Source organism: Schistosoma haematobium, chromosome 1, assembly GCF_000699445.3.
Source record: "Schistosoma haematobium chromosome 1, whole genome shotgun sequence".
NCBI lineage: Eukaryota > Metazoa > Platyhelminthes > Trematoda > Strigeidida > Schistosomatidae > Schistosoma > Schistosoma haematobium.
The window spans coordinates 9,429,554-9,698,126 of record NC_067196.1 but is presented as its reverse complement, the minus strand read 5'-3'; the positions used below and the strand labels follow the sequence as shown (position 1 = coordinate 9,698,126).

Genomic DNA, 268,573 nt, shown 5'->3' with positions numbered 1-268,573 from the left:
TCGTCTTTGGTGGAAATTCGACTGTATATAAACGTTCTCGAGTCACTGTCCGGTTGAAAATTGTATGCTACCACGGAACACGAATACTGAAGCAGATTTTCTGAAACCACGTGCACCATTCAAACTGGTTGCCTTCAACGTTCTCACACTTATGCAGGTTGAACAACAGATAGGGCTGAATATGTCTTTGGAAAGTCTTCATATCGACGTTTGTTGTCTATCCGAGACCCGTATTCAAGACTCTGGTGAAGTACTACAAATTCGCTCTCCATCTGTCACTTCAAAAAGATTGTTTTACGTGCGCTTATCCAGGGACCCTGTGGCATCTTCGTCTGGTCTTGCTGGCGTTGGTGCCGCACTAAGCGCTAGAGCTGAGGCAGCACTAATCGATTGGATCCCCAATAACAGTCGGTTATGTGCTGTTGCATTAGAGAGTTCCATCAAAGTGAGAAGAAATCGGCGTGAGAAACGATGTCTTTTCATCATCTCCGCCTATGCTCCGACAGATTGCAACCCGGATGCAATCAAGGTTGGGTTTTACCACCAGTTATCTGTTCTTCTCAAGAAAGTGCGTTCGACAGATATTGTAGTACTAGCCGGAGACTTGAATGCTCAGGTCGGGCGTCTAGGCACAGAAGAGAGTCGTTTAGGCGGCCGATGGGGTCTCGTTGGTCGCAGGTCAGATAACGGGGACCGTCTAATGCAACTGTGCACAGACCACAACCTGTTTCCGGCTAGCACTAACTTTCGGCACAGTCATCGCCGATGTGCCGTCTGGCTTCCTCCCTCTGCATCCCAAGCCTGGACTCAGATTGATCACATCGCGATCAGCTACCGCTGGCGTGGTTGTGTACAAGACTGGCGCTCTTTTGGAGTACCTATCTGGACTCTGACCATGTCTTGGTCTGCGCCAATCTTACCTTACTTTTCAGTGGACAACGAAGTGACCGCCATCAACGGATTGATATTAGCAAGCTGGTTGCAACTTCTGTTGCTAGTAAGTATCGAACCGAGCTAGTTTCTAGACTAGCTACCATTCCACCGAAAAGTATAGATGAGCATTGGTTGCAATTGCATGACGCCATGAAAATGGCAGGTACAGTCAGTTGTGGGTTCGCGATACGTCCCGCTTATAAGCACTGGGTTTCTTCAGGCTCCTTACAACTCATTGAAGCCCGTCGGTCTACTCCGGGTGACCGTGAGTTTGACCATAAACGAAGGATGTTACGTAAGGAAATTGGGTTAAGCTTGCGTAAGGACCGAGAAGCCTGGTGGTCGGAGCGTGCTAATGAGCTGGAAGTAGCAGCTGCATCTGGTAACTACCGGAAGCTCTTCCAGCTCATCCGAGCCACTGGCAGCAAGAAGTCTGGTGTGAGCGAAACAATCTGCTAGGATGATGGGATGCCAATGACTAACATCCATCGACGTCTTGGACGATGGGCAGAATTTTTCGAAGGGCAGTTCAACTGGCCTGCTGCTCCGGCGGCATCGGTCAGACTGTCCTGCCCTCCATGGCCGGTGACGATTGATCCACCAAATGAGGCGGAGGTCCGCAAGGAACTCCAACTCTTGAGGCATTACAAATCACCTGGCCCAGATGACTTACCTCCGGCTCTTTTTAAAGATGGTGGTGACTTTTTGACTAAGGAATTGACGACGTTGTTTACAAAAGTCTGGGAACCAGAGAGTGTACCAACGTCATGGAATGAGTCGATAGTTGTCCCTATCTTTAAAAAGGGTTCACGTCGTTCCTGCAACAACTATCGGGGGATAAGTCTACTTCCGATTGCGTCCAAGCTATTGGCTTCCGTCACACTTCGTAGGTTGTTCAAAACCCGAGAAAGATTGACTCGTGAGGAGCAGGCTGGGTTTCGTTCTGGTCGAGGATGTATTGATCATATCTTCACCCTCCGCCAAATGTTAGAACACCGCCATACTTATCAAAGGCCAACAATCGTAGTGTTTCTTGACATCAGGGCTGCCTTCGATTCGTTGGACAGGACTGTTCTCTGGGATTGTCTATTGAAGAAGGGTGTGCCTGAGAAGTTTATTAACATCCTAAAAGCCCTATACAAAAACACCTCAGGCAGAGTGAGGGCATACAACCACCTCTCTCCATTGTTCCATTCGAGCAGTGGGATTAGACAGGGTTGCCCAATCTCACCATTCCTCTTCAACTTTGTCATCAATGACATTCTGGAAACAGCTCTGATGAATGAAAGTAATGGGGGTGTGGATATGTTGCCTGGAGAAAGACTTCTCGACCTTGAGTATGCGGACGATATTGTCTTACTGTGCGATAATACCCAAGCCATGCAATCCTCACTTAATCAGTTGGCAATCAGTGTCCGTAGGTATGGTATGTGCTTTGCATCTTCGAAGTGCAAAGTACTTCTACAAGACTGGCAGGATTCCAATCCTGTACTCACCCTGGATGGTGAGCAGATAGACGTAGTCGAGAAGTTCGTGTATCTGGGTAGCTGCATAAGTGCTGGTGGGGGTGTGAGTGATGAGATCAATGCACGAATAGTGAAAGCCAGAGCGGCTTATGCCAATCTGGGCCACCTTTGGCGCCTTCGTGATGTTAGTCTGGCTGTCAAAGGTCGGATCTACAACGCGTCGGTGAGAGCAGTTTTACTCTATGCTTGTGAAACCTGGCCTCTCCGAGTTGAGGACGTTAGACGACTCTCTGTGTTCGATCATCGTTGTCTCCGAAGGATTGCTGACATTCAGTGGCAACACCATGTCAGTAATGCAGAGGTTCGGCATCGTGTGTTCGGGCACAGAGATGATAATTCAATTGGTGTCGCCATCTTGAAACACCGACTTCGGTGGCTTGGACATGTTCTCCGAATGTCGTCCCAGAGAATTCCACGTCGTGCATTATTTGCCGACTCTGGGACTGGTTGGAAGAAGCGGAGAGGTGGTCAGTGCATGACATGGTGTCGTGGTATGAAAGAAAGCTGCAAAGGGCTGGCTTGTGTCGGTCCTTCACGACTCCCTGGTTGGGGTCCGAGAGATGGTGCTACACAGTGGCTAGAGACGTTATCAGATATGGCTCAGAATAGAAGCCAGTGGCGATCCTGCTGTAACCTACTTTTACTTTCTTCATAAAAAAGTGGTTGTATTTTCCTTACCTGAAAGATTTCTTCCGATTGTACCTTTCCGTTCCCTCATTACTACCACACTACCTTACACCAATCTCTTCGTTATTCTCTTCTTTTTACGCTCCTTACCTTTTTTTCTTTTCTTTTCGAATTCTCATTGTTTTGTGTGGCGCATATATATTGGCGCTCTCTTGTACCAATATTTATGTGTTCAAATAAATAAATAAATCCTTATATGCAATCTTTTTTTCTATATTACCACCTCTGAATTAACTACTTCTATGAATCCGGTGTTCATCCTGCTGTGCTAATGAGGTATGGCAACCTGGACTGATGCATATATGTGCATGGTTCTACGTTGTAGCTAACTGACTGACTGCTATCAGGAAACTCCGGATTTTGTCAAGTTCTTCATTAAACAGGATGAATTGATCTATGTATTCTAAGTTCTATAGTTGGAATTTCTGTGAATAGTTAGATAAAGTGCGATTTGTATGAGTACATACATCGCAAAACTAAGTAAAGTAGAGAAACCAGCCGGTCTTGAACAGCACCACTTAGGATCGATCTCAGCTACTATTTGACCAACAGTGATCTAAGATAGTCTCCACAAATGACAAACATTACTGCAGAACCCTTCGATTAACAAAGTAAAACCCTATCATTCTGTCAAGAAATACCATTGTTGTCGGGGATATTAGGTAACATATCAGATAAGTCAGAAGTTTTCCATTAGTTTTTACTGGTGATAATAAGTAAGGACCATCCTGCGTTAGGAAGTAATTAAGATTTAGAATGTAAACCGATTCAACATGTATCATCCTTACTGGGGTTTAATACAGTATATGATTTACAGGTGCATACAACTGGTTTCAAGACGTTTCTCAACTGATTTTCTTACATGAAGAGAATTATTTTCATAATGGATGAAAAACGAACCGAAACAAATCGTTTGTATAATTTGGAATGTGACATGAATTTGGTTATAACCGAAAAATAAGGTTTGGGTTCCACGACTCTAAACTTCAGTAGACCATTCTATGATTAGATTGTAGAATCAAATACTAGGCTGAGTATTAGGTCACATAGTACACCACACTCAGTTATCCGACTGGCAACCAAGAACCCGAGGTAGGTCACAATAACAGTATATTATCATACATTTCAAATCAGTAAACAAGTGGAGTCAGAGTGGAACGAAAGAGAAATCAGTTCTACATATAAGATAGCGTATTGTCCTAAATATGACCGGATACGTCTGTCTTCGCTTACTGGCTAATCACTACTTAATACGATGTTAGTGTATATTCATCATACGATACAAAATGAAACATAACACGAAAATACTTTGATCTTATTCACCCTAGCATACTTCGAATAGAAAGAGTACGGTACAGGAATGAGCTTAAAACAACCGCGAAGTTTTCATGCACTTCGCAGCCAATCAGGAAAAATCCTTCGTAAGTAAATATGGCTTATAGAAAGCAAAACAGTAATATTAACAGTATAAGTAGATTTTATAAAATCAATGGGTTTTTTAGGTTTTCTACAGGTTACCCATCTTATGGACACAAATTATCCGTTTTCTCGAATTCTTATAAGGACCTAAATAGATTTGTAAAAGTCCCACATTCTTCTTAGTTGGAATTTTCAATAACAACTGACATCAGCCGCAATGCAAAACTGCTCTTTAATCATGCGGATAAATGTGTATCTCGTAAAAAACATGGTTTAATTAGTTTACCATAAGGTATAGTGCCACCAGGTTAATATTTGTCTCAGTGTCTGGAGTTAAGATCCACGCATAGTGTCAAGCTGCCTGTTAAACAAAATCTGCTTAATACGTCTAACATTAACAGTTTTGGCCTATGGTGGCAAAATGAGTTTCTCATAATCATTTTAAATGTTTTGAGAAGCATACAAAGATATACATAACATTTGAATTTCGACCAAAGGCCTAAAAGTCACGTTTTCGATTCTGATTGACTTATCCTCTACACAATACTTTTGGCTTTCATATCCAATATTCGAATGGCTTAGCGTATTTTTTGTAAATATCCTGCTTCGAGGAGTCCCAAAATAGGACGAAACGGCCATCCAGTGCTTCCAGGTTTTCCATAGTGGTCTAGCTTCAATTAACTCACGATCTCAACTATTGAAATTACTACAATCTCCACAAAACCCCTTCTGATATAAATTAATAAATGATTATTTATCAGTTTAGTTTGCCTAAGATTGAATAAAAGAAAAGCAGTTTGGTAAGTAAATTTTATTGCAAAAGATACATAGTTTGATAGGAATAATAGTAATAATAACAGTACAATAAGAATAAAATACATTGTTCTTCGTTTTTAGCCTTTAAATAACCCAAAATAGAAAATAATGATAACCAGAATTATAATATTGTAGTAGTAAATGCAAGAAGAAAGATAAATTGAATCTTGTATACAACTAGACATAGAATTGAGATAAAAATTGAATATTGAATCTCTTCTGGGTTCTACATAATAAATATACATAAAGTTAGTTATAATTACTCAATAAAATCAAAACAAAAAGTTGTATGAGAGAGAGAATGATTATCATCTTCATTTTATAAAACGTTTATTTACATTGTTTAACTTTACGCTGCATTTTCATATACCAAGGTGTATTTAGATGTTTACGTCTCTTCTTCACGTTGTGATGTAACTGACGTGTTTGTTGCTCGGTACTTTGACCAGAGATATTTTGTTGTCGTTGTATATGATGTTGATGATATATGGAACTTTTCAATGGTGGGAATTTGATTTTTATACCTTTATACGTTATTTTATATTTAAAACAAAGTTAAAAGAAAAGTGATAAAACTGACTAACTAATCAAATTAATGATGTGTTTACTAAAAGTACAAGACTTTAATTATCACCACTTTTAAACTATTACTGGGTAATAATTCGTGTATTTGGCTTCGATTCACACAGCAAGTATGAGTGTTAGAGAAAGCACTAACTAGCTGTTCAAATTAAAGTAGATGAGACGAGGTTCGAACCTAAGATCTAGAGTCTGAATATCGAACAAATTAACCACTAAGTCACTACTCAGTCAGTCAGCTACAACGTAGAACCAGGCACATATGTGCATCGGTACAAGTTGTCATACCTAATTAGCACAATAAGATGAACACCGAATTCACAGAAGTAGTTAATTCAGTGGTGGTAATATATTAAATAAAGATTGCATATAAGGACATAGTACAGGAAGAAAGAATTAGTTCGTAGAAAGAAAGATATGAAGAGATTTTAATTTCGTAGTTTAAAGGAAGACAAAGAGTGATAGATTCTGGGCCATATCACCAAGAGTTTCCAACCATTGGTTACGATAGTCACGCGGACCCCAACCAAGTAATCTCAGACCAGAGGTTAGTGACTTCAAGCACTGATGCTAAGTTTTTGTTTGGCCACCCCTAACTTTCTTCCAACCATCTCCAACACTAGTTAGCATTGCGCATCGTGGTAATCGGTGTTCAGGCATACTACACTTGTATAAAAAATAATATAGTTTATAATATTGCATAAAAAAGCAGAGAGATGAATTAGCATTAATTAATTACCTAATAAATATAATAACACAAAAAAATGTATAACTTGTGATTAAAACTATGAATTTTATTTTATGAATTAATACAATGTAGGTAACTATTTGTACATTGACTTTATTTAATAATTAATTAATTAATTACTATTTGTATAAATAAACAAAAATAATTGGTCACGTTTATTCAGCTTTTATTGATTTCATTTCATCTATAGAGTAACCATTATAGAAAACTATAGTAAAATTATCAATGATGAATCGTTTCAACCATATTTGATTCTGTGTTAAATTCAATATAAATATCATTCGATTCATAGTATTATTCCATAAATGAATTATCTTTAAAGTGTATTCCATGTATTCTCAATATCAAGGAAGTCATGTTTAATTTGAAAGCTTCTAAGATACTATACGTGAAACGTGTTCGAAACATCAAAAATGGATATATAATTATTAGGTTACGATCTCGATTATGTCGGAATGCATTGGACTTTATTATAATGGGTATTACAGACATAAGTGGTCAGTGAGAAAATTGTCTATCATCTACGGTATCAATAAACAAAATTTTAGATAGATAGAATAAAATTGATCATATTGAGGAATTGTGAATTCAACTAACTAACTTACATAATCAACCAGATAGATGAACTATCCAATTATTTCCGACGGCTCATTATTAAAGATAATTACAAAGCATAATTTTTTCCTAGTGTTATGAAGTTAAGCCGCATCTCAATATTAAAAAGTACATGTCATATTTACAGTCACTTTTAACCAGCCAAGTGAGTATATTTCAAATAAGGTAATAAGTTCAAATACTCCAAAATTTTTAATACAGATTAGGATTTATAAAGATCTATCACAGAATAGTAAGTCTTTTGAAAACTAAATAAGAAGAGTATTAAATGAGTTCATGTTAGTATTAGAAGTTCTTCAAAAAACGAAAATATAGCTAACATTATACAACCACCGATGTGGATAAACTATAAATGAACCACATGCAAAGGTAAGCAAAGTTAATAAAAAGTTAAGAGCATCATATTTATAGTAACAGAAGCAGTATTGCTCCAGATAAAACATATCATATTCAATTTTATATATGCTCAGAACTGCAAAAACGAATACAAAGAAATGACGGGATGGCGGCTATCTACAGGCTTCACTGAACCAACATCCCATAGGAGCAAAAAATATAATCATTTAGACTGCATGTGACTTTCTTTCGAAAAAATATCAATGCATTCAATACTATCGATAAGCAGCATACTCCATATCTGTAAAAAATTTCAGATAATATAACAATTAAAAGACTAAAACTTGACATGTATGTTGAAAAATGTCAGTAGTCAGTTTGCGTCGTATATTATTTATGTGGACAGACATAAGTAGTATGTGACACCAATCAGAAGTTGAAAGCTTATCAAAAGAAGGTTGAGAAGATTTGACTGAGGAAAACAGAAAGGAACACATAAAGCAACTGAGAAATGGAAGAATTACGAAGGACGTAGAGGACAATTGATGGGAGATTTGCAAATGAAGTATTTAATGTATGGTTTTTACATTTTACGAAAGAACTCCGTAACTTTTCACTAAATAATAAATTTGTTATTATCAGAACAAGGGTTTGTGGAAAATGTAGTCATTTAATAGTTGAATTCATAAGTCCATTTAAACTAGACCAACTTAGTGAGTATATGTGACCAGTGGAGTCAAATCGTGTCAGTTGTGATGCAGTTACTCACTTAAGACAATAATGGACGGTCGCACAATATCATGGATTGGTTGAAGTTAAACATTAACACGATTAGATGCTGACTCAGTAACCAAGAGGTTAAGAATTCACGCGCGACACCCAAGGTCCTGTGTTCGAGCCCCGTATGCGGGATCGTGAATATGCACTGCTGAGGAGTCCCATACTAGGATGAAACAACCGTCCAGTGCTTCCAGGTTTTCTAGGGTGGTCTAGCTTAAAACGACTCATGAATTCAACTATTAAATAAATTGGTTGTCTCCACCTGAGTTCTCGTTCAATACAAGTCTTCCACTGCTGATATATATATATATATATATATATATATATATAATTGTTACTAGACTGTCAGCCAAAGGTATCAACTTTGAAGGCTTACAATAACTTGTGGAATTCAAGAAGAGATCAAACGGACAAAGAATTGGAACTCAAAAAAATTACTTTAAAACTAATCAATAAGTACATTACCATGAAATTTATTTACTTCAGTAAAATCCATTCTATTTCCTGGAAAAAATTCATGTATACATGATAAATTATCATATTGATAATAATAATAATAATAGTAATAATAATAATAATAATAATAATAATAAAACATACAACTAACCCATTAATTGTGTTTTTCCTTTAGCTCGTAAATCAAGTAAATATTTAATTTCATGTTTAATTAATTCTTCTTCTAGAAAAGAAAATGAAGTAAATGACAACAACAACAACTTACTATACAAATTCTCCATAAAATGTTTCCCTTGTATACCAGTGAAATATCTTAGAAATGGTTTTAATTTTTCATTTAAATAACTGAAATGAAAAGAAAATTAATTCATGAAAGATATTACGTAAGATAAAATTTTAAGGAAAGGTAGAAAAAACTTCAAATAGACTTCTTGCCCCCAAATGCCCTGGTACGGCCGAGAGTGGGGAGAGTCCGCTCTCCCTCTCGAAATGCTCTCACACGGCCACGCGTATATAGCCTCTGCCAGGGAAGTCCTACTCACTGCCTTGTCGTGGCGGGGGTGTTGTTTACGAAAATGAGAGGACGAAAAGCGAATGTCCGGCGCTTTAACCGGATCACAAACCAATGGTGCACATGGGCTCCAGTATCCTGCGGGAACAAATGGCGTATGAACCAATCTTTGGTCACCGGCTTCCATGGGACTGCATCTCCTCACGATGCTCCACTGCCTTGTGGATCAGACCTTCAAGTCGAACGCTCGGGGTGTGGCCCCCTAAGAAAACCACCTGCTTCGGTTTGGGCACCCGGGGCAGTATCACAGCCCTCACACATATCGAATGAGATTTGTGTGGCGCATATGTATTTGGTGCCTCTTTGTACCATTATGTATGTGTTGAAATAAATAAATAGACTTCTATATTACTGAAAGTGTTAGTTTACTACACATGATCTTAGCTCAGAGAGCCGAGAAGCATCACAACTGACGGAGAAGATTTGGAAGATGTAAAAACCTTTACATATTTGGGCAGCAACATTGATGAACATGGTGGATCAAATGCACATGTGAAAGCGCGGATCGGTAAAGCAAGAGCAGCATATTTACAACTGAGGAACATCTGGAACTCAAAACAACTGTCAACCAACACCAAGGTCAGGATTTTCAATAGAAATGTCAAAACAGTTCAACTGTATGGGGTGGAAACTTGGAGAACTACGAAAGCCATCATCCACAAGATACAAGTGCTTATTAACAGTTGTCTACGCAAAATACTTCGGACCCGTTGGCCAGACACTATCAGCAACAACCCACTGTGAGAGAGAAAAAACCAGATCTCAGCGGAGGAAGAAATCAGGGAGAAGCGCTGCAAGTGGATAGGACACACATTGAGGAAGGTACCTAACTGTGTCACAAGGCAAGCCCTCGATTGGAATCCTTAAGGCCAAAGGAAGAGAGGAAGACCAAAGAACAAATTACGCCGAGAAATGGAGACAGAGATGAGAAGAATGAACAACAATTGGATCGAACTAGAAAGGAAGGCCTAGGACAGAGTGGGATGGAGAATGCTGGTCGGTAGCCTTTGCTCCACTGGGAGTAACATGAGTAAGTAAATAACCAGCGAAATCATAGGTCGATTTTATGCTTTTTCAATGTTTAGATAGAATATACCTTTTTCCCATGTCATGTAAGTGATTAGTAACTGGCATCAGTTAGATTAGTTTAAAAATGATTCCTAACTTTGAATTAAGAATATGATAAAAACTTTAAAATAATAAGCATATGTCTACCGAGAGACACTATTTTCTCGGGACGAAATTCTCATTTTTAATGAATGTTTGGGGACTGAGTTTTATTGTTAAACACTCTCTATCATTTGGATCAGCTGGTTTGGAATTATACTAACAACCTGACCTCGTTGATTGTCTCATTATTCATGGGTATAATTCAGCCACCTCATACGATATGTTGAAATATTTGTGAACTATGAAAAGCGCTCAATGCAATCAATCAATAGGCAAGGTTATGTGACCTTAAATAATGTAAATATTAAATTTTCTAAAATGTACATACGATAGTATGAAAACTATTACCAATCTATAACGTGAAATAGAATGCTTATTTAAGTTGCCATAAACTGAAGTAATGATAATTGAATTCAGTAACGTTTGTGGGTGAACACTAACAGTGTTCGCCCTAGAGAGAACATCAATATGTTGTCATGATACAATATTACTAATTACAAACTTACAATCCATTGAAATCTTCCAATGAGTTTGTTGGTTCAACTTTGTAGATATTAGTTGGATTTATACTTTTGGAATCGGTTAGCACTTGATTATTTACAACATTCGATGAGATATTGACTACAATTGGTGCACCTTTTATCAATTCAGATGACTGAACAATAAATGGAGCAGCAAGCCAACTACTTGGAGAAGGCTTTTTAGATGAACTTTTACTCAAAGATTCATTAATGTTGGATAGTTTTTTCATGGGTGTTATTTTACTATTTAATTTGTTGTGTGATATATTTGTCAATGATGGCGGACGTCCACGATGTTTACCTCTGGCAGGTTTATATTCTTTTCTAATGTGTTTTTCTACTACAGGGATACGTTTTTTTACACGTTTGTTCAGAATAAATGCTAGAATATGAGGAATCAAAGCATGCTCACAAGCAATTTCTTTGCGCCTTTGACGCTCACGCAACCTTTGCATGTAAATATTGACTTGTGCTACTTTTAAAGCTAAAAAAATATTGGACAATTACAAATATTTTAGTGAATACCAAAGTAAGTATCTGATATTTCGAGAAATGGCTAATACAGTAATAACTAAGAATCGAAACATATACCAACAAACCAATACCAAAAGTAATGAATAAAAATAAACAATATTAATTCCAATGATACAGTGACTTATCCTTCTTTGAAAAAAAAGATATTTTCTTAAAAAGATTATTACTGCTGAACAACTGACCATCGTCTATGAGTAATCAGTTGTTTAATTCCTTTTAGACGACCAACCGCCAGATATATATGACTCGGTTTCATATAAATTTAGGACGATTATGTAAGCTTTAAAATAAGACAGATTCGATTAAAGTGAAATATCCCGATATCTTAGTTATTTTTTATAATTTGGTGTCAAAGTAAATCAATGCTAACTAGGGAAAGTGAGGAAATGATTCAGTAATCGAAGCATCCAACTTTCAATCATTATGTTAGAACCTCAAGACCCTTTTTAGTTTGGGGTAGTCGATTTGTATAATTGGTCTTTACAGAAAACAGTTTGGTTCTAAATCAAGTGTGAAGACCCATACTTAATCCGCTATGCATAACAATCAATCAACCAAATATGCAAAACTTACAAAATAAAGGTAAAATAATATAAATATTATGATAGAGTTATGAGATCATTGATTAAGGGTGTAGTTTTCACTAATGAATCACAGGTAAGAACTCCGTTTCATCTATTTCGGTCCAGATAGTTAGGTGGTACAGATTCAGACATACACTACGCGGGGACCTATTCATAGTAGATGAGATGAGATTTACCCCACGATCCAACGGTTAGAAATCGAATCTCCAAACCACGAATTTCCACTATGCAATTCAATGAATTTATACTTTAAAGTATTTCTGGATAGGATTCTTTTTATCCCAGAAGTGTAAATCAGTTATAACTAGGCAACTAAAATAGCAGTTTTTATCAGGAGAGTATAAGATAATGTAACATTATGCCATTATCTACTAATTATTAAAATTTGGTCAGCTTTTATACAAAGGATTTTAACTCCCTAAGACCTGATGATATCCACCACAAAATGAATTTCATTTACACAACATCATAACACGACTCAGTGATTGACATTTTATGTTGTCTCATGCAATGTCTAGTGGAGAGCAGTTAGTCATACATTCATATGGTGAAGTGGTTGCAGCGAAATAAGTTATTTATTCATCATAAATAAAAAATTTATTAGGAAAGACTTCAATATTGTTATCAGCATATTTATCTTTTCTGAATTAAACGATGCATTTTAGTTTCCAAAATACAGATTTATTTAAGACTTGATTGAAAACTAAGTTTCTGAGTATATCAGTCTTTTGTACACACTAAAAAGTTATTAAAGTTTTATATTTTCAATATAACCTTTTCTCACTTATGTCCTTTTTCATGAAATATTATTATATAAATAAACGACAGTACTACTTTAATTGTTATACGCCCTGTGATAATTTAAGTCAATGGTGTATTTCTACACAAGAAGCTATACCTGTATTGTTTTATTCTCTTCCTAGTAAGATCATGACTTAGCCACTATTAATTAATGTTGTGAAATAAAAAAACAACGTAAAACTTGTATATTTTTAAGAAGAAATTAAATAGCCAATTTTTATAAGGATGATGTTATTTTCATATGACATCAGTCCAATAGAGAAGTGTTCAAGTACGAATTCAATCCTTTATTTTTTATAGAGACGAATGTCAGTTAGGTTATCTGTTAATATGAGTAACCGATCACTTTCTAGATGCAATCTAAAATACATCTATAAGAGTGGAAGTGATTAAGAGCTTGATCCCCAGGTAATGAACTGGCAATGATCAACTGATGAACCAATATTTTGATTTTAAGGTTGCTTTCTGCAAACAACTTCGTTTGTAAATCCCTCGAACAAAACGTCAGGGTATTTTATTAGAGGTAGCCTGTAATTTGTAAACAAAATATCTTCTACTTTATCTAGGACCTAATCCATTATGTGTGTTTCCCATAGGTTTGTACTTCGAGAAAATACTACCTTCCCTTTTCTAGTTTTCGGATCCTTTATTTTTTCACTCTTATTTGTTTTCGGTAACATTTCACTTGAATACCCTGGTACGTTTTTAGATGAGATAAAAAAAGCCAAACACTAGGTTATATATATATATATCACAGGAAGTTTAGATTTTGTCAACTAGGTTAAAATAAGACGCAAACAACTGGAATCGAAATGTCTATCAGTCAGTCATGATCAGTGTTGAACCTAGGACAAATGTGAATAGGTATTGAGAATATGGTTTAAAAAATTGGGGGTACGTATGAAGACATACGAGAGCTCAAGATTAGAGAAAGGTAAGTGTATGCATCTAAGTCATCACGACATTTTGAGTCATGTCCCCAAAGTTTTCAGTCACTGATTGCGGTTGTTGCGCAAACCTTAAAATGGTAGTCTGTATCTACCAAAACGGGTCAGACTATGGACCGACGTTACGTTTCGGTTTGGGAGCCCCTTGTCTTTTATCAATATGATATTATTCCAATAAACATCACTCGTCGATGCGAACTGATTAGGTCTAGGAAATAGTTTACGTCTATTCATGCTTAATTTTTAAAGTTTGATACAACCAACTAGTCATTAGTAAGATGAGAGTAAAACGGTTTCTAGTCAGGTACGAAATAGAGCAGTTGCAAAGATCCATAGCTACTACAAATAAACTATTTTAAACCACATACCGTCCTCTAGGTCATCATGAGAAAAACTGGGATGTAATCTACATAGTATGCTCTCAGCATCGTTGTCATAATCCTATAAAAAAAATAGATAAACGAAAGTGGCTGAACAAAACTAACTCGTTCAAAGTCACCACGGTTTGGCATGTAACCCAATAGCTGTTGATCTTCAATATCAACATATGATGAGTGTGGTGGGTGCATAGGAGATAACACTACGTGGTTTGTGTGATCTGTAATTCGAGAAGGATATTTATTATCATTCAACAACTCCAGGCCAAATACTCCACCCAAATAGCGATTACAGTAATGATACATGCATTCTTCAGAGCTTTTAGTTCCCACTTTTAAAGCTATATCCTCCCTTAAAAAAGTAAACTGAGTGGGAATAAAAACACGTACCAATTTCCAATTCCATACTGCTCCAATGCTTCAAGAAGATTCAATTCCTCCTCAGAACTCCAACCCTCGAGAATAGAGTGTGGCAGCAAATTTAGTCTCTACAGTAATTAACGGAGGGATTACAGAATATTTACCGAAACTCGATAACCATGATTTTTCTTGTGTATTCCAGACTCAGCACCGTAACAGTAGCACTGCAAGTAACAATGAGTTTACAAAACTTACAGCAACACATAGCTGTACGCAATCACATTCAACACATATAAGATGCACATCAGCTTGTTTCAAACAGTTCGAGCATATGTTTTCTCTCGGGATTGTGGACATCTATTTTATTAGTATCAAAAAAAATATATCAAATAAAAAACGATTGGTTTTATCCACTATAAAAGATAATGTAAATGTTTTTTAACTGAAAAGTGGATGCTTCCGAAAGATATAGAGGAATTTATTTTTAAGACCTAATATCATAAATAACTTCAATTTGTCTCATAAAACAGTGAAAATTAATTTTGTTGAGTACCACAGGGGTTCATTCTAGGTCGTTTACTGATTATACTTAATATAAATGAAGTCTTACACATCATTATGTCTCACATGTTACGTAATGCTGATATCAAAGTCTGACAGGCAGAAGAGGCCGATGTACATGCACTTAAGACCAATGTAGACAATTTGGCAAGTTGATCTAATTTCTGGCTAACACCTATCACTGCAGCCAAGTATATCTACATACAAATTACGCACATAAATGTCAGTAAATGCAGTACGAGGGAAGCGTCAGTGCATTTAGTCCTGCATTATATTGATTTAGGAGTCATAGTAAGTCACGACGAACATGGCTCACAGATGTTGGGTTGTAGATAACGATTTTAGAACTAAGTGTGGGGTCAGAGGCATGCGTTCACCGACAAATACGAATATTTGTAATGAAGTTGACACAACCCTAGTGGTCGAAAGCAAAAAGCTGTGAACAGGCCGTACCACCTTGTTTAAAAGGTAGTTCATATCACTGAGAAAAGTAGAAAGGACAGTTATAAATGCAATCAAACAGCTGCGTAGCTTACCGACCTCAACACCGCTTGAAAAGTTAAGCTTCCTTTCTTAAGCGTAGATTAAAAGATAGATTGGTCGCAGCGTAATATACGAAGAACTTGATTTAACAATCATATATTCTATTTTTTCACAACTGAAGACAAATTGGAGGACATAGTAGACTGTTCCAAAGGCCAAGAGAACACACGAAGTACCTATGACATGTGAACTTTTACATTTAGTAGTCACATTTGGAAGACTATGACCCAGAGGAATGATGTCCTAACCCTTAATTGACATATTTGAAGACACATGGAAGCTCATCAATAAGATCAACCGACGTTCTTGGCTCTTGATATATAACCACGTGCAGTTTCTTGAATAGGGCTTTAGAAGAGCTGGGAGAGAGAGACTGGCCTGAAACTCGAGCACACTAGTCTTGACGGTTTCTGCATGATTTGTCCACTACTCTAAAACTAGTTTCCTTCTCCACTCTACTACTTACACAATTATGATAACCATGCTCTCCGCGATCTCTTTTTGCACGATTTATTATGTATAACCAACTCATTATTGCAAAATCAATCTTTGAAGAATATAAAACGAATCGAATTGCATGCCCAGTAATCATATACAAGGAAAGCTGCAGAAGGACAACTGGATTTACCGCGACGGAGTTTTTTAGCTACTGGAAAACGAATATTCAGGAAAACCTATTTCCTCAGGAATTGGTCTAAGTGAGTCAACTTATCAATAGAGATATAACAACCGAGGACGTCATGACAAGGTATGGAAAGGTGGTAGACGAAAGAATTGCCTTTTAAGCCTAATTTTACCATAGGAAGAATTAACGCAAATGTGTACCTCTTGCAATGAAGTCAGGAAGGAATCATCCAACTGCGGAAGGTGTAACGTAGCACATATATAGCGCGCCTCCAGAACAGAATCCAATACGGTTGTCTCAAACATGAATAGACTGATTAATTTCTCTGCGCTCACTTCTAATTATTTCGGTACGCCTACAGTCATACGGTACTGTACAAAAAATTGTAGTTCAGCAAATCGAATCCTTTCATTCAAGTTGGTCCGGTAGTTGTGTGTGGACGTACATTTCTTTTAATACATATGAATCCGTTTGTCTCAATTCAGAAGGGTTTCTGAACATCAGCAGCTATCACATCACTAGGTAGGAGATTGGTTATAATATGGAAAATAATGGAGTGAAAACTTGGGTTCTGCAAAAAGACGACTGTTTCACGAATGACAGATAAATTATGAAGTTGTTAGTGTGCAAAAAGAAGGAGTTGGGGAACTGTGAGAGGAAACGGGGTTGGTAAAAGAGGGATAGGAAGTAGTTACTAATATACGTTGGCGTTAACCGTGGTAATTCATGGAACATGCATCAAGTACGGCTGATTCGAGAGGAGAATTGTTATTCACGGTTGAGTAAACATTTCTCAAGTCTCCCCTTAAACTTATGCATAGAGGTTACTGTAGTTACAGAGCATATCAAATGAGGGAAACTCGTTGTGAGAAAATCCGAGGGCGTACCTGGGTATTTGCTCCCCTATGTACAGCCTTTCGAAGGTTGTCACGTGAAATATGGTGCTGATGTCTTTGTAGTATACTCGTGTTGGAGTGGTTCGAAACACTTAACGTTGTGTGCCATTGTTGAATCATCAATTATTCTTCTATAGCTCTACGAGGATAATCACACGTTCTGTAGTTTGTCCTCAAAGGATTTATGTTTCAGCACAATCACTCAATTCATTCCTCGTTTCCGTATTTCGTCCGAGATGTTCATGACACTTTTGAGGAGAAAAGTCAAAGACATTGATATACCCTGCATATGTTTCAAACAGTGTCAGGAACAACTCTGTGATGATTCTGCTAGTGTCTACACGTAAAGTAGGGAGTTGCGTTTGCATTAACTGCATCTCACAGTGCAGTTTGAATTGATGTCCAAGCTTACCGCGCTCACAAGCCCGAAATAACAAACTGAGGAGACAATCGGGGGCGCATTTTCATGGAGTGTGTAGGTTCTTTATGTAAAATAACGGATCATGTTTATGCCATGGCATTTCGACAAGTTTCATCCCATTATTTACTGCTCATTCTCCTATTATCGTATGGTTCTTTGGATGTTCGAATGAATCCGTTTCACTTTTGATGGACTATCATATTTTTGTATCCCCTGCAAAAATAAGTGCTTTCGCGCTAGTTCTATCTAACAGGTCGTTAATAAAGGTCAAGGACAAGGGTGAACCTAAGGTTTTTCCTTGTGAACCTCCTGATATATAGGCCGGTCGACTTGCGTGCACTGTACTTGCCTCATTACGAAACATCCTGTTCTCCAGGTACCTTCGGAGCCAAGATTGGAAAGGAACAGTGAAACCTTCGCCATAGGGGATATGTAAAGAAACAGGCCGACATTCCCGAAATTAACTGCAACAATAAACCTACCCCACAATCATATAATTGCCATGACTTTTGTTTTAACGAATATGAATTTCTAGCTGATATGAAGAAACGACATGCAAACCTTAAAGAAACTTAGAATTACACGAAGAACAAAGAAAGTCTTGCCACTTCCTTAAATTTTAGTACGGACTCCGCTTTATCCTAACCAAATCAAGCCCCCAACCTTCCAGAAGTTAAATAAAGGCCATACAATCAAAATTGAAGATTCACTTGTGTTTGCTAGGTGCTGTAAAAACACATAACCATGAATTCGTGTACGTTTTACATGTTCTTGTAACGATTGGTACAACCAGCTAACAAGCTACTTCATACCTATAAGTTTTGTGACTATGATAAACATTTAGAAATTCTGATGTTGATATCTACAGACAAGCATTTTGAACCTATTCAGAGATGTAAGAATGATCTATGAACATAGATTTAACGTTACATCTATTAATAATATACTGTTTTCCGATATCTAATCAATGTCAAGATTGTGAGGCATTTTTCTATTTCACTGATTATCAGCTGTAAGAATATTATAATCTAGTGGTTTCTAAATATGGTGGAATTCAAACGTGTTTGTCGTAGGGTATCTAAAACTTCAAACTGATTTGATTTTGTTGATGCAACCGAACCACTTTCCAGTTCTAGATCCAACTAGAGAGTGTATAATCTAGTGACAGTTGAGTTTTGGATATGCAATCATTCAGTGTAAAAGGTTAAATCATATTAATAGACGAGATCGAAGTGCTCAACACATAGTGGTCGAATTTTAAACAACATCTGAATAGCTACTTTACTCAATCGTCTCTAGCGTTTTATTCAAGTAAAAAGCTTTTTTCACTCAATTGATTTGTAAAACTAAAAATCACAAGCACCTCAGATGATGGTACTTGGTTCAGCCTCTCAATATAATTTGTTTAGTGTGCATGGTTACGTAAAGGTCAGTCGTAGAGTAGAAATCTTAGTAGCCGTTGAACCATGGAACGTATGTCAATTAAACGGCGAAAACATAACACAGCTTGATAGATTCCGATGCATCGGCTAACATTCTACGTACATATGTTTGCTAGTATGCTGATGTCCACAAATACTTAGTGTTCTTCTTAACAGTATCTATATTTGCCCAGTAACTGGTAAGAAAACATTAGAAGTGTTATATCTTTTGAATACATAGAGGGCTTCGTGATTGCCACTCGAAAACCAAACTGACAACGCAAGTGAGAAAACGCAGACTATAGACAAAGGCTTATTTGACCCCCAAAATGCATTGATACACCCATTACTACACCTTCATTTGATAATTACTTGATAATTATCATACATAGAGAAATATATAATTACGACCAATACTCACGCTACACATCATACTGAACAAATTTCACACTGAATTCATGAAAATGATATTGCCTTGAATGAAAATCACAGTGAAATAAAATCAGTGTAATGTTGAACAGAGCATTATACCGAAAATGGAGAAAAATTAAAGATGGCAGCAATCTTAAAGAAAATCACAATGATTTAGACCAGTAAGCCGGGATCCAACGGTTTTAGGATGTTTCTGGAATTTGAAATAAGCCAAATTTACTATACATATTTGCAGGAACGTTTCAAATAAAATTTCAATTTATTACTTGTCTGTCAGTTTTTGAAGTGATATCTCATAAACAGTCAACTGTCGTTTACTATGTTGAAAAATTAAAATCATCAAGGGATATGTGAACTTTTTTTGAAATTTATTTACGCCCACCGTACAATATATACGTTTTGAAATGACGCTGTAAGTGTCGTTATTTCTCCCTTCAAACATTATCCATACGAGAGAAATTTGATCCACGAACAACTTTCTTACTGCTTGCTATAACATACCTTGTATAGCATATTAATTATGTCAGTAAATTTATGGTATATGATTTCAACTTATCATTGCCAACATATTGACTTTGTTTTTCAAGATGAGTAAATGTATTCTACTGTATTGTTAAGATCTACCTGTTTGTAATCTATCAACATCTTACGAATAATGAAAGTGACAAATATCTTGTATTCTTTTAAATTTCAGTTTAACTCCAGCTTATCCTTTAGTCTTGATACTGTATATTGGACTATTGATTCATGCTTATATCGGTCCAATGTATCCTCAAACTCCCAATTTGATGGATATAAAATTTTGTCGTTATCTTTGGTGGATAACATATTTGAATGATTTAACTTATTCGGATGAATCAATAAATGATAAGCTTATAATGTTTGATGTTTGTTTTATTTTTCATTGTGATGTAACACATGATTTATGTGAAACCAACGATAGGATGTTAACTTTTTAATGGACTAACAGTGTATCGCATTCTGTTTCCAGATGTTTATTGCATTTTCATTATTAAACCAAGAATATATTGTGATGTTCGCAGAACGAGAATATTCAAATTGGTATCAACTGAAAGGTTTTGGCAAAATATTACTTAAATAATAATCTATAAACAACATTAGAAAATAAGTTAATTGGCCTTCCTAGATGACTTAGTCAAGTCAAGTAGAAATAACGAACTGAACACTAACATTGTTAAACCTATAAAAATTGTATGGACAAGTGAATTTAAAACCAGCACATTAAAGTAGTGATAAAGAACACTCTAAGCAATTTTCATTTACTTTTTCTACAAACAATCGAAAATTACAACAAAACCCTGAGGATAATTAAATGATATCTCTATTGTCTTTATTGATATAAAATAAAAATCCACATAGAACCATAATGAAATCATGTTTATAAAATAAACTACTTTATACATCAAAACACATGTGTGTTAAATCAGTGTTAAATTAAGTGGGTTCTAAAATCCTCCTTTTCTAATACCGAAATTTTTGTACAGTCAAAATGTTTCCTTCGCCCTTTTGTGAATAAAAAGTGTGGATTTCTCCCTGTTTAAGTAATTGGTCATATTAGAAATTATCAGCTTCAATGTTACCAGCTCCTGCGAAAATGATGGACAGTCATAAAATGCTGAAAAATATATCCCCCAACTGAGGAATGTCAACTGAATTGGAAATAACTGGTAACCCAAAACAACTAGAAAATAAAACAAATCAAAGCTGATAGTGTTACTGAATGGCTAATATTATCTAGGTGATTCATCTTGTAACATGCAGAATAGTTGTGGATGGATAACTACCACCTAATGTTTGTTGTAAAGACTCACTATTTTTACATATATTAACTCAAATAAAGCTTGTAAATCTAAAAGTTTGATCTTAAGCACTGAATTCAGCAGTTAAGATTGACAACCTTTTTGGAGATTTATTTAAAACGTTTTTTTATCTGCACACGAGTATCTCCCTCAGTAATGTTCTTCAGAAAACTGTTCATTTTTTAGTGCATAATCACGGCATTTTGTGTATGAATTTTGGTTTTCAATTGTTTTAGCGCTAATATTTTTGTTATTGATATGGTAATAGTGCTGTCCTAGTTTGGCGAAACTATGCTCATATTTTCGTGTAAGAGGTAAGATGTGAATTTTCAACCAGAAAGTTGGTACTCAACATATACTGATATTGATTTCAATACAAATTACTCGAATATGAAACACTACTGTTGTTTTGGAATGAATAATTTTGATCCAGCTTAAAGTGTTATCAAAACTACTTGCCCATCTATATTATACCAGACTCGAGATTTTTCAACTGTAATGGCATTTGGTGAACTAGATCACAAATCGAATGTCGGCAACCCCTTATATATAGTTGAGTGAATGTGATGTACATCAAACATAATATATATTTAATTTTGTAGGTAAGTTTGCAGTTTGCTCCACCCCATTCTTCATCGTAAACACGTATGGTATTCAATATATATTAAACCCATGCGCCTGTATAGTCGTTTTAGAATACGATATCTGACCGGGCATGCGCCTAGCAAATACAGTGATTCAGTTCTTTTGGTTAACTTGTATTCAGCTGTGTGACCGATACATAGGTCGTATATGTGAATCCTAATAACATATCTTTGTTTGACTGCATGATTCTCAGTCTAGCTGCTGATCATATTCTATAATTATGTTAATCAACAAATACTGGTGACACGTTGACTAAATTACACTGGACAATTTGAAATCATCTCAATATAATGGAGATTAGATCAGTGTAGTATTTGTTTCACTTTCCTTTATTAACTCCTTTCTCGGCAGGTAGCTGCTTTGTTCTGTGACACAGTGGTTATCTGGCCGATACATGGATCATCTTGATAACATAGTAATAAACTACTACTCAGCTCAAAAAACCGCTATAACGTTTGTTCTAAATATTCCGACTTCGATTTCTGGTTACATGTGTTTTCAGTTCGAGATACAGTTGCATGAATGTTGTTCTTGTCATATTAATCACACCTTCACATTTATCGTCGGCGCTGATTAGAAAAGGCTTCCACCTCGTTTATGATGGTAAAGCGGAGTCATTGCGGCTTATTCAGTCATTTCAAGTTAACTGAATCTAGCGCTTAACTTTCAGCTTAGGTTTGCTCTAAGATGCTGACTCTTCATCAACAAATGTATATACACTGTGGCGGGATAAGAAAGCATTGTGGGAGCTAAATATTACGTTGGTTAATTGATTTTTTGTAATTTTTACGACTGTTTTGTTTGGTTTGTTATGGTTAACTGACCTCCAGGCTACCGTGTTCATTAGAACAATCTTTGTTAGGCTTATCTTTGAGTGTTCTCAAAAATCTATCGAAAGAATGAATTATGTTAAGCCGTAAGTGATATGTTACTGAAAAATCATATTATTGAAAATCCACTGCAACACAATAGAACAACTTTAAATGCCAACAGAGAAAGAAATCCGAGTGACATCAATGAGGAGTTTAATAATTAAAGAATGACCATTAGAGTTCAAAATAACATGAGCACTTGTAGCGGAATATATCCTAACAAAATAATACTGGGAAAACAAGAGAAGAAGCAATGATGGTTTGATGGATGTTCACATATTCTGCGTACAAAGTTAACATAGCGTCAAAGATCTGAAATTGTTGGCTGGATTAAGAGGAGGGACTAACGGATGGTCCAGGTGAGATCTGTTGGTGGTAAATGACTGTGTATCTTCAATTAGTTAGTGTCACATAAATCTAACTGTGTCAGCATCGCTGTCGATATCTTGGAACACTTTATCTTAGTAGCATAAATACATCTTGCCTATAGCGGGGTTAATTTTGAGTTTGATGAACTCACCTTTAATATGTTGCTACACCAACACAACTACCAGGGGGTTAGTAATAAACACATTAAGGAAATTCTGTTTTTTTTTGGCGTTTTGATCAATTTCTTTGAGTGCCTCAGAAACGCTTGAGAATCAGAAAGTAAACTTATGTCCCTATCGAAAAAGTTATGTTTATTTAGGCTTCCTAAACATATATCTCATATTGTTCTATAACGAAACAGATAAGTAGAGTCAAGATCAGTGTTAAGAGGTGACAGAAAATTATTATTAGAAGTTGCTTACCACAACGGACTGTCGTGCAATTTCACTGTAGTCTTAAGAATCGTTCGAACTATACATTAAAAGTAATGATCCCTAACCTTTTAAGACAGCACAAAATGAAGGTGTTAATCACTGGGCGCCTCTCAAATCTGGAGTATCTAACAAATATCCAAAAAAACACTAGTTTCCGACTGTTGATTTTGAAAATGTGACTTAAACTGTGTTTTCCCTGATAATGGAAAAATCATGAAATAAAAACTTGCCGCCATGATTCCTAAACCACAACCGAACCGTTGTGATGTAGACTTGTTTGTCTCGGATGGCTGCTCTCATCCTAGTTGTTGAGACAACAGTGCTTGCTTTCCTAGCCAACTGCACACAAGAGGAGTGGAGTGGTTAATGAGACCATTCAAAGTCACTTGCTAGAGAATTTAACGCTGCAGTCACCTCTCTACATGATTTTTGAGCTTTCATTTGAATGAATTAAATTTACTTGTTCGTTTTGCGTTTAGATTATTCATCCGCCAACGAATGCTCAACCTGAGTGCATTTTGGTGGTTGGATTTTTCAGTTTCCCCATCATGGTGAGCTGAAAAAATGCTATCTAGATTGCTATCTGTCTATTCGTGGTTTTCAGAATTTGTTCTAAATTTTGATATTTCATTGAGCAATTGATTATGCTACCAGTGTATGGCTGTTCCTGAAAACTTTACTTTATGAATCAGTCTGGTGGTTTCAAGACTTATTGCCAGGGTACATTGATGTTAGCAGTTATGGTTTGCTCTTTCTACAGTTACTTTTCAAAAAAGTTCGGTTGATGTGAAGCGTTCTTCATGTCAATCGTTCTTTTACAGGGGATTTTACCGTGTTTATTCTGCAGCAGATATTTTGGCGAGCAACGTTTTTCCACTGATACTCGGTGCCGTTATTGCTTTAAATAATCGGTGTTTTGCAGCGCTGCTGTCACCTATGAGTTTCCGCACCATTTTTTCCAACCAAACTTCAATCTTCAAAGATATTGGTTACTGCGGTTGCACGACATAATGAGAACGACTGCTTCCTACGCACCTTAGAAATGTGGTCAAATGACTTTGAATTCAAATAGTTTCCTTAGTAGGTAGACATATTGAGGTGTGACACTGGTACCAAAACTGCTTTACGAGTACTAACACAGCAATCGATTGATGGCTATTTGGGAGGTCGTAGTTTTAACATCGACATGAACTTCCGTCGATGTCACGGGATATGAATTAGGCATGTATAACATGCAGATGTATCAGGAGACAAAAAGCAACTAGTGAAAGGTTCATATATATCGAAATCTATTTTAACGTCACAATAGTGTCAGTGGTACGAGAGTCCTGATGACGCTGTCTGTAAGCGAATGGTATCAGTTAGCCGACTGAACTGATATTTCTTCTTCCCAGGCAGAGACTTGATGCACCAGACACATGGAAAACAAACCTTGGAAGACCGACCGTAAGTTGAACATCCCATCAAAAAATATATCTAACCCTAAGGTTCAGACGATAAATGGTATATTCATATCAAGTTGGTTAGTGAAATATGTTAACCTGGAGTAATTCTAAAGGTTCAGGTCACAACCGAATCCAAAAAGCCATGAGGCTCATGCCATTAAGGTGATCAAGAAAAGGGGCATTATAAGCTAAGAACTGTGAGAAATTTTTAAAGCACATGTCAAGTATTTGGTCAGACAGAAGACAGTGCGAATCCAATATAAAGCCTGAGAAATATCAATTACAATCGCAGTCCTTACGTCAAGGGAAGCAACGAGATCGTGAAAATATCCATCCCGTAGACCTCAAGCAATACGAATAGACCACTTGTGCATCAGTCGACAGCTATCAGAAACTCCCGAAAGAGTGAAGGCAGAATATTTTCTCCTCTGTATTCAGTGAAACGGATGGCAATAAACCGACATTTACGGAGCGGCAGCATAATTTTCAGTATTGTTTGAGGCCGTGGAAGGTCCATTCAGCGAGTAGACAAGTTAGTTTATGGACCAAAACAGACTTTTCATGAAGCCTAGCTCGTATTTAGATAAGGAAGGTCCCATATGTTTAACCTGCCTTTAGCATGGTACAGCCCAAAAATGTACTGAGACTAAAATGTATCAGTACATGCTACATTGTTCTACTCAGAAGGACTTGCATCATTAATGACGAAGGTCATGGTTGTAAGTTTCACCGATTTCATAGATCTGAAATTACGTTTTGAACCGAACTTTGGGTATCAAATTGAACAGGCTACCAGATGAAGTCAATGTTCGTGAGGAATTTTAAGGGATCTTTTAAATAATATTTACTTGCCAACTCTTATCTACGTGGAGGATAACAAAATCCGGAGACCAATACAAAAGTAAAGGAACTCATTCGAGCATCAAGCAGATCACACTTTGTTGAACAGATGGACGGAAGATAGTGGCTTGTAACCTCGAATATTCAAAGTATCATTTGAATATTCGAAAACATGAATAACGGAAGAATCCTGCGCTTTGTGGTCATCCCCATCAGATTGTTTCCAAACAGCAAAGTATTTTCCTACTATCTGCAAATATTAATGCGAAAAGCTGTCGCACTCTGACAGATATACGAAACAAAGTGGATCATGGTATGCTAGAATAATTGCTTATAGTGCGCAGAACATTAGGTATTTCAGGTAAACCTGTTGAAACGTCTCCTAAAAGCCTACTTTACGTCACATTAGACAGTTTTTAACGGTTTTCAGATTAAGGTGCAAACACTATGGATGTGTCATATTTTTTCTAACTACTAAATGGTCCTACCTGAAAAGATGTTGCCTTTGATGCTGTTGCATACCTAATAAAATGCTCCAGAAGGCCATATGACAACCAAGGACGTTAAGAACGTTTGTCATCCTTTGGTTGGAAAAAAGTTGAGCTGTGTAATGATATAATACAATATATTTCTGCAAGGACAAGTGCACTCCACTTTTACAGGCATGATCTATAAATTACAACATTTATTGTTTCACAGTATGCATGTCAAATAAATATAGTCTATAAAAGCGAATATCAGTTCATTCTTTCACATATACTGAGTAATCTTCAAAATATTCTCCAAAGTCGCATCACGTACACATTACACACCAGATTCAAGCTCGGCATAATTGCGTTAGGATTATGGTCGTTGGAATAAGGAAGGCTGTTTATTAGAACACAAATGTATACAGAGAGTAAAGTGTTAAAAAAACTAATAAATATGTTTTTTATTGTCTGATTTTTTTCATCCGATGCCTGTCTTACAGTCTTAATGTAAAAGTCCAAGTTAGCATGTGGTAGGTTGTCTTGGTAGAATAGCTTATCCAGCATAAAATTGGAAACATGAGTCTGAATGGTGAGCGTAGGAGAACAACTTCAATATCACAGATTGATTGACTTGTTATCAAACATAAAGGGCCTGATACGAACAAAATGTTCTGTCCCACAAAAGTGAGTGGATTGAAGTCATCACCCTCACCATCAATGCTTGTTGGTCAGTAACCCCACCCTCCCTCTTTTTGTGATGTTAGGCTCATTTAAGCCCATTTTTTGAATGTATATCATACACCACACGATGCCCTGTGTTTCACATCCTGTTAGAAAACACTATTCCTATAAGTACCATTTTACCAGGAAGTTACAAATTATGGACTGTGGGTAAGGTATCGATGCAATGCTTTAATTGACTATAGTATAAAGCAAAGGTTGCCAATCACAGTATGGCTATAAGAAGGGTATATTGTAGGATAGTTGTTTACCAAAGTAGGCGGAAAAGTATAGAAATATATGAGTTGCAGATAAGGTAACGAGTGGTGAAATAATATTAATGGCAAGTCAACATAATGTACAGCAGAGTAAAAGGTTGATAATGAATGGGCAAGAAAGGACTCAAATTATCCTGGTGTTGATGTTATTTATTTCTATCTTAACCGGTTGATGGGTAACAGGTTCCAAAGGCGCAAGACTACTGGTGGTAGGCAGTCGATTGTGCGGTTCTTTTGTCTTTTTAGAATAGTAGTGAGCGTCTCTTAGTGACCGAATCCATTTTTGTTCCTGCAGTCTAACCTGAGTCTTGTCTCATACAGTAACGCAATATAACTTGTTATCATCCCTGCTATTAATATCAACCTATATTATCCATTTTGCCTCATATAATCTCCGTTTATCTGTTATTCCTACTAAATCAGGGTATAACGATACGCAAAGCAAATAATTACAAACCGAAACAAATTTTTACACTATAAATTGGAGTACCTACATATATATTAAAATCCGACAGAAAAATGGTGCTTGGAATCAAATTGTACGCTGAGTTACAATCTTAGTGTGATGTGTACAACATGAAACACGCAACGACGGCAACAAAACTAGGTCACCAACTAAATAATCAGGATCATACACCTACCCAGGTTCCTACTCCTGGTGAGACTGTCAAGCAGAACAGAAATGTGAGAAAAAGAACTATAAACGGCCTGCTTTGCCAAATGGCAAAGATCTCTTCAGATTAGGGGTGGAAGAGATCACAGACTAATTAAGCCTGGGGTCAGCAAGCGCGGAACACTTCTCAAACGGTGCGCCAGGTTAGGATCTTAAAAAAATATTCAACTAACCCCCGGGCTAGTGTTAAAGCGACCAAAGAAATCCATCCCAGGAACGTCCTCAGGATGTGTTGGTAACCAACTAGTAATCCTGAAAAAATGAGCGAAACCCATCAACATTCTGTTGAACCAGCTGTTGCATATCGCATAAATTGCCATATCAGCAACTATTCCCTGTCCCTCTTTTTATCTACACCGTTTCCCCTCTCAGTTCCCCGACTTCGTCTTCTTACCCATAAGAAACTTGTTAACATATCTGTCAGTCGTGAAACAATCGTCTTTTGTCAATACTCATGTTTTCATTTCATTATTTTCCAAATTGTAACCAATCTCCAGCTTAGTAATGTGATAGCTGCTGATGCTCACAAATCTTTCTGTATTGAGACAAACGGATTCATTCGGATTACAAAACATTCAAACCCACAAATAGTTAACACACTGACTTGGACGAGTGCATTCGAGTTGCTAGACTACCACACTTTAGACATTAACAAAACACGGAGTCGTATCGAAACCTAAAGTAACAAAACCAAAAAAGCAATCGCTTCACACAGACCTGTGACAAAGACATGGGATTTCATACCCAAGAAACGGATACAAAAGATTCATCTTCCGTACAACAGCCATTCAATATTGAAATTTGTTATAGTGCCTTACAAACTACACCTTGTTTACATTCTACTAATTCGATCAAAATTATCTGTTACTCATTTCAGACATTTTCCGGTCAGTTCTCGGTTTCGGACACAAGACTACGTGAGACAATATAGACTAGAAAATGGAACTTGACATTTCTCACGTTATGAGGTGGTTCTTCTTGTATTTCACTACCTTAGGATCATTTTTACCCAATCATGTATCCACCAAAAGTCTACCCCTCTATTCTTATGATAATTCTATGCTTGTTCTCCTTCATCCGTTTGATCCGAAACTCCTAAAACCATTTGATGCTCTAGCTGAATATTCTCGGGTTTCAGTGTACGAGATGCTTAGGTACTTAGATCAGAAGAGGTTAAGTGGTAATCCATTGTATAACAACTCTGCATGCGTCGTCGATGTGACCTCGATTGTTTATGGAATCATTCGATCAGACAAGGAGGCAGTGAAATGTAGGCATATGTGTTTGATTTTATTTCCTCCGAAGGGTTGGATGCTGCAGGCAAGATTGTTCCTGGTGTATCTGGTGGTGGTATCAACTGGGTGGGAAGCATGGAATTGTGTCGAAATATCACAGATTTCAGCTACGGTTTATCACAGCATGTTCAAGGAAAGTATTGCTCTGCATATGTGAAACTTCCTTCAGCGGAAGATCTTCCTGAAAAAGTGGTATGTTTTTCTCGTTATATTTTCTTATATCAGTCATTCGAACTGAATTATGGAGTGTGCATTCCTCATTCTTGTACGAAGGATGACTTGATTTGGCTACTAGATATGGGTTTGTCAATTTTTAATCATGATTGTATAGTGCTTTCCAAGGTAAATTTATCCATAGATAAGTCCACAAGCTTCTGTCATGCAGATTTTGGAGAACTACCTAAAGACGGTTGGTTTTGGGTAGCAATGTGAGTTATTAAACTGTATTTCTTATTTCAACCAGCAATATGCAACAAACACCAACACTGACTCCTCTTGGTTGATTGTTTTGACCACTTTTCACTTATCACTGATTTATCTGACCAAATAAGTTTCTCATTATTTCCGTGCATTTTTTGAAGAACTATCACCGTTAATATTTTACTGATGGTGCTTTTTACTAGTTATTGTCCATAAATACTTGTTGTTCAAAATATCCCACTTCGACATTTTGAATTCTGTTATTAGACTTTTATAGAGTTCTCGAGTTATATTCAAATGAAAACTTACATTGATATTCGGAAATATTTGAATCAATACGCTAACTAAGAATTATCAGAATTTTTCAATTTATGTCAGATAGAATTCGGTTAGCACAACTTAAAGTATTGTTTTGCGATCTCACATTAAATGCTGAACACTGTGCAAAAGAATCATCGCTGCATACAAATATCACACCTATATAAGGAGAAACTCATCACTTTTATTTTTCATGAGAAAATGTCCGTGTTTATTGATGATTTCACAGTCAGTCACTTCAGTTCTGCATAGTTGCGTAAGACAAAAAAAAATCTATGACATTGTCGATTTATTGAAGTCGAAGTTTATTGTTTGCCACCCTGTCGGCTGACAGTATTTGATGATGTCAAATCTAACATTTGTGTTTACTGTTTGTTTTGTTTAGTGTATATCTAACCCATTTATTTAGGGCTTAAGTTAGATTTTAACATTTTGTGGCAAACAAATTAATTGTCTTTCTATTCTCTTTAGGTCTTTGCTAGTTGTTATGATCTTTCTTCTGATAAGTGGAACAGTTGTGGATTTAGTCCTGTGGTGTAGATTAAATTATCGTATTTGTGAATTTTCGTACGACAGACTGATAAATGTCAGTATGCCAACAGAAGCATCTACTACCAGTGAAGCTATCGTTAATTGTGGAGGGACCACTGAGGAAGAAAACACAATTGGACAGACTACATCTGCCCATCTTAGCACAGATAAGCTATCATATTTTGAACATCGAGCAAGTAAGAGAATTCGCCACTTTTTAAGATATTATTTGTAGTACTGAGTTTTCCAGTCATTTTCCACCGATAAATAAATATACTTCTTATCAAACGTCTTTCTAATTGACCAATTTGGAGTAGGCGAGCGAAATTTCTGCCGCACAATTATATGGCTATAGTGTAATATATCTTTCATTATTCTACTTAGTGTGCAAAGTTTGTCAGTATGCGAAGAGTAGACTAATTCAAGTGGCGGACACTTTTTTTAAAAGCTAAAATAGACATTTCGTAATCCGGAAAGTTAGGTTTGGAGTTTGTAACCGAGTGATACAAGTCTATCTCTCGAGACCGTAAATTATCGTTTACCCATGATTGTGTCATTTTAACGTGTTTTGACAAGAACAAGGGCCTATCTTAGTTGGTTTATAGTTCGCTTCTAATGTGGTCGACCATAGTGTTTAGTCACTCAGCAAATACAGTAAAAGTCTCCAGGTTATGTTCGTACCTTGGAGAATAAGTTAATATATTTATATTAAAAAAATTGTTACTTCGGTATTGAGGTTTATTTACTTCTAAACCATGAGTTCTCATAAGACCCTATTTTCCAAGTCATTTTTGTACTAGACAAACAAAGTATATGTGTTTAGTTTATGAAATAATTATCGTTTGTGATTACTGTTTATGACACTTCAGTGATCTTACAAAAACGTTTTTCAACTATTAAATCCGTTTTATCCCTGTCGTTGTAACAGATATTACATGATATCTTGTTTGATTGCACCCTAACTACTTTATTACGAGTTTTATTTATTTAAGCAGCGACATTTTACCAACCTTTTTGTCTTTATTCATTACTCAAAAGATATTTTGTCAAATACAAATCCATGTATTAAATACATTGCGAATTATTCCGTTCCTTATAACACGTGGCATCTTTGGCACTCCAAGCCAAATCAAGTTCCAAATAAGTCAGGTCAGCACTGCAGTCATCCCTTATTGTGCTTGGATGGGATCCGATTTTTAACCATGAATTGGATAATTTATGGACATTGTATAGCATTCAGCATGTTTGTTGCGAGTAAGTTAGCAGTTTTACTGCGAGGATGAAATTCTACCACTATTTATAGATCTTTCTTAACTGTCTGTTAATCAACTAATCATATATGACTTCTAACTGCCAACTAATGTCATTTAGACATTTAAAACAAATTTACGCATAAAACATTTTCTTTTGAGTCCATTTGGTTTAAGGAATGTTTTCACTTGAAGTCTACGTCTACATTTATTTGATTTACGTAAGTAACATAACATGGACTGATTCAGTTTCTCTTAGAATAAACCCTTGTAAGCACAGGGGTATATGTCTGCTGCGACGTGACACGATGAATAATTTCGTGAAGATTATGTTTAGTGGTACTGTCAACCAATATCAAAGTCAGAATCTTCAATATGAACGTCAAGACAGTTCTGCTGTACAGAGCTGAAACGTGGGGAGTTACTACAGCCATCGTCAAAAATGTACAAGTATTTATAAAAATTTAGTAACACAAGATACTCAACGTTTGTTGACCGGATACCATCAGCAACAGCTTACTAAGAAAGAGAATAAACCAAGTTTCAGATGAGGAGGGAATTAAGAAAAGACGTTGAAATTGGACAGGACATGTATTGAGGAAATCATCAAACTGCATCACTAAACAAGTGCTAACTTGCAATCTTGAAGGGAAACGGAAAGGATGAAGAACACATTGATTCGAAAGTTGGAAGCATAAATGGAAAGGATGAATAGAATCTGAAAATGATTGTCCAGGACAAGATTGGATGAAGAATGGTGGTGAGCAGTTTATGCTGCTGTACGAGGGGTAGCAGGCGTAAGTAGGTAAGTATATATGTTTAGTGGTACAGAAACACCTATAGACAGTTTTAGCTCATTTACTATATGGAGTTTGTACTTCAAAATACAATAAGATAATATGCCAGTTCATATTTTCATATTAATATCTTTAAAAGGTATTTATAGGTCTATTCGACTTTAGAGTAATGTAATATCTTTGTGCATTGATTTCACTACACCTTGATTTTTTCCTACACATTTTGAGTTTCCTGAACGATCTCTTTCAGATAACCTGCTACTTTTCTCACAAATTCATCAGCCAAAATGGACCTATCAAGTAATAATTAGTGCAACTCTAGCTGTGGATACATTCTTCTTCATGTCGTACGTCTACATAATCCGTTTTCTATTCATGTTTGACAGAAATGTTGTCTTTGTTTTAATAACGATAATTACAATAATAAAATTTTCTTCACCTAATTACTCACACTGTCATTGTAAGCATTAATAACTGATATTTACCGGCTTATCTTAATTTTTTATTTTGTCCAGCAGTATTGAGACTAAGTAAAAGCTGACTTTAAAGATTTTATGCATACTGTCTTCCTTTAAAAGGACAGTGAATCTCTGACATGCCTACTTATAGCTACATATACTGAGCAGTAGATTGTTTCGATTATGATACTCCGCCACGCACTAGGTTCGCCATGACGGAAAGGAGTCGAATCTTGAGGAAAATAAGTTATTTCCCCTGACATTTTGGATCCAAGTGTAGTTACGTGTATTTGAAATTGAAGAGCATATTATTTAATCACGATGCCAAAGCGATTCTAGATCATTCACAATTGAGAGAAATTTTCCTTCCTTAATGGTGTTTTGTACTGTAACTAGTTATAGTAAATATCGCCTAACTCCAATTGTGCAATCCAAATGTTTTCATTGAGGTGAGCCATATCATACGTTTTAACAACAGCCGAAATTGTCATTTATCTTCCCAAGTATATTGCATCTTTATGGACCATCAAGGATAAAGTTAATCTTATATGTTCTCCACCGTCCAAGTACAATTTGAAAAACACTTTCATACTGATGAGAAAAGAATGGTTACAAAGTGAATAGAGCAAACTACCTGGCGATGAGTCATTCTAAAAGAATTCCATGAATACAAAAAATGCTCACTGACTTGGAGAAGAGATTACAAATACGCAACATTTTAGTATGCTATCTCCATCACTAGTCGAAATTAGTCTAACGCCTAAATAAGTAGTATTTACAAAAATGTAATTGCGATTTGCCATTTTTAGGATGTAATCAAACACGGGTGTTGATCATAGTGAGTATGAACACTTTTGACCTTTAAATTGACTTCATTATCATAACCAAACTACTCTCCAGTTCTCCGTCTAACTAGAAAGCATATGATTTGGTGAATCTATGTGTTATTATGATATTCAATATAAGTTTAAATCAAATCACCAGATGAAATTAAAATAAATACCCAGTAACAGTCGGATTTTAATCTACATTCCGCTCTTTCAATCGTTTCTGCTGTCTCACTCAGTTACAAGATCTTTTCCCATTCAATTACCACATACATCTGATACCAGTTTCACATTAAATGGTTTTCTGCCAGTAGAATATGAGATAATGAGTTATTTTAAATCTTAATTGTTTCTAAGAAAACGTTTTTAGGCTTACGGTTTTGTATTCACCTTTGAATTAAACCCTCATAAGTTTATTCATTAAATTATGAATACTTACAATCGTTTGGCCTGTTTGGATCAAATGAAAGTTTTCATCCTGATGTGTACTGGAACGCTAAAATCTAAAGATGTATGGTGATTATCTGATGATATTTAACTGCATCTGGCAACTGGATTACACATATTTTTTGAGCATATGAGCGTATAATCCGTAATTGGTATCTACAGAATGTATAAAAGTTATTGACACAAGAAAAATTTTACTTCATATTTCTTTCTAGAAAATTACAACTACAGTTAATGATCCCATTGATTGCATTACTGAAGAATAATCCTTCATTTTTCAAACTGCATTTTGTAGTAAAGACTTTACTTGATACTGCTTAAATGAGATTAAGAGTACACTTTAGTGAGATATTAAACTAGCAATATCTTTGTGTTTGCAAAGCGCATATATTCAGCGGTAAATAAATTGAAAGTAAAATTGTTGCTTACACCATTATTATAGTAAAAACTGGCTATAAAACTCTTGAAATAAGGGTGTGAAATTTTTGTCCATCTCTTCCATGGTTGCCTACTCGATAGTAGCTTTGAGATTTTTCACGCGCTTTTATCTTATCACAGTTTAAAACAAACAATTTTAGTCTTGTTTACGATTTGTTCCTGTGCATAACATAGTCCTATGTCGATATATTTTACCTTATATTTAGAAGTTTATTATCTACCTATCTCACCATTCCAAAACTTCGACGAATTCCCAGTTGGAAACATTGGATAAAATTTTGGTGGAGTTTCGTATTTCATCGTATTTTACGGTAAGTGTAATCCAAATTGATGGTCATTCACCAATCGACTATTTCTACAGACATTCAGTGTAGTTCACTGGAATGATAAGCATCAGTGATTTTGTTTTTCATTAATTCTGTATAAACAATGGAAGTTGTTGACTTGATTTTACGCGAACTGGATTGAGTACATTTCTGACTGACGAACTGTTGGTAAAATATGTTCACGCAAACCACTATTGTTCGAAACCAATATGTCATGTGATTTGTACGGAACTTATGCGTAGATCCATTTGTTTTAATCCGGTTAAGCCTGTTAATTAGCCCATAAGTGATCAACATTTGAATGAATAGATTGGTTGCAAATATAAAGAGAACGACCATAGATTGTCATGTTTTAACTAAATTTTTGTTAGGAATAATGAGTTTGATGAATTTTAAAGAATCTTTCCCAGAACAATAAAACTAAATGGGTAAAATGTTATTGAGAAATGAATGTGTTGTATTGAGCAAACTAACGTTTTGTTTAGTTATAGATTGCCCAAGACTCACTATAGTTTTGCAATGAAGTTTTGGCAAGTTTCATTTATGATTGTCTACACTCTACAGATGTTCCGTGTCATTTCATGCACATGTATTCTTTAGAGTGCTTATCATCTTTTCACATATAACCTAAGGTATTGTAGAAAGTGTTGCATGAAAACCTAAAGATCGAAGTGTATTTCACTCATATTCTTCATAATTATAAAAAAAATAAGTTTGCAAGTTGGTGTGGATGAACCCTGTGGGAGGTGAGAATACTAATGAACAAATCTTTGCGTTCAGTAGACAAGATGTGTAGTTCATGATTTCCTATGATGCTACTCTGTTTTATGTGGACGTTTTTCAACGAAAGTTTCCAAACTTGTTTCAAAAGTGTTCTGTTGGCTTGACTGGATAGTCTATTTGTTACTGTTTGATATTATAGGTTTATGAAATGGTATTGATAATTAAAATGGATGATAGTTAACTGCGACAGAATTGAAACAAGCATTAATGATTTGTTCACGTAGATGTTTTGAGGTGAAATAAATCATTCCATCACTTGTGTATTGAAAAACGTTTTGCACAATTAACCTTAAAGCTAATTAATCCTATCAACAACGTGTTCTAATCCGCTGAGTGTGGTTATTGATCATGGGTGTATTGAAAAGTTATCCTGCTTAGAGAAGATTAGTTTAAGCACCAAATGTAACATGTATGGTTGGATTGGAGTTGGATAATAATAATTTGTACATGTAGCTGATTGTATTTTGTGTGACATTGAATAATGTAGGTATTGTGGTTAACTTCAATAATTTGTATTTCATGGAAGTCTAAAAACATCGATCACACTTGGAATCACAGAAACGTAATGCAATCTTGGTCATTGATATCTGTGCCTAGAATGAAATCTCAATTGTAATTTGAGAGGAGAAGCTCTTGATTTGAAATGAATGTCTACGAGATAATCTTTTATCTGCATTAGTATGTATATTTGTATATGGCTTTAGTCATTCATATCCGTGACAGGAACATGTAACCATAGATTGAAATAAGCTCACGTCTCTGTTCTCAATATCTAGTTTTCTGAAGCAAATGGCAAGCAGACAGGATTCAGAGTAGAACTGCGAATTCTTCCAATTTCTTAACTGATCAGTCAGAATCCAAAGAGTGATGGATATATTTTGAGACAAATCGGTTCGGACCAGGGACACAGGAAAGAATGGTGAATGACTGACAGTTTTCAGACTGCTAGTTTTAGCGAACCAAACTTGATATAAATGTTTGATAAGCAACAACTGTCAGGGTTCAATCCATCATTTGAAATTGTGGCATTCATTAGCAATAACGAATTATGAACAGTGAAAATTCAGGTGAATAGTTAGGGTGTTTGTGTCATGCGTTTGCGATTTATCTGGGATTATTGGTAGGTTTTGCAGTTACTTGAAGTCAACGGGTTTCAGTTTGATGCGTTATTGAGGTTGAAAGTTAACTTTTTATTCAACTGAGGACTGGAGATGTTGCTCCTCAAGAACTTCATTTCAGCGACTCAATTCGTGCAGTGAAGGTTTACTCTTTTGCTCGGTTTTTGTTGCGTTATCTTTATTTCTATCAATAACATTACTGCATTATAAACATCCTGAGAATCTTAGCTTTATCATAACTTTGTGAATAGTGATCGACATCTAGGACATTTGAATAACTACTGATCTTTTAATAATCCCCGAATAATAGGTGTCTATCTGTACTATAATCGTCTTGGATTCTATTACACTGTTCATAGGATTGGTTGGTCAACATACATAGATAATGTATGTAACTTCATAATATTGTAAAACAGAGATCTGTTTTTTTCAATATTTGAAGTTGCAAGAAAAAGTCCTGTTTGAAGTGTAAGTGTAAGTAGTTTACGACTAGTGATCATCTGAATATCTATCTATAGAGTGATTCGACAATTTTAAATACAACTAAATTTAGTTCGTAATGAAAGGTACCAAAGAATAAACTGTGAATCGACTACTTTTTAATGCTTTAGGTATTTTATAAAAACTTCTGGATAAAAGTATGAGAATAAATCATTTTGATAATATATAGCCTTTGCATATTTCATCAATCAAATAGTTTAAACAGTACATGTATTTTAATGGGATCATGTATCAAATCACATGAGATTTCAACGTTGAATAATTTTCATGTGATATGATAATTAGAATTAGAATAGAAATCTGAATGTTTATCATAATTATTGTTATTATCTTTATTGATAATATTCTGTACTTGTAAAATTTCCAAATGACGTTACAGTCATCTATCAATTAATTCTGGTTTTTTAATTGAATTATGGCGAACGTCGTTTGCTTTAGCAGATAGACATCTAGAAGTTAATTCAGATGATAATTTCTTACATTGTTGCATACTGTTCTTAGCTTCCATTCGCAGTTGATATAACTTCTCCCGGAATGTTGTGTGTTGTATATTAGTCTTGACGATGTCACAGATATTCGCTGATGCTTATATATATATATATATATATATATATATATTATTATTATTATTATTATTATTATTATTATTATTATTATTATTATTATTATTGTTATTATTATTATTATTATTATTATTATTATTATTATTATTATTTTTATTATTAATTATAAAATTGTGCTGATGAAAACACATAATATGTTAAGCCAATATTTGTTTCTCATAAATAGGCTGAAATTAAGGATTATCAGAAACGAAATATAGTGAGCTGTTTCACGGAACACCGATTTAAACCAGCTACATCCGTTTTACTCTTTTTATTATTTTCTCACTTGCCTCTTTTTGTGTGCTACATCATATTACTTACTAATACCTAGTAGTGTGACCTCAACCATTTTCAGAATGTAGATTTGTGATTGTAATAATTTTAATAGTTGAACTCATGAGTCGATCTAAGCTAGATCAACATTGAAAATCTAGCAGCACGGGTCAACCGTTCCGTCCAATCATGGGATTACTTAGCAACGGGCACCCGCGATCCCGAACGCAGGACTTGAACTGAGAACCTCCGGTCTAACGCACGGACGCTTAACCTCAAGACCACTGAGCAGGCAACCAACGGTGTTAATTTTTAAGGAGTCCCATACTAGGAAAAAACTGCCATCCAGTGCTTACAGCTTTAAAATGGTGGTCTAGCTTAAATGGACTCATGAATCCAAATATTTCAACCATTTTATTGATATACAGTAGAACTACGCACGCCTGTTACTCCCAATGGAGCATAGGCCGCCGATCAGCATCCTCCAACCCACTCTGTCCTAGGCCTTCCTTTCTAGTTCGATTCAGTTGCTGTTCATTTTTCTCATGTCTGTCTCCATTTCTCGAAGTAATGTGTTCTTTGGTCTTCCTCTCCTCCTCTACCATTGAGGATTCCATGTGGGGGCTTGTTTTGTGACACAGTTGGGTGATTTCCTCAATGTGTGTCCTATCCACCTCCAGAGCTTCTTCCTGATTTCTTCCTCCGCTGAGATTTTGTTTGTTCTCTCTCACAGTAAGTTGTTGCTGATAGTGTCTGGCCAACGGATCGGAAGTATTTTGCGTAGACAACTGTTAATAAACACTTGTATCTTGTGGATGATGGCTTTCGTAGTTCTCCAAGTTTCCACCCCATACAGTTGAACTGTTTTGACATTTCTATTGAAAATCCTGACCTTGGTGTTGGTTGACAGTTGTTTTGAGTTCCAGATGTTCCTCAGTTGTAAATATGCTGCTCTTGCTTTACCGATCCGCGCTTTCGCATCCGCTCAGATCCACATGTTCATCAATGTTGCTGCCCAAATATGTAAAGGTTTTTACATCTTCCAAATCTTCTCCGTCAATTGTGATTGGATTGGTGCATTCTGTGTTGTGTCGGAGAATCTTGCTTTTCCCTTTGTGTATATTGAGACCTACTGTTGATGAGGCTGTTGCTTCACTGTTCGTCCTCTCCTGAATTTGTTGTTGCATGTGCTATAGAAGAGTCAGATCATCTACGAAGTCTAGATCTTCCACTATATCCCGTACTTCCCCCAGATTTTGACATCTTCATTATCCAGTCGATCACCAGGAGAGAGAGAAAGGGTGAAAGTAAGCAACCTTGCCTGACACCGGTCTTTACTTCGAACGAGTCTGTCAGTTGTCCTCCATGCACGATTTCGCAGTTGGATCCATCATAAGAATTCTGTATGATATTGACTATCTTCTGAGGCACACCGTAGTGTCGAAGAAGCCTTCATAGTGTTTTTCCGTCCACGCTACCAAATGCTTCCTCGTAGTCAATGAAGTTGGTATAGAGTGATAAATTCTATTCATTTAATTGTCCCACAATAATCCATAGAGTTGCGATTTGGTTCGTACACGATCTATCCTTACGGAATCCAGCCTGTTGATTTCGAAGTTGGGCGTTTACGAAGTCCTTCATTCTGTTTAACAATACCCTGTTGAAGGCTTTTCCTGGTATTGAGAAAAGAGTGATGCCCCTGTAGTTTTCACACTTGCTGAGATCGCTTTTCTTTTGTATTTTGACCAGAAGTCCTTCTTTCCAGTCTGTTGGTTCTTATTCTTCATCCCAAATCTTGCTGACGAGAATGTGGAGTATATTTGCAGTTGCCGCTACATCTGCTTTCAGTGCTTCTGCTGGAATGTTGTCTTGTCGTGCTGCTTTGCCTCTCTTGATTTGTCCGATGGCCATGCTGATCTCGTCAATTGTTGGTGGGCCAACATTGATTAGGAGGTTCGTGGGTGCTGCTTCGATGTTGAGTGGGTTTAGTGCAGCTTGTCGATTCAAGAGTTCTTTGAAGTGTTCTACCCACCTGTTTCGTTGTTCTTTAATATTGGTGATTATCTTGCCCTCCTTGCTTTTCACCGGTCATTCTGGTTTACAATAATTTCCAGCGAGTTTTTTTGCTGTGTTATACATTTGCCTTATGTTTCCTTCTCTTGCAACCTTTTCCACCGTCATTGCTAAATCCTCTACATATTTACGTTTGTCAGTTCTGATACTCCTCTTCATTTGTTTGTTTAATTCTGTGTATTTAGCTTTTGCCTTGGCTTTTTCTGCTCTTGTTCGGCCGGTATTGATTGCTACCTTATTGTCCATCCTTTCTTGAATCTTATCCAGTGTATCAACAGTGAACCATTCCTTGTGATGTTGCTTTTTGTGGCCCAGAACCTCATGGCATGTTGAAGTGGTTCCCTCTATGATCCCTTTCCAGTTGCTCTCCATAGTAGTTCCCTCTTCATTGAGTAGATCATGAAAGGCCTGGAACTTATTGCTGAGGACTATCTTGAATCCGTTGAGTTTGTCAGTATCCCGAAGAAAGGCCGTATTGAACTTTTATGATATTGTCCGCCCCATTATCCAGTGCTTCTTGAGTTTCAATTTCATTTTGACGACCAGCAAGTGATGATCTGATGCTATATCAGCTCCTCTCTTGGTTCTCACGTCTTCCATCGTCCTCCTGAACGTTTTGTTAATCCAGATATGGTCGATTTGGTTTTGCGTAGTGTGATCCGGTGAAGTCCATGTGGTATTGTGAATGCGTTTATGTGGGAATATAGTGCCGTCTATGACCAGTTTGTTGAAGGCACATAGGTTTGCAAATCTCTCACCATTTTCGTTCATTTCTCTCAGTCCGTGTCGTCCCATGATGTCTTCATATCCGGTGTTATCCATTCCAACCTTGGCATCTAGGCCTCCCATCAGAATGTTCAAGTTCTTTGTTGGGCACTTCCCGACGATTGACTGCAGCCTATTGTACAATTGATCTTTGACGTCTTCATTGTAGTCGTTAGTAGGCGAATAGCATTGATTGACATTCATTGTAATACCCTCTTTCTTTGTTTTGAAGGAGGCTTTGATGAGATTCCCATCCTATCAGTGTATTTTGTGCTTGTTTGTATGACATCAATGCAACTATCTGTGTATGTGGGGTATTTTCTTCTTCATGTCCGGAGTATAACAGAAGCTCCCCTGAAGCTAGTCGTTGTTGTTCTACTTGCGTCCAACCTGTTTCACTGATCCCAAGCACCTCCACTTTGTATCTCCTCATTTCTGCAGCAATTTGGAAGGCTCTCCCGGTGTCCCACATTGTACGAACATTCCATGTACCTAAATAAATGGTCGCTTTGGTTGTCAGAAGGTGCATCGGCCTCGTAACTTCCGAAGGAATTCGGCTTTCAACATGAGGCGTCATGGCTCTTCTAAATGAAGATCTTCTGACTCCCAGGGCAGATTTTAAATGGTTTGAATGTTTTTTTCTGATTAGCGTTTTTTAGCGAGTTAGATTTCTACGGGATGGGGTAGCTAACCTCATGCCCAACCCTCCTCCTTTATCCGGGTTTTGGACCGGCAGTAGCCCCTGGAGGGTCTCCAGGCGAGGTTATGCAGTAGAATGCGTGTCAATTATTTGCTATGAGAAATTAGTTGTCTCAATTATTTATACTTTTATTTAGATATCGTAGTCAATTGACTACTTATAACAATATTTATATCATCCTTTTACTCTAGATAATTTCCACATTCAGTATTTTCTTAGATTTTGTTTATTTCCGGTTGGTTGTCTAACTTTTAGAAATAGAATCAAGTTTGTCTGTTAATTATTACTAAAAAAACTGTCTGATGAAACTTTATTAAATAATTTAGTCTAATCACTGTTCATTTATTTGAAGAAGAAAACCTCTTCAGACGGACCGATTAAAACTTAAAGAATGATGTGTTTACCCTGAATCACATCCGTTTGAAGTAGCTTGATAGCTAGATTATATTTTTTAGACTATCAATGTATTGTGTCAGTTTATTTTAATAATTTTCAACCTATTATTCACTTGTAGGTATCATTACCAAAGTTTAACCTGATAATTTCGAATAAATTGAGCATTAGGTAGATTGTTATAAATAAATAATATATTTGTAATATCCCAGTGAGTTGGATAAACTTGGATTAATTTCGATTTGGTTATTTATTCTCTGAAGAAGTGACTTACACTGAGTCACGAAACGTCAGAAAATCTAATCGTTAGGATATTACAAATATATTATTTATCTGTTATTCATATGTTTGATTCATTAACATGTAACTTACTTATTCTGGCTATTGATCTCTTCTTTTGGTTTAGCTGCATTATATTTTTGTACTGTCGTTATTAACTGGTTACTAGTGTTACGAATGAAACAAATACATGATTCGATGATGAATAATATTTCATGGTCAATTTAACTAATTTGTTAATTTTGCGAATTCTATAGACAATTCAAACTACTGATTAACTACTAGTTCAATTCATTCAAAATTATTAATTGACCATTCATTTAAGACGACATGTAATTTACCATCATTACTGTTTTTATAATGATCATTATAATTATGACTATTATTATAACTTTGTTCCTGGACTTCGTTTAACTAGTTAATGTAGAATAAATCAGTGTACCTGTAGAGTTTCGTTTTCTTAATTACATTGACAAAGGCAGACTCTTCACCTCTACAATCAACAACATTTATCAGTATTTTGCAGCAACAAACAGGACAAATTAGTCTTGTTTCGAGACATAAACATAGCGTTTATATTCTGGTGAATTTTCAACTGAAGGGTTGGATGAGATAATCGATTTTATTAAAGTTAAGCTTGTTTCATTTTTATCGAAAACTATTTTGCAATTCCTTTAATTTAAAGCCTCTGAGAAAGTAGTATGTTTCGTTTGAAGTAAAATCTCTACAATAATTATTATTAGTATAACAAATATCTTGTATTCTTTTAAATTTCAGTTTAACTCCAGCTTATCTTTTAGTCTTGATACTGTATACTGGATTATTTAATCATGCTTATGTCGGTCCAATGTATCCTCAAACTCCCAATTTGATGGATATAAAATTTTGTCGTGATCATTGGTGGATAACATATTTAAATAATTTTTTCTATGCGGATGAAATAGTAAGTGACTGACAAGCTGTTCTATGAAACCTCTGTTTCATTTATCATTGTAACATGATTCTTTCAAAGTTCATTATAGATGAACATTAAACAGAACTAAATCAAGGAGGATATTAAGTGCAGAATACGACAAATTTATCGTACTTCATTACTTTCAGTTCTGCTACACCAATCATCATCATAAACCTGTTTTGGTAATCTCGCTTGATATTCTGCAAATCAAAGCTGGGTAGAAATAATTCGCTTACATTTAGTTTATTCTTCATACATAGAATGGAAAATTATAACAAACAAGGAGACGGCAAAAACGAAAATAGTTGAATGATGTTTCTACAGTGTTTGTCCATAATATTCACTCTGAATTATATGTGGACTTTGTCGTGTAGAGACAAAACACTCTTACAACTAAAACTAAATGATGTTTCTTAAATAAACGAACCTGTATTAGGAAGCGACCTTGTAGGTGGTGAATGTTCAATGGAATCAACGTTGAAATTATTTCTCCGAGTGTCTGAAATCTCCGTAGATTGAAAGTGCATTATTCACTCTTCTTGGATAAAAGATGTATGAATCTGTTTGATTTTAGTGCTTTATCATTGCTACAGACATCATCTTCTTCGACACTATAAACTTAACTGGGAATCAGTGAAAACGTCTCATAATAAACGCTATGTATTTCCATGACTGGATGAAGTGAAAACGATTATCAGTGACTGGTTCGAAGCACAACTACAAAATTTAGTGAATCCAAGCTTATGATATTATTGAATAACTCTGATTATAATATGAAAATTGGTTATGGTATATCATAAAAGGGTCACGGAACTGCTAAATTTTAGAAAATGAATCTTCACAGGAACTGAAAGAAATGGTACTTCAAATGGATACCGACTATATAATATTTGTAATAAAATATAATAATCGCAATGAGTGCGAACACCAAATATTCTGATGTTTTGTGACTCAGTGTAAGTCACTTCTCACAATAAATAACTAAACAAAGTGCTCCAATCTTCACTATTCTTCTATACTACGTTAAATTAACCCGAGGAGTTTAAATAGTAAAAGAGAATTAGGCAAAACTATACATTACAATCAATCAACCAAAAACATGTCTGACCAAGTCAACGTAATGTCGACCCGGTTAAGATGATTTCTATAACTCCACATGTTAGTACATTTTTTGTGATGTTTGTTTAGTTAGAATGTGACATTCGTAATATGAAAGGATAAAGTTGAATTAGTGTAATAATTATGTAAGATGTACATGAAGTTAGACATTGTAACTCGGATAGATAGTCCAAGTCAGATGGATAGTAAGGCCTTTTTTCTTCCTATTCATTTTTCTTTATATCTACTTAGTGTACAATTGTCACCTATATTTCTGACTGTTTAATTATTTCCACTCTACCACCCTTCTCTAACCCGTTGATCAAAACGCGACCTTCTCTTGATATTTGACATCTCGAATGAGTTTATGACGCCATCTATTCTATTATTCTATAGATCTATGTTTGGCCGAAATTACTAGCAATGTATTGTGTTTTACTTTTTAAACTAATCGGGTTAATTTAACATAGTATGGAGGAATAGTGGAGATTGAAGCACTTTGTTTAGTTATTTATTGTGAGAAGAAGTGACTTACACCGAGTCACAAAACATCAGAATATTTGGTGTTTGCACTCATCGTGATGTTATAAACAGTACATTTTATTGGGAATCCACAGAATGTTCAGTGTATTTGAAACGGTCAAGTCAACTTTTGGTAATGATGCCAATTGATTGTTTGTTGTTTATTGTTAAAATGCACTACTTCTGTACATAGTTATTCATATAATAGTTGGAAATGTGAAAAAGTCATTTCTTCCTAGACATTAAATACACAAGTTAAAGTATTTTAATAGTTGAATTGATGAGTTGGTTTGAGCCAGACCACCATTGAAAGTCTGAATGCTCTATTCGATATCTTTCACGCTTACATGCTTACCTCGTGATTTATTTTCGTGAAAATTCTTCATTTTTCAGTGCATGGGATGGTCATGGTATTTGTCAAATGAAATTCAATTTTCAATTGTGTTATCTCCAATTTTCTTATGTTTAGTAGCATGGTAAGAAAGCTGTGACAGTTTAATTGAATAACTCTGATATTGTTGTATAAATTATAATGAGTGAACTTGTATGAAGGAAGGTGTTACTTAATATTTATTAACATTGATTTGAATTGAAAATATTTTGATAAAAGGCGAGTTATTTTCGGTTGAAACACCAAATTCCTTGAGAGTAAATATTCATTAATACTATGTTCCTGTCGACAAATATGTCCAAAACTGCGTAGTGAGTTAAATCAGATACCACTGTGGAGAAATGAATTGTTGTTGTTGTTGTGAAGCCTGTTATCTCTTTTGTAGTAGCATAGGTCGCCCAAATTGATTCTACACCGAATTCTGTTCTGAGCAAAGTCTCACAGTTGTTTACAGTTGCTATTTATTCTCTTGATTGTCGACACAGTGTGTGCTTTGGTCTTACTCTTTTCCTTTTGCCTTCAGAATTCTAAGTTAGCGCTAGTCTCGTGATGAAGTTTGATGATTTCCGAAAATTGTGTCTTATCCACTTCCTCATCTTTTGGTAATTTCGTCTTCATCTGAAAGCTGATTTATTCCCTTTTAGAGTAGGTTGTTGCTGATGATATCCGGCCAACGGACCTTGAGTATCTTACGTAGACAATTGTTTATGAATAATTGTACTGTTTTGATGATAATTGTAGTAGTTGTTGAAGTTTCTGCTCCGAAAAATTGAGCTATCGTGATATTCGTATTGAAGATTCAGACTTCGATGTCGTTTGACAGTTTTTTGAGATTCATAAATTTTCTTACTTGTAGTGATGCGATCCTTGCTTTGCTAATCCTTGCCTTTACATCTGTATCAGATCCTACTTGTTTATCAGTGATATCGTCCAGGTGCTTTAAAGCTTCTACCTCTTCCAAAGCTTCGCCATCAATTATGATTGGATTGATGTGCTTCGTGTTGTATATGAGGATTCCGCGTTTTCCTTTGTGTATGTTCAGGCCTACTGCTGCAGAGGCTGCTGCTACACTGGCTATCTCCGCCCACATTTGTTGATGTATGCAATAGCAGAGCTATCATCTGAGATGTTCAATGCTTTTAGTTGCATCCAGCCTTTTCTGACACCGGTCCTCACTTGAAATGCATCTGTCAGCTGTCCTCCATGCACGACTTTGCACTGTAGCCCGTCATATGAATTCCAGATGATGTCGATAATTTTTTCAGGTACAGCATAGTATTGAGGAAGTTTCCATAAGGTTCTCCTGTTCACTCTGTCAAGTGCTTTCTCATAGTCAAGGAAGTTGATGTATGGGGACGAGTTCCATGCGATTGATTGTTTGACAATGATCATAATTCACTGTTTAAAATAATTGAGGGTTCTAATCAGCAGACTTATACAGGGAATTGGAAAATCTCTGTCTCTCTAACAAATAATTGTTGGTTACAATATAATTTACTTGTTTGTTGTTGATGTGGTTACGCTGTCTAAGACTTGAATTTCAGTTTTCTGAAATTTATACTTAAACTTTTATATTCCAGTTGATTCCTGAACATTCAGTTGTGCTACAAAAATATTTTCTGCACAGATGAGTTGAATTCAGTCAATGTTTTTGTAGACTAGGTGCTTATTCAAGATGTTTTCTAGTTATAAGTTTATTATTCTAGCTTATTCTTAGCTGTCTAAATGTCTAGAGAAAATCAAGCTAGTTGTCAAATTAATTTATATTCTAAACGCTTTAAAATCTTCAAAACTTCGTGGAAAGTCATACTGGACAAATAAAATCTAATGTTTATATTCTTGAATAGATTGAAGTCAGATTATTTATGCGTTTGAGATTCTGGAAACAAACGTGGTAAAGTGAATCAAATTATTAAGAAGCCCCATTACGTGTAGAAATTAAACGTAATTTTTGGAATTAAGTTTCAAGTTTCTGTCTAATCTGCAGTTCTTATTGGATGCAGTTTTTACCAAATTTCACGCATTAATTATGACTAGCCTTTTTGTTTCATATACTATATTGTCGTATTTTTACATATATGGCTTGCCCTGAATAATGTTTAGGAATGAAACCATCGGTGTACTGTTTGGTTTTGGACTTGTAATTTCTAGTATCGCGTCCACATTTGGTATATCTTATTCGAATGATTATTTACCTGGTGCGCTATCACTGTAAGTTGTTGAATGTTATAAATCACATACTCAACTACTCGGGATACCACTAAGTTTGTATAAACGTGTACAAATTGAAAATCACTATTCTACAAAAATATCTGTACGATTTTATTGAGTAAGCTTCATTATACTGACTAATAGATGACAATATCAAATAATCACTTTCAAATACTGATAGCATCACAACTATCGATCGTAGATGGAAAGTAAATTGATTTCAGCTGGATAGAGCACTGATCACGATCTTGGCAGTAACTCTAATCAAATGTTTGAGTCTACGACTTATTTCAGTCACTTGCAAAAATAATTCGAAAACTATTGAACTGGAAACGATTTGAAAAATATCTGCTACAATTCTTTAATTCTCTGAAATTTGGGGCGAACCTGAACATATTGATAAAATAAAAACAGATAGGTTAACTTGTTCATCAAATAATTAGTTATAAGATACGTTTCAGACGTGTGAGCTAGTACCATTGCATGGGCGTGCAAACCGAAATACGAGTGGCAGGACACGAACGTAGGATTTTGTGTCGGAATTGCGGTCGCCTAAACTACCCAGCCATCGCTTGATGAAATCAAGTGAATCCAATGCTTCGTTGTAAAAACGAAACGTGCAGTAGAGAAGACATTGTACGACGTTAGGTAGTTCGATCAATCAGTTGGACTCTCGTGTATCTGAAACTTTCATGGAAGTTATCACTCTTGATCAAAGCGTATCTCCAACGATGAGTCGGTACTTGGCAACCTACTCAATAGAATTCGATAAGCAGCAGAGACTAGACAATCATGAAGTTGGTTGGTTTTCAGTGATGAGTCAGTTCACAACTTAGATCATTAAGGAGACATTACTGGGAGTAGGAAGTAGTTTTGATTTTGTTAAAAGTTATCAGTATCAGATGTCTGTCGTACTGTCACAACACAAAAGCATTTCTGCGATTGGTAATACTCAAAACGATTGGAGAATACGTGAATTTGATGAACAACCGATTTTGTAGTTACATCGTATTCAATCCAACTAGTATGTGATTTATAAAAGTAATGTAGATGTGTGGAGTTTTTTAGTAGTAGACCAGTGGGAGATGTCAGGTTGTATTTGATAGTTCGTAAAGTTGTAAAACAAGGTAGCTCTAAAGAATATAGATTAAAATCAATTGACATAAGCTACCGGTTGTGATGTAGTTACATTGAATACTGAAGGGGCTACTGTTGAGAAAATTAAGTAACATCATTGTTTATTTCGAAGTTGGTGAACGAATCCTGTATGCTCATTCGGTTGCAGATGTAGATGTTGTCATCTCTCAAATAATCATGAATACTTTTCTTCGAGTGAAGTAGCTAGAATATATCAAAACTAGAAAATTCTGGCTTATTAAACTGCACTCAAATAAGGTCATTTTGAATATTGAAGTAATATTGATAAAAAAAGTCTTGAGATAACATAAGTCAACTTTTTTGTTTAGTCTATGATATCTGCTTCTGATTGTTTTATCTAGCTCATCATTCACAACTATTTACGTAAAACCGTATACACGTTGGAGTACATATGCTATTGGCCTTTTATGCGGCTGGTTCCTAGAAAAACACATCAATATTTTGAATGTAAGTTCTTAAACTAAATGAGATTGATGGATTCAACCATTTGTGTTTACAACTTCTGTCAATCATTTAATGTGTGTTAGTTTATTTAAATTAACCTTTATCGGAAGGAGTGTTGTGTTTTACAGGGATATATCACTATCACTCTTTTAACTGAAACTATCTCAAACAGTCTATTAATTATAAGTTTGTTAATTGCTCAATCTGCTTGATTTATCTTCATTTTGACTGAGTTATAAATACATTACTTAACGGGAAAGATCAATAGATGTTATGGATTACACAACTTCAAGTCTTGAGCAAAATGTTTAGTAGTTGTGGTGTGTGGTTAACACCGTATTTAAGGATATTTATTTCATTCTACTTGGATTTCGTTAGTTAGATTTATATGCATTTCACTATTGATATTTATTGCTAAACACTGTCCCGAAATATTACAATGCTTACAACTATAGTCATTAGGTAGATTTCGATTTGAGATGAACGGATATCATTATAGAGACTGATGAAATGTAGTTCTGCGAATCAACGATGAGTGATTAAAATACCTTACACATGAAATATGTAGCAATTCAGGAAGTTTTAGACTTGACCAGTCATTGGAATTTATCATTGAGTTTAATTGCTGTACGATTTAGGTTCTCTTTCATTTTAGGTTATTTGCTCTGTGTAAATTTTTCATAGGTATTTACAGATTAAGTATACACTTAAATGTATATCACAGACTGACTTCAACTACTATTAAACTTTTCATCTGTGTTCATCAAATATTCGTTCATAGTTCGAATTTCGGGTCTTTTGGTTGTTTGCCAATCATTAATCTTCAGAACACTAAGTTGATATCCAGTATATTAGGTCTTTCTTATTACAATCAATTTGTCTATTGAATCCTGTGGAAAATTTACTGGCTCAACAAATCAACACTAAAATTGAAAATTGATATGTGGACGAGAATGATAATGATTGGTTGTTTGCATAGTCAGACATGTAGATTGTCTGACTGGTGTCAGATGAGTTATTTATTCCCCTATCCTTATTATTATTATTACTCACTTATTATTGATTGTTCATTGTTGTTGGATTGTGTCAGGTTTTGGTGTGGAAATATATTTACGTTGTGGTCAGGCTAATCACTTGTTGTTGATTTGAGTTGTGTTGACGTCCTGTAGAATAGACACTGGGAGGGGATCTAGTGTCGATATTCGTCTAAAGTAAATTAACGTCCCATATGTGCATACATGTGTAAACGTGGAAACCCAGCCATTATAACATTAGATGAAGTAAAACACAAGTGTTATAACAAAAATAATCAATATACATTTTTTATAATCTAACATATAAATGAATGTATCGGTTTTGAAAGGATATTGGTTGATTATCTGTAATGTTGAAGATGATAATATTCTATTACCTGATCTCATTCAATAACTTGTAGTTAATAACATATATGACATTAGACTATTGTGTTGAAGCAGAAATTGAAAGGAAGTTTATTATGTTTACTATGTTTTCATTATTTACTACAATCTATATAAATTAACAAAAGACTATGGGTTTTCAGCTATTAATTAATTTATATGCTCACTAATAAAAAAGTTTCAGTTTGAAAATGAATACCATTGCATTATTTATGCATCACTACATTGATAATCAATCATATAAGAACTCATACTTTTGTTTGTATATACATAGTAAACTGTGGATATTACTGACAAAAGAGATTTGAAGCCGAGACCTTCGGCCTCAGGCATGAATACACAACCTGTAGACCACTAAGCTGTCATAACGAATGGCCACTCAGAGTTGAAATATTAGGTTTCAATAGGTTAAGAGTCTTTAACTTATAAAGACTAACGTCATTTTTATTAGATTCTTTGTACGTTTACAAAAACATATCGCTGTACGAATACTTCCCATCTCGTTTCAGTAGACATTTTAACGTTTATCAATATAGACTTATTGGTATTCTTACATAGATCAAACAAACAAAAATTGCCTAGTATATACCGACTTGATTGTCTATCTTAACGATATTTCATTCTATTTTTAGAATGTGAATACAAAAACGAAGGTTTTGATTGGTGTGATTAGTGTATGCCTGTCATCCATATTCTGTGTATCTACTGTCTACGGATTGTATGGACTACTAAGTGGAAAGGTCGGACCATTCACAACGTTTGGAGCTGCAACTTATACAGCATTCCATCGACCTATTTTTATTCTCGGTATTGCAATCGTTGTATCGATGTGTGCTCTTGGTTGTGGTGGTAAGTCAGAGTGTGAATTATACCATATGATTCTATATTACTCATCGTTTCTCAACTCAGTGTTCTAAAACATAGAATGTTTAGATAAAGCTTCACTAAGATGTCCACATCTGGTTGAGAATACCTGGTGTTCTGGTCCGACAGTTTACATTGTTAGCACACTGATGACCTAATTTGTAAGAAATCGTGATAAATAACATTGATGTGATTGAATTTATATTTCAAATTAGGTGTGCTCTAATCATTGAGTATCATGAAATCAGTAAGAGACGAATCGGTAGGTCTGATTGTAAGCCTTCACTGGATGTTTCAATGTCAAGACTTGTTGCAAACGTCTAGAAGAGCTGTGCTGAAGAGCATAGATGTTTGTTATTGAAGAACGTAAAGGACAGTAAGATGAACTTTTCTGAATTATTCTATGTTAATTGGACATGCTTTAGTAAAGTATTTGGTGTGGTTAGTATTTTACATCTACTGTTTTTGTGATGTACTTTTACATGTACTCTTTCAGTGAGCAGAAAACGTGAGACTATATGAACCAGATGAAATAATCCGATATTACTCTCATATTTCATAAAGTTTGACTTCATGACAAATATACTGTGTCACATTAGTTTGGACGAATCTAAATTCCTTTTTCTACCATTCCATGCTTACACAGGTCCAATTCGCTGGATTCTCACATTGTCTGTATTCCGTGTTCCTTCACGGTTGACATATACAGCTTATCTTGTACATCCGATAGTGGTTCTATTCATCGCTTTAGGAAGTCAGAACCCAATACTGCTGGATGACCTGCATTTGGTGAGTCCTGTTCTGAGTTATAAAACGTAATTGAATGTTGTGAACAGGATTTATCAAGTATTCTATAATTCAGTCTGGTTACTGATACATCTTTATAACAACTGACTAGCTTGAGTTTTGAACTGTAACAATTTAATGTTATCTTGAATAGTTTAGTTTTGAAGCAGAGATTTATTTGAGATACTGCAGGAAATTGATCAGAACCTTTTATCGTGATACTCAGCATCACCTTCTAATGACCAGCATCTTGCATTGATAGTCATTACACACATTTAAGTTAACAACCCACATATTTGATATTTTTATGGCAATTCTCATGGTTAGTCTGACGGAATTGATTCTGCAGTTAATTTGTCAAACAGACATTACTGATCTCTTATGTTCTATAAAATAAATCACAACTCGTAACATTTCCACCCTCTGAAGTTTGCGGTCCAATTAATTATGGGGAATTGAATATATTGGAAGAGATGTTTGTCATAACAATTTACTAAGAATCGAACTGTGAACTGTTAAAGTCAACAAACGAAGTTCTTATTGTTTTGTTTGACTTAAGGTGAATTGGTGTAAACGGTGGATGTTGGTCACTGTCGATCTTTGTAAATCACCGATCGATCACATATTTGCATTTATTTCTTAAATGAATCACTTCACAAAGTACTTTCGAGTGGAACAAATTGCACCAGAAAAGCCTGTGTTTTTATAGTTCACACTCAATTTACATGTGGTGTTGGTCGAATAAAGTGTAATATTTTCTCCTGTATTTCCTGTCGAATTATTATGACAACATTGTTATATGACATGATACTTGACATCTATCTACCTTCGTAAATGCATATTCAAAGTGGTAGTTTAGGAACTAATTAATGTTGAGACTGTGTGTTCTCAATAATCTTCCATCATTATGTGGAACACGTTTTATAGTATTTGAATGCCAAGTAGGCATTTGAACATGTTAGTGAATTTCTCTTAAATCATAATCAGTCGATTTCACTGTTGTGGTTCTACAAACACTGAGTTTCGTTGAATATTCGGAGTAGATTTTGATGATCAAACCGAAATTATCCAACTGAATCATGATCTGTTCTCATTTAATATATTTCGGTAGTGAATAACGATAGAGTATAGAGTGATTACTCTATGTTCAAGCATGTCGACTTACGTTTTTATTCACTGAATTTTCAATCAAATCTCACGATTATATCATTAAATGTATTAACTAATTTCTTGTTTTTCATCCACAAATGTTCAAACAGTTTTCAAACTTCGGAGACTGTTGTAATAAGGTAGATAAACAGAAAATAGGTGTGGAACAATATTTTGTTGTTTCGATTGCAATGTGACAATGCAAACAACCTGGAAATATATGGATGCATACATATACATTCATGTTATATCCTAGCGAAGATTACATTACGAGTAACTTCTGAGACCTGTTAATGAACTCATATTATCTGTATATTCTTATGGTAGAACTATTCAGTAGTTAGATAGTCCATATCTATATTCTCCTTATTCTAAGCTTCGTTTTGACCCATAGATTAGTATTGTATGATTTATTGTTCTTAAGCTATGTTCAGATTGTTGATTATCGTCTCCCACGTTCAAAGCCACTATTTGGCTTTATTGTGTATGAATGTTATTTCTTATTTTATGTTGCGTTGCGGTCTGTTTGTTTGGTATATAAACCCAGTATGTCTGAAATAAATGATTCGCATAGTGCAGGCTGTTGTTGGCATTCTGGAATCAGCTGGACGGGGTAGGCGTGCAACGGACCAATAGGACGCTAGGATGATCAGACCGGTCGGACGTGATTGGTTTAGTACAGTATAAGAGCAAATGAGTCGTATTTTGATTGGCGACTAGATTACGTGATAACTAGCGTGCCATACCAAAAAGACACAACAATTCAAACCATCAATGCAAACATGAATATTTATATGTTTATACGGTTTAGTACAAATACAACTGACTGTTTTAATCTCTCTCCTTCCAGATAGTTATGTTCTTTGCCGTTCTACCAATTACTTATTGCTTGGCATACTTGGTCACACTGGTAACTGAGTCACCAGTGTTAGCTATGACACATAGTTCTGGAGGGAAAAAGCCTTTGTCATCAGAAAGTCCCATGTAAACGAAAGCAATTGATCATGAGTAAAATCTAGTCAAATCAGTTTTCACTCCTTGTCTTTCTTGAAGTTATCAATTTGTTGTATACTATTGTAAAGCTATGGAATTTCGCTTAGTAGTTTTTTCATTATTTTTGTATCCATGCTAAATGAAATTTAAAAAATTGCTTTTTTGTTTGAATAAGATAGTAAATTATTTTTTAATATTATCTAGTAATTTTGAAATTGATCCTTATAATTTCACGGAAACAGTTTTCTTCTAATTGTATTTTAGTTTTGCTTTATATAGATTTTATTTAGTTTTATATTTGAAGAATTGTGATGTAATAGTTTTGTTAGATTATGCTTAAATGATGTATGGTTAGATTTCTTTGGAATCATAATATAAATATGATTTACTGACTATACTTTAGATTTTCTATTCTCATTGTCCCAAGCACTAAGGAAAATGTTTTTACACACTTTTCCTTTTGTTCTCCTCAAATCAGTCGTCCAACAATATTGATAGTTTAGAGAAGAATTTTACTGGTTATTATTATTTTTTATTAGTACGGGGACTTGTGGAGATTGTAGTATTTTCACAGTTAAAATCATGAGGTGATGTAAGCGAAACCACCATTAGAAACCTGAAAATGAAAGTCAATAATTTGTATGATGCTAAACATAGTGATTACAGTAAGATTGAGTAATCCCACTATTGCTATCTACTTCCAATTCATGTTGTTTTCAATATAGTTTCCATCATGAGGAGCCCTCAGTAATACAGTAAGAAATTTCGAGTAGGTGGAATTTTCAACAGTTGAGATCATGAGTCAATTGAAGCTAGACCACAATGGAAAAACCTGGGGCACTGGACGGCCGTTTTGTCCTATTGCGGGACTACTCAGCAGCGCGCATCCACGTCATTTGTGATTCTTAGTTCCACCGGAATCGGAAACCGTGCTTTAAGCGTGTGTGCTGTAGAATTGATCGTAAAGCTTCCAAAAAAACCCAGTGATTCCCAAAGAAGAAGGTAAGAGTAATAATTTTTTAAGGCTGTTTCCCTCAGCAGCTTCATCAAAATGCAGATAAGTAGCATTTATGTTTTCCAAGGAGATAGATGAATATTGGACTTCAATCTGTGGAAACGTGGAAACCATAAGCATGAATGCAATGCGTTGTCATAATAGTTATTCGGTGAGGAAGCCAACGTAATAGGAGTTCGAGTCCTTCAGGCCTCTACTAATTCCAGCACTGCTGCATTTAACATGTTGCATTAAGTATACACCTCATTTTGTAAGCGTCTGTGTCCACAGCATGTATTTAATTCATGAAGCATTTTCTCAAGCAAGCGTCTCAGATAAACAATGTCATTATGTAAATAAATAAAACGAAGGAAATTATGAAAAGCCTTGAACTCATATATTTTCGCTCAGAGGATGTCATGGGTATAAACCAGATAAAGGTAATGAGTTGTAATATTATTTATTCACAATCAAGAGTCAATGGAACCTGATGAATCGTTGATATTTTCTGTTTACAACAAAAAATGAATGCTTATTTCTTCAAATTGTTGCACTCTCCATGAATTTCGTGACAATACCGATTTGTTTAGCCTTTGCCATTCAAAAAGCCTTTGTAATGGTTAGTTAGTTCCCGTATTCCTGCAAACGAACAACAGGTAGCAGAAGCCTTGTGAGGGTCGGAACAGAAGTATTTTATTTCAATAAATTCGGAATAAATAAGTGACATGGACAACAACTTAGACGAAGATACTCACTACTATGGAATATATGACGAATGCCAACAAAACAGTAACGAGACATGCTATGCATCCAAAACCGGAAATTTCTGTATCACTGCAAACTAATATTTTTTTATGCTGTTTTTCTGAAGTCAGTATACCGAATTTTCTATCAGAGACGCATCTCGGTCAGTCAAGATCTTTAAAAAGAGCTTTAACAAAACTTAAAACTGAAGACAGTGTTTTAATTACGAAACCAGACGAAGGTTAAGGTGTATTACTCATAGACTCATTGGAACAGACCAGAAACAAGGTTTTATTTTGGAAAAAGTGCTCGAAATGTTGAAACCTACGGGAACGATAACATCAATGCTACATGATCTACCAAAAATACATAATAGTAGCTTGCTCTCTCCACCAGTTTTAGATATAAATAATTCAGCTTATGATAATATGTCAAAATATTTAGTGCAGATTATGAAACATTTGGACGAAAAAATTGTGAAGGATAATGTCAAGGACTCCCATAGATTTGTAGATAATACAAAAAATCTGTCGGTCAAAAATAACATCATGATATCACTAAATGTATTGTCCTAGTACAAGAACATTCCCCTACTGGAAATTGGGTTTTATTTCCAGTGATTTAAAAGAGTATGGTACAGAAACCCTAATTATTGTATCCGCAATAAAACAGTTAATTCTTAGATACATCATAAACGTCTACTTGAGATTCAACAATGAATACCATAAACAATTGTATGGCACAGTCATTGTGCCCTCTCCAGACGTTTTTCTTTCAAAATTGCGAAACGGATCACTTAAAGACAAGAAGTCATCTAACATCTTATTGTCGCTATATATATATACTTGAATCAGCAATATAATTACAATAACAATGCTGCTTTCAAATGTACTTGACATTTTGCTTACAGATGAGTAATGACCAGATAACTACTGGAACTAATCTATCTCAATAGTGATACTTGTGATAATGATTGTTTGTCACACTATATGATGAATTTGCTGAAATCTAAAGTAAAAACATGTGGCATTAATTCAATGGTCTTAAGTGTAATGAGCCTGATATAAAACGTCTTTTGATCAAAATTCGTCCTAGAGCTTTGTACTATACATCATTATTCCGAATGTTACTTAGCTTTTAATCATTTACTACCTGAAGTCAATCTATTGTGTAAATTGACTCAAAATATTAGACTTTTGTTTTAGGGAAATGGATTGATAACTTGAATATTATCTGTAACGTTTCAACTTCGGATTACAGAGGTATATTGTTTTTAGTATGTAACGAGATGATGGTAAAACCTGAGTACATTACCGCAATCTTTGATATATATATCTAAACCGATACTGTAAGCCGGATATACACTCTATAAATCATGTATTCATAATAAAGAGTAGCTTACTCATTTCTGATAACTAGTGATTTATTCAAGTTGAAACTTAAAAGTTTCGCCTAAATAAGCACATTTAGTCAAATCAATGCAGTAATTCCTGACGTTACAGAACTTAATTATTTAAGGCTTGAACTGTTCACCTCTATTTATCTGCTAACTTATATCAACAACCTCTATTACATTATTTCTTATGTGATTTACATCAAGTGACCGTACATATTCCATGGATTCAGATATATCCACTGAAATTAAACTTCTTCGAACAATATCATAATTAGCACATTGAAAACCAAAGTACTTACTAATATCAACTCAAACATACCTTTAAAATGTCATGAAAAATCTAGGATATTTCTGTTATATCCCGATAAAAATAATAAATGTTAACTGTTGGAATCTATTTCTGAACTAATACTATACAAATATTTTTATTGTATAATTGCTAAGTAGCTATGTCATTCATATTCGTGTTCCTCTTATTACAATTTTTATTTTGACCTATAAATTATTATAATACGATTTGCCATTCTTCAGTTATACCCAGTCTAATATCTCCCACATTCACAGCCACATTTGGCTAAATCTTGTACAAATGTTATTTTCTATTTTATGGTACGATGTGGTCTGTTTCGTTTGTATATAAACCCAGTATGTTTGAAATAAATGATTCATATCACAGAGGCTGGGATTTGTTTTCTGGACTCAACAGGCAGTGCTAGGCTGGAAGCAGGATCGATAAAGACTCTAGACTATTCGTACGTGTTTTATGCGTTATTGGTCTGGTCGATAAATCTTTGTTCTCTAACTGACGTAATCGTTACTTTATATATTATTAGGGCAGAAATTATGACAATTTCATTATGTAAATTGTTATTATTATAATATCAATCAACTGAAAAAAACAGCTCAGTGTGCTTTATGAAACCAAGTTTACCTTAGATATATTCTCTTCTAGAAGCATATTCGATGTTTCTGAAATCCTTTGCTTTTATATTTATTCATTGTCTAGTAAATTGTAGTTTGATATAAATTTTTGGATCGTATCCATTTATTATTTAATTTTAGTAAACTAATTTTTGTAATTAAAATAACTCAGAAAAGTACTCTTATACTTATTGAACCGACCGTTGAAGCATAGAACAAAATCTCTTCTTTCAAGTCAGTATTGATAATACGTAATTAATTTTTAGTTGATGATAAATTTAATTTAATTTTACGTAATGCTTCAAGAGACATCTCCAATAAGTCTGTGTTATAGGTTCAAGACAATCATTTTGACTAGAATTCTGTTCATACTGTTAATTCTGTAAATATCGATTTCATTTCCTACATACACATTAGCTGTACATTGAGGTACATGCGTGATGAAGGCTACTTATATTAATAAATATAAGTAGTATGTGACCGATCAGATTGAACTGAAGAAAATAAAAAAAGAATTGTAAAGTGGAAGAATCATATAGGATGTAAAGGACAATTGATGGAAGATTTTCCAATGAAGTACTTAATGTAAGGTTTTCACATATTACCGAAGAACTCTGTAATTTTGTGTTAATTAATAATGTGATTGACTTCATTAGGTCTTCGTTCAATACACATGTCTAATAAAAAACGAATTTCATATTTTGACATATAACGAATGTTAAAAAAACGAAGATCAGAAAAGGGATCTCTTTTCAACGAATTCATTGTATATTATATATGGAAATTTTTTATTAAAGTACAAGTGACGTGAGGATATATGAACAAGGAATTAACGCGATGATGTAACAGAAGGATGATAATCCTAAATTACGTAATATGAGTTATCGCAATAAAAGATTGTGTGTGAAACTAGAAATCCTTGAAAGATTGATCAATTAGCAACGGATTGTTATGTGAATAAAGCAAGAGAATTAGAATGTTTTTGTTACAACTTTTAAGGTTAATGGAGGGGTAAAAATGAAATAAAGTGATCTCAGGTACAATTAATGAATAAAATCAAGAGGATATGAAATGGAAACAAAGAGGGAGGGTTATATATTCCAGTATGAAACATAACAATAGTGGTAATAATAATAATTAAAGTTTGAGGCTAATGTAGAGACGCGAATTACACGTACTTCTTTTGTACGCACATTCCTGCCTACATCTCATGAATGGCAACAGCATCGGTTGCTTTAATGAATTTGATTCGAAGAAATCTAGGTAGATCTGGATAAATTGTATCAACAACCATAAAATTAACCTGTTAATCGTTTGAGTGATTTGAATCAACTAAATGTCCAAGAATGCAACTTCTAACTGAATTCCTTACACTCTTGTAGAATCACACTGGTACATGTTCTCGTGTCCGAGTTAAAAGCAAGCGGTGGCTACGGTCTTTATATCTTAATCCATAAAAGCAAGTGAACTGGTAGATGCACATGGAGGTGACCAGACAAGGAAGCTTACATTTGACGGATAAAAAAAAAGTTCCTACTAGTGAACGTTATTCGCAGCTTTGCTATTTAGAACGTACTTTTTATCGATTTTTAATTACATCAATTGATTGCATGTAATGAATAGGTAATGATGATTTAAAGTCACTATCGTAGGGTTATTCAAGCAAACTATATTAATCAGGTTTTACTAGTAATATGAAATAAATTACTAATATTCGAATGCTTGAATTTCAAATTCTACAAATGAACAATCACAGATTTTCGTCACAGTGAATAACGTGTTGTTTATTCTCAAGTGTTTTAAGTAAAATCTGAAAATTAAGGATGTGTTTAGCTTGGATACATAAAAGGATTTAGATGAACATTATATATACGTTTATTTGCGATACCAATTAGGGTAATAATAGAACCAAGTAAGGATAGTTTACACTCTCGACAGGTACATTTCCTGTGTTTACTGGTTTAAACTTTACATTAATGAACACAGTAATCAGTCATTACTTGATTGTTTTGAATGATTTTTACTTAAAGGAAAATCTATTATTTCATTTGGATATTACCTAAAAGCGTGCTTTCAAATACTGTTAAATTAGATATAACACATATATATGTTTAATGCTTCATGACCGTGTAACGGTTCAGTTCTTCCATTCACTCTGACTTCTGTTACATTAATTTGATGCAAATATGAAGTTAGTTCACTGAAATTTAAATTGTCGTTTCTTAATTATTTGAATAATGGAAAAATATTTAAACTTTTCGACAATCTGTTGAACCTAATTCCATTGATAACCTGAATAAATTCACTGATAATCATGCGGTAACTTAAACTTTATTCTCTACTCTGTAGAAATGATTACATATAAACTATTACTCTACCAAAACATAAATTAATTACGCAACCATTCATCAGATATTACTAATGTTCAACGGTAAAATTACACCAACACATTTAGCGGGATAGTACTAAAGCCGACACTTCCACTATCCACTTCACTCTGAATCAAACAAAATTATCATAGAGACTATGTATTTCCGATTCAGATCGAATGAAACCCAGAAGTAGAACAATCGATCATCACTAGAAACACAGATATAAAAGTTAATCAATTCATGACACTCTCCAGTTTTATCGTATATAAGCATATTTCAAATCATTTTTTGCTTCACGTAAAGACCTCTTTCGTAGTTCAAGAAAATATTAATTATAAAATCAATTCTCATAAAGAAAACTCGTTCTTTTATCTACAGTTTACTAATCATATTAATGTTATATAAAATGACTAGAATCTTAAATAATAAGAGACCAGTTTATAGAAATCAATACCGAATTATAATTATAGTTGACTGACTTTAGAATGTACAATTATGAAATTGTTTCCATGACATTTGTTCATTGCATTTCCTTTAAGTATCAGTAGTGTTTACATTCACCCAGAATCACAATTAGCTCTATGAATATTGAAATCATCTAATTGCTTATAATGTCATTGATATATACACTCATCAAATACAGAATAGAATCATGATCAGCAAATTAAGTTCTACATTTCATTCAAAGAAAACCCAATCATAAACAATTTGAATAATCTGACATGTTAAAATATTTATTCGAACTAAATCACTAAATCGCAAGAATTCAAATATTGAATTGAAGAAGAAATGAAATAAACAACAATAGGGACTGAATGAAATTTCAGGTTGTCAAATTACAAGGGTAACTTAAAAAATGACTAGATAATATCACAGAACGACTTATCATCTTATTCAAAATTCTTCACCAATATGGTACTATTTTGACTATGAAAATGGAAAAATGGTAAAACTACTAAGCGAAATTCCATAGCTTTACAATAGTATACAACAAATTGATAACTTCAAGAAAGACAAGGAGTGAAAACTGATTTGACTAGATTTTACTCATGATCAATTGCTTTCGTTTACATGGGACTTTCTGATGACAAAGGCTTTTTCCCTCCAGAACTATGTGTCATAGCTAACACTGGTGACTCAGTTACCAGTGTGACCAAGTATGCCAAGCAATAAGTAATTGGTAGAACGGCAAAGAACATAACTATCTGGAAGGAGAGAGATTAAAACAGTCAGTTGTATTTGTACTAAACCGTATAAACATATAAATATTCATGTTTGCATTGATGGTTTGAATTGTTGTGTCTTTTTGGTATGGCACGCTAGTTATCACGTAATCTAGTCGCCAATCAAAACACAACTTATTCGCTCTTATACTGTACTAAACCAATCACGTCCGACAGGTCTGATCAGCCTAGCATCCTATTTCTTCGTTGCCCGTCCAGCTGAGTCCAGAATGCCAACAACAGCCTGCACTATGCAAATCATTTAATTCAGACATACTGGGTTTATATAAAAAACAAACAGACCGCAACGCAACATAAAATAAGGAGTAACATTCATACACAATAATGCCAAAAGGTGGCTGTGAACGTGGGAGACGATAATTAATAAACTGAATATAATATGGTATGGCCCGATAGTTATCACGTAATCTAGTCGCCAATCAAAATACGACTCATTTGCTCTTATACTGTACTACACCAATGACGTCCGACCGGTCTGATCAGCCTAGCATCCTATTGATCCTTCTAGGCAATGCACTATGTCGAGTGTTGAATTGCCATTCCATTTGTTTATTCTTCCAGAGGCTGGTTCTAGGTTTTGGTCTCATTTGTTCTATAGGTATTCTAATCTTTTTTCAAAAATTGCTTCTGCTGGACTTTCTTGATTATTTTTTGCTTTGCTGGGTTGGGTGTTGCACAGTAAGTTAGTAAAAATCTTTGAATCATATCTTCTATTTCTCTTTCTCCTTCGACTTTAGGCAGTGCTCTTTTAAACGTGTCTACGAACCTCTCGACTAAACTGTAAGACTGCAGATGGTATGGAGGTGTCTTCATCTGCCTAACGGCATTGGCAATGCAGAACTTCGAAAATTCGACAGAGGTAGGTAAACTGTGGTTCATTATCTGACACCAATATATCTGGACACTCAAAGCAGCTGAATACTTGTCTCAGTTTTCGATAGTAGCTCTTGTCGAAAAAGACTTCATGTAGTGGACCTGTGGCCATTTTGAGAAGGCATCAACGATTAACAAGTACTGTTTCCCGTTTATGGGACCGGCGAAATCCACATGCACTCTCGACCATGGATTTGTCAGTGCTCCCCAACTCTACATTTCTGTCTTGTCAGGGGCTTTGATGGCTTTCGCACACGCGGAACATCTCGCAACATATTCTTCGATCTGAGCATCAATATTCGGTCAATATACATAGCCACTTGCAAGTGCCTTCATCCGTGCTACCCCTGGGTGTGCAGCATGCAGTTCTAACATCACCTTTCAACGTAATTTTGTTGGTACAACTACTCGGTTCCCAAACATCAGACATCCGTCCATTAGTGATAGGGAATTTCGTCGTTGAGCATATTGTCCAATGTCTTTGTTGCCGAATAGTTAACAAGTTGTATAGTTATCACGCAATCTATTCGCTAATCAAAATACGACGTATTCGCTCTTATATCAATGACCTCCGACTGGCCTGATCAGCCTAGCATCCTATTTCTTCGTTGCTCGTCCAGCTGAGTCCAGAATGCCAACAACAGCCTCCGCTATGCAAATCATTTATTTCAGACATACTGAGTTCATGTACCAAACCAACGGACAGCAACGCACCATAAAATAAGGAATAACAATCATACACAATAATGCCAAAAGGTGGCTGTGAACGTGAGAGACGGTAATTAATAAACCGAATATAATTTAATAACATTAAATCGTACAATAATAATCTATAGGTCAAAACGAAGCTTCTAATAATAAGGAGAATATAGATATGCACAATCTAACTACTGAATAGTTATACCATATGTACATATAGATAATATTAGTTCATTAATAGGTCTCAGAAGTTACTCGTAATGTAATCTTCGCTAGGATATAACATGAATGTATATGTATGCATCCATATATTTCCAGATTGTTTGCATTGTCATATTACAAACATCTATTTTTTGTTTATCTACCTTATTACAACAGTCTCCGAAGTTTGAAAACTGTTTGAACATTTGTGGATGAAAAACAAGAAATTAGTTAATACATTTAATGATATAATCGTGAGATTTGATTGAAAATTCAGTGAATAAAAACGTAAGTCGACATGCTTGAACATAGAGTAATCACTCTATACTCTATCGTTATTCACTACCGAAATATATTAAATGAGAACAGATCATGATTCAGTTGGATAATTTCGGTTTGATCATCAAAATCTACTCCGAATATTCAACGAAACTCAGTGTTTGTAGAACCACAACAGTGAAATCGACTGATTATGATTTAAGAGAAATTCACTAACATGTTCAAATGCCTACTTGGCATTCAAATACTATAAAACGTGTTCCACATAATGATGGAAGATTATTGAGAACACACAGTCTCAACATTAATTAGTTCCTAAACTACCACTTTGAATATGCATTTACGAAGGTAGATAGATGTCAAGTATCATGTCATATAACAATGTTGTCATAATAATTCGACAGGAAATACAGGAGAAAATATTACACTTTATTCGACCAACACCACATGTAAATTGAGTGTGAACTATAAAAACACAGGCTTTTCTGGTGCAATTTGTTCCACTCGAAAGTACTTTGTGAAGTGATTCATTTAAGAAATAAATGCAAATATGTGATCGATCGGTGATTTACAAAGATCGACAGTGACCAACATCCACCGTTTACACCAATTCACCTTAAGTCAAACAAAACAATAAGAACTTCGTTTGTTGACTTTAACAGTTCACAGTTCGATTCTTAGTAAATTGTTATGACAAACATCTCTTCCAATATATTCAATTCCCCATAATTAATTGGACCGCAAACTTCAGAGGGTGGAAATGTTACGAGTTGTGATTTATTTTATAGAACATAAGAGATCAGTAATGTCTGTTTGACAAATTAACTGCAGAATCAATTCCGTCAGACTAACCATGAGAATTGCCATAAAAATATCAAATATGTGGGTTGTTAACTTAAATGTGTGTAATGACTATCAATGCAAGATGCTGGTCATTAGAAGGTGATGCTGAGTATCACGATAAAAGGTTCTGATCAATTTCCTGCAGTATCTCAAATAAATCTCTGCTTCAAAACTAAACTATTCAAGATAACATTAAATTGTTACAGTTCAAAACTCAAGCTAGTCAGTTGTTATAAAGATGTATCAGTAACCAGACTGAATTATAGAATACTTGATAAATCCTGTTCACAACATTCAATTACGTTTTATAACTCAGAACAGGACTCACCAAATGCAGGTCATCCAGCAGTATTGGGTTCTGACTTCCTAAAGCGATGAATAGAACCACTATCGGATGTACAAGATAAGCTGTATATGTCAACCGTGAAGGAACACGGAATACAGACAATGTGAGAATCCAGCGAATTGGACCTGTGTAAGCATGGAATGGTAGAAAAAGGAATTTAGATTCGTCCAAACTAATGTGACACAGTATATTTGTCATGAAGTCAAACTTTATGAAATATGAGAGTAATATCGGATTATTTCATCTGGTTCATATAGTCTCACGTTTTCTGCTCACTGAAAGAGTACATGTAAAAGTACATCACAAAAACAGTAGATGTAAAATACTAACCACACCAAATACTTTACTAAAGCATGTCCAATTAACATAGAATAATTCAGAAAAGTTCATCTTACTGTCCTTTACGTTCTTCAATAACAAACATCTATGCTCTTCAGCACAGCTCTTCTAGACGTTTGCAACAAGTCTTGACATTGAAACATCCAGTGAAGGCTTACAATCAGACCTACCGACTCGTCTCTTACTGATTTCATGATACTCAATGATTAGAGCACACCTAATTTGAAATATAAATTCAATCACATCAATGTTATTTATCACAATTTCTTACAAATTAGGTCATCAGTGTGCTAACAATGTAAACTGTCGGACCAGAACACCAGGTATTCTCAACCAGATGTGGACATCTTAGTGAAGCTTTATCTAAACATTCTATGTTTTAGAACACTGAGTTGAGAAACGATGAGTAATATAGAATCATATGGTATAATTCACACTCTGACTTACCACCACAACCAAGAGCACACATCGATACAACGATTGCAATACCGAGAATAAAAATAGGTCGATGGAATGCTGTATAAGTTGCAGCTCCAAACGTTGTGAATGGTCCGACCTTTCCACTTAGTAGTCCATACAATCCGTAGACAGTAGATACACAGAATATGGATGACAGGCATACACCAATCACACCAATCAAAACCTTCGTTTTTGTATTCACATTCTGAAAATAGGATGAAAGTTAGTTCATAAAGATAATATAATGGATATTTATTTCAGTCAATGAATATTTAAGTGAACTGAGGAACAATTTGACAGATAAGTATTTAGATATTACTATTTGCAATTACGTCTATGTTTATGTAGAGGGATATCAGTTCTTCAGCCATTCGTTCATTCTTTCGAAATAGAACGTGGCACATGTTTACATTGGATGGGGTTACCACTTCTTATTTGCACTGAAGATTGAAGTTTTCAGTGTAAATCTCAGAACATTCGAGGTGGTAACAGCATTAGCTCCGATGATACAATTCGAAATGAATATAACCATGGGTAGAATGCAATTTCGATAATATTTATAAAATAATTTTGAAACTTGTTCTCAGAGAAGACAAAGAGTGAATGCACCTGTGTTCATACTGTACTGTTGGTAATCTAACTGGCAAGTAGTAAATAGGATGAAGCTAACGACCACAAACTACAAATCTTAAATATTTTGCTCAGTATTTCGAGTTACAAAATTCAGAGCAATTATTAATCAATTCTGTCCATTCACATATTTTCATGTAAATCAAAATAAAATTATTGTTACCAGTATTATTCTTATTATTATGACTATTTTATAGTCAGTGTCATAATCTAATTATTACGTAACGCCACTATTAGATGAGTATTCTTTCATTGTTGTAAATCATTTTCTGTTTACCACTTTTTAGCGAGTTAGTTTTCAATGGGATGGGGTCGCTAACTCTATGTCCAACCCTCCTCCTTTATCCGCGCTTGGGGCTGGCAGCAGCCTCAGAGGGAATCCAGGCGGAGTTGTTGTAAATCAAACATATATAAATTTTAGTGTAGAGCCAATTATCGAACCGGTTAATAACTAGACTTTATGAGTAAGTCTAGTTTAAGAGAGTGATGATCGTGTGTTTCAAACCGAATTAAAATAGCAGTGTAATGAAAACAGTCTTCCATCCATGAATAATTTACATAAACGAATAAAAACGAAAAATCTAGAAATTAAAACATTGACAGAAGTTGAAAATCCAGGGTGGTGTTCATTAATTTTATTCAGTTAAAAAACTTACTTCCAAAATAGTGGGATATTTTTCCAGAAACCAGCCCAATAAAAGACCAATAGCATAAGTACTCCAACGTGTATACGGTTTTATGTAAATAGTTGTGAATGATGAACTAGATAAGTTAATTTACAGGAAATATTTATCAGGTCGTTCAAAAACGTTTTCAATAAAACTCAACTGAAGACTTACATGAATATTTAGCTTAACTATATTTAGAGAGGGAAACGTGGATTTTTTGTTGCGTTCATATACCCTAACCAATTCACTCAAAGAAAAGCATTAATGATTATTTTACAGATGACAACATCTACATCTGCAACCGAATGAGCATACAGGATTCGTTCACCAACTTCGAAATAAACAATGATGTTACTTAATTTTCTCAACAGTAGCCCCTTCAGTATTCAATGTAACTACATCACAACCGGTAGCTTATGTCAATTGATTTTAATCTATATTCTTTAGAGCTACCTTGTTTTACAACTTTACGAACTATCAAATACAACCTGACATCTCCCACTGGTCTACTACTAAAAAACTCCACACATCTACATTACTTTTATAAATCACATACTAGTTGGATTGATTACGATGTAACTACAAAATCGGTTGTTCACCGAATTCGCGTATTCTCCAATTATTTTGAGTATCACTAATCGCAGAAATGCTTTTGTGTTGTGACAGTACGACAGACATCTGATACTGATAACTTTTAACAAAATCAAAACTACTTCCTACTCCCAGTAATGTCTCCTTAATGATCTAAGTTGTGAACTGACTCATCACTGAAAACCAACCAACTTCATGATTGTCTAGTCTCTGCTGCTTATCGAATTCTATTGAGTAGGTTGCCAAGTACCGACTCATCGTTGGAGATACGCTTTGATCAAGAGTGATAACTTCCATGAAAGTTTCAGATACACGAGAGTCCAACTGATTGATCGAACTACCTAACGTCGTACAATGTCTTCTCTACTGCACGTTTCGTTTTTACAACGAAGCATTGGATTCACTTGATTTCATCAAGCGATGGCTGGGTAGTTTAGGCGACCGCAATTCCGACACAAAATCCTACGTTCGTGTCCTGCCACTCGTATTTCGGTTTGCACGCCCATGCAATGGTACTAGCTCACACGTCTGAAACGTATCTTATAACTAATTATTTGATGAACAAGTTAACCTATCTGTTTTTATTTTATCAATATGTTCAGGTTCGCCCCAAATTTCAGAGAATTAAAGAATTGTAGCAGATATTTTTCAAATCGTTTCCAGTTCAATAGTTTTCGAATTATTTTTGCAAGTGACTGAAATAAGTCGTAGACTCAAACATTTGATTAGAGTTACTGCCAAGATCGTGATCAGTGCTCTATTCAGCTGAAATCAATTTATTTTCCATTTACGATCGATAGTCGTAATGCTATCAGTATTTGAAAGTGATTATTTGATATTGTCATCTATTAGTCAGTATAATGAAGCTTACTCAATAAAATCGTACAGATATTTTTGTAGAATTGTGATTTTCAATTTTTACACGTCTACACAACCTCAGTGATGTATGGAAGAATTGAGTAAATAAGTTATAACATTCATTAGCTTACGTTGATAGAGGACCAGGTAAATAATCATTCGCATAAGATATACCAAATGTGGACGCGATACTAGAAATTACAAGTCCAAAACCAAACAGTACACCGATAGATTCATTCCTAAAAATCATCAAAAGTGATTTAGGGAGGTAGAAAATTTATTGATTACTTGACTGGAAAGTCAAATGGAGAACTCAGTGATAAATACTGTGCAGTGTTTTGATAAAAACCATGGTCTGCTTATCAAGTTTCAAGCCTTACAGGATCTACTGAAAGTAGTAGGACCTACTATCCAGAACAACCGAAATGGATCAAAGAAGCACTAACTTCAACTTCCCGGAAGGTTCTGAGCCGCAAGAAGTACCAACATAACCAATGGATCTCTCACAAAACCCTGGACAGGACTCAAGAAAGGAAGAACGAGAAAGCAGCAATCAACATCAGGCAATAACAGAGAAAATCAAGACATAGACCGGATACGCAGGTGGAAACAAACGGATAATGAACAGCATCAAGACCCAAAAGCAGAAATATGTAGATCTAGCAATGACAAAGCAAAAGACTGCAACAGAAGGAAATATGAGACAACTGTATGACATAACGAAGAAACTGGAAGGGCATATAGTAAAGCAGAGCGATCAGCCAAACACAAAATGAGGGGAGATAATCAATCAGATTTAAGAACACAGGAACAGATGGATAGAACACTTTGAATAGGAGTATATTCGAAGATGCTCCACCTTCCATGCAGAAAGATTTAAGAGGAAGGACCAGTGCCAACAGATTGAAAAGAAGGATACCTCATCAAGTTACCAAACACAGGCGATCTGAGCAAGTGTGGGAACTACTGAGGCAACACACTACTATCGGTAACAGGAAACGTTTTCAACAGAGGGTTCTGAACTGAATGAACGATTCAGTAAACACATAACTTCGAGATCAACAGGACGATGCCATTACGATCAGTCGTGCACAAACCAAACTGTATCAATACGGATCAATGTTGAACATTCAGTTGAATGGAACTTGTCACTAAACTTCAACTTCCTTAACTATGAGAAAGTACTTGACAGAGTGAACAGCAGAACCTTATGGAAACTTCTCCAACACTATGGTGAACATGAGAAAACTGTTAACATCATTCGGAATTCATATGACGGACTACAGTGCGAAGTCGTGCATGGAAGACAGCTGACAGATGCATTTCATGTGACGACCGGTGTCAGAAAAGGCTTCCTACTCTCCTCCCCTTCTTTTTCTTCTGATGGTTGTCTGGATTATGAAGACCTTCACATCTACAACACGAAGAACACTAATCTAATCATACTTGATGGGGTAGCTCGAGAAGAGGTGGAAGCTTTAAAGTACCTGAACGATATCACTGATAAACAAGTAGGATCTGATACAGATGTAAAGGCAAGGATTAGCAAAGCAAGGATCGCATCACTACAAGTAAGAAAATTTATGAATCTCAAAAAACTGTCAAACGACATCGAAGTCTGAATCTTCAATACGAATATCACGATAGCTCAATTTTTCGGAGCAGAAACTTCAACAACTACTACAATTATCATCAAAACAGTACAATTATTCATAAACAATTGTCTACGTAAGATACTCAAGGTCCGTTGGCCGGATATCATCAGCAACAACCTACTCTAAAAGGGAATAAATCAGCTTTCAGATGAAGACGAAATTACCAAAAGATGAGGAAGTGGATAAGACACAATTTTCGGAAATCATCAAACTTCATCACGAGACTAGCGCTAACTTAGAATTCTGAAGGCAAAAGGAAAAGAGTAAGACCAAAGCACACACTGTGTCGACAATCAAGAGAATAAATAGCAACTGTAAACAACTGTGAGACTTTGCTCAGAACAGAATTCGGTGTAGAATCAATTTGGGCGACCTATGCTACTACAAAAGAGATAACAGGCTTCACAACAACAACAACAATTCATTTCTCCACAGTGGTATCTGATTTAACTCACTACGCAGTTTTGGACATATTTGTCGACAGGAACATAGTATTAATGAATATTTACTCTCAAGGAATTTGGTGTTTCAACCGAAAATAACTCGCCTTTTATCAAAATATTTTCAATTCAAATCAATGTTAATAAATATTAAGTAACACCTTCCTTCATACAAGTTCACTCATTATAATTTATACAACAATATCAGAGTTATTCAATTAAACTGTCACAGCTTTCTTACCATGCTACTAAACATAAGAAAATTGGAGATAACACAATTGAAAATTGAATTTCATTTGACAAATACCATGACCATCCCATGCACTGAAAAATGAAGAATTTTCACGAAAATAAATCACGAGGTAAGCATGTAAGCGTGAAAGATATCGAATAGAGCATTCAGACTTTCAATGGTGGTCTGGCTCAAACCAACTCATCAATTCAACTATTAAAATACTTTAACTTGTGTATTTAATGTCTAGGAAGAAATGACTTTTTCACATTTCCAACTATTATATGAATAACTATGTACAGAAGTAGTGCATTTTAACAATAAACAACAAACAATCAATTGGCATCATTACCAAAAGTTGACTTGACCGTTTCAAATACACTGAACATTCTGTGGATTCCCAATAAAATGTACTGTTTATAACATCACGATGAGTGCAAACACCAAATATTCTGATGTTTTGTGACTCGGTGTAAGTCACTTCTTCTCACAATAAATAACTAAACAAAGTGCTTCAATCTCCACTATTCCTCCATACTATGTTAAATTAACCCGATTAGTTTAAAAGTAAAACACAATACATTGCTAGTAATTTCGGCCAAACATAGATCTATAGAATAATAGAATAGATGGCGTCATAAACTCATTCGAGATGTCAAATATCAAGAGAAGGTCGCGTTTTGATCAACGGGTTAGAGAAGGGTGGTAGAGTGGAAATAATTAAACAGTCAGAAATATAGGTGACAATTGTACACTAAGTAGATATAAAGAAAAAATGAATAGGAAGAAAAAGGCCTTACTATCCATCTGACTTGGACTATCTATCCGAGTTACAATGTCTAACTTCATGTACATCTTACATAATTATTACACTAATTCAACTTTATCCTTTCATATTACGAATGTCACATTCTAACTAAACAAACATCACAAAAAATGTACTAACATGTGGAGTTATAGAAATCATCTTAACCGGGTCGACATTACGTTGACTTGGTCAGACATGTTTTTGGTTGATTGATTGTAATGTATAGTTTTGCCTAATTCTCTTTTACTATTTAAACTCCTCGGGTTAATTTAACGTAGTATAGAAGAATAGTGAAGATTGGAGCACTTTGTTTAGTTATTTATTGTGAGAAGTGACTTACACTGAGTCACAAAACATCAGAATATTTGGTGTTCGCACTCATTGCGATTATTATATTTTATTACAAATATTATATAGTCGGTATCCATTTGAAGTACCATTTCTTTCAGTTCCTGTGAAGATTCATTTTCTAAAATTTAGCAGTTCCGTGACCCTTTTATGATATACCATAACCAATTTTCATATTATAATCAGAGTTATTCAATAATATCATAAGCTTGGATTCACTAAATTTTGTAGTTGTGCTTCGAACCAGTCACTGATAATCGTTTTCACTTCATCCAGTCATGGAAATACATAGCGTTTATTATGAGACGTTTTCACTGATTCCCAGTTAAGTTTATAGTGTCGAAGAAGATGATGTCTGTAGCAATGATAAAGCACTAAAATCAAGCAGATTCATACATCTTATTTCATAGAACAGCTTGTCATTCACTTACCGTTTCATCTGGATAAATAAAATTATTCAAATATGTTATCCACCAATGATCACGACAAAATTTTATATCCATCAAATTGGGAGTTTGGGGATACATTGGACCGACATAAGCATGATTAAATAATCCAGTATACAGTATCAAGACTAAAAGATAAGCTGGAGTTAAACTGAAATTTAAAAGAAAACGCGACATTTGATACAACAATCTCTAACTTTTTTCTGTAGGTCCTAATTTAAGTGAATAAACATGTTTTTGGATTGAAAGATGGACAATTTTGTGAATACATAAGTTCGGTCATGAGATTAAAATTTCCTATGAGATGATGTGCACAGTCAAACAACAGTATAATACGAAGATCTTGAAATGTTTCCTAGTTGATCAAAGAGATGAGATCAGTCCCTTCAATAATTGATATGCCAACTTATACGACATCTGAAATAACAACCTCAAAACTACCTATGTAAACTGACATGAAACACACGAAATCAGATATTCTTTCTCAGTGTTTGCAAGCTACTAACTAATATTTATTTTTATACTTGTAGTCTCTATTCCGCGGTTTACTTAATATCTTAAAACTAATTAACACTTAATCTATAGTACGCTGATTTTCATCACGAATTAACATCGGCTACATTCCATATAAAGTTGTGTTCGAGAGACATCAAATACTAGAGAAGTATGGTGGAGAAGATTTGTAGCTCAGGTGGATGAATGTGATGGAGTTTCGTTCACTGAGCTGGATTGTTTAGTCGTGGAGCTTTCAACATAAATTTACAATATTTATGTGTATAACTGTAAAGAATAAATTCCAAATTAAGTCCTTCTTACCTATCAATATTGCTTAACTTTATATTACTTTAATGTAACTTTATTCACTTGGGATATTTAAAGTTACTCTTGGTTGGTGGAACTTATACAACTGGATGTAAATAAAACATACATCATATATTCGTTAGTGCCTAAATTTGACTACCAACGTTCTGAAGCAATACTTTCATCCTAAGCATAAATATTAGCTTATGAAGAAATAATCGTCAGGTTTATCAGTATATTTTAAAAACAAATTATTGGGTAAACTTCATCAAGGAAACTTCATTTGTCAGATCTAAGTATGGAATTATTTTTCAAGTTCAATCATAACATATTCATTTACCCAAAATCTAAATAAGTCACAGCAACTATACACACTACATCATTCAATCAAATGTACGTCGAACATTACAATTGTTACTATTAATCTTATTATTACCATTAGTATTGTCGCTAATAATAGTTTGTCATACTAAACATTGTTCAAGTTATTAATATATCTGAAGATAAACTACTTAGTGGTAATAAGTAACTTAGCGCTGTAAGTAAAGAAAGTGATTTTCAATACTAGATATTTAATCGAAAACAACTAATGACCAGGCAGATTAAGTAATTTGATCAACAGTATATTATTTTCAGTATATATTCAAATCTGAGATTTACTGTAGCTTTCAGACACATTACACTATGCAACACCACTACTTGCACATATATCAATGAAAACTTGAGACAACATCAGGACTAAAACATGATGTACAATATTTCAAGAGACACGATATAATATGAGTCATCCAGTTGATAATGAGATACAACATGACATCAGTTGGAGTCAAAAGTAAATTCCAGAGGTGATCGTCTAAAACATTCAGTGACGTCTACTGTGACTTTATGAACAAAACAGAAGTCATTGATCAAAGATAAAACAAAGTTAATTTTATATATAAATCCGCCTGGAGCCTCTCTGGATCTACTGCCGGTCCCAAGCACGGATAAAGGAGGAGAGTTAGGAATGGAGTCAGCGACCACATCCAGTAGAAAACTAACTCGCTAAAAAATGCTTATCAGAAAAAAATATTCAAAACACTTACACTCTGCCCTAGGAGTCAGAAGGTCTTCATTTAGAAGAGTTATGACGCCTCATGGTGAAAGCCGAGCTCCTTTGGAAGCCACGAAGCTGATGCTCCTTCTGACAACCATTTATTTAGGTACATAGAATGATCGTACAATGTGGTAGACCGAGAGAGTCTTCCAAATTGCTGCAGAATTTTTGTATATACGTATGAGAACGCAACACAAACCGAGCAAAAGAGTAAACCTTCACTGCACGAATTGAGTCGTTCAAATGAAGTTCTTGAGGAGCAGCAACTCCAGTCCTCAGTTGAATAAAAAGTTAACTTTCAACCTCAATAACGCATCAAACTGAAACCCGTTGACTTCAAGTAACTGCAAAACCTACCAATAATCCCAGATAAATCGCAAACGCATGACACAAACACCCTAACTGTTCACCTGAATTTTCACTGTTCATAATTCGTTATTCCTAATGAATGCCACAATTCCAAATGATGGATTGAACCCTGACAGTTGTTGCTTATCAAACATTTATATCAAGTTTGGTTCGCTAAAACTAACAGTCTGAAAACTGTCAGTCATTCACCATTCTTTCCTGTGTCCCTGGTCCGAACCGATTTGTCTCAAAATATATCCATCACTCTTTGGATTCTGACTGATCAGTTAAGAAATTGGAAGAATTCGCAGTTCTACTCTGAATCCTGTCTGCTTGCCATTTGCTTCAGAAAACTAGATATTGAGAACAGAGACGTGAGCTTATTTCAATCTATGGTTACATGTTCCTGTCACGGATATGAATGACTAAAGCCATATACAAATATACATACTAATGCAGATAAAAGATTATCTCGTAGACATTCATTTCAAATCAAGTGCTTCTCCTCTCAAATTACAATTGAGATTTCATTCTAGGCACAGATATCAATGACCAAGATTGCATTACGTTTCTGTGATTCCAAGTGTGATCGATGTTTTTAGACTTCCATGAAATACAAATTATTCGAGTTAACCACAATACATACATTATTCAATGTCACACAAAATACAATCAGCTACATGTACAAATTATTATTATCCAACTCCAATCCAACCATACATGTTACATTTGGTGCTTAAACTAATCTTCTCTAAGCAGGATAACTTTTCAATACACCCATGATCAATAACCACACTCAGCGGATCAGAACACGTTGTTGATAGGATTAATTAGCTTTAAGGTTAATTGTGCAAAACGTTTTTTAATACACAAGTGATGGAATGATTTATTTCACCTCAAAACATCTACGTGAACAATTCATTAATGCTTGTTTCAATTCTGTCGCAGTTAACTATCATCCATTTTAATTATCAATACCATTTCATAAACCTATAATATCAAACAGTAACAAATAGACTATCCAGTCAAGCCAGAATAGAACACTTTGGAAACAATTTTGGAAACTTTCGTTGAGAAGCGTCCACATAAAACACAGTAGCATCATAGGAAATCATGAACTACACATCTTGTCTACTGAACGCAAAGATTTGTTCATTAGTATTTTCACCTCCCACAGGGTTCATCCACACCAAATTGCAAACTTATTTTTTTATAATTATGAAGAATATGAGTGAAATACACTTCGATCTTTAGGTTTTCACGCAACGCTTTCTACAATACTTTAGGTTATATGTGAAAAGATGATAAGCATTCTAAAGAATACATGTGCATGAAATGACACGGAACATCTGTAGAGTGTAGACAATCATAAATGAAACTTGCCAAAACTTCATTGCAAAACTACAGTGAGTCTTGGGCAATTTATAACTAAACAAAACGTTAGTTTGCTCAATACAACACATTCATTTCTCAATAACATTTTACCCATTTAGTTTTATTGTTCTGGGAAAGATTCTTTAAAATTCATCAAACTCATTATTCCTAACAAAAATTTAGTTACAACATGATAATCTATGGTCGTTCTCTTTATATTTGCAACCAATCTATTCATTCAAATGTTGATCACTTATGGGCTGATTAACAGGCTTAACCGGATTAAAACAAATGGATCTACGCATAAGTTCCGTACAAATCACATGACATATTGGTTTCGAACAATAGTGGTTTGCGTGAACATATTTTACCAACAGTTCGTCAGTCAGAAATGTACTCAATCCAGTTCGCGTAAAATCAAGTCAACAACTTCCATTGTTTATACAGAATTAATGAAAAACAAAATCACTGATGCTTATCATTCCAGTGAACTACACTGAATGTCTGTAGAAATAGTCGATTGGTGAGTGACCATCAATTCGCATTATACTTACCGTAAAATGCGATGAAATACGAAACTCCACCAAAATTTTATCCAATGTTTCCAACTGGGAATTCGTCGAAGTTTTGGAATGGTGAGATAGGTAGATAATAAACCTCTAAATATAAGGTAAAATATATCGACATAGGACTATGTTATGCACAGGAACAAATCGTAAACAAGACTAAAATTGTTTGTTTTAAACTACGATAAGATAAAAGCAATTTTAAAATATCGAAATTATTCTCAAGTAGATAATGTTAGATGTGAGATGTAACAATGTCCACACTTTTAATTCAAGAAGTTTATAAATGGACACTGTGACATTGGTGTTAATAACAGTTTCACTTCTAATTTACATATTTCTGTAAATATGTATCCAGAAAACACGAAAATGAACAGTTCACTGTATACATTACGAGATATAGCGCCAGCGTATTGTAGTGATATAATTTATATGAATTCTTCTAGTGGGCGTATAAAACAAATTTAGATTGTGTGAATAATTTTTAAAAACAACCTAACTACTACTGCCGCGACTAAATTCATTTAAATAACATAAGTAGAACATTAAATAAGTATAAACAACAACTTCTATGAACATATATTTTGTATAAAATATTGATCAATCCATTAAAAATAACTAAATCATTACAAGTACCTCAAATTAAGTCAACAGAAAATTTATACTAAAATTAGCATTCAGGTTTTCATTACATTTCTAAACTAGTAAATTGTAATCACATTCATGTAGTTACTAATTATTTAAGTATTAAACTACTTTACATTTATGATACAAGAGGCATATTAAAAAACACCACGTTTATAATTGCTGTAGTGTCATTTCTAGGTCATCTTCGGTATTTATGCAATTCATTTGAAACGACTAATTGTCATGCAGTTTAATTGGTTTACTCTATAAGATTTGTTGTTATATTATTAGGAAAATTAGTTTTTTTTCAAATTTCACTTAGATCATTGAAGAAGTATAAATCAAATTTTATCCTTACTTCGACAGATATATAGCAATTTTCATCGTTAGTAAAATGCATACAACACTTCAACTCAATCATCAATTACATGAAGATAAGTACTTGGAATTGTAATAAAAAACATCTTTCATCAGTTGTGTACAGGTTGTAACTTTTCAATAATGAGATTAAACTTTATCATCTTTAACTCAAATTTTATATCCCGATGAGAATGATTCATGGTAAGTGTTGGAATCTATTGCTGGACTAATACTATATATATATATATTTGTTACATAAGTGGTAAATAACTAAACTATTCATATTTGCGTTCCTCTTATTACAATTTTTATTTTGACCTATGAACTATTATTATAAAATTTACCACTCTTGAGTTATACCCAGTCTATCAATTAATATCTCCCACATTCACAGCCACATTTGGCTAAATTTTGTACAAATGTTATTTTCTAATTTATGGTACGATGTGATCTGTTTCGTTTGTATATAAACCCAGTATGTTTGAAATACATGATTCACATCGCAGAGGCTGGGATTTGTTTTCTGGACTCAACAGGCAGTGCTAGATGGGAATAAGGAGCGGTAAAGCCACTAGACGGCTCGTACGGGTTTATGAGTCATTGATCCGGTCAATAATCACTGTTCTCTAATTGGTAGTATCATCACGTCATACATTGGTAGGGGCACAAACCCACAGGTTATAACACCAAATACACAAAGTTACACTAACAACTGACATTTAAAAAGATAATTCATACCCTAAACAATGTTGCCTGTAGTGCCATCTAGTCCACTCCTATATCCTCAAGATTTAACTACTTCCAACCTTATGGTGAATCTATTACCTATTGTTCTGTGTTAAAAATCAAGAATGAATATCTCTTATTATATGTAGTTATAAGTGTGCAGATTGGTGACTCACTTTGCTAACATAACTATTAATTACCCACATTGATTTCGGTTTAATCGAACAATACTCAGCAGTAACGTTCACGATAACAATGTGAATATTTGCGTGAAAAAATTAAATATGATTACTATTAAAACGAAATGACGTTTCTGTCAAAGATGAGCAAAAAAACTAATTAAGTGGACGTACGACATAAAAAAGAATGTATCCACAGACAAAGTTGAACCAATTATTGCTTGATAGGTCCATTTTGGTTGATGAATTTGTGAGTACAGTAACATGTTATCTGCAAAAGATTATTCAAGAAACTTAAAGTGAATAAAATAAAATCAAGTTATGACAAGATGAATGCATACAAATATCACGTTTCTATAAAACCAAATAGTCCAAAAAAGACTATCTTTCGACACCAATATACAAACTTTCAAGTTCCAATCCTAAGTATATATACTGATTTCAAAATATGAACTAACAAATTCCAAACATGTACATTAGAAAATAAACATTCGTTTTATGAAATACATGTAACAGATGAATTGAAGCTGTATTTTCGGATGTTTCTGTATTTAAATACGACTGTACAATATGTAAAGTGACATACTTGGAGAGAAACATCTTTATTCGGAAAATTCGTAATTCGTTTTCAAATTATTATCATTTTTATTTATCTGAAAAATAAAATTTACCCATGCAAATAATTTTAATCCACTTGTGAAGAGTCATATTTGACAAACTACACATTCGTCGAATAAAAAAGTCGAAAGATATTTGTAGAATTTTCATTCATACTAATAAAAAGATTTTAGCTCACTTGCAACAAACATGCTAAACAATATACAATGTCCATAAATTATCCAGTTCATGGTCAGAAATCGAATGCCATCTAAGCACAGTAAAGGATGATCACAAGGGTGACCTGATTTATTTAGAACCTGACTTGGTTTGAAGTGCCATAGACGGGATGTGTCAAACGGTATAGAGTAAGTTGCAACGAATTTGACAAACGGAGTTGTATTGGACAACACATCTGATGATTACGAAACAAAGAATAAACATAACACATAATCAGGCAGTTGGAGGTAGCAATTACATGGAAAATTGAGGATCAACTAGCAAACTTTCAAAATTAAAAATAGGTTCACTATCTTAAAAACCAATGTCCCGATTCTTTTTACATTCTTTAAGAAGCAATCATCGCTAAAATACTGTTTGCTAGTCATTATTTCAGAGATTTTCTCCATGTTTTCTGTCATAAGGAACTAGGCTAATAATACACGCAAACTGTCAAAACCTAAGTCCAATCGGTGTGAGCCTCTACATAGTAGAAGTAGTAACAATATTAGTATCAACAGTAGCAAAACAGACCCCAAATGCCCTGGTATGGCCGAGAGTGGGGGGACCGCCCTCCCTCTCAAAATGCTCTCACACGGCCATACGTATACAGCCTCTGTCAGGGAAGTCCTACTCATTGCCTTCTCGTGGTGGGGGCGCTGTTTACGAAAATGAGAGGACGAAAAGCGAATGTCCGGCGCTTTAACCGGATCCCAAACCAATGGTGTACATGGGCTCCAGCATCCTGCGGGAACAAATGGAGTATGAACCAATCGTTGGTCACCGACTACCATGGGACTGCATCTCCTTACGATGCTCCACTGCCTTGTGGGTTAGACCTTTAGGTCAAAGGCTCGCGGAGTGGCCCCCTAAGATAACCACCTGCTTCGGTCTGGGCACCTGGGCAGTATCGCAGCCCACACACAAATGATGAACTCTCTATATCTATGGAAACTACTTTTCTCGCTTCGAATAACAATCAAATTATTATTATTATTATTATTATTATTATTATTATTATTATTTACCACATTATTCACCCTCTTTTATACTTATACAGCGGCTCGTCTTTGGTGGAAATTCGACTGTATATAAACGTTCTCGAGTCACTGACTGGTTGAGAATTGTATGCTACCACGGAACACGAATACTGAAGCAGATTTTCTGAAACCACGTGCACAATTCAAACTGGCTGCCTTCAACGTTCTCACACTTATGCAGGTTGAACAACAGATAGGGCTGAATATGTCTTTGGAAAGTCTTCATATCGACGTTTGTTGTCTATCCGAGACCCGTATTCAAGACTCTGGTGAAGTACTACAAATTCGCTCTCCATCTGTCGCTTCCAAAACCTTGTTTTACGTGCGCTTATCCAGGGACCCTGTGGCATCTTCGTCTGGTCTTGCTGGCGTTGGTGTCGCACTAAGCGCTAGAGCTGAGGCAGCACTAATCGATTGGATCCCCATTAACAGTCGGTTATGTGCTGTTGCATTAGAGAGTTCCATCAAAGTGAGAAGAAATTGGCGTAAGAAACGATGTCTTTTCATCATCTCTGCCTATGCTCCGACAGATTGCAGCCCGGACGCAATCAAGGATGAGTTTTACCACCAGTTATCTGTTCTTCTCCAGAAAGTGCGTTCGACAGATATTGTAGTACTAGCCGGAGACTTGAATGCTCAGGTCGGGCGTCTAGGCACAGAAAAGAGTCGTTTAGGTGGCCGATGGGGACTTGTTGGTCACAGGACAGATAACGGGGACCGTCTACTGCAACTGTGCACAGACCACAACCTGTTTCTGGCTAGCACTAACTTTCGGCACAGATGAACATTATATATACGTTTATTTGCGATACCAATTAGGGTAATAATAGAACCAAGTAAGGATAGTTTACACTCTCGACAGGTACATTTCCTGTGTTTACTGGTTTAAACTTTACATTAATGAACACAGTAATCAGTCATTACTTGATTGTTTTGAATGATTTTTACTTAAAGGAAAATCTATTATTTCATTTGGATATTTCCTAAAAGCGTGCTTTCAAATACTGTTAAATTAGATATAACACATATATATGTTTAATGCTTCATGACCGTGTAACGGTTTAGTTCTTCGCCGATGTGCCGCCTGGTGTCCTCCCTCTGCATCCCAAGCCTGGACTCAGATTGATCACATCGCGATCAGCTACCGCTGGCGTGGTTGTGTACAAGACTGGCGCTCTTTTTGGAGTACCTATCTGGACTCTGACCATGTCTTGGTCTGCGCCAATCTTACCTTACTTTTCAGTGGACAACGAAGTGACCGCCATCAACGGATTGATATTAGCAAGCTGGTTGCAACTTCTGTTGCAAGTAAGTATCGAACCGAGCTAGTTTCTAGACTAGCTACCATTCCACCGAAAAGTATAGATGAGCATTGGTTGCAATTGCATGACGCCATGAAAATGGCAGGTACAGTCAGTTGTGGGTTCGCGAAACGTCCCGCTTATAAGCACTGGGTTTCTCCAGGTTCCTTACAACTCATTGAAGCCCGTCGGTCTACTCCGGGTGACCGTGAGTTTGACCACAAACGAAGGATGTTACGTAAGGAAATTGGGCAAAGCTTGCGTAAGGACCGAGAAGCCTGGTGGTCGGATCGTGCTAATGAGCTGGAAGCAGCAGCTGCATCTGGTAATTACCGGGAGCTCTTCCAACTCATCCGAGCCACTGGCAGCAAGAAGTCTGGTGTGAGCGAAACAATCTGCTAGGATGATGGGATGCCAATCACTAACATCCATCGACGTCTTGGAAGATGGGCAGAATTTTTCGAAGGGCAGTTCAACTGGCCTGCTGCTCCGGCGGCATCGGTCAGACTGTCCTGCCCTCCATGGCCGGTGACGATTGATCCACCAAATGAGGCGGCAGTCCGCAAGGAACTCCAACTCTTGAAGCGCTACAAATCACCTGGCCCAGATGACTTACCTCTGGCTCTTTTTAAAGATGGTGATGACTTTCTGACTAAGGAATTGACGACGTTGTTTACAAAAGTCTGGGAACCAGAGAGTGTACCAACGTCATGGAATGAGTCGATAGTTGTCCCTATCTTTAAAAAGGGTTCACGTCGTTCCTGTAACAACTATCGGGTGATAAGTCTACTTCCGATTGCGTCCAAGCTATTGGCTTCCGTCACACTTCGTAGGTTGTTCAAAACCCGAGAAAGATTGACTCGTGAGGGGCAGGCTGGTTTTCGTTCCAGTCGAAGATGCATTGATCATATCTTCACCCTCCGCCAAATGTTCGAACATTGCCATACTTATCAAACGCCAACAGTCGTAGTGTTTCTTTACATCAGGGCTGCCTTCGATTTGTTGGACAGGACTGTTCTCTGGGATTGTCTATTGAAGAAGGGTGTGCCTGTGAAGTTTATTAACATCCTAAAAGCCCTATATACAAACACCTCAGACAGAGTGAGGGCATACAACCACCTTTCTCCATTGTTCTATTCGAGCAGTGGGGTTAGGCAGGGTTGCCCGATCTCACCATTCCTCTTCAACCTTGCCATCGATGACATTCTGGAAACAGCTCTGATGGATGTAAGTAATGGCGGTGTGGATCTGTTGCCTGGAGAAAGACTTCTCGACCTTCAGTATGCGGACGATATTGTCTTACTGTGCGATAATACCCAAGCCATGCAATCCTCACTTAATCAGTTGGAAATCAGTGTCCGTAGGTATGATATGTGCTTTGCACCTTCGAAGTACAAAGTATTTCTACAAAACTGGCAGGATTCCAATCCTGTACTCACCCTGGATGGTGAGCAGATAGAAATAGTCGAGAAGTTCGTGTATCTGGGTAGCTGCATAAGTGCTAGTGGGGGTGTGAGTGATGAGATCAATACACGTAAAGTGAAAGCCAGAGCGGCTTATGTCAATCTGGGCCATCTTTGGCGCCTTCGTGATGTTAGCGTGGCTGTAAAAGGTCGGATCTACAACGCGTCGGTGAGAGCAGTTTTGCTCTGTGCTTGTGAAAAGTGGCCTCTCCGAGTTGAGGATGTTAGACAACTCTCTGTGTTCGATCATCGTTGTCTCCGAAGGATTGCTGACATCCAGTGGCAACACCATGTTAGTAATATAGAAGTTCGGCATCGTGTGTTCGGGCACAGAGACGATAATGCAATTGGTGTCACCATCTTGAAACACCGACTTCAGTGGCTTGGACATGTTCTACGAACGTCGTCCCAGAGAATTCCACGTCGTGCATTATTTGCCGACTCTGGGACTGGTTGGAAGAAGCGGAGAGGTGGTCAGTGCATGACATGGTGTCGTGGTATGAAAGAAAGCTGCAAAGGACTGGCTTCTGTTGGTCCTTCACGACTCCCTGGTTGGGGTCTGAGAGATGGTGCTACACAGTGGCTCGAGACGTTATCAGATATGGCTCAGAATAGAAGCCAGTGGCGATCCTGCTGTAACCTACTTTTACTTTCTTCATAAAAAAGTGGTTGTATCTTCCTTAACTGGAAGGTTTCTTCTGGTTGTGCCTTTCAGTTTCCCCCATTATTATTATTACTACTATTATTATTACACCACCTTACACTAATCTGGTCTTTATTGTTCTTCTTTGTTTTACGCTCCATCCATTCCTTTTTTCTCTTCCCACTCTCATTGTTTTACGTGGAGCATATATATTCGGTGCCCCCTTGTACCAATATTTATGTAATTTCATAGGTTGAAATCATGAGTCGATTGAAGCTAGACCACCATGGAAAACCTGGAAGCACTGGACAGTCGTTTCGTCCTAGTATGGGACTCCTTAGCAGTGCGCATCCACAATCCCGCACCACGCGGGTTTCGAACCCAGGACCTACTGGCTTCGCGCGCGAGCGCTTAACCACTATACCACTGAGCCGGCATCCAACGGTACTTCCAGGTTTTCCATGATGGTCTAGCTTCAATCGACTCATGATTTCAACATATGAAATTTCTAAAAACTCTCCACAAAACCCATTCTGATAATAATCAACTGCTCACTAGTGATTGACTTCAAGAAAAACTCCTAGAGTTCTAGTGAGAAGCCGTTAACAATGGAGTTCAACCAGGTCTGTTGTGAGATAACAACTCACTGAAGACAATAGTGTACGGTGGCGCAACTTCGTGGATTGGTTGAAGTTGGACATTAACACCGTTGGATGCCGGCTCACTGGTCTAGTGATTAAGCGCTCGCGCGCGAAGCCAGTAGGTCCTGGGTTCGAACCCCGCGTGGTGCGGGATTGTGGATGCGCACTGCTGAGGAGTCCCACACTAGGACGAAACGACTGTCCAGTGCTTCCAGGTTTTCCATGGTGGTCTAGCTTCAATCGACTCATGATTTCAACATATGAAATTTCTAAAAACTCTCCACAAAACCCATTCTGACAATATTTGTGTTCAAATAAATAAATAGATATATATAAGATGAGTGAATCTCATCTAATTGATAAAACAGAATTGGAAGACAAACGGTTCACTCACAAACTGGAAACATTGCAGTTAACCCTGAGAGTACACAAAAACCAACGAAATAGGAAACATGTTCGGCTATACACGGTGATATAAAACAACTCAGTCGTTAAATCATTGTATTTTGTTAGAACGTTTAATATTATCGTTTGCTGAAAACTACTGAATGAAAAACTTACAGCACGCAGCGTTAGTCTTTCAATCGAAGTAGCATTACAAGTGAACAAAAATGCCTTACAACCCAACACATAGCTGAAATTTTACAAGAATCACGCTACTAAACTCCAACCTCAACAAATTTTCATCGGAGATATTTTCCTGGGGGTCGCCAATAGATTCAACATCTTGTTTCATTGTGTTTGACGAAAACTACTAAGCCATTGGCGGAGTCTGTTGCTTGTGCAAGACCTTTCTTAAGGGACGCGACTTCAGGTACGTAAAGATTCAAATATCTCCAGAAAAATACCTGCATCACTCAGCCACAAACGTTAAAATCAGTTGTTCATATTATGAGAAGTCTATCATCCCATTTACTAGTAACTCAGATATTGATAAATCATGTCATCTATTACATTTACTTCGATGGTTGAATGCCAATTAGCTTTACACACATAAAACACACTAGAAGAAACATCCTATCATCTACCATCATCATATAAATGAACGACTGGAAATCTGATTGTTTACTAAAACTCTTTACCATGATAAATTCGTGATACATAAGACCTTTAACAATCTCAAATAGCTGATCAAAAAACGCAATTATAAATTCATAAGCGACAATGTGTAAGTTTACTTACCGAATCTGTATTCAAAATATGATAACTTAACTGATTCCGACTGGTCACACGGAGTTTGTTCAACTAAATTTTCCTCCTCACTGGTAGTAAATGTATCATCAGGCAAACTGACTCTTATCCTGTTGTACAGAAATTCATAAAAGCGATAATTCCAATTGCACCATAGAACTACATCCACCATTGTTCCACTTATCAGAAGAATGATCATAAGAACTAACAAAGACCTAAGGGTGATACAAAAACATTGTATTCCTTAGAAGCAGTAAGTACAAGTCGTACAACATGCTGCCTAATCAAAACTCCAATTAAGCTTAAGTAGACATGGATTAATTACAGAAGCTCTGTAAAATAACTGTGAACTCTGAGTACTTTCTAATACTCTTAGCCAACGGAATATCAACACAGATTTCGGCTTTCATAAGTCAGTTAAACAGTTCCAACATTATATATATATACATATATAGCAACTGCTTACTTGCACAGCTAAATAAAATCCCCAATAAGGGTGGCAAACCTGCTGAAGAACTCAAGTGTTTTCTCCTCATAAGTAAAATAACACTTTCATTTTGCATGATATATTTGTATATATATCTTGAAACCACTGTTGTTTTATCACATTTATTTTGTAAACGGAAGAGATGTCAGATGAAAACCCACTAATATGATTACCAAAAGTCATTAAGGTCACAAATTAAACACTTCTCACGCCTGATGAAAATCTCCCAAAATAATTAAAAAATATTTGCATCCAGTCCAGTGAATGAAATAATAAGCACTCAAGCAGCCTAAGAGAATATTCTCGTACATAAACTACAAAACAAAGATGCATCATTGGATTCCCAACCTAATTAAAGAAGGGAGTGAATCTGAAATGAGAGGAAAATCAGGAAAAAGCAGAGGCTATGGCTGACTATTTTGGAGCAGTTTTCACTCATGAACCTCCTCTAGACAAAGAACCAGACCAAAATAAAGAGTCAACAAACCATCTACTCACCGTGGACTTTCGGTCAAGACGATGTGTTCAAGGCTCTAGCACCTTAAATATGGAAACGTCAACAGGACCAGATGAACTACACCCCAAAATCTTGAGACATATTGCACAATATATCGCGGCCCCACTGTCTGTGATATTCAATATGTCACTTGACCAAGGTGTGTTACATGTGGACTGGAAGGACGCAATCGTCACTCTCATACATAAAACAAGACCAAGACAACTTCAATCGAACTACAGACCTGTAAGCCCCACCAGTGTTGTAGTTAAAATATTGGAAAGAATTGTCAAACGGACCATAATGGCATTTATGGAAACCAATAACTTGCTAAACATAGAACAACATGGTTTTAAGAAGGGTCTATCTTGTACGACAAACCTCCTTATAGCAAGGAAGTTTTTGGATAAAAGCGCTAGACAACGGAAACTCAGTGGACGTTGTCTACATAGACTTTAGTAGGGATTTTGACAAGGTGCCAACTAATAGACTGCTATTGAAGTTGGAAAACCTTTGTATTGCCGGACCTCTTTTAAAATGGATTAAAAATTTCCTAGTAGGTCGTAGACAGAAAGTAAGGATTAATTCCAAGTTCTCCATTTGAAGACCAGCACTTATTAGGGTACGTTAAGGTCCCGTTCTAGGTCCTTTGCCTTTTATAATGTATGTTAATGATCTTCCAAGTATAGTACAGTCTCCAATGTTATTATGCGTTGACGATGTAAAGATCTGGCGAGTAATAACTGGAGACAGACGCATGTGCTCTTCAGGCAGACTTAAATAATATGATTAACTGGTCTAAAGAGTGGCTGATGCACTTTGGGGATTCAAAGGTTAATAGGTACAACATAGGGGAAGTGCTATTATCCGTGGTCCGGTCTCATAAGGATCTATGAGTGACGGTGAGTCATGATCTTAAAAAAACGGTCGCAGCTAGGGGGTTTCGAACCCTCCGGGCTTTAAAACGGACATTCACTAAGTTAGATACCACCATGTTCACCACAGCATACACATCGTTAGTGAGAACTAAGCTTGAGAACTGCGTTCAGTCTGCAAGCCCCTGTTTAAAAGGTGACTCGGATATCCTAGAAAAAGTACAGAGGGCGGCTACCCGTGCAATTCCAGAACTTCGGGGTTTATCATACAAAGAGCGGCTTGAAAAACTGAACCTCTTTACTCTGTCCTATCGCAGATTAAAGGGAGATCTTATTTTGATGTACAGAATACTGAGAAATGATTTTGGACCTAACTTATTCTCTCTTCTTCTTCCCACTAGATCGAGACATCTCAGAGGACATAGCAGGAGAGTAGAAAAGTCAAGAACGAACAAAATACCCGTGGCATACAGGTTTTCACACCAAGTCATCAATATTTGAAACCTGCTGCCCGAAGCAGTGGTGTCCGCACCTTCAATTAACTCTTTCAAGAGAAGACCGGACACTCACAGAAGCATAATAGAAAAGGAATAACATAGGCCGTAGGCCTTCTGTTCTTACTACACAAATCTGAATCTGAAATGATCGAAATTGTCACACTAAACCAAGACCGACCGACCGACCGAGGAAATTCAGTAAAAATAGTTGTTGCGCACAGCCGGTTGAAATATTAAAAATAAACGGTTTTAAAACTCACATTGCTACCCAAAACCAACCGTCTTTAGGTAGTTCTCCAAAATCTGCATGACAGAAGCTTGTGGACTTATCTATGGATAAATTTACCTTGGAAAGCACTATACAATCATGATTAAAAATTGACAAACCCATATCTAGTAGCCAAATCAAGTCATCCTTCGTACAAGAATGAGGAATGCACACTCCATAATTCAGTTCGAATGACTGATATAAGAAAATATAACGAGAAAAACATACCACTTTTTCAGGAAGATCTTCCGCTGAAGGAAGTTTCACATATGCAGAGCAATACTTTCCTTGAACATGCTGTGATAAACCGTAGCTGAAATCTGTGATATTTCGACACAATTCCATGCTTCCCACCCAGTTGATACCACCACCAGATACACCAGGAACAATCTTGCCTGCAGCATCCAACCCTTCGGAGGAAATAAAATCAAACACATATGCCTACATTTCACTGCCTCCTTGTCTGATCGAATGATTCCATAAACAATCGAGGTCACATCGACGACGCATGCAGAGTTGTTATACAATGGATTACCACTTAACCTCTTCTGATCTAAGTACCTAAGCATCTCGTACACTGAAACCCGAGAATATTCAGCTAGAGCATCAAATGGTTTTAGGAGTTTCGGATCAAACGGATGAAGGAGAACAAGCATAGAATTATCATAAGAATAGAGGGGTAGACTTTTGGTGGATACATGATTGGGTAAAAATGATCCTAAGGTAGTGAAATACAAGAAGAACCACCTCATAACGTGAGAAATGTCAAGTTCCATTTTCTAGTCTATATTGTCTCACGTAGTCTTGTGTCCGAAACCGAGAACTGACCGGAAAATGTCTGAAATGAGTAACAGATAATTTTGATCGAATTAGTAGAATGTAAACAAGGTGTAGTTTGTAAGGCACTATAACAAATTTCAATATTGAATGGCTGTTGTACAGAAGATGAATCTTTTGTATCCGTTTCTTGGATCCGAAATCCAATTTCTTTGTCACGAAACTGTGTGAAGCGATTGCTTTTTTGGTTTTGTTACTTTGGGTTTCGATACGACTCCGTGTTTTGGTAATGTCTCAATAGTGATAGTCTAGCAACTCGAATGCACTCGTCCAGGTTAGTGTGTTATTTATTTGTGGGTTTGAATGTTTTGTAATTTGAACGAATCCGTTTGTCTCAATACAGAAAGGTTTGTGAGCATCAGCAGTCATCACATTACTAAGCTGGAGATTGGTTACAATATTGATAAAAATGAAATGAGAACTTGGGTGTTACAGAAAGGCGGTTGTTTCAAGTGAACAAGATATAAGTAAGTTAATACGTTTTGTGTGGAGGCCGGGGTATAAGAACAAAAAAAGAAAAGGAGATGATAATAAGCGATAAACAAACCAGTTAATGATGTCTTAATGATATCTTACGATATCAGTGTCATGTACATCTGCTTCAAGAAAGGGGTGGTTATTAAGGTTTTGGTGAAGTACTTGTGTTACAGTGACTTGGCATTCCTGTTATTTTGTATTCCGCTATCGAATCACCTCTTAGTTTCTTCTGACCGACTACGATATCCTGATGTGTCGGAGTCTATCCTCATGAGATTTGTTGCTTCGTCCTATCATCAACTAAGTTCCTCATCTCTGTGGTAGATCAAGGAACTTTAAATCTTCTTTGAAGAGGTATGGCGTGACAGCGTTGCGAACCTCGGCATTGGTCTCGAGACCCTATAGCTCGCTTACACTATCATTACTTTGATGAGAAACATCCTTTAGCACGGCTGTTTCATAGCCATCGTGAAAGAATGACAGTGAAATCTGTCTTCGCTGTAGAATCCGTCACTCCGTCCCTACATCTCATCAAGTGGGACACAACCCTACTGGATGGCTCTATAAGCGACATGTTACAGCATTTATGAGTGTGAGACTGGTGGAACATGCAGGTAGCGTCACAAAATTAGGTATGGACAGACAACTCATAAATAAAGGTTGTTTGCTAACAACTGATTAGCTCACATCCATTTCCAGCAGATGAGTGACCATCAAATAACAAATCAAAATTAACTGGAACGTATATAACAGCTGATAATAAATCCAAAAACTTCTGTCGCATTTCTTTAAAGTCGTGTGAATACACATATTTGCAGAAAAGCTATTGCAATGATTTTGATTTCCATGCAAAATTCCATCAACTTTAACTCGGACATTTGAAAAGCACAGGAGTAAATGCTCTTCAGACCAAGGATGTAGATTAACATCTGAAAGAACAACACATCCAATGTAACGGACGGTTTTCGATACAAATATTCCACAAGCAGGTATTTCAAAATCATTCTTTGTGTTTTTTCAAACGCAAATTCAAACAAAGTTCCGGGAAAGAAAACTGGGCTGGAATAATAATACTTTAAACTGAATCGATACGGAATAACTCATAATCCTGAAAACGAAAAGGAAATGACAGTCCTCAAATTTGTTACAGGAGGGCAAACTACGTGGCCACGAAAGTGCTGGGGTCTAACACTGGATGACCATCGAAATATAGTAAACGACATAATCCAAAATTATATCTGAAACAATCTACCTCGGGCAAAGCACACTTATGAAATAATATCTTTAATTAAGAGACACGCAGAACGCTAAGTGCGGGCCAAAAGGAGGACCTGGAAAAAGTGGAAAGTCGTCCTGAATGATTCTGATCGTAGCTCTTAGTTGGAGTTGGTGCAATGCCAAAGTTCAAAACGTAAGGGGATATTCTCATACGATGCTAGCAGTTATGATACAAGCTTATCAAAAACGGTTCTATAAATTCATGACTAAACAAGAACAGACCTAATAGTAAGGATCATGCCGAGCCAGAATGACAGGAATGTTTAGCGTCAATTTTGTAGATTGGATGGACCGAAAACCTACAGTACGAAGACGTTCCTTGACTCTAGTACCAGCTGATGACTTAGAGATTATCCGTCTCGCTCCCTAGTTAGTGCTCCAGGAGGTGAAGCCCCTGAACCCAGGAATGTCATCAAGACGCAACAAAATTTTATCTAATTTTGAAACATTGAGCAAAAGACATTATTACACTAGCATGTGACCCGTTTAGGCACTCACTCACTCCCCGACTGCCAAGAAACAAGGTAAAAAGTCACAGTCTCCCCAGTCTTAAGAGGGAAAGATAAGAATGACTCAGCATGGAACATTGCTCCCCATCATTACTCCCAATACAATCGATCGCGATGAAATGAGAGCTCGACGAACAATTTGATAATGAATCGATAAAACAGCGTCCGCTGTGAGTCTCAACACAGGTTCAGGGAGGGGAGGTCTTGCACATCTAAACGTCCTGATAAGTTAGACGGCTGTACTTTTTGTGTACATGGATTCCTTCTGTATTTGTTCATGCCTTTGGATTTAAGAGTTCAGTTTCTGCATTCTTTCTATTCATCAGTCTTTTATCTCGGAGAATTGCTTGCGTCCAGTTTCATCATTTAAAAATCTCTCATTGATGACTGGACAGTTGGAAAAAGCAACTGTCGACACCCAGGCTGTCGACGCCTTTTGGAAAGTGGCACGCTGTTTGATGAGTGAGAAGAATGATGCCACGACGTTTTCACAAGTCTAATGCCTGAAAATGTCGAACGGTTTAGCAAAAATGGTAGCGTGTGATTTTGTCAGCAATGCTGCTCGCATGAATCATTGTAGACAATGTTGTGACTTCCACGAAATGTTTTATAGATTAACCAGTCACATCATGACATCTAAAATTTTAGGACTGGATCTATGATAATAATATTAATGACGTAGTAAACCATAATTCAACAGATCGACATGGCCAAGTAATGTCTCATGATATCTCAGGGGTCACTCTGATGAAGGTTTATTGACCAGGAAATAACACGGACTTGAAAAGCAGTCAAATCTCCCAATAAAAAGGACCTCATACCAAAGAATGAACATAAACTGAAGAGGTTGCGAGATTTTGTCTGTAAAGACTTGCCGCTCACGGACCATACAAAAAGATCAAAACCGAAAAAGGAACCAGAATTAAGGTTAGATGCTGATGAGAACGACATAACAACTGTGGATTTTCAGATGGGGAGGCTTTGTCAGAGAATGATTTCAAAGCCACTTGGGGTGCGGCACGAATTCATTCGAATCTGTTACACAAATGCTTGTAGATTGTTTAACAAGCAGTCGGAGCTAGATGCGTAGATTAACTCCACCAGTCTGGAATTAATCATCGTCACGAGAACTTGATTTATGCAGTCTGCAGACAGTAGAAAACTTGGTTTCGAAAATTTCGTATTACTGAGAGGGCAGATGGAATCCGTAATCGTAAGGAAGTAGTTCTACTCAGTATAAATATTATCCACTTTGCCATTATCTATAATACACCACATGAAAGTGAAACTTGCCATTACGTTAGTAGCCACACGAAATGAGAAGAACGAGAGTTGCGAAATGGTCTGGTCTATCAGTTCAAACTGTGAGGTGAATGAAGTCTTGCTAAATAGTCTCAATACTTGGTGATCAAGCTGTGGATGTTTAATAATAGGAGACTTTAATGCACCTACGGTAGACTGGAGAAGTTCGAGGGAACCAGTTGACGCGATTTTTACACGTGCCCTATCGCAACATGTAAAAGAAGCAACTAGGTACAACCCAGATTCCGGATCATCATTACTAAACTTCATATCGTCCCATTGTGAGGATACCGTCAAAACCATCATCATACGCCACCCCTAGATAAAAATGCCATGCAGTTCTGGTCGATGACTCCCAAATATTTGTCAATAACCAGGATATGTCAGCCCAATCCAGACCAATTTCTAAAAAGCAAATATGGAAGATATTGAACACAACATCCCCGGTAAAGTCGTGTTTTAAACCAGAGTACCTTTTTAAAACAACTTGGGGGGTATTCAGGAATTTGTGCGTAAAAGTCACTCCACTATACGTCCCTCGGACTGCATCAATATGTACAAGAAACTCTCCGACGTTGTTCATTAGGCAGTTTCACAACTTTCTCCATAATAGTAGAATGTGGGAGCGATTTGGATCTCTGGGTACTGATGAAACTAAATCTCAATACCGGTAGGCGTGATATACCTGTACCTCAACACTCCTCAAGTCTAGGAGGTTGTAAGTAGAAAAACGTATTGGGGAAGCTATGGAATTTCCCAAACGTTTATACTCTTACACAAACAAAATTATCAATAAAAGAGGAATATCACAGCATTGTGGGGACTGAATCATTATTGGAGGACGATTACGGTAAAGCACAGATATTCTAAAATCAGTTGTGCAATGTATATACCGTAGGGGTGCCCTCCCCCCAGTTCACAACCCCCCCAGATACTCTGGACACGAAAACAGTTAAGGAAGCCAATGTATTTGGTCTGCTAAATAAGCTTGATATGAGCGAATCCATGGGACTCGGTGAAATGCATCCTGGGATACTAAAAACATTAGCAAATTTTTCTACCTAAAAGAACATCATACTAAGCGTTATCTTCAAAACAGATACGAGACATGGACCTGAGGACTATCGACTTGACCAAAGTGGTTTTTAAAACTTTAGAAAAGATAGTTCGAAGGTGTTCGCATGAACAAAAGTACATTGAAGGGAACAACTCTACGGAGGCTCGGTTCTCCAACATCATCGAAGATCTGAGATTATTCGAAAATGTGGAGTTGACGACTCGGTGAAGAAATAGTTAGACGCCATCACGCCTAGACTTCATATTTACAAACGAAGAGTTACTCAATGACAGCCTCTCAAACGTGACTCCCCTTGGATAAGACTGATCATGCCACGATAGCCTCCGGTTTAAGCAGCAAAAGTAAACTATATCATCCTACTAACAGCAGGCTTGGAAATAAAAAACGGTTGAATGAGTCAGATTTACTATCCAATCTACAGCAGGTGAACTAAGAAGTCTCCTTCAACTGGGTGTGGACGCTCATTGCGATTATATACTCCACATGATTTCATGTATTACAGTCTGTCCGATGAACGGTTCCGCAAAGTTACAAGCTGCGTACTGTCATTGGCGATCTCATTCTTCGACAGTCAGGATGCAAAAGGCAGTACTAGGCGGAATACAAACGAACCAGTGAAAACAGCACATGCGAGCAGTTCAGAAAAAGGAGCCAATGCACAAAAGCAATAAGGAAGAACAAGCTTCATTATCAGATATGTCGAATCGATAAAGTTGTCTCCAATCCGAAAAGCGTAATACGTCATGCCTCCCCTCTTTGACAAGCCAAAATCGGGGTGTCCCAATTCCTAGGTCCTAATGTCCTAACCTACAACAGCGGTGACGCCGCTAATCATCTGTTAGAACGGTACATTCAGACATGACAGCCGTCCCATACTAACTACATCTACGAGAGCTTCATTTGCAAATCGAAAAGATTCTTAAAACTGAACCTAAGAGCTGAGTTGGTTTTTTGGGAACTGCAGCACCTAAACAATGACGCTTCTCCAGGCCCGGATATGTTTCATTCTGCTACACTGAAGGACTCGACTTCAATCTTGGCAAAATGACCAAGCGAGATCGCACATTCGCTAAGCCTATACAAGGTATCAGAAAATCGGAGGCTGGAACAAATTAAACCAACTATGAAAAGAGGTCGAGTCAGCAAACCTTCAAGCCAGTGGCCAGTAACATTTCTCGAAGTGCCATCAAAAATTATTATGTCCCTGATATGCGACAGTCTACGTGACTACTTAATCCCCATAAACTTCATTTCACTTCAGTGGCACGGTTTCAGGAAGAGTTACTGCCATACAACCAACCCGCCGACTGTGTTGGACAGATGAACTAACATCCTTGGTTGGAAGGAAAAGAGTGATATCACATACCTAGGCTTCGCAAAGGCTTTTGGTAATGCCAGTCACATATGTCTCATAAATAAGCTCAAACTGTAAGATATCAAATCACCATTGATTGATTGGCTCAATTCACGTCCAAATAATCGAATTTTTAAGGTTGGAGTAAGCTTCACGTTTTTAGGCCACAGAGTGTCCTAGTGGGATCCTTCATTGTTCAGTCCTAGAATCCCTTCCTCTTTTAATTTATACAAATGACTTTGGAAAAACACCAACAAAATTACCTTTAACGCTTCAAAGTGTAAAGTAGTCCACCTTAAACATGCTTCAGATTTCATATACAACTTAGGTAACTCCTCATTAAATGCATTCCGAATCGAAAAAGATCTGGGAGTGTTGACACCCTATTATCTGAAGTCTTACTCCGACTGTACGAGGAATCCCTTCCGAACAAACCTTGCACTATTAACGTTTAAGCACGCTTATGGTTAGTTCAACGGTAGGACTTTCCGCTTAATCTTCAACATTTATATTCGACCCCATTCACAGCACAGAAATATAGTGTTTCCCTCCTCATTCCAAAAGGAAAAAAGCACATTAGAACGTATCAAACAGCGAACCACAAAATCAGTTCAGGGACTAAAATTCAGGCCTTGTGAAGAGTGCTTCAAATCACTTAACCTTTGTACATAATGTGCAGGCGGCTCAGGGGTGTTCTAATGACTTACAGCAAACTGGGCATTCCCTTAAGTACCTGTTTAAGCTCGGTCTCAATACAAACCTTGAGAATAACACCCATAAACTGGAGACACAACACAGAAGAATGAAATGTACCCACACCTCCTACTCCCTAAGAGTAGTCAGATGGTGGAATTCACTGCCACCATCGACTTTCCCGTCTAATCTCTAACTAATAGAATTTATTACTTCAACACGTCACTGAAGCCTCGTCTGTTAACGCCTTTAAAACTGAGTAGGATCAAATGGGAGGTACCCGTTGCTAGGACTAACGTAGGCCACCTAGCCTGCTGTTCCTTCCAACTGAAACTCACAATACTGAGTAATCGCAAAATATATACTTAAGACACAGAATTAAAGGAACTCAAAGCTGTACTTGGGCCAGTCGCCCGATTATTGACTGGATTTTTTATCATACTTTAGGACAGAATATTTCGTTTGTTCTAATCAGTTCACATACGCTATCAAAATTCGTTGCGATTCGCGCAACATTTGATTAATTGATTTCCATTCCTGCCCCTTAAGCTTACTGTATGTTCCAGTCGTTAACCCCGACGATGAATTGATGTTTAGTTGTACAGTAACTTTTAACAATACGTTCCTTTCCATTTCCAGCCAGCAATTAGATGAGTTCAGAAGCGACTGACTCATTCTCCCTAATATGGGGAAGCCACAATAGAAAATTTTGGGGAAATGGTACAAAACCCCTAAAATTCCTTACTGATATTTTGACAAGAGTTCTATGAACATCAACTTTATTTTGGTTTATGTGCACTGTAGTCTTGTCAGCAGTAGTTTTACTACTATTTTCTCTGTTCTCGAACCATATTTTAATGAAAAATTCTTCGAATTTAAGATACCTATCGTTGTGTTTTTTTTCCAGTTTATATCCACACTTTGATGGTTTTATCAGGATTTTCTCGGACCTTCTCAGATATCAGTTCTGGAGATGGAAGCCTCAGTAGATCCCTTCAGGATAATAATCAAAACCCTACAATGAACAGAGCTTTTGGAATTTCGAGAGGCAAACCTAAGTAGGTATCATGCTATTCAATTACTTTGCAGTTCTAAAACTCCAACGAGAACGCCATCTCACAGTGGCCTAGTCTCAGATGATTCAAGTAACTCCTTCAAAAGGACACCTAACTCTTCCATTAAAAAAATACCAACGGTACACGAATGTGATGGTGACAGGTGACAAAAATATTTTGATCTTACTTTGTAATAGATTTATCCCTAACAGGTCATCAACAAACATGTGCAGGGCGCGACATGTAATTCGAAAATGCAACGAAGATCCATCAAATGAAGAGGCTGTTGATTATCAACAAGCCGTAGCAGATAGTTTAAATACTAATGACTGTCCTGGAAGTCGGATTCTCCGCTATAATGCTGCTGTTCGAGATAGTGGTAATGTACACTGCACCACAAATAGCTCTGTATCCGCTGTAAAGGGACTCTATAGGCGCACTATACCTCAGGTAAGAACCAAAACATTCAGACTTTTACTGAAGTCCATTACTACAGATACGAGCGTTTGATTAGTTTGTTGAGTAACTGGGGATCGGCACTATATGGTGGTCACTTTTATTTACACGACTAGCAAAATTTTTCATACGGCTGGTTTGCAATTAGGTTTGTAATGCTCTATTTGATTTGGGAAATAGGATTATGATAGGTAGGTTTTGATGCATCTCTATCTTTAGTATTATGGGCTCAACGGTGAAGATGTTTTAGCTTTGTCTTCGAAATTCATTTGTTGTTCCATCGTTTTCTACTGTAAAAACCTCTAGAACTATAACTACAGGCTTCCGTAGGCATGGTCTTTAGCTTCAACGAGGTACTACTTTTAATGGTATGAAAATAACTTCTACCCATGCGAAGACCTACAGGTGTTTGTCCCCTCCTTAATATCAAGTCAAAGCGTCTCTGTCACATTGCGTCTCTTTACGCTGGATAACCTTCCAATCTATTCGAATGGCGGAACAATAACGAATGTTCACTTTCATTTTAAAGTCAGTGCCTAAAACGGGATTTCATGAACGGCGTTAATGTAAAAATTTATATTTATATACTTGGTGAGAATATAGGTCTAATGGATACAGAGGACCACCCAGGGGAGTTAGGAAACCCTGGTTACAAACAAATGGTGCAGTAGGTTCAGGATCATAAAGGAACGGATGGTGTACGAGTCTTTTTTAGTTACTGGCTACCATAGGACTGCGTCTCCTAACACTGCTCCATCTATTTGTGGACTAGACCTCTAGATCATTGCACTGAAAAGTCTCCCAAGAAGACCAAATACCCGGGTAGTAGCCTAGCCCACACAAAAATATGTCAAGATAGTGTTTTGAGGGAACTGCTCTGTTCTCCGCTACATCACTCACTCAAACAATACTTGCAGCAGCTTCATAAAGAACGAAAATGTTTTACTGTCTTCAGTCCCCATTATTCTCATTGCGTACCTTTACCTTCCAAACCAATTAGCGTCTCATCTCTGGTAATTGTTCTGTCCTGTCCAAACTGTCTCAAGTCACTGAATAGTCTAATTTATGGGTGCTTTCGCGGAATCCGGTTTTGCTAACACGTGTTGCACCAAGTTCCAGGACAAATGCAGCACTAATCAATTGAATTCTTATTAATAGGTCAAGTGCCCTTTGACTCAAAAGTCACATCAGTGTCGGAAGAAACTACGGTGGAGAACAAAACCTTGTAATCTCCACCTGTGCGCAGGCATTACAACAGGAACACAACAAGAAATGAGGTTCACTATCGAGTAAATGGTTTTCACCTCGTACCAATATCTGTGTGTTAAAACAAATAAAGTAAATGGTCTTCTCAAGCAAGTATATTCAAAAAATATTTAGTGCTGGTCGAAGATTTAAATGTACAGGTCGTAAATTTAGGTACAAATGTGAGCATACAACCATCGACAACACTTTAGAAGTAGCTCTAATAGTTATTTGAATAAACATTGGTACAAGAAGGCACCAAATTGATACGCGACACATAAATCATTCCTTTTGTGTGAGGGCTGGAATACTGTCCGGGTGCCCAGACCCAAACAAGTGGCCACGCCCGAGGACTCCGACCTAAAAGTCTGATCTACAAGGCAGGAGATGCAGTCCCATGGTAGCCAGTGACAAGCAATAGGTTCATAGACCATTTGTTTCCTTAGGATCCTGAAGCCCATGTGCACCATTGGCTTGGAACCAAGGTTTACCAACTCCCCTACGTGGACCCTCCATATCCACCAATCCGGTTAGATCGCCGGACATTCGCTTTTCATCCTCTCGATTTAGTAAACAACACCCCCACCGCGAGAAGGCAGTGAGTATGACTTCCCTGACAGTGGCTATATGCATGTGAAAGCATTTCGAGAGAGTGCTGACTCTTCCCACTCTGCCATACTAGGGCATTCGGGGGTAGGACTTTTCGACCTTAAGTCTGCGAAAGATATCTTACACTGTGACAGTACACAAGCTATCCAAATTCCACTTAACTACTTGGCAATGTCCGTAAGTCTTGCACGTACATTTTACTTCCTAAATTAAAAGTGCTTCTAAAGATTAAGAGAAGCCTGTGTCAGTACTTACTCTTTGTAATGAGTCATTAAAAGTAGCTGAAATGTTCGTGTTTCTCTGTAGTTGTGTGAGTGCTGGTGGTGACACGAGTGATGAAATGAACCCACGTGTAGTTAAATCATACCAATCTCAGTCATTTTTGACAATGTTGATCTGGTTTTTAATGCGTCAATAATAGCAGTTTTGTTCTGTGTTTACAAACCCTGGCGTCTTTTAGTTGAGGATTCCAAATGACTGTTTGATCATTGTTATCGCCGAAGGGTAGCTGATATCCAGTCTCAACATGTTAGTAATGTGAGCGTTCGGTTCAGATAGCAACAATGGTCTATATAGTATCACGATCTTGAAACACTGCCTTCCCTGGTTGGGATATGTGTTACGAATTTCATCCCAACGGTTCCAATATAGTGCGTTAATCGCAGATGCTAGTTATGACATCGCGTCTTTGAACGAAAGAAATCTGTATGAGATCGGCATCTTTCTGTTCACCACGGCTCCCTAGTTCGAGTACATAGAGATCGCACAATCTAGTGGCTTGAGACTTTGTCACCTATAGCTCAGGATAGAAACCAGTGACGGTACTGCTTTGAATTCCCTTGACATTCGTCATGAAAATATAAGTGGAACTCCCGCAACTGTAAGTTTGTTTCTATTTGTAATTTCAAGTGAACTGTTCCTCGTACTATATACTACTCTCGTTTGCCTATTTCGATTCATTCCATCCATCACTTTATGCTTTCACTTTCATATTTGCGTGGCACATATTTATTTTGGCGCTCGGTTGTAACAGTTTTCATTTTTATTAAATAACAAATCTGAAGCATGCAGTATTAACTATGATGTTACATTTACTGGCATTACTAGTAATTTCCCTTCACCTTTACGTTTTGATTTATTTCCTTACGGATTATCAAGTAGCTCTACAACTATGTTTGGTAGTTATTGCACAAATTTTGAAATTATTTCATCCTTTAGATGCCAGAGAAAGTTCTTGATGCTCCAGACATTATTGATGATTTTTATCTTAATATTTTGGACTGGTCAATGGACAATATTTTGGCTGTTGCGTTAAATCAAGAAGTTTATCTTTGGAACTCATCTTCAGGAGATATCACTTGTCTTATGTCCTGTGGTTTTGACGATGAATATGTTTCGAGTTTGGAGTGGTCTCCTGATTCTCACAATATTATTGCCATTGGTCTTAGCGCTGGTCGTGTTCAACTTTGGGATGCTTCTAGCCAGTCACTAGTACGTACGATGCGACTTGGAGGTGTCAGTTCTGCCGGTCGCGTACCAGCCGTCACCTGGCGTGAATATTTAGTTTCTAGTGCGTCTAAATCAGGACATATTAGACATCATGATACGCGGGTCGCTCATCATGAAGTCGGAGTTGGTGATTTTCATACCCAGGTAGGTTTCAACTAACAATCTTACCGTGTGTTCTGTTCTGCGCACGTGTAGCCATTTACGAGGACCTGGTTATTGATTTCCACGTACTTGAATATTTGTATTTCACTGTCGTAATGATCCTTTGCTCTTGGGTCTTAGACGTTTTATATCATTCATTTTGTGAAATATTTGTTATTATATATGTTCGGGAGTGCCCTTAAATTATTCCGGATGCTTAGTCTTAATAATTTTTCATGACACCAAAAACCTTAGCATTTTATGATGTACCGGTCTTATTCTACAACTTTATAATCTTCGTTTCATTGCTCAGGAGTGTTACATCCATGTCAACTAACTATTTTGCAAAGTTCCATTTAGATAAAGTCAGTCTATTTCGTAACGTTTATTTCTATGGTTGTCTCAGAATAGTCGTCTACTTCTCGTAAGGCAGAGATGTTTTCGCTATCTAAATTCGATGATTTGGTTTATTTCCTTGAAGACCGAACCAGATTACTGATTACAAAGCTAGGACTACTTTAGCTTCATTTACAGAGATCATTATACATATTTTCTACTTGTCTTTTATTTATTAAACATTCATTTTTGTGGTATTGTGTGCTCAGATTCTGACCAAAATTCATGTTAACATGACAAATCGTTTGCCCTAGTATAGACGATGGTGAGGAGAGTTAGCTCTCCCTCTCCAAAATGCTCTCACATGGCCATGCGTATACAGTCACTGCCAGGGAAGTCATACTCACTGCCTTCTCGCGGTGGGGGTGTTGTTTACTAAATCGAGAGAACGGAAAGCGAATGTCTGGCGCTCTAACCGGATTGGTGGATATGGAGGATCCACGTAGGGGAGTTGGCAAACCCTGATTCCAAGCCAATGGTTCACATGGGCTCCAGGATCCTGAAGGAACAAGTGGCGTATGAACCTATTGTTTGTCACTGGCTACCATGGAACTGCATCTCCTGAGGTTGCTCCACTGCCTTATGGATCATACCTTTAAGTTGAAGGCTCCGGGCGTGGCTCCCTAGGGAAATCACCTGTTTCGGTCTGGGCACCCGGACAGCATCTCAGCCCACACACAAGTCAAGTGACTTGTGTTGCGCATATGTATTAGGTGCCCCTTTGTACCAATATTTATCCTTTCAGATAAATAATTAAAAGGACTTCGTAAAAATAGTAATTGGTATCCATTGGATATCAGTTATGTGATATTTCGGTTACCAATATTATTGTCTTATAAACAAGTGTATACTACTGGAAAACTGCATCAGAATGTTATACATTTGGTACACAGGTTCGAGAATGCCATTGGACACCATGATGTTTTTCAAGTAGAGGATTTTGTGTAAGTGTTAGATGGTTGGAGATAATCCATAGGAAATCCTCGACCTGTTTCGTACTAATTAAGACTTCAGCAAACCATAACCGTAGTCTTGCGAAGACTGATATCCCCTTGTGGATTCGGACCCACACCACGCAACACAGCTGTTTTGGCCGCGACTGAACTCCTGTGGGACTGGGATATTCACCATTGTTTAGTCACAATTTAGATACCACTGCCATATTTGTCTAGTCCTTTAGTGTTAATCAAATTCTACCGATCAAGTTACACTGTGACCACCAGTCTAAGTGAGTTGACATCGCGTCCACTAAATGGAGATGTTAGCTGGAGGTAATTGACAGGAGACCTTAAACATATGTCTCGTATTATTTGGCACTCGTCAATGTCCTGTCGACTACTTCTGTGGTACGTGCTACTTATATTGATATAAGTAGTATATAACGTGAGTTAAAAGAACGTAATGTCTGGCAGCAGAAGATGGAGAAGATCAAGAAAGGAAGAGCGAGAACACAATGGAATTTGTAAGAAATCGCATGAACAATGAAATGTGAGACAGTGGATTGAGGTTTGCAACAGCAACAGTCAGGTTTGATATGATGGAATGATATTTTGCAAATTAACGATTTACTATATGGTTTTTCCATTTTACCAAGTAATTCTGTAATTTGTGCTAAATACAATTTGGTTGTCCTCACCCGTGTTCTCCTTCACTACACTTCTACTTCACATCTCGATTTAGTGCACGCGATTTCAAGTCATTTAGACTGGTGGTTACATTGTAACTTTGTCGATAGAATTCGATCAACACTAAAGGACTAGACAAACATGACATTTGTCTCTAAATGGTGATTAATCAACTGTAATATTTCGGTGTTTTAGAACTGTGTGCTTGTGTTTTCATCTTATTTACGTTGTTATTACTTAAGTCAAACTCTGTGTGGTTCTGTAATATCGAATTTGTTTCCTTCGCTGTTTTGAAGTTACCTGTCTAAATTTCCATATATATATATATATATATATATATATATATATATATATATATATATATATAAAACTACAGTTAATTAACAGAAGGATAGCTAATCGAAGGAAGAAATAATGGAAAAAATGGTTCAATAAGTGATTTGTAACTCAATTGTTGACTACTATGTTGACCAGGGTAAACAGGACGGTTTTACCAATTTCTTACGGACAAATATGGTTAGGTTTATTGATATGGATATGACAAAAACCATTGGATTTATTTAATACGTTCATAAACTATGCAAATAATTGACTACTATGACTTTACTACTTTGAACAAAATTACGTCTATCCTGTTCTTTTTTGCTGTCTCATTAACTAGAGTAAAAACACTAGTTTTATAGATGTTTTTTGATTTTGATCAAAATATTTTGAGTCTGTCGATTGCGTATCAAATAAAAATGATTAGAATGTTCAAACTAAGTATTTGTTATTCATACAAATCATCGTGAAAATGTATTGAAATTTCATGGATAGTGCTCACACTGAATAATTAACTGTAACAGGATTTCTACGTTATCGAAGATTGCACATCCTCAACATTGTTAAACTTTTCTTTTCATTTTTTCCTATTGTTTCTTTGCTTAATATTTGCTCTCCTTTTACTGTCTAATTGTAGTATTCTTTTTATGATTGAGCACCTGTTATGAATATTAAACTACTTGTCAAACATTTTAACGATTTTATTATTATTATTATCAATCCTTAAACCACATAGTCTAATTCGTTCATTCTAATATGTATTATCTTATACACCTTACCTTCTAATTGTTTTATTACTCGTCACGAATGCTCCTCTTTTTTATGATTGTTACGTTGACACTAACTAGTCTATACTATTTTATTTAGCAAGTGCAATTCTCCATGTTAGCATATGAAATAGACCATTTTCGATTATGATGATGAACTATTCGATTTAATTAAATATGACTAAATTGGTTTAAACTGACGATTTCACCCCTGAAATCTCTGTTTAATAAATGTCAAAAGACAGGCTTACCAACTGACTGAGTAATTGTATAGATATGTATTAGTAAATCAAAGCTATGACTTATGTATAAAATTTTTGAACCAAACTAGTGTAACCATAAATGATTTGTCAGGTAGTAAATAATTGGCAATCAGTGGTTAATATAAAATTCGAAAAGCAACTAATGGCTTATTTTTGCCTGTTTTAACAGACGTGATCGGCTATCACCTAATGATCTGTTCTTCTGATTTTGCTTCACTACATTTCCATTTGATATATGTTCATTTTGTTTCCATCCTTTTATGCTTATTTTCTAGGAAGTTTGTGGATTGAGTTGGTCACCAGATAAACGTTTCCTTGCATCAGGAGCAAATGACAACTTCGTTTGTATTTGGCCTTTTAATGATATCTCAAAGCCTGAACATGTTCTAAGAGATCACCAGGCCGCAGTTAAGGCATTATCATGGTGCCCTTGGAAACCAAATCTTTTATGCACAGGTGGGGGAACATCGGATCATACTCTACGCTTTTGGAATGCAACAACTGGAGCTTGTGTTAAATCAGTTGATGTAGTGGCCCAGGTAAGCTTAGGTTCATCCAGTAACTGAAAAACTTTCCTAAAATAGTTTTGTTTCTGAAAGCGAGGAAGCCAGTATCCACGAGCCTTAAGGCTACTTTGTTACTACGTTTGTCGAAGACGTTAATGAATGATAGCTTTTCATGATCCTGCATCCAAACTCGATGAGAGTCAAAATACACATAAAAAGTTAGAAATGATGTAAGGTAGCATTTCGCTCAAGTTGAAACAAATATCCAATAGTTCTCACTAAATTTAATGTAGTTCCTAATAATAGTACTAAATATTTAAAAAAGTACTTAGAAAAAGTGGAACTAGTTAGTAAAATCTAGTGGATAAAACACTCAATCAGTAGGTCGTAGGTTTAGCTCGCACTTCATTTGGCTTGAAGATGAGTTCATAAACTCATTATTCGGCAAATTAAGCATGTTACGTAGCCACGTACAGGAAAGTATTCTTCATAATATTTTAGTTATTTTCAATGTAGATCAAAAGCGAATAACCCTTTTATGTAAACTGTAAAAAGAAGATCTATGTACAATACAGAAATGCTGGTATATTCGGCACAGTGCTTAACGCCCTGCATCAGTTTGGATATCCAATTAATATTATTAGATCTTACACTTAAAAACGTCTCGCTTAAAGTTATGTACATCAATATGTACTTGGTAAATAAGTTACATTCACTGTCTAACACAAGTTTTGTCGAATTCGGCAAATTCCGAACATCTTTTCAGTCAATCAACAGCCGTTACTACTCTGTGAAGTACGAACGCAATAGCCGCATTTAAAATATTGTAACCTAAAATTTTCACACTTCATGTAGGTCTTTAATACTTTTCTTCAGAATACTGTATTATTTGTATTGTAGTGTTTTTGCAAAACATTCCAAATCTCGAATTTTTATGACAAGTGTTTACATGATTGCTGAAGTATTTCACCGGAAATACATATTTAAAGATAAATTTTCCAACATTATTAACTAAACCAGTGGCTTAGTGGGGATATATCTTCTCACTCAGCTAGTTTTGGGGTAGAATCTTACACCGCCTACTTCAATTCGGTCTAGCCATTATTGTCACTGACTCAAAGCCATGTTATACAAACCTGTACTTGATGAGTTACGTTTTCAGTGGCAAACTAATTGGGTTTTCCGGTTCAAATAGACGTACATTTATTGTCAAAGTATCATATTTTGTAGAAACAGCTTAAACCAGCAAATGATACTATATTCGTCCGTTATTTATCATAATTGTTTTTGCATTTTTATTCTAAATAACAGTAACGTCCAAACTAAAGTGGGGCATACTAGTTACAGAGCAATTAGAGAGTTAAATCTTTTGTACTAAGAAGAAAGTGTACTATTGCAAAAACAATATATTTTCAATACTGTGTTTTACAGTCTTCATATTTCACGCCACATCAGTACGTCGACCATATAAATGATCGACAATCTTCATCGATTTTGATCTCACTAATTGTTTTAATCGTTTTTAATATCCACACTAACATATATCATATTACCATGTTTTTAAGACAATTGTGGATAATTAGTTACTTTTTAAACTAATTTATTTCATTTGACTATTTTTATTCGGTAATAAGAAACCCAGTATTTCGTTGTAAGGTTCATTTCTGACTGACAAATTTATCTAACAAGTAAAAATGTATTATAAGTCATTTTTCATTCATTCATTTGATTTCTAGGTTTCTGGTATTATATGGAATACAGAATATCGTGAAATTTTAACTAGTCATGGGGATCCTCTTAAACAACTGGCTATATGGAAATATCCAGAAATCACCAAAATTACTCACTTAGGTAAGAAATTCTGGTAAAGGTTAAAAAAAGATGATGATTGTGTACAAATGCAAAATTCACTATTGAATATGAACTTAAACACTACAATATGCAGATCCTATTTTGTTTTGAGGTATTGCCAGCGATGATGTTCGTTCATATTTGCTCCGGTTGATTTTCACTAAATGATTGTTTAATACATTTCATCATATCTATTTCTTACATAGTATATCACTTGTGTATGTACGTTGTTGATTTATGTTATGTTGGATTGGTATGATACTAAGGAACTCATTAGTTCCTACTTTATTTCATACGTGAACTGAAATTTCTCACAGCTGATCCAAAATGAAATTGTATTATTAAATCTAAAATTACTTATTTCTTTATTAGTGTGGATGTGTATGTGATTTAACGTGATTTCATTTCATTAAACATAGTTGTCTTGGGTTTTTAAGTGTACTACCATGAAGACGAATAATATCCACTAAACCAATATTCATTAGTGTGTATCACTCCCCGCAACACATCTGCTTTCACAAAAGAAGAGAAATCCAAGCACTAATATTTTGAAAGCTACATCAGTTTTTTTATGTACATGAAAGGTAAATGAACAGTTCAAGTAGTTTTGTTAGTCCTTACATTATTTAAATTACAATCCGAATTGTTGAGCGTTTTTTCAATTGATTTTCTTCCTGTTTAGTAATGGAAATAATAAAGCTCACATACCTGATATCAATAAACTGCATAATTCAACTGTCTATTAAGCTAATAAATCACTAACAACAGGTATTGTTGTAAATTAGTTATATATTGTGTGTATTTCCTGACATGTTTATAACGTTAAAATGAACTAAAAGCATGCGGTTCTACACTTGCAAATAAAACTTATTAGTAAAATGTTCTGCGACGTTTTGACTAACTAAAATTTCCTGTCGTTAAATCTTAATATACGTATGTTTTGGTGGTAATGAAAGCATTCACAATACAGTTTTCATGAATATTTAAAGCATTTAAATGTAAGTTATTTCTGTTTTCCCAAATGTGCAGTCATTTGTGTTATGTTTGTGATCATAAAAAAATAATATACCTTCCTGTTCCAGAGCATCAAGGTCGTGTATTGTGTATTGCATCGTCTCCAAATGAAGAAATGGTTGTTAGCTGTGCATCCGATGAAACTTTACGTATTTGGCATTGTTTTCAAGTTGATCAAAATAAGAAACGTATCCATGAAAAAAGTCAACGACCTTCGGTTTATGCACGTGGTATACGGTAAAGTCATACTGTGGAGTTCATTTGTGATTGGTGATTATGTCCTGCTCATCTTTTCCACATGTTTATGTCAGTTCTTCAGTGTATAATCAATATTCACCTAACTCCTATGATGTAACTATCTGTATGTCGTTGTTTCAATGCATTGATTTAACATATGAAAAGAATATTTTATTTCATTATGTTGTCCTTTCTCTTTAGAAAAGAATGAAAACTGTATGTCCTCAATAAATTCTCCCACTGGTTTAAGTTACGTTATCCCTTAAAGGTGACAAGTTAACATAGTTTTGTGCATTTTCATAGAATTCTTTAGATATTGTCATGAGTCTGATCCCCTCATTATTTATTAAAGGTAAATGCGTTGTGACTAGTATTAGGCGCAGCCCTCCGAATGGTATGGAAAAATGGTTAAATGTTTCAAGTAAAATAGATCACAATGGTACGTTCGGCCTAAACGTTTTGTATTTTGTTCGTTGCCCACTTAGATCGAATATGAAACAGTTAAATTTACTAGCTCAATCTTACTGGTTGATTCGTGTAATAAATTTTAACAAACCTTGGGCTGTTTGTCTGCCTATCTTATTCAACTGTCCTGTTGACTTATAAATATCCGGGACACGTTGACTATTTGACAGTAGATGATTTACTCACTTCAGTGCAATGTAAGTTAGACCTGTCTAGTGCAATCCTCTATCTATTTTATTATTATGCAGTTGCTGGGTATTGTACTCTTAGTGCTATCTTTAATCCGATGCAACTGCTGGTAATTGTAGTGCTGATGTCAATTTAATTCCAATACAAGAAATACCAGGTCTGATTCTTGTGTTCATCCACTAACGCTACTCAGTCAAGTTATTTCCATTCAGTCTTATTAAAATTCGGTATTCTTTATCGCTACTGTGTCTCAGTCAATTCGATTCAGACTTACCTTCTGGAACATTCCCACCAAATTGCTGATTCAACCCATTCATCAATGTTCAATTTAAAGATAACGGACATGTAATCCTGTTATTCCGAGCCGATAAGACTTCCTGATGCCTTTGTTACTGTAGCGAAAACGTCCTGGATATTCATAAATAAATATTATTATCAGTTATAAAACCATAATTATAATATTTTACAAAGACCAAAAGTAAGGCATGTATTAATGAATTTGACAATGTTATGTGTTAAAAATGGTGGACGTTTGCATCTGTTACCATATATATACTTCAAAATTGTATTATTTGCAAATGAGAAAGGTCAGGATGATTTGGAGTAGTGTTCAGTCATAATAAGTACTATGGCAAAAATGAAAATGCAAAAAATATTGTGTGAATAAAATGCATAGTAGGAGAATTTAATCTTGTCAATTGAGATCATAATAATAATAAGCTTGTTGTGTGAATATAATATGTAATACGGAGGGTGTTATCAAGGTAATTACGATAAACGAATTGGGAATGATGGATGTGAAAATTAACATAGAGATAATAAAAAATAATGATAATAAGGAAGAAGAAATTTAAATAAATAAAAATAAAGGAAGGGGGTAAGAGGTTTATAATATTCTGTCTAGGTATTCCGTGATCCAGTCGTAGGCCAAGGTAAACAAAGAGGCTGGATATATTTTTTCTGGATAAATAAATTTGGTGCAATGGTTCTAATAATTTAACCAACCATTTTGCCGTTGAATGGTATGGTAATTCTAAACAAGAGATTACATAGATAAGATGAATTCCCTACTGAGTGATCAAACCAAATTCCAAAAGCTCGGGTCATGGAAAGACCGAACGTCAACTAACTGCAGCATTGAAATTTCTAAAACAACATCAATACATCACTGAGAATACCTATAATGCGCTCAAGCCTTCGGGAACACATAACCCTTGACTACATGGTCTACCGAAGATTCATAAACCTGATGTTCCTTTACGCCCGATACTGGATACGGCAAACTCACCATATCATATCAAAGTAGAGGGAGCTTTCTCTGTTTTAGAACGAGTTCCAAAATATCTACCTCAAGGAGCTAGGTTACGACTGCTTTACATAGCCGAAGCCATCTGGATCAACTCCAGAAGACCAAATTTATGTATCCAGAAAAATATATCCAGCCTCTTTGTTTACCTTGGCCTACGACTGGATCACGGAATACCTAGACAGAATATTATAAACCTCTTACCCCTTCCTTTATTTTTATTTATTTAAATTTCTTCTTCCTTATTATCATTATTTTTTATTGTCTCTATGTTAATTTTCACATCCATCATTCCCAATTCGTTTATCGTAATTACCTTGATAACACCCTCCGTATTACATATTATATTCACACAACAAGCTTATTATTATTATGATCTCAATTGACAAGATTAAATTCTCCTACTATGCATTTTATTCACACAATATTTTTTGCATTTTCATTTTTGCCATAGTACTTATTATGACTGAACACTACTCCAAATCATCCTGACCTTTCTCATTTGCAAATAATACAATTTTGAAGTATATATATGGTAACAGATGCAAACGTCCACCATTTTTAACACATAACATTGTCAAATTCATTAATACATGCCTTACTTTTGGTCTTTGTAAAATATTATAATTATGGACTTATAACTGTAAAGCCTGATGATGATGTTATTGAAAATAATGGTCTGCCCAAATATTCTTCATTTTTGAATATTCTATTGGATTTTTAAACTGCTAAATACTATTACTTTGGGAGGGCCCCTGTTCTCCATGTTTCAATGTCCTGTTTATTATTTTCCTTGGAAATATAATGACGTGACTAGCTTGCGTTTTCATTATGGCGACAAAGATTTGTTACGGGGTCTAATTTACTACCTTTACTTCAGTAAGCTAGTAGCTTCAAATACTTGAGAACCATTTAATATCCTCGAAATACTGATCAAATATTACTCATACTGTATCAAATAGTTGTACGATTTGTTTTTTATTTGACAAGACGTGGATGTTTAACTGTGCAATACCAGCAAGCAATAACTGATACAAAGATAACACACATTAATCGAAAGTTGTCATAAAGTACTGTTAGTCCTAGCACAAGGCTGAGAAAAGTGAATGAAAAGTTTGTCCTGATTTAACAAAGTATGATCACACATCAGTCAGTTATTTAGCATTAAAGCTCATGTTGCTCATGGTGTTCTGTTGTGATAGACGGTGTCCAAATGTGTGATACTGCTGCATGATTTGCTGCGTGTTAACACCGGAAGTTGAGCAAAAAGTCAAGAAAGGTAGTGAAATTATATTGGGCTCCTGAACAAAAGGCAGAAATGCTCGCTTGTATATATACAACTCTACGCCTTAGAAAACCAATCCATCCCTAAGTCAATTAAATGCACTTGTTCTTTAGATCACTTCTGATCGGTCTCATTCGGCCACTTCCAAACAGTCTCAGGGTCTGGCAATCCCTTGTGGCCTGATCTTTTTTGCTCAAAATGACAATCAGTGAAACAATTTAGTGACAAGTTCGAGCTGAAGTGTCCTTTGTTCAACTTTAATTGCCTATCGCGGATGTGGTTTGCACTCGGCGTCGGGCGTTTACTTCGAACATCAAGTTTGTACATCACGTCAGTGACTCTTCTTATGACGAAGCCCACTACCCAGTCTGGTCCCAACTGTCGAACTTTTCTTTGATATACTGGTAACCCATTAGGAATCTGACGTTTTTGGGTTTATAATTTGGCTTTCTTCTCTGTGAATATATGCCATCGATGGGATACCAGATCTTCCGAACATTGATTGAACTGTGGAGGCTTCTCTGGGTGAAAAATAACTCGGGATTATTCCGGACGAGTTCATCCGTTGTGTACTCTCATTATGACTTGATGAAAGCTCGCTTGTAAGTGCTGACAAAACTCTGCTTGACCGTTTGACTGGGATGGTGTGTTCACTATGTATGTGTAATTGTGTTCATTATGCAGAAGTTCAAGAAGACTTTAGAAATGAACTGAGGTCCATTCCCGTTCCCATCATGCCATCAACGACTACCCAAACGATGCAACTTTTGACGGAGATATTCTGCCACAACGGATTACCGGATGTAATCGTATCCGACAGCGGTTCGCAGTTCACCTCAAGTCAGTTTCAAGAATTTCGCAAACGCTTAACGATCAAACATTTCCGCTCTCCACTTCATCACACACAGTCAAATGGCCAAGCAGAAAGATTTGTGGATACATTCAAAATATCTCTAATGAAGTTGAAAGGGCAGAGGACACCAGTAGAAACACTGCAGAATTTTCCTATTGTTTTCCGAACAACACCTAGTGATATGCTACCATAGCAGAATTCCCCGGCAGAGATCCTGATGGAAAGGAAATCGAGAACGATCCAGTCTGATGCGCTCCGGGACCACACCACCACCATCTCAGACCAACTCTCAGAAGCTGCCCACGTACGAAGTTAGGTGGCCGGCGTTCACTCCAAACTGCAGAGCAAATCATCATCCTTGAACCGAAGTACGTATGGTTGGAAGACTAGTCCAAGTACGAGGTAAAGGTAGGAAAAGACACGCGGACTCGACACCGAAACCAACTAAATGACAGTGGTCCGTTGTGTCTTTTAGTATGCTATTGTGTAACTCTCCCCAAGGACGGTTTTGTGCCGTATATATGCGTTTTGATTTGTGTTTACTGTTATCGGTCGTGCTTCTGGATTTTGCGGAGTATACTTTCCCATTCAAAGCTTGGACTTCTTCCTTTAGTTAGCGGAGCTGGGACGCATCGAATAGCATATTGGTCTTTGGTCACCGAGTCTTTATTCCGTCCGCAGTCTAAGCCAACTCGTAACCGCTTCAAACCTAGCACTTTACAATACTTTCAACGTTACTGTCCGCAGTTGTCCATATACATGTCTGTATGAGCGCTGTCTGTATACGCTGCATGCCAGGGTGACCGGAGTTGAGTTCTTTGCATACTCAAGATCTTAGTGTTTTTAAAATAACTGGTACTCCAAAAACAATAGACATAGGCTTTTAATATACGTTACGCCACACTGTCGCAAATTCTCTATTAAAAAAATCGTCGATCTTGTTTGACCAATCGTTATGTACATACTTCACGACCTGTTGAAGTTCATAATTCAATAGCTAAGCATCTTGGATTATATTTACCGTTGCTGGCAAGGCTTCAATCGCACCGAAATAAGTCGTTTTACTTCTGTTTCCGTTAATACTGCCGCAAGGAAAGCATCCTCATCGATTGGTCCATTTAAGCAGATCGACCAGCCTGTCCAACACTGGTCACCAATATTTATTTATTGATAGAATCATAACAAAAGAGAAATGTAGCTCACCGCTATAAGCGAATTGCTGTGCATTAGGATGTCTTTCTTTGAACCGAAAATTGATACGCGGGCTTATGTTATGTTACGAGTATGAGCTGTCCTTTGTAGACCATCCCATGAATTTTTTAACTGCAACGATAGTTGCAAGAGCTTTTTTGTTTGACTGCATTTTTTTTTCGGAATATAACAGTGTTCTAAATACATGTGCAGTAACCTTCTGAGAACCATCCGGTTTCCGAAAAATAAACCCAAGTGTCCATTGTTCGATGCATCAGTGTCAATGAGCATTTCAACATTAGTTGTTGGAATGAGTTAGCAGCATATTTGGTGACAAAGTTTTGGACTCACATGTAGCACGTTTGATGTAGATATGTGCGTTGGCAATGTCTTTACGATAACCTATTTTGCATACTTTCAATGATCCGTAGGTAATATATCGTTTTGATTTAAAACATATTTTATCTTATCATCCATAAAACTAAGGTCTATTATACGTCAAGTGATTAAGTGTTTCGTTACCAAAAGATGGCATAAATACAAGTACTTGTGAAGTTTATCTAGGTTGAAGTGGCTACAGTATTTACCTCAGTGTATAAATTCTTCAGCTTCCTTAAAAGCCAATAAGTGATTAGTTCTATAGACTCAATTTAACTCAGAGCTTTATTAGTCTTAACTTATGTTATATGCCTTATCCGAGTATTAGTGACTCTAAAAACCACCACAACAGATGTGCTTATTGAACTGCTGAACAGACGCTTCAATGAGACATTGCACTACTCTAACAAAACAGTGATTTGACGTTCAATGTCTACAAGTATCTGCCATTACGACTTCAAGCTACGGAAGAGTATGATGGGAACTAAATCATGTCCTGTTACCACTTCACTGGAAAGTCGACGAGGCGGAAATGAGATCACTAAAGACGAAAGGCTTAAACACCAGAGAGAACGCCGAGGTAGAGGAGTTGAAACCTACACCTCCCTGTAACGTCAGTACCTGATGTGTTTCTGCCATCATTCTATTACTAGCTAGCCACCTCTTGTCACCTCTTGTCTATTTACCTTCGCTCATGTTTACTTGAATTTTCTTGGATTAAGATGAAACCATATTCTAAACAAACTGGAACACTATATACACAATTTATAGTTAAAAGTTCGGACTTTGGACATGAGTGTAAACACTATCCTAGTAGAATTATATTACTTGTTAGTTTCAAGTTCGAAGATATCAGATATTATAATGATCACCGTCAGATCCATCTTGAATGCTTTGTGTGTGAAAATCCTTTCATGTATACACTTGCAGTCTATTCCTGTTGATTATTTCAGTTACGCATTCTGTCAGCCCTTTTAATTCCGATATTTGTATTCTGTTGTAGTTTTCGTTTTCTTTTCTGAGTTCACATGTTTCTTCCTGAACTACATTTTTGTTGTTTTACTGGATACTCTGATTTGGCGGCAGAAATTGATATGCTCCCTTTTGATTGTGTTGCTAGCGGAATAGTTCATTTTTGATTGTTAATCGAAGCACTTCTCGAGAATTAGAAATACTTTGCGTTCTAACTAATATAACGGGAAGGAAAATCAAAATTCAACTGATCTATTCATTATGAGTTTTGTTCATTATTACTTCCGTTTTGCTTTAATGTAATGATTACTCAATCTAATATTTACTTAGTTTTCTCGTATGATGTCTTATTTTGTATAAAATACGTTGTTCGTGTTTCAATTGACATGCACTATGCTCAGCACATGATTTGTCATAGCTGAGTGTTTTTTTATATATTTGATTTCATCCTAATTATTAATGAAATTCTGTGTACTATCAATATATGAGTGTATTTTCGACTAGGGTCGTCGTTGTCGTGTTCTGGGGGCCAATCTTGTGTTCTAACTTTCGCGTCATGAGAATTGCAGGGCTCTCTTATTTCGAGTATAAGTGATAAGCATTTTCGACACAAAAATCATCGAAGACCAGATATAAAAAGTAGCGTTAAACGACAAGATATATCAATAACACGACTAAAAATTATCTTCCGACTGCATCTGTACGGGATTTACCGAGAAAGGATAGAATAATATTTAATTGTTGCCGTCAATATGATTACTGATTGAACAATTACTGGTTGAATAACCGGGTGGTAATATTTGTTTGGGTAATAATTTACGTTTATATTTGTGATAAAATGTAGAGCTGTCTTTCACCCAATCACTCTGCTTTGTTTTCAACTGGGCAATAGCGGGTATTTGTACTACCTAGACAGTTATTCTTAATCCACACCTTGGTTGGTATCCTACAATCACACCTAGATTATTGTGATTCAAGAATCATATGGAGAGGTCAGTGGCTAACGGGATATACAGGTTCACCAGTGAAGCTAAATCAGGGCAATACTGTGATTATTGTCAATGCAGGAACAGCATTATTTACTACCAATTTCACTTACACGTAAAAGAGGAAGTAAGAAGTTCTTATTTCTTACTCCATCCAGAATCCTATGCAAAGGCTCAGGGAAATTTTGTATAACATAGTTTATATAAGAATACACATATGTATGTCGCATCCAATATCTTTAAGGAAACCAAATGTAAATCATCCGACTTCATAGCTCTCTCTTTCTGATGTTAATGTGCTGTTTCTAATATTCGTTACCGTCATACCCGTGCAAACGTTCAACTTGGAGGCAGTATTATTAGTGGACTTGACAGTTTCTTGAGGTTAGTTATATCTAGAGATAGAATGAATACATCTATCTTGAGGCAATAGTCTCAAAATACACAGCAATTACGACTGTTTCAGTCAATGAGTTGTAGTAAAATTATAAAACTATGATTATTCAGCCAAAAAAGCTGTAATTAGTCAGAAAAATAAAGACAAAGGGCGCATGTGCTTTTTAAAATGATACGAGTGGGATGTGTGCAAAGTAGTTATGTAATAAACATTCACGAAAACAGTTTAATGTAGAAATTTAAAATCATTTTCAGTTATTTATCTTACATTTTCTACACTGATCGAAAGCCATAGCTTTTTTTTACAAAGTAGTACTGGTTGACAAACGGGAGGAATTTTTGAAATATTAAACGCCGAAAACCCCTAATAGTATCGATGAGAGATGAACTTTCACTGGTTAGTCATAACAGGAAACATCTAAAAGTAGAATGCGGATGGTTACAAGGGTGGAAAATGCGCTCAAAGCTAACAGGATGATCAAATAATTCATTTACCGATTAAGTAAATAAATAACCAGATCAATGGCTAAAATCGACCACAAAACGGAGATGATATGAAAGAAGGTTAGGCAGGTAAACAATTACTATTAATATTGGTAATAGCGATAATGACACTATATAAACCATGATACAAGTTTTAGAATCACTAATAACCGAAGAACAGTCCAACTCATTCAATAAAGCCTCAGATATTCCAGAGTGATATAAGGTTGAGGTATGGAGACGCCTCCCTGTCTATTCCCGAACATCAGTTTCACGTCGCGACGCAACCTTCTTAAGGCACGCGAACTGTGATACTGACTAAAACGATCTTCATTCATATCTTACAAAATATCAACACAGCTGATTATAATACTACATAGAAAACTGTATCTTTTTTAACACTGATCTTGCCTGGCATACGTCTAATAAGGGATATCAAATTACGTGAGCGTGTTTAGCGTGTGGAGACGAAATTAGTGAAAAGTCTTTCTAAACTCCCTTAATATGAGCGTTTAAAACGCTTAAACCTCTTCCCCTTGTCCGATCGTAGGAGGCGAAGTGACCTTATACTGATATTTATTACGTTTAATTATGATCCGAATCTTAATATATCTTATCTTTTTGATTCCTCCAGTACTATTAGTATCTGAGGTCATGTCAAGAGGGTTCACAAACGGCGATCTAATAAACTCAATGTGTGGTCCCGTTTTCTTATCGAGTTGTCTACGACTGAAACGCCTTATAAGAAAAGTTTGAATTTTTAGTGAAAGGCTATCTGTCAAGATAAACACAGGTTCAACAACTCACTATCTTTATTGCTGAAAACTTGTTAGTTTATACTAATTTTGTTTTACCTTTTTAATTGAAATCAGAGTACATTTAACCAACTTTGCGACTTTTCGAAACGTCAACGGTACGTTCTATGTTACAACATATAAATTATACCTTTGTGCAGCTTGAAATCGTCTTGGTTAGTGTGAAATATTCATAAGCAAGCAAACGTGACCCGTCAGCATTGATTACCATTGCATTGATAATGTCAAAACATGATATGAACATGCTCATCATTTATCACTTACCAATTAGTTCATCATGATGTCTCACCATGTAAATTCATCGATCTCCCTCAATTTTAAAATTAAATACTCTCATCACGTTTTCGCGGTTTTTAAGATTGAGAACATGCTCTTTTTTAGAAGGGATGAGGAATACGAATATGTTTTCACCATTCCTTAGAAATTTGTTGTTTATCTTTCATATTTGTCGATATTTCACAATACTCGGCCAATTCATTCATATTCGTAACTTTTATTATTCATATAGTTCAGTTTTTGGCTGTTATTAGCCTGTGAGATATTTATTTTTAGGGCTTACGTGTTATGTACGTAATCTATCTACGTAGATAGATTGTCACAAATATTTCTGTAGTTATCTTACTACTATCTATTATCAATAACCAATAAATGTGCCGAAACGTTCAAGCAACGCATTCAAATGGTCCATTGAACATTAATAAATTTGCTTATTATTATAGCCTATAGGTTATTTTGTATAGAAAGAATAACAATATGCTGTTATATGAAGTCACTGGCAAAGAAACTGCCACGTAACATTTCTGAACTCGAAGGTTAGTCCTCATATTAGCGAAGTCACTATATTTGTTTCTTACCAAGTTTTAGGAAGCACAGTTCTATGCTGTACCGAAAATTCTATTCAGAGGTCGTGTTACTGCATTAGAATTTTGTACAGAAGCTTGTCAAGAAATCGTGATAATAAGATCTCTGCTACGTCCTAAGTAGTTGATCATATGATCCTAGGGTGCTCATCCCAACTGAGAACAATAAGCAGATTATCGTTTACGTTTGCTAGTCTTATATTTCAGGAAACAAATACCATACGAAAAAATGAATTGTCAATGTTTGATGCATGATTACATCAAGAAAACATCCTTATTTGTGAGGTAAACTAGGTTTCAAAAGTTTTAGATTCGTTGTTTCGAGGATAAATTTATGTAACTATTAGGAATGGATAGGTCTTGGTACGTCTACCTTAATCTCTCAGTACTTAATTCTATAGAAATGTTAACACCAAGTGACAAAAATTTGTACATTTTCTCCCTAGAAAGAGTTCTCGGTAAAGTTGTGTGATTAATTTGTTATTTAAAGGACTTCATCTATAAGCTAGTTTTCAGTTACAATTAGCGAATATCTTTTTAATGAGTTTAAGTAATATGTGGATCTTTAATTTATAAAGATTCTATCAAATATGCTTTCAACATTTATTTTCGTGTCGGATTTCAAACCCTTATGACTTATTTGATGTTTCTAATCAAATATCTGAAATCAGCATCATAGGTGGATGGAGATATTTAATAAGTACAAGTACTAATATTCGTACGTTCTACCTTCGTAAAGTAGAAAATCAAATGAAGCGATGATATTTTCTCAAAAAGATTGATTTGGGTAGTAGTTTGGAGGCAGAATATAATCAGTCTATCATCCTCACAGTGGTTGTTCTAGTAACCGCAAACAAATCAAAGGTTAATAATGACGTTGAAATATAGGATTACATACAGTATGTCAGATGATATTTCGTGTTTCTGTGAATTAAATTGTTTTTGTAACTTTTTTATTCAAATCAACCTCAAATGTTCTGAAGATATTTATCAGATATTATCTGCATTTCATGGCTCCAAAAATTAATGTAGGTTACGGGACTTTTTAAAAGTATGTTGTTCGTCTAGTAAACCATTTATTCTGCTAGTGATTTCGTCTTTAAATATCCGATAGTTAAACCAATTATTCTCAAATACATTAGCACTAATGTTCAAGTGTTTATTTGCTTGCCTGTACAAAGCCTATTGGTTAGTCTAAATAAACTGCTTTATGGACAAATCTCAAAATATGTCAATCATAAAACGATTTATTGAAGAACTATACAATTTACTAAGAAATTTAAAATTAACACATAACATAGCTATTGATGTAAGATTAGGCTTATTGATATCTACTTAACTACTAAATGTAAACTATTGTTTAAGTTGTTTCCAACTTACCTTTGATTGTTCAAAAATAAAGTGGTATGGTTATGTTGGCTGAAAGTTCACATTATTGGGAACATGAACGAAGTTTTTCTAGTGAAATCTAAGCACCAAAGGTTAGGAATTGAAATTTTTTTAATTCATTCATATATTTGTGAGGGGCAAAATGTCTGTATGATGAACTAAAGGTGATGTGTAAAGCTCTCTACACGAAATACAAATGAAGTCTAAGTTCGTTAGACTCTTTATCACTTTATATCAGACAAGTTTGAAAAACACTATTTGTTAGATAGTTTAAAATCATGTTTATAACTAATTCTGGCTTTACTTGGTATATTTCATTGTTGGTCTGCATTTCTACAGGATTTTTAACAATTCTTTATTACGGACGTATTAATCACTAAATATGGATGATTCTCATCTATCAGCATCCGCTTTCAATAGTATGAAACCAACAAACATTTGCTGCAACATCGAGCGACACTTTTGAAAAATACCTTATTTCAAAGCTTAGAGGGAGACATACAAAATAAATAGAAATTTGAGTTTCAGTAGAAATGCAACGACTTGTGTACAGTATTGTTTGAGCCTTTAACTAAATTTTTTACTGATATAGTGAAGATTTGTAACTCAGATAGATGCTATTTTCTTTGAATTGGATAGTCTCTTTATGAAGTTTTCATTGCTGTTCTGAATACTATCATCGACGCTTACTTGTACCTAGCCTAGAAAAGACAATACAACAAAATTTCTTTTTATTATTAAATTCCATAATATATGTTGAAAATACTGTCGATTTTTCAACTTTTTTTAACGGAATATAAACTGATAAACTGATTTAAAACTATCTTTCAGTGCTGTATTGGAAGTTATTTCAGTGATTCTTTATCAATCCGTTAATCAATATTTACGTCTATAGTTAATGTTTAACTGTCGTTTGGTAAAAGGTTTACTGTTTTGCTTTTGGTTCCACATCAAATGCAAACTTCAATTTCGTAAATCCTCAAGAGTGATCATTACATTTGGCTAAAACAAAATATAACAAAACTTCTCATTAGTACAAACAGCTTTTAGTCCGTATATCATAAGAAATTTGGGGACAATAAATATCTTTCATGCCTACCGTCATAATTTTACATTGAATGACACTAACGCTTTATTATTAAATTTAATAAGCCGTATATTTTAATTTCTGGTAAAATAATCGTATATTAATTGTAACTTCATTCAACTCAATATTCTGTACATTTACTAATATTATCTAACTGTTTACTGTAAAAATTGTAAAATAAAATCGTTCGTCTCAGGGGAAAACGAGTAGCCATTGAAAACATAAATATTAAACGATTTTATGAGAACCGTATATTTTGGCTGATTCCTATTAAATAGTGTTCATAAGTTTCTTTGAGTCTAAATAGTTGCATTTATGTTGCCAACTTGTGTTTAAACTAGTTTAACCATTCTTTGATTATTACTTAGTCCTTTCCTAATAAAAAATTCAGATGTAGGTGTTCGATTGAAAGTAATCTCTACCTTTTGATCTTTTATTGTGAATAGCTAACCCTTTTTAATTGTAGAGTACAAATGTATAACCTTACTTGTTAGTCTAAATAAATTAGTCGAGCGTTAAACTGTTTGAAATAAATATTCTCATATTTGTGGGAACCATGTTTTGTGTATGGTTAAACGGTTTTCAGCCAAAAAAATGATGCAATCTACCTTCTAGCCACTAAAGAACATTTTGACACATTAAAAACACAGAACGACATCGGGAATTATGGTAGTTCCTGCCTTATTTAAGATCAAAAAGAATCAAAGTTCAGTAAGATTATCTGCGGTCTATACCTTCAAAACTGGAATCAGTGCTTAGTTGAACAGAATAGATTTTACGCATTTCAGTGTCAACTAAATCTTATTGTCGCTAACAGCTTATTTCAATGCATCCCAACAGAAGTCTTCTTTAACTTTACAAATAAATACTACATAACGATTATTCATATGTTTGACTTAGTTGGTTATCCATAGATTTTCCTTACCCGACTATTATATGTTTATTCACATTATAATCATCAAAAAAATAAAAGTCTAGATTGGACATATCTACTCTTCTATAGATTGTATATATTGAACAAATAAATCTCCTGGTAATTTTGTGACGTCACTTACAATAATATCATCATAAAGAGCCATTATTATCTATGTTTATCTAAACAGCATGAAAATAGTAAACGAAGTGTTCTATGATAAAATCGACCTCAGTAAAAAGAATAATTATCTTGATGCGCTTATATTAATTTGAGGAACCGTAAGATGAACTACACTTAAATTAGACCAATATCCAAACTTCATCCAGTTTAATCATATCACCGTACCAATTGGTGACTAATCTTGACAATGATCCACAAAATCCTATCAGTAAATGGTTAGCAACAGAGTCCGCTCAAGACAGGTGAGTGACAAGTATCGACAATGGACATTAGACGATAACCGAATTAAAGTTGAATGTATTCCACATTGAATTCGTGCTCAGAGAATTAATTACTCGTAATTAACTAAGTAGAAGCTTACATCTTTTATTTTATTAATAAAATCACTAAAAATCCGAAATATACTACACAATGTTTGCTTCTTTCAATTCCATTTATGCATATCTTGAGCTCCTTCTAAGATCTGAACTGAATCACTTGAGATGAGATGATGGTTTATTATCCTGTGTTTAAATTTTCTCAACTACTTTCACTCTGATATGAGTTTTTTCAGTTTTATTAGAAACAAGAATATATATGTATATGCATATATTCACTTTCATATGTTTAATTTACATTCAACTAATTAAACGGTTGAATTCCATTTAACAAGAATTTGATAACTTTTTGAACCTGTTTTGCTTTTTCTGTAGATAAAAATCAGTTTTTCGATTTCATCACTGAATGAATCAAATTTTATTAAGAATTTTGAAATCTCATGTTAACAAGCAGTCTTTTTTAGATCAGCTTAAAGCATTCAACGAAAAGCCAAATGTAAGCTAATTTACCAATTATATTTTTTAAATCTTCTGGCAAATTAATCTTAGTTTTCTCAAATAATTAATAATAATCTAATATGCTTGGTATAGGGCTTACATAGTGAAATTCAAAAAGTAAATTTTGCCCTATCTGAGATTCATCAGCCGAATGAATTTACATCCGAGATTTGATGTTTATACTGGGACCTGAATAGAATATCTATTGTTTTAAACATCAAAGAGTTATTGCCAAAGATTACTTACTCACTTATGCCTGTCTCCCTTCGCGTAGGACCACAGGCCACCTACCAGGAATCTCCATTGAACTCCGTCCTGGGCAATCCTTTCCAGTTGTTCCAAGTTGCTACTCATCTTATTGATGTCTCTTTCCAATTCAAGATTAAATGTGTTCTTTATTCTTCCTATTTTCCCCTTTACTTCAGGATTCCAAGTTAGCGCTTGCCTCGTGATGCAATTTGGTGATTTCCTCAATTTATGTCCTATCCACCTCCAACGTCTTTTCCTAGTCTCCTCTTCAGCTGAGAGCTGGTTTATCCTCTCTCACAATAGGTTGTTGGTGGTTATATCTGGCAACGGACATTGAGTATCTTATGTAGACAACTGTTTATAAATACTTGTACCTTTTTGATGATGACGATTGTAGTAGTTCTCAAAGTTTTAGTTCCGTACAGTAAAACTGTATTGAAATTCGTGTTGAAGATTCTGACTTTGATTTTATCTGACAGTTGTTTTGAGTTCCATATGTTCTTCAGTTTTAGGAATGATTCCCTTGCTTTGCCAATCCTTACCTTTACATTTTCATCAGATCCTCCATGTTCATCGATGCTGCTGCCCAGGTATGTGAAAGTTTCCACCTTTTCCAGGGCTTATCCATCAAGTGTGATTGGGTTGGTGTTCTCTGCGTTTTATTTTAGGATCTTGCTTTTTCCCTTGTGAATGTTGAGACCTACAGATGCAGAAGCTGTCTCGAACTGCATTTGTTCGTGTGTATAGCATAGAAGTGCCAGGTCACCTGCAAAGTCCAAATCATCTAGTTGCATCCAAGTTGTCAACTTTATTCCGTGCTACTCGTCAGATGTGAAGGTCTTCATAATCCAGTTGACCATCAGAAGAGAGAGAAAGAGGAGAGAATAGGAAACCTTGTTTGACTCCAGTACTCCTTTGAAATCCATCTGTCAGCTGTCCTCCATGCACGACTTTGCATTGAAGTCTGTCATATGAATTCCGGATGATGTTAACAGTTTTCTCAGGTTCACCACAGTGTTGGGAAAGTTTCCATAAGGTTCTCCTGTTCACTGTGTCATGTGCTTTCTCATAGTTAAGTTAGCTGAAGTTTAGTGATAAGTTCCATTCAATTGAATGTTCAACATTGATCCGTATTGGTGCAGTTTAGTTTGTACACGACTGATCGTAACAGAATCGTCCTGTTGATCGCGAAGTTGGGTGTTTACTGAATCATTCATTCGGTTCAAGAACCCTCTGTTGACAACGTTTCTTGTTACCGATAGTAGTGTGTTGCCTCTGTTGTTCTCACACTTGCTCAGATCGCATTTGTCTGGTAACTTGAGAATGTGTCATTCTCTTCAGTCTGTTGGCACTGGTTCTTCCTCTCAAATCTTTCTGCATGGAACGTGGATCGTCTTTGCAGCTACTTTTATTCCTGACTTCAGTGTTTCATCTGGTATTATGTCAGGTTCTTCTGCTTTACCACTCTTGATTTGTCTGATAGCCATGATGATTTCTTCTGTCGTTGATGGAGTGACATCTATAGGAAGGTCTGTGTGTGCTGCTTCGGTGTCTGTTGTGTCCAGTGGGGCTAGTCTATTCAAGAGTTCTTCAAAGTGTTCTACCCACCTGTTCCTCTGTTCTCGACTGGCTTGCGTTATATTTATTTGATTGATCGCTTTGTTTTACCATATTTCCCTACTAGTTTCTTCGTTATATCGTTCAGTTGTTTGGTGTTTCCTTCGCTTGAAACTTTTTCCGCTGTCGCTTCTAGGTCTTCCATGTATTGCTGTCTTCTTGTTCTTCCTTTCTTGAGGCTTGTCTAGAAATTCGATAGAGACCCATTCCTTATGATAGTAATTCTTGCGGCCTAGAACCTCTTGATACGTTGAACTTAATGCTTCTTTGATCCCTTTGCAGTTGTCCTCCATAGTAGTTCCTTCTTTTCTTAATAGATCCTGTATGGCTTGGAACCTGTTGTTGAGAGTTATCTAAAATTGGTTACGTTTCTCAGTTTGCCGAGGGGAGGCTGTGTTAAACCTTTGTAATACTGTATTTTTTCAGTTGCCTAGTGCTCTTCTACCTTCAGTTTCATCTTGACAACCACCAGTGGTGATCTGAAGCTAGCTATGCCAGCTCCTCTCCTGGTCTTCAAGTCTTTCATTGACCCTGTGATTTTTTTAGTGATGCAATTATTATCGATCTGGTTCCCTGTAGTGCGATACAGTGAGATACATGTAGCTTTGTGTATGTGTTTGCGTGGAAATATTGTGCCGCATATAACCGTTTTGTTGAGTGCACAGAAATTCGCAAATTTCTCACTATTCTCGTCCCTTTCTTCCAGTCAGCTCCCATCACGATGGCCTGGTTATTTCCTGTGCACTTCTTTACGATCGGTTGCAGCCTCTCGTAAAACTAGTCTTTGTCATCTTCATTGCTAACATTGGTAGGTGCACAACACTAGATAACCTTCATTGTAATTCCCTCCTACTTTGTTTTGAAGGATGCTTTGATGATCCCGAATCCATGGGATTCCATCCTATAAGTGGTTTATATGCTTCTTTCAACAGCACCGGAGCAACTGCCTGAGTGTATGGAGCATTTTCTTATTCGTAAACAGAGTACAGCAGCATCTTTCCCGAATCTAACCTTTTATGTCCAACTTGGACCCGATGGATTTCACTTATTCCAAGAACTGCTATGTTCTATCTCTTCATTTTCATAGCTATTTGATAAGTCCTACCGGCCTCCTCCACTGTCCGGACATTTTTTGCACCTATATTGATTGTTGCTCTGGTTGTTAGAAAGGGCATTGGCCTTGTGACGTCCGGAGAATCTCGGCTTTCACTATGAGGAGTCATAATTCTTCTGAAAGGAAATCCTCCGACTTCCAGGGCAGTGTTTAAATGATTTAAATTGTTTATTCTAGTCAACGTTCTTTAGCAAGGTTGTTTTATACGGGATGGGGTTGCTGACCCTATAATCAACCCTCTTCCTTTACCCGGGCTTGCGACTGGCAATAAACCTAAAAGAGCTACAGGCGGATATACTGAGTCAGAATAGACACTTAATTGTTTAACAAGCAAGGAAGTAATAGAAAAAGTTTATAATTTCCAGTTCGTATTATTCAAGGCTATAATTGACCAGTCTCTATTACAATGTGTATTTCCTGAACGCATTGTCTCGATATAGCATTTTTTCCACAAGTTCTGGTATGCATGATAATAACTTAGTTTATTGTATAAATAGGGTCAGTAGTCAGCATTACTATAGGCTTATCATGTGACAAAACGTTTGTCCGACGCTTTTTATTTTTCCACTGCTTTTTCAATCACCCTATTGTTATGACTGAAAGGCATCGGCTTTACTTCGTGGCTGTACGTTAGCGTGACGAACAGGTTTACTTATCATAACTATCCAATCAAAACTAAATAACCGAAGGAGGATATTCTTTCGAATTCTAATATATCAGAATTGTCAGTTGAAGTGCTTTGATACCAGTAGTATGTTTTTAACAGTACAAGCACGATAAAACAAAAACCAATAGTAGTTTTGACCGGTTTCATACGGTTCTGTGTTCACTATCCAAATAGCAACAATACCACTACTAATCTAGTTACATTGTCAGTGTGGGTAACCAAAAGATTATAACCGTTTACGCATTTCTAAAAACATATAAAAATGTTTTATTCATGTAATTCATTTATGTGTCCTAATTTTCAGATATTAGCTGCTGTCATCTCATGTGTCGATTCACGTGTTTTAACATCAAAACTTTTATGCTCAAATGTTGGTGAATTATTTATCGAAAGAAATCCAGGAAATTTCATTTGTTGTGAAAATTCTTCACTGGAACATTTTAATAAAAATTGTGTTACACCAGGATTTTTAGAGTTGACTTTAATACGATGTAGAATTAACGACATCATTATTTGTGGCCATTCAGATTGTCGGGTTAGTTAAATATTTAGTTAATTAGTAACTATTATGTTTAGTAACTTTTTATACTTAACATCCTTTATTCATTGTCTATCAAAAATTACGTCTCAATCGGAAAAAAATTTTAAGCAGTAAAATCTTATCTCAACACATTCTGTTGTGAGAGGGCAATCTACAGGAGGAAGGTGTACTTCACATAAAAAGTTACAAATTATTTAAATAATGAATATATATAGCCTTCAATCACCCATTTGCATCTTTCGATGTAAATCGTCTTCTCGTCTAGGTTCCCAGTGTCCTGCCACCGCCATACTTTCTATGTACTGAAAATTTTACTCTGTCTGACAATTGTTGCAACTTTGATGCCACGTCCCGCTGTATACTACTAACAAACAATCTTGTGAATAGATTCCACCACACTATTAATCAATATACTCATTTATTTAAAAGTAGGTTCCAACTGGTTAATATGAAAGGTTATAAACGTTTTGAAAGATAACATAATATTACGATTGCAAACTTCAGTAGTATCTTGTAAATCAAAAGGTAAGAATGTAACAGTCGGGAAATTACCATTTCATATTTCTGCACATTAACCACCTTGTCTTACTTCTACCAAACAGTAGAGGATTTAGTTTAGTGAAAATAATATAATGCATTTATCTATAAACTCTTCAACTACTGTTCTGGTTTACTTAAAAAGGCTTAGAACAACTTGTAATAAGTTTCAGATTAACTGATGTATATGACCTACAATATACTGATGATAGATTTAACCTTTAGTCATTTTTCTAAACTTTATTATTCCAGTTGTATTTACATACGTAATTATTCTTTAAAGAACATCATCTATTATTTCTTCATTTGTCGACGTTTTAAAACAAAACTAAAAACATTTATTCACTAGTATTTTAAGCTATTTATAGTTAAACGTTATTAAAAAATCTGAAATAGTTATCTAGGTGAATGACAATGATACACTAATTGATTACGGAATAGTAACTAATGTCATATTTGTCGAAATCCTCAGAGTTGATTGAATTCTTTCGGTAAAGTTGTAATAAAAACCACTAGTCAAACTAGCTGGACACCATGTCTACAGTATGTTTTTGTGTTATATGATTGAAGGAAATCGGCATTAAACGTGCTATTTAAATTTCATGCTAGTTAACAATTTCCAGCAAGTTATACCTACAACATACAGACATGTAAATAGTATGATTTGATAGGTGGAGTTTAATCAACACTAAGGTCAAAAAAAATTATGACTGTAGTTACTTCTCAGTAATTAGTCAGTGTATATATTTGAATTCTGATGAATTTCAGTCACAGCTCAAACCGTTTAGTGTTAATGTCTCTAACTTTGACACTGTGTGACGAGTATTCAAATCCCATGGAGAATTTCAACTTCATAAAGACTGTAGATGGATCCCACTAATTAACGAGTGCACTCAATGTGTGCCTATAGCGCCTTATCAATAATTTTCAACCATATGACATGTAAATATAACTGTCTTGTGAAAATACCCGGTCTTAAAACAACCTTTGAACAGCTTAGTAAATACACAGTACTGGTTGTGTATTAATTTTATGTAAGCCTAGGAACTATCCACTTTATATCTCACTTTAATATCACACTTGTAAATACTTTACCTCCTTTCAGATTATGAATGTAACTGATAAACCTTTGTAAAAGTTATAATTATATAATTAATGAAAGGATTTGTACTTGATTAAATGGAAATTACAAAAATTACCGTTTATTTGTCACATCCATCACATTAAAAGTGACTCATTTCTAATTACGCTTTTTCTACTTGACTCATCACTAAAGGTTATCTAGAATATATTTAACTGAATATAAGAATGATCTCTGATTCAGTTAGTTTCAGTTCTCATCAAGTTAATAACCTCATCGTTACTTTCGAATACAATTTCTGTAGTCAGTTATGGACTTCGCTATAGTCAGACAATTTTGATGATTTACAGTATAAAATTATACGACGGTCTAATATGATTTGACTATTAATGATTACTGGAGAGTATGCAATATTAACTAAGAATATACATTGAAATATGTACCCAGGATATTTATCAAGGGTAGCATTCTCCATTGCTTCATATTTCAAAATTAATTATATAAGGTCTTGTGACCACAATTTGTAGTTGATAAATGTGAAAGTACGTGAATAAAAGTTCAAGTACAGTAGTAATAATAATAATAATAATAATAATAATAATAATAATAATAATAATAATAATAATAATAATAATTAATAATAATAATAATAATAATATAATAATAATATAATAATAATAATAATAATAATCAATAATGGTTTAAATTGACGAATTATTAGCGAAATGAAAATTGCATCCGATTGGTATATTTCTGAACATTACGAAAATTTATACTGTCAATGCCCAGTGATATATTTATACATTACACAATGGTAAATGTTTCAGCTTAATCTACAGTCCAGGTGATGTACAGATTGACCATATGTTTAATAATAGTAGACCATTTATTTGGTATCAATGGTTGTATGCTAAGCTGTAAAAATAATATTGTCAAAACAGTAGTTTCAAATGGAAGGTTTACTTTCTAGCGAAAATCATAAATCATCAATGTGACTTGAGTTTTTAACCAACTGATAAAATAAAAGTGTTCTAACTTTAAAGAAAACGTTTCGATGAGGGTTGTAAAGATTTATGTTCAGGATAGCATTCAAGCTCTTGTGTTAACAAAATTACCAAAATATTTACAATCTTTCATACTTTCTAATTCCTGATTTACTGTCACGATTATTGATAATTAAATAGATTTCAGACAATTGTCTGTACATATAATTTTAGCACAACATTTACTTACGCCTGATACTCCCAATGGAGCATAGGCCGCCGACCAGCATTCTCCAACCCACTCTGTCCTGGGCCTTCTTTTCTAGTTACATCCAATTCTTGTTCATTTTTCTCATGTCTATTTCCATTTCCCGGCGTAACGTGTTTTTTGGTCTTCCTCTCCTCCTTTGGCCCTGAGTTTTCCATGTGAGGTCTTGCCTTGTGACACAGTTGGGTACTTTCCTCAATGTGTGTCCTATCCACTTCCAGCGCTTCTTCCTGATTTCTTCCTCCGATGAGATCTGGTTTGTTCTCTCCCACAGTAGGTTGTTGCTAATAGCGTCCGGCCAACGGATCGGAAGTATTTTGTGTAGACAACTGTTAATAAACACTTGTATTTTCTGGATGATGGCTTTCGTAGTTCTCCAAGTTTCCGTCTCATACAGTAGAACTGTCTTGACATTTGTGTTGAAAATTCTGACCTTGGTGTTGGTTGACAGTTGTTTTGAGTTCCAGATTTTCTTCAGTTGTAAAAGCACAACACCTAGGTTTAATAAAATTCTGTTCACTTTATACATTCAACAGTAGCTTTCTATAAATTTTGTAGTTAGTTATTCATTCATCGAGATAGATTAACCTCCCTACTCACACTGGGTTTAACCTCCTGACATTTGTTTCTATCGTAGAAGTTCGAAATTTTCACACACTGTTGATTATGCAGAGAGGGTGTAGATGACAAAACATGCAACTACATAAAAGCAGACATCCTAGTGTTTCTAGGATTATTTTAGACGATAGAAACTGGTATGAAACATATGTACTACCAAAAATGAAGAATATTTTTGAAGGGATAAGATTGATATGTTATGACTTTGTGAAGTAATGTTTTATAACTTTAGTTTTTAGATTTACTAAACGAATATTGTTGTGAAAATTTAAGGCACCAACATTGAGCTACGTAGTAAACATTGTTATAATCAAATTTTCAATTATAACTAAGGGAATGAACTTGAATTAAATTATTTTCCCCTACCTATGTAGATGTTTAGATATGTAGCAAATAATAAAAACACTAGTCGTAATAACGTGCTTGAACTTAAAAAGAAACGAATTCATGATATCAAGCCATCTGTTTGTTGAGTATAAGATTTCTATGCATAATTTTCGGGCTACCAGATCACTTCAGTTACTTGCTGGTCATCTATCGATCATGGTGAACTTAACACCCTTTAGCCTCTTGGTCTAGCTTGTCTCATGAATATATCCATTATCTTTTTAAGTTGTTCAGTGACAAGTATAATTAAATATAAAGAAATAATTTACTATTTTCGATATCACCACATAAACTAATAAGTTTATATAGCGATAATTAGACAAGGGTATTATTGAATTTCTGAGAATCAATAATTATACCATAGGGAAAGGGAAAATAAAGACAATCATTTACTCCATAACTACTGTACTGGAAACTGAAGTAACCCAGTTTAAGCATTCTGGATTGTTTTACACGTAATTCAGTCTACTGTCTAGTGTATGTATATACATCTGTTGTATACAGCTCTATTAATTCTATAATGGTCAGCTCCAACATATCTTTTGTTAAATCCAACCTTTGCGTACCATAGTTACCCTTATTCATCTCCATTTTCGAATTATTTAGTTAATAATTAATTTTTAAATATCATTAACTATGTCATAACCAGCCTCTTGTTTGTTAAGTTCAAATCTTGACATAAAGTTATGCTGAGAAACTAGTTATCATCAATTTAGATAAAGACTTCCGATCAACTACTGCTTTTCTAATCAATAGCTCAAGGTGAATAATTCATCAGTCAACTTTTGGTTGGTTCCGAAATTCCTTTTTTCTTTTAATAATGAAATGGAAGCGTTTTATAAATTCATAAGCGTCAAATAAAATGGACAAACTGACCAATTTCATTCTGTCTCTCTATTTACGACTACATTATTTTAATCAAATACATATATATTTTTAACGTAAACTGATGTCTAAAATTTTAGTGCTCTCAAAAATTCTGGCATCTAGTTTTAATAACGAACTGAAATTATCGGCTGAAGAACTACTAAAAACCAGGAAGCACCTGAAGAGATGTTTCGCCCTGGTTTAGAACTCTTCGGTAACAATCAAACACCAATCGACTCTGATTTGAAAATAGAACAGTCACAACCTTAGGACCACTGAGTTTAAATCCAATGTTTCGCATTTTGTACTTTCAGTCGATTTAAGATATTGTGCTAACCCTGTACGGCAGTCTGTTCAAACAAAAAAAACGTACTTCCTAACAGTTTAAATAGTTCAACTGACCTACTTGTTTTAGATCTGTGTGAACCGAGTAATTATGGATGTTAACGGTAAATGTACAACTTCGTTACTAAAGGGCTGGAAATGATTGCGACGCTAAACACTAACAAATGTACATCAAAATGCTACAGTTCTTATGATATTTTCCTTTTAATTTGTTCTTTGAAGGAGTGAGTGGACATAAAAAGTTGCAGAAAATGAACTGGTAGAAAACTTGAGTACGAGTACCAGATAATAACTTTTAAAAGCATATATGAAGTATATTTTAAATGATTAGTGCTAAGAATTCTATTTTTTAACAGAATTTATTGTATTGAAATAAGTTATTATTACAATTATTATTGCATAAGCTGACCGGTGATATTGAAAATTGGCTAAAGTTCGAAAAGTACATCACTTGATTCACAATCAGTAGCATAAAGATGTTCTGTTGGCTGTACTGTAGTCAGTGAGAACACCAGTGGGGGATAACCAAATGTATTTCTATACAACATTACAGAATATCTTGGTAAAATCTAAGAACCATACAGTAAATGCTTCATTTGCAAAATACTCATCAATCGTCTCAGACTCCGTTGTTCCTTCGTTTCTACACCAATCATTCTCTGTTCTCGTTTTCTCCTCTCCAATTTTCTCAACCTTCTGCCGCTAGGCATTTTACTTTCGATTGGTGATGCATACTACTTATAGCTGTCAACATCAGTAGCCAGTAGCACACACCACAGTACAAGTTGAGAGTCATGGATTCATGAAAAATGTTTAAGTATATCACCTGACTCTCAGAGGTTCCTTCAGTTGACCTTATCATGTTACGAAAATTAGCTTCATTTGGAACACTTTTAATGATGAATATTCCTCATTATCTTTGAAATAACTCACACCTTAGAAAATATACTTTTCGGTTTCAGCTAACAAATTACGTAGAATTCTTCCATTTAAAATCACCATTTAGTTACGATTCTCGAAGTTTAATAGATTAGTGAGTATGAACAACTTAGGTCTTTTTCTCAAGTGGATTCATTTCGTTAGTAATGTATTTGTTTATTATAAATCAAATAAAAATAAGATTATAATTGTCAAGACACTAATGTATATAAATCACTGAGATTAGGAAAAACTGAAACACCAAATACTTTTCAGGATTAAAATCATTTTAAAATTTACCAAATAATAAATTGTTTTTTCTTTCTACTCACTTGTTACTTAAAGTGTCCTACTTTCCTATGCTTATAAGACCGACATTCATTATGATAATATCGTATTTTCTTATGTTAATCGGATAAATTATTATTATTATTCTCACAATTTAAGAAGTGTCTGTGATGTATATTACAGCAATAGTTAAATTATTTATATAGGTTAAGCGTTCGCGCGCGAGACCGATAGGTCCTGGGTTCGAATCTCGCGAGGCGGGATCGTGGATGCGCACTGCTGAGGAGTCCCACAATAGGACTAGACAGCCGCGCAGTGCTTCCAGCTTTTCCATGTTGGTCTAGCTTCAATTGACTCATGATCTTAAATATTGAAATTATTTATGTATTATTTAGATATTTTCCCCCTCCTAATTTCCTTGATCAGACTGACATAAAAGTAGAAAATATGTAATGAACTACATTTTATTGTATCGAAGTTCACCTTCTATCTCTGTGATATGGTCATGTGTCCTCATATTTATTCATTCAAGCCCTTATCACTATCACGTGAGAACTATTATGTATCAATTTTTTGTTATCCAATCACAAATCAAATTTGAAGGTGAAGGTAAAGCATATAGGTGACCTTGACCTGGTTTCTGACTACTGAGGACTGTTTTGTTATGAAACGATTCCTGATTTAAAAAATGGTACAGTGTTACTTGATAAACAGTTTTACCATAAAAATATCAAAAACTAATATCAACTATGAAGTGTGGCACGTTATATTATATATTTACAACAGAACAGTCAGGACCGGTAAATGCCTCGGAAGTAAGAACGCGGCGAACTGGCATAACAGATATATTTTTGAAAATTGAAAGACGCGGTTCAAGTACACAAAGGGGAACTTATTACAAAATAGTTTTATCCATTGTTCAGCTTACGTAGGGCTTGTTCCTCTTCTTCCAGTACGTTTACTCTTTACTGTCCTGCAATAAGAAAAACAAACTTACGTTAGTAACGTCACATGTAATGATTTTTAATACCGTTACAGAAACAAGAAATGAATTTCGCGCCGAAATCTTATAGATGCATTCATATACTTTACTTCTGGTAATTTAAATTTTAAAATAATGTGACAAAACTTAACAAAAAAATCTTAATGTGTAATATTACATTTACATTTCATGGTCGATTTTCAGAATAACCGAACACAAATGACCTTAATATTTATGAATAAACATAGAACTTACTGTGCAAATATGTACTTTGTACTTGTATAAGCCAACTTAGTATTTCAGCTGATTTCACGTGTATTTAATTCAAAACCCTGATATTGAATATTAAATAAAATATTCTCAGTTAATGATGAACTGACCTTAAACAAATCTACCTTTTATTATGTACTAAGTCCTTAATATATTGGTTAATAACTTGATGTAAACCATTTCATGTATTGCAAACATAAAGTTACCTCACACATATTTAATTTCCTTAATTATCTTGAAGTGAGCAGCAATAAAAATTGAGCAGAATAACATAAATACATTTTACTTCATTACATTCTGATCAGCTGATTATAACCTATAATATTTTAAAATCAGAACTATCGTAAAGTTAACATAACTTATAAAGTGTAAATTAGTTAAATGTGATGAACATGTAGCATCATGGTATGGTTGCAATTCGTATAAATGTAAAAAGACCTAAGATTTTGTGGAATATGATCTTGTAAACAAATACAAACCCTACTTTCTGTTCTACCAATTTTAGTGTTTTGGGAGATACATGTAAATTTATATACGCAGTTGGAGGTAACATGAAAGGGTCACCGATGGATCTTTAATTCCTGTAAACGACATTTTGTTTTGTCCAAGATCAGCTTGGATGGAGGATATGTTATGGACAGTGTGGTTTTTAATCTTCTGTTTATTATCACTGCAACTTCGTCACCTTTGAATTTAAGTTAAATAAAAATAGGATTTTTTGTCTTTTGTGGTTTCTTTAGTCATTTTGTTTTCAATTTTCCATAGTTATTAATAAACTTCTGTGGATACCTATTTTTCCTCATACATTTTTTTAAGGTCGACTAGTTCTGCTTCCAATTTATTGACAGTACATATCATTTCAGTTCTGTCAAATAACGTTTTATCAAGTGGCCTCTTGTAGTTATTTAGACAAAGCCGTTAAAATTTGAACAAACACCATTCCATATATCTTTTTGATAAACTAAGCGTTGGATTGTACCATCCTCAATCCATTATATGGCTATATCGAGAAAGTTGAAATTCTTATTATTTTGATTTCTTATTGTCAACTGGATATTTTTATGATCGTCTATGAAAAGGTTTATTGTTGATCATTAGATATAATCCCCATGGGGTGCTTATATGACAAATTTCAGTCAAAATATCAACAACCGGATGATCCAATCCATTTCGAATTGAATTATAACATCGATTTTTTGAAATCTATTCCAAAAATGACAAAGCTTAATCCAAAAACTAAAAAAACGAAGTGTCGTGACTTAATTGCCTAAATAATTTAAAGTCTCAGTAATGAGGTAAACAATAAAACAACATACATAACAAGTTTATGAAAATTCTCATATCGACATTTGGTAAATAAAGAAGGAACGAATCGAGCAAGTTTATGAAATCATAATTATCCTTTTCTGATCGACAAACATAAACTGAGTTAAAAGTAATAAAATTTTCCCTGAAAGCTATTTAAAAACAACAGTTTTCTAGTTTTACTTATATAACCAAAAGATGTTGGATGCCGAAATAAGTTGCGGTAAATATTAATCTTTTATAGTTAAGTTCTAGTAGATACGAAGTCATAACAACACGATTTAGTCATCATTGAAATATTTGTTGTTTGAAGTAAGTAGAATTGTAACTAAGTTGCTTTCATTTCCTTAAATATAGGACCCCTGTTTCATCCTTTTTCAGACTAGCCAGTTGTATTTGTTTTTCAGTGAACCCTATTGTTTCATCTTATGCCTGAACCCAGCATTTATTGCATCAAATTAAAATTACATGATAAAAAAACATTTTACATTATAGTTGAGTCTTATAAGTAAGTATTTGTAACCACACAATATAGTACATATTAATACGCGATTAAAAGTGGATATTCCATTGAACATAATACTTTAACTACCTTACTGATAAACTGACACTTATTCATTTGGTTAATTTTATACTGACTATGTAATAAGCAAACCCAGTTTAAGGATATTTTTTACTGCCGTAACGAAAGTTTATACCTTAAACACACGAAAAACTATTATTTCCACAGGACTTCAATCCCATTAACAAATTTTAACAAGCCCACTTTTAAATTTTATAGTTAACATAATGGAATTTTCATAGTAAAACAAATATTGAAAACCAGTGAGCGGTGGAAAATTTTTTCATCCAAGTTTGAGGCTCATCAGCATTGCTCATCCGTGGTCCTAACGAATATCAAACTCCAGAACCTTTAGGTCGCTTGGCAAGCACTCAAATGTTAGACCATAAAACTAACATTCAGTGGTTTAATTGCTTAACTTCAATTAACTTGCGATATCGTACAAATTTATTTCAATGTCATTAGTGTATAATTACATCACACTCAACATGGTCGGACTCCACTGGTTGTGGATTCTCATCAAAAGACTTTTAAGCATTGACTATTTTGGTTAATCCCCGATTAATGATAAGTTTCACCCAAGTAAATCATCTACGATGAAAATAGGCTATTAGATCAATTCTCTCTTAATCAGCATCACAAAACGATTACCTAACTGAGATTAGTAGTATTTTATTGACTTAAATATGAATGCTAAGCTTTTTAAGTATTATTTACATAAGAATTAATTCTTAAAAAGCGAGAGGTTGAAATTATTCTTAAACATCATTTGTACAATTATTTACGTGTAGTCATACCAGTCACCATTTAGTATGAAACAATTGAGAGAAGTACATTTTTAATTCATTTACATAATGTTATTGATAATAAAAGCATGAATAAGAATGAGAAAACCTATGAATGATCCGGTTGATTTGACAAAACTTAGCTAACTAACACAGAGATAGAAGGTGGCAAACTGTACACTAAAATACAATGCGCATATATAACTCCTGAAATTGTTCCAGTTCTAAAGCCTAGTCACGGACATTAAGGGGATGCAAATATTTGAATAATCCAAAAGGATCAGTGAAAGTCTATTCGTTTACTGTACATCACTGAAGGAAATCTATCACAAAACAAACTAATGTGATATATCAGTATGGAGCCTTCGAGATTGTTTAATTCTATTGAGATCACGAAACGATCTAAGCTAAACAACCACTGAAACCTAAAACGCACTAGGTGGCCGTTTCTTATTGGTATGGGACTCTTCAATGGGGTGGCATCCACATCCCAGTCACTAGAGACCGAACTCAAAATCGGTCTCGCGAGTGGGCACTTAAATTCTAGAACACTGAACTAGGATTCATTTATGCACATTATGAATTATGCTTGATATAACCTTCATCACTGACTGATGATCAGTTGGAGAATGATCGAAATTAGGGAAGCATTCGATAACCGTGCCATCGTAGTTTAAGTTCTTATCAATGTGAGAACTTATGAACATACGCAGAATCGAACTGAAGACCTTTAGATTTCATAATTAACACATCTTTAAACAAATGAGTTGGAACTTTATGTTTCACAATTTAATTTTTAATCAATCAGTAGTTCAGTATCACGCAAATTCGGTGTTACAAACGAGCTACCCTCCCGACTCCGACTTGACAGACATTAAAGTTTAGGCCGTAAGTAAATCTATTTTGAAGTCATTTATTAGTAAATATATGATTCATATCAATATCGACGGTTTCATGTGAAACTTCGATATAATTTGAAGGTGCTTAAAATATTATTTTTAGTTACTGCATACTAGGATTTTTAAACACTAGACAAAATGACCACTAATTTTTTGTAACAAGAATCATGTTACTGATAATCTCAACCAAATCCATCAGTAGTACATGACTGAATCGTAAATGGCTAGTATTCAAAATTTATCAGCCTAATTTAACTCTATTGTTATCTTAAAAACGATACGTTTCTTCCTTTTGTTTGTTAATCTCTTGATCGGTCTATTAATTACAGCCGATGCATCGAGCTCGTTCATTAACTAATTCGCTTATTGTCTATAGATGAAAGTAAAATATGATTGGACGTTGAACACGAACAAACAGGCAGTTAGCCTACTGACTATTAAAGATCTAATTTCCTTTCTTATTATTGATTTCTATTCCGGACACACTGAGAGTGACTGCTTGTAACTGTGTTGAACAAAGTATTATCTAGTGTTAATCCGGTTTTCTATTCTGGATCGTGAATCCTGGATCTAATATAACATGACGGTGAGACTATAATATATGGACGACCTTGGAGCGACGCTAAGGTGACCTAGAGAGTGTCTACCTAATAACTAGGACCAAATGAGCGTTATAAACCAGTGTGAAGAATTAGAATTATGATTTACATTTGATGGTTAAAATTAGGAATTAGATTTAGGGTTTTCATCACTAACTGAGGTTGACACTAATTACACGGCGGTTGTGATTCAACATGAATGACTAACTCATAAGTGGCACACAATCGGATCAATAAGGGAATAATTAATTGGTGCTAATCCCGTATAAAGTATATAACAACAGTTTGTGCGTCAGACATGAGTTTAAAATTAGGTTAAAATAAAAATACAATCCCATTACTTAATAATTATGAAATAAAAATACAAATAATGATTTCCCATAGGATTTCAATATCAATGTTTGGCTAGATAGCTCCAAATAAATTGAGCATTGGATAGAAGGATAATAATAAATAGTTTTTATTGGTGTTATCCCAGTTAGTAGACATTTGTACTTCTGACGTTTTGTGAATGCTATTTAGAGTTGTGTTAGTTTTGTTTCAGCTATTTACTTATTTACCCAGATGAATTGACTTACATTAAGTCACGAAACGTCAGAAATACAAATTTCTACTCATTAGGATATCACAAAAGGTACATTTAATTGTTATATCTCTAGGATAGATTTGAATATTCAATTTAAAATTCTCTTCGAAATAAAAAAAAACAACCATTATCTTAAATAATTAACAGCATCTACTTTTTGATAGAAGCAAAATTGCATCTAAACGATAGGGATTCGAACTTTGACCAATAAATTATGAGTTTGAACCCGCTTCAAACTGAAAAACTTTGACTTATAACCTTGTACATATATTTGTATGCCTGTTTTATATATTTAAATATGAGGAAAGTCCCTATTTTTGATTAACTTCTCATCTAATATACAAATGAACAAATACATTGAAAAAGAAACATCTTTTATAAATACTAACTTATTTATTTTACAATCCTTTCCGTATAACTAATTGGTCAACTAATAAACTATTATTGATTTATAGGCTATGAATTTATTAAATAACTTAGGAAAATGTAAATATGAAAGAAGTCATCCTTATCTTGCTCATCATGAGCATCAACCTATTGATGTTCAAACTGAAAATAATAAAATAACATCAAGTCCTTTAGAAAAGTGGATTTGGGAAAATGGATGTAAAACCTTACAAAATTTTAATACTAAATCTGGTATTCTCAGTTTTAAATCATCATCAATTCACTCAAAATGTCCAACACTTGAACTTGATTTAAATTCGGCTAAACATTTAACAGAAGTTGATTTGCTTTCTCAAGTAAGTACATTTATAATATTTTGATTAAGATATTCATTTGTATATATTTTATAAGTTATGATATCAAGACTATAATTTATGGACGAACTAATCAGGTATAAGATAACAGATCTTAGATTTTGGCGCAAAATTCACTCAACCATTTGGCTAAATAGAGTCTTGGCATTATAATTGATGTCAGTTCGTGATGAAAACCCTAAATCTAATTCCTAACCTTAACCATCAACTGTAAATCATAATTCGAATTCCTCACACTAATTTCTAACACTCATTTGGTCCTAGTTATCAGGTGGACACTCTCAAGGTCAGTGTAACGTTGCTTAATAGTCATCCATAAATTATAGTTTCACCGTTATGATTTCCTTAAAATTTATGTTCATATTTGCTAACTTTTTTTTGTATTCTTTAATTATTGAATAAGTATTTTTACAAATTAAGTTACATGTTCCTTTCGATGTAGTGGATACTAATTCATTATTCTAAAGATAATGAGTTTGACATGAGATTTGGAGGTCCTTTGTTCGAACCCTGATAAAAACATTTACGTAATCTATGATGATACGACTGTTCAGTGCTCCATAGTCTTCAAAATTTTCCACTGGTTGTAACTGATGTATGCTGAAAATCAACTCGAAAAGGTTTTTTTTAATTTGGGAGTGATGTTGAAACTGATCCCAATATCAAAACAAATTCTTTGTCGTATCTGTAAACAACTTACTTCTACATTTCATTAAGCGTTGACTTGGTAGTTTAAATTTTAGGGTATGATATCCGTTCGGTTTGGGAACCGGATGAATGCTAGTCCGCATGCACTAAATGCGTAACTCAGAAATGAGGACTGAAACTTCTGTGTAAATGAGTTTCTATACATTTGGTATTCTGTAGGTTGCCAAATTTTATCTCCAGTTTGTTATGCCGAATGATCGCTCGAAATTGATGCTGATTTGCACGCTTCCTATAGGCAAAACCAGCCTAATAATTAAGTGTGGAGACTAAGGTTGAATGGATATCTGTATTGCCAGATCAAGTATAAATACACGTACAAACTCATTGGCTTATCTATATCACTCATATAGTTGAGGCAAATTTCGACCAATACAGTTCATCCATCAACATACCTCACCTATTATTGGCTTTAATCCAACGTATGCACGTAGGCATATGATGTTTCTGGATTCCCCCATTCTATGACATATCTTTGAATTACATGGCTTCGTTCAATAGGATTTTTTCTACTAATTTATATGAGTAGTTCTCAACATGACAGTAATACATTCTAATTTTGATAGTGTTAAGATTTCTGCGCTAAATGATTAAATTGAGGAGCTTCATCTTCGTTCCAGAACTCATTATGCGCTCCTGAATTACTTAAGCGCTTAAGAAAATGAGCTACAGACGTCCTTCATTTAATTCCACTTGTTACTAAATGAATTAAATGAGCCCATTACTGACCTCCAGCCATTGATTTTAGCTATGGTACAACGTGATACTGATTTCCATCAAGCATATTAGTGAATAGTTCTTTGAGAAGAGTTCTACAATCATTCTAGATACTTATATTTTACATTGAAATTGTTTCAAATTGTAACGTTGCCTTTCATCATAGATAATGACAAATTTAAAGTAGTCCATGAAACCAATGGCCCTTCTCTCAACCATCTACCTTTTTCAAATCTAATGTAAGATGATGGAACAATGTATCATTTCTATTAACATCGTTTTTTTTTCTCCACCCCTTTCTCTCTCTCTCTCTTCTTTTATATAAACACCAAACAATCCTATTCTAGGCAAATGTATTACAACAAATGATACATGTATATTCATATGAAATGTTAACAAATCAATTAGCACAAAATTTATTACGTATACATGGAATATGGTTTGAATTATACTCAGGTAGAGTACTAATATATAGTCGTTTAAATAAAGCATTTCTACCTATTACTGAAGAGACAATTACTTCATTACTTCATGAATTATAATGTAATTTCTTTATACATTCAGTTTATTGTTTACTTATTTCATTATAGTTGCTTCTTTATTCTTTCTTATCTATCTCTTAAAAGATTTTTATACGATTGTATTTATCAAGATACCTCTTTGTTGTTGTTGTTGTTGAAAGATTAAGTCATTTTTTCATTCATTTGCTTATTATTTAATCAAATATTTTGTTTTTCTAATTATTATTCATTTGGATGTATGTATATTTTCAACTTGGCATAGAATATCATTTTCAAAGATACTTATGGTAAATCTAGTCTATTATTTCTAAATGTATATCGAAATTTTGAAATATAACCAATGGTGATGAATCAGCTGACTCAGGGTATAGAATATTTTATTGATATATTTTTATTTTATTTTTTTGGAACAATCTTCATGATTGAATGAAATTGAATCTCTATGTAAAATGATGATATTTAGATCATATAAATGGATATGACAACAAACGATTAGAAATAATGCATTTCAGGTCATCACTCCGTTTTAAGAAAATTTATTTTCCCTATTTGAATTGATTAAATGGAACTTTAAATGTTTATCTTCAATTCAATTATTCCAATTAGTGTTTTTTTTAATTGATGAATAATGTTTTATTGAAGGATTATTTAAAACATAATTATATGAATGAAGAATATGCTTTTTAATCATTCCTTATCAAGTTCTACAATGATCTCATATCCAAATTAATAATCCATAAAGGCAGCTAGATTTAAAGCTGAGTACATCATGTGGATTGTTTATCAAACTAAATCGTCAATATTAGAGTTGACTTATATAAAGTGTTAACTTGAATCAGTTTATAAGTGAAATGAAATTGGGAGATAAATAATGAACTGATTGATGTTAGATCATCATTGAAAACCTGGTGATCTAACATCAATCAATTCATGATCTCAATCAAAAATTTAATCATCTCCACAACTATATACTGATATACAGATAAATAATGATCAGAATAAATATGGTCACCATGGGGTGGTCGAGAGAGAGAGAATGATGTAATTACAAATCAGGAATTACATAATATGTAGAATAATATGAATTAGGTCAGATACAGTGGGTAGGGGTGGATGCTGAATAAAGTTCTTAAAAAGGTTATCAAGTGTAATAATAATAATAATAATAATAAGGAGTATTTAGGTGATTTTTCAAATTCTTATGTAATAGAGTCTTTTTTTTCTTAGTTTCCTTCAAAATAAAAAAATGATAACAGTGTAATAGATTCGATAAGGGAAAAGATTCTTTCTTTCACTATCAAGGTAGTAATAATAATAATGATCCTTCAATACGCTGTGCAAAACATTTATATTTATCTATGATTAATTGTTGTTCATTTGTATTTGAAATGTATATTGTAAATTAATTTGTTACAATGAATTGGAATTGTTTAATTTATTTCCATTGTATTTTTGAATGGAATAAATTTATTTGTAACAGGAAAAAAGATTTAGATTTTTGATATGACTTCTTCATTGATTTCTGAAATCCCCTTCACCATTGATATGTCTTGTCGACATCATCGTTAATTGTTATGTCTGGTCGTCGATGATTGTTGTGTTGGAAACGTTTATCACTTATACTTGAAACGAGGGAATTTCGCAATTCTCCATGACGCGAAAGTAAAGGATACAAAGACCGGTATAAGTAATGATTTATTAACCTAAAAACACGATGACAATGACGACAACCCTAGTCGAAAATACATTCATTTACATATTGATTGTACATACATACTTTGATTAATAATTAGGATGAAGTCACATATATGAAACATACTTAGAGTTATAACAAATCACATACTGAGCATAGTTCATCGCCGTTGAATACAAGAATATTGTATGTTATAAAGAATAAAATATCATACGGGAAAGTAAAACCGATTACTACACTGAATAATCATCACATTGAATCAAACCGGGAGTAATGTTGAATAAAATTCATAATGGGTAAATCAATCTAATTTTGATTTTTCTTTCCATCATGTCCATTTTACTTATATAAAGGTTGAATTTTCCCGTTGTTATAACACACAAGGCTACAATTAAGCAGATTCTGTTACCATTTATTCATTCTAAGCGTATTATCTCAAATAGCATTTAGTCTCAAAGTTTGATTGATGTTAATTAGTGATTAAGAATGGAATTTAGAATGTATATTATTTTTTTCAATTTACTAACATACATAACCGTTACAAATAAAATTCATATCATTTCAACAAGCTAGTGGCTAGTTGAACTCAATAGTTCAATGAATAATGCGTTAGCATTTGGATATGAACATTGGGATGTAGGTACATCTGATCGATAATTTACAAATAGGATTAAATCCACGTTTTGGACTTCATTGCCAGTCACTATTTAATGGAGTCGTTCAACTAAATAACAAAATCAAAGTAATCCACAGTTAGGGAATTCGAGATTGTTCATCGCTTGAAGAACTTACAGATAACTATAAAAGGATAGAGATTCATATTCTTAAGCTGTTAATGGTGTTATAATAGTCATTAAATTGTATGTTTCATTAAAATTTTTAATTTGACCAAGTGATTTAATAAGAACAATGACAGGAATATAGTTTTTTTAAAAATTTACATGTTTAGTTATTCCGTACACTTAATGTTTATGTGTCTGTTTACTCAAAGTTAGTAGAATTACGGTTAGTTGATACAAACAAAATGGTAGATACAACTTTTCTTGTCTTTATATTATGATTATGCAGTGAGTAGGATCTTATAAAGTATCAATGGAAAAGAACAGAGTAAATGAAAAGCATACATCACTCAACAACTTAAAGAACCCAATTACTGTCTTAAGTAAATAGTTTAAAAGAAATACGCTCACCAAACCACTCTATATTAACTAATTTACATGTGGGTGTTTTTGAGTCTTATTTTCAAATATAAACTTTAACTGTATTCTATCGTCGTAATTAATTTAGTCTGATAACATAGAGAAAAGAATGCTTGAAAATATCGAATAATTTTTTGAAAGTTATTTAATAGCTTCTCTGACAATTGAATTTGCTCATTCTTGGTAAAAATCAAAATATTTTACTTGCATACTTACTTACGCGTGTTACTCCCAATGTAGCATAGGCCGCCGACCAGCATTCTTCAACCCACTCTGTCCTGGGCGTTTTTTTCTAATTCCATCCAACTCTTGTTCATTTTTCTCATGTCTATCTCCATTTCCCGGCGTAATGTGTTCTTTGGTCTTTCTCTTATCCTTTGGCCTTGAGGATTCCAAGTGAGGGCTTGCCTTGTGATACAGTTGGGTGCTTTCCTCAATGTATGTCCTATCCAATTCCAGCGCCTCTTCCTGATTTCTTCCTCCGCTGGGATCTGGTTTGTTCTTTCCCTTAGTAGGTTGTTGCTGGTAGTGTCCGGCCAACGGATCGGAAGTATTTTGTGTAGACAACTGTTAATAAACACTTGTATCTTGTGGATGATGGCTTTCGTAGTTCTCCACGTTTATTATACTTGCATAGTGATCCTAATTGAAAAACTATTGAAAATTAAGTTACATTAGACACATGTTTTGTCCTAGTGTTGAACTCCTCGGAAATGCACACCTATGACTGTTTTAGGGATAGAATAGAGGTTTAATCTTTAAACTATTGACCCAACATTCACTAGTTTACATATTTATGTCCAACCGGTTTGCGATATTGAGCAATTATGCTTTAATGCCACTACATGCAAACTACTGGAAGGGATCTCAGTGGTCTAACCAACTCAGTGTTTGTCTTGAGACAGGTTCGAACTCTAGTGGGGTGGTTAGGACACACTGTTGAGGGGCCCAGTATGTAAACGGGAAGGCTGTCTAGTGCTTCCTGGATTCCAGTGATTATATAGGATCAGTATATGGTGTAAACTATGAAATTTAACAATCTCCACAAACCCCCATATATTAACGAATACTGGTGTTTCACTGCGTAGCATATTATTACTAGTATTTTATAAAAGCGTTAGTGCATCTCAAATGAAAAGTGATTTATTTTTTACGAAGTTGCTTGAAACCGTTAGTTGAATCTGTTCTGAATACAATAAACGAGCGGGGGTCTAGATTCACTGATAATAAATTCAAGGATTCATATATGGGATTTTGAGTCATGTATGTCTAAAGACTGAAATAGAAATCAAATACTTACTGGTTTCCAATGTTTATTTAGTTAATTTCAGTCTATAGTGAAAATTATCTCCAAAATAAAACATGTTTTTATATATCTAAATGCACCATACTACTCATTATTAGTCAGTAGTATGAATCATTATAGTTATATACTTATGCAGGTTGAATCATTAACAGTAACCATCAGTCGAGTTTTGGTGTAATTCAGGACACAGTTATCCAGAGTAATGAGGTTTCAAATTGCTTTCACACTATTTTATTTATTATCCTTGTCTCCTCTTACCCTCTATTTCTAGACTATTTGACCATTTATTTTTATATATAAATGTTCTTAACAAGTATATTTTATGTGATCAGATTGTTCGAAATTTATTGAGCTCACATATTTCTAATAATCTTCGCCTTATTATACTATAGATACAATTAAGTGTGTTTATAGAGTTTCTCGAAGTTTCCAGTGTATTGTATACTAGCCGTTACAGTTAAATTATCCACATATTTATGATATATCCAATCGGGGGCACTCTTTTGTACGGATGTTTGAGGGAGTTTGTAAATTATAATCACTGAGTCGTTGTTAACAGGCGTTGTTTCGTGGACCCCATAACTGATTTTCACGTTAATAATGTTGACAGTTTGGCGACAATTAAGTAGGAATCTTTGGCTTTGTCTAGTCTCTAAAGGTAAAGGGAACTATAGACATTGGGAAGTTCTTTATCGCACCTTCGTTGATTTTAATAACAATAAATCAAACATAAACCTTTATAAATTTAGAAGTCATTTAAAAAGTGCATGTGCATTCTAGACTCGTTTGACTGGCATTTTAACTGGCTAATGAAGGTCTGTGGAATCACTATTTACATTTAAACTCAGTAATATGAATAATCTTGAGACTATTTATATTTTCAGATGCTTTATCGTGACACCTATTCATCATCAAACAATATTATTAAGTCTAGCCAGTTACACTTTTTAAACGGACAGTGAGCTATGTTGCTCAACATAGCAGTACATTGTATTTATTAAGTCAAATTTGGGTGCAGATCATCATGAAATGGATTTTTTCAATATTACCTAGACCCCAACATAGTGAGTTAGATAACCATTAGAATACGTATTATGATTCTTCCTTTCTTACATATACTCAATCAGTCAGTAGAGATGATGCATCAATCAAAATCCGGATTTATCCTTCTCTAAACCGAGTATACTAATCCGTCTCCAAACCAACTACATCACAAAACCAATAACGCGCCTAGCCTGACACCATCAACCTTGAAAAATGGCAAAATATAATTTTAGCCCCAATTGGTTGGGAACGCACACTCTTCTGATAGTCAGTCCCTAGTCCAATGGGAGAACACAGAAGACATGTTTCTATGTGAGCCTACAATTCAAGTACTCTTGGGTTTATAAACAAAAATTATCAGATCACAATTAAGAATCATGCTGCATATATCCGGTGGCAGAGAACAGATCGAAAGGTGTGTAATTCACCAGCAACGATCAAGGAATAATAAACCGATTACAGTAGTTGAAATGCCTAACGAAAGTTCACAGAGAATATTGTAATGCAGTAGTCCAATCATCAGTATCGTTAGGAATCTGTATTTTCCAATGATTGAAGGAAAATTGTTTTTACTCATGCTTCGCTACATAATGCTAACAGCTTCGTCAGAGTAATGCCCTGGTACGGTCGAGAGTGGGGAGAGTCCGCTCTCCCTCTTCAAATGTTCTCACATGGCCACACGAATATAGCCTCTGTCAGGGAAGTCCTACTCATTGCCTTCTCGTGTCGGGGGTGTTGTTTACGAAATTGAGAGGACGAAAAGTGAGTGTCCAGCGTTATAACCCGGTTGGTGGACATGGAGAGTCCACATAGGGGAGTTGGAAAACCCTGATTCCAAACCAATGGTGCACATGGGCTCCAGTATCCTGAAAGAACAAATGGCGTATGAACCAATCGTTGGTCACCGGCTACCATGGGACTGCATCTCCTCACGATGCTCCACTGCCTTGTGGATCAGACCTTCAGGTCGAAGGCTCCGGGTGTGGCCCCCTAAGAAAACCACCTGCTTCGGTCTGGGCACACGGACAGTATCACAGCCCTCACACAAATCGAATGATTTATGTGCCGCATATGTATTTGGTGTCTCCTTGTACCAATGTTTATGTGTTTAAATAAATAAATAAATAATAATCTGCAATTACGTAATGATAAATGTTGTACTCTCTTATTCTAGTGATTAATGAAATTTTTATTGTCTTTCTAAGTAAAATTATCAGCATCAACTCTGAAAAATGAATTAGAACTTAAGAAGAATCTTCAAAGAAAGATGAATACTATTCAAGACAATGTGATATTGCAACCAACTGATGAAGAGATGACTAGATCCAGTTAAGTATTATTCGTATAAAACTTATTATCAAACCTATATTCAATTAATTTATCTGTGACAATACAATTGAACTAAGTAAACCGAATCATAACCTCATGGGATAAAGATCTCAATTGTGTAACGCACATCTTCATTATCACTGTCAACAAAAACATGAATAGGGAATGTTGTTGGTGTTTTTTAAAAAAATTTCAATTATCAATAGAGAGGTAATGAAATCACGATCCGATCTAAGCTAAAAAATCATTATTATTTATTTTATTTTAACACATAGATATTAGTACAAGGAGGCACCAAATACATATGCGCCACACAAAACTCATTCGGTATGTGTGAGGGCGGTGATACTGTCCGGGTGCCCAGACCGAAGCAGGTGGTTTTCTTAGGAGGCCACACCCGGAGCCTTCGACCTGAAGGTCTGATCCACAAGGCAGTGGAGCATCGTGAGGAGATGCAGTCCCATGGTAGCCGGTGACCAACGATTGGTTCATACGCCATTTGTTCCCTCAGGATACTGGAGCCCATGTGCACCATTTGTTTGGGATCCGGTTAGAGCGCCGGACATTCGCTTTTTGTCCTCTCATTTTCGTAAACAACAGTAATGCCACGAGAAGGCAGTGAGTAGGACTTCTCTGGCAGAGGCTGTATACGCATGGTCGTGTGAGAGTATTTCGAGAGGGAGGGCGGGCCCACCACACTCGGCCATACCAGGGCATTTGGGGGCTGGTTCATTCTAGTATGGGACTCCTGAATGGTGTACACCTACGATTCTGAAACTGGAGACCAAACTCAGGACTTTCGGTCCCGAGAAAGAACGCTTAATAATAATTTCACATTTAGAATCAGAACAACCATATTTCATCATATGATAGTAGCCTACACTGGAATACGAAATTATTTCATCATATTCGCGACTTGTCAGCTCCATCGCTAAGTCAATGTGTTTACATAGATAGACTCAGTCTAAAGCCAAAAATCTTGAGCATCACAGCATATCTATTGTCCACAAGAATTAGAATTTATAACAGCAACCAACGTTCCAAACTAGTATGATCTTTGGTAATAAAAACCCTTAGATCTATGAACTACCTTTCTGTAACAATCAGATTCAATACTAATCTACTAAAAATCAATCAACCAATCAGATTCTCAAACCAATGATAACCATTAAAAAAACAAGTATAAGTCGGGGAGACCTCAAATGCACTGGTACGACCAAGTATAGGGGGAGTTCGCTCTCCCTTTTGAAACGCGTATATAGTCACTATCAGGGAAATCCTACTGACTACAATCTCACAGTGGGGGGTGTTGCTTACACGATTTAGAGGTAAAAACGAATGTCCGTTGCTTGAACCGGTTTAGTGGGTACGGAGTATCCATCTAGGAGAATTGGAAAACTCTGATTCGTGAAGAAAAGTGCATGTGAGATCTATAATCCTGAAATAACAAACGATGTATGAACCTATTCTTGATTTTTGGCTGCCATGGAAGTGCATCTCCTAACGTTACTCCATTACCATGTGGATTAGATTTTGAGGTCAAAGAATCAGAGAGTGGCCTACTAAAAGAACCTGCTTCGATTTGTGTACCCAGACAGTATCCCAGCCCATACAGAAATGTAATGATCAATTGTGTGGCCCATATATATTGTAATGCCCCTTTGTACAAATGTTTATGTGCTTAATTGGATAAATATATATTAGTAGAATGGGGATTTGTGGGAATTGAGGATACACATTGCTAAGGAGTCCCATACTAGGACAAAATGGCCGTTTAGTGCTTCTAGGTTTTCAATGATGGTCAAGCCTACATCGACTCATGAATTTAACTATTATAATAAATAATCGTTAACAAAAAGATGTTTTTTTTTACAATTCCACAGTTAATTTTATTATATGCACTTATACAAACATAGAATAAGAACTAAATATTGAATGTGGAAATTAAAACGAAACAAATTTCCAAACAAAAACTTTCGACAGATAAGTTGAACAACTATAACATGTGAATATCATCTAAGATAATTATTGCAACTACATTTTGAAGTGATAACGAATGAAGAAATTGTATAGTTACACATAAATAATAGAAAAAACAATAAGAGCCTAGTAGAAAATTTTTTTAAAACAAAAACTTAAAAGTAACTATGCAATACACACACGCATATATATATATATATATATATATATATATATATATATATATATATATATATATATATATATATATATATATATATATTCCCTATGTATAGACAGTAACATTGGCGCATATAAATTATACACAAATAAGGAATGTTATCGCTTCAATTGACACTGGAGAACATAATAAAAGATTTACTTGACTTGTTGATAACAGAAAAGAAAATATAATAAGAGTAGTGAAGAACTGACTAGTTTTAAAGTCCACCGGAACGTTGACCACTTGTATCACCTATTATATGTTTAATATATAAACGATTTAATTGTTCTAAAAAGATAAATGTTAATACTGTGTGAGGTCCAATACGTAGAAAATATGGTGTAAAACCTTTCCATAGTGATAGAATACCTTCATTTCTTACTACTCGTAAAATAACATCCTAGAATAGAAGAAAATAATGTTATATAAATAAAAAAAATGAAGAACTATGTTAAAGATACAAAACTTGTTTTAATCATTTTTCATAAAGGTCATATTGTCAGTTAGTCATAAGCAAAGTAGAACCTGATAAATATGTGCATAGAATTAGTAGCATTATCAGTAGTAGTGGTAGAAAATATATGGTATAGACAATATGATTACAATAATCGCATGAACTCTAACTAGATAGTAGTCTGCAGGTACCAATATAGTTTGGATCAATAGTTAATGACTTTATAGACTAACACTATAACTTAGTTTGTTTCATACTTTCCGTTAATAACTCAACAATCCCCCAGTAGAAATGGGAAGTAGTGTACTATGGTGGATTAATTTCAAGATAAGTAAGAAACAAATATCTGTTAATGACATTTGCTTAAAGATGTTTGTATAACATATATAGAACACAAAAATGAATAGTAAAGAATAATACACATTCATAAAATATCAGGGAACATTTACAGTTTTGCATACTAAGTTATTGGTTAAATCAACTTTTCAAACATTGATACGTCATTTTAGCTTCTTATATTAATCGAAAGTGAAGTGCGGTTTGAACTATTCACGAAATAGTAAAGAGATACTTTATCTGAATACATTCAGGGGAATTATACTTAATCATTTATCTTCTCATTCATTGCGAGGTTAAGAAAGTAATACTTAACATAAGGCTGGAGGAACACCACAAGCGAGCCGATAATGGGTAATTTCTTCGAGAGTATCTGCAAGATCCTCGTTTGAAATCAACTGATAAAAGTAGGCTTTAGGAAATCAAAAAGAATGACAGAAACCAATTATTGGGGCATAAACACCGATATTTCATATATGTTGCTTAAATCACTCAATAATATTATTAATATATAGAAAATCAAAGATCAACTAGACAAACTAGAAGGCAAGAGAAAAGGAAAGATGATAAAGAAAACACGGTGAAATACACGAAGCTGGTCAATAAATCAATATTGCCATGGTCTACTTTGACAACGTTTAGGGTGATAAAAATTAGTATTAAACATGAAAAGAGGGTTTGAAGTTTCGTATCTCCAAGGCCTCAGTAAACTTTAGTTTATGAAACTCTTCAATAATTTACTTGAAAACTCAATTTAAAAGATGTCTTTACAGGTGGCACGTGGATAGTGTTATAATCTTAGGAGACGGATATGAAAATGAAAACCAACTGTTGAGGGGATTCAACACACTTCTCCATAAGAGGATGTGAATAACCAGCCTTCGTTTTTAAATATACTAATTAGTAGGAAACTGGATGGTTGCATCAAAAATTCGATATATAGAAAGTATATATGGACAGAGCAATATCTTAGTTTACATGGTCATCGTTTAGTCCAGTACGAACGTGAGCTAATAAAGAGTATATTTATTAAGACCAATCATGTTTGTACTAACAACACTATTAAAGAATGTGTATTCACTAAAGCTCATAAGCCCATAGAAAGGAAAGAATATGATGAGAACCGCTACGCTTTCGGTACATAAAAAACTTGTCTATATCACCCTATCATTAAAAGGTGACCAGAATAGCCTCACGTTGAAACGAAGACTTAAATTAGCGATCAGTAGTTCTCTTTACGTAGCCCAACTCATCATTTCGAAGAAAAAAGTTTATATTTCACCAAACCCCATCCATGAAAGAACATAAACGAGTGCCACATTCTATTGCGTCTATAAATTTATATGTTTGTGCAGACATACAAATATAGGGAGGGACAACTGGGACCTGAAAGTGGCTGAACACAAACCTAATTGGCTACAAAAACAAATGAATTCCAATGATCGAATAAAATCACAGCATAGATGAACATTTTCCTTCATTGAGAAACATTTAGTTGAGATGGTTTATCTGGTTGATATTAAATCACCTCTTGTAGTGTTGTATGGGTATTCAAATGCGTTTCCTAAACTTGTTGAAGTCTTATTTTATCTTAACAAGTACTTGTATGATCAGATTGTGTATAGTGCTAATATAGTTCTTATAATCTGTGTCTTGCCATTGCATTATTCAAAATTATCAAAGCGACTAACTGTTTTAGATGTTTTAAAGATAAAGGGAACTATGTGTATGAAGTTTTAGATGTTATTGAACCAAAAGTAATTCCAAACAGTGTGTTCGTCTTTTTTTAGATTTCTTGCAACATTCTTTATATCAGACTGTAATGACTCATACAAACTGTAATTAATATGACAGGCTGATACAAAAAACTATTTTGTGACCTTATATGACCTTTATATCTTTAACTGTAACATTCATAGTCATATAGTATACTTTTCTATATAAGTAATCCTAACCTTTCACTTACGTACGTTCATGTGTATGCATGTATTTTTTAAATGGCCGTTTGCCTAAATTAAGATTTTCGTACATCAGCTTGGTTATGGAGTTGATGTAAAGCCAACCCCTAAGCTTTATGCTTATTTTTTTTTTACCAAAATCATCCATCTGAGCTATAAATCTTTTTCATCTCAAAATTCATTTTTACTACATCTGTCTACTTGTGTATGAATGTCTCAAATTTTCCAAGCACATTTTGTATTTGACTTTTGTTACCCCACTATTGCACAACAGCGTTAGGCCAAGTGTAATATGCCAAACTAACTGGGTAATCATATATTACCATCGTTGCAATTCATGGAGCTAATAACATTCATCAATTTAAATGTAATTAACAATCATCGTCAATAAGTGATTTCTGTTTCAGGTCAAGTGGAAATCGAAATGCTGCTAGCTGAGTATTTTCACTTATTTGATTCAAATGTTTTAATAACGCATTGTTAATCGTAATCTCACAAAACGTATACTTTATCAGACATTAATTACATTAAATACTTAGTGATTGATCATGAACCAACATCTTGACTTCGTCATTCATATCTACTGTTTACATTCATTATCGACTTTGTAGTTAGCAGGATGAGTCGTTGTGCATCAGCTTGAGTAAACTTAACTTCCTGTGGTTTATCATTAATGACGTATTAGTGATACCTCGTGTGTTTTTTTACTTCTTCATACAAATTCAAAGTGAGGTTTGGGTCAGCACTAGGATAACTTTGAGTAGATTGGTTCCTTTACATTAATTTTATTTGAATACAATGAGGATTTCCAGTTATTTCTGAAGAGATGAGCTTGAAGTTAAGAATAATACGAATTGAAGCAAACAATTTAAGGTGAACAAACAACACCAATCCAAAATTTATCAATGGTCAACAACATCTGTGACATGTCCATTGACTAATTTTCAGTGCTTGTTATAAACTCGGAGAGTACCTTGTATGATTGTTGCAAAATAACTGTATATGCTTATCACTGTTATTAGCTTTTTGAAATTTTTTCTGATTGGCGTTTTTTTATCAAAGTTTTCCTCCCTGCTCAACCCTCTGCCTCTATCCGAGCTTGGGACCGGCAGTACCTTTAGAAGACCTACAGGAACTGGGAATTAGAGGTAGACATCAAAAGGAATGAATAGCACTTCAAAACAAGTTGAAAGGAGAGATTAAGACAGTTGATTGGAGAATCCTGGTCGGCCTATCCCCCACTAGGGGTAACAGGGCGTAAGTAAGTAAGCTTTTTGAGATAACAATAAAAGTTCGACTGCATAAGCACTTACCTACTTTACTTACATTCCCTGTTTTTATCCTGAACTTATTTCGGGTTTATTACATCAACCTAATTCTGGAACAGGTCTAATAACCAACCAAAGTATTCACCATTCACTCAACAGAAATTCGACTGTCATAAATTTTTAAGCAGAAACTACAAATAACAGATAATCACTTCCCAGATGTTACAAACATTCACAAAGCTAATTCACTGAACATTATATGACAACTATCGACAAGAATTTACTCTAAAAATGAACTGTAAACGTCCACTTCAAACAATATTTATTGAAACGCAATCAAGAAATTATTCTTTAATAGGTATGCGAAAAATAAAAGATTTTTACCCCCATATTTTTATACTCTGGTTTTCCATCAATAGTTTTCATATTTTGAATTCTAGTTTTAGCAATATCAATCGGTAAAGAGAAAACAGATGTAGTAAAACCACTTAATAAGCTAGCCATTATGTGTACATTCAAGCCATCAGTGAAATGACCTAGAGAAAAGTAAAAGAATTCCAAAACATGGATAAATTTACTTGATGGGCATAACCTATTATATAACAAATGACATGATATGGACTTATTACATGAGACTGTAATCATGATGACGATGATGTAGAAGACTTAAGTCAAGATTATGTGTTTGTTGACACTCATTCTACCAAGAATATTTAAATTGTTTAAAGATCGTCATCATATTAGAAATTCGATTGTACTATTATTTCTCTCACCCTATCTGACCCATATTTATTCGGATCATGGATCTTAGAATGTAACTTAACATACAAGCCGATTCAAGTTAATATTCCATATGAGTTCTAACAACATTAACAATTTTATTCTATTTTGTTAGTCTTTTAATATTTGAATTCACTAACTGTTGTCGTCCTCACCACACTGAAACATATAGCTATTGTTTACATATACAGAAGTGGAATTTATCACACTATACTATTATATGAGTTAAAATAAATGTGAAATCGAAATCAGACATGACGCTTCCTGGTGAAGTTTTCTCAGGAAATAAATCCTGAAAGTAAGGTACCGAGAATCATATTGAGATATAGCTTATTGATAAGTTCAAATGATTTAATTCCATCAATTACTTTACTAGTAAACTTTCGTTAATTTAAGACAGAGGACACAGTGATTACCGATAGGAAATACTTTCCTAAAATATAATAATTTCCGAAGCACAACCGATCAATAACAACGTTTCTGATATCGAAGTGGAGTTTCTTACTTCAACTTTAAAAAAAGAATTTAGTGAATCATGTACTAACCCTGAAATATTCTTCGAACATAGATCGAGCCAAAAACGTAACTACTAAAAGTGTTAAGTCGAATGAGTTCACTGAATGGCTTGATCAAGACTGTTTCATACAGTAGTAGTTTATACATTGATTAGTGGATTATAAATTAATCATTTGTATTTGTATTAGATTTCAACATCAAACATCATAATGGAATGAAAACTAAATATTTTTTAAAATATTTATTGAAAAATTAGCTCTAACTTACCGACTTCAAGAAGTTTTTGTTTGGCTTGAGAATAAGTAGCTAATTGTGCACCATTAACTACAGCTGCTCGACCCATAGTTGGGACTGCACCCTACAAAGTAAAATTATACAGGGAAATACACATATGCTTCTTCTGAATAAAAAAACATTCAAGTGACGATTCATTGGATTATAGGATATGACTTGTTCAGTAGTTGGATTTAGGATAACTGACAGTATGTGTACTACCGATTAACTAGTGAAACAATGAAGTGGTTATGAAAATATTGAGCGAAAGCATTACTTTAACATTTGGCTTAAAATAATTCCTATTGCGATATAACACATACTTTTTTATTTAATTTTGTTTCTTGACTGTTGAGTATTAACATATACTTGAAGAAACTTGATATCTATCATGCATCAGTTTAGAGTTGTAGAGATCGTTGAGTTTCACTGAAATCATGAACCGATCTAATTTGAAACACCATTGAAAACTTGGAAGCACTGGAAGGCCGCTTCGTCTTAATATTGGAGTCCTCAGAAGTGCGCATTCACAACTCCGTGGCTGGGAAACGAACCCAGGACCTTCAATCTTGCGAGCAAACGCTTATCCTATAGACCAATGAGCCAACATCCAACAGTGTTAATGTCTAGCTCGTAGATGTTCACTGCTTAGGAGTCCCATACTAGGACGGGACGGCCATTCAGTGCTTCCAGGTTTTCAATGGTGGTCTAGCACAGATGGGCTCATGATTTCAGTGACAAATCATTTACTTCCACAGAATAGGTTTGACCGATGTATACGAACTTGAAGATTGTAAAATAAAACGTATACTCTGATAATAGTGAAGCTGAACAGGTTATAAATATTAGTGTTTTAGCTTGGTAATTTCCGAAATGTGAATTGGACAAACACTGATATCATTTTTATGTGTGATTTTTATTGATTATTAAGTAAAGCTAAACGAAAGACATTAGAAATAATCGAAATGAACATTTCATTTAGAGGGTGAATTCCCTCTAATAAACAAATATACAATACAAACGAAAATTCAGAAGCGCTAGGTACCTAAGAGAATTACCGTACATTTTAGTTAATTTCAACGTTTATATGGATAAATTATCCACCACAAACTTGATGGAAATGTAATTACGAACAAAAAGTAACAATTTTTATAGGATAGATGGGATGTATCTAACAGTGGGATCTAGGAAGAGCGTTTCGTCCTATTTGGGACTAGTTAACTGGCTGTACCTGAATTACAGAATTAATGTTCACTTCAGGACGCCGAACCGGTACCTTTCGCTCCAAGTGCCTAATCCGTTATCCAGATAGTTGATAGCTTGTGACAAACTAAAGCTTATCAAAGTTCAGTCAAAAATATCAACGATAATCTAATCTAAACTATTATGAACTAAATTAAGTGGGAATTCCTTCGCTATTACTACTTCATGTTGAAATGGGGCTAAAACAAGATATTGATACTAATTTGTTAATCTACACATTAAAAAAACATAAGTTCAGTGGATAAGAATGAAAAGTGGGAAAGATTAAAGTAAGAGTAACATAAAATATGATTTGAAGAATGAAATTAAGAGAGACGACTGGCACTCGTTGGCAAGATCCACCTGCAACCTCGAGAAAACTGATTCGTGCTTCGCGATTCTAAACCACGTCAAGCACCCACACAGGTTGAGATATTACCACTAAGTTGAATGATAAAGGTTTGAATCCCACAGGGGAACATGAACTATCTCAAGATTACAGGTACACCTAAGGTATGCTTAATTGCTAATATACTACCTCATATATACTGAATATTTGGAAGTTGTAAGAACGCGAATTGATGTAAACTTGAAAACTTGTATATCAGTAGTTAGCTCGGGAGATTATCATCACATTAAACAAACCCCCCATAAAAAGATCACACTTTGCAAGACTTTAAATGATAATATTTTGATTATTTACAATAATAGAAAAACGTGCACGTTTCCTACACTTCACATGATAGTGTCAGATGAGTGAAAATGAGATAACTAAACATGACCTATTAAATTCCGGTTCATTGTTCAATTTATCTTTTTTTTCATTTGTCTACATTGATTATCTACATTCAATAAAAGAAGAACAACCGGTCACATTCAATTCGACTGTTAACTTTGTTGATTTGTTTTATCGACATACATAGTTATTGACAAACCCAATCGGAATTCATGAGGTCATTGTGTGGTGTGATAAGTTTAAAGCGTAAATCTAATTCAACATTATCATTCTCTTTGAATATAATATCAAGTATTTACACTAGACATTCTTTTTAAAAAGATGTTATGAAAGTCAGATATTATTTAATGGCTTGTAGCAATTATTAACCGTAGTCTTTTTATTTAAATGTGTCATTTGTTATCTATAGCATTTTACTTTTCTTGTGGCATCGGCAAATTTTCTGCATAAACCTTTTCATCAGAAGTTATTAAAATTTTACAATACACAAATTGACTATCGTCTTATTACAAGTTCAAAAATTTATGATCTATAACAGAAATATATTTGGCGAATCGTTTGAATATACCTAAGCTTCTGAATTCGCAGAAATGGTGAACAATAAGATCAACTAAACTATCGTTGTCGTCCATAATTATGTGTAATTGGTTTATGAAGTACAGGCTTGTGTGCTAGGTTTTGAGAGATTTATATGAGTTACTAATATTAACTGGTTGTTCATACCAAAGTAGGTGAGGTGGGATTCGAACCTGTGGTCTAATAGTTGGAAACTGAGTACTTTATCCATCAAACCATCGTTCATTTATGATTGAAAATCGGACGAAATAAATTATATATAAGGACTATTTATTGTCAGAGATTGGAAATGTGGTGACTCAAAATTTCCATAAAATATCTATTTATCTTCGCTGTCAATCTTACCGTATCACTATTAAATTTACTATATTTTTTTTACCCAGCCATACGTAACGTAGAATTTGACATGTAAGTGAATCGGTTTAAGTTGTCATACCACTTTAGTACAGCCAGATAACATTATTTCAAAACGAACCGCAGAGTAGTAGGTGGCAACAGTATCATCAGGTAGTAGAATATTTTGGGACTCGGGTTCCGAAGGAAGACAAGGAGCAAAATTCACACCCACTACTGTGAGCGGTTCTGAGCCATGTCACCCCAAGCCTCTAGCCACTGGTCACAATAACCGCTCAGACCTCAACCAGGTAGTCTACATTTACTAGCATGGCATAGTTCAATTGTCGGTTACTTCATGAACTGGTTCTACATCTTGATTTGGCGGCCCTTAAATTTCTTCCAACATCCTACGACGCCAAACAGTGGCTGGGGATACGTAATACATGTCCCAACAACCTCAGTTAGTGAAGATTCAACAAACCATCAGTGAATTTCACATATTTACCTAGTAACTTGCCTCTGACCTGAACATTGCTAACTCGGTCGTCCAAACAAATATGAGCGATGCTTTGAAGATACCTATGATCAAATACTATTAACTTAAAAATATCCGTAGTTAAGGCCTTCGGCTTTTAACCATTAAGTTCCTGGTTGGAACCCCACTTCATTTACTTCGGTTTGGGAAACCGGGTAGAACCATTAGCCCTAACATAGAGTGTGGCTCATATGCAAGTATCTGGCAACGGAATTCGTTCTTATTTGCTTAATGACCATGTTTCATATCCATAAAGCAGAACATAAGGAAATGCGCAGCAACCTCGTCTTTTGGTTAGTATACGAATATCTCGTCTACGCCACAAGTCATGTGAGTTGACAAGGTCCAATCGAGTTTTCTGAATCCGTGCCGAGATTTTGATAGGCACCAGCCCATCAGGACTGATGAAACGGTGAGGTGGTCAATGTACTCAACCATTTCTATTTTCTAGGACAATGTCGAAGACCAAGGTATTTTAGTGATAGGATACAAGGGCTATGTGGACTATGTACACTAATTAACAATGATGTATGCATCCGATTCACACCCTTTGCCTTTTTTGAGACTTCAAGGTTCTGACGCCTGATTGGACAAGCTCCCAGTATAATTCATTAGTACAGTAGACTTTAAGAAAAAAAACTCTAGCCTGATTTATTTAGAATTATTCGGACTCGTAGGTCTCAAGTTTTAGTGTCAGAAGGCTTGATTTTTGAGAATAGTCTTAATAAGTTAAATGGTGAAATTTAAGCAAGCCTAAATGAATCGAATACGTAAAATATTTTCATAATCATTAGGTTATATACAAATACCTTACAATATATATACATATATTACTACAAATATTAAAAAAAAAGATATAATATTAATACCAGGTTGGTTTACTTACCCGCCACAATGTCAACACTCCTTCTTCGCGAGCGATTCTTATTAGAGCATTGAACACATTGGAATAATTTAGACGTTCTGCTGGTGGTAATCTTATGAATTAAAATATTCACAAACAAAAAAGCTAGTTACTAGCTAGTTATTAAAACGATTTGGGGTTAGAAAATTGGATTGTTTTTAGCAAACTCTAAATTTAACAGATAGGTTACTAATGTAAATAAGATTAACTTCATAGTGTTCTGATGAGTGTTCATGAGGAGCGAAAACATAAATCGCCGATTTTTTTGGTTTATGAATAATGATCGAATTTCTAAACCGTCAATTTACTACTTGTGATAAAACGCATGGTATTAAATTTTAGAAGTGAAATAAGAAAGTTTTATGAAATAGCTCTAACATTTTAATTTTACTAATACAATTTTCTTCATGATTGTGGACATACGTATATTGAAGGTGAAATATATGTGTGGATTAGGTTTTAAATTACAGATATTATTGCAGCCTGACCCACCTGTAAGAGAATCATTAACTGAACATGAAATTTTACTACCTCTTCGAGTATGATTAAGCTGACAAGTGCTAAATATGACTAAAATAACACAAAGAACCAATCCATGAAAGTCATAACTATTTCTCTAAGCCATGTATGTTACTTAGTTAGAATAACCATAATGTAATGAATCAATGATCTAGGAGCTGAGAAAAAAAGGTTCAAAATCAATCGCATGTGCGCAGACTGTCACCATGCTTAATCATATCTTCTCTAATTTTTTAAGGATTATCTCCTCAGTTTCTATCTGCGTATTGTTGAGATACGGTTGTTTAGATTTTACATTGTCAACTATGTCTGTTATGATAGAAATAATTTACGATTAATCGATGATGAGTTGTGTGAATAGCAAGCTAGTCAGTCATAAGTAACCCGACACTTGAGACATATGTTCCTTGATCCAAGTTAGCAGTCGGCTTTGGATCATACCGTTTGTATGAATATTAATGATACTATCTGGTTGCCAAACAAAAGTAGGTGGGAGTGGGGTTCGAACACCCAACCTAGTAATTGTAAGTCGAGCTTCTAAACAATACACCACTGCTAATAACACTCCAGTGAACTTCAAGGTACTATACGTTACAGAGGCCCAGGACGAAACATGATCATTGATTTACTCTAATATGAAAACAAACCACGACCTACATATAAAAAGATATATTCGCAAGATTTCGAGACTATAGAGAACAACTGTAGCTCCGGAGAGCGATTTTGGTAAAAATATGTTTTATAGGTTGAATGGTTTAGGAGTGAAGCTTTCGTTATCTTTCCAAACAACACCATCAGCAAAAAAAGTCAAATCCAAGTGAGGAATTCAAGTTTATTCACATATAACTAACAGCTTGCTCAGCCTGTATTGATTTTGATTAGTTGGTGTTAACACTTGATTCATCATTGTTTTCCCGTTGATTATTGATCTTATAATTGTTCATGATTTTTCTAATTAGTTAATAAGTTGGATCGATTTTGATAAGTTTACTGATTGATAGTTTACCTGAGTGCCAAGCTTCTAAAAATTCTCCGATATTCTTTGTATTCCCTCTGTCCAACATATCGAAATTTTCCCAACTGAACATTCACACACAATTGTCTCAGTGAATTGATATAAGTGAATATAAATCGTGGTGTTTGACAGTTAGTTAGTGGGCATCAAGAGGCCTCTTTTCTTTTTCGTCTGCCTTAAACAAAATGTGACTGTTTGTAAAGGTTGTTTAAACTACGTGGTCAGTTAGGCATTCATTTCTACTGAGTGCAGTAGGATTTAGTAATATGTCAAAAACTTCAGCGATCCACCTTTCCTGATAGGTTGGAAAACCTTTTTGAATTATTCTTGCACCTTTAATATCGATTTGATAGTTGCTGAAAATACTGTTCCTGATGATTTAACTTGTAGATTCTCGAGTTCCACATGATTATCAGGTTGTTATACAGCTTAGATGTTCTTTCGGTACGAATCAAGATTTCACGTGAAGACCCTCCAATATAGATACAATCAAATTTGTAAACATAATTCTGTGTAGCAGCAAACAGGATTCTACCTTTATTTCGAACATTTAGATGAGTATTAGTTGTGTTTTACAATGCATCAGTTTTGTGTTACCTTAAGATTCATTGCAGTTCATTTGTTGTATCAAACAATGAATCTTCTTTTAATATTTATAGGAGAATTATTGAATCCTAATTTTATTATAAGCAGTCCGCCCAACTGTTAAACCCTGGTAATGATACCTATAAAACTTATGTATTTTTAAATTACATTACGTTACAAAAGCAAGTTAACAAGAATGTAACACACATACGTTTATATTATTACCTGCCATCAGATGTCATACGGATAAGACAAATTTCGGCTGGTGTACCAATGAATGCACCGCATATCCCAGCAGTTACAGCTATACTTATTTTAGTGAAGAAATTGGGAGATTCTTTTTTACGCTTTGTATATTGTTCAAATAAATTTGTGTAGATGCCTAAACGAGCAGTTGAGTAGGTGGCTTGACGAAGTAATCCAGCTGATAAACTAAAAGAACAGTTAATTTTTATTCGTTTATTCAGTATTTTTGCTATAAATTATTCAGCTAGAAAATATTGATAGTATTTAAGTGGCAAATAATATTGTAGTATAGCTAACACTAACCATAGGATCATGTAATTTTATGATTAGCATAGAAAAGTACCTAGACTATGGTAACCATCTATCTAAGGTAGATAAATCTAGCACGATAACTTTATGAAAGACGTGAACTTTAAATGTACTCCATGTTCGAAGTGAATGCAAAACTAAGTAGTGATCCAATTTAGCAACAAAACCAAAGTTTGAATGCTAACTCATTTGCTTACAACCACGTTTTAGGGGCTATAATAGTTGGCTTAAAAATCAATAAACCATAGTTTCACTGTTTAGGTGGGTAATTGTTTCTTCTCTATGGACAGATGGTGGTTGAATTATCTTGTCCGGTGCTATATAGCTAAACCACCAGATAATGCATAGGAATACATACATAGAGATGTTTGTACAGGTTGGTTTAGGTTGATTTTCGTCACAGATGAATACTAATTGAAGAACCATTAGAAACTAGGTAGTACTGAATTTCTGTTTTACTCTAGCACCTGACACCAATGGTCCACATTTTAAACCTCAATTAATACATAATACAGTGTGATACTATATATCAGAGGAGAATAGGGGCCATATTTATCCCCATTTCAGTATTTTAGTAAAAATCCATACTGTATTATTAGTATTAACTTGGGGAAATTACTTTTTCCCATTTAGCCTCCTTTCAGACTTCAGTATAATTTTGCAAACATAATTTTAATAAAAGGGTCACAGAAACAGCTAAATACTAGTGAATTCAGTCAAGCACTTAACAATAATCACCAGACAGTTTATTTATAGATCAGTCTAATTCAACTTCATGCTTCAGAACCGCATAATTAATAACGTGAAATTTAGTTAGGTACTTATGAAATAAGAATCAATAAATTCTGGAAATAAACTAACCCTGAGTATATCGCAAAAAATCCTTCATTTTTAATGACTGACAGAAGTACTTGAAGACTGTTACGTTGACCAGAAGTAGCACTTCCGATACCTGTGAATTTAACAACAGAATTAAATTGAAAAATATGTCAATAAATCCTTGACAATGATAAAGTGCACCGGATCATAACAATCGATTTGCAGCCATTCAATCGATTATATTTGATAAATTAAATGGATATAATATACATACCGAGTGAGTTTACGGAAACTTATTTAATTGTGATTATTTCCTGCTTAAGATATTTTCTAACATCCAGTCACAGTATCATGTTAAACAGATTTTAAGGAAATATTTTGTAATATGGATACTTTTTAACCTGAAGAAAGACTCTTGATGTTGAGTGAACAGATATCGTTTTACTGTAAAATAGCGTGCAGGCTACTAAAAGTGCATTTGACTATTTGTTGGACAGTACTGTATTTAATTTGAATTACAAACTTATGAGATACTCTCACAATACTAGTAAAAGTCTGTGCCTGAACACTCACTTCGTGATGATTTGCTGGAAACAATCGACTAGTTTGTGTATTCGAGTAGCTGTGACAGGTGATGATACGGATTATATGGATCTAAAAACATACCTAATTCCATAGAAATCCTCAGATTTTGACGAATTTTGTTTCAAGTCGATACTTGAGGGCTGATTAGTTGTATTCTGAAGTTCCTAAGAAGTAAGGATTCGTGGATAAGGTTAGGGGCCCCCGGGTTTGTAGTTTTGCAGCAAACCAGAGGAAAATATAGAGAAAAGATAGATGTCACTCGTTGTTTAAATAACAAACGTTGCTTTAAAATGTCATAAATATCTAATCATTTGGTAAAAAAAGAACAAATAAACTTAGCTAATTAAGTATAGAAATGTCTCAGACGACTAAATGAGTGGGACTTAATAGTAGGTAGTCAATAAGTCGATCATACTTCTAGATAGAATTATGAAGCTATTATATTCTTCCTATTCCCATAAAACTGAATTATACCTGGAATTAATTAGTTAATATGATATAGATAGAATAGAATAAGTTTAGGTCTATTTATTAATTAATAGTTGCCATGGGACAGCTAGCTGTATTCCATCTCTTCTATTAATACTGTTTGGATTAGCCCATATATGTAGGGCTTCGGCTGTTAGTCTTTCTTTGTGAGAATTAAAGCCTTTTTGAAGGATTCTTGTGCCACTGAAATCAATTGTATGACCCGATTCTTTCAAGTGTGATGCTATCGCTGATTTGTTATCGAGTTTTCTTATCCCAACTGAAGATTTAGGGATGTGCTTTAAGCATAGTTTGTATTCCTTCACCCTCACATTCAGTTGCCTTGATGTCTTACACATTCGTTTCATTAAGGTCACTACATTTGATTCCATAAACTCAACTTTGTTGTTCTTCCTTGTGTATTTGATCTTTGATTCTTACTAGTTTTATATCTTAGAGTATTGTTTGTCCGAAAGAATACTCTTATATTTTGAAGAGCTAGAATCCTTCTGATCACTTCTGAAATACCTTTACGATATGGGGTCACCACTGTGTTAATCTTTTTGCTTAACTCTTTTTTTAAAAATATCATTCCGTTCTTCATTATTAATTATTCTTTTAATAAAATCCTTCGGATAATTATTCATCATTAGAGTGGATATAATTAAATTCATTCCCATTTCTCTATCATTTGGTTCAGTGACAAGATTTTTAACTCTGGTGATCAAATTTTTGGCTACTGTCACTTTGGTAGAGTGTGGATACGCTGACTTAAAATCTAGAAATTTCCCTGAATATGTCGGCTTTCGGAAAATACTAATTTTTGAACAATCATTATATTTCCTTTCAACTAAGCAGTCTAGAAAAGGTAATTAGCGTTCAAGAGATTCCAACTCCTTAGTGAACTTGATTTTGTCGTAAATGTTGCTGACATATTTAAATAGTTCGTCTAAACCATCTCGTTTTATAATGACAAAAGTGTCATCTACGTATCTTAACCAAATTTTCGGTGGAATGGAACACATTGAGATAGCACTTTTTTCCAATGAATGCATGAATAAGTTAGCAACAATTGGAGAAACTGGTGATCCCGTAGCTATACCTTCTGTTTGTCTGTACAAATCTCCTCGAAAACTGAAAACAGTTGAACATAAACATAGATCTAACGCTTTAACAATGTCTGAAGGATCTAGAGGACAACGTTGTTTAAGTTCAGTGTCAGAATCTAAGAGATTATGTACAATATCTAAAGCTTTATTAACAGGAACATTAGTGAACAATGAGAAAACATCAAAACCTGCCATTATTTTATTCTCTTCTATGGGGATATTATTGATAATATTTTTGAAATCGTTAGAATTTTTTGTTATTCCATATTTGATTACGCTTTCATATGGTTTAAGAATTTTGGCCAGGTATCTAGAAAGACTATAGGTAGATGAATTTATGTAATCAACCACAGGTCTTAGTGGGATGTCTGTTTTGTGTATTTTCGGTAGCGCATATAACGAAAACCATAGAGATGGTCCTAGTTTCGATTTTAACTTCTGTACCATTTTCGCCGTTCCAGCTTTCAACTTATTTAAAGTGGCTCTACATTTGTTCTTCGTGATTTTTTCATAGGGTCCATTGTGGAGATGTTCATTGACTTTTCTTTCATAATCAGAATTATTCATAACAATAGTGGTGTTTCCGTTGTCTGCTTTCATAATAACTATTTTCCTCTCTTTACGTAGCTGTTTTAGAGCATACATTTCTTTCGACCGGGTAAGTTGTGAGATAGTAACTCATTGATGACAATGGTGGATGTGTCGCTCAATTTCGTAGATTAGTTGAAGTTGGACATTAACACCGTTGGATGCCGACCGGCTCTGTGGTCTACTGGTTAAGCGCCCGCGTGCGAGACTGGTAGGTCCTGGGTTCGAATCCCACGAGGTGGGGTCGTGGATGCGCACTGCTGAGAAGTCCTACAGTAGGGCGAAACGGCTGTCCAGTGTTTCCAGGTTTTCCATGGTGGTCAAGCTTCAATCGACTCCTTCCTCTTTGAATTCATTCTTTTATTTCGTTTATTTACCTTCATTTAATGCATGCTGTGACATTTTTGATTCATATCATATGTAAAAATTATATGTTTTCTTAATATTCACCAACCGAAGACAATATATAGTGAATTTCTTCTTCTCACTTACGTATACACACAATCTGTTATCTTAACACTTTTCGTTTCACACCATATGTCTCTTACACACTAATGTAAATACCTACTTTGAACATTGTTAACGTTGATTGGATTACTTATTCAGTATACAGTAAACCGAAGAACCATGTACCTATTTATATTAGATAATTTTGATGCTTGATTATATTTCCTTGAAAAAGCTTGCACTAGACTACCAGACGAAACGTTGAATTTACTTCAAATTCTTGCTCTAAGATTTTATAAATACATTCTTCCTCTTTAATGTCTCACATTAACTCGGCGCCCAAATACTGTGGAACTATTTGATCAAATTTAGACGAAAGTTACTATTTATATAAAACAAGAGTATTTGAAAACCCAAAAAGCTGTCTCACCGCTCATTTGCATCCTGTTTTTCACGAGGTCCAAAGGTTGAACGCAAACAGAGGCACACATTCTGCAAATTCAAGTAGTGGAAACTGAGACTCAAACTGATACTGATGATATTCATTTTAATGATAAATAATCAAAATCTATGGTACAAGATCAAGGTTGGTACAGTAAGTCATTGTCAGCAAAGAACAAGGGTGGGTGATAGTCATATAGCGCAACAACAAGCTGAGGTTGAAATTATGAGGAAGATGAAATATACTATATTTACAAGGTACATATTTGAAATTACTAAAAGAAGAACTGAACGTGAAAATAACAACTGGATGAACTATTGCAACCCATATTTGAATGTGATTAACAAGTCGGAATCAATGCATTTTATTTATCACAGTTTACCATCTAAATGCATCATATAAACAATAGCTTAAACAATAAGTGTTGTAACTCATCCCAGTACAAGTTATAAATGAATGTTGAGTTTTAAAATATATTCTCATAAAGCCAATGAGACTAAGTTCATGCGTGTTCAAATACCATATTTTGAGTGTATTAGATACTTAAAAATTAACGATATTACTTGGTTATCAGACAGGAAGTTGCAAAACCCATTTGAACCTATGACCTTATAATCAATAATCCAGTACAAAAACTAATGATCATAAACGTGAATCCAATATGACAGAAACATTTGCAAATTAAAACACAAAAATAACAAGGCTACACATTTCAACTACTGTTTATAACTGGAGAACTATACACATTCCTAAGCTAAAGCCAATAATATATATTGAGTGAGGGAGGAATGAAACAATTATTACACCATAGTGAATGTAAACGGTTGTAAAATAGATGATAATGATCGATGACAACGTTTAACTTGGAAAATCATCATTTTCAATCAACTAGAATACCACTAATAATTTTAAATTTGGATCAAAACAAATATACGATATTCGTACTCTTGAAATACACTTATGTGGTTTTTGTATGAACTAACGATTCCTTTGTACTTGTTGAATGCTTAATTTCTAATTCCAAATACAGTACATTCTTTCGTGGTTATGTAGTACATCTTGATCAAATCGCGTTATTTCTGGGATTCATAGTTCGTACCATAATTCAAATACTCCTAATTATCACATTGGCGTCGCGATGGAGCCTGTGATAGAACGGTTAAACATACATTCAGATTTTGATGCTCTTGAAGACTACTTGGAAAGGTTTGAAATCTGGGCTATGACCGAGGAAGATGTTGAGGATGTTAATATTGTGGCACATTTCCTCACATTCATCGGAAAAAAGCTTACAGCTTACTAAAAACTCTGGCTTTACCCGAAAAGCCTATTTTTCTTCCTTATGCGACTCTCAAGGAACTACTGCTAGACTATGTTAGGTATAGAAATTTCGAATGCGGTAAAGGAGGAAGATTTCGTAAAATGATTCATATGGACATAAAAAATTCCACTACATTACTACGTCATCCCAATTCAGTGCATAGTCAAGGTAATGCAGATAATTCATTGAGTTGCGATGCAGTTCACGAAGATAGGCATAAGTTTGGTCATTGTTTGTCCTGTGGCAGGTTTCATTCATTTAATTCATGTATATTTCATAATTTTAAATGCTTTACATGTGGTGAGATTGGACACATTGTCAGTTTATCATATTACGGTTCATTCCGCTACAACTAATGCTTAAATTTGTAATTGTGATCCCATTAAGTTGGGTGTTTCTAACGATCATATATCTTTATCCACGACTTTGAAAAGCGGTATAGAGTCACATAGCATACCAGAGTTAAATGAAACTCAGAATCCTTGTGAAGCAACAGTTTCTAATCAATCAACTTATCAAATTTTGCATGTTATTGTACCAAATATGGTTTTTCCTAATAATTCATATATTTCTGATGAAATTTCTTACAAACTTGAGAAAAATATGTTGAGTGAAGCTAATCATGATCAAAAACCTGATGTAGTTTTGATAGATGGTGATTTTTCTAATGATCATTTGATCTGCAATGACATACGTATTAAATTCGAGGAAACTATTTCAGAAGAGTCAAATCTTGATGTCATATCAAATATTACTTGTCCTCATAATGCATTTGTTTCTTGTGGGAAACTCGTTCAGTGTGAAGCACGAGTACTAAATGAGCTTGATTTCGATTACAATTCAGATGATTCCATATTAACTGTTGTTTATCCTCATCACGAAGTCACTTCTCATGTTTGCTCGTCAGTGTAAGAAATATGTTTTAAATGAAGCCACATAGTTCATAACCGACACAGTGATTGTATACAATTCCAAAAGCCAAGTAAGTCTTCCGACTTCGGCTGTTAATTCTAATACTAATGAATACATTCAAGATAGTGCGGAGTCTTTATCCAGTACACTGTCGGACAGACACAGGATCAACTTAAAAAGAAGACGTACAATCGATTACAGACAATTAGACTCCAATTTAAGCTGTGGCGGATATGGTGTTTGTATGAACTAACGATTCCTTTGTACTTGTTGGATGCTTAATTTCGAATTCCAAATACAGTACATTCGTTCGTGGTTATATAGTACTTCTTGATCCAATTGCATTATTTCTGGGATTCTTAGTTTGTACTATAATTCAAATACTTCTAATTATCATAACTTAAAACAGAATCACTTCACAAGATAAATGTTTATGACCATAACAAAAAACTGAAACCATTGCAGGTCACAACAATGAGACAGAAAATATGGAGATAAAATGTATATAGAAAATAACTTATAAGTTTGTATATGATCAATTGGTAGAGTAACATAAAAGTATTCACATTTAACATACCCAGAAGTTCCACCCAATACAAACTTCATAGTAGCAGGTATCTCGGCCTTTTTTTCGGTCTGCATTGTTGAAAAGTATGACTAGGTACTTCCTTTGAATGAATATATGGATATGGAATCAGTACAATTCACCGTGAACAGCCGATACTAAAAAGAAAATCACAGATGATTGAGAGATAAAACACTGAATACAAAAGTAAAAACCTAAATAATTATCTCGCTAACTAATATCTACAACATCTGGTACAATTCGGTATCAAATATATAATGTGCCATACGATTTAAGAGATAAGATTGTGAAGAAACATAGAACAGGAGTGAAGCCAGAAGAAAACAAGAATAACATATAATGTAAAATCGAATCTAATTAAAAACACAACCGACTTTTTATCAGAGTAGTTCCTCTGAAGCTTATGAGGAATGTAAGCGAAAAATAGAGCAGGATCACTATCGGCTCTCGATCCGAGATAAGTCTGATAACACCTAAAGCCTCTGAGTTGCATGATCTCTAGGATCCCAACCGAGAAGTCGTGACAGATCAACAGATGGCAGTATTATACAGCTTTTACTCTACAATGTCGTCATAATACATCCAAACCAGTGACAGCAGCGTTTAGGGGTAGTGGTACTAAGTAGACAATTGTCTCTTTACTGAAACTTATCATCACTAGCATTGACCTGAGAGGGAACTAAGCAAAACAACTGAATATTTTCCTCAGAATTAATCATCCACTTCACTACACAGATATGTATAAGGTTACAAAAGTATAAGTTATGGATCATGGACCTCACTATCCACAAAAAAGAAGCTCTATCTGATGAAAACTATTTACATATTACCGCTGATCACAATGAATCTGTAGTACAGATAGGGTAAGCTAACGATTATCATGGAGATAAGTCTTAGGAGCTTCGGAGAAACAATAAAAGCTTAAATAAACTAGAACTGGCCAATAATGTGTAGATCTCACGCTCCGAAAACCAGTTAAATACTCCTGAGACGGTTTGTGACACAGGATGGTGCGCAATCGCGCACCACGTAATTGACTAAAAATGATGAAATGTCGCAGTAAAAACTGTACGTCTGTATTCCCGCATGGCTTTTCCGTGATATTTGTAGAAATTTGTTTAAAAGTATTGCGTCAAAACGAGTTTGCAAGTACTGTAATAAAATTATGGTGGAATTTTGGGGGGAAAGCGCAAAAATCAGAGTAAATTTCGGGGAAAAACGCAAAATATCCCTGAAATTGTGAAAAGTTTTGGGGTTTTATTAATTACCATAAGCCGATTTCCCCAGTTATAAGATTCTTAGGAAAATTTGGGGTTTTAGTATTATTTCCCGAAAATTTTCCAAAATTTTACTTATTGGCTTCCCCAAAATGGGTCAAATTTTCTTCAAAATTGGAAGATTGGGTGGGGTTTCTTTACTTTAGAAAAAAAACAGATAAAATGATACATCAGATATTATTCAACAGTTCAATGACCAGAAAAACTCAGTCATTAACTAGGCACTGATTTTTGAGTAGATCAGTTCTAAATAAGTTTAATCAAGAGCAAGAAATTATCATTTTATAGTTTTTCGCATTAAATGAAACAACCACTTCGTTTGGTAATCTGATGACTACTAGGACTAGATGACGATAACAATCCGGTGTGGTGAATTATAATTGTGATTTGCAGTTGACAGTTACGGTTAGAAAGTAGATTTAGGGTTTTAACCACGAACTGACAGCTAAAACGGATGGACAAATTCAGCGCCAAAATTCAAGGCGTATTATCGTATGTCTGATTGGTTCGTCATTAAATCGGTCTCACCGCCTCAATCAAGTTACGAAGATGATGACATCGTAATGATGCATGATATAGGAAGAATATCCAGTGTTGTTATGCCGTCGCGTCGATTTACTAGTTTGGACAATTTTAGATCTGCCCGAAAGATGTACATATGATAATAGAACTTCCGTGATTGATAATTGCCTTTTTTAAATCACCACAGCAACCTAGGTAAAGTATGTGACGTCAGGCATCCATGCATGCTTCATTTCAAATGAATTTACCCTTCACGTCAAAATATTGCTAATGCAAATCCGGATTTCGGGTCCGTGAAGTAAATGGTGAGCTGAAGTCCACCTCCATTAACACGAGCACAACCATCCTTGCACAGGAAGATGTATTTCTGTAGATTCTTCGAAACGATAGTCGTCGAGAGAATGATTGCATTTCAAAGCCATTTTTTGAGTAATACGCATAGCATTCGACATCTGATTTCTTAGAAGTTCATCAAGCAGATTGCCACATATTATGTTCCCAAAACGCGGTTACAGTTGTATCCAGGTTGTTAAACACGTATTCTAATTACCTGAGTTTGGACATTAAACATAACAGCGAGATTTCACAGCGCGTCCAGTCAAACATAAATGTAGAAGTTTTCGAAGAAAATATATCCATAACTAAGATTTGCTTCTGTCACAGCGAGTAAATAGCTATCAACCACACGCTTCCAGAGGTGGTAGGTATTGACTCGACTCACCGGACCGAAAACATTGAATAAGTGACGAATAATAACGACTTGGTCTTGAAGCTCACCACTGTCCCAGCTAATCGTTACTGGGCAAGGGCACACCGTTTTGTATACTCTTTTTAAGCAAGAACGACGTGAATACTTCGTACACCTACGTCAATAATTCAGACATGGTGTATGGTACTTCCGATACACACACTTTAGTTATGGACTTGGCGGTAACTGAAATTTCTGCAGTATGGTCTACCCACAGTTATGCGGAAATAACATACATTTTTCAGGAATGTTAGTGTTAACCATGCAACTTATCTTATATAGTTCACAAATGTTGATGTTCACAAATGCTTGGAACATCTTGTAAAAACCAGGCGATCTGATATGTAGGCCTTGCTCCTCATAATGAATAATACTCTGATTCACTCAAAAGTACGAGTGCCTGAGAACCCATTCGCCATGGCCGCTTGATTACATAGATCACTAGATGGACCGGAAGTCAATGTGGGCCTGCTGTTATCAGCGACATTTATTAGGCTTGGACAGTCACGTAAACAGCCGAGTAGAACGCGCTCATAAACACTTCAAGAGATATCTCTACTGTTAACATTCAGTAAGATCTGAAGTAAGAAAGATACGGACCTACGTTTGACACAATTAAAAGAATCTTCAGCGTCTCCTAAAGCTTGATGTAAGAAACTTAGTTCAAAGTATAATCAATTTAATGTTCCATGATCAGTCCAAACTTTGTTAAATGTGCTCACAGCTTTCGCATCTGAAATTGTAGTTGTACATTATAAACAAGTTAGGAAGATGAGACACAAGTTAATAGCAGGAGAATATGCACGCTGCCATAACAAAGGCCTGACGGAGGTTTTTTGTACTTTGCATGCACGATATGCTTGTGAAAGTTTCGGTTACCATATGCGGCCTTGTGGTTATATTTTATATGCATATTCCAAAGATCTAATTTGTGAAGGTATGTGTTTCTTGGTCATTATAATCATAATTGATATATTTCAACATCGCACTACTTGGAAATGAAACAGTAGTTACTTTTCATCATTATTAGGCTAATTTCGCCGAGCATTTGTTTCCGTATACACGAACAAGATTGTGTAATTGACACCAATTGGCCTTATTATTCGGAAGAGCATTGACTCACGACTTTCATCGAAGATCGGAATTTTTATCTATTTTTTGATCTTAGTGGTTTGCTATTCGCCAAATAACAGCTCTTTCCTCATCTTCACATCGGCTGGTATGTTCATGTGATGAGTTTGAAATAGTTCTCCTTCACTTGAAAAATTAATAAGAGTCAGATATTTATTACATAGACATATGATTATTAACGTAGATACAGTATATATACTAACTGTTTGAATCTGATACATTTGTTCATCAGACGAGTGAGTGATCGTAAGTTATTCAAGAGATACTCATATTACCAAAAAGTACTCGAATGCATGTAAAATTATTACATTACACTGATAACTATTTACAACATTATGAATTTAAAATTTTTATTGAGTGAGCGACCGCTAGATATCCAGTCACATTTTATGCAAATATTGCACTTGTTTTAGCTTGGTTAATGAAGGGAATCAACCACACGAAACCCCCAGGAATCTGCTAAAAATTTAAATAAACTGTTAGTTAAAAAATACAATGAACATATACATGAAAGCAGACAAATGTATATTAGTGTGCACATTTCTCGTTTTTTCGGCTGATCCTTGCTTTGTGATTCCTTGTATTATAGAGAGGGCGGTGTTCATAAATCTGATACTTGACTGTGAAATCTCGAAAATTCCAACGGTAAAGAAGCTAACCTGATTTGATCATTTTTATTTCAAACAACTGTGACTTGTTTTTGATCATTAATACCATTATATATGTAGGGCCAGTGAAGTGTCACTGGACTCCAGCCAAATCATCCGACATTCGGGTTACTGAAAGCCAAACAGTTCACAGATCCTCGTAAAGGTCAAGAACAACCAACGCGCATCAGTTGATTGCACGCCACGGACCAGCCCATGAAACTATGGTTGTATATTTTTCCGTGTACATATTACTATTAATATACCTCCATAATAACGTCGTTTGTGTTATAGAGCCATCAAAGCAGCCGTGATACCAGGATACGACGAAAGGGCAATCCACATTACGTACTAACATCGAGTTGTGACTTCAACACTAGCTGGTTCGTCACACCATCTCTGACTACTCCCCAATCATTCGACAGATATCATCTATGCTACTGATCAACACGGGCTTGATTGAACAGTTTCCGACCGTCAATTTCAATGCAATTAGTGATTCTAATTTAAAAGTCATACATCATAGTGGGTTTCCTAAATCTCAGTTTATAACAGTACTTATTCCTGCTACTGGCTATCTTTCTTAAAATGTCAGTGACCTAAAAACTGAATTTTCATATGGAAAATAGTAACGATGAGATGTTTTCTCAGTCCCTGAAGAAAACTACTCACCGTCGTATCTTTTGCACATGAGCCTGATTTACTTCCAGGAATATAACGTTTTGGTGGCTAATATATCCAACCAGAGAAGGTAAAATTTACAACTGAGTAGTAATTACTGCCGGCCGAAGCAAATATATGGCCTTTAAGAACCTAATATGGATTGATTTCTTTCTTATTAATCTATTTTCAACGTAAAGGTGAAAAAGACAGTAAAAATCAGCTGAGATTGCAGAAAATGGATGAAAAACCTATCACCTTACCAGGATGTCGTTGAGTGTTACGTTTCTGATCCAAAAATATTGTCCTCTCAAATTATGGTAACATATAGTAGTATGTACTATTCCACCTGATAATGTCCTGTTTCTGCATTCATGTCAGTTATTTCCTTACCAATCTGAAGGCTAGGAGTAGTGTGTTGCATTTAATAAGCAATATTGATTACTTGCCTTGATACACCTGCACGTGGCAACGTCGGGTATATGATTCGCTACAACGTCTTTACAGGGCGTATGTAATAAATGTTCATTTAATCCACATCAAGCTTCCTACATGATCCAGTTTGCAGCAGATAGACTGTGGTGTGCATGAGTATCTCTTTTGAACCAGTAGTCTTTTTCCGTATGTGAACGTAAACGTCGCGTCAATTTTTCTGTAGATTAGGGTTGCAGGCTTTTTCTACCAATAACAACGTTGGCATTTCACTGTTTTTCCTATGTAAATGACCTCGACAACTGTTTATGTAAACATTATTAATAAATTTTTCTCAACACGCCTAAAATGAAAATTTAGGTAAACATTATTTGAGCTTAACAAAGTGGAATAATAATAATAATATGACTCCGTGTACGGATATTTTAATAAGTCGCCGTAAGATGAGTGTTAATAGATTAACTTATAGGTCGAACATATTTCGTGTTTAGAAATATTAAAAAAACAATCAATATTATAGAAATCCTAATATTGGTCTCGTATTAAGGCCCAATACCACGACAGGTTATCGGGTCATATCTGGAAAATCCTCTACGGTTCATCTGTCTGAAACAGACTTGATTGTTCAAAATTATAGACTGACAGTGTAAATTCAACTAGTTGACGATGTATTCTACTAATCAATACATTATATCATTTTTCTAGCGTCTACTCTAGTGATAAGTAACATGTCCACTTCTTAAATGTTTAATTCCCAAGGTGAATCTTGCAACGTTTGTGAGGTTCTACAATGAATTATGATGTCAAATATATTCTACGCGGACGGAGTTCCAGAATACGCATACTGAATTCACAAAGATAATTGATGTAAAAACGAATCAGTGCATATTTCAGGTGCCAAGTACTAGCTATACAGTTACTTCAAGCCATTAATTTGATAGGTTATGTAAAGCGAAGTGTCAGTATATGGAGTAACAATTTGCTTTATAAGTCTCCCGTCCTACGAGTGTTGCTGGATTTCCTAATGAGGTGTATGTTATGTCCCTAAATTCCATATCAATTTGGGTACAAATATTTGGGTTAGGAGTCTAAAATACGAGTACTTCTTATCGCTAAGGGATATGAAATAGTATCTTCCAATATTGCATACAAACACTTATGTACTGACAGCTTCATGGCTATCGAAAACTCAAGAAGGTTATCTGAAGCCGGAAGAAGAGTCATCCGACGTACTTTTTTCTTGAGTAATAATTAATATTTCACCTCAAACACTGGTGTTTCTATGGGTATTACCCAAGTAAGATAGATCAGTTCGGACGGTATTTATTCATAAATTTAAGGATCTGGCCCAAGAGGATAAGGTAAGGTAATGTGATAGACAATTCTGCTGAGGTCCTCCCACCATTAAAAAGATCTGCTTCGGCCCATAAAGGCAGAAGACATCTCATATCGACTTTGAGAAGCGACACAACATTATCCTTCTGAAATGATTGGAGTTCTTTTCTTCAAGCCTGTGAAAAAGATTAACTTATGATACCAAAATGACGTAGTGATAACGGCCATTAATAATTGACGCGACAGTACCTTTCAACAAACCTCTCGCAACTGCAAAATATTCAGTTGATTCCGCAGTACAAAAGCACCCATTTTGGTTAAACTGCCTTCAGATTACTTATCGACTGTTATAATCGATGGCAGATGCTGTATGTATTGAATCATATATGTTATTGTGACTCATGTGTTAACGGACCTGAAAACCATTAGTGTTGCAACCCGAACTTGTCTACAATTCACACAAAAAGAAAAGAAGTTGTTGCGAGAGTTTATTTCAATACGGCTCAAATCAACCAAACAATATACACACAACAGGGATGAAAATTAACGAATGCACGTACCAAGTAAATTACGAAGAAAGGCAAATACTAAGCAAACCTGAACGTTCCGGACTGTTATGAAGTTGGTTCTCACGTCACGGGTGAAAAATCACCAAACGTTTGATGGATAGACTACAAATTATGGACGACCTTTGAGCGATACATAAGTAACCTTGAGAATGCTCACTACCAACTAAACAAGAGTTATAAACGAGTTTGAGGAATTAAAATTGTGATTTACATTTGATGATTACGGTTGGAAAATAGATCTGGGTTTTTCTTCAGGGATAGACATCACGTTAAGTGCCGAAATGCTACTTAGTAAAATGTGTGCATGAATTTCGTGCCAAAATCCGGGACCTGGAATCTCGTATGTGATTGGTTCGTCCATAAATTACAGTCTTACCGTCTCTTCTTAGGTTATAGTTCATTAATTGCGCACCTATAAGTTTGTTCGCGTTCACTTGATGCTTTGTCATGCACGCACGGTGATTTCTTAATTGTGTTGATGTGTGCATCATGATATCGTGAGGCCTTATTTGTAATGAATAAATCGCATACGATTGCGTCCCTTATTAAATTTACGATATTATGTCTTGACGTTGATTTACTGTGACCTCTCTGATGTCAGTACACTCATATTTAAAACCTTAGAGTTCACATTCTAATGACATAAGAATTCATAGTCCTTAGATCAAATTCAGTTCTGCTACATCTTTGAAATTTGTTATGACATTTTCAATGTTTGGAAGATTGTTATTAATATCGACATCCAGGAATACTGAATCGACTCCAATGCACTAAATCATAACATACATACCCAGCAGATTTTCCTATAGATAAACTACATATTACGTTATTTTCATGCGATTACACACTGTCCTTAATTTTAAGAAAGATTAAGCGGACAGTAGTACTCCGGGTAACAATATTACCGGTTTTTAGGCTTAGGACTATCTGAAGGATTGTTCACCCGGCCTATTGAGTACTAACACTGGTATAATACATATATAATTGTGGTGACTCACTTTTATCACGAGAACACGATTGGTTTACCGAAAACAATTATTATTATAACCAATTGTACCAGTGACTGTTTTAATGTGCTTTTGGTTAACTGTGCTAAAAAGCATCCATTATTCTTACACACACTTTGATTTTGACTTCGCGCGAATTCGGTTACGTTCTGTAACCAAGCTTGTATCCTGGAACGATCTCGGTATCATTTTGATACCACGAGATCGTCAGCAAATATATCTCGACTTGGTCCACTAACTGCCTTCTGATATTTGGCTTCTCGGGGATTTTATGGATTTATTTGGTTACGTTCAACCTTCGCCTACTGATTTACTTGGCACGTGTTTCTTGGTAGCGGCGTTCATAGTTAATCTCGACTCGACGCTACGCTACATAATAATTAACTTCCCAAGTGAAGCACACTGTCTGAACCTTGAAACTTCTCAAATACTGTTGAAATACACTATCTTGGCCATCGCATTGAAACTTTTGATCTCACGCTTTGAAACACCGTTTCTTGTGCTAGCCACGTGAAACTTTATTCATAAAAGAAGTCAAGTGCTTCGTGTGCGGAAATGAAACTGTGGAATCTCGAAATTATCAACATCGCTCGTCGGTTGCCAAAGAGACGAGAGGACAAGAAATTTTGCAGTATTATTTATCCTAATTCATGTTAACAAACATAAATCGATTTTTCTGAATGTACCACCCACAGTATTGTAATCATGGATAACATTGACGCATTACTTCAAGACTGCGTTTCTCACGGCAAAATAAGGAAATAAAGATGATAAGATATGTTTAATCGACCTAATTGTTCACCACGTTATTATGGTTACGGCGCCTATAAACTCTTTCAAAGTCCTAAAAGCGTTCACAAAAAAGATGCCGGTGCATAATGAAAATGATGCATTTACCGATTTATTTTAAGGAGAAGCATGAATAAACGCAATTTGTTACTAAGTGACAAATATATTTGTTATTGACGCGCGCTATCTAAAAAGGACAGTGGTATTGTTTCTCGTTGAATTAGTTAACTGTTTTGATCGTAAATTACGTATCAGAACTACGATTTACACTTTAATTGAATCTACTACAGTTAAAGTGATATTCTATTGAGTTTTTTTGGCTTTTGTGTATTTATCACATTCGAAAGCATTCTTGGTCTGTATCAAAATACTTTAGTTAAGGTTTAAAATCCTGCTAAAGTTTGTCTTGTGGTAACCTTTTATACGTTGACTGACATTTGTGTTCTTACTGTGATCATATTGTGTGTTACACCTTGATCTGGCTAAAATGGCTTGTAGTACTCATAAATGTGGACAGCCAAACTGTTTGTTCCCTGTGGAGGAGGGAATGCAGTGTGACGAATGCAATAAGTGGTTCCACAAAATGTGCATCCGCTTAAGTTCCACTGCATACAAAAGATGTTTTGCTATGCCAACAAGGCATTACTAATACAGGAGGCTATGAGCCTATTGGCTTTGGCCTGTAAGAAGAACGATGGCATATGCGCTGACAACACGGGCGCTGACACTGACGAATGTGTCAGTGTAGTACCTGCTGTTACGCGACGCCTCAAACAACCGACTCTGACCGACGTAAAAGTGAAATCTCCGTTGACATTAACAGGGGGAGTAGTACCACCTGGTACTGACATTGTTAATAATGCACCTTTAGTGGGAACCGAAGATCTGGATAAAACAGTCACCGTCCCAAATAGTCCCAGTATTATGAGAGATGAAAAGTGGACTACGGTACGTAGGAAACGAAACGAAACGAAAAAAGCTGTAAACAGTACACAGGTAGTTAGTTACTTACTGGTGGACTCAAATTGTGAGCCAAAAATTGCACTACCAAGATCTGATGGTTAGAGTGAAACCTGTCCTGGCGTGACTGAGAAGAAAAATCTAATAACATCGAATATTATTGTGAGCGAATTGCGGGAGTCAAACGACCCTGATCCGGAAATTAGACACGCGCATGACTGAGAAAAGCTATCAGAATACATTCGTAGTATTTTACCAGATAACTCCAAAGGAGTTCAGGTCAAAAAATTGGTTATAATAGGCAAGAGGACCGAGGATAATGTTGAACCCCGTCCATGCAGACTCCTTAAGGTAATCCTAGGATCGGAGAAGCAACAGGATCTCTTGTTAAGTAGCGCTCGTTGTCATGACAATTCTGACATCCAAGTTAGACCTGACATGTCTCTCGAAGATAGAATGAAAAGGAAGAAAGCACTAGCTGAACTTGAAACCTGTCGGCAAAACGGTGAGGAAAATCTCCGGCTAGTAGGTTTTCGGATAGTCAGGTCTTGGAAGCGAATGCTACCAAGGCCTGTGTAGATAGGCTGTTCTACTTAGGAGTTTTATATGCCAACGCTCGTAGTCTACGAAATAGGTTCTATGAACTAGAAACACTAGTGGACAGTTTAAAGCCACTTATAGCAGCAGTGACAGAAACTTGGTCAGTCCATGACTTAGACGTTACTCCAGAATTATCCGGATACCATTACATCAGGAGTGATAGACATAGATGTAGAAAAGGAGGCGGCGTCCTGTTATATATAGCCAATAGCATAAATATTCGCTCCTCTACTAGCAAATCCCATGATAGCGGTACTTGTGAAGTCATTAGCTGTAAGTTGGCTATAGGATGTAGTACGTTTATGCCAGGTGTCATCTATCGCAGCCCAATCTATTTAGCTGATGACTTTATTCTAGAGCACATTCATCTTTGGAGTGAAAATACCAGATGCTTGATAATAGGAGACTTTAACACACCTGATATTAGTTGAACTGAGATGACCACAGAAGGATCTATAAACCCCTTTGATAGTAGGTTCCTGATAACAATAATGGAGCATGCACTAGTGCAGCATGTATCCAAACCCACACGTTTTGGTGCTAACCAAGGTTCTTCTCTGCTGGACTTGGTAATCACTCATGAGACTGAGGATATTGTCGACTTTAATATTCTCACACCGTTAGTGAACAGCGATCACGCTGTTTTGTCATTCACGTTTAGAACTAGGGACACGTTATACAATCAGGTTACACCGCGCCCAAATGTATGGAAAGCTAACATATCAGCCACTCAGTAATGCGCTGCTAAGACAGATTGGTTAGTAGATACTAGCATATCAGTTGAAGAAGCATGGTCTGTATTTAACGGTAAATTTAGACTAGTTACGTCCGCGTTCATACCATACCTGGTACCGCGAAGACTGAATAACCGTCCACCATGGATAGCTAAAACGGTCAGGAAACTCCTCAGAAAAAGGAAGAATCACTGGAATATGTTCATCTCTACTGGCTTAGAACAATACAGATCCAGTTATTGTAAGATTAGGAATGCCTTTAATGCGTTAATAAGCAAGACTAGACTATCATACGAAAAACAATTAGTTAGGGATTCTAGATGTAGGCGAAAACGGTTATTCTCGTATATAAAAAGGCGAACTAAGAGAAGCGATGGAAGTCCATCACTTTTGATACGAGATAATCCGTTAATCTTAGCAAAGAATGATGCCGAAAAAGCTGAAGCTTTATCAGAATATTTTAGTAAAGTGTTTTCTATCGGTAATGAGGAACGACCAACGATTCATCGCGACCGTGACGGCTCGCTGATGGATCCCGTAGTCATTGAGAAAGATACTGTTTTAAGGCTACTTCAGCATCTCAAACCTGATAAGTCCAGTGGTCCTGATGATATTCATCCTAGAATTATGAAAGCCATATCAGATTTAATTGCTGAACCATTAGCGGTACTATTCGACATATCTCTGAGACAGTCCAGACTGCCCAGAGACTGGAAAGATGCTATAATAAGTCCGGTGTATAAGGCTGGGAGTAGGTATTTAGTTAGTAACTAAAGGTCCGTTTGCTTAACTTGTGCAGTTGTAAAACTGATGGAAAAAATCATTCGGATATCTGTTATAAACTATGTTGAAGGGCAAAATCTTTTCTCCAGGGCACAACATGGTTTTCGGAGAGGCCTATCATGCTTGACAAATCTTCTCATTGCACGAGAAGATTGGGCTGCGGCAAAGGATGAGAATGCTCCTGTGTATGTGATTTTCATAGATCTAAGTAAAGCCTTTGATAAGATTTCCCACTCTGGTCTTAAATTCAAACTGGAACGTTTTGGAATCCATTATACAGTCGTAGTTTCGATAAGTAACTTTCTCCATGACAGGAGACAATGGGTAAGGGTTAATGGGGCTCTCTCTTCGTGGGTACCTGTAAAAAGTGGAATTCCCCAAGGGACAATCCTAGGTCCTCTTCTCTTTTTACTTTATGTAAATGAATTGCCAATTGTAGCAAAATCATCGGTTCTACTCTTCGCTGATGACATAAAGATTTGGAGACCCATACATAGTATGTCGGATAGAATAGTATTACAGGACGATCTTATCTCATTGGTGGCATGGTTAGACAGGTGGTCACTAGAAGTAAATCCTAACAAGAGTGTAGTGATGCAGTTAAATAACTCTGATGAATCGTATGACTATACACTACGTGGATTCGTGCTACCCAAAGCAAGAAACTATAAAGATTTAGGAGTCATATTAAGCAATGATCCCAAAACTACTAGTCATTGTAAGGCTGCTACTGAGAAAGGCTATAGGGTATTGTGGTCAATTCGTAGGTCTTTTCAGTATTTAGATGATGAAATGTTTGGATTACTATACCCGATTTATGTGCGACCACATTTAGAATACGGGATTCAAGCAGCGTATCCTTGTTTCAAGTATGAAGCAGATATGCTAGAAAGAGTCCAACGACGAGGGACTAAGATGGTACATGGTCTATCTGTCCTATCTTATGAAGACAGACTGAGACACCTTAACTTATTTCCGTTATCTTACCGTAGAATACGGGGTGATCTAATATTGGCCTATCGTATACTGAACGATGATCTTGGTACTAACATGTCTTATCTTTTGCTCCCGTCTAGAACCGATCATTTGAGAGGACATTCGAAGAAAGTTCGAAAACCGAAATCAAACCGTTTACGTCTGGAGTTCCGTTTCTCGCACCGAGTAGTGAATTACTAGAATTCTCTACTGGAACACGTTATATCAGCACCGTCTGTTAATATATTCAAAACGAGGTTGGACCTCCACAGTATTAAAAACTGCAAGGATTAATATAGGTCGATAGACCTTCTATCCTTATTACTGAAGACTGAAGACTTTGTAGCCGCGTCAAGTAATAGTAACGCTACGTCACGTTTTCGTCGATGATTTTTGACGAGCGATTCTCCAGAGATCGATGGTAATTTCACGTACTGTTATTATCGTGGAACAGTAACGTGACATTTTATACAATAGTGGTCGGTGTTCCTTGGCACCTTACAGTTAACGATTATCGGGCGCGTAACGTTACAGTCCAACATTTTTTCCAGTTGGTTTGGGAGATTCTCCTTTGTCAAAGCCTTTTATCATGGGAGTGATTTGAGCGGTTCTCTATCAGCCTATGGAGTTTTCGACCTGTCGTCACGGTCGAAATAAGATTATAATCTTATAAGGATGAGAATAAAGAGGAAAATGCGTTGGGAAAAAATGCGCCAAATCGTCTACTTTTTCGAGTGTCAGGGGAAAATAATATAGATTTTCCCCTATTTTTCGCTCTGTACTTCACGTGTCAATAACCCACTCACTCAATAAAGGGGAAGTAAATGGGAACAGAGGAAAATAACGGAGAAACGCTCCAAAATGTCTGCTTTTTCTGCTGTCCGTGGAAATAATGCTGATTTTCCCTTTTATGTCGCTCTGTCTTTAAATGTCGCTGAATTGTCTACTTTTCACCTAAACTCACGACGGATCGTCTGCTTTTCGCCTAAATACTCACCGAGTTAATTACTTTTTGCCCAGATCTACGCCGAATTGTCTACTTCACTTAAATACTCACCGAACTGTCTACTTTTCACATGAATACGTGCCAAGTTGTCTGATTTTCGCCCGAATTATCTACTGTCACTTCGGCGTTTGGCACACCTTCGCCTAACCCTAGATGTTTCCTATATTTATCTGTATTTCCATAGCAAGCCCCACGACAAATGTAATCAACGTTAAAATGGTACATGTTTAGGGAAATTTATTGAAGAAAACATCATATTGCATAAGATTGTGAATAGTTGACATGCTAGATCATCGATCGTCATGTAAGTGCCAAGTCGACATTTACCCTAAGTAACCGACATCAAGGAGGAAAAATAGACCTTTCCCCTTTATTTACGCTTTTGTCGGCTTCATTACGCCTTTGTTTTCCTTTTTATATTCTTTTTTTAATAATGTGATAGAACTTGGTTCTGTGTATAGAAGCTAAATTTGTGTCACTTGTTTTAAGAATGAAATGGAGTTTGAGTTATTTTCACATTCCTTAAGAAAGACAGTTTGATGGACTATGATCTATATTTTTGACAATCACGTTAACCGTCCACCTAGATTATAATAAAGTCTTAATACTGTTGGAAGACATCTAAATGTATTCACTTGTCGAAATATGGTCTTTGGAGTACTGTAACTTTCAAGGATATTTACTTTATCGTCCTATAAGACTTATATTTGGCTGCGACACAGAAGTTTTATTAATTGATCATGGGATTTCACATTTCAGATGTGTTTTTATGGCCGTTCAGGTAATTTCGGATCTAGAAATTAGTGCCACAAAAATCAATAATTTGATATCTGAACATTCTCAGTCCTGCATAGATGTTCAAATAAGCCATAGTTATTCGGGAAAAATTAATTATATTAATAAAATAGAAATGATCTTCGATTTATGCTCAATATTGAAGAAGACACGTTGGTACTAGCGTCACTTGAACTGGTCTACTAGGGAAATAGGCATCCACTTATTGTAAACTATTCACGTGTAACGCTTAGATTTGATCCATATTGCCTATCCAATTTCTGTAAAAGCGCAATGCTAAAACTATATAGCTCCATTTTTATGCTTTAATTATTTGAAAACAGTCTACTCTGAACTAAACCAAACCCTTTAGAACAACACTAGAATTTCATGTTTAAGAAAGTCAGTATAAGGTTTAGTTAGTAGATATTTGTGCTGTTCACGATTTTTATTGAATAAGTTATTTCTTTAATCAAAACTGTTGAAAGTATTATTCATGCACATGTTCGAGGAGACAGTTTTGGGTCATACCATGGGTCAATAATACTAAGCGGCTTGTCAAACCGAAGTATGAAGAACGGAGTTCCAATTTGCCACTATGATTTGAAGTCACGCCTTTCAGCTACTGTCTGTATTTGGTACAAACATCTGACGTGATGTTCAAAATGCCAAATTCGCATACACTAATATGGTCGATATCAATGAAGAAAGTTTTTTTTCCTAAAGGAAATAGCGTAGGTAAAACGCAATTCACGAATAACCATCTTTGCTGGTTGTTACTGGCATATGTGTATCAGAAATTTGTAACTCATTTTCTTACTAATAAACGTACCTCTGTTTTAGGAGTATTTGGTTCATTTATTCCTGGTTGCTTGAATAAGTAACAGTCGATGGTTTACTGTCCTCTGTAGTTTTATATGTACGTTTAAGTAGTACGTCTCTCCTCGAAAAAGCTTAAAACTCTGATTTCGTTTACTTCTAGTGATTTGATTGATAACTGTCCACAGGAATTATGAACTCATTAGGTCTACAGACATATGTGGAATTGTTCCATTTTCCATCATTGGCTCAGTCGAATGTTTTCAACCTAACTTTTCTGAAGTCTGATGCTGCAAAACGATCAAAAACTAGTCGAAAAACGTACGACATACTGGTCGCATTTTTCCGTCCAGGTGAGTATTCGCATTCTGATTTCTTTATTTTAACCTAGTAAGCGATCCACTAGCCAGCAAATATTCCTTTAGTATACACCATTTCGATGTAGAAGACAAAATTATTCAGCCACTAACTAAAACCATTGATTTCGCCTATTTACCAGGTTTCGTAGAAATTGTAGTGATTATTTGTATGTAAATTCTCAGGTGCCTCAGACATAGTTTGCATTAATGCATTACATGACGAAATAACTGACGAATACTTCGTTGCTATTGGCTTTGTAAAGGTAACATTTAGTTTGATCTAATGTTTATTGTATTTAAGGAAGGCGAAAAAGGATACCTTAATATATACAGATCTAAGTCAGAAGAAAAGCTATCGGGTATGTTTTACACAGAAATCAGTCAATAAGTATTCTGTTCAGAAAATTGCTTGAGTTATTCCAAGTTACCTTGTGTTCCTCTTCATTTGACTCATGCACAGTAAGTTACACTTAGATTTCAATTAGACTTATATTTATGCTAGCTTCTGTATTCAATAATGATATATTTTCAAATGAGATGAAAAATTTGCACGTTTAAAAGAATTACTAGTGTTTCTGCCTATTGCTTACTATCATAACTATGATGTTATCATTGTTATTGATATGACAAACTAAGTAAAAGTAGCCAAATGAGTAGATCAGTCGATGTTAACCAGAATTGACCTGAAGGACGTCTTATATCAGTACCACATTTCGGACACCGCCCATCACAACAGTTATCATTAGTTCCATGAATACTCATACTAAGAAATATTAAAGTCTATTGAGATTACAATCATATAAAACATGACGTGTGATCTTAATTATTACCAGACCGTGTTTTTTCAGTAATCAGTATACGAGTAACTATAATCTTTTATTTAAATATATTCATCTAGGATATCCCGATACAGATAAACCCTAGTTAAAATCGTGCGTTTTTCAATTCATTTAGCTACTGCCTTATGTCAAGGAAATGTAAGACCAATTTCTCAGGTATTCAGTTCCTGGTGCTCAAATATCACGCAATTAAAGTGATACACATAGTTCTGACTCTAACAGTTATCTCCGTTAATCTAATCAATTTCCATTAGACTAAGCGTTTATTTTATAAAGTTTTTGCTTTGTGGACTAATGAGAGTTTGTCTGTGCTTTTTTAGCTGTCTCATCAAAGATGAACATCAGTGGGCATTCTTTTTGTCTTATGGTGAACCTTTTAGCGAAACTTCCAGTCAACGTAAGTTTTGTAAATGCTGTTTATGGAATTTTTCTGTATCCAGTATTTCTAAAACCCAACTAGTTATACTACGTTGTTCAGAATTAGATGATTTCTTAATTTGTCACTAGTAATTTATTTTAAATTTATAATTTTGTTGCTCATATATTCTTCATAATAAAGATCATAAACTCGCGGTTATAAATACTTTTGTAGATGACCCACATTTCGTTCACAGTGTAACCAATTAGTCAGTCAGTCAGTCAGCTACAACGTAGGACCAGGCACATATGTGCATGGATCCAAGTTCCCATACCTCATTAGCACAACAAAATGAACACCGGATTCGTAGACGTGATTAATTCAGTGGTGGTAATATATAAAAGAAAGATTTCATATAAGGACATAGTACAGGAAGAAAGAATTAGTTGGTAGAAAGAAAGATATGAAGCGATTTTAATCTCATAGTTTAAGGGAAGACAGAGTGTATACACCGACGCCATTGTGATCGATTCTGATCCATGTCACACAGTCTACAACCATTGGTTGCCATAGTCACACGGAATACAACCGAGTAGTCTGCATCTACCAACATGACTCAGACAGAAGTTAGGGAATTCAAGCACTGATTAACCACATTGAAGTTAGTGATTGCAGGTATGAAGCAGTTTTCACTATGAACTGAAATCAGTTCGAGAACTGTTGACAGCTAAGAAGTATGAAACATCTGGTTTATACTATTATTGTGCTATCGTGTATCCATTATCGGATCGAATCTAAAACCTTCGATTACCGTGCTGAAAGCGATCCATTGTTACAGTTTCTATCATGAATCGGTTCTTTTGTTCTCCTTCCTTTCATGCACATTTCAAATCTTTCGTCAACTATTGTATTGCTGCACTAAGATTGAAAGTGCTATACTTATAATATGAGATTATATACACTTTGAAGTTGGACTTTGGAGATCTATTATTCATCAGCCTTCTTTTTAACATAAGAAAACTGTTCATTTTTGTGCTTGCAACATCATATATCTGTCCGATAGTCATCGTTGTTATTATCCTATTAGAAAATTCAATTACAACATTAGTGGTAAATGCTGTCTATTATTTCTAACTGTAAGTCATCGATTTAATTTCTAGATCATGAGTCCTAACCTCGCTTCATTTGTCCCAGCAATAGTAACTTAGTTCCTGTCGTATAATACACTTAACTCGATCCTCAAGATAAAATCATTCACTTAATCACTGCTAATTAAACCAAAATGACCTATAAAAACATTCTTTTGTTAATTTTGATCTAGACAAGCCTTCCAATCAACCACAAGTCAAAATATTTTCCAAACTTGTTGATACTGTAAGTAATATTTTAAATTTGATTTATAAAATACATTCAGAATAGTATTATATTATTCTCATATTTTAACAAATTAAAATCAGTTTCTAGATTATCAAGGATTATTTTATGATTACAACGGTCTTATTGATTTTCAAAGAGATACAGTACATTATATGTGTTCTTGTGCGTAGTATATACTACCTATGCCTGTTGTTTTGTCTTCAGTTTTACCGCTTCGTCTGCATCTCCTTTAATCGTGATTTGAGCGAAGAAATTTCTTTTCAATTAGTTTTTCATCATCGCTCTACACTAATGTATATGATTTACAATAATGATATGATACTCATCGAGTGGATACGTTAAGTAACAATTACATAATGACATTTAAATTAACATTGAGTAATTGGAAGAAAGAGGACTATTATGATTAAAAGTAATTATTAAATCAAGAAGTTGCTGCGTTGCGCAATATATGAAAAAGAGAGAAGGCACAGAATTTCTTAATGGATGGTCAATAGAATAGTAGTTACGTAAGAATCAAGAGATGAATGTTGAGAATTTATAAAGTTCAAAAACAACAAAAACAAAATTAAAAAAGACGAGTGGAAGAAGTATGAAAAATAGTTCTGTTGAGGTAAATCTTATGCCGATGGCCAAGGCAGCGAAAGTGGTTGTACAAATCTCTTGAATGCAAAGGTTAGGTTTGTGAACATGGATCGCGATGGCTTCCGCGATGTGCAAAAGGCGCACTTGTAAACCATATGGCAAATTTGATGGGATATGGTAGATAACTTTAAAAGCTTTATTCAATTCAACTTGATGATCTGTGTCAACCAAATGAGAGAGAATAGAACTTTTAATCACTTTTACCTGTCCTTTGCTTAACCACGATGGATGATGCTCTATAATACGAGGACGAACTTGCCGAATTGTACGCCCTATATAACTGGCTCCATAGGAGCAGTTGAACCGATAGATACACATGGATTTGGCGAATTCAGGCAGTCTGTCTTTATTGGCAATTCTTATTTTGGGGTGGTTGTAGAAGATAGCATTTAATCTGGCTACATTAAATGTTTTTGTACGGCTCTTCTTAGTTTCTCAGTCAAGATTTCTTCAGTGGTGTCATTTATGAATTGGGATTTTATGAACAGTACTTTCTTAGGGACGGTAGGTATCTTTGCCCTTGTTTTCTTCTCCATCATGTGCTTGTCGATGAATTTCATAGGGTACCCATTCATACTAAGCAAGTTCCGAATATCAACCAGTTCATCCTCAATGGTGTCTTCCGAGCAAATCATTTTGGCACAATGAGTCAAGATCTTTATCAAGTTCCTTTTGTATCTGATTGGAACTGCACTGTAGAAATGAGTGTATTGTCCTATTGCAGATTTTCTGTGTATCTCCCTTTTTAAAGTTCCGTCATCTCTTCTAGTTAGTTGGACATCTAGAAATGATATGCTATTGTTCTGTTCATCTTCTGATGTAAAATTAATTGATGGATGAACGTTATTAAATATATTAAGTAAATTGTCCTTATCATTTTCTTTTTCTAATACTATGAAAGTATCGTCTATATAGCGTCTATATGGCTAATTGTGCTTTTAAGTGGTCCATTTTCCAGTTTTACAAGGAAAATTTCAGCCAGTAGAGGGCCTCATGGTGATTCCATGGCAACTCCATCTAGTTGTCTATAGTATTCGTTGTCAAATCTGAATTGGACATTCATTGTGCCTCTAAGAATTAACTGTTTTATTGCGGATGCTGGAATCGGCGTTTCTATGCGCCTCTCTGTTAGTTCATTGCAAATAAAATCAACCGTTTCAAGCAGTGGAATGTTAGTGAATAAGGATGATACATCAAGTGATTTCATGAAATTATTCTTGACTGATAGATTTTTATATTCTCAACAAATTCGAAGGAATCCTTGACACTATGCTTGACAATTTATTTGTGTAATGGTTTGAGAATTTGCACCAACCATTTTGCTATAGTATGATATGCTGAGTTATTCATATCTGGACTATGTTGAGATAGTTGTTAACTCAAGAAAAGAAAAGAATGAAACTTAAGAAAAATCTAGACAAATCGATTCCAGATTCTCTGAAAGAAATTAAACAACAAGGTTTTATTTCAGAAAAGATGTTCATAATGTTGAAACCTACAGGAACGATTACGTCAAGGCTATATGGCCTGCCAAAAATACACAAAATTAGCTTGCCCATTAGACCAGTTTTAGATATGAATAACTCAGCATATCATACTATAGCAAAATGGTTGGTGCAAATTCTCAAACCATTACACAAATAAATTGTCAAGCATAGTGTCAAGGATTCCTTCGAATTTGTTGAGAATATAAAAATCTATCAGTCAAGAATAATTTCATGAAATCACTTGATGTATCATCCTTATTCACTAACATTCCACTGCTTGAAACGGTTGATTTTATTTGCAATGAACTAACAGAGAGGCGCATAGAAACGCCGATTCCAGCATCCGCAATAAAACAGTTAATTCTTAGAGGCACAATGAATGTCCAATTCAGATTTGACAACGAATACTATAGACAACTAGATGGAGTTGCCATGGAATCACCATGAGGCCCTCTACTGGCTGAAATTTTCCTTGTAAAACTGGAAAATGGACCACTTAAAAGCACAATTAGCCATATAGACGCTATATAGACGATACTTTCATAGTATTAGAAAAGAAAATGATAAGGACAATTTACTTAATATATTTAATAACGTTCATCCATCAATTAATTTTACATCAGAAGATGAACAGAACAATAGCATATCATTTCTAGATGTCCAACTAACTAGAAGAGATGACGGAACTTTAAAAAGGGAGATACACAGAAAATCTGCAATAGGACAATACACTCATTTCTACAGTGCAGTTCCAATCAGATACAAAAGGAACTTGATAAAGATCTTGACTCATTGTGCCAAAATGATTTGCTCGGAAGACACCATTGAGGATGAACTGGTTGATATTCGGAACTTGCTTAGTATGAATGGGTACCCTATGAAATTCATCGACAAGCACATGATGGAGAAGAAAACAAGGGCAAAGATACCTACCGTCCCTAAGAAAGTACTGTTCATAAAATCCCAATTCATAAATGACACCACTGAAGAAATCTTGACTGAGAAACTAAGAAGAGCCGTACAAAAACATTTAATGTAGCCAGATTAAATGCTATCTTCTACAACCACCCCAAAATAAGAATTGCCAATAAAGACAGACTGCCTGAATTCGCCAAATCCATGTGTATCTATCGGTTCAACTGCTCCTATGGAGCCAGTTATATAGGGCGTACAATTCGGCAAGTTCGTCCTCGTATTATAGAGCATCATCCATCGTGGTTAAGCAAAGGACAGGTAAAAGTGATTAAAAGTTCTATTCTCTCTCATTTGGTTGACACAGATCATCAAGTTGAATTGAATAAAGCTTTTAAAGTTATCTACCATATCCCATCAAATTTGCCATATGGTTTACAAGTGCGCCTTTTGCACATCGCGGAAGCCATCGCGATCCATGTTCACAAACCTAACCTTTGCATTCAAGAGATTTGTACAACCACTTTCGCTGCCTTGGCCATCGGCATAAGATTTACCTCAACAGAACTATTTTTCATACTTCTTCCACTCGTCTTTTTTAATTTTGTTTTTGTTGTTTTTGAACTTTATAAATTCTCAACATTCATCTCTTGATTCTTACGTAACTACTATTCTATTGACCATCCATTAAGAAATTCTGTGCCTTCTCTCTTTTTCATATATTGCGCAACGCAGCAACTTCTTGATTTAATAATTACTTTTAATCATAATAGTCCTCTTTCTTCCAATTACTCAATGTTAATTTAAATGTCATTATGTAATTGTTACTTAACGTATCCACTCGATGAGTATCATATCATTATTGTAAATCATATACATTAGTGTAGAGCGATGATGAAAAACTAATTGAAAAGAAATTTCTTCGCTGAATTCGTTCCTTCTTTATATATCAAATGTGAAAATGGGAATTTTTACTATAATCGTGATTTATTTTCAGAGAGAAGATATATGCTTTATGGTATGACTGGCTTGTAAGCTTCATAAAATTATTGAAGTTATGAACCGATATAAGTTAGATTAACATTAAGGACCTGGTATCACTGGATGGTTATTTTGTCCTAGTATGGGACTTCATCAGTGAGTACCTGCAATCCCAAACCCAGGACCTTTAGTATCATGGGCATGCACTTAGTCTCTGGACCATGGATCCAGCATCCACAACCCTATACTGAAAATTCTTCAAGTCATTGTGAGTGAAATATCAGATGAATGGGAGAATGTATATCTCGATATTTGTTGGATTGTAAAATACTCATAATCATTTGATGGATGCTTAGGGCAGAAAGTATTGTTTAGGGATTCTGTCATCTTTTTGATAGTTTCTTCCAAACAGTAAATACCCTTAACCCCTTCTGTGTTTAGTACTCAATAATTTCTAGCTTTCTTTGCTTATATGTTAGCTTTCAAATAAATACAATTAGCTGTGTGTCTACAGTCTCAAGTCAATTATGCCGAGAAATTAACCGCTACTATAAGCATTGTGTAGTTGTCTCTGCATGTTGAAAATAGATTAAATTTGGAAAATTGAACTATCATGCTCCATCCAAGTACCCTAAAGTTTACACCTGCGCGAGACTCAAAGTTCATAGGCCCGATTGTTTATTGTAAGTTAGATCATCCGAATGATCATCTTTAGAAGCTAGTATCCTCTATATCTGACTCCAATATATAGTATCCTGTTAACTGAGTATTTAATGCAGGCTAAATCTCCTAGTAGAATCATGGATTTACTCGAGATTATTCAAAATCCTGAACACCAGTTATAGAGATGGTTTATTGTTAAAGATTGGTAAAATCCGCAAGCGTACAGGAAGCAAGCACACAGGGTAAACAAGTGTGTGTTAAAAATCCATATATTTTTTTGAGTGTTAGTCAAGTATGGATAAATTATTGGTTGTCTGTGTATTACAACCGATGGGGGAATAGATTAAAAATTGACATGTGCTCAATCAGACTCATACGGAAAATTACATGGTGGATCAAGTGTATAAATTACAGTGAGCAGATAAATAATACAGTAGTTGAGTGAGCTTACTACACATCTCATCAGGACATAGTCTTTGATGATAACCCAGTATAATGTAACAGCCAATTACCATTGATTTTACAGTCTTATGATTGGTATATACTTGTAGTTAAAATGTTTATTTTAATAAATGTATCAGACATTATTTAGCTACACTGAGGTACTGTTGTTTGAATAGTTCAGACATAACATCACGATAAGCATAGTGCACATATCTGTGTTCTGTATTTAACAATAATTCGGTGCTTATGAAAATATGTGGTAGTTGAGCAGAATATTGAATCAATCAGTTTTTTTTCTTTCTCTCACACAAAGTCTGAGCTTTCATGTCGTCATGTACGCTTTAGTAGTGATCCTTTGATTTTTACTGATTTTAATGGATTAACAATCAGTTGTGTCACGTATGGATCATTGTTTCATATTTATTGGCAATTACTAAGTTTATCTAACTCCGCCTGTAGCTGTTCTAGAGTCACTGCCGGTCCCAAGCTCGGGTAAATGATGAGGGTTGGGCATGGCGTCGGCAACTCTATTTCGTACAAAAAAATCTTGCTAAGAAAACGCCATCCAGTAACTAAGTTTATCTAAGAATACATACAAATTGAGGTATACGGATTGGAGAGGCCAGGCAAATCATAATTAACTAATTTATGCAACTCAGTGTTTATATGCACTTTTTGAAATTTCAATATCGGTTTAGTTATTCTCATTAAGTATATCAACCATGGAAAGCGTTGTCTATTCTTACATAATAAACTTACAGATTCATTATTCGAACACAATAAAATATCAACAAGCATGTGGTTGGTAGAATTACTGTAGAAAAAGTTCACACACTTCCCTATAATGGCAACACATAGAAAATCTTAATTGAAAAATCATTCAATAATTTTTCAGTTGGTATTATGTTTGGAACGGTGGTGGTGTTTCTTGGCTAGTAATCTTGTATCTTTAAATCAGCGTTAGTTTCATTCATCATTTTAAAGGTTATCATTGAAAAGTTTTAAGTTGAATTCCTTATTTCCTCTTACTTCTAGAATGTTTTTGAACAAGTTGAAATTGATCAAGATACAAAAAACTCTGAATTAAATCAGTCTCAAACCTGTCATTCTAGTGCAGCTTATGGTGAACTATCATTTAATATTGCTGTAGTACTTTTCCCAGAGCTAACAAAATTGCCAACAACATTAATGTAAGTTTTATTCAGTAAGATATCTTTAAAGTAAATAGAAACTTAATTTGTGTTTTTGTGTAAATAGATGTATGAACTGAACGTAGGATATTCTTTCCTAATAAATTTTCATCAGGCTCCTTAATTAAAAATTCAAATTGATGCTCGAAAGGGATGATCAACTTGATTGGATGAACTGCTTTTAAAAGTTACGGCCTATAAATTTAGGATCACTAGTGGAGTGAAATAGAATTGGTAATCTTCAGATATTTAGTGTGTATTGTTAGAATCACTAAGTTTATATATCAATGAAATCATAAGATTGATAATCTGAATAGATATAGATAACAGGAGATGAAATAATAATGTGATTTTATTGTATAGATGGAATTCGACTGGCAGTTAAATCCAGGACGCTCGTTTCTTTATATTTAAGATACGTCAAATGGATGTATTTGCATCCCAGTGTCTATGACCGCGCTGGAATTCAAACCCCAAACTCTGAACATCAAACGTTCAGTGTGTCATCCATCTAGCTACTTAGTCTAGATAACCACTCGTTCAACGGATATGAGTTTTAATTTAATCTGTAAAGGTTTTTGAATTGTTTGGTTACTGGGACTTTCGACCCAATTACGTTTCTTGTGATTTGATATGAATTAGGTATCAGTATTTATATCGGGTTTGTGGTAGTTGAATTTTTTACTGGTTTAAAAGAACAGTAATAATGCTGATAATATTTGAGCAAGGTAAATTTAAGATAAGTAGACACAAAGGAGGTCGGTCGTACATATTTAAATTAGGTCATTTTATGATTAGGATAACTATTGATTTACTAGATCTTGAGTTAATTGAAATGAGAAAGGGGTCTGGATTCATTTTTCTTTTACATACAAATCTCCGACTTTCAAATTCAAATAGTTATTATTTTCGTTGTCTGGAAGGCTTTAAGTCAAACAGATTTTGGCAGACAATTACCAATGCGATATAATACTGTAAACGATTGACACATTTGAATTATATAAGAAGAAGTAGAACTATTGATCGTTTTCGTTGCACCTTTGCTTAGTCACTCTGAAGGTGTTTGTAAGTATGAAGAACCAAGTTCTTAGAATATTAAGCGACATAAATGGTTTCAAATTAGCCGTTAAATTAATAAATACAAGATAGGTGACTAGTTTAGTGAATTTATCTCTCAATCTCGGTATCACAATCAGATGTATAGAAAACAGTAGTTGTAATTTTCACACGTTAAACGTTCTTTAAATTATTTTACATAGTTTCAGCACAAACATTTCTACATGTACATCACTTCTAAATAAGTAGGTGCATTAAATAGTAATTTTTCGTTAATCATTTGAACTTCCTTGTTCTATTTCCTTTGATCCAAGTGTTTGTTTATACTATGATCTAATTTACATTTAATTTCTGTTTCATTTATTCTTAATCATAAATAAATTCTTGTTTTTAATTGAGGCTTTCACATTCCTTTTCACCACAGTTTCTTACATATGGATTTTAAAATTATAAATAATATACGGTTTTCAGCATTCGGCTCACAAGATGGGTGGTTTGGTTTATTCGCTGTGGACATGAAATCTCGTAGTATGTTCCTTTTTATGTTTGCCTAAAATGTTTAATTACATGTTTGTATACGATATTTGTAAATTTTTATCATATAATTAATACCTTTTTCCCCTCATTAAAGTTTTGTCTATTCCCTATGAAATTATTATAACTGAACAGTGTATCCTACATATTCAATTGGTTACATATTATCTGATGAAAAGTTTCCTTTTATATGAAAGGTATTTGAATATCCAATATATTAAGTGTTGTCAAATAGTTTATATCAATCATAACTAATTTAATAAGTTCATTACACTGTAGCACTATACACTTCAATTTATTTGTTACTGGGCTTTGATCTGATTGAATATAAATGTATGAAAATGTTTGAATTAACTTCTTTGAAAGTCGACTGAATAAAACTATTAAGGTCCAATTTACCCTTAATTGTTTGTATGAATCCAATGTTTTCTTTCTAAATATACTGTTTATCGCGTATATTTGTATGATGTTTTTTGTTATTCAATCAGGAACTATACGACATTTCTATTTATCTCATGAATCACCAATCACATCCATTAAAATATTTCAACAGTTTAGTGGGTTTGATTCGGCTTCAGAAGAAGTGATCAAAGATAATGAAAGTAATTTATTTATTTATTCTTTAAAATTTGACTGGTTATATTGTCATATAATAATGATCATCTTATCTAGTGTTATATTTTTAGTACAATATGGAATTCCCAGCATAAAATATTCCAACAAACTATTGATTCTGTACTTACATTGAAGATATACATCAGGACCGCCACTGGCTTCTATTTTGAGCCAAGTCTGATAACATCTTAAGCCACTGTGTTGTACTCCAACCAGGGAGTTGTGTGAAGGACCATCAGATGCTAGTCCTGTACAGCATTCTTTCATGCCATCACACCATGTCATACACTAATCCGGCAAATAATGCACGGTGTGGAATTCGCTGTGAAGACCTTCGTAAGACATCCAAGCTGCCGAAGTCGGTGTTTCAAGATTGAGTCGAATTATCGTCACTGTGCCTGAACACACAATATCGAACCTCTGCATTACTAACATGGTGTTACCAGTGTATGTTAGCAATCCTTCGGAGACAACAAGGATCAAACACAGAGGGTCGTCTAACGTCCTCAATTCGGAGAGATCAGGTTTCACAAGCATAGAGCAAGACTGCTCCCATCGACGCGTTGGAGGTCCGACCTTTCACATCCAGAACATCACAAAAGCGCTAGAGATGGCCCAGACTGGCATAAGCCGCTCTGGCTTTCACTATATGTGAATTGATCTCACCACTCAAACCATCAGCAGCACTTATGCAGCTATCCTGATACACGATTTTCTCGACTACTTTTATTTGCTCACTACTCAAGGTGAGTGCAGGATCAGGGTCCTACAAGTCGTGTAAAAGTACTTTGGACTTAGAAGGTGCAGAGCATACTCAACTTATATAATTTCTCAAGTTTATCATTCCGGGTTATAAAATTAATTGTCACAAACCTTAGATGATATTTTAAGCTAAATGGGTTGGTGGTTTATTGTTTAAGAGGTTGAAATTTCAGTCATAAATTGCGAGTTCGAACCCCTCCTCACAACTGAGTAGTATTACTAGTGCTTACCGACTGTGCCTCAAAGCCATGTGTACAATTCTGTAACTGATAATGATTTACTAATAATAAAATGATATCGATAACCGCTTAACCGGAAACCACAAACTGCTTGAGAATCCATTCATCAATAAAAATATGGTAATTTTAGTCTCATTTTTACATTCATTTTACATTGATGTTATCATCTATTAATTTCTTAAATTTCCTACATCTGTAACTTATTTATGTCAGTCTCTTTCTCCCTTCATTGATTTCATATCAGATGTGTCTATTCTCAAGAAAGATGTTAACTGTTTAGTGTGTTCAGCTTTTGAACCAACTGTTGTTTATTGGTAAGCATGCAAATTTCCAACATCGTATTTACATATAAGTTATCAGATATGTCTTTAAGCTAATAGTGTGTATATTCTTTGACTTTTACTCAGATTAATTTTTTAAAAGAAAGTGTTAACTTCACATTCTATGTAATGTACAGATTTATCAGAACCATCGGAATGAAGCATCTAAGGTAAAGTATCTTGACTTCTTGAAATATTTATGTACGAATGTATACAAATAATTAATGTCTCTACATTAAACGATAATTGGCGCAAGGTAAAGCTCACATTAATAATGATAAACTCGACAATAACAGTGAACTTTCAGTACAGACAAGTGTAGAAAAGTTCCACTTCAATATGGTTAAACAGGTAAAAAAAATGCGTCAACCATTAAGAGAACAGCTAGTTTACGACTAACTAATGAAATATATGGAAAGGAGGTACATGATATAAACTATTTACGAACGAGTAGCGTAGTTATAATACAAAATTTCACGAGGTTTGTTTGTTGGCTTACTCATATTTACATTTGACTCATTCCTCCAATTGCTAACTTATTTTTGGGTACTAACTTTTATGAAAATCTTACTTAGTATTAGAAAATATTGAGGCGAATTCAAACCCTATTTCACCTGCTTCATTTCGAACAGATGGTTAGTTCCACTAACCATCAAACACTCATGAAGTCTCCTACACATTTTTTCAGCTGTTATCGGTATTCATCACTGATAGGATCGGACACTGACATGGTGTCACAATAGTAGCCTCTATTATTTCTTTTCCTACTTCTCTTTTTATTCCCTAATCTCAGTTTGTTTTCCTTTGCTGTTTGGAACTGATCAACCATTACATATCAAATGAGATCTGTGTGGCGCATATGTATTTGGTGCCTCCTTGTACCAATATCTATGTGTTAAAATAAATAAAAAATGAATAAAAAAACCATTACAACACGTATTTTACATGTTCATAATATCTAAATACATTGGGTGTGTGTGTGTGATAAGGATGACTTATTGACTTCAATTTTAACCTCTATTTTTTATATCATCAGGAGACCAAAAAACCAAGAGTATGTGTGATACCCTAGGTTGTTGTAGCAGGAGTCTGTGATACCATTGTTCTCCAGGAAATTGTTAAGTTAATTACTAAAACTAGTGACTAGGCGTAAGTCTAATGAGAAGCAGTGACCAGTGGAGTTCAGCCGGATGTGTTGTGACAGTAACTCACTAATGATAATGGTGGGTGTGTCGCTCAGTTTCGTGGAGTGGTTGAAGTTAGACATTAATACCGTTGGATGCCGGCTCAGTGGTCTAGTGGTTAGGCGCTCGCGAGACTGTTAGCTCCTGGGTTCAAATCCTGTGAGGCGAGATTGTGGATGAGCACTACTGAGGAGTCCCACACTAGAACAAAACGACCGTTCAGTGCTTCCAGGTTTTCAATGGTGGTATAGCTTAAATCGACTCATGATCTAAACTATTAAAATTACTATGATATCCACAAAACCCCTTTGAATGTTTTATTTTTGCCTAGAAGATCTTATCTATCGTACCAATAATGTGGTCAAACTTCATTTTAATGTTGTTCTCTAGTGATCACGCGGTTATTACTTAATTTTGAGGTAAATAGACTTCATTAATAAAAGAAATTTCAATGATTCATATTACACATTGTCCTGTGTCATATAGAGTAATTAATGTATGAATTTTATTATCATTTCAGTAATATCTTCAAAAATAATGGCTTCAGTGTACAAAATCAGTTAATTTTACCATTTAGCACAGATTTTGATCATGTCAATTGTGCTTCAGTCGATGATTTTAATTTGGATGGTAAAACGGAAATTATACTTGGAACATTTGGACAACGATTACTTTATTATGAATGGGAGTTGAATAATACAGATCCAAAAAATGGACAATTCATGTAATATATTTCGTTTTCTTCTTACTCTATATATGTTCCGTATTTGTATTCTGTAGGGATTAATTAAAATTTGTCAAACTTCTATTAAACGCCACCGATGTTTGGTGATTAGATAACTAATCTTTAAACTAAGTAGTTTATAGCTTTGGTTTAAACAGCCTGACACTACTATTACTACTACTACCGAACACTTAAGCAACATCTATTAATGCATAGAGCTGTTATTCATTAGTTCAGACACTCCACAGTTACAAACTGCATCTCATGTAATATTTAGATATTAGTTAGTATCGTTATTAATTTTGGTTAAATTAACCGTTTCAGATAAAGTGTCATCAATGCCATGAATACTGTTGTTTGTATTTAACACCCACCACTCATATCGATACATTTGTGATAAGGTATTCATAAATTTATTTTGTCTGAACTCACAAAATCTTTTAAATTATGATATATATATATATATATATATATATTCTACGGATTTTAGAAAGTTTATTACCTATTTTAATATTGCTTTTAGATTCGCAGTGAAAAACATCTATGCTCCATAAAGTTGGACGAAACGAATCGAATTACATATGCCCAACAATGATAGAGAGTTTTAGTAGTTCATTTGAAATCAATTAGCTTTATGCTTTATAAAAGAATCAATTTACTTTAGTAAACAGGAACATAGAATGGAAGTGATAGTTTCTTAGTAAAATAATCCATCTGATTAGCTGACTTAATATTATAAATGACGAATGAGCATCAAAGGACGATTAATTAACGTGATGCAGGTGTGAATGTTGCTTACATTCTTTGCTTACGTGATCTAGTATGTCTAAGTGTTCGAATTCAAATTGTGTGCTATTCCTCATGAATAGTTTAGTATTAATCTGTTCCAATAATGGCAAATGACCAGCTGTATTATGTACTGCTACCCCGCAGCTACCCTGTTCGAGTTTCAATTCATCTAGGCTTAGCTTTTTTTAGCATCACTGAATTTCCAGTTTGGTGGCTAAACCTCGTATAGCAATCCGTTACAGTATACTTTTTTTAGAAAGTCTTTCCTGTTGGAACTGAGCATGTTTAAGTGTAATTTGAAAAGCTAGATCTCTGCGGACTCATCTTCAAAGTAATGTGTTGATAGAATCTCTTTTTCATTTCCTAAATAGAATAATGACTGCATTAGACTGTCGAATACAATTATAACATCTATGAATTCTGCCAACTGATAGGTCTGCAAAGTCAAATTTCTATCTGTCGTATATCGTTGTTCAAAGTTTACTAATTGCCGTTCTAGTGTGGGACTCCTCAGTAGTGCCCATCCACGATCTCACATGCAGGTGTTGGGCCTGAGGAGTCCCATACTAAGACAAAACAGCCGTCCTGTGCTTGCAGGTTTTCAGTTGTAGTCTAGTTTAAATCGACTCAAGAATTCAACTACTAACAACTACTACAATCCCCACAAACCTCCACTCTAATATATATTGAAGGACATCTTTTGTTTGTCTCAGTTCTCAATATTACACATATATAAAGAGTAACCGAAACAATCTTTAAGATTCATAAGTTTTTCAAATCCACTCCAATGAATTCAGTAACAATCAAATGAATCGTAGTTTTAAACAACTGTATCACACCAACTTCAATTTTCAAATTATTGAAAATAACTACTTGGGTATATTATGAAACTTCGAATCTGTATAATGACATTCAATTCGTAAACGATTTATTACTTTTATGTTAAAACAATCTTATCGGAAGTTGTTCTATATAAATTGTGTTACTAGAAACTCAATCAATTTAATCATTTTCACTGCACAACTTCTATACTACATAACATTAGAAAAAAAAGATTCTTTATAATGTATCATGTTAGATACAGTTCATTTTAAGATATTCTCTTTATATATATTTTTTCAGATTAAAATTTCAACGTTCACTTCCTGGTCCAGTATTTTGTATATCTCCTGCTTTAGATCTAATCGGTGAAGGTCCTCTATCATTAGCAGTTCTAACTAGTCGTGGACTACATATATTTCAACATGATACATATTGTTTAATCAAAGAAATTCATCATAGATTAGACAATCATTCACCTTTAATACTTAATTTGTAAATTACTTTTTTAAGTATATATATATATATATATATATATAACGGCCGTTTCGTTCTAGTGTGGGACTCCTCAATAGTTCTCATGCACGACCTCGCATGCGGGACTCGAACATGAGCAGTCCCATACTAGGACGAAACAGCCGCCCTGTGCATCCAGGTTTTCATTGTGAAAATTAAAACACATGTAATCAAACAATTGCTTTCAATTAGATCATCATTAAGCTTTACTGTAATATACATGAATATTTATATGAAATTGTTAAACTAATCAAGGCAATTTGAGTCAATAATCACAATAAAAAAGGGGTTAAATGTGTACAGAAAAAATTCGTGAACCCCCTATTCCTTCCATGGCCAGTTGTAACTTAACAAACGACATTATTTTATTTTTTTATTTTTGTTATCATTAACATAATTTTCACATTTGGTATTTGATTGTAATTTTCCGCCTCTTTCCGTTTGTATTCTTCACTATCTAATTATTTATATACTTCTTATTACGTAATGGTTTTAATGTGTTATGATGATTATTCGAAGTATATTCACCTAAGTTTGACATTCTATTTCCAATGTTTAACTATTGATAAGACTTTTGTTTTCGTATTTTATTATTCTTACTACTATCAGTACACCTACCTTCCTTTTATCAACTTGTACTTTTACCTATTATGCTTGGTGACTTATTCTATTTCATTGTGATTTTTGACCTTAATTACCTTGGTTGATTTAACATTTCCGTATGAATATTCATGTATATTAGAATAAAGCCTGGTGACGATCTAATTGAAAAAAAATTGTTCGCTTATATGTGTTCTATATATATACTGCTACCCCGGAGCTACCCTGTTCGAGTTTCGATTCATCTAGATTTAGCTTTTTTTGAGCATCACTGAATTTCCAGTAAGGTGGCTAAACTTCTTATGGCAATCCGTTGCAATCTACTGAAAAACTGATTTCACATTTGTACATTTCTTAATTGTTCATTTAATTTTTTTTTGTCAACTCCTATTTTTAAGTAATTCAACTAAAGAAAAAAGATTTTGAGTAGAAAAATCTAAAAAGGAAAACATTTTAACTGTTGTATTTCCATTGTTTTTGTAAATAGTCAATACCACCTCCAATTTACCTTTGTCCATAGACTTTAAAACATTTACTAAATCCTAATATTGTGAAGTTATATAATCATTTCTTTCTGGATAAATAAATAACATCTCTCTTTTCTATACATACTGTTTTACTGGGTTAATTTAGACAAATCAATGCGAAACTATAATTTATGGACGAACCAATCAGATATATGATAACAGGTCTCAGATTTTGTCGCAAAATTCACTCATCCAGTTGGCTAAATAAAGTTTTAACATTATAGCTGATGTCAGTTCGTGATGAAAATCCTAAATCTAATTCCCAACCTTGACCATCAACTGTAAGTCATAAATCTAATTCTTCGCACATGTTTATAACCCTCATTTGGTCCTAGTTATCAGGTGGACACTCTTAAGGTCAGTCTAGCGTCACTCAAAGGTCGTCTCAACCAAATCACTCCTATTGATTTTCGTATCAAGAAAATATATAATGTCCAAAATGACTAAAAAAGAAACAAGTGTATTCAGATTACGATTCGTCTTAAAAATTCATTATAATTCTAAAAACATTAATTGTTAACTAATAGAATTTTATGCATTTTGAAAGCTTCAATGAAAATTTACATTATCGGTAAGTGGTGAACAAGGATAACATTATGTTCAACGATTCGATTTAATCAATAAAACATTTTCTTACTTCTAACTAACCTAATTATCATAATAAAAGGATAGGGTATGAAACTTTATATCTAAGTTCATACAGTAATGCTTACACGCCATGCAAATTTATAAGTTGCCAGACTTGTGAGAAACAAGTAGTACTGATGTTGGTTAGTTTTATAATTCACATACTCATAACAGCTTTCTCACATTTACATCTTATCTTCTGTGTGACAAGTTCGTCTGTTTAACTTCGTTTAACATATCCATTCCCTTTAAACACAACTAGCCTCTAATCACTTCAGTTCATATTCATTTAACATGCTTGACAGATAATAATGTAGGATTCTCAAGTGTTTCGACAATTTTCTTTTAACTAAATAAATAAAAGAAGTCTATAACTGCATTAATATATACATGAAATAAGTAAATAAACCATCTGGAATTAAGTTTTTCTTTAGTAAAATAAGAATCTGTGCAACTTTTAAATAACAACTGGTCTAAGAATACTGGTTTTTGACTAGATCAGTTCTTACAACCTATTCGTCGCATAGTGTCTTTGCTAGATAAAGTATTGTACAGCCTCTAAACTTTTCCTTACGTGCATGGATTTTGATGTATTTGCTCCTCGTTTTACCGGAAGATATACAAAGAGAGATGTTAGTGAAGTTAAGGTTTTGTATCTGATATGATGACTATTGTCAGGACCTTGCAAGATTTTAAATGTCTGTCCGTAAGCATATTCATAATGACTTCAAAAGATTCACCACACACCCTTCGCAACACAGTAAAATGTTTTCTCGAAATATCGGGAAACGATAATGGGGAACAGTAAAGACTAATAGTATATAGTGAATAATGTAAAAAAAAACTGTAGCTATTTTATGTAATAGGTCAAGCGAAAAAATTTCGGCATCAATAAAACATCTGAAGAGATAAGAAGATAAACTTACACCAAGGTGAATGACCTTTGACGATTTTTTAATTTAGAATGTCCAATTGTACAATCATTATGGGATTCCAAAAAGGTGTTTGAGTGCTGTCCATGTCTCATTTAGGAGGACCATTAACAACAGACCATCATTCAATGAGAAAGGAGATTTTATTTATTCCAAGGGGTTTTGCTGAGATCACCCGCACGCCTAATAAAAGTGTTTTTTGAGGAAGATGGCAGATCATGAAAAAAAGGGAAAGAACAGGTCTTTGTAGCACACCTTGAGTTAGTAAAGACGTTGAAATCTTTCCTCCTCACACAGTATAATGTTATGTTTCAGAGAGATAGGAACCTTGACAGTCGGTTATCCAGCTGTCAGGGTATTGTTTCAATCCATAAAGTATCATGTATAGATAAAATAAACCAAATTTTATTTCATTCTGACAATCGGTCAATCTATAAGTTATTCCATTGTAGACTAAATATGTGTGTCTGGTGGTTAAGACGTCCAACTTTCAATCATTAGATTGCAGGTTCAATTCCAACTCAGGGCAGCTGAATATCATTATTCTATACACAAAAGTATGACTCAAAACTGAGTACACGATTCTGTATTGGGTAAACAAATAACATTCCGAAATTTAATAAAAGTTCTATCTATTCAAGATACGATATATATTTTCAAATAAAATATATTTAGAATGAATATTTATTGAACAGGGAAATGACATAAAGGACAATTGTGCAATTTCGTTATTTCATTTTCATAAGCACAATGTTTACATGTTGGACACATCCAAAATTGATAATCTGTAATCGGTTGACCAGTGACTACACACACAGGAATTTTTGTCTCACTAAAATGTTTAGGTAAAAAACACAAAGGAAATGTTAGGTTTATCTGTCGAATTTCGTCTTTATTTCCAATGTAATATTTATTTTATTAGTAGACAGAGAAAACACATTACTATTGTACTGTATACTAAAAGCATTATAGAGAAGTTTGTATTTTGTTTAAACAGAAATCCTGTCACAGTGCCGCAGGTAAACATAAGCGTTTTACAACAAAGCTAAAATGCACTTTATCAATGATAATTTCTTACAGTCTTTCCCTAAGTCTTTAATCTCAATATTATTTCACACTTTCTATTCTTTGTTTTTGATCAATATTCTCTATGTTTAGTCTTCCTTATTATTACTGGTCAGTCACTCGAACTGATATACGTACGTACGAAGTTGTACGTTGTTGCTGACTGACTTCCCATTCTTTTTTTGACCAATATTCTTTATGTTTCCTCTTCCTTACTATCACTGATATAACCATTTCATCTAGTTCTGTAGATGTGCGAATATTTGAACCGTTTCATATCTGTACCGAAACATATGTTGATATTGACTAACTGAAGGATCATACATATATATATGCCTACTGATAGGATGGATGTTGAAGAACAGAAATATTGATGTTCAACTCAGTTTTTGACAAGTTAACAAATAATACTAGTAATAATTTGTTGTTTGAACAGCCGATCTATACATTATCAGGCCATCATCTATACACCAGTTATAACATCACATATCATTTAGATCCGAGTGCCAAAATATATGTGAACATGATTATTGTGATAACGCAGTATTTTCTACAAATAGGTTGTTTATTTAAGTCAATTAAAATATTGGTTAACCATAAGCTGAAATCAATGTAAAACGTATCGAGTATCGAATTTAGTCGACAGTGTGGGAAAATATATAGTGCAGTTTCTTAAATAAAATTAAAGAATAAACTCTAAATTTTTTAAAAATCAATTGCAACTAGATTGTACTCTTACACTCCCTGGTTACTTTGGCTAGTTTAAATAAAAACGAAACGACAGACTTATCACAGTAATTCTCGGTGTTTTTGTTCTATCCTCTTTGTTCCCATCTTGTTTTCTCGAGTTATGAAGGATTATAAACGCATTGTGACGACATAAGAATTGCTCTTCGCTACATTGTCCATTCTTAAAACCGACTTTTCAGTTTACGGAGGAAATACTAGTTTCCTTTTTTTTTTACTTCACATTATTGTATTTCCTGTGGTAAACGCAATTCAGGCATCATATATTTCCAAGTAGTTTACTTTCATATCTCTCCCCTTTATAAGTTACATTCTTTTCTTCATCAACTTACTCATGCCTAAAAATCAGCATATCTTCTGTATTCATTAGGATATAAATTATTTAAATAAACAGAAAATACTTCCCGTACAAAGAGTGGTATATCTAAGAATGGCTACAAATTATATTTAACTACTCACATCAAGTAACAGTAGTAAGATGTAATGGCCGAATAAAAAATAAACATGAAATAGCATTAAGTAGTTGGAATAACTTCTCTTACCTTTCTAATATTGAATCCATTTCAGGAGACTCCGATGTATCTTGTTCGTTTATAGGTTGATGTCTATCAAAAAGATATAACGATAAAACAGTCATTTTTATATCTAGTCAGAAAATCTACGAATTTCCTTCAAACAGTTTTCATTATAAACTGAAATTGTGAATATCATAGTTTTTAAAATAACATCTTAAAGAAATAAATCAAAGATTCTCTAAAAGGAATCCAATGTATGAATATTGACGATTCCAAGATTCAATGTTAACTTTCATACAAGGTTCGTAAATTATATCTACCTCTCTATACATTATAATCTATTCACATAAGTATAGAATATTAGATATGGATTTATAACAAACAGATGTATCTGAAGTATAACGAATTACTAAATAACACTTACCTGGAAAATAGATCTAGAATTAATTGTTTAATTTCTTTCTGTTCAATTGATGAGATATCTGTAAAGCTTTCTAATTTTATAAAAGCTTTAGAACAGACAACGTAGTTTCTTGCATAAATAGCACAGAGAGCTAAAAAAAAGTTAAGCACTTCGGTATTAATACGGAGATAAGTTAGAAAATATAATCTTATTAGTATTATGGACCAGATTAATTTATACAGCCGTTGAAAACCAGGAAGTCTTGATCACCAGTTTTTCCCGAGTTTGTAGTTACTTAGTCGTGTGCACCCATGTCACCATTGATGAAGGTCTAACTCAGGACTTTAGGTCTCATATAAAAAACTTTAACCTGTAAACCAATGTCTATTTCTTCCTGGTTTCCAGTGAATGTCCAAGTTATGCCGGTCTGTGGTGTCAATAATTAATGAAGTGTCATTCACTTATAAAATTTATAATCTAGTACAATCGGAAAATGTCCACATACAACTTATCAACTACCGCCAACCACCTTGCATCCCATCATAGTGCATACAATGTGAAAACGCTTAGTCTACTGGATAAACCGAAACCTGATCGATATAATCAGATTAGCACTAAATAGACTAGTAAAACATTACTGGTAAGCGTTCTTTTAGCGAGTTAGTTTTCTACGGGATGGGGACGCTAACCCCATGCCCAACCCTTCTCCTTTACCCGGGCTTGGGACCGGCAGTAACTCTGGAAGAGCTACAGGTGGAGTTTAGTAAAACATGACATTGATCATTCTACAGTGACCAATCAATAGTACACAATCAGATAATTTATAAAGCTAGGCTTATTTACTACTAATTAATTAATTAAAGTGTAAATTCATTACATCGAGTGGTTATACTGTTTATTGTAAGATACTTTAATGAATAATGATGCTATGCATCCAAGCATTTTTAATCTCCGGTAACATGGAAACACTACTAAATACTTGGCTATTAGCATCATATATGTGTCACAATATCAAGTGTAGCTGGAAATTTGGAGGTTAAACATTATGTTATACATACAGTCGTGTAGTCAGACATAATAGTATTAATTACTTGTCAGTCTATCCTATAACTCAGTCATATACAAAGTCATCAGAACAAAAACGTGATATTAATGAGATAGCTTGAAGCAGGCATCGATATCACTGTTCAGAATGAAAATGTAAGCCTTGCAATCAAAGCTTTTATTTTGCAGAACATAACACCACCAGAAGTTGTACACTGATTGTAATATATAGATAAAAAAAGGCATAATGAGAAGTTATGACAAAACATGGTTGTTAGAACATTGACTGTTGATTATCTAAGGAAAACTACTGTGGGAATGGAGAACCAATCTAAATAGGATTCATTAGTAATAGTTCATTAGGTCACTTACATAGAAATTAGGATAAAACAATGTCTCGATGCTTTCTAATATTTAATTGCACTCTAATTGATGCCTATAACAAGTCGACCAACTGGACAATTACTACATAGGAGGAATTTGTAAACATATCTGCAAATTTTAAAGGTGATTTCTAGTTTGAGAAACACAGACTACTTCATTCTGATTTCAGAATCCTTGATAGAGCACATTTGTGACTCCCTAAGAGATCATGTAGGCAAATTTACGGTTTCATAACGCAAGGCATATATTTAGGCAATTGAATCACAATTCGATGATCCATAAATCCGATTTCAGCAGACCAACGAAAATATTGTTTTGGACATTGGAAGTGTACATCTAATGAGTAAATAACACTTAACGACAACTAGAAAAGTGGACATGACAGACTTGGTTAGTCGGTTGCCAGTACTCCTCGAGGGGTAACAGGTGCGAATAAGTAAGTAACATTGTGATCATTATCTAATACTAATGATGAGAACTCGAATTACTGTCGATTTGGTTAATTTAACAAATCGTGACATTATATTGGGACTCCGAAAAATATCCTAGCTTAAAGCTAGTGACTATCAAGCACACAATTATTACTATTATTAGCAAACGCCATCGCGTTATCCAGTTAGCCACTGAGTCCTGATAGCCACTTGCTTGTGTAATAGAGTAAAGTATAATTTCACTTGGTATTGTATACTTGAATTTTCCCATTGATGTTAAGCGCTTTAATTGATCAATCTCTTATTGGTATATATGCATACTGGGCGTATTGCCTCGATATTGTCTTAATTCACAAGCATTGAAGCGAATGCTACTGGGTTTGAGTCCCAGAATGAACATCAAATCTGAGATACAGGTACATCCAGCTGACGAGTCCCAAATAGGACGAAACATGAGTCCTCCATTCAACTTCTAGCCACTATCTATCATTGCTTATAATACTTGTAAATTAAGGCAATATACACATATGCCAACATAAGACTGATCAATTACAGTATTAAACATCAATCGGGAGATTCAAGTAAACAATACTAGGTGAATTTATTATTATTATTATTAATAATAATACTTTCAAAAGATCTTGACCAAGTTCATGTTAGTTATTAAATTCAAAACAATAGCATTTTTAGAAGGGGTTTTTGGAGATTTTAGAAATTTCACTGATTGAAATCATGAGTCAACTGAAGCTAGACCACCACGGAAAACCTGGAAGCACTGGACGGCCGTTTTGTCCTAATATGGGACTCCTCAGCAGTGTGCATCCATGATCACGCACCCTGCGAGATTCGAACCCAGGACTTATCAGTCTCGTGTCAAGCGCTTAACCAACTAGGCCACTAAACCGGCATCCGACGGTGCTAATGCCTAACTTCAACCGAATTTCGCGGGGTGCGTGGTCGTGGATGCACACTGCTGAGGAGTCCCATATTAGGACAAAACGGCCGTCCAGTGCTTCCAGGTTTTCCATGGTGGTCTAGCTTCAATTCACTCACGATTTCAATCTGTGAAATAACATGTTTATGAAATATATAATTTAACTAGTTGAGTGGTTTTATTACATAATAGTTAATTTCATTAATAAATAATAATATTCAATTACCAATTAGACTATAAATTATAAATGGATTTAAAATATCTTCATAATCTTTTAATAATTGAACAGTTCTAAATGCATATTTATATAAACCATGATAAAGTTGTTTTTCAGTTAACATTATATAATGATAAGCTTCAGCACCTCTCCATGGTTGATCAATTAATCGATTTATTTCATTTGTATTATGTTTTTGTAAGATTTCTGATTCATTATTGATTATATCATTATTTTGTTTAATAATGTTCATTTGTTTATTATTATTATTATTATTATCATTATTATTATTATTATTGGTAATAGTTGTACATGAATCTGTATTATTATAATGTAATGAATTATGATCTTGTTCGGTTAATAGTAGACCAGCAAGTGTAGAGCTTGCCATTAATACACCCTAGAAATGTATTGAGAACAAAAAATAATCTGAGATAGATAGAGACAATCCTAAATTTTACGTTGAAAAAAAATCAATATGTTTTCAACGCTATCTCGATTAAGTTAAAGATTAAAAGCGTTTTAGTAAAGTTTTGTTCTTTGAACTGAATGGTTTGGTCGTGTAGCTTTCATAGTTATTCTGAACGACATTATCAACACGAACTTCAGGTAGATGTGAAGTGTTCGAATTTCTCCACACGCGGCTTACAGATTGTTCTGTAGACCTCGATCTTGATTGGTTGATGTTGACCTTTAACCCGTGATTAGTTACTCTGTTGTTTTGATTGTATCTCCTAAGGATTTGATTCTTAGTCTTGTATTTATCCATGATTTTCCTGAAAAACAATGGCAGATTAAATGTCAACAATAACCAATCAAGATCGATGTCTACAGAATAAGCTCTGAGCCATATGTAGAGAAATTCGAACACTTCACTTCTACCTGAAGATCGTGCAGATGATGATGCTCACAATAACGATGAAAGTTTCACGACCAAATCATTCAGTTCGGGGAAAAAAAGTCCACCAAAATGGTTTACCTAAGTTACAAATCTTCTCCACCATCTCAAAAACGTTTTGATTTGAAGACTGAATATTTGTAACACCATGAAGTATTTTGAATGATTTACATACAGAAGCTTATATTATTATTCTCAACCTGAAATTCTTAATTAGATAACTAGTAAATGTAAAGCGTCAGATTTGATTTACTGACCTTCTTGTATTAAAACACTGCATCATATTATTTTAACATAATCACTAAAATATAATCATTGTAAGTTAATCGATACATTTTGTTGTGAAGTTAAAATAAATGAAGATAATATAGGAAAACAGAGTCCTAAATATTTGATTTTTCAAGTAAAAATAGAGTATGGACATTTGAAAACTTTTGGAGCGAATAAACACATTTCTCATTAAAAACATGAACTGATCAATGTTAGACCACCACTGAAAACTCCGAAACCCTGGATGGCTGTATTATTCCATTATAGGACTCCTCAGTAGTGTACACCCATGACCCCTCAAGTGTAACTTGAACCCAGTACCGGTCTCGCGTGAGAACGCCTAACATTTAGACTACTGAGCCAGTATTAATGTTAATGTTAAACATCAATCAATCCACGACATTTTGTGACGATTTTTGTTAGGTGTTTGTAGGCATTCAAAAGGAAACCCTGCTAAATCTAGGTTTAAAACTTATTTACTTACACCTCTTACTCCAAACGGAGGAGCACAGGCCACCCACCAGGATTCGCCACCGAACTCTGTCCTGGGCAAACGTTTCATATTGTTTCCGGTTGTTATTCATATTCTTGATGTCTGCTTCCAATTATCGACGCAATATGTTCGTTTGCCTTTCATCTTTTCCGTTCCCCCTCAGGATTCCAAGTGAGTGCTTGCTTCATGATGCAGTTTGGTGATATGTATATCCTATCCAATTCCAGCGCCGACATTTATCCGTATGGGGAACTTGGTGATACTTGTAGAATTTGAACCTACGTCACCTAGTTTCACAATCTGAAACAATACCATTTATTTTATTAGTCAGCGTTCGCGCACAAGACTGGGGGCCCTGGGTGCGAATCCCATGAGTGGGATCGTGGATGAGCACTGCTGAGGAGCCCCACAATAGGACGAAAAGGTCGTCCAGTTCCTCCAGGTTTTCAATGGTGGTCCAACATCAATCGGTTTATGATCTCAATCAATAGCCAAATTTAATACATTCAGTAAAATGATGAATTTGCTTGAAATATATTTATTAAAAGTAGTAATATTTATATCAGATGTTCAGTTTAAATAAATCAGTGATATTATGTAACTCTTAAACACTTAAATAAAGATTAACAATAAAAACAGACTAAAGCTAATCAACTTACTTCTCCACAAGCAGGATTCCTTGGTTTTACATTGGCTTGTGTTTTATTTTGTTCGTAGTATTGTTCCATTAACAAACCAATAAGAACATACATTTTTTTCATGTACAGTGGTTTTCTATTACAAAACTGTTTGATTTTTTGAACTTCCTACATAAATAGTAACAAACTCTTTATGAATTGTCTAAATGAATCTAAAATTACTTAGAATAATACAAAACGAATGGGATTGTAACGGTACGTTGACCTACTTCTAATTTAGCCTGAGGTATTGTTATATCTAGAGCTTATATTCTTGATATACCGCGTATAACTTGAGCACGTGAACGCTAGAACCCTTCCAAGTCGCGAATGAGAAGACAGAAGACAAGTGAAAGTAATGTTACTCCAGACAGTGTCAAATTATAGTAAAAAACTGTCAGATATTTATAGTTTTTAGTAAAAACGAAATCATCATTCTAGCTGTCCAATCCGCACACAGGGGTTTGTCCAATCGGGAAGCTACATGTAGGGATTCTAGAATATTCTTTCAAAAGGTGATTGGATGGAATATCTTTGGCTCGTTCTGAGCTTCTTACAGCCTCATCGAGTTCACCCATGGACCGTCCTCATAGGTATAAATTGTTCAAAACTTCAGAATTAGCAATTGAAAATGTTTGGTAAAATTGTTTAAAATTGACAACAGTAGGGCAGATACTTTAATTCTTTCTATCTTAAGTTTATGTATTAAACAGTGTAGCTGATATATTTGTATACCGATCTAATTAACCACAACTTTGACTTCTATAAAATTAATGTAACTGCTTGTATTGTCTTCTTACCAGACCACCGATTAGCTAGAGATAACGAAGTTGGTATAAAGGTTTTTCACCATTGAGATCCAAGAAGAACTGAAGTACATTCAAGTTAGCTGAATGATGTATCGATTATTGAGTGATGATTAATTAAAGTCTTATCAAAGTGAGTAATTTATAGCTGAATACAAAATCACAGAATCAATCAATAAAATGCATTGAAAACAAGATAAAGAACCGCATGTTGCATAAGCCTAAGAAAAAACTGAAAATGAGTTACAAGTGGACTGATCAGGATCAACTTTAAAAAAATATGCGAATTTTAAGATTGATTTTATTCTTCTTATGTTGCATTTGGAAATGTAATATCATAAAAAGTAGCTTCAGAATCCTATTTTCATCATCTTCATCCATATTCTTGTTTATTGTAGACCATATCAAAATTTCTTCCTCACCAATGAATGACTTTAGTTGTATAACCGTTGAGAAACAGGAAATACTGAACAGATATTTCGTCCTAGGATTTAGACAACTCTTTAGTTTGCTTCCTCGATTGCAGAAAGAATTAATTATCATTTTTATTGTTGTTTTGTTTTAGCAAAAAGAATACAAGAATAACTTTCCACTTTCATTCAAATTATGCTTCAGTGTATGGAAATGGGTTGGAAGTAAAGCTAAAGGCAGAGATATCAAGAATTGACGTCACTTCATGAAGCGATTAAATGTTGGACTTAACTGTGTTGGTAAACGTCGATTTTCTCAACAAAAAAATGATTGAGGGCGTTAGATTTCATGGCTGTGAATTAGTCTCAATGGAGAAGATATACTAACTCTTTATCTTCAGTTGGTTCTTAAATTCTATGTTGCCTATGTCTGACTGACTCTTATATTATGAGGATTAGCAGTATGTATGTTTGATGGTAATTTTTCATACGGTCGAACTGGAGTCAGATACAGGCCACACACGCATAAATACCATTATATAATTTCAGTCGCTTCAACGATGACAAATACTTTGACCCAGAAGGTAAACCAGTGAAGATTAGACCTTGCAAAATATATTAATTTATATTAACAATAAATACTTTAATCGGTCAATTATTTTAGGCTTTTAACCCAACAGATACCAACACTTTAAATCACTTACTTTATACAATAATTCTGCAGCATCTAAAAATCGACCAGCGCGTTTATATAATTCAACAGCTTCAATTATTTTACCTTGTTCAATAAAACAATTTACTGATTGTTTTAATAAATAATCAATTCTTTTTTGTTGTTCCTGATGATGATGATGATCAGTATCTTGTGAATCGATAGATTTAGCTAGTTCATAGGCAACACGCCATTCATTTAAACGTAAACAGACATCGATTGCTTCTTTACGGCGATTACACTAAATGATGTAAAAATGTCCATTAATTTTTTTTGAAAAATAAGTACACTCAATTAATATGATATTGGGCTACTGAAAAGAATTGCAAGTAGATTTTTAGACTTAGTTCTCTGAGCTTCCGCAAGACTTGTTACCAGTGTAAGTTAATATTCTTTCAGACAATTACTTGGTTAAAGGGAGAAATCCATATCCTGAAAATTATCTTACTTTTAAAACGATTGAGGTTCATATTGATCTTACCATCCAGTGTCAAGGAGTGACATAGTATCGTTTAAAATAACTAATCCAGAACCACTCTTCGTAATGATTTTCTACTTCTAGGATATTGTTTTATACTGTTTTAAAGTCACACTAAAAGTACGTAAGTCCTTATTGCCCAGAAATGCACCTTGTCTACACTACTAAATGACCACCAGAACAATTCAATGTTCAAATATTTGCACTCTGTATAATTTGAATAGAAATTATATTATTAGAAAAAGAATTATGAGACAAACCTTTATGAACGCATACATAGCTTGTTTTATCATACCCAAATTAGCGAACCTAAGACCAAAATCATAGAGTGTATCATGACAGTCGGGTAACTCTTCTATTATTCTTTCAATTCCTTTATAATCTTCCAATTGGTATAGACATTCAGCAAATTTAAGCAAATCATTTCCTTGTTGATAATAACCAGCCGCCTTATCCCTTAAAAGATATTTAATGTAAAACTGTGATGTCGAGGATAACTGGCATTTAAAATGAACATAAATCAAAGCAAAAACTGAATAAGCGATATCTAAATTTAATCATTTAGGCTCTATCAGTGTACAATAAAGCTTATCATCTAACATGATTTCAGGTTAATTCAAACAGCCGTGTCTTTTATTTGGGCTTTGCTGTAAATGAGATTTATGATACAATTTGTCATAATACTTTCACAGTTTAGTCACTTTCATTAAGGAACAGTACTAAATTTGAAGCACTGATAACTATGAACACTGAAGATCCGTTTCTTCTAGGATTACTCCTTCTCACATACGAGTTTCTTAGCACATAGATAGAATCAAATAAGAACTTTTACGTCTAGTAAAAGTGATCTGAATTTGAAAATGTAGACAAAGTGGAATACATTTCATTGTTGAAGCGTTTTCATTGTAGGTTTGATTCTACACCTGACTAACAGTAAAAAAATTCTAGTTACAATTAATTTCAGAAAATCTTAATTAACGGAACTGAGTTGGTTGTTAGGTGAGAGAACTGACTTGGATAGGTTATGCTCGCCTTTTAATAGCTCAGCCTTTTGATGCTTTATCATCCAGATACTACTGTAAATTCAATCATTTATTAGCATTTTGAGAAAAGAACAAGAGAATATCCAATTATTCAGGAATTTCGGTTTTCCGTAACTGACCATTTGATTAACCCTAATCTCAATTCCTGAAGCTAAATCCAAAAAGTCAGACATATTTCTCAGCATGGAATAGTCATAGACTGAGCCAATCAGACATATCAGTTCAAGTTTAACTGATAAATAAGAGATCTCTACGGATTCATGCCAGTGGTCAAAACCCGGTGTAAATTTCTGGGAGGACACAAATCTATATCAATGAATGTATTTTTCGACTCGATTAGTCAGTACGATTTCTCATTCTTATCTAACGTCTCGCTCAATTAGCTAGGTGGGTTAGGAAACAGGAAGCGTGTATAATAGTGTTAGAAGTCAGATGGCTACCTAACACAAATCTACTGAAATTTTGTTGGTATTTTCTTAATAACACTCAGAAAATATGTTAAAGTTATTAAATGTTTAATTCTGGGTTATATCACATGCTTTCGAGATAGAGAGGTCTACTTCTGATTCAAGGCTATCAAAATAATTATAGTTATACCACACTTTACATGAATTCCAGCATATTACCCATTGTAATCGATTCTGAGTGACATGGCTCAGAATCGATCACAACAGCGTAGGTATATACACTCCTTGTCTTCCCTTTGGTCAGTCAGTATCAACGTAGAACTTCGTACGTACGTACACCAGTTCGAGTTGCCATACCACATCAGCATAAAGATACAATTGTCTATTCAAATCCCATAGTGGTAGAGGTAGTAAAAGTATAAGCAGTGATCGGAAACATTAATGTTTGAAGATGTTATTCAAGGAGTATAATCCAGTGAAATGAATTCGGAAAGAGGAAAAAAAGGGACATGAAGAATTCAGAAGTTTAAAATTTGGGAGGACACAAAGAGTGGATGCACCTGCGCCATTCCAAACGACTTCGAGTCATGTCATTCAAGGTTTCTAACCATCGGTTGCTATCGTCTCGCGAATCCCAAACAGTTAGTCTACACCTACCAACATGGCTCAGTCCACTTGTCAGTGACTTCATGAATTTGTGCCATGTTTTAGTCTGACCACCCCTAGCTTTCTTCCAACCTGCTTCTATACCATAAAACATCGTACGTCGGGGCAGTCGTTGGTTGGGCATACGTAAAGCGTGTCCCAGCCATCTCAACTGATGAAATTTCACTACTTCATCAATTGATTTGCCTTCCTTACCTAATACCCGTTTCCTAACAACTACGTTACTTACTCTGTGGTCTCTGGATATACGAGCAATGCTTCGTAGACACCTATGATCGAATACTAGTAACCTACGAATATCCTCTGCTCTTACTAGCCATGTTTCACTTCCATAAAGTAGGACAGAACGAACTGCTGTCATTAAATAATGAGACCAGAATTATTTTATACCTTTCTTTCTACGAACTTATTCTTCCTGTATTATATCCTTATATGAAATCTTTTAGTCATATTTTCTATTGAAAACATAATCTATAAATAATAACAATAAATAATCTTACCATAACATTTGATTATAATAATAATCACCCATACCATTCCATATTTCAGCTTGTTCTAAATCTTTCATTAGTACACCAGTATCTTTAGTTAATTGAGCTACACGAAACCAATCACCTAGTCGTTTTCTTAATTCTACTGCTAAATCTGAACGATCATTATTTAACAATAGTGTTTCAGCTTCATCATATTTTTTGAAATAAACAAGTATTTCTGCCTTGTAAATAATGTTAAAATGTAGAAGTTCATTAATTTAATCAAATATATTTAATATTGAAATTGGATATTAGACACCAAGAAAAAAAAATGATACAAAAAGTAAATGAAGAACTGATTATTTACAATCAGGGAATTTTCATTGGTTAGTTTAGTTTTAACCTTGAAGTTAGTACAGAACATATAGTATTTAAAAACTGTATCATAGATACCATTAAATTGTACATGTTTCAGGTATTAAAGCCTATTTTACAATCACTCCATAGTTTGTAGATTACTGAAACTATCTAAATAGTTTAACTAAATAGCTTAGAAGCTATATGTTATACACAAATATGATGACTATGTGTAGGATATCAATATTACTAGCTGTTATATCCTAGCGAAGATTAAATTGCGAGTAACTTCTAAGAACTATTAGTGGACAAATATTGTTTGTATATTCTTATAGTATAACTATTCAGTAACTAGACTGTGTATATCTATGTTCCTCTTATTATAAGCTTCGTTTTGATTCTGTTTTTCTTAATCATCTGGTGTTATCACAACTTCAAGTGCATTTAGCAAGATATTGTCTTAGTTTGAGTCGAACAGTTTATCAACATTACATTTTGCTTCAGGTATAAAGGGATTTGAACCCTCCACAGGGCGTGCTTCTGAAATTGCTATTATTAGACTATTGCCTGTTCTGGGATACCTTGTTGAATAAATCGTTTCCCCAAAAGTGTTCCCAGAAGTTACTGTTGAGTAGCTAACATTTGCTGCTGCTGCTGCTGCTACTGTAATAAAAACTTCAAATGTTCTGAAGAAATTGCCATTCTTTTTTTCTGCTAATAGTATTAACTCAAAGAACCACCAGGAACTATGTTGGCTTAGTTCTCACCAAAATCCACGTCACCAATTTGTTCTATCTTTGGACCCGCTTTTTATCACGTAATTTACTCGCCAAACAAAATACGACTTACTAGCTCTTGTACTGTACTAAACCAATGACATCCGGTCCGATCAGCCTAGCGTCCTATTGTTTCATTGCTCGCCTAGCCCGTTTAGTTGAATCCAGAATGCCAATAACAGACTCCACCATGCGAATAATTTGTTTCAGACATACTGGGTTTATATATCAACCAAACAGACCGCATTGCAGCATAAAATAGAAAATAACACTCATACAAAATATAGCTTAAAGTGGCTGTGAACACACCGATCGATAGGCCTCAACATACACAAGGGAAAAACCAAGGTTCTCAAATACAACACGGAGAACAGCAATCCAATCACACTTGATGGCGAAACTCTGGAAGATGTAGAATCCTTCACATACCTGGGAAGCATCATCGATGAACAAGGAGAATCGGATGCAGACGTAAAGGCAAGGATTGGCAAAGCAAGAGTCGCATTCCTATAATTGAAGAACATATGGGACTCAAAACGACTTTCAACCAATATCAAAGTCAGAATCTCCAATACCAACGTCAAGGTAGTTCTACTGTACGGCGCTGAAACTTGGAGAACTACAACAACCATCATCAAGGTGCAAGTATTTATAAATAGCTGTCTACGCAAGATACTCAACATCCATTGGCCGGATACGATCAGCAACAGCCTTCTCTGGGAGAGAACAAACCAGCTTTCAGCTGAAGAAGAAATTAGGAAAAGACGATGGAAATGGATAGGACATACATTACGCAAATCGTCAAACTGCACCACGGGGCAAGCCCTAACTTGGAATCCTGAAGGGAGACGGAAAAGAGGAAGGCCAAAGAACACATTACGTCGGGAAATAGAAGCAGATATGAAAAGAATGAATAACAACTGGAAAGAGGTGGAAAGGATTGCCCAGTAAAGGGTTAGATGGAGACTGCTGTTGGGTGGCCTATGCTCCCTCACGAGGAGTAACAGGCGTAGGTGAGTAAGTCTATGGATTAAGATACCTAGGAAGAGAATGAACATACACTATCTCATAACAATTTCTATAAAAATTTAGGAAAATTACTTTTCTAATTAACTTTGATTGAATATTTCTCAGTCTTTTGATAAATTGTATTCCTGAATATTCTTGTAAATGAACAAATTGTAATTCAGCCATTTCTAAATTTTGCTTTTCCAAACAAGCTTCAATGAATAAATGTCTGAGGTAAAAAGATAAACAACATCAATCTGTTGTAACATAAGCACAATAAGAAAATCATTTGAAAAATTAACTGGTATAACGAGAGCATAAAAAATAGTTTCTGTTTCCATTATTATACGATAATACAACTGCTGACCAAGATCGACATGCTATACACAGACTATATTACATTGAATCAGATACATGATTTACGATCAAATATAGGGAACCAGATTAGACAATACAATTTTTAACACAATCATAAGCAGTCTACACTCAATCCAGAGCAGAAGTCAATTATAGGAAGAAAATCAGAAATTCAACAGTCAGTTATATGTACCTGTTAGTTCGCACATAGTGGCTACAAATCGTTGACTGTAGATAATCTTCAAATAAGACAAAAGACAATTATCTAATGGGTTTTTTTCGGTGTTCAATGGCCATGCAATTTATATCAATAGTCATGACATTAGAGACCGACATTAAAAATTAAGGATAATTATATATCAGATTTTCGGACTCTTTAGAAACGCATAACATTGATACTACATTGAATCACACATAAAACCTTCAGATGAAGTCGAGGAAAAGACAGACTTACTCGCCGGTGGTAATGTTTGTTTGATGATATTTGGTTGATTATTATCAGTTGTTGAATAATTTCCTTATGAATAATTTGAATTTCAAAACAAAATAATTATCGAGATTAAATTTTAATACAAACTGTGACTAATTATTTAGACATGTTTTAAATTATGGGTTTATCATTACTTCATCCGTATTATTTAACCATAAAGGTTTTGTACATACAGTAGGTAATCAAAGTGCTATTAATATGAATGCTTCAATAAACTTCAGAAAGCATATGCTCTGTGTTTATTGAATCGCTTTGACTGAAAACAATGTCATACTCCTAGCTCAAAGAATAGAGTTGATTATGTGATTTAATTGTCGATGAACTGACTATGAGAGAAAGGTCTATCTTATTGTGAAAAATATCATAGAGATTTACTAATAAATGTTACCACTAAGATTTCTTTATAGAATATAAATAATTAGGAATAAAAATGAAATTGTCTGGTTCGATAGATACCCATTGGAATCGGTATAATCTTGAAGACATATTTTATTATAGACTGGAAACAGTTGATAAACTAGTTTATTTACTAGATCACTGGATAACCACTTTGTTTACGTTGAAAAAAAACAAAGTACAATGAACTAGATGTTAAGTGCTTCATGGCATTCATCAATTTTCGTCCTTATACAAACACGTAATTAAACAGTATGAATTTAATCTTTTCATTAGGCACAAATATCTAGTTGGGTTATGATAATGTTTCTAAAAACAGTGTTACGCTTTCATAATATCAGTATGTAAATTTCATAGTACGACTATAGTGAACAAGAACACAAGTGGGGACAATCGAATGTAATTGAGCACAAAACTACAGAACATCTCTATAAATTCTGAGAACCATATAGTAAATAGTTAATTTGCAAAATATCAATCCATCGTCTCAAATTTGACTGTTCCTTCGCAAATGTCAGTCCATTGTCTCAGATTTCATTGTTCATGCTTTTTCATACCAACTGCGTTCCGTTTTCGTTCTTCTCTTATCGATCTTCTACTGAAATACATTCTATACCTGACCACCATTATATACTACTTATGTGGATATAAGTAACCCACCACACCACACAATGACCTTCATCGATTGGTTAATAAATGGAGTCTTATAACACAATGTTTAATTAATGGTCACAAAAAATACAAACGTACAAATAAATCACTACACTCACCTTAATTTAGTATGTGGATTATTATTAATAAATTCTGATGCTTTTTCTAATCCATCTTTTTCTAATATTTGCTTAAAATCTCGAACTTTCTATTAATTTATATTAAATTAAAATATTATGAGATAAAATGAAATAAGAGAAAAATAATATAGAAAATAATTTTTAACCAGTAACTGTGTGATCCTTCATTTTGACGTCAGTTAGATCAGACGATGTTATCGACAGGTTCATCATTTTAGTGGCATGTGACCTGACACTAATTATATCGTATGAACATATCGTCAATCCACTTATATAATCATCGACTTAACTCGCGGTAGTGTACCACGGAATGAAATAAGTCAAATAGGAGAATGGATTTTTGAGTATATATATATATATATATATATATATATATATATATATATATATATATATATACTTCGTACACTCATTGATCAATTAGAGGGGCAAAGCAAAGGAAGTGAAGAGAAGAGAGTGAAGTGAAACGACGCACATTGGAGAGACCGTGTGTACCAACTTGATTTAATCAAGCGTTAATCAATATTTATAGTCACATAAAAATAAGCTTCAAACCTGGGATGAGTAGGATAAGACTAGTACACGCATATACGTTCACATAAAAACAAGGTCAAAATGTGATTTAAGAAGAATTGATAAATTGGCCTGTTCAGAAGCTAGAATAAGGTATATGAACTTAACATAGTAGTAACCGACACTACAAATGATAATTCATATATTTTAGATGTAACAGAATACTTATGTACTGTACTAATTACTATAATATAAATATTTACCTAATTCGGCAGACCTTCATTATAGAAATATAGAAATAACTAGGGAATAACTGGATATTTTATTTTAAAAAGAATTTGGATATAAGATAGCTTACTACTGATGATCTGGTATTCGACCTTGGAGTGGAATTCATACATATAGGTCATAGGATGTCCGATAACGGCTTCTCAATAGAACTCCAGGAAATGCCTCTCGAAGTCACTCACTAGTGAGCAGATGATTATTATCAGAAGGGGTTTTGTGGAGATTTTAAAGATTTCACTAGTTGAAATCATGAGTCAATTGAAGCTGGACCACCATAGAGAACCTGGAAGCACTGGACAGCCGTTTCGTCCAAGTTTGGGACTCCTCAGCAGTGCGCATCCACGATCCAGCCCCCCCCCCGCGAGATCAAATTGACTCATGATTTCAACTAGTGAAATTTCTAAAATCTCCACAAAACCTCTTCTGATAATAATAATAAATTGATGTTTTCACATACTGTACTCATTGGTTTAATAGTTAAAGTAACAACCACCACAAATCTACACAGATAAAGCAATAATGTCAGACATTCCTGTGTAGTAGAAAAGACTATTATCAGTCATATGTAAAACTGTTTTTAATTATAGTTAGTTTTGTTCAATATATTTTAGTATGAAATTAAATATCTCTGTCATTAAAGTATAGTAATAATAAATTGAATGGTTGTAGATAATCAGTACTTGAATGATACAAGTTAACAGTCGGTTGTTTTGTTAATCTATTTTTACTGGGAATTGATTGATAAATCTTTTCAATATGATCCTGACATTATCAAGCGAACTTAGCTTGATTTATAAATTGTTCCGTTGTACTATTTAAACTTGGATTAATTTTAATTTGGTTATTTATTCTCTGAAGAAGTGACTTAGACTAAGCCACGAAACGTCAGAAAATCTAATTTTTCTACTCATTGGGATATTACAAAAATACTATTTATTTATAACAATCTACCCAATGTGCAATTTATTCGAAATTATCAAATCAAACCTTGGTAATGATACCTATTAGCTTGATTTGTTTATCATCTGAATTCACATAGTAGAAGCAAACATTATACTTAACAACTATATAATCCTGAATCAAGCCTAAAAATGTTTGGCTTGGTTGCTACATTAATGGACTTTCAATCAATCAATCAATCAATCAATCGGAAGCTTGAATTCTATTCTTCCTTCTTTGATTTATACAATCCCAGTAGTATAACTCACTTTTATGCACAAATAGTATGGCAGCAAACTCAATAAATCAACTTGCATTTGATAAAAGAGTTACATTGATTTAGTTATATTGGTATAACTATTGATAAATACTATATGAAGTTTATCTAGCATACCTTTATTGGTGTCTTTAAAAGAAATTCTTCATTTGGTTGAATATTTACAGTTTTCACTAATTCATCTAATAGAATACCTTGAACTTCTAAATTTTTAAATTCATAAAGGTATGTAGATGTATGAATTGCTGGTTCAGATTGTAAACCATCAAATATATACATTCGAGTTTTTTCCATTATAGCAAATATATCAGGATTATCCTGTAAAATTATAATGTAAGTAAATTTAGTATTATATAATCACAACAAAATAAGTTTTAAAAGTAATAGAATGACCATTTACTGTAATATTTAATATAATACAGAAGCAATCCGCACAAGATGCACATATACCAGTAAGAGACTAATCAATTGCAGTTCTAAACATCAATAGGGAGATTCAAGCAAACCATATCGAATAAATTTCTATAGCACAGTTTTGAAATTTGATTTAGAAATCTTCAAACACATAGTAATTCATAAAGCTTTAGCTCTTATTTCAGTAATTAAGAAGTAAATATTTTCCAAGATAATTATAGATTCTAACTACTAGAAGCAGTAGAAACGCAGCGGTTTGGAAGACTCTCCTGGTCTCCCACATTGTACGAGCATTCCATGTACTTAAATAAATAGTTGCTCTGGTTGTCAGCAGAAGCATCGGCCTCGTGACTTCCGAAGGAACTCGGCTTTCACAATGAGGCGTCATAACTCTTCTAAATGTAGACCTAATTCCTAGGGCAGACTTCAAATGACTTGAATAATTTTTTCTGGTTAGCGTTTTTTTAGCGAGTTAGTTTTCTATGGGATTGGGTCACTAATCCCGTGCCCAACCCTCTTGCTTTATCTGGGCTTGAGACCAGCATTAGCCCTAGAGGGGCTCCAGGCGGAGTCTAACTACTAGAAGAAGCATATAAATCTACACAGATTTAGATATGGTTATGAAGTCATTCTTCACTATGGATAATATATAGACTCTTAAACAAACCGTTTACTAAAATCTGTTAAACATTTGTTCTATCATGATTGTAGGCTAGCCACCACTTTGTGAATATTGCTAAAATCTTAAATTTCACTCCATAGAATATTAAAGAACTCATACAGAGTGAATAATTGTGTGAACAGTTTGATAATCAGTCTAGTACATAACGCGATATGATATTCGTTATAATTCTATCTTTTATATGTAATCAAAAATAACTGAAAATAATTAGATGGATTTAACTACAATGAACTGAGCTGTTTGACTTCACCTATTTCAGAATTCTATCCTGACCTCAGACACTTACTTTAATCCAGAAACCGACTATAGTTAGAGGTGAAGCTTACTAAATCACATGTTCCTAAAACATCCTTGAATGTTATAAAACTTCACAGTTATTTCACACAACTTTATTGTATTTGAGTTTTTTGTTTTGTACAACTTACCACCTATAGCTACTGCAATATCACAAAACGTTCAATGACATAACTAGGAAGTTAAGTACTACGAGCATTGTGTGAGATAGCAAACTATGAGGAAAGATTTTGAAACGAAAAGATCCTTTTTCTAAAACTTTGCTCATAGAACTGGAGAAGAAAAGGATATGAAAATCATATGAATAGATATATCACTATTTAATACTCAATTCATAGTAGATTTCATTGATTTTAATAGCTTCGGTAATTTCACAGTTTAATTTAAACTATTTATTAACGTGGAAGACTTGTTAAGAAATCATTTAATTCGAAAATAGTTCATATTACTGCTTGACTGCCATTTATAACTAGGAAGCACCAGATAACTGTTTATTGAGATTGAAATAGCTGTTTAATGTTCTTTGTTTTATAATAACTGTTTACTTAAGGTCAGTCCGTGATGTAAATCAGATTCAGTCAGTTATAAGTTGAACAGAACCTGCCAAACATATGTATCAGTTCATAATGCCTTATCGAATGAGCTTACTGAGAAAAAAATAACGAAGACAAATACCAGAGTAGTAAAAGTAGTAACAATATCAATAGTAATAAGAAAGACTAGGTAGAGAGAAAATAATCGATTAGAAGAAATAAATTTGTAGAGCAAAATCATATGAGATAATATAGAACACAGGTTTTCAGGGAAGATAAGAAGTGAACTCATCTAAGCTATTGCAATTGATTCTGATTTACTTTACTAGCTTAATTTGCCAAATCTCTTACAATTAGAATGCACTTGTGGCTAGTTATAGAAATTCCCAACATTCGCTTACTTCGTTGAGTAAGGCGTTATTTGAACTCCATGAGAAGTGTATTAGTTTAGATTATCGATACGCTAAATCATTTAAGCCCCTCCACTAACAAATTCATTAGTGATGTGTGAAATTCTTTAACTAAACATTATTATTATTACAAATAAAACTCACTTCCTCAAATTTAACATCCCAAACATCTTTTCTCATGAAATTATCAATATTTTTAAATTTGACAGATGATGAAAGACTAGTGGAATTGTCTGGTATTAGATGTAACCGAAAAATACCCGATTCATCGATTACACCTAGACAACTAGAAAACAAATCGTGTTAAAAATAAAATAATAACAAAGTTGTAGTTAATATCGTTAACTGACTGTAGCTGGACAACCAATAGAATCAAGAATCAGTAGACATCTGTTTTGTACTAGTTTAAGCTTAGTATTCTGTAGTGTTCATCCACGACCCCACCAGAGATCGAATTTAAGATCATGTTAATCGGTGAACATCTAGCCTTTAGACTAATGAGTTGGCATTTGATGGCTTACATTTGTAATTTTCGTCAATTCTATCAACTATTAACATTGTTGTTTAACTGCTTCAATCTCAACTTGGCTGAACTCAAGTTATCACTGCTCCTCATTAGAAATCCGGGAATTAACTTCTGAAGTAACTTATATTTTTTAATTTAAACAATATAACCAAATGGTTAACATTAAAACGAATAACTGGTCTACATTTTGATTGTCTATATGATTGTTCCATAAGACAATTCAACAGAAATCATTTCAATTCACTTACGTGGCATCACAATTGACATATATCCGATACGGACAATTATCACCTACTGAAAATTTCATTTCATAATATAAATCAGGTAATCTGTAAATTTGTATTAAACCAGACTCTCGGGCAATAAGTAAACGTCTAGTAGAATGACTAATTGTTAATGTAGATATTGGATCAGATGAAACTGGTTGATTCATTAAGTTCCAGTCAACTTTTGTTTGAAATATTGATGAAGAAATATCATCATCAACCAAATCCGATGATACAGTTTTTAATGAAATTGTATCAATATGATAAAGCCTAAATTTAACCAACATGCAGAAATTAGAAAAATTCTCTACTAATAATAATAAGAAGAAGAAGAAAGTTCAAGTGATTCAAATGAGAATATTTTAAATGAATGGTCAGTAAGGGAATATCAAGAAACAAGTCTTATTGGATTTAATATTCTTTTTGATTTCCTGAAAATATTTATCAATAATTTACAGAGTATTTTGTTCGTTGCTTTGTATTATTGATTCGATATATCACTAATGACAATACTATAAACAATGAGAAATCCAAATGGAATGGTGAATTAGAAATGCTATAATTTGTTGTGACTCAAAGCATTGAGAGTGTTTGTAAAAATGAATTCAATTTATACTGTTAGGTATTATCCCATTAAATCCTTTAGAAACCTCAAATTTTTAATATAAATCTGATAAATAAATGAAGTTGATAGCGTGAGCTATTCAATTTCACCTTATTAATCGAAGGCAGAGTGCTTTCAGTGACACCTAAAGGTCCTGTAGCACTTCTTCAATGATATTGTGCAAATTCAGTGCTGAAAACTTGAACAAAGCATCTACTCGGCTTAAAACGTATTCTGGTAGGTGAAAACAGACCAGTAAAGACTGGGGATACAAAATAAATCAGTCGTATTAATTATAAAAGTTCAAGAGCATAAGGTAATATAGCTTTTTTGCAACATTAATCCATCATTGAGTAGTGAACAATGTAATGTTTATCAAGTTCTTAATGCTGATTGAATCCTATCAATAAAGGTGTAAAGTTACCACTAATTTAAATAAATTTATATCGCATGCATAATTTTCCGATATTAGTTAGTTGAATGTAATTGACAGGAAACCACGTAATCTTCATTTGTCAAGATTATATTTAAGCAAAACACCATTCAACTACTAGGTTAATTAAAAAATCGTAAGTTGTCCTTGTTTTGAACAGGATTTCACATATCACTAGTGTTGATGATTTATCACTTTACTGGTTATCTTTACAACTTTTAAAATCTAAGATGATGAAATACTGAAATCCTAACACTGAGATTTCATACACAAAGTATGTTACAGTGACTACTTATTTCATGTTCAAGTAGTTAAAATATGCATAAAATATTTTCAAGCATACAGTTGGTCAAGATTTTCTATCTGCATTAGAGCTTCAAGATGATCATGTGTTAACTAGTTGATTTTGACACATGAAGTTTAATTTAATTCCATTCCTTGAATAAAACCAAGCTCATTCAGTTATCATTTATAAGCTACATCCCAGTGATTTTCATCATGTTAACTCTTTATCCTACGACAAATCAACCTAAAGTACACTTGGTATTATTTGGCTTGTATCTTCCCATTGAGGTTTAAGACTGCAATTGATCAGTCTGTTATCGGCATATGTGCATACTGTGCGTATGCCTCTTTATTGCCTTAATTCACAAGCTATTTGTAAGCAATGATGGATAGTGGCTAGCAGTGGAATCCAGGACGCGCGTTTCGTCCTATTTGGGACTCGTCAGTTGGATGTACCTGGATATAAGAGTTGACGTTCACTCTGGGACCCGAATCCAGTACCGTTCGCTTCGAACACCATCGCGTTATCCACTTGGCTACTGAGTCATGATAGGCGCTTGCTTGTGCAATGGGGTGAATTTCAATTCACTCAGTATTATTTGGCTTGTATAGCAAGTGGCTATCGGGACTCAGTAGCTCAGTGGATAACGCGATGACGTTTGAAGCGAATGGTACTGGATTCGAGTCCCAGAGTGAACATCAACTCTGAGATGCAGGTACGTCCAGCTGACGAGTCCCAAATAGGACGAAACGCGCGTCCTGGATTCCACTGCTAGTCACTCTCCATCATTGCTTACAAAAAAAAATCAACCTAAAGTAGTTTGGGCTAATAACATAGATTGAAAAAAGAAATCAATCATCACCACTATAAACTATTTTCTAAACAATTAACAACTTATTTAAGTATCACTCTCAACTGACCTTTCAATTCCATCACGTTGACGAAGTGTCGATGATGTAAATTTAAGACCTAAATCAAGTATTTGTTTCGGTGTAAAATATTGCCAACTATAAATGAAACTTTTATTAATTAAAATAATTTGATTTGAAGTCATCATTGATTGAGTTGGTTCAAATTGTACATGTTTTGATTCTATTGCAACACCAATTGCAGTATACATAGTTAAAATAACCTAGAATGGGTTAAAAGAAAGCATTACAAGTTGCAGTTCATTTTTCGAATATTCAGTGTTCCCATTACACTTATGAATAAATAAGTCGACTTTTTTGGTAAAAAAAAAAATAAAGGAAACCGATATTTCACATATCGTGTTTTTTTGTACACTAATTCATGTTATTTAATGCAAACGAAAATTACCTAAACTCTGTAATCCATATGTTAGATAATCATTCTTAAGTTATTTATTGTCTTATGACTTACTACTTATGGTATTTGTGCACAACTCAATATTCCAAAGCAAAAGTACACAGTGATCTTCAAATATATATTCAAACCACTACTTACTATCCCTATAAATAAATCAGAAAGCAGATACCATTGTTTTTTAATGAGAATCTAATTAAAACCTATCAGTAACTGATCAATTTAGATCATACTGTAGTGAAGGTGAACACAGGTGAGGATCAACCGAACTATATTTAGTACAAAATTAAAGAGTTACTTGGTAAAATAGAAAAAGCATACTATAATACGTAATTTGCAAAATGTTCAATAATTGTCTCGAACTTCATTGTTCTTGCATTTCCATACTAATTGCTTTCTATTCCCGCTCTTCCTTTCTTGATCTTCCCCATCTTCTGCCACCAGACATTACATTCTTGACTCGCACCATACACTACTTATATCAATATAAGTAGCACACACCACAATACTGATTAACGATTGTTATTATATAATAGATTTTTCTAGAATCAAACAATTTTAATAACTGTTTCACTTTCCAATGTATACTATATGTACGTCTGTTTTAATTGCATAAAGGTTGATTCTTTATTTCATGCTACTAAAGAGAGTTCCAAAGTAACTACTTAGTGCTATTAGAATTACATTCTGTGAAAACAATAAGTATTTTTATAACTTCAGTTTATAGTTTATGAAATAGCTGAAGAAAAATTATTCTAAGATTATCAGTATCTAATCTTCTAATCGATGATTGTTAATATTAAGTTAATGAAATATAAGAATTAATTTTCTCAGGTCCCACTATTATTAATCCTAAGTGAATGTAAATAAAACTATGATCTGAAATAAGGTGGTTGACAGTATCATTAGTTTATATTTTTGGATAGAGTAACATTTACACATGGTACAAACTGTTGTGATTGAATTCATTTTGTATTGTTTATTTGAATCTTTTCATCGATGTTTAGGATTACAATTGATCAGTCTCTTATTGGAATATGTGCATCCTGTGTGCATTTCCTCTATATTGCCTTAATTCATAAGCATTATAAGCAAAGATGGATGGTGGCTAGCAATGGAATGCAAGATGCGCGTTTTGTCCTATTTGGGACTCGTCATTCGGACATACCTGGATACCAAAGTTGATGTTCAATCCAACTGCAGCCAAGACTCAAATTACATAAAATGATATTCCATTCCAAAAATATTAACATTATCATTAAATTTGATTTAGTTTTGAAACCTCCAAAAATTAAATGTTCACTTATTCAATTTTGATAAACGTCAATGCCAGCTGACGTAAGATATTGTTAGTAATATAATGTGAAGTAAAAACGATCAAACTCTACAGTGAGTAACTTTTCTCAGAATCAGGAAGCAGAATCCGAGGTTAAGTTTCACTGGGAATGTTCACTAGCTGGTGAAGCAATGAAAAGCGGCAAGCAGTAGATGACAATTTCATTTTAGTTTGTCAACTTCTCAGTAGTATTTAACCATAATTCTATCAGGGACCGGACCTAAATTTTTCAGATCTTCTAATGAGCACAATACATTAAAATCATTGAATCATGATTGATAGGGCATTTTATACATATCGCGCGCATGTGCTGACATACTTTCTAAAAGTCAAATGGCGAAGAATGACAAGAGCAAGGTAGGCTATTGAATAAAGCAGATTATGCATCTAGTCAAAGTCTCAGCCTATATACCCCTGTTTGAGTTAGAAGGACAGATGTATAGGTGATATATGTACACTTTATTCGGTTTATCAGTTATATCATCTTAGTTATTCCTAATCTTCTCACTTTAACAGTAGGTTCAAAAAGCATTTAGAAGGCATATGTGGCTGTGTCTGAATCAGATGACTGTGGAACATGATAGAAATCATATGGTTCATAGTTCTATCACACCTACCGTCCGGTTCTGAAGGTTGGCAAATACCATACTACTGATATAGTTATATTCTACCAATCGCAGTTTGTCTCTAGAATCGGGGTGAGTCACCAGTTGGTACACTTACTGATGCAGCGTGCTTGTAGAGATATATCTCATAGTATAATATTCTATGTTATAAAATAGTTTTTCTATTAAAACTTCCGACATAAATGTTTTATGAGTTGACTTAACAAACATTTAGTTCCCTAGAAATTACTTATTGGAGAGTACATATTTAACTAATCTCGTTAACTTAAACCCAATACCGTTTGCTTCAAACGTCATCGCGTTATTCACTTAGCTACTGAGTAGTGATAGCCACTAGTTTGGTAAGATTGAGTTGTAATTTTATCCCATTCCTTAATGACAATAAACATGCTAATAATTAAATCACAAATTTCCTCATTAACTGCTAAAAGTCAAAAAAAATAAACAGAGATATCTTTGTTCAGTGATTCAATCTGTTTATGATTAATTTTTTGCGCTTATTCGCATTTTAAGTTCACAACAGACAATTATCAATGATCTGTTAAGGTAGTTTAACAACTTTGTTTGATTTAATTCTTGTAATTTTAAGATGGTAAAAGATACAAAAATAATTAATAAATCCAAAACAACCAGTTAAATGTGGTTATCTAACAATAATAAGCACTAAAACAGACTTGATACACATGACATTGATCACCACCCACCCAGTGATCAATCAGTTGTGACTAATAATAATATAACTGTATGATCAAAGGTTCTTTGAAGAATTTAAAGTTTTCCATTAAGCTATAATTATCCGATGATGGATAATGGCTAGCAGTGGGACTCGTCAGCTGGATTTACCCGCATCGCAGAGTTGATGTTCACTCCGGGAACCGAACCCATTACCGTTCACTTCAAACGCCATCCACTTAGCTTCTGAGTGCTGATAGCCACCTGCTTGTACAATGGGGTGAAGTTTAAATTCACTTGGTGTTGTTTTACTTGTATCTTCCCAATCCGCAATCCGCACACGATGCACATATGCCAACATGAGACTGATCAATTGCAGTCCTAAATAACAATCGGAAGATACAATTAAAACAACACCAAGGGAATATAATTATCCGAGTTTCGTACTCTCCTGTTTTTTTCCTACAGTCTATTTCTATGAGGGAACCATGAGACGTGATTATAGACTAAGTAAATTCACAAATACACCTTATGTTTTAAGACTGGTTAGTTTAGAAAGTAAACTATTTATGCGAATAATCTAAGATTTTTTATTATAATGATTGTCACTTCGATGTTCACCCAAACTTCAACAGTGAAGAAATACGAAATTTATGCCAAATAGTTGTGATTACATGCAACAGCAGATACATAGATTTATTCTCAGGTAAAAGAAAACGTGCTAATTAGTTTAAATTGGAAACTTACCCCTTGACCAGCATCGCTAGGTTTACAAACCAAGCATACATAATCTTCTGAAGCACAAATATCGATTAAATGATGAACCGAAATTATCTTAGTCTACAATGAAAAAATGCAACTACAACATTTAAAATTACAAAAAAAATTACGATGTTTTGTCTTTTTGCTACTTAACATGTTCACTGTTGATTGATCATCTTTAAACATATTAAGGATATTGTTTTAAAAATAATGACAAACAAAAATTATTATCAAAAGGGAGTTTTGTGGAGATTATAGTAATTTTATAGTTGAATTCATGAGTCAATTGGAGCTAAATCACCATGGAGAACCTGGAAGCACTGGATAGCCATTTTATCCTAGAATGAGACTCCTCAGCAGTGCGCATCCATTATCCAGCCCTGTGTGATTCAAACCAAGTGGTCTAGAGGTTAAGCGTTCGCGCACGAGACTGATAGGTCATGGGTTTGAATCACGCTGGGCCGGATAGTGGGTGCGCAATGCTGAGGAGTCCCATACTAAGGCGAAACGGCTGTCCAGTGCTTCCATATTTTCCATGGTGGTCTAGCTTTAATTGACTCATGAAGTCAATTATTAAATTACTAAAATCTCCACAAAACCCCCTTCTGATAAATACGGAATAATAAAATATCGATCAAAACTTCACAGTTATTTAATGTCATGTATCGTCCAAAAAAAGATATTTCTTATTATTAGAACGAAACAGAGTGAATCACTAGGTTATAACTATTGCTCTAACTATCCTTTTTAATTAAACATTTTTCACAACATAACATGTTTACAAAATAAAATTTACGTTTGACTTAGTGGTTAAACTATTCATCTGTGAATCATTAGATCACAAGTTTGAACTCCATCTCATCGAATTCAATTTAGATCAAATGAGTGGCAACAATCAACCAGTTGTTAAAAAAATGGACCTGGAATAAATTTGCATTGGTTCAAGTTTCAAGATCATATCAGCACCGTAAAATGAAATTATCGAGATTAATCTCAGAATGATAGAAGTAGTAACAGCATTAGTGCTAGCAAAGAAGATTACGCATAGGCAATATGATTCGAGATAGAAAGATGAATTCATGGAATAAAAAATACAATATATTTTTAAGAATCAAGATTTAAGTGAATACAATGAGTAAATGCACCTGAGTTATATCATTCACTCAACTTCTTTAATCCTCAATTACGATTATTATAAATTACAGCACAAACGGTATCCTTTGAAGTTAAATACTTAAATTTACACTTGGTAAATCAATTACACTAATTATTGTTTCAATATTTATTTATCTTACTTTGTTTGTTTTCAAATTCCAAAATGTAATTGAATGTTCAAATGTATGTGGACGTGAATAATTGTAAATGGTTGTATTCGCTGTTGAACTGTATGCCCATTTATAATGTGGACGTAAATTGGCAAAGTATAGAAAAGAATCAACTGCCAAAGCTAATCTAAGTGAACCATTACCTTCCCATGTAGATGCTGTTAAGCATTTACCAGGTAAAAGTAATGTACTTAAATGCTATGAAATAAAATAAAATAATATTGATTAATCTGTGAATAAAAGTAGGTAAACTTCTTAAAGATGAAATTGTGTTCTCCTAATAGACTAGATACTCTCTAATAAGTATGAAATTACATACATACTTCTAAAATACTTCAATAGTAGTTTATACATATCATAACTATTTTGAATAAATAGGGAATAAGCTCAAAAAAACTATCAATAAGACAAATCAACCATCTTATTCTACTAACTAGAATTGCGAAATCCTGGAAATGCCCGTCTCTGTTTTATTTCTTAAGCGTTAATTTATAAATTAAGAGTAATCGATGTAATACGATTTAGTCTTTTGGTCTGACCCTAACTTTTAAAAACGCAAAATGTGTATGCATTCAAGATAAAATTACATCTGCTACAAGAATGGCTTATCATTTTTCTCTTGCTCTTTTGTGGAAATAGCCATTTTTCTTATGATGATTAGTATTTTTTTTAAATATTATTTCATTTAACGTCTTAAACTGTAGAATTTTTATCAGCAACTAAGAAGATTTTGCATATAAACTACATCAGTCACTTTAACAGTCTGAGACGAAACTAGGAATCATAAACAAATGTAAGCACTGTACTCTGTTAACATTTTCAGTATATGGAATGCATAATATTTGAAGAAAATAGCCGTTTATTACTTATCATGATCCAATATATTCCAACTCAGATCTTGATCAATATTTTAAAGAAAGAAAACTATAGCTTACATGACCGAATGGATTGTAAAACTGTACTACGTTTATATTACGATCACTTGACATTTGTGTTCCCGCTACAGCTAACATAGATCCATCTTCGTTCCAACAAGAACATTTTATTTGAATCCCAGTATTTAATAGGACTGGATCTAGGAAAATAACAAAACAAACGAGTTTGCTTTCAACTTCTCAAATCCTATTCCTTATCTAAGCATTGATACCACTGTTACTTCTGTATTCACTCTTATGATTTTATCTTCCTGTCTTGATGTGGTGTAAAAACGTAGACCATTGCAAATATATACACGATTCTATGTTGATTGTATTTACCTAATTTTACTTTTAAACTAGCTTTACTACTTGATAAAAAAACAAGCAATATGAAAATACTTCTTGTCACCATATATAAATTAATAACTATTATCCCACATAACTAAAATATTTGCTTTCGTTACGCTAGCGATTTACTCAGGTATTACAAGTAATACCACTGTTTCTTCTTTAAACATTAACTATAAGTACGTAGTTGGCGTTATTTGTAAACGATCTTGACGTAGAAACCGCTTTTCACTGTCTATATTTGTTCAAATACGAATGACTTTATTAGTCATAAAAAATTATTTTACTGTGATTTTTCGTCAATAGTTAAGCAGAAAACGTTAAAGAAAGTTCCAACTTAACCCAACAATCTGCTGTTAACTTATGAATACGATGTGAATATTTAAACACTATAAACAAGATTTATAAATTTACATATAATAAGCACATGGAATATGTGTGCTCTTGTCGATTAATCCAATTAGACTAAAGTTAGTTCTATGTGAAAAATTTACTTAATTTCATCGAATCTAACTAAAGTACAATCATTTTAAGTTTCACTATCGTTCAACAGAATATGTTAACTGATAATCTTATTTCTCGATTGTTTAAAAGCAAATGTAATTAATATTTTATTCAGTGTTAAAATCAAGAGTATTTGTTTCACAAAAGGGGAGATTTTCAGAAGTCTTATGTAGGATGAATCGTATGTTTTGAATCTCAACGGCCACTGTAATCAAAAATAGATTGTACAAATTACTACTATTCAATTTGTAAATAATGCTGGAACAGTGTATAAGTAATGTAAGGATATTTAAAATATTATATAAACTAAAACTGCTGGATGTGATGTTTAAGTCTAAAACTTGTCATGGCTACCTCTTGATATTTGTTTGCGTACGGAATACTTAAACCAAGTTTGTTAACATGGGTAGACACAAAACAATATTATATTGAACGAATCTGTTGTATCTACTGCATATATCTTATTGCTAGTGTAAATCATAAAAATCTAAAACATTAGATCCTTATACGTCTACAATAAGAATTTACCTGGATCTTCATGATTAGTCATCAGCTGACAACGTCCAACATCGTAGCATACAGCCAATGAAGGTAGCATTCTGATACCATAATTGTTTCCTCCTTTATACCAATCTAAACTTATAATTCGAACAGCACCATGTATATTGTTCAAGCAATAAGTGGGCATTTTGTTCTAGAATACCATAACCATTTAAATGTAGAAAACTCAGAGTTAATAGCGCTATAAAATAGAGTTTAGCGGTTTGTATCAACACAGTTTTCAACATTTCTAATTTTGTAAAATGGATATTAATAAATATAACACATGATAATTTAGTCCTGCGACTGAAAAAATATTTGGGTACTTGATTTCTTTTTGAACTTTCAATATTGTTTTTGGTGATCAATAACAACTGGACTGATAAATGCCAATAACTAAAAGCATGGTCAAATTGTGCTCCGATCTAAGTTGTTGGATTTTACAGTTGGACAGAGAAAATAAATAAGCAAGAATAAGAACAACAGAGAAGTATTAACCGTTGGTGAAAACAGCATAGCGAACTCTGAGACTCTAGATCACTGAGCTAGCATTCAACACTATCTACGTCTAACTTCAACCAATCCACTATATTGTGGGATTATCTTCCATTGTCTTTGATGGATGATTGCCTCACACTTGCCACGGTTAAACTATTCAAGCCATGACGTTTCACCATAACTCCGGGAATTACTTCTCGAAGACAGCCACTAGTGGGAACATGATGATCGTGCATTATCACGGATTGGTTGAAGTTAAATACTAACACCATTGGATGCTGGCTCAAGGGTCTGGAGGCCAAACGTTTACGCAAGACCGAAAGCTACATGTTCGAGTCTCGTGTGCGGGATAGTAGATGTGTACTGATGAAGAGACCCATACTGGGGCAAAATGACCACCTAATGCTTCCAGGTTTCCAATAATTGTCAAATATTGATTGGTTCATGATCTTAATAAGAACTCAACAATCTCCACAACTCTATACTAACATTTTTGGCTATGGTTTGAGACCGCTGGCGCATATGTTGGCAAACGAGTAACTAGTAAAAACTAATAAAAATAAAGGCTGATTTCGCTTTGTTGAGGTGAATAATTCACTGAAAAGTAGTCTATTAATTTTGTATATGTATAGAAAATATGATTCATACTTTTTTATTTGTCCATTTCTATTTAAACATACAAATAAAATGGAGAGAAGTTTCTGTTTAAATATTACTCTAGTCTTGTGGAAAATATGTTTCAATAAATGAAAGTATTTTGAGCAGTGATTCACTGGCCCTAAGATACAAATGTTGTTGAATTCGAGATGCCTAATAAGGATCCTAATGAATGTTATCGCTCTACATATATTGCAGATATTTGTATCAAATACTAAGTTTAAAAAACTATTGTTCGTAAAGAACTGACACTTGAACAGATTTAATTTGAACGAAAGACCATAAATAAATGAAGATAGGTGAAATAATGTGAAAATTTTACCAGTGATTCAACTAATCTCACTTTCTGTGGGAGTCAGATCAAATAACGATAACGCAAGAAGACAAAAGTTATTATACCAAATATAATTTTGGATAATTTTCAAATGCGGCTCAAATGTTGTCGGTCCAAACGAGCTTAACGGCCCCTGAGCGTACGGCCTAAAACTATTATCAATTAAGTTTTCATCAGAAAAATATTAGTACCCAGTTCATCCTCGCTAACTTTCATTTGCCTTAGTTTGCATGCTCTTAAAAATTCGAGTGGACTGCCTATGCCTGTTAAGTTCTGCAGATTATTTTAGTTCGTCTGTATAGCAGACAGTTTCGTACCATATATACTCAAACACTGAACTCTATACGTAAACAATGTGCATGACGCCTATTTTTTGTCCAGGTTGAATATATATGTTTGCTGTCAATTTCCAGCAGTTTGCTGTATTATTTGCCTGACTAGTCTCTTACCGGTTCCGCTAATTGTCTAAGATACACTCTGATGTGAACTTCTACAACTGAGCATTGGTTTCAGACTAAATGTTTTAAAGTTATGGGAGCATTTCGGTCATTGAATGCTTTGATATGATATAGAGGGGAATTTCCCCGGAACAAATCAAAATCTTTCAACTAATTTAGACAACCCGGTCGGCTTTGTAAAAAAACTTTTGATTAATTTATATTTTCCACAGGTATATCACTTTGCTATGAAATACTTGGTTGGGACGAAAACTAGGGTAAAGTAATTTGGGAACTTTGGGTTGTTGACGTTAAAACCTGTCCGTGCTACCTTCTAAAAGTACCGAACAAAGATAATGATACAAATACACGCTTTCGGCAACTCTTGGTTATCTGGTTTTGTATCCTTAGCATCGATATTCATAATAATATACATATTTTAGACCCCATTCACAATTAGCCTCGGTTTTTATGCTTGAAAATGTCTCTTCGGATAACTTTACCACTCAACCTGTCTACTTAAAGAAAAGTTAGTATAACATTGATTTCTTGATGCCGATTTAATCTTTTATCAGTTCATCTTATAAAGTGCATGGCTTTGTGTCTGTCACTTCGTCTACACGTAATCACCACTTAATATACTCAGACTCAACTGTAATCACAGAAGTCACAAAAGAAGTAACAGCAGTTTAAAACTCTAAGATTTTTATTACAAAGCGTACTGACTAAAGGTTAACTTAGATGTAAGACGGTCTTTGGAAATTTAGTATAAAATTATTTCCACATACCAGAAAGTTTCCGTAGCTATCAAAGACACAAATTTCCCCCGTCAGCAGACCAAAAAGCAGAATATTTCCATCTGGTGACCACTCAACTGATGTGAGGCTTCCATGTTTCAACTCCTTCCCCCAGATTCTGTTACCATCAACTGATCCAACAATCGCAGCTCCATCTTCATACACTATACATATTCTCTGGCCATCACAATCCCACTAAATCACATTAGTATACAATATGCACAAAATCACTTTCATATCTTTAACAGAAGATTTGTTTCTGTTATTGATCATCTCTTCATACCAAGCCCCTTTATGAAGCATCCACACAATTATAAGGCCATTCTGGTCAGATGAAGTAATTTTCCTAAATTTTTCATTCCAAATGATAACTTGAACGTCATCTGTAAAATGTGTAACTTTTTATGTAAACACATTAACAACCTGAATGTCCATCCAGAGTTTGATTCATTACCAGATTTGTTTGCGCAGCCAGGCCTTTGTGCTTAGTGTCATTTTGTACCTCCAGTTTTAGAACCTTTAATAGCCCATCTTCTCCTCCACAAGCCACATAACCATGATCTTTGCTCCACGATGCTGATTTTAATTTTGCATTATTTGATATAGCAATTTTTTTACTCAAATAAGAAAACATGTTTAAAAAGACGGTAGTAACATATAAACTATTGCCCAAAATAATGAATAATTAAAACAATTATCTGTTGGAAGTTATGGTTCTAAACGACAAAAACCTAAAAGTTCATGTCTTTCGTCGCCTTTTTTCTTATTTTACCTTAAGCCTGTCTATTTGAAACAAAAAAGTTCATTTAGACACCTACATATTTCCAGGATTTGATAATACCTATTCTCGTGGCAACTTTATAATCAAAGGATGCCATTCTGGTTAAATCAGAAGCCAGTGATGGGTAATTTGAAATATTTATTTGGGTTGTTGAGAAGCGTCTCATCTAATCTGGCTAGTAGTTGCAAAGGGTGTGTAGGTCGACATCCGATTTATGGTCTGGTGCGGATTCATGGCCGAGCGTCTTCAGAAAGGGTGTGTCCAGTAAAAATGATGAGGTCAGCAGCAATGCTGAGGACTTACAGAACTATCTGTTTTGACAATTTTTTAACCGCTACAACTCACTCCTTCCCAAGCGGGGTAGGATGACATTAAGACGTGGCTGGTCAGAAGTTTAAAACCGATGAACCTGCACTACGTCAACACTCTTTTGATAGCTTTCTATGTTCAGCAGCATCTTGTTGTCGTTCATTGATATAATGGGACATATGGCACAATAATAATGAGAAACAAGTACAATGAAAATTTTGATTCATCGTGTTGGTCTGTTTTTCATCTTCTCCAGTCGTGCTAAAAAAAGAAAGTGATTGTAAGTGCATGTCAAATTAGACTCATACGTGCACAAGGATACGAAACAGGCAAAAAAAATAATAAATTGGCATACATGCATACAGATAATATCCAATGGTGTGAAAATTTTTCACACAATTATTTTTCGAATTTTTTTAATAAATCATAATTGTTAAGCTTGTATCTTAGGATTGCTCAAAAGGGAACCCAATATAACTAGAGACTTCTTCTAGGTAAGCGGCACATAGAAGATTAATGTCTACGATGGAGTTGTTTTTGTTCTTATCGATGGCACGGTACTTGGGTTTTCGGTGCACGACCTTGATGGGTCCTTCGCATCCTTTTTCGAGTTGCCGACTTACTGAGTCACAACTTACAAACAATTGTGTACCAAGTGATAAGGCGGGTTGAACGAAAACATTAGTTGACTGCGTTCGAGTTGAAACAGGTTGAACAGAGCGCACAGCATTTGTAAATCTGATCTTGTAGGAGATATATTCATATTCATTGAGGAAGATGAAGGGTCTACGAATTCCCCTGTAAGTTGAAATGTCATACCGTAAACAACGTGTACTGCAGTGTATCCAATGTCAGTTATCACTGCTTTTCGAATATCGAGTAACATGAGTAGAAGAGGCTACATCCATCCTGACAAGTCCTCAGCTGAGAGAAATATAGAGGAAGGGCAGCCAAAGTTTGTTATCTATCGTCCGACAAAGGCACAGGCCACTATTTTAACAGTAACTGCGCTGACAGTTTCTGTACCTATCCATCGTGTTAAACGGTCCACACACCTTAAGAGATGAGGGTATCCTCTCGAATCTGGCAGGGGTCCTAACAAACTAAGTTAAACATGATCGAACAAGAGTCGGGAGCTGCAAAAGATCACAAAGGACATTTGTTGTGTCTAATCGCCTTTGATTTCTGGTAGCTTACACAGAAGCCTGCCTATTCCCTCTTGTCTTCATTCATGCCAAGCGAACTATTCGTCCGTGTCACAGGAAGGAAAGAAGCTGGCAGAGTCAAAAGAAAACGAGAAGGAATTAATATCGACTTTAACGAAAAACCAAACATAAGAAACTCACTTCACAGTAAAAATCGTGATCAAATGATGAAAAGCATGTATTACTATGTACTCAAGCTTTAGGATATAACAAAGACGTTTTTATATTTCTTATATTCATACGTAGTGGCCAAGGATAAATTAGCTAGATAAGAATTGGAATAGGAATGTTCTTAAATATATATCTCAGTTATTGAATTCACTAGTATATATAGTAGTGACAAGCAAATATAGCCGGGTTGGGTGAGCACAACTGGACGGAAATAATAAACGTATTAAATGAACAACAGATTTTGACCTATTTGTACTTGAATTGGATTTATCTTGACATTAGAACTTGGAAACACCAACAGTTGTATCAGATTATAAAAAAACACTGGAAGATGTTTTTAGTGAACAAATCCAGGACTGCATCAGGACCGTCTAACCTGCATTCTATTGAAATGAATACAAACTACCCAGAGTTCCGATTACCCAGCATGACTCGAGTCTTTATTGGTCAAAATAGCGATCAAACTTAATAAGCAGATATATTGTCAGACAAGGAACCAAACAATGAATACTGAGAGAATTCAAATATAAGGCATTAAGAATAACCACAAAACTAAGAAGTTAATCAGCAGGATTGAAAGAATGCACTTAACAGTCATATGCTCAGTTATGTATAGTGTTCAAAAAGGAGTATACAGTTGTGTTCATTGAGCATGTGTGTATTAAATATCAGTGGAGTTCATTCGCGCTACTACGGTTTTCTTTGAACACTATTGTCTAAATATCCGTGGTATTGGTACTGACTGATGGTTGTTTTGTACTTTATTGCGTCCTTGCAGAATTACGGATATAGTAAGTTCTGGTGTACTCATTTATTTCCATTTGTCTTACGCTAGAATATACTGGTAATTCTTAATTAACATATCAAGTGAAATACCGCTAATTAACATAGTGGCGTCGCATCCGAGCCTATGATTGGATAATTAGATACACATTCAAATTTCGAAGCTTTTGAAGAAAGGTTCGAAATCTAGAGTATGACCTGGGGCGATGCAAGGATAATAAAATTGCAGATCATTTTCTTACATTCATCAGGAACGATACAAACAGCTCACTAAGATATCTGATGCTTCTAGATAAGCTTAGTTCATTTCTCTGTGGAACTTTCAAAGACGTAATACTGAGTCAAGTGAAGTGAACAAGCTTCGAATTTCGTGAAAAAAGGAAATTCCATTGAGCGATTCGTGGGAATAACCAGAATGCTAAAGATTTTATCATAGAATTGCAGAAACAAGCTGACAAATATAATTTGGAAGATGAACACTATGTGTGGAATTATGAATGTGTGATCGATTAACTGCGAAAATAAACACATCAAATATGATAAGAGAGCTTATACAAATTTCGAAGTGTTCCTTTCAGGATTCTAGAACATTATGTATCAATTATGAGTTAATACATGAACCTGACTTCAGGAATATCAAATGTTCTACTAAATTATTTATACGTCAAATCTAACTTGTATTCGGGGTCGCACGGGTAGGTGTTTAATTGGTGATCTCTGTTATCAGGAAGGCTTGGGAAATTCTACAGAAGACTCTACTGATATGCTTAGAGTTTTTATGGCCGCGAGGGACAAATACAGTAAAGGAATCTAAATCCAGCCAACAAAAGTGCAAGGTGGTACAATCATTAGGAAACTATGAACAACTGTTTATAGCCCCCCAAAAAGTAGTTAATAAGATATTGAACAATTTCTGCGTAAAAAATAATTGGACTAATTCAGCCTTCAGTGTAAAGCACTCCTATTGTAATGCTTCTAAAGTCTGTTGATAACAGCCTTCTATATTTTGACTTAGACTTCCCCTCCATCATTTGAACATACTCTACCTTCTTAAATACCATAACTCATTATTCTTTATCATTGTGTTCTCTCATTTGGAGGCTCTAATCACACTTGACACCAGCAACAAGAGGTAGTATACATTTTATCTACTAATTTATTATAACCCTCTCTGCTCCATTAAAAAATGTCGAGAATCGCTTAGCGTTGATATCCAAGTGCCTTGCTGCTCCTTTGTTTCTCCTCTTCCAAAATCTTGCTCTGAGGGCACAACTATGGAACTTCTGACTTCTGGAACAAATTTGGCGTACGCGTTTTCTCAAGACCATAGTTCATACCAAGCGCTGCACGAATCTACTTTGTAACAGCTATAAGCTTGAAAGGTTGTATTGCATAAATACTAAGCACGACCAGAATTCTAATCCAATTATGCCGTGATTGAATCTGGTGTTGAACGTGAACGCGATGCCACTTCGGGAAATATTTTAAAGAGTGTGCTCAGTAAAATACTAAAGCATAAACCTAATCAATAACACTCCGAGACATCGTCACGAATGTACTGTTATTTATTTCATTGATTTCATCTGTTTAACGAACCTTCTTGGGGAGCATACTGTGAAAAACTAATGTTGTAAGTTGTAGATCATGCCTGTAAAAATGCTGTGTGCCAGTTCTGATAGAAATGCGTTATTATCACAATTATTTGTTGGTAACAGATTGAAAATGAATTCTCGTTTGTTGATTATATGAGGGCATTAAAACTCAAAGTGACACTCTTTTACTCCCTCTGATTTTTTACTCAATTTGATGTGTACCCAGTGTAGTACTGGTCCTGTTTTCAAATGTGATATTTTATTCGGTTTAGCATTAGTTTGTTTGAGTGTGATGTTCGTACGAGATACGATATTCTTGCATTAAATTTGCATGAACTATGTCCAGCGTGACACTTAGCATGTGATTTGGTATAACCTTGTGTATCAAAACAGGTGTACAATCAATGTAAAATGAGTGTATGTTCTCTAGTGACGTAATTTGTTAATTGGAGACAATAAATCTTCAATTACAATTTGTGAATTCCTCATCACAGGCTGTATTTAATCTAACCTGGGTCTATAGATTTTGAGGACAGTTCTAGTTACCATATTATTTTGTAACAAGCTCCCAACAATTTCATGAATAGGATCATTCATGAATCAGTAGGCCTCTATCTTTATTTTGATCCGTCAATACCACTTGTCTGAATGCCATCGGTAGAGTGTAACGGCATAATCGCATTGTTTTTTATCAGTAATCATTTTGTAACGAATCAAATTTTTGCGAGTAATTAGGATTAAGATTCCGAGTTAGAATTTAAAAAGAGGAGTTCAAGTGCAAGTTTTCATTACGAAATAACGTCAATTAATACAAAAAATGTGTTACTTATTTTCATGGATGAATAAGTTTGACATTTGGCATTCTAAATTTTATTAGTTTATCTATTTCTTTTAGTCTCTCCACAATTAGCCAACATTGCGACTTACTGTGATATTCGAAAGTATTTTAATTATAGTATGAACTAAGAATCTCAGAAATAAAGTAATCGGATCAAGAATTACCAGATAACCACAAACGAATGTACTGTAATTAGAATTCGAAATCAAGCATTCAACAAGTACAAAGGAATCATTAGTTCATTCAAACACCACAATTACTTCAGCATTTCCAAGACTTTCTCACAACATTATCTTCCGATTGGTCTTTTTCTATTCACTCAATTCAGGGTCATCGAGCAGCTATTCTTCCAGATTATCTTTACTCGTAGCCCGTTGTCATTTGTCTGTGCTGTCTCCAGGTCGGCAGGAACAGTCATTATCATAAGGTTTTCCATTTGTATTTAGGTTTAGCATCCTTTGTCTGTGAAATTTCCTCTGGAGGGGATAGGATTTTGTCGCCAAATTTATCAACATCTTGTTGATCTGCTCATTATGGACTTCTGAGAACTCGAATTGACGTTGTGACATCCTACAAAAAATTCATTAACGAATATAGTTCTTTCACGTACCATTATCATCCAGAAGCCTTTCATCGCTGGAGCTACTGGGTGCTATAACAGTTGGAGGAATCTCATTACAAATAATTTCACGGTTGATAGCTATTTATGCAACGAAATTACTGCTAAAGTCAGTTACCATTGGCCATACTTTCATCAGTTAACTGACTAAAGGAAGGCATGTTTTTGTGAGAGCTATTCGTACTTCATTCCACCGTCTGTTATAAGTCGATCTATGATAACCACGGACGCTTGACAAGTTCACAGTTGCTTTACATCTACGTGCTCTCTCATTGACTCTTACCGAACCCATTTTATGGGAAAAGCATGGCAACTAGTGACAGTGAACATGTAAACATAGAGCACGTCACTTACTTGTGACGAGCACCGAATATGTCGGAACACTTCAGTTAAATAAACAACAAGATCCCGATATATCGATCTGAGGAACATCTCTGGGCCTGCATTTTCTGACATGTGCTGGTGATACTTGTCCTCATTTATTACCAAACGTTACGTTATCGTATGGAGATTTATGAAAATGCAAGTACAGGAAGCGGCATATTCAAACACGGTTCTACAATTTTCCCCCTAATATACGACGTAAAAGGGAAAACCAACATATTCCCTAAATAACCGATGTAATGAGGAAAAATGAACTCCCCTTTATTTACGCTTTCATCCGCTTCATTTCCCCTTTGTTCGTCTTTATAAAGAGGATATGATCAGGAATACTGGTTACAGTAACATCATACCTGTAGATAAAAACTTCCTTGTTCAGCAGCTATTTGCTGGGGATGACTAAGGCTTGCTTCTTCTCCTTGTTTTGAACCAGGATATACTGCCCGGATTGATGCCGAAAATCAATGCCACAGTGTTAAGAATTATAAAATTATTACATTCATGAACTCAGGACCATTTGTAATAACTTCACGGTGGATGGTGCATAAGCAGTAACCAACATTCAGACCTACAACGTTGTTACATTTGCGACAAGTCTTGAAAGATGACGTCACTCTATCTACGGAAATGTATTCAGTGGGAGAATGATAACTTCATAATGATTTGTGGGTCTACAAATACGCTTGCAAAATATATCTGTCAGTCTAATCCACGTACACTCTCGCCCACGATAGAACAATTGAATATACCTACAGTAATGGAGGGAAAGGGATCAGTAAGAGAATCTGATGGATTGTGGAGTGCAACAAACCTAACACCGCCGTCATCAATAATTTGTGTGGTGAGCCCCAGATGGACGTTTGCAATTACAATGTTGTTAGACCTGATACTTGACAGCCCAGTGAAATCAGAAGTCAAAATCTAAGAAGTTCGGAGATATATTTGGTAGATTATAAATATATCGAAAAGTGGCTGATCGAATCTGGCTAACGGTTGTATTAGAAGTTGGGCACGGCGTTCCCACTCGTGATCTGGTGCGGATGGGTGGCCGAGCGCCTTAAGCTTTGTGAGTCCATTAAAAATAATGTGGCCAGCATCTTGAGATGGTGAATTAATGTGGTTAGGATTTCTTTCTAAATACGCTACTTTGAGGCGATCGATGCTGGTGCTATCGTTGGTTCCGTTCTTATCGATTATATGGTTTTTAGGTTCACGCTGAAGAACTTTTAAGAGTCCTTCATATACTTTTTCGAGAGGTCGTCGAAGTAAGTCGCGACGTACAAAGACGTGTGCACCATATCGTGAGGCAAGTTGAGCGGAAGCATTAGTTGACTGAGGCCGGGTGAGAACAGTTTTACTTGGATGCATTGTGTTTACAAGTCTGCTTGTGCAGGAGTGTTGATCCATTTTCATTGGAGGAAACGAGGGATCCACGAATCCCCTCTGGAAGTCGTAGTTTTGTTCAATAAGCCAGCTGGGCTGCAGTGTATCCCATGTCAATTTTCACTACACTGTGAATCCCAAGTATGACGAGTGGAAGAGCATCAATCCACTGTGACAAGTTTGCACCTGAGAGTGAAGCTTTAAGCTGTCGGTGAAAGCGTTCTACCAACCCGTTTGCCTGTGAGTGGCAGACGGTTGTTCAGAATCACGTGATTCACAACTGTACATTCTGGCAACGGAAAAGTTCGGATTCGTACTGGCGTCTACGGTCTATAGAAGTAGTTAAAGGGTGGCGGAAGCTTGATATCCATCGTTCAACGAAGACGCAGGCCTCTTTGACAGTAGTAATGTCCTCGATGGGTACTGCTTCTGCCGATCAAGTGAAATGGTCCATGCAGGTTAAAAGATAAGATTATCCATTTTAATCTGGTAAAGGTCCTACCAAATCCAGATGAACATGGAGGAAATGAGCGTTGGGAGTTGTAGAAAAGCCCAATTAATATTTGTTGTATCTAATCACCTTAGATTTCTATCAGCTTACACAGGAGCGTGCCCGATCCCTTGTTTCTTTATTCATACCGGGCCAGCTAAAGCGTTTTGCTATGAGCTCGTTGGGCACACGAACACATGGATGAGAAAACTTCTGCAACGTATTGAAAATGATGCGCACTTACTGTCGCCGAACATAACTCGTGCTGAAAATCAGTGTCTTCTTTTTTCAGCTGTGAGAGTTTAGGAGGGTTGATTCTTTGGAAACTGTTCAAGAAAGCTACACAAGACAAAGCGTCTGCAACTACATTGTTTGCTTCAGAAATGTGTTATATGTCTGGAGTAAACTGCGAAATTTAGATGAGTTGTCGAGAATTCCGTGGGAAGTATTTGCCTGACGATGAGCTTAAAGAGGAGGTTAGTGGTTTGTCACCATTTAGAAGAGTGAATTCTCGGCCTTCAACAGAGTGCTGCAAGTGCCCTACTGCATAATACATAGCCTGGGGTTCCCCATCGAATGTGCTATACCTCGATTCGGTTCCGATTTGACATTTCTGAATGTTAACAGAAGTGCCGTGCTTTTGTAGTCGTTCGAAGACAAGGTCCAATTGTTAGAGATGCGATTCCCCATCCAGACTTGTGATCGAGCATTCATCGACATACACATGTCTGAAGTCGAGACCTTGAAAGTCGCCATCTATGAACCTTTGGAAGTTTTGGACAGCGTTTCCGAAACCAAAAGGCACGCGCAAAAACCCGTTTTAGGAATGTCGTCAACAGCCATGGGAATTTGGTTATACGCTTTAATGAAGTCGATTGTCGAAAAAACAGTTGTACCTTTGAACGTAGCTGTCAAATAGTGAACGTGAGGTGACAGGTAACGATCAGTAATGATTTTAGAATTCAATCGCCGATAGTCACCAGTTGAACGCCAGTCGTTGCTGTCCTTTTAAAGGGCCATATTCTAGGAAGATGCCCATGGGCTGTTTGACGGCCAAATGATTCATCACTCTATCACACGATCGAATTCGATTTTTAGCCAACCCCAGCGTTTCGGGAGCCGGTTGGCGCGTTTTCGAGAATACGGGTGGTCCTGTAGTTGTGAGGTGATGTGTAACATCATTGTTTAAATATGACGGTTTCGGTTGCCTTTGGTAAATCTCAGGGTACTTATCGAGTATTTGGTGGTAGTATGTATCGATCGTGTGCCTAACTGTGACTGGGGATATTCCAGAAACCGAAAAAGAAGTTACACAATCAAACGAATGAGTGGTTCCGTCTACTAACCTCCGTTTGCGCCTATCGACGAGTAAACTATGATGTTATAGTAGGTCTATACCAATGATTGGCATGAAACCGTCTGTGACAACGAAATCCAGTGGATGGTTTGGCGTAAACAGACGTTAAGATAGACATACCGCTTACCATATGTGGCGATAGGTTTGCCGCTTGTCACCTATAGTTTGAAAACTTCTCGCAGCAGATCGTCAGAATTCTCTAGAGGAACACAGACTTCTGCGCCAGTGTCAACGAGGTAGCGAGCTTTCGTTATCACATCAGCGACGTATAACAAACAACTATATTCGCCGGACCTATTTGCCGTTAACAGGTGCGGCTGGAAGGTTTCCCGAAACTTTTTTCGTGTCGGTCGGCCTAGAGTCCGGAAAATTGTAGGGTTTTCTACAATTCCGAGATTTTCCGTACTGATTACGAAACCAGCACCGATCGGAGTTATCCGTCTTTCGTTATCTAGAGACAAATTGTTTTCTCGAAGAACTCCTTCGAGCAGTTTGTGATCGTCTACGTGTCAGAGCATGACACAATTCTGTGACGTCATCTCGTGTCGTTTGAGGTTTTACTTTCATTGAAAAAACCCCCTTGTTAGAAATTTCGGTGACCTCTCGAATGCATACGGCGAATGTGGCCGGCTTGTCTACAGCAATGTTTTTAAACGAAACAACCACTGCCTGCACATGTTGATGAAGCTAAGACAATATAAGCTGTGTAAACAGGCCATCATCGGAAGTCCTTTGACCGGTTACCTTCCTCATTCGTTTAGCACGGTGCTCACACTCGTGATCTAGTGCGGATACGTGACCGATCGTCTTCAGCTTGGTTATTCCATTAAAACTAATGTGGTCAGCCTCAAATGTTGACGACTTATAGAGATATTGATTGTGGGGATTTGTTTACGCTACAACCCTTCCAGTTACAACTTTATCCAGCTTTCACTTCATTGCGAGATGAACAGGTGGAGACCGTACCGTTCTCTGCAATAGGCACACAATGGACTTAACTACAGGAGGCAGTGGCTGATTCTGGGACAATGCTGCCACACCGCTCTGCTGATAGGGCATCGCCCACGTCTTTTACATCAGCTGAACCAAGGTGTTCATCGTCATCAGTTGTTAACTCGTACTTTTTCTCAAAGCCGGATCATAACTTCCTCAACCTTCTGTAAGAAGTTGATCTAAGGCAGCCCATCAAATTTGACACTCTGTTGGTGGTAACCTGTCTTTTATCCCTTTCATTACCTTCCAAATTTTAGTCAAAAAGTAACAATTAGATGTGATCAGGCTGAGCAGAAGAGGTAACAGAAGTCGTGGACAGTACAAATAGCATACCTGCGTGATGTAAGATCTTTGAAATATTGGTGTGAAACCTACGTTTCTCTGCCTCGTGTCTACTTGATATACTAAAACAAAACCTAAAAGCCGGCAATATGATGTTGATGGAAGTTAATGATCATATTTAAAAGTATTATTATTTGTAATTTCGTCTCAAAAGGTCTTAAAAGTACACTGGCTATTAACTGTTTGTACGGACAACTGCCCCAGTCAACCAACAAAAGGGAAATAAAGGTGGGAATACGTTGGAGAATAAAGGGGAAATAAAAATGAAACGTGCCAAAATGTCTGCTTTTTTGCCTGTCAAGGGAAACTAATGCGGACTTCCTCTTTTTTGTCGCTCTGTCTCTCAAACCTGAATTGTCTATTTTTCGCATAAATATACACCAAATTGTCTACCTTTCGCTTAATATACGCCGAATGGTCTACTTTTTGCCTACATACACGCCGAATTGTCTACTTTCTGTCTAAATATACGCCGAATTGTTTACTTTCTCTCCAACTTTTAAAACACCATTGGCATAACCCAAAAGGTCTCCTATGTTCACCTTTATTACCACAACAAACCACACTAAAACTGCAATCCACGGGAAAAATGGTATATGTTTAAATAAATTTATTGAAAAGGAAAAGCTCATTATTATATAACATTATAGCAGAAGCTTGAGAATCAACCGTTATGCATTTTCATTGCAATTGCCAATTCACTTTTATTTGAAAAAATCTTCAAAAGAAAAAACAGGTGATGTTTTATAAATAAGGCATGTGTAATTAATTGCAGTTACACTGAAAATCAACCACACTTTCTCAACACTTAAATATTTTCCCATGTAAGTAAGAAATTAAGCTCATTTTCAAAATAATTTTATTGAAAAATAAGTTGAACATAAAAAACATTCCACGGATTACTTCTTTTGGCCACGCCTATCCGGTTATTGAGAATAAAAATAATCTTCTTATGAATTCTGAAGTGTGAAAAAGAAAAGGAGTCACAACGATATCTGAATGACATGCTTTGGCACAGCCAGATACTTGAAGCTTCACTTACGATTTTATTCGTTAGCACTGTCGACTGTAACTATAGAGCAGTTGAGAAGTTATCATTTTAAATTAGTGCATACCTGTTCTTGTTTCCTTCGATTACGCCTTATTAATTTGTCTCTGACGTCGTGAAAATAACCTTGTGTCGCGGTATCGTACAGTTTCGCGAGGTCTTACTCGTTGACAGATGATGACAAAAGACGATTGGTTAATGCACCTGAAGTTTAAATAATAGATATAGGTTACTTATTATGCAGCCCTAAAACTGACATTTCTGAAGTGCTCGTTATGACGAAGTGCCTAGTAGCGTGAAATTACTGGCAACCCCAGGTGTCATGGAGTACGATAAAACATATCACATTGGGGTTTTAGGATCATTATCCATCAACCTCGCTAACATGGCCATCTGTAATACGAACAAATTATAAAATTAATGTTGTTGACTTACAAATCTCTCCCTGATTTCTTTCTGCTGCAAACCAGTGTCCAACATCTTCAGTTCCTCTTCAGATGAAAAAGGGGACTGCTAACTTAATAGTCCGCAGTTGAATTGATGGGGATGTTCGCGTTCACTGAACTTCGCTAGTGGCAGCTTTACATTTGTACTCAAGTCACTAATAGCTGACTACATGTTCTGCGTCATTGTATACAACCTATCTAATCTGAAAAACTTCACTTGATCGTACAGGTGACTTACTGGGCCGCTGAAGCACATCCTACATTCCTAGATTCTAATGTTGACGGTGATGTATCTAATTGTGTCGAACTACTTCATTAACATCTAAATAATACCGAAACATACTTGGCAATTGGCGGGGCGACTCTGTCAAACAACCGAAATTTCTGATATTGTATGTGGCTATTTCAAGCCTGCATCTCGGCCACATCAATATCTACTGAATTGTAAAGAAATCCTTCTTTATGCCTAAATGGATCTCTAGGGAATGTTCGTAAGATTATTGTGCTGACCTCTCGGGCTTCTCAGTGTTCAGTAGCAAGGTGTTTGCTTCCGTTGAAGTGTTTTTACGGTGAAGTTCCAGTATTTGGAGGGAAACTAACATGTCCTTTGCAGACTGCAGACCATCTACAGTGAATTATAGTTTTGAAGATGCCAAAGGTATTCGGAGTTTGACAACGATATAACCAGTAACACATTCTAATATGAAGCGTACCCACCAAGTAAAATCGAAAGACAGAAGCGAGGAGGTTCGAATATATATTTGATAGGCTATCACTATATCGAGGATCGTCTGATCTAATCTGGCTAGCGATTGTAGGGGCTGTTGAGCACGGCGTTCTCACTGGTGATCTGGTGCGGATGCATGACCAAGCGCCTTCAGCCAGGTGAGTCCATTAAAACCAATGTGGTCAGCATCCAATGTCGAAGACTTACAGCTCTATTTATTCTGGGGATTTATTTACCAATACAGTTTCTATGTTTGTTACCCACCGAATCCGTGAATGACTTTACATTTCAGAACTGAACAATTGTCATATGGTCGGTCACAGTTTTGCAGGTGGATATCGACCAGCTCCGCTAGAAAAAGGCAAAATTCTTTGCCAAAAATCCACTGCTTGGTTGCTACCGTAAGTTGTTTCTTGCTAGGAACGTCAACAATGACGTATTGTTTGATAGCGGGCTAAATATAACATAAGAGGTAATGAAATGTTTTATGATTATGAATTAAGCACAAATGAAACAAATACATTCACATTAAAGTATGCAACAATCGAACTATAACTAAATAATTGATATAGTTAATGGCTATACATTTACAGTCAATGTCCTTAACCGATACCCATGTGTGTTCATGGCTAACTACGGAGCACATAAATATTCCTATATCAGTGAATGGGAAAGGATCTTCGAAGTAAATGCGTGGGTCAGCGAAAGACCTGAATTTTAGTAGTCCATCCTCCCCTATATCAGTGACTAAACCAGAGTGTCCATTTACTACTACAACATTACCAGGCTTAAATGAAGTTATTTTACTATTTTTAAACATAATTACTTGTTTAGTGGAGACCTTCTTAGCGGCTATTGGGGTAGTATTAGTGAAACAACTAACTCGAAGCCTATCGCGGAAGGACATTTTCTCCACACAACGCTGAGCTGCTTGCTTTGCAACAGCATACCCGCTACACACAGGTTTTTTTTTATTTGTCTCATATAAGACTCGAATGGAAAGGCTGAAAAACAATCTAAAGGTCCATGTGCACGAACATCGTCAGGAAGATGCTGTAACAAATGCACATTATAAATTAAGTTTTCAGACCCACAACACCATTCATATTCTTTAAGAAAGATTCCTAAATCTATTCTGACGGATTCTACAATGGTATTATATAATTCAGGGTGTGCAAGCAGATAAATGGATGACACCAAACGCCCGAAATTAAAATACAAAGGTTGCAGCAATGGTTTTTACTGAATAACTGGGCCTAGATATAGAAGGAACAACCTACATTCCGAAGCTTTCCATACCGATACGAAGTCTGGTGTACGACATTTACGCTGAAAGTAGGAGAGAGTACTTGCCACGCAACCAGAAATTAAATTATTTATGTCTGTTAATGCACATGAGTTCATGTTAAACAGTCTTTCATGTGAGAATTTTATCCAGAGACTAGATAGCATTTTGGTGTAGCGCGCGCTACACAGATTTTGGGCTTCTTCCCAAAAATTTCCTCAAACGTTTCGGGAAATTCGAACACAACAATTGGTAAGGGGTTTTTCCATAAAATTTTTCCAAAATTTGGGGATTACCCTGAAATGGAGAGATTGGGTATACCCATATTACTAATTATTCGAAATAACCACTCGTAAATCATGTCTTCTATTTTCGTGAAGGATTTACGACAAATGATTAAACGCATATGCGTTCCATTTGATGCTGTATACAGCATGTATACATTTGTCTAACTATATATATATATATATATATATATATATATATATATATTACTGAGTCGTTAGCTCACTTCACTTGTTTTTTTATCTTACAGATTGTCTAATATACTTTTATCTACATACTCCTTCACCACACGACATTTCACGTGGTTAAACACAATCCTGCACATCTGAAGATATTTTAAGATGTTTGATCGTTTTACAAGTTTGTTAAGCCTGATAATCTTCTCGACTAGTTTGGAAGTAAGTAATTCTATTTGTGCATTGGCTATTTGCGGAAATGCATTGTACTGTGAGGAGAACAGTAATTCTTTTGAAAGTACAAAATGTACGTTTTTTTAAAATCATTGTGCATTCACAATCAAGTTCACTTAACTGAAGAATGTGTTTTTATTGATGAATCCACCTAATAGTTCGTAAGGTTATCCACTACTTTTGACAGTTTCGGGAGAAATGCTAAATGTCTACAGCATCTCGGGGTCCTTTTGCCTTTTTGCTTAGAAATCAGAGAGAGTATCCTTGTATCACCCTTCGGACATCACTGAGCTTTATTATCATTTTCAACTTAATCATTTTCTCGCAACTAATTTAGATGTTTTCGATAGGTTACTAGTACCGATTTTACACAATTTCTTAGTTTGAGAAGGTTAAGTATTTTGTCGTTCCAGGTGATTTAGAGGACACCTTGTCAATACTAAATGTGTAATCTGGGGAAATACGTATTTTAGTACAATCACCTCGTTTTCGTTCTGTGATTAATGAGTTCATTATAGTCATTTCATAAATGATAGATATAAAACACACCATCGATGTCATTTGCTTTTTAGTGTCTTAGAGTTAAACCAGTAGATCTTCGAAGAGACTATTAAAAGTCAATTAGTTAACAGCTAAATGTCGCAACCAAACATAGATAAGAAAATATGAAAATATCTGAAGGCCTTTGTTTGTGGTGCATTCACAAAAAAGAATATATTCACTTGCTACCTATCTTCCTTTCGGTGCTCACTTTTTTTAGCAAAATGTTAACGATCAATCGAATACAGCATAACCTTCCGTATCCACTTACTTTTGTTTGTATAATCATGTAACGTTTCTAGGAACCGTTACTGTCTTGTAACAACTATTGGTTGAAATTCGCACAGCGATCACCAGGTGTTGTATTTGATTCAGTATCCAAAGCATACATGTATTTCACTACTTTTACTTAGTCGTTCAGTTCCCAACTATCATGATTATACTCAGCATAATGTGATAAAAATACACCAGTTATGTTTTGTCTTTCTTCCAGTTCATCCAAATTAAATGATCAGGCTTTGTTTCCTGAAGATTTCTTTGTAATTATTCATGTCATGCTATCGATTTAAGGTATTAATCTTCAACCAATTATGGACTTACATATTTTGAAATCACTTTATTTGTCTTACTTTAGTGGTTTATCTCATCAATCTGTGGTCTGTCAGTTTTTCTTTTAAAGCCCTATCTTAGTATTTATGTATGCATGAAGTAACTATGGTTACTGTAATTCGAAAACGTATTTTACAAATATTCTGGTATGTGCCGTAATCCTAATTTTTTTCATACTTTGTAGGCGTGCAGCAGAAGTCCAGCATCTGGTAAGATCTATGATTTTACGGTCACTGATATTGACGGTAATGAAGTTCAACTGAGAAAGTACCTGTAGGTGGTCTGCTAATTTCCAACTAATTTTGTCTATAGAAATGAAGTTTGCATAATCGTGAATGTTGCTACTGAGTGAGGCCTTGCAGGCACTAATTATCCCCAGCTTCAGAGACTATATACCCAATATTCTGAAAGCGGCCTCCGAATTTTAGCTTTTCCCTGTAATCAGTTTAGAGGACAGGTAACTTATGGTTGACATAACTGGTCTACCTTCAGGAACCCGGGACTGATCAAGAAATAAAACAGCGCGTGTTAGCGAAGTATAATGTGACATTCGATTTGTTCCACAAAATTGATGTCAATGGTGAAAATGCTATTCCGTTGTACAAGTTTCTGAAACAGTCACTATCGTCCTGGTTTTCCAGGTAAGCCCTCAATACTCGTTTAAGTCTTGATATCAGTGCGAAAATTTAAATCCCCTTTTTACGGTACTTTTTGATATGGTTGCCGTTTCGTAAACACTTAAAATCGTATTAAACGAGAAAAGGGGGTTGGGGGATCAGTTTAAATAACCTCGAGCGCGAATATCCAAAAGTTATCACATGGACTCAGCCACATAGCGTTATATTAACCTAAAGTGTCAAGTCACTTATTGTCATTAGGCGACTTGGATCGCATTATTTTGGAACAGGATCCCAAGAGCACAGTAAAATTTACCATATAACGAAATCGATTTATCGAATGCTGTCTAAAACAGTGGATATGGAGGATCCACCTAGGGAGTTGGAAAACCCTGATTCCAAACTAGTGGTGCACATGGGCTCTAGGATTCTGAAGGAACGAATAGTGTTTAAACCTATTGTTGGTCACCGGCCACCATGGGATTGGATCTAACGGTTCCCCGCTGTCGTATGGATTAAACCTCTGAATCAAAGGCTCGGAGAGTGCCCCCACCTAAGAGAACCATCTGCTTCGGTTTGGGCGCCCGGGCAGTGTTCTATCCTTAACACAAATCATTCGATTTATGTGGCGCATATGTACTTGGTGCCTCCTTGTACCAATGTTTATATGTTAAAATAAATAAATTTTTGGACAGTTTTGGGTTTGTGTGAATCTGAAGTTTATTTATTTATTTAAACCAATATGTAGTCCTATCAATCTCAGAAAATTAAGTAAGTAATACATGATAAATCAAATGCTAGAAAACGAAGGACAGAAATGACTGAGTCGTTAAGTATAACATGAGCGCACACTCTTATAAGTAGTGGTTTATTAAGATTTCTCCACAACTGTCTAGTAGATTATGCTCTTGACCCATAAAGCTTCGTAAATAATCTGTCCAACTAAGAAATTAAAGACTTTCATAATGGTTCTGTTTCACGGGAACGCTGACTAAGCACATAATGTTGCTTCATTACTGATCTGAGTGAACTCCTAACCTAACAATATATGATGAAGTAGTTTGGATGATTCGATCACCTTACATCTCTCCGAAGTCTCATCAGTGGTACCCACTGGTATTTTACGAAATATCGACACCGATTCAAACAGCTCTCTTGGCTTTTTCAAATCCGCTTCATATATGACGTGAGTGAGATAGATGTCCATCTGCCAGACAAGGAATGATGTACTAAATGGCATTTCGGTCTGTTCTACTTTTATGACTGTGAAATGTTTCCCGTGAGCTTATAGGATTTTCACGGGTTACTAGTGTTTGATTATGGCTGTCTTCATAGCAGTGCTGTTGTATGTAGGGCCATTGAGTGTGCAATGTTGAAGTCAGATGAGTGGTATTAGATGAAGATGGTGTGTCGACTAATGAGGTGGTTAGGACATGTGTTATGAATGCCAGAGCACTGCCTACCTCAACGAGTCATGTTTTCTGTTGTAGGAAGAGGTTAGACAGAAGCTAGGAGCAGGAAAACGAAGACATGGTACTTGTCTGTAAATTCATTGACAATTGAGCTGAGTTATAATAATAGGCGTAAACTATCTGAGTTAAGCGTGCTTATCTTAACCAATGTCTAGAGGATTCAAATGACATTCAAAACTGTTTTGGATGATACATGTGTATTCACTCTTTGTTTTTTCTTAGTATTTAAGTCCCAAAATCTCCCCATAGCATTTTTTGGCGTCCTGTAGCGTGTCTCTTCGATTGCTACTGATATTATCAGCTTTTCTATTGCTGCGGGATTTATCTTGAAAGTTTTATCTTCTTGTGCTAATGTGGTATCGTAACTTAAGCCGATGTTCCGGGTTCTACGGTGCATTGACTTACTGAACAATATTTGTAATTAACCAATAAAGCTATATTTATTTTTTATATTTTAAGCTAATAAGGTTTATAAAGCTTGATTGAAATATATGGTTGATGTTCGCAGACCTGTATTAAATGCATGTATCATATAACATGTGTATTTTTGCCATAGAATTCTGACTTTACTTTCTTGTCATTCTACTCTAATAAACTTGTGTTGTAGGTGCATTAATATTTGACCTAAATATTTAGTGTGTCTGGTGTTCCCTGTTTTTCTTTTCGATTAAAATGTATATCACTTCTTTATATCTTACAGAGAAATTGAATGGAATTTCGTGAAATTTCTAGTTGGCAGAAATGGTACTCCTGTATCTCGTTACAGTTCGATAACTCCACCTAACGTAAGTTTTATTGATTTTTTACTTTTTAAACTTTTTATTGATGTCATAGAATCAGCCATTTTAGACTTTGACCATTTGTTACGAAATTAACAGACTATATATTATTTTTTATGAAGAAACATTTTGTAATATTAATGTATTTCGTGTATATTTTACCATTAGGCTTATATTATTGTATATGTAAGTAGTTTAGCATACAAAAGTAAGTGTATAAATACTTCACTGTCTGTCAGATGTACTTTGCGGTCAAATCTCAGATCAAACATGATTAACCATTTAGTTCATATCAAAATGATCAAGTTAAATACTGTGCAAACTAAGTACTATTTGATTACAAGTACTGTGTTATTACCATTTTATTTGAATGATTGTTTAGAAAGTCGCAAATTGTCCAGATGATTAAAATCAAATATTCACTTCACAGTATTTAGAAACTGTACCTATTGTCTTGCATATTCGTAAACGCAAAATAAATCACTTTTGTCTAAGTTTCGTAGTTCCAATAGGGTTTCGATAAGGTACTACTTTCTCCGATTCGCTAGTCTTCCTTACACTAGTCTCCACTGTTTTGATTTAATTACGAACATTGTTAACAGCATTTATCCACATACATAAAAAATTTTCAGTAGCATAAAATCAAAAATTGTTCTAAGATAAATGTTTCAGAGAATATTTACACGAACGGTCCTGATAAGATTCAATATTTTCGTCAACTTTTCGGCAAGATTATTTGTAGAAGTGACCAATACATGGATAGCAATGAATGTAAATGGATTTCAGTTTTGTAGATTTTTGGTAATCGATATAATAATCAATAAGAATACGTAGAACCCGTAAGTTATAATGGAATAAATTCTTCATTACTAGTGACATTCATTTTAAGCTATTTCAAAAGATTTAATTTTACTCTTCCTTCTCATTGATCTATTCCATCAGAGTTCACATCAGTCATAGATTTACTATTATCGCTGGCAATAAAAAGCATTTTATTTTTGTGATCAAATCGCATCTAATACCTTGTCAAATTTAAGTGGGATAATATCGGAGTTAGTACGTAATTCCTTTAATGATACAAAACTCTATTTAATTATATTTTTTTTTATCATAATTTGACAAATCAAATTATTTTTCTCATTATGTGCCCTAAAGTGACTACATCAGTGAAAGTGAACATAGTCAATAAATATCATTTAGATGTATAAATGTTAATTTACATTTGTCTTGACAAGATTTAAGTAATTAAGTGGGAACAATTCTTGGAACAGATTATGTCTAGTACTCAAATACTTGGCACTGTATTTTTAAATATTTCCTAGTTTTTCAGAAATCCTCTATACTTAGACCCTTAACAGAAGACGAAACGCAATATGTATGGAAAGAAGCTTTGTTTCCAAGGTTACTGTAAGCACAGAAAACAAGGATATTTTTAGGTTAACATGTGGCCTTCGTATTCTACAGGCCTCTAGAGACGTTCTAAATTCAATAATCAAATATAAAATCATTCAATCAGAATATTATGTAATCTATTGTTTTTCTAGGAAATTCTAAGACGTTTCTATCAAACTCTAATTAGATGCAGCGTTCTCAACCTTTTCTTAATTTCTGAAGACTTTCCCGATGAATTCACTTTTTCTTAAACTAAATTTGTTAACTTTCATGTTATATGTACTGAGTTGTATTGCTTTTAGCATTTGTTTCCAGTTAATTGATTCCATTCTATTTTCTTTATATAGAGTATGGAAGCTGAAATTCGAAAGTTACTTGGCCTTTCTAATGAATTATAAAACTCATTATTTAATTACCTGCTTATCTGTTTGTTTTCATTTTGTTTTTAATTATCTTTCATTATAAAGTTATATGATGATCAGTGATATACACCGAAATGATAATTTAGTGATCAAACAATGATGAATATGTTTGAAAATCTTAAGATTAAACATATTCTGATGTATTCATTAAGACTCTGGTATATGGTCTTGATGAGATCCTGAATTATTTTTACGTGTGTATAGAACTGCTTCTTCTATCTTTTATTTATATCTATAGATGCTTATCAATAAAAATTTTAAATAAATTGCACTTCTTCAAGCCTTTTTTTTAATATAAGAGTGGGTTAGGAAGTCGACTATTCTGTAACTGTTTTGCATGTTGACACGAAAATTAAAGCTATTCAAAAGTCTGTACTACATTAAGTTAATGTAAAAGTATCTGTGTATATTATCCCTTTTTTCTTCATTGTATCTATTGTCTAACTTTGTACATATTTTATTAAGCTTACTTAGAAATATACTCATTTAGTGATCTGAATAATGGGAGGAAACAAAATTCCATGAATGATATCCAATTAACCTAGAATGTTTAGAATACTAGATTATTTAACCCTGTTCTGTTATGATTTGATTTAGAAGTTCATTTTCTTCCGTTTTTATTTCTACTGATCATATTTAACAGCTATGATTAATGTCCAACGATATTGTATGAGATAAATAACCTTAATAATCAGGCCCTAATTTTCTCAATGATCCATAAAATATATATCTATTTTAAACTTTAGGTATGTAGTTTTACTGATAATTTTTCTGGTAAGTTACTCCGCCTCTCAACATCCATTCACTGAATACTTTCTACGTCAATAATCTGGATTTTCATACTGTAACACTCTGTCACAATCAATACAACATATACAGTGTTTTGTCCGTCATAATATGTTCGATTCTTAGGGCACGTAATAAATTGCGTCAAGTTTTGTCTAAAACGATTAGTGAATGGTTATTCATGAAATTTCTCATATTGCGCTATTTACCGTCTAATCACTTATTGATTACTCTTCATCCGAATTAACCAGTGTTATTTGAAAAGAGTACCATAAACTTGAGATCTATGCAGATAACCAAGAAACAATTTTTTTATTTAAAAGACATCTAAGTTTTTCTGAAAATTTCAATAAGAATGTAACATATTAAGTTAGAATTAAAGATTGGAAGTTGATTATTTTCTAGGCTGAAGAGAAAAGGATTTACAGTTTGTAATTAGCCTAGGTTTGTATTACTTCACCGTCAGGATCAATTACAAATGGTAACATAACCTAACACGTGAGAACGAAAATTCAAGTCATACAATGTTTCTCGTCCAATTGAAGTGAAAGTAAACTGGTTTCAGAGCATTTTAAAATAATCCGGAAAAGCGATAGCATAATTTCAGTAACCAAGTTTAGGAATGTCAGTATTAGTGCTCAGCACTTAACGTCTTTCAAAACAGCTTAGCTAGAGGTATTCAACGAGTGTAATGCTGCACAAAATTCAGTCCTATTTACTGTCAGCATATCATTACACGGGGACATGAATAAATCAACCCATTATATCATTTGAAGGCTCAGTGTTGATTTTTTAACATCAGAAAGATGAAGACAAGATATCTTAGTCGAGTTCCACAGCTTAAAGTGTATATGAATATAGTATTCATGCAATTTGTTCCTGTCCCATTATTAATTAATTTACACGTATTTTGTTAGAACTTAAGGAGTCGTAGACTAAAATAGCTATTCGTAGCAAACAGAACTAGTGATTTCACATCAGTGATTGACTTTATTTAACACAACCACTGGGAATCAGAAAGTATTAGATATTTACTTCGTCAAAGTACAGGATGCCTCAGCAACAATGTATATCCATAACCATACATGAGATTAAACCAAAAGCCTTCAGATTTTGCGATGTGCGCTTAAATCTTGTTGGGGAGACTCAATATGCGATGATAAGCTTTAACTATACCTATTTTTTAAAGGTCACCCACCTCTGATGAGTGACTAAAATAATTCAAGGTACAGAATAAGACGTGTCAGTTAAGATATGTTTGGTTGCTTAGTACTCTTTATGTTGCCTGACATATAAGGCGTAGATTTAAACTCACGTTGGAAAATAGGGGGTTTTACGACTTCAAATAACCCCTATTCAATCGCCTCAATCAAACTAACCTCAATAAGTATTGTAAGCAGGCTGAGGAAATATTATTTTCTTACTTACAACACAAACATTTGTATTCGGAAAGGTATAACATGGCAATCACTAATTTTTTCACATTGTTTATTCCAGTTTTAAAGAGAGGTATGTGTAGTTATTATCTTACAATATTTGTGATGATTACTATTAGATTCACCGTAACATTACGTCTGTAGTAGATGAAAGTGTGGTGTATACTACTTATATCGATGGACATAAGTAGTATGTAACACCAATAGGAAATGAAAAGCCTGGCAGCAGAAGGCTAAGAAGATTGTCAGTCAGTCAGCTATAACATAGGACCAGGCACGTATATGCATCGATCCAAGTTACCATACCGCATTAGCACAGCAAGATGAACACCCAATTCATAGAAGTAGTTAATTTAGTGGTGGTAATTTTGAATAAAGCCAATAATAATAATAATGTATAAAAGAAAGAGTGCGTATAATGACATAGTACGGGAAGAAAGAATTAGTTCGTAGGAAGAAAGATATGAAGCGATTTTAATCTCATGATTCAAAGGAAGACAAAGAGTGTATACACCTACGCCATTATAATCGATCCTGATACATGTCACTAAGAGACTCCAACCATTGGTTACGATAGTCACACGGACCCCAACCAAGTAGTCTACATCTGCCAACAAGGCTCAGACCAGAAGTTAATGACTTCAAGGACTGATGCCATGTTTTAGTTTGGTCGCTCATAACTTTCTCCCAACCGTCTCCAACACTAGTCAGCATTGCGCGCAGTGGTAATCGGTGTTCAGGCATACATAACACGTGGCCCAACCATCTCAGTCGATAAAGATTCACAACCTCATCAACTGATTTACCACTATTCCCTAATACTCTGTGTCCAACCTCACTATTACTTACCCGGTGATCCTAGCAGATGCTGGCAATATTTTTAAAACATCTGTGATCAAATACTAGTAACTTACGAGTATTGTCTACCCTTAATGGACACGTTTCATAGCCATAAGGTAAAACAGAACAAAATGCTGCGCAGTATACTCGTTTCTTAGTTGATAGACGAATATCTCGCCTTCGCCATAGGGAATTGTACACTGGAAAAATCATACAGAATATGAAAGACAAATAGTGAAAATTTACAAATGAATTATTCAATGAATGGTTCTCATACTTTACCAAGATATTCTGTAATTTTGTATTAAACATTAAAATGTTGTCCACGTCTCGTTCACACCATGTGAACCTTTTGCAGATTTTCGGTGTACAGATGTGTATAGATGTAAAACTAAATGAATCCTCAGTTAGTAGTTGTTAGTTTAAATCACAAACTTATATTCAAGATTCATCATATACAATACTTAAAATCAGACGAATACAAAACTGACCTGTTTGATATAGTCGAACGAATAAGTAGTTAGTTTGTAAACAATCAATGGAGCACGATATTTATGTAAGTGAATATACAAAACTTAGAACAATTTTATTTAAACTAAGATCATACTATTATTATCTGTTCTTAAATATTTGTTTATTTAAAATAACATGAACGAAACCACTAAGTATACAATAATCAACTCAACAAATTTAGGATACTAACATATATAAGTGGGCAATATTGTTTACAATTAAATCCTAATCAGGCTTTATTCTAATATACAGTAATCTTTATATTCATATACATAATTATTAAACCAATCAAGGCAGTTTATGAATCAATGATAACAGTGGAATCGATTACATAGATAAACAAAATCATGTAAAAAGTACAAATTGATAGTATGATAATAACTGTACTAGTTATAATAAGAATAATGTAGCGTGGTGTCGAGATGCGGTTGACTACGATCACCACTACAGGAAGACTACGAGCCAGTTGACCCGATAAGATCCCCCGTAAGCCAAATATCAGAAGACAGTTGATGGCTGTAGTCGAGATGTATGTGTTGGCGATCTCGTGGTATCGATAGAATACTGAGGTCGTGCCAGGTTACAAGTGTGGTTACTCAGAGTAACTGAACTCGTGAAAGGTCACAATCAAAGGAAGGAAGAATAGAAGAATAATGGATGTCTTTAGTACAGTTAAACAAACAAGTACAGTAAAACAATCACTGGTACAATTGGTTATAATAATAATTGTTTCCATTAAACCAATCGCATTCTCTTGATAAAAGAAGGTCACTACAATAACATAGGCTTGAATCCATGTTTTATAATAGGAAATAGGTCAATGACCTAAAAAAAATTATAGATGATGAAGTAACATTCATGAAAAATTATTCGATCACGTGATAAGAAATGTGAAGATAATTGGACAATGAAATGTATATTTCACTAGTGAGCATATGCTCATTCATATCAGAAAGGAGTTTTTTGTAGATATTATCGCAATTTGTAGTTGAGATCATGATGTCAACTATTAATTTACTATAATATCTACAAAAACCCCTTTCTTATATTTAATTTTGTTTGTTTTAATACATTATAGCTATTAATCGTATAACCTATTCAGATGCGTTTCTAAAAAGTGTACAACATTTCGATGTACAAGTTACAAAAGGCTCAATCAGAGATATCATGATTGCTAACAATATACATCGAAAAGATGTCGATTGACTGAACTGCTAAATTCTAACTGGTGATCACTCAATATTTATCGTCATGATTAACAAAGAAATAAGAAACGGAAACATGTTGAAATTTTTTGTGAGGAAAATTCTATATTATACCAAGAATATAACATTGAATAAAGCTAATAATAATGATATCTGAGTTAAAATTGTACTTACGCTTGTTGCTCCTCGTGGAGGAGCATAGGCTACCCAACAGCACGCTCCGTCCAACCCTGTCTTGGGCAATCCTTTCCAGTTCTTTCCAGTTGCTATTCATCCTTTTCATATCTGCTTCTATTTCCCGACAAAACGTGTTCTTTGGCCTTCCTCTTTTCCACTTCCCTTCACCATTCCAAGTTAGCGCTTAACTCATGATGAAGTTTAATGATTTCCTGAATGTATGTTCTATCCACCTCCAATGTCTTTTCCTAATTTCATTTTCGTCTGAAAGTTGGTTTGTTCTCTCTCACAGTAGGTTGTTGCTGACGGTATCCGGTGAACGGATATTGAGTATGTTGCGTAGACAACTGTTTATAAATACTTGTACCTTCTTGATGATGGTTGTAGTAGTTCTCCAGGTTTCAGCTCCGTATAGTAGGACTGTCTTGACATTCGTATTAACGATTATGACTTTGATATTGGTTGGCAGTTAACATCGTACAATATTATTGTCTCTAAGAAAAACATTGGAACGGTTTGTGCATAATTTAAAGTCTACTATCGATTCACTGTTTCTTATAGAATCTATAGTATGTTAAATGTAAACAATACTTCAGTTTATTATCTATCTGTTATAGCCCATCCCATCCCCGTCGCCAATTGTTATATCTCGTGACCGCCGATTAGAGAGTAGTGAATTATCGATCGAACCAAGGACGCGTAAAACACGTGCGAACAGCCTAGAGTCTGATTGGCCCTACTTTCCGCCTAGCCCAGCCAGTTAAGTCCAGAACACCAATCCGAGTTTCTGCGATATAAATAATGTATTTCAAACATACTCTGTTTATATACCAATCAAGCAGACCACATCGTACCATCAAAATAGAAAATAACATTTGTACAAGATTTGGCCAAATGTGGCTGTGAATGTGGGAGGTAGTGATTAATAGACAGACAATAATTTAAGAATAGAAAATTGTATAATAATAGTTCATAGGTTAAAATAAAGCTTATGATAAGAGACATGAATATGAATAGTTTAGTTAATTAACAATTATACGGCAAAAATATCCTCACAGTATTGGTCAATAAATAGATCCAAAAAAATTACCACTCATTATTCTTATCGCGACGCAACACCATCTATCTATCTATCTATCTATCTATCTATCTATCTATCTATCTATCTATCTATCTATCTATCTATCTATCTATCTATCTATCTATCTATCTATCTATCTTTCTATCTATCTATCTATCTATCTATCTATCTATCTATCTATCTATCTATCTATCTATCTATCTATCTATCTATCTATCTATCTATCTATCTATCTATCTATCTATCTATCTATCTATCTATCTATCTATCTATCTATCTATCTATCTATCTATCTATCTATCTATCTATCTATCTATCTATCTATCTATCTA

The 268,573-nt window shown here is 34.8% G+C and overlaps 8 protein-coding genes across 14 annotated transcripts; 4 read left to right on the top strand and 4 right to left on the bottom strand.

The window, feature by feature from the left end:
* Positions 1-4,857: 4,857 nt before the first annotated feature.
* TADA2B_1 (Transcriptional adapter 2-beta) lies at positions 4,858-16,838 on the bottom strand. 2 transcript variants are annotated; one of them, XM_051209620.1, is made up of 10 exons: positions 16,690-16,838; positions 15,016-15,117; positions 14,925-14,984; positions 14,791-14,888; positions 14,509-14,752; positions 14,392-14,464; positions 11,143-11,641; positions 9,161-9,240; positions 9,047-9,118; positions 4,858-5,905 (listed from the first exon to the last, which is right to left on the bottom strand). In XM_051209620.1, the coding sequence occupies exons 1-10, from the start codon at positions 16,792-16,794 to the stop codon at positions 5,712-5,714; spliced, it is 1,527 nt and encodes a 508-aa protein (XP_051073090.1). In that variant the 5' UTR covers positions 16,795-16,838; the 3' UTR covers positions 4,858-5,711. The 2 variants fall into 2 exon arrangements, with proteins under 2 accessions (XP_051073090.1, XP_051073089.1); XM_051209619.1 differs by having other exon boundaries at positions 4,858-7,960; positions 11,143-14,464; positions 14,925-15,117.
* Positions 16,839-29,045: 12,207 nt separating this feature from the next.
* Positions 29,046-55,542, top strand: MS3_00002050 (uncharacterized protein). 2 transcript variants are annotated; one of them, XM_051209606.1, is made up of 17 exons: positions 29,046-29,495; positions 29,531-29,712; positions 29,746-29,821; positions 29,852-29,948; positions 30,730-30,986; positions 31,828-32,043; positions 32,093-32,260; positions 32,299-32,844; positions 33,087-33,183; positions 35,213-35,317; positions 43,600-43,765; positions 45,791-45,873; positions 47,892-47,999; positions 49,499-49,604; positions 51,652-51,868; positions 52,530-52,672; positions 54,669-55,542. In XM_051209606.1, the coding sequence occupies exons 1-7, from the start codon at positions 29,165-29,167 to the stop codon at positions 32,101-32,103; spliced, it is 1,170 nt and encodes a 389-aa protein (XP_051073088.1). In that variant the 5' UTR covers positions 29,046-29,164; the 3' UTR covers positions 32,104-32,260; positions 32,299-32,844; positions 33,087-33,183; positions 35,213-35,317; positions 43,600-43,765; positions 45,791-45,873; positions 47,892-47,999; positions 49,499-49,604; positions 51,652-51,868; positions 52,530-52,672; positions 54,669-55,542. The 2 variants fall into 2 exon arrangements, with proteins under 2 accessions (XP_051073088.1, XP_051073087.1); XM_051209605.1 differs by lacking the exons at positions 32,093-32,260; positions 32,299-32,844.
* Positions 55,543-61,610: 6,068 nt separating this feature from the next.
* Positions 61,611-89,887, bottom strand: MS3_00000954 (uncharacterized protein). The gene is made up of 15 exons (XM_051208515.1): positions 89,438-89,887; positions 89,221-89,402; positions 89,112-89,187; positions 88,985-89,081; positions 86,361-86,584; positions 80,071-80,286; positions 79,449-79,545; positions 77,371-77,475; positions 73,183-73,348; positions 71,605-71,687; positions 69,400-69,507; positions 67,808-67,913; positions 66,510-66,726; positions 65,706-65,848; positions 61,611-62,443 (listed from the first exon to the last, which is right to left on the bottom strand). The coding sequence occupies exons 1-15, from the start codon at positions 89,766-89,768 to the stop codon at positions 62,306-62,308; spliced, it is 2,289 nt and encodes a 762-aa protein (XP_051073086.1). The 5' UTR covers positions 89,769-89,887; the 3' UTR covers positions 61,611-62,305.
* A 7,123-nt stretch (positions 89,888-97,010) lies between these two features.
* On the top strand, positions 97,011-146,776 carry BCA1 (Beta carbonic anhydrase 1; the record flags this gene model as incomplete). Of its 4 annotated transcripts, XM_012939591.3 has the most annotated exons (14): positions 97,011-97,075; positions 97,428-97,578; positions 97,610-97,738; positions 97,773-98,025; positions 101,104-101,538; positions 105,183-105,446; positions 107,150-107,264; positions 108,347-108,515; positions 122,413-122,508; positions 123,843-123,920; positions 124,629-124,863; positions 127,033-127,263; positions 140,005-140,292; positions 142,080-142,274. In XM_012939591.3, exons 2-14 carry the CDS (start codon positions 97,445-97,447, stop codon positions 142,272-142,274), a joined length of 2,622 nt encoding a protein of 873 aa, XP_012795045.2. In that variant the 5' UTR covers positions 97,011-97,075; positions 97,428-97,444. The 4 variants fall into 4 exon arrangements, with proteins under 4 accessions (XP_012795045.2, XP_051073084.1, XP_051073083.1 ...); XM_051209594.1 differs by lacking the exons at positions 97,011-97,075; positions 97,428-97,578; positions 97,610-97,738; ... (6 more) ...; positions 123,843-123,920; positions 124,629-124,863 and adding exons at positions 117,708-118,126; positions 122,959-123,079 and having other exon boundaries at positions 142,080-146,776; XM_051209593.1 differs by lacking the exons at positions 97,011-97,075; positions 97,428-97,578; positions 97,610-97,738; ... (5 more) ...; positions 123,843-123,920; positions 124,629-124,863 and adding an exon at positions 117,708-118,646 and having other exon boundaries at positions 118,693-123,079; positions 140,005-146,776.
* Positions 146,777-149,352: 2,576 nt separating this feature from the next.
* On the bottom strand, positions 149,353-172,676 carry MS3_00002028 (uncharacterized protein). 2 transcript variants are annotated; one of them, XM_051209584.1, is made up of 9 exons: positions 172,592-172,676; positions 170,863-171,008; positions 168,041-168,102; positions 164,456-164,546; positions 163,265-163,471; positions 160,903-160,993; positions 156,586-156,676; positions 155,407-155,558; positions 149,353-151,406 (listed from the first exon to the last, which is right to left on the bottom strand). In XM_051209584.1, exons 2-9 carry the CDS (start codon positions 170,925-170,927, stop codon positions 151,224-151,226), a joined length of 942 nt encoding a protein of 313 aa, XP_051073082.1. In that variant the 5' UTR covers positions 170,928-171,008; positions 172,592-172,676; the 3' UTR covers positions 149,353-151,223. The 2 variants fall into 2 exon arrangements, with proteins under 2 accessions (XP_051073082.1, XP_051073081.1); XM_051209583.1 differs by lacking the exon at positions 149,353-151,406 and having other exon boundaries at positions 155,398-155,558; positions 156,586-160,993; positions 168,041-171,008; positions 172,140-172,676.
* An 11,714-nt stretch (positions 172,677-184,390) lies between these two features.
* On the top strand, positions 184,391-204,748 carry MS3_00000949 (uncharacterized protein). The gene is made up of 11 exons (XM_051208512.1): positions 184,391-185,350; positions 186,803-186,992; positions 187,031-187,138; positions 187,182-187,261; positions 187,300-187,457; positions 188,158-188,234; positions 189,517-189,569; positions 195,740-197,478; positions 197,973-198,086; positions 199,345-201,328; positions 204,686-204,748. The coding sequence occupies exons 2-5, from the start codon at positions 186,833-186,835 to the stop codon at positions 187,384-187,386; spliced, it is 435 nt and encodes a 144-aa protein (XP_051073080.1). The 5' UTR covers positions 184,391-185,350; positions 186,803-186,832; the 3' UTR covers positions 187,387-187,457; positions 188,158-188,234; positions 189,517-189,569; positions 195,740-197,478; positions 197,973-198,086; positions 199,345-201,328; positions 204,686-204,748.
* A 2,021-nt stretch (positions 204,749-206,769) lies between these two features.
* On the bottom strand, positions 206,770-241,596 carry WDR35 (WD repeat-containing protein 35). The gene is made up of 21 exons (XM_051209575.1): positions 241,351-241,596; positions 241,159-241,310; positions 240,919-241,122; positions 238,193-238,358; positions 236,831-236,970; positions 235,866-236,093; positions 234,556-234,648; positions 230,772-230,983; positions 228,511-228,798; positions 227,881-228,022; positions 225,521-225,721; positions 223,366-223,454; positions 221,446-221,581; positions 219,239-219,453; positions 216,883-217,078; positions 216,137-216,385; positions 214,199-214,345; positions 211,888-212,278; positions 208,890-209,019; positions 208,493-208,555; positions 206,770-206,970 (listed from the first exon to the last, which is right to left on the bottom strand). Exons 2-21 carry the CDS (start codon positions 241,162-241,164, stop codon positions 206,823-206,825), a joined length of 3,444 nt encoding a protein of 1,147 aa, XP_051073079.1. The 5' UTR covers positions 241,165-241,310; positions 241,351-241,596; the 3' UTR covers positions 206,770-206,822.
* Positions 241,597-257,385: 15,789 nt separating this feature from the next.
* Positions 257,386-262,179, top strand: MS3_00010046 (uncharacterized protein; the record flags this gene model as incomplete). Its single annotated transcript, XM_035731040.1, has 6 exons — positions 257,386-257,451; positions 257,706-257,794; positions 257,972-257,978; positions 258,014-258,162; positions 260,311-260,395; positions 262,129-262,179. 6 exons carry the CDS (start codon positions 257,386-257,388, stop codon positions 262,177-262,179), a joined length of 447 nt encoding a protein of 148 aa, XP_035588763.1.
* Positions 262,180-268,573: the final 6,394 nt, after the last annotated feature.

Bases quoted from the DNA above. Each gene is read 5' to 3' on its own strand.
- MS3_00002028 (XM_051209584.1), bottom strand. From the start codon at position 170,927: ATGCAGACCGAAAAAAAGGCCGAGATACCTGCTACTATGAAGTTTGTA. The intron at 168,103-170,862 runs GTATGTTAAATG...TTGAATTTGCAG, and splicing joins GTATTGGGTGGAACTTCTGG to AATGTGTGCCTCTGTTTGCG. The intron at 164,547-168,040 runs GTGAGACAGCTT...TTAAATTCACAG, and splicing joins AAACAGGATGCAAATGAGCG to GTATCGGAAGTGCTACTTCT.
- MS3_00000949 (XM_051208512.1), top strand. From the start codon at position 186,833: ATGAACTCATTAGGTCTACAGACATATGTGGAATTGTTCCATTTTCCA. The intron at 187,139-187,181 runs GTTTCGTAGAAA...GTAAATTCTCAG, and splicing joins TGATTTCGCCTATTTACCAG to GTGCCTCAGACATAGTTTGC. The intron at 187,262-187,299 runs GTAACATTTAGT...ATTGTATTTAAG, and splicing joins TTGCTATTGGCTTTGTAAAG to GAAGGCGAAAAAGGATACCT.
- TADA2B_1 (XM_051209620.1), bottom strand. From the start codon at position 16,794: ATGTTTGAGACAACCGTATTGGATTCTGTTCTGGAGGCGCGCTATATA. The intron at 14,465-14,508 runs GTTAGTTTTGTT...TTTTTTTTATAG, and splicing joins ACCGTGGTGACTTTGAACGA to GATTATGACAACGATGCTGA. The intron at 5,906-9,046 runs GTTAGTTGTATG...TAACGTATAAAG, and splicing joins AGGAAAAACACAATTAATGG to GTATAAAAATCAAATTCCCA.
- MS3_00000954 (XM_051208515.1), bottom strand. From the start codon at position 89,768: ATGGAACTTGACATTTCTCACGTTATGAGGTGGTTCTTCTTGTATTTC. The intron at 67,914-69,399 runs GTAAGCTAATGA...TAACTTATCTAG, and splicing joins TTACCTGGTCCTCTATCAAC to TTCATCATTCACAACTATTT. The intron at 66,727-67,807 runs GTAAGTTTTTTA...TCCTATTTTCAG, and splicing joins AATATCCCACTATTTTGGAA to AATGTGAATACAAAAACGAA.
- MS3_00002050 (XM_051209605.1), top strand. From the start codon at position 29,165: ATGGAACTTGACATTTCTCACGTTATGAGGTGGTTCTTCTTGTATTTC. The intron at 29,713-29,745 runs GTATGTTTTTCT...TTCTTATATCAG, and splicing joins AAGATCTTCCTGAAAAAGTG to TCATTCGAACTGAATTATGG. The intron at 30,987-31,827 runs GTAAGAGAATTC...ATTACTCAAAAG, and splicing joins ATATTTTGAACATCGAGCAA to ATATTTTGTCAAATACAAAT.
- WDR35 (XM_051209575.1), bottom strand. The intron at 223,455-225,520 runs GTATGCTAGATA...ATAAATTAATAG, and splicing joins TTTTAAAGACACCAATAAAG to AAAGTTCGAGATTTTAAGCA. The intron at 214,346-216,136 runs GTAAGTGATTTA...CTATTTATGTAG, and splicing joins CTGCAGAATTATTGTATAAA to GAAGTTCAAAAAATCAAACA.